This window comes from Phyllobates terribilis, unplaced genomic scaffold (genome assembly GCF_046119375.1).
Source record: "Phyllobates terribilis strain yellow unplaced genomic scaffold, ASM4611937v1 Scaffold_1__5_contigs__length_1240528914, whole genome shotgun sequence".
NCBI lineage: Eukaryota > Metazoa > Chordata > Amphibia > Anura > Dendrobatidae > Phyllobates > Phyllobates terribilis.
Genome location: NW_027362761.1, coordinates 1121132731 through 1121421088, shown reverse-complemented (window position 1 = coordinate 1121421088; position 288358 = coordinate 1121132731). Strand labels below are relative to the sequence as shown.

The 288358-nt window shown below is 43.8% G+C and overlaps 1 long non-coding RNA gene across 1 annotated transcript; it reads left to right on the top strand.

The window, feature by feature from the left end:
• The first annotated feature begins 82299 nt into the window (after positions 1–82299).
• On the top strand, positions 82300–265953 carry LOC141172678 (uncharacterized). Its single transcript, XR_012252514.1, has 3 exons — positions 82300–82380; positions 98147–98190; positions 265713–265953. It is a non-coding gene; the product is annotated as an uncharacterized lncRNA (long non-coding RNA).
• Positions 265954–288358: the final 22405 nt, after the last annotated feature.

Genomic DNA, 288358 nt, shown 5'->3' with positions numbered 1-288358 from the left:
TTGTCCTGTAGCCCATCCCAGTCTTGTGCAGGTCTACAATTTTGTCCCTGATGTCCTTACACAGCTCTTTGGTCTTGGTCATGGTGGAGAGGTTGGAGTGTGATTGATTATGTGGACAGGTGTATTTTATACAGGTAGGGAGTGCAGAGTAGGTGGGCGTTTTAAAGAAAAACTAACAGATCTGTGAGAGCCAGAATTCTTACTGGTTGTTAGATGATCAAATACTTATTTCATGCAATAAAATGCAATTTTATTATTTAAAAATCATACAATGTGATTTCCTGGTTTTTATTTTTACATTCTGTCTTTTGCAGTTGAAGTATACCTACAATAAAAAATTACAGACCTCTCCATTCTTCGTAGGTGGGAAAACTAGCAAAATCAGAAGTGTATAAAATACTTTTTTCCTCACTCTATTTCTGGATCTATCCGTATGTCAAAATTAAACCATATCTATTTAAAACATTTTGTATTAACTCATAAATGGAAGACATTAAGTAAATGTAAACTGGGAAATGTTGTCCCTTTAAAGAGTGAATAAACTTTTGTCTTTTTGTTTCATTTTTCCTCCAGGTATATGCATGTTGTTATATAATTCATTACATTATTTTGTGCCCTTCTCTCTTAAACACTAGGCTGCAATGCTGTTTCGATGCCCAGTTCATGCTCCTTTAGAAGACCTGTACCCTACAGTGAAAATTCTGTGCATGGGACTTTCTTTGTCTATGATCCTACACACCAACTCATGGAAATTTCTATACAGAGATTGTTTGAATATAATTCATGGATCTTTGCTGAGCAGCAGTTGAAAGCAGCATCTAAAGGAGCATGAACTGGGCATTGTAACAGCACCTCAGCATAGTATTTGAGAAACAAGAAAGGAAAAACAATGCAAAAATTCAAACTTTGCAATGTCTGGAGGATAATTACATTAAAAATAAAAAGTGTAATTGCTTATTAAATATAAAAAATAATATGTGAAAGATTGCCCAATTATTGTAAAAATTTTGTAACCCATCAGTTATTTCTAAGTTGCCTTTGAATAATACATGAAACCTCTATATTCCAGCCATTCCAGTAATTTTTATAATCTAATATAGTCATAGTTTCACAGTAATGCTAAAGCTACCAACTACAAATTTCTAACCTCGACATTCAAAGGCGTCTACAGCACTTTGCCTGTCAGAGTCTTTGTATAAAGCTCCATAGTCCTAAATCACTGCTTATTATACCTCCAATGTATACAACACTGCAAACTATTCTTACAGCATGTCATTGAATTGCTTTTACAATGCCCAGCTATTCTCTTGTTTTCTAAAATAATGTGACAGTGTGTTTCTGCTGTATCTCGTCATAGACGAAGGAAAGTGCACAATCAGAAGAAATCTAAAAGTAATTCCCTTAGGCTCAGGATTTTCCTCAATGCTCTAGAAAAGGGGAATTAAAGTATAAAGAAAAACATCATGACTAGCATCTGAATGCATCACAATTGTTGCAACTCCTTCTTCCTCAACCTGTAAACAGAACAATATAAATCCTCCTAATCCACCTACTGGTATTTCACAAAATCTGGTTGTATCATACCCCAGGGGATCATTTACTTGTGTAGACAATGTATGTTATTTTCCAAAGGGTGCAAAATGTATTATTGGTAAAGGTACGTAATGGCACAGGGATGGACATAGACAGTAGAGGGCCCTGGTGCAAGAACGACTGTATAAATGGGTCACTGTTATCCCATGGTTCATAATAAAAGCAACAAATTATTTCTCTCTTAGTGATCCAGTTGTAATTGTGAGCTATGAAGTTTATTCATTCTCTTAAATGCAATCTAACTGATAGGCGGAAAATGATTTTAAGATGAAAGTGGGCCCCTTTACCTACTGAGCCCCTGTGCAGCTGCACAGATTGCACGAATGTTATGTCTGCCCCTAGAATGGAACCAATGAACTACTATTATGCTAGAATTCGGCATAACAATGCATCATTGGAATGCTCTACCCCAAGAAATTAGGACTAACTACAACTTACACAGTTTTAGGCGCTCCCTAAAAACACATCTGCTCAGGCCCTAATCGAAGTCCCTTTATATATAGCCCATTCACTAGTTCTATGAACATAATTCTCCATAAAACTCCACCGCACCCAAAAGCACTACAAATATTGGCTGGTGACTGCTCATGTAGCCTTTATCTATCCCCCACCCCCTTAAGATGTTTGGACCATCATTGTAAATAAGCCCCCACCTCATTGTAGATTGTAAGCTCGTATGAGCAGGGTCGTCATTATTTTTGCTTTAATTTTTGTATTAACTTTAATTATGCTACTTATGACAGTTGTATATGAACCTCTGAATTGTAAAGCGCTGCGGAATATGTTGGCGCTATATAAATAAAGAGTATTATTATTATTATTATAAGAATAATAAACAAGTAAAACAACTAATAGTTATTAGTAGTGTTGAGCGAGCACTAAAATACTCGGGTGCTCGAAGCTCGGGCCGAGCTCGCCGTGATACTCGGGTGCTCGACCCGAGCAACGAGCCCAATGTAAGTCTATGGGAGACTCGAGCATTTTTGCGGTGGCACCCCCGGCAGTCTTTTAAAAGCCTAACAAGTGCCCAAAACGATAGTGACAGTGCTCAAATGACATGGGGACAGCATGGGGATCGCCCCAGGAAGCATTTCTGACCCCCAGGTCACTGCTGTCAACAACGTGGTCAGAGGTATTAAGCCACTTTTACAGGCTCACAATAAAACGAAAGTGAAACTTTTTTCCTGTGAAATATGTTAAGGAACATCCTTTCCAGGGAAAAGACTTGTGTATAAGTTAAAATAAATGACCAAAAACCAAAATACTCCTCCATACCTTCGGCTATGTTCACAAGTAGCATTTTTTATGCATTTTTGCACTTTTGTATTGCTTTCAACTATGACAAATGCATTCACCGGGAAATGTCATTTTAACATTTTACAACCTTATCTGGCCATGTGCTGTGTGACACATGCATAAAGTGCTGAAAAGACATGGGAACAGCATGGGGAAGACCCCTGGAAGCTTCTCTGACTCCCAGGTCACTGTCTAAAAGTGTGCCCATCATAAGTGATCCTTGCCGCATCAGAAGATGCAGACTTGCAACTATCCCCATGCAAGTTCTAGTCCCAGGGCAGTGTTCAATTGTACCTCCCCCTCTCCTTGCAATACAAGCGCAAGTATGCAGCCTGCCACCCACCCACCCCCAGGCTGCAATACCATACTGCTTGCTTGCTTGAACTTGAAATTGGGCCTTTTAGGCATGTGGAGGCGGAATCTTGCCACCACGTCATGGCTGTGTTGGCGGCCTGGAATCAATACTCAGTCCCCAGCCGCCCGGCGGCCAGGTGTCCATACTCAGTCCCCAGCCGCCCCGCGGCCGAGTGTCCACCCGGTTCCCCAGCCGCCTGGGGGCAGTCGGGTGTCCATAAACAGTCCCCAGCCGCCCCTATTTCTCCTTGGAACATCCCCCCACACACTTTTCTTAGCCCGGCCTGCTTTAGGCAGCATTGGACGAGCCCATCAGAGAACCAGACTCCTCCGGTGGGCCCTGACTTCTCCATCGGTGGAGTTGAGAGTGCCAAGGTGAGGAGCATGATGATGATGACAGAAGTTAGCATCTGCTATGTTTTCTTTTAATGCAAGTGTAAGTGTGCAGCCTGCCACCCACCCACCCCAGACTGCAATTCATACTGCTAGCTTGCACTTGAAATGGGGCCTTTTAGTTTAGAGGAGGCCGAAGCTGGCCACTACCTCATGGCTGCTTCGGCATCGAGGTATCCATACTCAGTCCCCAGCCGCCCCTATTTGTCCTGGTGTGCCTTATACATAAGATTAAGTGCGTATACCAAAACATTACCTGTGCCCTCCCCAGTGCATTTAGTGGGAAGGAGAGCCTATTCCGCTGTAGTGTGTGCATGCCAAACCCCTGTTCATGGTACATGCGAAGATGCCTCCCACCTTGCACCTGTCGTTGCAGACTTGCAACTATCCCCATTCAAGTCCTTGTCCCAGGGCAGTGTTCAATTGTACCTCTCCCATTCCTTGCAATGCAAGCGCAAGTATGCAGCCTGCCACCCACCCACCCCCAGGCTGCAATACCATACTGCTTGCTTGCTTGCACTTTAAATTGGGCCTTTTAGGCATGTGGAGGCGGAATCTGGCCACCACGCTATGGCTGTGTCGGCGGCCTGGTATCCATACTCAGTCCCCAGCCGCCTGGTGGCCGGGTATCCCCGCTTGCTCCCCAGCCTCCAGGGGGTGGCCGGGTGTCCATACTCGGTCCCCAGCCACCCCTATTTGTACCGGTAACCTTTCCCACACTTTTCTTAGCCTGGCCTGCTTTAGGGCAGCATTGGCCGAGCCCACCGGACTATCAGACTCCTCCGGTGGGCCCTGGCTTCTCCATCAGGGGAGTTGAGAGTGCCAAGGTGAGGAGCATGATGAGGATGATAGAAGTTAGCATCTGCTTTGATTTGTTGTAATGCAAGCGCATGTATGTAGTAGCGGCTAGGCCTGAGGAGGTCAGAGTTTTGGCGCATATCCTACCTCCTCCGAGGATTGCTGGATGTTTTCCTGCTACTATCCAAGTTCTATGACTCCCGTTAAAACAAAGCTTCAGGTGATAAATGATGGATGAGGTAGTGGCAAAGGAGAAAGAGCTGGAGGAACAGGGACCATTCACATCAATATCAGGCCAGTCAACCAGATATGTCTTGTAGGATATGTTTCTGTAACAAAAGGAGCAGTTCGGCTACACAGTTATAGGGCATACAGTGAGTGCAATGCCTACCAAAAATTTCGAGGCACTCCAATGCCCCTTGGAAATGACATGGAGGTCAGAGGGCGTTAACTAAACCTTTTTTTCCATTTATAGCAACTGGGTCTCCTGTGCACTGTTGGCCTAAGCAGTGAATTGAATGCTTTCCAAAAATTATGAGGTACTGCAATGCCCCTTACAAGAGCCTTGTGTGGCACCCCAGGGGTCTGGTCACCACAGTAATAGAGATTACGTCGGAGAGCAAGTGGGAGGTTTCCTGGTCAGGATTCCTTAAACATGCAACATCCTCCTGCCCCAGTCCTGGGAGGGGAGAATTCTGCCCTTATAAACAGGATCTGGGGTGGGGTTGAGTGAGTCAGAGAACAGAGAACAGTCAGAGTCTGAGTGAGAGCAAGGGAAAGTAACAGCAAGGAGCTCTGTAGGAGCTAGGAGCTAAAGACGAGGGGCTGGAAGCTGAGCAGAGCTCGCCCTGGCAGAAGACAATAGGAACCGGACACAGGAGTCCGAAGCTGTGAGGACTTATATATCCAGCAGCAGAAACCAGCCGGCAGGGGATTTCAGATCCTCTGGCAATAGAAGCCTGGAGGCTCAGTCACAAGCAAGGGACCAGCACCGCCGTCATGGAGCGGAGGCTAACAGAAGGCCCCATGTCACCAGCCATACGGGTGAGCACTACACGGTACACTCAGGGACGTGGGCTACTTCTACCCGCTTACAGCAAGGTAGCCAGGAAGACTACAGACAGACGGGGAGGCCTACAACTCCACCTGGCCAGGGGAACTCCTGCTTGCTCACAGACTGACCAGGCCTCTTATGCTAGCCAGTACTCCCGGAAGGGTCTACCTTATAATCATCAGTAAAGACCCTGAACTGCACTGCAAAGACTCTGAGTCATTCCTGCTGCGCTCGTGCACCATCACCCCCATCATCCACACTCACTGCCCTGAGGCTATACTCCTCCCTTATCCCATTCTATGCTGCGCACACAACACCAGCCTCAGTGGTCTGCCTCGCAGCGGTGGTACTCCCTGACCACAATCCACGGGTGGCGTAGTCGGACAAATAACCTCAAAACCCAAGAAAGATTGCCACTGGTTTGACCAGCCTGAGCCACGGGACCGGGTCACCGCCACGGAGACTACAGACCCCAGAGACCCGCACCGGGTATCCCACACACGTGTACACACGGCCCAGGGGGCGCGTCACATGCAGTACAGCATATTACAAACATAAGTCCCATTATTGGGGAGTGGGTGTCCCATAGTATTTGCTTATGCCTTGCAAGCAAAAGCTGCCAAAAATTAGGACGGAGCAACTTGCAATGCCCCTTACAAGAGCCATGCAGTACAGCATATTACAAACATAAGTCCCATTATTGGGGAGTAGGTCTCCCATAGTATTTGCTTATGCTTTCCCAGCAAAAGCTGCCAAAAATTAGGACGGAGCAACTTGCAATGCCCCTTACAAGAGCCATGCAGTACAGCATATTACAAACATAAGTCCCATTATTGGGGAGTGGGTGTCCCATGGTATTTGCTTATGCTTTCCCAGCAAAAGCTGCCAAAAATTAGGACGGAGGAACTTGCAATGCTGGCACCCTGGTGGTATAGTGGTGGTGGAGGCTGAGGATAAGGAGAAGAAGATTAAACAGCCGAAACGAGGAAGCGTATACCCCTGTGTGGGTGTGAAGCGGTGCATGTGAATACACATCCCGAAATAACACAGTGGATTTGACTTTATGTTACTCTGCTGTCATTTGGTGGTGATGAGAAGTCTGGCCCAATCCAGCCCTTGTTCATTTTGATAAGGGTCAGCTTGTCAGCATTGTCAGTTGACAGGCGAGTGCGCTTATCAGTTATAATTCCCCCAGCGGCACTAAAAACACGCTCCGATAACACGCTAGCGGCAGGGCAGGCCAGGACCTCCAAGGCGTACAGAGCGAGTTCATTCCAAGTGTCCAGCTTGGATACCCAATAATTAAAAGGCACAGAGGAATCACGGAGGACGCTGGTACGATCGGCAAGGTACTCCCTCACCATCTTTTGAAACTTTCCACTCCTTGTGAGAGTACCCCGCGCCTCAGGGCCTGTAAGATGGGCGGGTGTCAGAAAACTGTCCCAGAACGTTGACAGTGTTCCCCTGCCTCTGCTGGATGGGAGTTGCATCTCTCTCGCCTGTACGCCTTGGTTGGGCAACGAACTGTGACCTCTGCCGCTAGCGTGTTCAGATGGGAATTTTTTTAAGAGTTCTGCAGCAAGGGCCTTCTGGTATTGCCCCATTTTTGTAGACCTCTCCACCTCAGGAATAAGAGAGTGAAAGTTCTCCTTGTTGCGGGGGTCTACAAGTGTCACCAACCAGTAATGACTGTCACCCAACATTTTGACAACGCGAGGATCACGGTTAAGGCAGCGTAACATAAAGTCAGCCATGCGTGCCAGACTGGTAACGGGCAAGATTTCCGTGTCCTCACCAAGATGATGACTGACCATGCTCTCCTCCTCCACCTCTTCCTCCTTCCCTCTGTCCTCAGGCCACCCACGCTGAACCGACGGTATGACACTTGTACAGGTACTACCGTCTACAACGCATGATAGCAGCTCCTGTTCTTCCTCCTCCTCCTCCTCCGCCTCTCCCTCATTGTCCCCCAATGCACGTTGGGATGAGATGAGGCTGGGCTGTGTGTAATCGCCCGCTATGGCTACTTGATCCATCTCATCATACTCTGGCTGCAATGCCTCCTCTTTAATTCTCTGCAGAGAGTGTTGCAAAAGACAGACAAGTGGGATGCAGACACTACTTGGTGGCCTCCTCAAAGTTTGTCAGGATGGTACATACGTCAGACATCCAGGTCCACTCCTGAGGTCTTATGTGTGGAGTCTGACCTGAATATCGCCGGCCTTGTTGCAGCTGGTACTCCACAACTGCTCTCTTCTGCTCACAAATCCTTTGCAACATGTGGAGGGTAGAGTTCCAACATGTGGGGACATCACACACCAGTCGGTGTGCCGGAAGCTGCAAACGCTGCTGCAACACAGCAAGGGCGGCGGAAGCTGTAGCCGACTTGCGAAAATGAGCTGACAGGCGGCATACTTTCACGAGCAGATCTGGCAACTCGGGGTACGATTTAAGAAACCACGAGGTTAAGCACATGAGCCAGGCATGGTACGTGTGTGATCTCACCTCGCCTCAGAGCCGCCACCAGGTTACGGCCATTGTCACACACGACCATGCCGGGATGTAGGTTCAGGGGTCTCAGCCACAGATCTGCCTGCTCTTTCACAGCTGTCCACAACTCACAAGCAGTGTGAGGTTTATCACCTAAGCTTTTGAGTTTCAGCACAGCCTGTTGCCGCTTGGCGGAGGCAGTACTGCAATGCTTCCAGCTTGTAACTGATGTGGTGATATCTGAGATGGAGGCTGAACATGAGGAGGAAGAGGAGGATGCGCAGGAGCTGTACACTGTGGGGGCAACTCTGACTGACATAGGGCCCGCAATCCTCGGTGTGGGGAGGATGTGTTCCGTCCCAATGTCAGACTGGGTCCCGGCTTCCACTATGTTTACCCAGTGTGCCGTCAGAGAGATGTACCATCCCTGGCCACAAGCACTTGTCCAAGTGTCCGTTGTCAGGTGGACTCTCCCAGTAACTGCGTTGTTGAGGGCACGGCAGATGCTTTGGGACACGTGCTTGTGTAGTGCGGGGATGGCACACCGGGCAAAATAGTGTCGGCTGGGGACTGAGTACCGAGGGACGGCCACTGCAATAAGATTGCGGAAGGATTCCGTCTCAACCAGCCTAAAAGGCAGCATTTCCAATGTAAGCAGTCGTGAAATGTGCGAATTTAGGACTGTGGCCTGTGGGGGGTTAGCTGCGAATTTCCGCTTTCGTTCAAAGTTCTGGGATATGGACAATTGAACGCTGCGGTGGGACGTAGACGTGGACGTTGATGCTGTTTCTTGAGAAACTGCCATGACAAGTGAAGACTGAGAGGAGGGGGCATCTTTACATGCAGTATGGACAGGGGATTGCCTTGCACACACAACAGGGGGTTCTATTGCACGCACAACAGTGGACGAAGCAGTGGTGACACCCACTGACACTGGTCGTGGACCTTGGGTTTCGCCCCACAAAGTCGGGTGCTTTGCTGCCATGTGCCTGATCATGCTGGTGGTAGTTTTGTCACCCCTGCTGATGCTGGCATGGCAGGTGGAACATATGGCCTTTTTGGGGTTATCAGCAGAGTCTTTAAAAATTTCCAGACTCTGGAAGACCTACCGCTTGTACTGGCAACGTCCCTCGTGTTGGTGTTACGGGGAACGGTTGCCTGCCTTCTGTCTGCGGCCACCACACTGCTTCTTCCTGCCTGTTGGGGTACTCTGCCTTCCTCCCCCTGTGTGCTGCTGGCCTCACTCTGCATGTCCTCCTTCCACGTTGGGTCAGTTACTATATCATCCACCACCTCCTCCTCTTCCACTTGCGCACCACGATCCTCCTCCTCACTTCCTGGCAATTGTGTCTCGTCATCGTCCACCTCTTGTGACAGATTGCCAACGTCGACTTCCTGTGGCCGTGGCTGTTCAAATATTTGGGCATCGCAACATGGGATCTCCTCTTCCACCACTTCAAGAGTATCAGACGAGGGGCCCAAATATGGAAATGGACCAGTGAACAGCTCTTCAGAGTGTCCAAGTGTGGGATCACTTGCTGTCTGAAGACACTCGGCATGGTGGGAGGAAGGAGCATCAGGGTGAGGAGGAGTATGCGGTCGAGACTCACGGCTACTAAGAGTTGACCGTGTGGAAGACAGACCGGAGGTGGTGGTGCCCAGGTAACTGGAAGTATTGTCTGCTATCCAATTAATAACCTGTTCACACTGATCAGTTCTCAATAATGGTGTTGTTCTGTGCTTCCCTAGTAATTCGGTCAAGAAGTGGGAGTGAGAAGATGTGGCTGTTGGTTGTGGCACATTTTCACCTTGGCCACGGCCCCGTCCTCTGCACGAACCATCACCAGAACGTCCACTTCCACGTCCCTTGCCACGCGCCTTGCCCATTGTAAATGAAGTAAAATAGCTTACACTTGCACTATCAATGGAAAAAGGGTAATAAAGAGTAGATTAGAACCGTGGTAGAGGAAAACGACAGTTATTGTTTACTGGGGTATACTACACTTTTTTAAATAGAGATATTTGCGGCTGAACAGTGAGCGACACACTCAAACTGCTTTTTTTTCAGATACCAAAGGCCCAAAACTGGATAGTACAGCGATTTGACCCGTGGAACTGCGAAACCACACTGGGATGTCGGGCCTACACAAGACTATTTTCAACAGATATATTTTTGTGTCACAACAGTCAGGAGACAATACTGTTTTTCTTTACGGAAAATACTACCAAAACCTGAATAATAGAGATTTTTTACCGTGGAACAGCAAAACCACAGTTATAATTTACTGGTGTATACCAGGCTTTTTAAAATATATATATATTTGCGGCTGAACAGTGAGCGACACACTCAAACTGTTTTTTTTAGATACAAATGGCCCAAAAGTGGATAATACAGAGGTTTGTACCGTGGAACTGCAAAACCACACTTGTATTTCTCGAGCCTACACCAGACTATTTTCAACAGATATATTTGTGTCTGAAAAATCAGGGAGACACTATTTATTTTTTTTTTTACAGCAAAAAATGCAAAAAGCTGGATAACAGAGATTTTTTACCGTGGAACAGCAAAAGCACACTTCTGTCTCTCTGGCCTACACAAGACTGTTTTCAACAGATATATTTGTGTCTGAAAAATCAGGGAGACACTATTATTATTTTTATACAGCAAAAAATGCCAAAAACAGGATAATAGAGATGTTTTACCATGGAACATCAAAACCACAGTAATAATTTACTCGTGTATACCAGGCTTTTTAAAATATATATATATTTGCGGCTGAACAGTGAGCGACACACTCAAACTGTTTTTTTTAGATACAAATGGCCCCAAAGTGGATAATACAGAGGTTTGTACCGTGGAACTTCAAAACCACACTTGTATTTCTCGGGCCTACATGAGACTATTTTCAACAGATATATTTGTGTCTGAAAAATCAGGGAGACACTATTTTTTGTTTTTTTTTACAGCAAAAAATGCAAAAAGCAGGATAATAGAGATTTTTTACCGTGGAACAGCAAAAGCACACTTCTGTCTCTCAGGCCTACATCAGACTATTTTCAACAGATATATTTGTGTCTGAAAAATCAGGGAGACACTATTATTTTTTTAATCAGCAAAAAATGCCAAAAACAGGATAATAGAGATGTTTTACCGTGGAACTTCAAAACCACAGTAATAATTTACTTGTGTATACCAGGCTTTTTAAAATATATATATATTTGCGGCTGAACAGTGAGCGACACACTCAAGCTGTTTTGTTTAGATACAAATGGCCCAAAAGTGGATAATACAGAGGTTTGTACCGTGGAACTGCAAAACCACACTTGTATTTCTCGGGCCTACACCAGTCTATTTTCAACAGATATATAGATATATTTGTGTCTGAAAAATCAGGGAGACACAATTTTTTTTTTTTTTACAGCAAAAAATGCAAATAGCAGGATAATAGAGATTTTGTACCGTGGAACAGCAAAAGCACACTTCTGTCTCTCTGGCCTACACCAGACTATTTTCAACAGATATATTTGTGTCTGAAAAATCAGGGAGAAACTATTATTATTTTTATACAGCAAAAAATGCCAAAAACAGGATAATAGAGATGTTTTACCGTGGAACATCAAAACCACAGTAATAATTTACTAGTGTATACCAGGCTTTTTAAAATATATATATATTTGCGGCTGAACAGTGAGCGACACACTTAAACTGTTTTTTTTAGATACAAATGGCCCAAAAGTGGATAATACAGAGGTTTGTACCGTGGAACTGCAAAACCACACTTGTATTTCTCGGGCCTACACCAGACTATTTTCAACAGATATATTTGTGTCTGAAAAATCAGGGAGACACTATTTTTTTTTTTTTTACAGCAAAAAATGCAGAAAGCAGGATAATAGAGATTTTTTACCGTGGAACAGCAAAAGCACACTACTGTCTCTCTGGCCTACAACAGACTATTTTCAACAGATATATTTGTGTCTGAAAAATCAGGGAGACACTATTATTATTTTTAGACAGCAAAAAATGCCAAAAACAGGATAATAGAGATGTTTTACCGTGGAACATCAAAACCACAGTAATAATTTACTGGTGTATACCAGGCTTTTTAAAATATATATATATTTGCGGCTGAACAGTGAGCGACACACTCAAACTGTTTTTTTTAGATACAAATGGCCCAAAAGTGGATAATACAGAGGTTTGTACCGTGGAACTGCAAAACCACACTTGTATTTCTCGGGCCTACACCAGACTATTTTCAACAGATATATTTGTGTCTGAAAAATCAGGGAGACACTATTTTTTTTTTTTACAGCAAAAAATGCAAAAAGCAGGATAATAGAGATTTTTTACTGTGGAACAGCAAAAGCACACTTCTGTCTCTCTGGCCTACACCAGACTATTTTCAACAGATATATTTGTGTCTGAAAAATCAGGGAGACACTATTATTATTTTTATACAGCAAAAAATGCCAAAAACGGGATAATAGAGATGTTTTACCGTGAAACATCAAAACCACAGTAATAATTTACTGGTGTATACCAGGCTTTTTAAAATATATATATATATTTGCGGCTGAACAGTGAGCGACACACTCAAACTGTTTTTTTTAGATACAAATGGCCCCAAAGTGGATAATACAGAGGTTTGTACCGTGGAACTGCAAAACCACACTTGTATTTCTCGAGCCTACACCAGACAATTTTCAACAGATATATTTGTGTCTGAAAAATCAGGGAGACACTATTTTTTTTTTCTTTACAGCAAAAAATGCAAAAAGCAGGATAATAGAGATTTTTTACCGTGGAGCAGCAAAAGCACACTTCTGTCTCTCTGGCCTACACCAGACTATTTTCAACAGATATATTTGTGTCTGAAAAATCAGAGGCACAATTTTTTTTTTGGGGGGGGGGGGGGGGCACCAAAATGTTAATAAGATGGGTATTTGTACATTGTGAAGGAGGAAAAAAAAAAGAGGATTTAGATAAAATAAAAGGATTTTTCCTGGCCCCCGGGACCTGGAGCTAAGTCCAGCAATTTCAGCAACAGGAGCAGCACACAGGACTGTAATGCAGCGTTTGCTGGTATAACCACTGCGTCTCCTATACAGCCTGCCTGCCTGCCTGATATACCTGGGATGGATATTAGTCCTGAGAAGGACTGTTTGTTTGATCTGGCAGCCTTTACAGACCCTACACTAACTATTTTGCAGGATATATCTCTCCCTAAATCAGCAGCGCTGTCCCTACACTGTCTGATCCGGAGCGACTGTGTCCAAGATGGCGGCGCCCGGTTTTAAATACTCGAGGTGACGCTGTGCGGCCAGCCAATCACTGTAATGCCCACAAACAACATGGCTGCGGCATTTCAGTGACTGGCTGGCAATCCCTGCATGTTCATTGGCTCTGTAAAGAGCGCCAAACATGCAGGGTGGAGACCCGAGCTCCCGCCCGAGTAACCCGGAAATGCTCGGTGCTCGCCGAACATCCCGAGTAGCGTGATGCTCGGGCGAGTACCGAGCAGTGTCGAGCATGTTCGCTCAACACTAGTTATTAGGCATTAAAAGTAATTACTAAATAGGCAGATGTAAGATATAAAAAGAGCATCAACATGTGAATGGTTTGGTTTAGTGATTGAAATTGGAATGATGAAAAGAGAGTAGGACTTGCACGTTCTTAACTGGATAGCCAAGCAAGGCACAAAAATGAAAAATTGGAACTGGTGGGAATGTTTATCATGAGGGAATGACTCACTGTAACACAGAACACTTGGGACAAGTATATTATACCAGTAAGCATCGAGGCATCACACATTGAGTATTTGGTGAGGTTTTTACTTCAGTATTTGTAAGCCAAATCCAGGAGTGGAACAATCAGAGGAAAAGTAAAATAGAAACACTTCACCACTTCTGTATTTTTCACCCACTCCTGGTTTTGACTTACAAATACTGAGGTAAAAAAATTCACCAAATACTCAATGTGTGTATGTGGCCTAATTCAGCACCATGCTCAGGGATTCTTAAGGCCATGTGCACACGTTGAGTATTTGGTGAGTTTTACAGTTTCGGTCAGCTCCACCAAAATGAGAGGAGATGAGGAGGGATGCGACTTAGCAACTCCCACTCTTCTAATTCATGACAAGCTGTGACATTCCTTAATGCCACAAATCTTACTCTGAATGGAGCGGTGACATTACGCTCCATTCTTACGGAAATGCCGAAGACAAGCCGAGAGCAGTGCTTGACTATCTCCGGCAATCCCTTTAAGAATCAATGGATTGGAGGTGCGTATGATCAACCACAACTACATTCATATGGGGCTCTTCAGTGTCTCGATTCTCAGGATTGGGGGTGGGGTGAGTCCTAATGGTCTGATCCACAATATTCGGGAAGTTATCCCCTATCCTATGGATAGAGGATAACGTTCAAAATTGAGAATACCTCTATAACCTCTTTGCGACCTATGACATACAGGTACGTCATAGGTCTTCTCCCTCCCTTTGGTGCGGGCTCCAGTGCTGAGCCCGCATCTTTTCAGGCACATGACAGCTGATCTGGTCAGCTGATCAGTATATAAATTCAATCCATAATAAAGATGACTGAAGAAAGATAATTAGCTCATATCACCTGATACTCACAGGAATCCCAGGCTCACGGATTAGTGTCCAGCATACACTTGCAAGGATATATAAAGAAGGTAAAATCCGGTGCCACATGCGATAAATCCTTTTATTCCGAAAATAAAAATCACAACATGTCCCTAGGAGGGAAACAACTGGACGCGTTTCGAGGACACAGCCCCTTAATCGTTAGTATCATGCCATCCAGCATGCCATCCTTCAGAGACACTGCGGAGCGCAGGCAATGTCTCTGAAGGATGACAAACTGGATAGCAGCTTTCTGCTATCATCCAGCCTGCAATCTCAATGCTGTCCCAGCGTGGGAAAATTCTCCTGCTCAAGCCATGATGTCATTTGCCGGCACTGCATGCGCAGGAGAATTCTCCCACACTGTCAGAGACGTGCATGAGGTGAGCTGAGTTCATTGGACATGAACTCAGCTCATCTGGATGCCGTCACAGCGAGACACTGAGGAGCTTCACTGAGGAGCTTCTCAGTGTCTGCGGCATGGCAAGCTGGATGGCAGCTTTCTGCTGCGATCCAGCCTATCATGTCAATGTAGCAGAGCTGAAGCTGTCCTGGGAACCATGGAAAGGTAAGGATGAGGTTGGTTTATTATTTTACTTTTATTGCAGAAGACATTGGCTTCAGCTGGAATGGGCGATACGGTAAGTAGAGTTTAATTTAAAACATTAAAGGAATGTGTGTTTATTTCAATTAAAGGACTTTATTCTGGGTGCTGTGTTTTTTTTAAATACTTTACTAGAAATTCATGGCGGTCAGGTCTAATATTGGCGTGACCCCATGAATTTCGGGCTTAGGGCCAGCTGATAATACCAAGCTGGCCCTAACCCCTTTATTACCCAGTGAGCCACCGCACCAGGGCCCTGGATGAGTTGGGTACAGCGCCAGACGGTGGCGCTTCTATGAACGCGCCATTTTCTGGGGTGGCTGCGGACTGCAATTTGCAGCAGGGGGGGGGCAGAAAGCTTAGGTCACCCTGCACTGCGGATTCCAGCCCCCCGCTGCTTAGTTGTACCTGGCTGGACACAAAAATACGGCGAAACCCCATGTCAAATTTTTTTAATTATTTCATGAAATTCATGAAATAATTAAAAAAAGGGCTTCCCTGTATTTTTGTTTACAGCCAGGTACAAATAGGCATCTGGGGGTTGGGGGAAGCCCGTTCCTGCCTGCTGTACCTGGCTGGACACAAAAATATGGCGAAGCCCACGTCAAATTTTTGGCGAAAAATTCATTAAAATTTTTTTAAAAAACACATTTAGGGACTAAATCTTTATTAACCCCTCTACTTGAGGGGTTAATAAAGATGCAGTCCCTAAATTATTATTATTTCTTTTATTTTTTAATTAATTTTTCCCAAAAATTTTGACATGGGCTTTGCCATATTTTTGCATGCCAGCCAGGTACAGCATACAGGAACGGGCTGCCCCCAACCCCCAGCTGCCTATTTGTACCTGGCTGGACACAACAATATAGGGAAGCCCTTTTTTTTATTATTATTTCATGAATTTCAAGAAATAATTAAAAAAAAATACGTGGGGCTTCGCCATATTTTTGTGTCCAGCCAGGTACAACTAGGCAGCTGGGGGCTGGAATCCGCCGTGCAGGGAGGCCCAAGCTTCATAGAAGCGCCATCTTCTGGCGCTGTACCCAACTCCTCCAGGGCCCTGGTGCGGTGGCTCACTGGGTAATAAAGGGGTTAGGGCCACCTTGGTATTATCAGCTGGCCCTAAGCCTGAAATTCATGGGGTCATGCCAATATTAGACCTGACCGCCATGAATTTCTACTAAAGTATTTAAAAAAAACACAACACCCAGAATAAAGTCCTTTAACTGAATTAAACACACAATTCTTTAATGTTCTAAATTAAACCATACTTACCATATCGCCCATTCCAGCTGAAGCCAATGTCTTCTGCAATAAAAGTAAAATAAAAAACCAACCTCATCCTTACCTTTCCATGGTTCCCAGGATGGCTTCAGCTCTGCTACATTGACATGACAGGCTGGATCACAGCAGAAAGCTGCTATCCAGCTTGCCATGCCGCAGACACAGAGAAGCTCCTCAGTGTCTCACTGTGACGGCATCCAGATGAGCCGAGTTCATGTCCAATGAACTCAGCTCACCTCATGCACATCACTGGGAACCATGGAAAGTTAAGGATGAGGTTGGTTTATTATTTTACTTTTATTGCAGAAGACATTGGCTTCAGCTGGAATGGGCGTGACGGTAAGTAGAGTTTAATTTTAAACATTAAAGAATTGTTTCTTTATTTCAATTAATGGACTTTATTCTGGGTGTTTGTGTTTTTTTTAACTTTCACTATGGGATTAGTAATGGGGGCGTCTTATAGACGCCTCTCCATTACTAACCTGGGCTTGATGTCAGCTGGCATTATAGGCTGACATCAACCCCAGCCCTATTACCCCACTGCCACCACTACAGGGCAGTGGGAAGAGCGAGGCTAAGTGGCAGAATTGGCGCATCCTATGGATGCGCCATTTCTGGGGCGGATGACAACTGGTGTTTCTAGCCTGGGAGGGGGCCAATATTCATAGCACCCTTCCTGGGCTATTAATATCAGCCCCCAGCTGTCTGCCTAGCCTTTGCTAGCTATTAAAATAGTGGGGACCTCACGTGATTTTTTTTTGGGTCCCTCATTTTAATAGCTAATAAATAGTGTTGAGCCACCCCCGTAGTGTTCGAGTTCGGTTCGGTTCGTCGAACACCCGTGTGTTCGCCGAACTGTTCGTCGAACTGTTCGTCGAACACCTTCGAACACCGTTAAAACCAATGGCAGGCAAACAAAAACACATAGAAACACATAGAAAACACCTTCAAAGGTGTCCAAAAGCTGACAAACTGCTCAGAAGACACAACTAACACATGGAAAAGTGACAAGTACATATAGTCATGCGAAAAGAAAAGAGGTGGAGGAGTAAAAGGAGGGGGAGACACAGATATAGGCATGTCATGCCCTTCTAAAATCCAAAAAGTGAGAAGCCGAGACGGCCAGTCCGCTCCTGCCCGTGCCACCTCCGTGTCGCCGGGTTTGTGCCAGAGCCGCGGTGAACCCTGACGGCCAGCCCCCCTCTCCCAATACTGGTGCCTGTCCGCTGGTGGGTCGAGAGAGCCCCCCTGTGGTGGAGGCAGCTCTAAGCTTTTTAATTTAAATTGTCCCTCTAATTTGAATGAATACACTTTAAATCCATTTACAAGGATCTATTGGAGGGCAAGTCTCATGCCAGCAGCCACGTAATTCCAGCTCCAGTAGCGTCCACTAAAGCTGCTGCAGTTAAAAAGCTTTTATAAGGATCGAGCTCGGCTGTCCACCGCAAGGCATCCTAGTGCCAGTCCCAGCCCCTATGCCTTGGGGTGCCTCCTGATGCTCTTCACTAAGTATCCCGTGGTCCCGAAGCATTTGCTTTGAAAAAATTAAGTGTCCAAACTACAGGTGGTGTAGCTTGCTTAACAGCCGGGATAATCCGCTGACTAGCAGACACTGCTACTAGGCACAAAGTATTTCCTGGGCTAGATGCAGTTAAAAATTTGTAAGTAGATACTCTCGTTGGATGCTGAGAAAGCATTCCATAGAGTCTCCTGGCACGCCATATATGATTCTCTTAAAAAGCTTGGGGTAGGGGTCTAGGGGACCCTTTTATAGCCAAAATCACGGCCCTGTATCACAATACGTCACCTAGGCTGAAGATAAATGGAACTGTAGCACCGAGGGCTCGGTTGCTACAGACGTATTGCACCTCACCCAGAGGTGTGATATCTCACTCTCAGATAAGGATGGAGTGTGGATCAGGACCCGACACCTGCATGCATTACACCACATTGCCGTGGGGCAGGGCGACCAATATGCCCCTGAGATGGGCACGACAGTCCCTGTCCCTGGCTGGAGTGGGGGGAGGGAACACTGAGGAAGGGGAACCCTGCAGTGCAGGAGCAGGGAGGAAGCAGTTCCTGGGTGCATTGAGAAGGGAGTATAAAAGGTGGGCACCATCTTAGTTCAGTGCAGAGAAGTCTGAGCAGAAGTGGCAGGGAGCAGGGGCTCTGCATGAGCTCTGCTCCGGAGGCGGGCCTAGTAACAGAGGCCCAGGCCTGCAAGAGGGAGAAGGAAGGAAGAGGAGCGGAGAAGGCTCCAGGAACGAGGAATGAAGGGATCCCAGGGGTGCGGACGGGCGAGTCGCCACCGCACGCCCGAATCCACCTGCGTGGAGGGGTCAGGCCAAAGGGGGAGACCGGTCCCCGAACTAGTGGAGGCAGGAAACGACCCTCAGCTAGAAACCGGAGGCTCTGACATTTTATGTGGCGCAGCCCCTTGTTCCACCCGCTAGGAAGGCACCACATAGGGTCAGGGAAACTGGCGCCAAGTTTACCAAGAGGAGGCCCGAGGCAGCCGGACAGAAGTGTTGGTAAGAAAGGCCAGACAAAGGACACACAAAGGGGGTCCTGTGAAGCGCTCCAAAGTTATCTGGGAGTTGTCTGAGCCCCTCACCTGGTGAGCACAGTACGACGTGGGCAGCCGTTACCTGCAGACGTGGTCTGGATAATAAGAACTGTGAGTAAAGGCCCTGAACTGCATCACTGACTCCGTGTCGTTACTGCTGCTGCCCTGCACCATCACCCCCATCCTCCGCATACACTGCCCTGAGGCTATACTCCTCCCGTGGGGAGTTATGCTACGCTCTGCTGCACCCACAACACCAGCCTTAGCGGTCTGCCCTGTAGCGGCGGTTCACTCTGACCGCAATCCACGGGTGGCGTAGTCGGACATTTAAACATCAAAACCACATAAATAGTTCCGCCACTGGTTTGACCGCCCTGAGCCACGGAACCGGATCGCCGCCACGAAGACTACAACCACAAGCATCCACCAAAAAGGGTCCGGCTCCGGGTGTCCCAAGGCCCAGTGGGTGCGTCAGAACATTTTCATCACCTTTCACAATCACCAATGGGACAAGGCAGGGATGTTCTCTGTCCCCTCTCTTATACATCCTAGTGACGGAGCACCTGCTCTCATCAATTCGCCATAACCCCAATATTAGGTGGATTGAGGTGGGAGGCACCGAGTACAAGTGCTCTCTATTTGCTGATGATGTCCTAGTATATATCACTCAATCACATATATCCATCCCTGCTGTTATGGCTGAAATAGATCACTTTGTTACATGGTAAAATTTTAAAATCAATGCAGCGAAGTCTGAGGCCCTCGATGTCTCCCTCCCTAAATCCATATAGGATTCCATCCAGTCCAACTTTCCCTTTGCCTGGCCCTCACAGGGTATCAAATACTTAGGAATTCCTATTCATAGAGACCTCTCCCATCTATGTTATCTTAATTTTGGGCCCTTTATTGAACAATTCCATACAGACCACGGTTGGCAAGTTAGAACTGTAAGATTCACTACGTGAACCACTGGTGTTTTGTGGAAAAGCACATGTACACCGCGTTCCAAATTATTATGCAAAAAGTGTTTAGGAGTGATAAGGGAAGAATTTGTTTGTTTGTCAGTTAAACTCATTGATGGTGATGTGTGTCAGGGCTCTTTATATCACTGTAAGCAATTGCAGACACCTGTGCTAATTAGTTTGGCAGGTGTGTCCAATGAAAGGCAAGACTACTTAAGAAGGCTCTCTCACATTATTAAGCAGCCTACATTTTCTGCCAAAATGGGAAAGAAAAAGGATGTGTCGGCTGCTGAGAAGCAACAAATTGTGGAGTGTTTAGGTCAAGGCATGACTACAATCAACATTGTGCGATGATCAGGATGAAGTGTCTTGGCAATCAAGAAGTATGTAGCTGATTCACAGTACACACGTGTGCGTGCTGATAAGGGCAAATTGAGGACTCTTTCCTACAGGCAATTACGTCAGGTTGAAAGAGCAGCGGCAAAAAAGCCTTGTCATAGCAGCAGACAAGTTTTTGAAGCTGCTTGTGCCTCCAACGTCCCCCGAACAACAAGATGCAGGGTCCTTCAGAGGTTTGCAGCTGTGCATACGCCATCCTGTCGACCTCCTCTATCCACTTCACACAAGCAGAAACGGCTCCAGTGGGCCAAACATTACATGAAGACTGATTTCAAAACTGTTTTGTTCACGGATGAGTGCCGTGCAGCGCTCGATGGTCCAGATGAATGGAGTGGAGGATGGCTGGTTGATGGACACCCCACGCAAACACGGCTACAGCGCCAACAAGGAGGAGGTGGAGTAATGTTTTGGGCTGGAATCATGGGGAGAGAGATTGTCGGCCCCTTTAGGATCCCTGAAGGCGCTAAAGATGAACTCCATAATGTATGTGGATTTTCTCAAACAGCACTTCCTGCCATGGTTCAAGAAGAAGAACCGTGTATTTCACAGCAAGATCATTTTTCTGCATGATAATGCACCATCTCATGCTGCACATAAAACATCTGCATCTCTGGCTGATATGGGCATAAAAGGGGACAAACTTATGGTGTGACCCCCATGCTCCCCTGACCTCTACCCCATTCAGAACCTTTGGAGCATCATTAAAAGGAGTGTCTATGATGGCGGGAGGCAGTTCACATCTAAGCAACAGCTCTGGGAGGGTATTCTGTCCTCATGCAAAACAATTGAAGCAGAAACCATCCAAAACCTGACAAATTCAATGGACGAGAGAGTTCAGAAGCTCCTTTCGAACAAGGGGTCCTATGTGAAAATGTAACATCACCTAGAATAAAGTTTTGAGTTGAAAACTGTTTGATTTCAGTTTCTAACAACCTGCTAATGCTTATAATTTCAAAAATGACCATTTTTTTGGTCTTTATTAAAATGAAAAGGTTGATCGAAAAGTTTGGGGGATCTAAGAGTGTGGCAACCCAGTAGTCATGATTACTTCGAATTCTGACAATATGAGGGTCATGCTGCAGGTAGTGCAGCAAGAAGGCACTTATGTGTCTTGCGCATCTCGGAGCCCCAAAATTATTTTCCGGGCTAGATGCAGCTAAAAATTATTTTTAATGTTAAATCTGGTGAAGCTTATTATAGATGGCCTAATAGGATCAGTGCTGCACACTGCTACAAAGCCCAAATTATTTTCCAGTCAAGATACAGATAAACATGATTAGTAATTTGAAAGCTTAAAACGGTTGGTACGGTGATTTTAACCAATCATCAAGCTTTTACTCTCCCCAGGATGACACAGGGATAGAAAAGTCGTTTCGGATCCATGATTTGTTCATCTTTATGAACGTGAGTCTGTCTACATTATCAGTGGAGAGCCGCGTGCGCTTATCTGTCAGCACACCACCAGCAGCGCTGAACACACGTTCAGACAGAACGCTGGCTGCGGGGCATGACAAGATCTCCAAGGCGTAAGTGGCTAGCTCCGGCCATTTATCCAGATTGGAAGCCCAAAAAGAGCAAGGGTCCAGTGACACAGTCGTGGCTTCAATGTTTACTTGGAGATACTCCTGTACCATCGTCTCTAGGCGTTGACTATGTGTCAGACTTCTTGTCTCCTGTGGCCTTGCAAAGGATGGGCTAAAAAAGTGGTGAAATGATTCCGCAAAATTGATGTTACCAGCAGATACTGTGGTTCTGTTACGGTTTGAGTGCTGAACACTTGACGGTCCCACGGTTGGCAAGTTGGAACTGTGAGATTCACTACGTGCACCACTGGTATTTTGTGGAAAAGCACATGTAAGATTCTGCAACAGTCTCTGCTGATACTCCTGCATGCGTGCATCCCTTTCTATGGCAGGAATAATTTCTGCAAATTTACTTTTGTACCGGGGATCTAACAGTGTGGCAACCCAGTAGTCAGGATTATTTCTAATTCTCACAATTCGAGGGTCATGTTGCAGGTAGTGCAGCAAGAAGGCACTCATGTGTGTTGCGCATCCAGGAGCACCAAGTCCCTGTTGTGTTGGTGGCGAGGTAACAATCATGCTTCCTTCCTCTGTCCTCTCCCCCCAACCTCGCACAACAGAAATGTGATCAAGGTCTCCCTCATCTGATGAGTCTTCCATCAGTTCGTCCTCCACTTCTTCCTGGGCTCCTGCACCTTCCTCACTAGTTTGGCTGCTACCATGCGCCCTGGTTAAACCATCTCCCCCACCCTCACATGCCTGCCGCCTCGGTGCTGCCGACCGTCTGGACCTTGCAGATGTTAGCCCTTCCGCATACAACTCCTCCTCCTCTACTTCCTCCACCTCCTCTTGTGCCACCACCTGACTCCGAATTCTGTTTAACATGTGCTCCAGCATGTAAATCACCGGAATAGTCATGCTGATAATGGCATCGTCAGCACTAAACATCTTCGTCGCCATTTCAAAACTGTGCAGAAGGGTGCATAGGTCCCTGATCTGAGACCACTCCTCCAGCGTGATTTGCCCCACCTCTGAATCTCGTTGGCCCAGGCTATAAGTCAGAACGTATTGCACCAGGGCTTGTCGGTGCTGCCACAGTCGCTGCAACATGTGCAGAGTTGAATTCCACCGGGTAGGCACATCGCATTTTAGCCGGTGAAGTGGCAGGCCCAACGACTTCTGTAGAGATGTAAGTCGCTGAGCTGCGGGATGCGAACGGCGGAAGTGAGCACACAGCGACCGTGCCCTCTGCAGAAGGCCATCTAGTCTGGGATAGTGGGCTAAAAATTGCTGGACAACCAGGTTCAACACGTGAGCCATACAAGGCACGTGTGTGACATTGCCCCGGCGAAGGGCCGCACCCAGGTTTGCAGCATTGTCGCACACGGCCTTCCCTGGTTTCAGGTCCAGTGGAGACAACCATTCATGAAATTGGTTCTCCAGAGCTGACCACAACTCCTCAGCTGTGTGACTCACATTTCCCAGACATTTCAATGTAAAAACCGCCTGATGACGTTGAGCCCTACTGCCAGCATAGTAAGGAGGTGTGCAGGATCCCTTCTGCGCAGTTAGAAAGCTTGTGGCATGACCAGACAGGCTTTGGGTGCAGGTGGAAGACCGAGAGGAGGTTGAGGAGGCAGAAGCAGTGGAGGAAAAATGACATAAAGAGGATTGACGCACAACTCGTGGGGACGGCAAGACTTGGACAGCAGCCCCTTGTCCTGCTGTCACCATAGTTACCCAGTGCCCAGTCAGCGACATGTAACGCCCCTGTCCATGCCTACTCGTCCAAGTGTCTGTGGTGAAATGCACCCTGTCACACACAGAGTTTCTCAAAGAAGCGGTGATGTTGTGTGCGACATGCTGGTGGAGCGCAGGCACACCTTTCTTGGAGAAGTAGTGCCGACTGGGCATCTGGTACTGGGGCACTGCGACGGACATAAGGTCTCGAAAATCCTCTGTGTCCACCAGGCGGAAAGGCAGCATTTCTGTAGCCAAGAGCTTGCAGATGGTGAAATTCAACCTCTTAGCTTTCTCATGGCTAGGAGGAAATGGTCTTTTACTTGTCCACATCTGAGGGACCGAGGGCTGGCTATTGTGCTTAGACGGGGTTGATAAGGGTGTCCCCGGCAAACTGCCGGTCTGTGAGGAAGATGCAGGCGGACATGTTAGGTTGCCTTGATCCAAAGGTGGTGCTATCGATGTCGGACAGCGCTCAAGACCAGCTGGTGTTACCACCTCCAAAGAAAATGATGACCTGCCAATCACGCTGGCTGTTGCGGGTAAAGAGGTGGCAGGTCTGCGCCCCAAAACAGGTGTGACTGCTGTCCCCCCAGTCACAGAGGATGAAGAGGCCGCGGATGCACAAGATATGGCAGACGGTGGTTGGCCCGGCCGGCTAGACCGCATTGTAGCACACTGAGCTTCCCACTGCAACTTATGCTTCATGTCCATGTGCCGGTCCATGCATGAAGTACTCAAACTATGTATTTTTTGGCCTCTACTTAGCTTTTGCTGACAAATGTTACAGATAACACGAGTTGGGTCATCTTTATCGATCTGAAAAAATGCCCAGGCTATGCAAGGCTTAGCACCCATGCGACCTGAAGAGCCACCACGACTTGTGGTGAGAGGCAGAGTTGTGTTTGAGGATGCAGTTGTTGACGTGCTTCCAGTACTACGTCTCTGTCCAGGAAGGCGCAACCTGACCTCGTCGTCACTAGCATCTTCCTCCACCTCCTCTGCTGACCTCATCTCTTGGCTGACTGTGGGTTGACAGTAAGTGGGATCTCCGACCTCATCATCATCACCCTGTGCGTTATCACACCCGTCGTCCTCAGAGCCAACCTGTTCCTGCCCTGACAAAAAACTAAAGTTGTCGCTCCAATCAGGTATTTGAGTCTTATCATCGTCTTCCTAATTGTCTCCACCAACAGGAGTTACAGTTTGGGAATGAGGGTCTACATTATGGTCAGAACCTTCTGCGTCTGGTCCTGGATCCGACTCATAAAGATTCTGGGCATTAGTGCAGATCATTTCCTCGTCTGGATTCACAGAAGCGCTGGAGTCGACCTCTGATTCCCAGGCTATAGTATGAGTAAACAGCTCTGCAGACTCAACCATCTGTTCTACCTCATACTCAGACGGGCAGCTGGAGATTTGGGAGCTGTGAGGAAGCAAGTGCGATTTGGGTGACACCTTTGAGGACTGGAGTATTTGTGATGTTGAAGTTGATGTGGAGGAGAGCCCACTTAAAGGAGCACTTGATATCCGTTGAAGCACCTGCTGTTTTTGTGCCTCATCTGGAATTTGTAGCGATTGGCGTGGCCGTAAGAAAGGGATCTTATCACATTGTCCGCTAAAAGAAGTAGACATTTTAGTTTGGCTGGAAGATGGTCTTTCTTCTGCACCTACCCCACGGACACAACCTTTTTTCCCCTTCCCAACACGCCTATTCCCCTTTCCACCAGCAGCAGGCCTTTTTCCACTCATTTTGGTGGTTAACTAATTCACAACTCTGGAGTTGTTTGCAAAAAAAAACAATGGATGGTAACCGAGCAGAGCTGAGTGGCCAAAGTGTGGTATTAGGCCAAAACTATTGGCTGGGTTAGATGCAGAAAAAAATTATTTTTAATTTGCAACCTGATGGAGGTCAGTATAGATGGACTAATAGACCAAGTCCCACACACCGCTAGGAGCCCAAATATTTTTTCAGAGCTAGATGCAGAAAATTTTTTTATTCAATTTGCAACCTGATGGAGGTCAGTATAGATGGACTAATAGACCAAGTCCCACACACTGCTAGAAGCCCAAATATTTTTTCAGAGCTAGATGCAGAAAAAAATTATTTTTAATTTGCAACCTGATGGAGGTCAGTATAGATGGACTAATAGACCAAGTCCCACACACTGCTAGAAGCCCAAATATTTTTTCAGAGCTAGATGCAGAAAAAAATTATTTTTAATTTGCAACCTGATGGAGGTCAGTATAGATGGACTAATAGACCAAGTCCCACACACTGCTAGAAGCCCAAATATTTTTTCAGAGCTAGATGCAGAAAAAAATTATTTTTAATTTGCAACCTGATGGAGGTCAGTATAGATGGACTAATAGACCAAGTCCCACACACCGCTAGAAGCCCAAATATTTTTTCAGAGCTAGATGCAGAAAAAAATTATATTCAATTTGCAACCTGCTGGACGTCAGTATAGAAGGACCAATAGAACAAGTCCCACACACTGCTAGAAGCCCAAATATTTTTTCAGAGCTAAATGAAGAAAAAAATTATTTTTAATTTGCAACCTGATGGAGGTCAGTATAGATGGACTAATAGACAAAGTCCCACACACTGCTAGAAGCCCAAATATTTTTTCAGAGCTAGATGCAGAAAAAAATTATTTTTAATTTGCAACCTGATGGAGGTCAGTATAGATGGACTAATAGACCAAGTCCCACACACCGCTAGAAGCCCAAATATTTTTTCAGAGCTAGATGCAGAAAATTTTTTTATTCAATTTGCAACCTGATGGAGGTCAGTATAGATGGACTAATAGACCAAGTCCCACACACTGCTAGAAGCCCAAATATTTTTTCAGAGCTAGATGCAGAAAAAAATTATTTTTAATTTGCAACCTGATGGAGGTCAGTATAGATGGACTAATAGACCAAGTCCCACACACTGCTAGAAGCCCAAATATTTTTTCAGAGCTAGATGCAGAAAAAAATTATTTTTAATTTGCAACCTGATGGAGGTCAGTATAGATGGACTAATAGAACAAGTCCCACACGCTGCTAGAAGCCCAAATATTTTTTCAGAGATAAATGAAGAAAAAAATTATTTTTAATTTGCAACCTGATGGAGGTCAGTATAGATGGACTAATAGACCAAGTCCCACACACTGCTAGAAGCCCAAATATTTTTTCAGAGCTAGATGCAGAAAAAAATTATTTTTAATTTGCAACCTGATGGAGGTCAGTATAGATGGACTAATAGACCAAGTCCCACACACCGCTAGAAGCCCAAATATTTTTTCAGAGCTAGATGCAGAAAAAAATTATATTCAGTTTGCAACCTGATGGAGGTCAGTATAGATGGACTAATAGAATGATGCTATGCCCAAAAGATTTTACTTCACTAGGTGCAGTAAAAAAATTGGTATTCTATACACAGGTGGTATATCTTGCAACACAGATAGGCTACTGCACTGACTAACACACTCTGCAATAGGCCAAAAAGGATTAGCTTTGCTAGATTCAGCCAAATGCTGTGAAAAAAACTTGCACAGCACTGGCACAGACCTGCCTGGCAAAAACTGATAGGAACTGATGTAACCTAGTCCTGAAAAGGACTCCAATTACAATTAGTCTTTACTCCCACAATCTATCTATTTAAGAGCACAGACCTGCCTGATAAAAGTCGTAGGAAATGCTGTAACCTAGTCCTTAAAAGGACTGCAATCACAACTATTCCCTACTCCCAAGCTATCTGTATATTTGTGCGAAAATTGGCTTGAAATTAACAAGGTATAGCGCACACAGCAACAGCGGTGCCGTCTAACACGCAGCTGCAGCAGTGAGAAAATGGTGGCGACGGGGAAAATGGCTTGGTCTTATAGGGCAAGGACATGTGACATACACTGCCAATCACACATGCCCTTGCTTGTGTGAAAAAAAGCACTTCGCTCCGTGTGTGCGCTGCTGATAGGCTGACAGATTGCACCTCCCCACTGCAAATGCGGGAAAGAGAAAAAAAAATGGAGATCTTCATTGTTCCTGCAGAGATCCATCCCCTGCCCCTCCCCCCGCCCCGCTGTACACTCAAACTGCGTATTAACATTAATTTTCATCATTACTGAGAAAAAATCCAGTTATGATTTTGGTGCACGAACAGTTATCGAACATAACCTCGAACAGCCGAATTTTTCTCAAATTGTTCGTGTTCGCCGACCGGCTCGAACACCGCCCAAAACAGCTCGAATTTGAGATTGGCGAACAGTTCGAGTAGAACAACGCTCATCTCTACTAATAAAGGCTAGGTATTCAGCTGGGGGCTGATATTAGTAGCCTGGGAAGCTCCGTGGGTATTACCCCCTTCCCAGGCTTCAAACATCTGCCCCAGCCGTCTGCTTAACTTCCGCTAGAGAATAGAGATGAGCGATGTTCAACTCGAACTGTTCGCCAATCTCAAATTCGAGCTGTTTTGGGCGGTGTTCGAGCCGTTCGGCGAACACGAACGATTTGAGAAAAATTCGGCTGTTCGAGGTTATGTTCGATAACTGTTAGTGCACCAAAATCATAACTGGATTTTTTCTCAGTAATGATGAAAATTAATGTTAATACGCAGTCTGAGTGTACAGCGGGGTGGGGGGAGGGGCAGGGGATGGTTCTCTGCAGGAATAATGAAGATCTCAATTTTTTTTTCTTTTTCCCGCATTTGCAGTGGGGAGGTGCAGTCTGTCAGCCTATCAGCAGCGCACACACGGAGCGAACTGCTGTTTTTCACACAAGCAAGGGCATGTGTCATTGGCAGTGTAAGTCACATGTCCTTGCCCTATAAGACCAAGCCATTTTCCCCGTCGCCACCATTTTCTCACTGCTGCAGCTGCGTGTTAGACGGCACCGCTATTGCTGTGTGCGCTATACCTTGTTAATTTCAAGCCAATTTTCGCACAAATCTACAGATAGCTTGGGAGTAGGGAATAGTTGTGATTGCAGTCCTTTTAAGGACTAGGTTACAGCATTTCCTACGACTTTTATGAGGCAGGTCTGTGCTCTTAAATAGATAGATTGTGGGAGTAAAGACTAATTGTAATTGCAGTCCTTTTCAGGACTAGGTTACATCAGTTCCTATCAGTTTTTGCCAGGCAGGTCTGTGCCAGTGCTGTGCAAGTTTTTTTCACAGCATTTGGCTGAATCTAGCAAAGCTAATCCTTTTTGGCCTATTGCAGAGTGTGTTAGTCAGTGGAGTAGCCTATCTGTGTTGCAAGATATACCACCTGTGTATAGAATACCAATTTTTTTACTGCACCTGTTGAAGTTAAATCTTTTGGGCATAGCATCATTCTATTAGTCCATCTATACTGACCTCCATCAGGTTGCAAATTGAATATAATTTTTTTCTGCATCTAGCTCTGAAAAAATATTTGGGCTTCTAGCAGTGTGTGGGACTTGTTCTATTAGTCCATCTATACTGACCTCCATCAGGTTGCAAAGTGAATATAATTTTTTTCTGCATGTAGCTCTGAAAAAATATTTGGCCTTCTAGCAGTGTGTGGGACTTTCTCTATTAGTCCATCTATACTGACCTCCATCAGGTTGCAAATTAAAAATAATTTTTATCTGCATCTAGATCTGAAAAAATATTTGGCCTTCTAGCAGTGTGTGGGACTTTCTCTATTAGTCCATCTATACAGACCTCCATCAGGTTGCAAACTGAATATATTTTTTTCTGCATCTACCTCTGAAAAAATATTGGGCTTCTAGCTGTGTGTGGGACTTGTTCTATTAATCCATCTATACAGACCTCCATCAGGATGCAAACTGAATATATTTTTTTCTGCATCTACCTCTGAAAAAATATTGGGCTTCTAGCTGTGTGTGGGACTTGTTCTATTAATCCATCTATACAGACCTCCATCAGGTTGCAAACTGAATATATTTTTTTTCTGCATCTAGCTCTGAAAAAATAGTTGGCCTTTTAGCAGTGTGTGGGACTTTCTCTATTAGTCCATCTATATTGACCTCCATCAGGTTGCAAATTAAAAATAATTTTTATCTGCATCTAGATCTGAAAAAATATTTGGCCTTCTAGCAGTGTGTGGGACTTTCTCTATTAGTCCATCTATACTGACCTCCATCAGGTTGCAAATTAAAAATAATTTTTATCTGCATCTAGCTCTGAAAAAATATTTGGCCTTCTAGCAGTGTGTGGGACTTTCTCTATTAGTCCATCTATACTGACCTCCATCAGGTTGCAAATTAAAAATAATTTTTTTTCTGCAACTACCTCTGAAAAAATATTGGGCATCTAGCTGTGTGTGGGACTTGTTCTATTAATCCATCTATACAGACCTCCATCAGGTTGCAAACTGAATATATTTTTTTTCTGCATCTACCTCTGAAAAAATATTGGGCTTCTAGCTGTGTGTGGGACTTGTTCTATTAATCCATCTATACAGACCTCCATCAGGTTGCAAACTGAATATAATTTTTTTCTGCATCTAGCTCTGAAAAAATAGTTGGAGTTCTAGCAGTGTGTGGGACTTTCTCTATTAGTCCATCTATACTGACCTCCATCAGGTTGCAAATTAAAAATAATTTTTATCTGCATCTAGCTCTGAAAAAATATTTGGCCTTCTAGCAGTGTGTGGGACTTTCTCTATTAGTCCATCTATACTGACCTTCATCAGGTTGCAAATTAAAAATAATTTTTATCTCCATCTAGCTCTGAAAAAATATTTGGCCTTCTAGCAGTGTGTGTGACTTTCTCTATTAGTCCATCTATACTGACCTCCATCAGGTTGCAAATGAAAAATAATTTTTATCTCCATCTAGCTCTGAAAAAATATTTGGCCTTCTAGCAGTGTGTGGGACTTTCTCTATTAGTCCATCTATACTGACCTTCATCAGGTTGCAAATTAAAAATAATTTTTATCTGCATCTATCTCTGAAAAATTATTTGGGCTTCTAGCTGTGTGTGGGACTTGTTCTATTAGTCCATCTATACTGACCTCCATCAGGTTGCAAACTGAATATAATTTTTTTCTGCATCTAGCTCTGAAAAAATATTTGGCCTTCTAGCAGTGTGTGGGACTTTCTCTATTAGTCCATCTATACTGACCTCCGTCAGGTTGCAAATTAAAAATAATTTTTTTTCAGCATCTACCTCTGAAAAAATATTGGGCTTCTAGCTGTGTGTGGGACTTGTTCTATTAATCCATCTATACAGACCTCCATCAGGTTGCAAACTGAATATAATTTTTTTCTGCATCTACCTCTGAAAAAATATTTGGGCTTCTAGCTGTGTGTGGGACTTGTTCTATTAGTCCATCTCTACTGACCTCCATCAGGTTGCAAACTGAATATAATTTTTTTCTGCATCTAGCTCTGAAAAAATATTTGGCCTTCTAGCAGTGTGTGGGACTTGTTCTATTAGTCCACCTATACTGACCTCCATCAGGTTGCAAATTCAAAATAATTTTTTGTCTGCATCTAGCTCTGAAAAAATATTTGACCTTCTAGCAGTGTGTGGGACTTTCTCTATCAGTCCATCTATACTGACCTCCATCAGGTTGCAAACTGAATATATTTTTTTTCTGCATCTACCTCTGAAAAAATATTTGGGCTTCTAGCTGTGTGTTGGACTTGTTCTATTAGTCCATCTATACTGACCTCCATCAGGTTGCAAATCGATTATAATGTTTTTCTCCATCTAACCCAGCTAATAGTTTTGGCCTAATACCACAGTTTGGCCACTCAGCTCTGCTCGGTTCCCATCCATTGTTTTTTTGTGCAAACAACTCCAGAGTTGTGAATTAGTTAACCACCAAAATGAGTGGAAAAAGGCCTGCTGCTGGTGGAAAGGGGAATAGGCGTGTTGGGAAGGGGAAAAAAGGTTGTGTCCGTGGGGTAGGTGTTAAAGCAACAGTAACATCTGCAGAAGAAAGACCATCTTCCAGCCAAACTAAAATGTCTACTTCTTTTAGCAGACAATGTGATAAGATCCCTTTCTTACGGCCACGCCAATCGCTACAAATTCCAGATGAGGCACAAAAACAGCAGGTGCTTCAACGGATATCAAGTGCTCCTTTAAGTGGGCTCTCCTCCACATCAACTTCAACATCACAAATACTCCAGTCCTCAAAGGTGTCACCCCAATCGCACTTGCTTCCTCACAGCTCCCAAATCTACAGCTGCCCGTCTGAGTATGAGGTAGAACAGATGGTTGAGTCTGCAGAGCTGTTTACTCATACTATAGCCTGGGAATCAGAGGTCGACTCCAGCGCTTCTGTGAATCCAGACGAGGAAATGATCTGCACTGATGCCCAGAATCTTTATGAGTCGGATCCAGGACCAGACGCAGAAGGTTCTGACCATAATGTAGACCCTCATTCCCAAACTGTAACTCCTGTTGGTGGAGACAATGAGGAAGACGATGATGAGACTCAAATACCTGATTGGAGCGACAACTTTAGTTTTTTGTCAGGGCAGGAACAGGTTGGCTCTGAGGACGACGGGTGTGATAACTCACAGGGTGATGATGATGAGGTTGGAGATCCCACTTACTGTCAACCCACAGTCAGCCAAGAGATGAGGTCAGCAGAGGAGGTGGAGGAAGATGCTAGTGACGACGAGGTCAGGTTGCGCCTTCCTGGACAGAGACGTAGTACTGGAAGCACGTCAACAACTGCATCCTCAAACACAACTCTGCCTCTCACCACAAGTCGTGGTGGCTCTTCAGGTCGCATGGGTGCTAAGCCTTGCATAGCCTGGGCATTTTTTCAGATCGATAAAGATGACCCAACTCGTGTTATCTGTAACATTTGTCAGCAAAAGCTAAGTAGAGGCCAAAAAATACATAGTTTGAGTACTTCATGCATGAACCGGCACATGGACATGAAGCATAAGTTGCAGTGGGAAGCTCAGTGTGCTACAATGCGGCCTAGCCGGCCGGGCCAACCACTGACTGCCATATCTTGTGCATCCGCGGCCTCTTCATCCTCTGTGACTGGGGGGACAGCAGTCACACCTGTTTTGGGGCGCAGACCTGCCACCTCTTTACCCGCAACAGCCAGCGTGATTGGCAGGTCATCATTTTCTTTGGAGGTGGTAACACCAGCTGGTGTTGAGCGCTGTCCGACATCGATAGCACCACCTTTGGATCAAGGCAACCTAACATGTCCGCCTGCATCTTCCTCACAGACCGGCAGTTTGCCGGGGACACCCTTATCAACCCCGTCTAAGCACAATAGCCAGCCCTCGGTCCCTCAGATGTGGACAAGTAAAAGTCCATTTTCTCCTAGCCATGAGAAAGATAAGAGGTTGAATTTCACCATCTGCAAGCTCTTGGCTACAGAAATGCTGCCTTTCCGCCTGGTGGACACAGAGGATTTTCGAGACCTTATGTCCGTCGCAGTGCCCCAGTACCAGATGCCCAGTCGGCACTACTTCTCAAAGAAAGGTGTGCCTGCGCTCCACCAGCATGTCGCACACAACATCACCGCTTCTTTGAGAAACTCTGTGTGTGACAGGGTGCATTTCACCACAGACACTTGGACGAGTAGGCATGGACAGGGGTGTTACATGTCGCTGACTGGGCACTGGGTAACTATGGTGACAGCAGGACAAGGGGCTGCTGTCCAAGTCTTGCAGTCCCCACGAGTTGTGCGTCAATCCTCTTTATGTCAAAGTTCCTCCACTGCGTCTGCCTCCTCAACCTCCTCTCGGTCTTCCACCTGCACCCAAAACCTGTCGGGTCATTCCACAAGCTTTCTAACTGCGCAGAAGGGATCCTGCACACCTCCTTACTATGCTGGCAGTAGGGCTCAACGTCAACAGGCGGTTTTACTTTGAAATGTCTGGGAAATGTGAGTCACACAGCTGAGGAGTTGTGGTCAGCTCTGGAGAACCAATTTCATGAATGGTTGTCTCCACTGGACCTGAAACCAGGGAAGGCCGTGTGCGACAATGCTGCAAACCTGGGTGCGGCCCTTCGCTGGGACAATGTCACACACGTGCCTTGTATGGCTCACGTGTTGAACCTGGTTGTCCAGCAATTTTTAGCCCCCTATACCAATCTAGATGGCCTTCTGTAGAGGGCACGGTCGCTGTGTGCTCACTTCCGCCGTTCGCATCCCGCAGCTCAGCGACTTACATCTCTACAGAAGTCGTTGGGCCTGCCACTTCACCGGCTAAAATGTTATGTGCCTACCCGGTGGAATTCAACTCTGCACATGTTGCAGCGACTGTGGCAGCACCGACAAGCCCTGGTGCAATACGTTCTGACGTATAGCCTGGGCCAACGAGATCCAGAGGTGGGGCAAATCACGCTGGAGGAGTGGTCTCAGATCAGGGACCTATGCAACCTTCTGCACAGTTTTGAAATGGCGACGAAGATGTTTAGTGCTGACGATGCCATTATCAGCATGACTATTCCGGTGATTTACATGCTGGAGCACATGTTAAACAGAATTCGGAGTCAGGTGGTGGCACAAGAGGAGGTGGAGGAAGTAGAGGAGGAGGAGTTGTATGCGGAAGGGCTAACATCTGCAAGGTCCAGACGGTCGGCAGCACCAAGGCGGCAGGCATGTGAGGGTAGGGGAGATGGTTTTACCAGGGCGCATGTTAGCAGCCAAACTAGTGAGGAAGGTGCAGGAGCCCAGGAAGAAGTGGAGGACGAACTGATGGAAGACTCATCAGATGAGGGAGACCTTGATCACATTTCTGTTGTGCGAGGTTGGGGGGAGAGGACAGAGGAAGGAAGCATGATTGTTACCTCGCCACCAACACAACAGGGACTTGGTGCTCCTGGATGCGCAACACACATGAGTGCGTTCTTGCTGCACTACCTGCAACATGACCCTCGAATTGTGAGAATTAGAAATAATCCTGACTACTGGGTTGCCACACTGTTAGATCCCCGGTACAAAAGTAAATTTGCAGAAATTATTCCTGCCATAGAAAGGGATGCACGCATGCAGGAGTATCAGCAGAGACTGTTGCAGAATCTTACATGTGCTTTTCCACAAAATACCAGTGGTGCACGTAGTGAATCTCACAGTTCCAACTTGCCAACCGTGGGACCGTCAAGTGTTCAGCACTCAAACCGTAACAGAACCACAGTATCTGGTGGTAACATCAATTTTGCGGAATCATTTCACCACTTTTTTAGCCCATCCTTTGCAAGGCCACAGGAGACAAGAAGTCTGACACATAGTCAACGCCTAGAGACGATGGTACAGGAGTATCTCCAAGTAAACATTGAAGCCACGACTGTGTCACTGGACCCTTGCTCTTTTTGGGCTTCCAATCTGGATAAATGGCCGGAGCTAGCCACTTACGCCTTGGAGATCTTGTCATGCCCCGCAGCCAGCGTTCTGTCTGAACGTGTGTTCAGCGCTGCTGGTGGTGTGCTGACAGATAAGCGCACGCGGCTCTCCACTGATAATGTAGACAGACTCACGTTCATAAAGATGAACAAATCATGGATCCGAAACGACTTTTCTACCCCTGTGTCATCCTGGGGAGAGTAAAAGCTTGATGATTGTTTAAAATCACCCTACCAACCGTTTTAAGCTTTCAAATTACTAATCATGTTTATCTGTATCTTGACTGGAAAATAATTTGGGCTTTGTAGCAGTGTGCAGCACTGATCCTATTAGGCCATCTATAATAAGCTCCACCAGATTTAAAATTAAAAATAATTTTTAGCTGCATCTAGCCCGGAAAATAATTTTGGGGCTCCGAGATGCGCAAGACACATAAGTGCCTTCTTGCTGCACTACCTGCAGCATGACCCTCATATTGTCAGAATTCGAAGTAATCATGACTACTGGGTTGCCACACTCTTAGATCCCCCAAACTTTTCGATCAACCTTTTCATTTTAATAAAGACCAAAAAAATGGTCATTTTTGAAATTATAAGCATTAGCAGGTTGTTAGAAACTGAAATCAAACAGTTTTCAACTCAAAACTTTATTCTAGGTGATGTTACATTTTCACATAGGACCCCTTGTTCGAAAGGAGCTTCTGAACTCTCTCGTCCATTGAATTTGTCAGGTTTTGGATGGTTTCTGCTTCAATTGTTTTGCATGAGGACAGAATACCCTCCCAGAGCTGTTGCTTAGATGTGAACTGCCTCCCGCCATCATAGACACTCCTTTTAATGATGCTCCAAAGGTTCTGAATGGGGTAGAGGTCAGGGGAGCATGGGGGTCACACCATAAGTTTGTCCCCTTTTATGCCCATATCAGCCAGAGATGCAGATGTTTTATGTGCAGCATGAGATGGTGCATTATCTTGCAGAAAAATGATCTTGCTGTGAAATACACGGTTCTTCTTCTTGAACCATGGCAGGAAGTGCTGTTTGAGAAAATCCACATACATTATGGAGTTCATCTTTAGCGCCTTCAGGGATCCTAAAGGGGCCGACAATCTCTCTCCCCATGAATCCAGCCCAAAACATTACTCCACCTCCTCCTTGTTGGCGCTGTAACCGTGTTTGCGTGGGGTGTCCATCAACCAGCCATCCTCCACTCCATCCATCTGGACCATCGAGCGCTGCACGGCACTCATCCGTGAACAAAACAGTTTTGAAATCAGTCTTCATGTAATGTTTGGCCCACTGGAGCCGTTTCTGCTTGTGTGAAGTGGATAGAGGAGGTCGACAGGATGGCGTATGCACAGCTGCAAACCTCTGAAGGACCCTGCATCTTGTTGTTCGGGGGACGTTGGAGGCACAAGCAGCTTCAAAAACTTGTCTGCTGCTATGACAAGGCTTTTTTGCCGCTGCTCTTTCAACCTGACGTAATTGCCTGTAGGAAAGAGTCCTCAATTTGCCCTTATCAGCACGCACACGTGTGTACTGTGAATCAGCTACATACTTCTTTATTGCCAAGACACTTCATCCTGATCATCGCACAATGTTGATTGTAGTCATGCCTTGACCTAAACACTCCACAATTTGTTGCTTCTCAGCAGCCGACACATCCTTTTTCTTTCCCATTTTGGCAGAAAATGTAGGCTGCTGAATAATGTGAGAGAGCCTTCTTAAGTAGTCTTGTCTTTCATTGGACACACCTGACAAACTAATTAGCACTGGTGTCTGCAATTGCTTACAGTGATATAAAGAGCCCTGACACACATCACCATCAATGAGTTTAACTGACAAACAAACAAATTCTTCCCTTATCACTCCTAAACACTTTTTGCATAATAATTTGGAACACAGTGTACATGTGCTTTTCCACAAAACACCAGTGGTTCACGTAGTGAATCTTACAGTTCTAACTTGCCAACCGTGGTCTGTATGGAGTTGTTCAATAAAGGGCCCAAAATTAAGATAACATAGATGGGAGAGGTCTCTATGAATAGGAATTCCTAAGTATTTGATACCCTGTGAGGGCCAGGCAAAGGGAAAGTTGGACTGGATGGAATCCTACATGGATTTGGGGAGGGAGACATCGAGGGCCTCAGACTTCGCTGCATTGATTTTAAAATTTGATCATGTAACAAAGTGATCTATTTCAGCCATAACAGCATGGATGGATATATGTGATTGAGTGATATATACTAGGACATCATCAGCAAATAGAGAGCACTTGTACTCGGTGCTTCCCACCTCAATCCACCTAATATTGGGGTTATGGCGAATTGATGAGAGCAGGTGCTCCGTCACTAGGATGTATAAGAGAGGGGACAGAGAACATCCCTGCCTTGTCCCATTGGTGATTGTGAAAGGTGATGAAAATGTTCTGACGCGCCCCCTGGGCCTTGGGACACCCGGAGCCGGACCCTTTTTGGTGGATGCTGGTGGTTGTAGTCTTCGTGGCGGCGATCCGGTTCCGTGGCTCAGGCGGTCAAACCAGTGGCGGAACTATTTATGTGGTTTTGATGTTTAAATGTCCGACTACGCCACCCGTGGATTGCGGTCAGAGTGAACCGCCGCTACAGGGCAGACCGCTAAGGCTGGTGTTGTGGGTGCAGCAGAGCGTAGCATAACTCCCCACGGGAGGAGTATAGCCTCAGGGCAGTGTATGCGGAGGATGGGGGTGATGGTGCAGGGCAGCAGCAGTAACGACACGGAGTCAGTGATGCAGTTCAGGGCCTTTACTCACAGTTCTTATTATCCAGACCACGTCTGCAGGTAACGGCTGCCCACGTCGTACTGTGCTCACCAGGTGAGGGGCTCAGACAACTCCCAGATAACTTTGGAGCGCTTCACAGGACCCCCTTTGTGTGTCCTTTGTCTGGCCTTTCTTACCAACACTTCTGTCCGGCTGCCTCGGGCCTCCTCTTGGTAAACTTGGCGCCAGTTTCCCTGACCCTATGTGGTGCCTTCCTAGCGGGTGTAGCGAGGGGCTGCGCCACATAAAATGTCAGAGCCTCCGGTTTCTAGCTGAGGGTCGTTTCCTGCCTCCACTAGTTCGGGGACCGGTCTCCCCCTTTGGCCTGACCCCTCCACGCAGGTGGATTCGGGCGTGCGGTGGCGACTCGCCCGTCCGCACCCCTGGGATCCCTTCATTCCTCGTTCCTGGAGCCTTCTCCGCTCCTCTTCCTTCCTTCTCCCTCTTGCAGGCCTGGGCCTCTGTTACTAGGCCCGCCTCCGGAGCAGAGCTCATGCAGAGCCCCTGCTCCCTGCCACTTCTGCTCAGACTTCTCTGCACTGAACTAAGATGGTGCCCACCTTTTATACTCCCTTCTCAATGCACCCAGGAACTGCTTCTTCCCTGCTCCTGCACTGCAGGGTTCCCCTTCCTCAGTGTTCCCTCCCCCCACTCCAGCCAGGGACAGGGACTGTCGTGCCCATCTCAGGGGCATATTGGTCGCCCTGCCCCACGGCAATGTGGTGTAATGCATGCAGGTGTCGGGTCCTGATCCACACTCCATCCTTATCTGAGAGTGAGATATCACACCTCTGGGTGAGGTGCAATACGTCTGTAGCAACCGAGCCCTCGGTGCTACAGTTCCATTTATCTTCAGCCTAGGTGACGTATTGTGATACAGGGCCGTGATTTTGGCTATAAAAGGGTCCCCTAGACCCCTACCCCAAGCTTTTTAAGAGAATCATATATGGCGTGCCAGGAGACTCTATGGAATGCTTTCTCAGCATCCAACGAGAGTATCTACTTACAAATTTTTAACTGCATCTAGCCCAGGAAATACTTTGTGCCTAGTAGCAGTGTCTGCTAGTCAGCGGATTATCCCGGCTGTTAAGCAAGCTACACCACCTGTAGTTTGGACACTTAATTTTTTCAAATGAAATGCTTCGGGACCACGGGATACTTAGTGAAGAGCATCAGGAGGCACCCCAAGGCATAGGGGCTGGGACTGGCACTAGGATGCCTTGCGGTGGACAGCCGAGCTCGATCCTTATAAAAGCTTTTTAACTGCAGCAGCTTTAGTGGACGCTACTGGAGCTGGAATTACGCGGCTGCTGGCATGAGACTTGCCCTCCAATAGATCCTTGTAAATGGATTTAAAGTGTATTCATTCAAATTAGAGGGACAATTTAAATTAAAAAGCTTAGAGCTGCCTCCACCACAGGGGGGCTCTCTCGACCCACCAGCGGACAGGCACCAGTATTGGGAGAGGGGGGCTGGCCGTCAGGGTTCACCGCGGCTCTGGCACAAACCCGGCGACACGGAGGTGGCACGGGCAGGAGCGGACTGGCCGTCTCGGCTTCTCACTTTTTGGATTTTAGAAGGGCATGACATGCCTATATCTGTGTCTCCCCCTCCTTTTACTCCTCCACCTCTTTTCTTTTCGCATGACTATATGTACTTGTCACTTTTCCATGTGTTAGTTGTGTCTTCTGAGCAGTTTGTCAGCTTTTGGACACCTTTGAAGGTGTTTTCTATGTGTTTCTATGTGTTTTTGTTTGCCTGCCATTGGTTTTAACGGTGTTCGAAGGTGTTCGACGAACAGTTCGACGAACTGTTCGGTGAACACACGGGTGTTCGACGAACCGAACCGAACTCGAACACTACGGGGGTGGCTCAACACTAGTGCTGACAGATAAGCGCACGCGGCACTCCACTGATAATGTAGACAGACTCACGTTCATAAAGATGAACAAATCATGGATCCGAAACGACTTTTCTACCCCTGTGTCATCCTGGGGAGAGTAAAAGCTTGATGATTGGTTAAAATCACCCTACCAACCGTTTTAAGCTTTCAAATTACTAATCATGTTTATCTGTATCTTGGCTGGAAAATAATTTGGGCTTTGTAGCAGTGAGCAGCACTGATTCTATTAGGCCATCTATAATAAGCTCCACCAGATTTAAAATTACTAATCTTGTTTATCTGTATCTTGGCTGGAAAATAATTTGGGCTTTGTAGCAGTGTGCAGCACTGATCCTATTAGGCCATCTATACTAAGCTCCACCAGATTTAAAATTAATAATAATTTTTAGCTCCATCTAGCCCGGAAAATAATTTTGGGGCTCCGAGATGCGCAAGACACATAAGTGCCTTCTTGCTGCACTACCTGCAACATGACCCTCATATTGTCAGAATTCGAAGTAATCATGACTACTGGGTTGCCACACTCTTAGATCCCCCAAACTTTTCAATCAACCTTTTCATTTTAATAAAGACCAAAAAAATGGTCATTTTTGAAATTATAAGCATTAGCAGGTTATTAGAAACTGAAATCAAACAGTTTTCAACTCAAAACTTTATTCTAGGTGATGTTACATTTTCACATAGGACCCCTTGTTCGAAAGGAGCTTCTGAACTCTCTCGTCCATTGAATTTGTCAGGTTTTGGATGGTTTCTGCTTCAGTTGTTTTGCATGAGGACAGAATACCCTCCCAGAGGTGTTGCTTAGATGTGAACTGCCTCCCGCCATCATAGACACTCCTTTTGATGATGCTCCAGAGGTTCTGAATGGGGTAGAGGTCAGGGGAGCATGGCGGTCACACCATAAGTTTGTCCCCTTTTATGCCCATATCAGCCAGAGATGCAGATGTTTTATGTGCAGCATGAGATGGTGCATTATCATGCAAAAAAATGATCTTGCTGTGAAATACACGGTTCTTCTTCTTGAACCATGGCAGGAAGTGCTGTTTGAGAAAATCCACATACATTATGGAGTTCATCTTTAGCGCCTTCAGGGATCCTAAAGGGGCCGACAATCTCTCTCCCCATGATTCCAGCCCAAAACATTACTCCACCTCCTCCTTGTTGGCGCTGTAGCCGTGTTTGCGTGGGGTGTCCATCAACCAGCCATCCTCCACTCCATCCATCTGGACCATCGAGCGCTGCACGGCACTCATCTGTGAACAAAACAGGTTTGAAATCAGTCTTCATGTAATGTTTAGCCCACTGGAGCCGTTTCTGCTTGTGTGAAGTGGATAGAGGAGGTCGACAGGATGGCGTATGCACAGCTGCAAACCTCTGAAGGACCCTGCATCTTGTTGTTCGGGGGACGTTGGAGGCACCAGCAGCTTCAAAAACTTGTCTGCTGCTATGACAAGGCTTTTTTGCCGCTGCTCTTTTAACCTGACGTAATTGCCTGTAGGAAAGAGTCCTCAATTTGCCCTTATCAGCACGCACACGTGTGTACTGTGAATCAGCTGCATACTTCTTGATTGCCAAGACACTTCATCCTGATCATCGCACAATGTTGATTGTAGTCATGCCTTGACCTAAACACTCCACAATTTGTTGCTTCTCAGCAGCCGACACATCCTTTTTCTTTCCCATTTTGGCAGAAAATGTAGGCTGCTTAATAATGTGAGACAGCCTTCTTAAGTAGTCTTGCCTTTCATTGGACACACCTGCCAAACTAATTAGCACAGGTGTCTGCAATTGCTTACAGTGATATAAAGAGCCCTGACACACATCACCATCAATGAGTTTAACTGACAAACAAACAAATTCTTCCCTTATCACTCCTAAACACTTTTTGCATAATAATTTGGAACACAGTGTACATGTGCTTTTCCACAAAACACCAGTGGTTCACGTAGTGAATCTTACAGTTCTAACTTGCCAGCCGTGTTCTGTATGGAGTTGGTCAATAAAGGGCCCAAAATTAAGATAACATAGATGGGAGAGGTCTCTATGAATAGGAATTCCTAAGGATTTGATACCCTGTGAGGGCCAGGCAAAGGGAAAGTTGGACTGGATGGAATCCTATATGGATTTGGGGAGGGAGACCTCGAGGGCCTCAGACTTCGCTGCATTGATTTTAAAATTTGACCATGTAACAAAGTGATCTATTTCAGCCATAACAGCATGGATGGATATATGTGATTGAGTGATATATACTAGGACATCATCAGCAAATAGAGAGCACTTGTACTCGGTGCCTCCCACCTCAATCCACCTAATATTGGGGTTATGGCGAATTGATGAGAGCAGGTGCTCCGTCACTAGGATGTATAAGAGAGGGGACAGAGGACATCCCTGCCTTGTCCCATTGGTGATTGTGAAAGGTGATGAAAATGTTCTGATGCACCCCCTGGGCCTTGGGACACCCGGAGCCGGACCCTTTTTGGTGGATGCTGGTGGTTGTAGTCTTCGTGGCGGCGACCCGGTTCCGTGGCTCAGGGTGGTCAAACCAGTGGCGGAACTATTTATGTGGTTTTGATGTTTAAATGTCCGACTATGCCACCCGTGGATTGCGGTCAGAGTGAACCGCCGCTGCAGGGCAGACCGCTGAGGCTGGTGTTGTGGGTGCAGCAGAGCGTAGCATAACTCCCCACGGGAGGAGTATAGCCTCAGGGCAGTATATGCGGAGGATGGGGGTGATGGTGCAGGGCAGCAGCAGTAACGACACGGAGTCAGTGATGCAGTCCAGGGCCTTTACTCACAGTTCTTATTATCCAGACCACGTCTGCAGGTAACGGCTGCCCACGTCGTACTGTGCTCACCAGGTGAGGGGCTCAGACAACTCCCAGATAACTTTGGAGCGCTTCACAGGACCCCCTTTGTGTGTCCTTTGTCTGGCCTTTCTTACCAACCCTTCTGTCCGGCTGCCTCGGGCCTCCTCTTGGTAAACTTGGCGCCAGATTCCCTGACCCTATGTGGTGCCTTCCTAGCGGGTGTAGCGAGGGGCTGCGCCACATAAAATGTCAGAGCCTCCGGTTTCTAGCTGAGCGTCGTTTCCTGCCTCCACTAGTTTCTGGGACCAGTCTCCCCCTTTGGCCTGACCCCTCCACGCAGGTGGATTCGGGCGTGCGGTGGCGACTCGCCCGTCCGCACCCCTGGGATCCCTTCATTCCTCGTTCCTGGAGCCTTCTCCGCTCCTCTTCCTTCCTTCTCCCTCTTCCATGCCTGGGCCTCTGTTACTAGGCCCACCTCCGGAGCAGAGCTCATGCAGAGCCCCTGCTCCCTGCCACTTCTGCTCAGACTTCTCTGCACTGAACTAAGATGGTGCCCACCTTTTATACTCCCTTCTCAATGCACCCAGGAACTGCTTCCTCCCTGCTCCTGCACTACAGGTTTCCCCTTCCTCAGTGTTCCCTCCCACCACTCCAGCCAGGGACAGGGACTGTCGTGCCCATCTCAGAGGCATATTGGTCGCCCTGCCCCACGGCAATGTGGTGTAATGCATGCAGGTGTCGGGTCCTGATCCACACTCCATCCTTACCGGAGAGTGAGATATCACACCTCTGGGTGAGGTGCAATACCTCTGTAGCAACCGAGCCCTCAGGGTGCTACAGTTCCATTTATCTTCAGCCTAGGTGACGTATTGTGATACAGGGCCGTGATTTTGGCTATAAAAGGGTCCCCTAGACCCCTACCCCAAGCTTTTTAAGAGAATCATATATGGCGTGCCAGGAGACTCTATGGAATGCTTTCTCAGCATCCAACGAGAGTATCTAATTACAAATTTTTAACTGCATCTAGCCCAGGAAATACTTTGTGCCTAGTAGCAGTGTCTGCTAGTCAGCGGATTATCCCGGCTGTTAAGCAAGCTACACCACCTGTAGTTTGGACACTTAATTTTTTCAAATGAAATGCTTCGGGACCACGGGATACTCAGTGAAGAGCATCAGGAGGCACCCCAAGGCATAGGGGCAGGGACTGGCAGTAGGATGCCTTGCGGTGGACAGCCGAGCTCGATCCTTATAAAAGCTTTTTAACTGCAGCAGCTTTAGTGGACGCTACTGGAGCTGGAATTACGTGGCTGCTGGCATGAGACTTGCCCTCCAATAGATCCCTGTAAATGGATTTAAAGTGTATTCATTCAAATTAGAGAGACAATTTAAATTAAAAAGCTTAGAGCTGCCTCCACCACAGTGGGGCTCGCTCGACCCACCAGCGGACAGGCACCAGTATTGGGAGAGGGGGGCTGGCCGTCAGGGTTCACCGCGGCTCTGGCACAAACCCGGCGACACGGAGGTGGCACGGGCAGGAGCGGACTGAACGTGTCGGCTTCTCACTTTTTGGATTTTAGAAGGGAATGACATGCCTATATTTGTGTCTCCCCCTCCTTTTACTCCTCCACCTCTTTTCTTTTCGCATGACTATATGTACTTGTCACTTTTCCATGTGTTAGTTGTGTCTTCTGAGCAGTTTGTCAGCTTTTGGACACCTTTGAAGGTGTTTTCTATGTGTTTCTATGTGTTTTTGTTTGCCTGCCATTGGTTTTAACGGTGTTCGAAGGTGTTCGACGAACAGTTCGACGAACAGTTCGGCGAACACACGGGTGTTCGACGAACCGAACCGAACTCGAACACTACGGGGGTGGCTCAACACTACTAGAGACTAAAATTACGGGGAACCCCACAACAATTTTTTTTTTAATAAATCTTTTATTTTATGTCACGGGTGTGTTGCCACGAAGATCGTCACGAGTACACAGCCTGACTTCTCGCAGCTGACTTGTTGGTGCTTTGTGTTTTCTCGGCAGTGTAGGAGTTAATTCTCTCTCTCTCTGGGCTAGCTGAGGTCCAGCCTCGCCCAGCTGCAATCAATGCTTCTTTAGTGAGACTCCTTTATATTCCTGCAGGTCTGTTTGGGAGGTGTCGGTGAAAGCTTTTCATTCAGACTTACAGAGCGGATCGTGGTGTTTGGAGTTGCTGAGATAAGTGTATTTGGAAGTGTGTTTTCCCTTTCCTCGCTTTATCATTTATCTCCTTTCCCGTTGGTGTTCCCTCTGTTGTAGTTGTTTAGAAGTTGTATGCAAGGTGGTTTTGGTTTTTCCCTTGTACTGTCTCGTTCGTCTAAATACTGTGTGTGGGCATATTATTTCTGGTTCCCTATTGTTGTGATCGGGGTCCTTCTCAGGACTAGATTACTTAGGTGCAGGGATCCTCAGAAGGTAGGGGTTACGCTGGCGGCCTGGACCTCTGTACCTTTAACAGTACCTCCAGGATGAGGGATTAGTCAGGGCCCCAGCTTAGGGTCAGCTTAGGCCCCCTACCTCCAGTATTCTGTGACAGTGTGACATTTTCACCGACCATCTTAGTTTTTCTCCAGCTACCATGGATCCAGTAGCCGGTCTAGCTCGGCAGTTGCAGAGTTTGTCCATGGGGCTGGCGGACGTTAGGTCCAAGGTTTTGCATCCTCTGGAGCAAGCCGGACCAGAACCTAAAGTAGCTCTCCCTGACAGGTTCACTGGGGGGCGGGACAAGTTTTTTGTTTTCCGGGAGGCATGCAAATTGTACTTTCGGCTGCGGCCTCGGTCATCGGGCAGTGAAGAACAAAGGGTGGGAATTGTCATCTCGCTCCTACAAGGGGACCCACAATCTTGGGCGTTCTCTCTTCCCCCAAGCTCCCCGGTTCTCCAGTCAGTGGATAGGTTTTTCGCTGCTCTGGGACTCGTATATGATGACCCAGATCGGATCTCCCTTGCTGAGTCTAAGTTACGTAGGATTCAGCAGGGAGATCGTCCGGCGGAGGAATTCTGTTCGGAGTTCCGTAGGTGGGCCACGGACACCCAGTGGAATGACCCGGCTCTTAGGAGCCAGTTTTGTCATGGTTTATCCGACAAATTACAGGATGTGTTGGCACAGTATGACTCTCCCGCGTCACTGGAAGCCGCTATGGCCCTTGCTATTCGCGTTGACAGACGGCTTCGGGAGAGGTGCGGGATAACTCTACCCCCTGTAATGTCTCCACCTCCTACAAGGTCCCCTCATATGGTGGTTCCCCTGGTCAGTCCGGAGGAGCCTATGCAATTAGGAGGGACATCATTTCGGGGAAGGGGACCGGTGGTGCGCCATAAGACAGGAAGGTGTTTTCTCTGCGGGAAAAAGGGACATTTTATTGGGGGGTGTCCATCCCGTCCCTTGCAGAGTAAAGAGTCGTCGAAAAAACTGTTGATCCCAGGTTGTGTGGTGGACGGCAATCTGGGAGTAGGTATTTCGTCCCTAGGTTCGTCTCAGTTTCTCGTACCGGCGGAGGTGGTGGTGGGTACGAGAACTGAGAGGATATCTGTTCTTCTGGATAGTGGGGCCGGGGCTAATCTGGTTGATGCTCGGTTTGCCCGGGTTCAAGGTATGCGATTGAGTGAGTTGGCTAAACCCATCCCCATATTCTCGATTGATGCCAGACCTCTCGGTCAGGGAAGTTTTTTGCAAGCTGTGCATGGCGTAAAACTTCAAGTGGGGGCAATACATAAAGAACTGTTGTCTTGCTACGTGTTGGAGGGTCTTCCCACTCCTATAGTGTTGGGCCTTCCTTGGTTAGCTAAGCATAACCCGGTTATTAATTGGCAAACCAGAGAGATAAGCCAATGGAGTAAATTCTGTAATAAAAACTGCATGAACACGGTCATCGGTGCGGTTACTCCTTGGGTCTTACCTCCATTTCTGGCGGACTTTGAGGATGTATTCTCGGAGAATGGGTGTCAGGAACTACCTCCTCATCGCGTGTATGACTGTTCTGTAAAACTGCTCCCTGAGGCCAAGTTACCTAAAGCTAGGTTGTATAACCTTTCTGGTCCTGAGAGGCAGGCCATGAAGGATTATATTTCTGAAAGTCTGGCTAAGGGGCATATTAGACCTTCATCTTCTCCGGTGGCCGCGGGGTTCTTCTTTGTTAAGAAGAAAGATGGAGGCCTACGCCCTTGCCTGGATTTCCGTGAACTTAATCGGATTACGGTCCGAGATCCGTATCCGCTCCCACTTATTCCCGATCTCTTTAATCAGATCGTGGGCGCCAAATGGTTCTCTAAGTTGGATCTCAGGGGGGCGTACAATCTGATTAGGATGAAGGAGGGGGATGAGTGGAAGACGGCTTTTAACACTCCGGAGGGGCATTATGAGAACCTTGTCATGCCATTCGGTCTGACTAATGCCCCGGCGGTGTTTCAACACTTTGTTAATGATATTTTTCGCCACCTGGTGGGACAGTTTGTTGTCATATATCTGGATGATATCTTAATTTACTCGCCGGATCTGGTGTCTCATCAGGAGCACGTTAGACAGGTGTTACAGATCTTGCGGGATAATAAACTGTATGCCAAGTGGGAAAAGTGTGTGTTCGCCGTACAGGAACTCCAGTTTTTAGGCTTCCTGGTTTCAGCGTCCGGTTTTCGTATGGACCCTGGGAAAGTGCGGGCAGTTCTTGAGTGGGATCGGCCGGAGAATCTTAAGGCACTACAACGTTTCCTGGGGTTTGCTAACTATTACCGGAAGTTCATTCGTAATTTCTCGTCCATGGTTAAGCCTCTCACAGACATGACTAAAAAGGGGACGGATTTTTCTAGGTGGTCTGACAAGGCTTGTCAAGCATTCTCCTCCTTGAAAAAATGTGTTGCCTCGGCACCCATACTCATTCAACCTGATGCGTCTCAGCCATTCTTTGTAGAGGTAGACGCTTCCGAGGTAGGGGTGGGAGCAGTATTGTCACAGGGTTCGTCCCCTGGTAAGTGGCATCCGTGCGCCTTTTTCTCTAAAAAATTGTCGTCCGCTGAGAGGAATTACGATGTCGGCAATAGGGAACTTTTGGCCATTAAGTTAGCTTTTGAGGAGTGGCGCCATTTTTTGGAGGGGGCAGTTCATCCGGTCACCGTCATCACCGATCACAAGAACCTGCTATATCTGGAGTCCGCTAAACGTCTGAATCCCAGACAAGCTAGGTGGTCATTGTTTTTTACCAGGTTTAATTTCGTCGTTACATATCGTCCTGGGTCTAAAAATGTAAAGGCGGATGCCTTATCTCGTAGTTTCCCTGGGGCCGGGAATACGGACGACCCGATTCCTATTCTTCAGGAGGGGGTGGTGGTTTCGGCAGTATGCTCTGAGCTGGAGGAGGAGATATTGGAGGCTCAGGGAGACGCCCCTGTTGGACCTCCGGGGAGACTGTTCGTTCCAGATCAGTTGCGACAAAAGGTGATCGAGGCACACCATAACTCAGTTTTTGCAGGACACCCGGGGAGTAAAGCAACTGTGGATCTCCTCTCGCGTCGGTTTTGGTGGCCTAACTTACATAAAGAGGTGGTAACTTTTGTCGCGTCCTGTGGGGTTTGTGCGCGCTCTAAGACCTCACATACCCGTCCGTCTGGGGCCCTCTTACCTTTGAAGATCCCGGAGCGTCCTTGGACTCATCTGTCTATGGACTTTATTACTGACCTCCCTCCGTCTTCGGGTAAAACGGTCATACTCGTTGTAGTGGACAGGTTCAGCAAGATGGCACATTTTATCGCTCTTCCGGCTCTCCCTAATGCTAAAACTCTTGCGCAGGTGTTCATTGGGGAGATTGTGAGGCTTCACGGGGTACCCTCCGAGGTGGTGTCTGATCGGGGGTCTCAGTTTGTGTCCAAGTTCTGGAAGGCGTTTTGTGCACGGCGGGGGATGCATTTGTCATTCTCGTCGGCTTTTCATCCTCAGACCAATGGTCAGACGGAACGTATGAACCAGAGCTTGGAGACATATCTTCGGTGTTTTGTGTCAGAGAACCAGGAGGACTGGGCTTCTTTCCTACCTCTGGCAGAGTTTGCTCTCAATAATAGGCGGAGCGAGTCCACTGGTAAGTCCCCGTTTTTTGGGGCATATGGTTTTCACCCCCAGTTTTGTACTTTCAGTAGGGGGGGCTCTTCGGGGGTTCCGGAGGAGGAACGATTTTCCTCATCTCTCGCTTCAGTATGGAGAGGGGTGCTGAAGAATCTGAATACTATGGGGAACCGATACAAACGTATGGCTGATAGGAGGAGAGTGTCTGGTCCGGACCTAAGTGTGAACGATCAGGTATGGTTGTCTACCAGGAATATTAAACTTAAGGTTCCCTCCTGGAAACTGGGTCCCAGGTTCATCGGGCCGTACAGAATCAGTTCTGTTATTAATCCGGTGGCATTCCGTCTTGACCTCCCCCCTACGTTTAAAATTCACAACGTGTTTCACAGATCATTGCTTAAGAGGTATGTGGCGCCGGTGGTACCGTCACCTTTACCTCCCCCTCCTGTGGTTGTCAATGGTAACTTGGAGTTCCAGGTATCGAGGGTCATTGATTCACGCTTTAATCGCCGGTCCCTTCAGTACTTGGTTCATTGGAAGGGGTATGGTCCTGAGGAGAGGATGTGGGTTCCTGCGTCGGATATTAACGCAGACCGATTAGTTCGGGCCTTCCACACGACTCACCCGGATAAACCTGGCCCTGAGGGTCCAGAGGCCCCTCGTAGAAGGGGGGGTACTGTCACGGGTGTGTTGCCACGAAGATCGTCACGAGTACACAGCCTGACTTCTCGCAGCTGACTTGTTGGTGCTTTGTGTTTTCTCGGCAGTGTAGGAGTTAATTCTCTCTCTCTCTGGGCTAGCTGAGGTCCAGCCTCGCCCAGCTGCAATCAATGCTTCTTTAGTGAGACTCCTTTATATTCCTGCAGGTCTGTTTGGGAGGTGTCGGTGAAAGCTTTTCATTCAGACTTACAGAGCGGATCGTGGTGTTTGGAGTTGCTGAGATAAGTGTATTTGGAAGTGTGTTTTCCCTTTCCTCGCTTTATCATTTATCTCCTTTCCCGTTGGTGTTCCCTCTGTTGTAGTTGTTTAGAAGTTGTATGCAAGGTGGTTTTGGTTTTTCCCTTGTACTGTCTCGTTCGTCTAAATACTGTGTGTGGGCATATTATTTCTGGTTCCCTATTGTTGTGATCGGGGTCCTTCTCAGGACTAGATTACTTAGGTGCAGGGATCCTCAGAAGGTAGGGGTTACGCTGGCGGCCTGGACCTCTGTACCTTTAACAGTACCTCCAGGATGAGGGATTAGTCAGGGCCCCAGCTTAGGGTCAGCTTAGGCCCCCTACCTCCAGTATTCTGTGACAGTGTGACATTTTACCACTAAATGACAAGTGCAGTAACCAACACTGTCACTGTACTTACTATATATGTGACTGACATGTTTCTATCTATCTAATCTATGTGTGATGCTCTATTCTTTCTGTTCTAAATTGTCGGTACCAGTGTATGCCGCTGCTGAATTGCCGGCTTTTCATGTTTCACTGTGAGCACTGTTCCCATCGATTTGGGCAACCACTGTAATGCCACAACCACCATGGCTGTGGCATTACAGTGAGTGGCAGACAATCCATCCATGATTGGTGCTCTAAATAGCACCAGACATGCAGGACGGGGACCCAAGCTCCCGCCCGAGCATCTCGAAAGTACTCGGCGAGCTCCGAGCATCTCGAGTACTGAGATGCTCGGGCGAGTACCGAGCAGTGGCGAGCATGCTCACTCATCACTAATTAACAGTATTACTGTGAAAAAATCCAGTTACGCTTTTAGTGCACGAACAGTTATCGAACATAACCTAGAACAGCCGAATTTTTTGCAAATCGTTCGAGTTCGTCGAACACCGCTCATCTCTAGTAGTAAGTAACCGGAACGCCCCCTCAATGTCTGTTTTGGCCATTAGGGTGCCCCTTCCCAACTTCTTGACCCGCCTGATTGCCTTGTCAAAGGAGGTACAGTATATACTTCTGTACTTGGTTCCGCGTCGATGTTGTCGTTTAGTGACCTGCCCCTTGGATATGACAAATGGTGGATTAGTCCGAATGTATTGGGTTCTGTTTTTGGCACGACTCCCAACGGGGATACCACTACGTCTTGAAAGGAAAGTGTTCTGAATGGAACCGCCATTCTACCTAAAGATATTTCTTTTTTTAATTTTCTTGTTACGACGTCTGGGTGTTGGTAGGCTGATTTTAGATTTTTACTCCAGCCTTTCTTGATTTTAGAAGGGCATGACATGCCTATATCTGTGTCTCCTCCTCCTTTTACTCCTCCACCTCTTTTCTTTTCGCATGACTATATGTACTTTTCACTTTTCCATGTGTTAGTTGTGTCTTCTGAGCAGTTTGTCAGCTTTTGGACACCTTTGAAGGTGTTTTCTATGTATTTTCTATGTGTTTCTGTGTGTTTTTGTTTGCCTGCCATTAGTTTTAACGATGTTCGACGAACCGAACCAAACCCGAACACTACGGGGGTGGCTCAACACTAATCATATGTAGACCTCAACTATGAGAGACAAAATGAGGAAACCAATCCTGAAAATCACATTGTCTGATTTGGAAAGAAATTTTTTGCAAATTTTGGTGGAAAATAATTATTTCTTTTTGGACGAGAGCGATTTTGAATTTTTTTTCTACAGATTTCCTACCTTTTATGATATATACTATTTATATATTATTTAATTGGTGCCATATTAACATACAGTATATTGGAAACTTCAGAGCCATATGTCTATGTCCCTAGATAAAAAATGTCAGAAATTGACCTCTTAATTATTAGGGAATTTCCCACATTAAAATAATTTTTACAATATTATTAAATATTCACATTTACTCACTTTACCAATTATTCATTTTTTGGTTCTAAGTGAAGGGGGGTTATATAATTGAGTCTCACACTTCTTTAGTCTGAATGATACAGCTTGTCCCTGGAAGCTCAGTAGGCTGTAAAATTCTGACGACAGATGAAATATGTTTTATATCACAAATTACAGTCCGAGTACATTTGTTTGGAGAATTCTTTAGTAACAAACATTTGCTTTTAAGAATCCAATTTATTACATCAGCAGGGTGTTTCACATCAGAATGTGGTAACCAATTCTGAGCAGTTTCGTTAATATAGAAAATTAATCAGACAGTTATCCAAGGACATGATACAGTTCTTAATGCATTCTGTTCTTTTCTGTACAATAGGTTTTTTTATGAGTGGATTGTTCATATGATCTGTCATCTGCACTGGGTCAGGACACTTTAGACTGTGATCCAAGGGGACGTACTGTACATAATGTAGACCTCTGGTCTCAGAGATCCTTCAGTGATACCCACAGTGTTATTTACCACTGTGGTTATTATTGCAAAAAAGGTGCGGGAGGAGCATGTCAGAGGGTGAAACCCTGAGCAATATCCACAGCATAAATTGGCATGCTGTGAATCTTAAATCTCTTGTCAATTGAGGATATATTTTGCAGCATGTTCATGAGATTTCTTAAAATTTCATCTACTTTGCTTGCACTGTAAAACGGATTTTCACCAAGCGAAGATGCAACATAAACTATGCTTTTTTTCCCACGTTATAGCCAGTGAAAACAGAATTTATTTTATGTGAATAAGTGATTGTTACAGTAGGGTGGATTATTCAAGTGGGATTGACTTCTCCAAAAATTCCAAGCTGATTTTTGTAATTCGCTCCATGCAAATTCAGCAAAATAGCGACCGTCTGCCCTCAATTTTGCTGAACCTAAACCATTGCTCATTCTCCCTCGTATGGTTCTCCTCTTCTTGCTGCCGAGCACTGAAATCCTAGGCATCTTTACGCTAGTCTGGGACTTCTGTCTGCAACTGGGCCAGGGTTGTCCCTCCACATGTGCAGCGACGTCCCGGGCCTAGTCGTTGCCAATGTCCTGGCTTAGAGTACACATTTTAAGGTTCCAGTGCATATGTAATTCAGGTGTCAAAATGCAACGCATAGAGTCACAAAATGGGGGCAGTCAAATAGCTATAAATAAATAATAATAAATATATATATATATATATATATATATATATATATATATATACAGTACAGACCAAAAGTTTGGACACACCTTCTCATTTAAAGATTTTTCAGTATTTTCATGACTATGAAAATTGTACATTCACAGTGATGGCATCAAAACTATGAATTAACACATGGTGAATTATATACTTAACAAAAAAGTGTGAAACAACTGAAAATATGTCTTATATTCTAGGTTCTTCAAAGTAGCCACCTTTTGCTTTGATGACTGCTTTGCACACTCTTGGCATTCTCTTGATGAGCTTCAAGAGATAGTCACCGGAAATGGTCTTCCAACAATCTTGAAGGAGTTCCCAGAGATGCTTAGCACTTGTTGGCCCTTTTGCCTGCACTCTGTGGTCCAGCTTCCATAGTTATGTTCACCGGCAGCCACCCATCTTGCCTTACGGGTCTCTCACCCCGGTCTCTCTCGCTGGTTCCTTCAGCGCGCCCAGCCTGCGTCATGTCTCTCTCTGTGTCTGGCTCCGAAATCACCTCAGGCACTGCGCGCTCAACCGTTAAATTTTGAAATCCCCTGCTGGAGGTCACCTGACCAGGTCCAGAGTGCAAACTTGAAATGCTCACCAGATGGCGCTCTTTCTCCTTATTACCTATATCTCGCATTGATTCTCTAAAAGACTTTTCTCCTTCTATTACATTTATCATAACATCATTACTTGCGACGTGACCTCAGGTTGTGCACTTTATGTCTGGGCTTCCGGCTGTGACTAGGTCCCGGAAATTTCTGCGAATGTGCATTGACAGGATGCGGCAACGTTGAGCATGTGCAGGGATGTTCCAGGCCTATTCATGTCAGGAAAACCCTGCCTGGGAAGAACAAGGCCAGGGTTTCCTCGTGCAGTGGCATTAAGTAGAGGTGATGAGGACCATATGGGAGACAGTGAGAAGCGGAGGTGAGCGGTGAGGTGTGAGTTGTTTTTTTCTCTACATCTTACATTTATTATGCCCTGGTGTCTCTACAGACACTAGAGCATAATAAGGGGCATTCAATTTAGAGAATACATTTGAATTTCCCTGTAAAAACGATTTGGCGAGTATGTATCTTGTCAGATCCGCTCATCTTTAGTGAATGTCAAAATTAATCTGCATGAGACCAAATAATTCTAATGGATGTTTTCCCGTAGATTCTCATAGATTGTAAACTTGCAAGCAGGGTCCTCACTCCTGGTATCTGTTGATTTATGTGATTATTGTTATTCTGTAATGTCTTTTATTGTCTGTACAAGTCCACTCTAAAATGTAAAGTGCTGCGGAATATGTTGGCGCTATAGAAATAAAAGCTATTATTATTATTATTCCTACACTGTTTTTGACAACTTTACTATTGATTTGCAATAGTAGTCATCACTGTGTAGTATACAGATAAATACAAATATGGATGCACGATTCAGCCCTGTATAGTTGAACTTGTTATTTCTATTAAAGACTAATTCAGTGCAGATGAAGTCTGGTTGTAAATGGTAGACTAATGATGGTCAGGGTAGGCAACAAACAGGTAGAAGAGGCTAGTAACTTGTGTATCATCAATAAGCACCTTGACAGATAGAAGGAGGTAGAATAGTACAGCATGACAATGCAAAAACTGTTGAGAAATTCAACTCTATGGCCACTGAGACAAGGAGTAAAGTAATTTAATTGACAATTTAGACATAGAGAAATCATTTTGGAGCAGGGGGAACATCATACAGGAACCACACAGTAATGTGACATAACCTGAATCACATATTTTTTTGTGATTGAACGTAAACTGTAAATTATTTTTTGGAGGTGAAGAAAATTTTTAAAGAAGCACTCACATCAAAGTTTTTATCCTCTTAATATATTGCAGTCATCATATTATATAGCACTGTGTACATAGAATTGCTCATTCTACCCTTCTACACAGTGTAATGCAGCGACTTGCTGCATTACGGTAATGGTCCAGGATGTGTTTTGGCTGACCATGTACCTACCCCTCAGGTGAATAGTCACATGACTGTGACATAGCACAGGTCCTGTGCACACAGAATGTCTGATTACATGGCTGTGACATCAGCACAGGTCCTGTGTGTGTGTGTACTACAGGATATATAAACCCTGGGAGTCTTGAGACAGTGTGTGTAAGGTGTGAGGCCTGTTCCCGTGTGGGACACCGCTAGTGTGAGGCCTAGTGAGTAGAGATGAGCGTTGTTCTACTCGAACTGTTCGCCAATCTCAAATTCGAGCTGTTTTGGGCGGTGTTCGAGCCGGACGGCGAACACGAACAATTTGAGAAAAATTCGGCTGTTCGAGGTTATGTTCGATAACTGTTCGTGCACCAAAATCATAACTGGATTTTTTCTCAGTAATGATGAAAATTAATGTTAATACGCAGTTTGAGTGTACAGCGGGGCGGGGGGAGGGGCAGGGGATGGATCTCTGCAGGAACAATGAAGATCTCCATTTTTTTTTCTCTTTCCCGCATTTGCAGTGGGGAGGTGCAATCTGTCAGCCTATCAGCAGCGCACACACGGAGCGAAGTGATTTTTTTCACACAAGCAAGGGCATGTGTGATTGGCAGTGTATGTCACATGTCCTTGCCCTATAAGACCAAGCCATTTTCCCCGTCGCCACCATTTTCTCACTGCTGCAGCTGCGTGTTAGATGGCACCGCTGTTGCTGTGTGCGCTATACCTTGTTAATTTCAAGCCAATTTTCGCACAAATATACAGATAGCTTGGGAGTAGGGAATAGTTGTGATTGCAGTCCTTTTAAGGACTAGGTTACAGCATTTCCTACGACTTTTATCAAGCAGGTCTGTGCTCTTAAATAGATAGATTGTGGGAGTAAAGACTAATTGTAATTGGAGTCCTTTTCAGGACTAGGTTACATCAGTTCCTATCAGTTTTTGCCAGGCAGGTCTGTGCCAGTGCTGTGCAAGTTTTTTTCACAGCATTTGGCTGAATCTAGCAAAGCTAATCCTTTTTGGCCTATTGCAGAGTGTGTTAGTCAGTGGAGTAGCCTATCTGTGTTGCAAGATATACCACCTGTGTATAGAATACCAATTTTTTTACTGCACCTAGTGAAGTAAAATCTTTTGGGCATAGCATCATTCTATTAGTCCATCTATACTGACCTCCATCAGGTTGCAAACTGAATATAATTTTTTTCTGCATCTAGCTCTGAAAAAATATTTGGGCTTCTAGCAGTGTGTGGGACTTGGTCTATTAGTCCATCTATACTGACCTCCATCAGGTTGCAAATTAAAAATAATTTTTTTCTTCATTTAGCTCTGAAAAAATATTTGGGCTTCTAGCAGTGTGTGGGACTTGTTCTATTAGTCCTTCTATACTGACCTCCAGCAGGTTGCAAATTGAATATAATTTTTTTCTGCATCTAGCTCTGAAAAAATATTTGGGCTTCTGGCGGTGTGTGGGACTTGGTCTATTAGTCCATCTATACTGACCTCCATCAGGTTGCAAATTAAAAATAATTTTTTTCTGCATCTAGCTCTGAAAAAATATTTGGGCTTCTAGCAGTGTGTGGGACTTGGTCTATTAGTCCATCTATACTGACCTCAATCAGGTTGCAAATTAAAAATAATTTTTTTCTTCATTTATCTCTGAAAAAATATTTGGGCTTCTAGCAGCGTGTGGGACTTGTTCTATTAGTCCATCTATACTGACCTCCATCAGGTTGCAAATTAAAAATAATTTTTTTCTGCATCTAGCTCTGAAAAAATATTTGGGCTTCTAGCAGTGTGTGGGTCTTGGTCTATTAGTCCATCTATACTGACCTCCATCAGGTTGCAAATTAAAAATAATTTTTTTCTGCATGTAGCTCTGAAAAAATATTTGGGCTTCTAGCAGTGTGTGGGACTTGGTCTATTAGTCCATCTATACTGACCTCCATCAGGTTGCAAATTAAAAATAATTTTTTTCTGCATCTAGCTCTGAAAAAATATTTGGGCTTCTAGCAGTGTGTGGGACTTGGTCTATTAGTCCATCTATACTGACCTCCATCAGGTTGCAAATTGAATAAAAAAAATTTCTGCATCTAGCTCTGAAAAAATATTTGGGCTTCTAGCGGTGTGTGGGACTTGGTCTATTAGTCCATCTATACTGACCTCCATCAGGTTGCAAATTAAAAATAATTTTTTTCTGCATCTAGCTCTGAAAAAATATTTGGGCTTCTAGCAGTGTGTGGGACTTGGTCTATTAGTCCATCTATACTGACCTCCATCAGGTTGCAAATTAAAAATAATTTTTTTCTTCATTTAGCTCTGAAAAAATATTTGGGCTTCTAGCAGTGTGTGGGACTTGTTCTATTAGTCCTTCTATACTGACCTCCAGCAGGTTGCAAATTGAATATAATTTTTTTCTGCATCTAGCTCTGAAAAAATATTTGGGCTTCTAGCGGTGTGTGGGACTTGGTCTATTAGTCCATCTATACTGACCTCCATCAGGTTGCAAATTAAAAATAATTTTTTTCTGCATCTAGCTCTGAAAAAATATTTGGGCTTCTAGCAGTGTGTGGGACTTGGTCTATTAGTCCATCTATACTGACCTCCATCAGGTTGCAAATTAAAAATAATTTTTTTCTGCCTCTAGCTCTGAAAAAATATTTGGGCTTCTAGCAGTGTGTGGGACTTGGTCTATTAGTCCATCTATACTGACCTCCATCAGGTTGCAAATTAAAAATAATTTTTTTCTTCATTTAGCTCTGAAAATATATTTGGGCTTCTAGCAGTGTGTGGGACTTGTTCTATTAGTCCTTCTATACTGACCTCCAGCAGGTTGCAAATTGAATATAATTTTTTTCTGCATCTAGCTCTGAAAAAATATTTGGGCTTCTAGCGGTGTGTGGGACTTGGTCTATTAGTCCATCTATACTGACCTCCATCAGGTTGCAAATTAAAAATAATTTTTTTCTGCATCTAGCTCTGAAAAAATATTTGGGCTTCTAGCAGTGTGTGGGACTTGGTCTATTAGTCCATCTATACTGACCTCCATCAGGTTGCAAATTAAAAATAATTTTTTTCTGCCTCTAGCTCTGAAAAAATATTTGGGCTTCTAGCAGTGTGTGGGACTTGGTCTATTAGTCCATCTATACTGACCTCCATCAGGTTGCAAATTAAAAATAATTTTTTTCTGCATCTAGCTCTGAAAAAATATTTGGGCTTCTAGCAGTGTGTGGGACTTGGTCTATTAGTCCATCTATACTGACCTCCATCAGGTTGCAAATTGAATAAAAAAATTTTCTGCATCTAGCTCTGAAAAAATATTTGGGCTTCTAGCGGTGTGTGGGACTTGGTCTATTAGTCCATCTATACTGACCTCCATCAGGTTGCAAATTAAAAATAATTTTTTTCTGCATCTAGCTCTGAAAAAATATTTGGGCTTCTAGCAGTGTGTGGGACTTGGTCTATTAGTCCATCTATACTGACCTCCATCAGGTTGCAAATTAAAAATAATTTTTTTCTTCATTTAGCTCTGAAAAAATATTTGGGCTTCTAGCAGTGTGTGGGACTTGTTCTATTAGTCCTTCTATACTGACCTCCAGCAGGTTGCAAATTGAATATAATTTTTTTCTGCATCTAGCTCTGAAAAAATATTTGGGCTTCTAGCGGTGTGTGGGACTTGGTCTATTAGTCCATTTATACTGACCTCCATCAGGTTGCAAATTAAAAATAATTTTTTTCTGCATCTAGCTCTGAAAAAATATTTGGGCTTCTGGCAGTGTGTGGGACTTGGTCTATTAGTCCATCTATACTGACCTCCATCAGGTTGCAAATTAAATATAATTTTTTTCTGCATCTAGCTCTGAAAAAATATTTGGGCTTCTAGCAGTGTGTGGGACTTGGTCTATTAGTCCATCTATACTGACCTCCATCAGGTTGCAAATTGAATAAAAAAAATTTTTGCATCTAGCTCTGAAAAAATATTTGGGCTTCTAGCGGTGTGTGGGACTTGGTCTATTAGTCCATCTATACTGACCTCCATCAGGTTGCAAATTAAAAATAATTTTTTTCTGCATCTAACCCAGCCAATAGTTTTGGCCTAATACCACAGTTTGGCCACTCAGCTCTGCTCGGTTACCATCCATTGTTTTTTTGTGCAAACAACTCCAGAGTTGTGAATTAGTTAACCACCAAAATGAGTGGAAAAAGGCCTGCTGCTGGTGGAAAGGGGAATAGGCGTGTTGGGAAGGGGAAAAAAGGTTGTGTCCGTGGGGTAGGTGCAGAAGAAAGACCATCTTCCAGCCAAACTAAAATGTCTACTTCTTTTAGCGGACAATGTGATAAGATCCCTTTCTTACGGCCACGCCAATCGCTACAAATTCCAGATGAGGCACAAAAACAGCAGGTGCTTCAACGGATATCAAGTGCTCCTTTAAGTGGGCTCTCCTCCACATCAACTTCAACATCACAAATATTCCAGTCCTCAAAGGTGTCACCCAAATCGCACTTGCTTCCTCACAACTCCCAAATCTCCAGCTGCCCGTCTGAGTATGAGGTAGAACAGATGGTTGAGTCTGCAGAGCTGTTTACTCATACTATAGCCTGGGAATCAGAGGTCGACTCCAGCGCTTCTGTGAATCCAGACGAGGAAATGATCTGCACTGATGCCCAGAATCTTTATGAGTCGGATCCAGGATCAGACGCAGAAGGTTCTGACCATAATGTAGACCCTCATTCCCAAACTGTAACTCCTGTTGGTGGAGACAATTAGGAAGACGATGATAAGACTCAAATACCTGATTCGAGCGACAACTTTAGTTTTTTGTCAGGGCAGGAACAGGTTGGCTCTGAGGACGACGGGTGTGATAACGCACAGGGTGATGATGATGAGGTCGGAGATCCCACTTACTGTCAACCCACAGTCAGCCAAGAGATGAGGTCAGCAGAGGAGGTGGAGGAAGATGCTAGTGACGACGAGGTCAGGTTGCGCCTTCCTGGACAGAGACGTAGTACTGGAAGCACGTCAACAACTGCATCCTCAAACACAACTCTGCCTCTCACCACAAGTCGTGGTGGCTCTTCAGGTCGCATGGGTGCTAAGCCTTGCATAGCCTGGGCATTTTTTCAGATCGATAAAGATGACCCAACTCGTGTTATCTGTAACATTTGTCAGCAAAAGCTAAGTAGAGGCCAAAAAATACATAGTTTGAGTAGTTCATGCATGAACCGGCACATGGACATGAAGCATAAGTTGCAGTGGGAAGCTCAGTGTGCTACAATGCGGCCTAGCCGGCCGGGCCAACCACCGTCTGCCATATCTTGTGCATCCGCGGCCTCTTCATCCTCTGTGACTGGGGGGACAGCAGTCACACCTGTTTTGGGGCGCAGACCTGCCACCTCTTTACCCGCAACAGCCAGCGTGATTGGCAGGTCATCATTTTCTTTGGAGGTGGTAACACCAGCTGGTCTTGAGCGCTGTCCGACATCGATAGCACCACCTTTGGATCAAGGCAACCTAACATGTCCGCCTGCATCTTCCTCACAGACCGGCAGTTTGCCGGGGACACCCTTATCAACCCCGTCTAAGCACAATAGCCAGCCCTCGGTCCCTCAGATGTGGACAAGTAAAAGACCATTTCCTCCTAGCCATGAGAAAGCTAAGAGGTTGAATTTCACCATCTGCAAGCTCTTGGCTACAGAAATGCTGCCTTTCCGCCTGGTGGACACAGAGGATTTTCGAGACCTTATGTCCGTCGCAGTGCCCCAGTACCAGATGCCCAGTCGGCACTACTTCTCAAAGAAAGGTGTGCCTGCGCTCCACCAGCATGTCGCACACAACATCACCGCTTCTTTGAGAAACTCTGTGTGTGACAGGGTGCATTTCACCACAGACACTTGGACGAGTAGGCATGGACAGGGGCGTTACATGTCGCTGACTGGGCACTGGGTAACTATGGTGACAGCAGGACAAGGGGCTGCTGTCAAAGTCTTGCCGTCCCCACGAGTTGTGCGTCAATCCTCTTTATGTCAAAGTTCCTCCACTGCTTCTGCCTCCTCAACCTCCTCTCGGTCTTCCACCTGCACCCAAAGCCTGTCTGGTCATGCCACAAGCTTTCTAACTGCGCAGAAGGGATCCTGCACACCTCCTTACTATGCTGGCAGTAGGGCTCAACGTCATCAGGCGGTTTTTACATTGAAATGTCTGGGACATGTGAGTCACACAGCTGAGGAGTTGTGGTCAGCTCTGGAGAACCAATTTCATGAATGGTTGTCTCCACTGGACCTGAAACCAGGGAAGGCCGTGTGCGACAATGCTGCAAACCTGGGTGCGGCCCTTCGCCGGGGCAATGTCACACACGTGCCTTGTATGGCTCACGTGTTGAACCTGGTTGTCCAGCAATTTTTAGCCCACTATCCCAGACTAGATGGCCTTCTGCAGAGGGCACGGTCGCTGTGTGCTCACTTCCGCCGTTCGCATCCCGCAGCTCAGCGACTTACACCTCTACAGAAGTCGTTGGGCCTGCCACTTCACCGGCTAAAATGCGATGTGCCTACCCGGTGGAATTCAACTCTGCACATGTTGCAGCGACTGTGGCAGCACCGACAAGCCCTGGTGCAATACGTTCTGACGTATAGCCTGGGCCAACGAGATTCAGAGGTGGGGCAAATCACGCTGGAGGAGTGGTCTCAGATCAGGGACCTATGCACCCTTCTGCACAGTTTTGAAATGGCGACGAAGATGTTTAGTGCTGACGATGCCATTATCAGCATGACTATTCCGGTGATTTACATGCTGGAGCACATGTTAAACAGAATTCGGAGTCAGGTGGTGGCACAAGAGGAGGTGGAGGAAGTAGAGGAGGAGGAGTTGTATGCGGAAGGGCTAACATCTGCAAGGTCCAGACGGTCGGCAGCACCAAGGCGGCAGGCATGTGAGGGTGGGGGAGATGATTTTACCAGGGCGCATGGTAGCAGCCAAACTAGTGAGGAAGGTGCAGGAGCCCAGGAAGAAGTGGAGGACGAACTGATGGAAGACTCATCAGATGAGGGAGACCTTGATCACATTTCTGTTGTGCGAGGTTGGGGGGAGAGGACAGAGGAAGGAAGCATGATTGTTACCTCGCCACCAACACAACAGGGACTTGGTGCTCCTGGATGCGCAACACACATGAGTGCCTTCTTGCTGCACTACCTGCAACATGACCCTCGAATTGTGAGAATTAGAAATAATCCTGACTACTGGGTTGCCACACTGTTAGATCCCCGGTACAAAAGTAAATTTGCAGAAATTATTCCTGCCATAGAAAGGGATGCACGCATGCAGGAGTATCAGCAGAGACTGTTGCAGAATCTTACATGTGCTTTTCCACAAAATACCAGTGGTGCACGTAGTGAATCTCACAGTTCCAACTTGCCAACCGTGGGACCGTCAAGTGTTCAGCACTCAAACCGTAACAGAACCACAGTATCTGCTGGTAACATCAATTTTGCGGAATCATTTCACCACTTTTTTAGCCCATCCTTTGCAAGGCCACAGGAGACAAGAAGTCTGACACATAGTCAACGCCTAGAGACGATGGTACAGGAGTATCTCCAAGTAAACATTGAAGCCACGACTGTGTCACTGGACCCTTGCTCTTTTTGGGCTTCCAATCTGGATAAATGGCCGGAGCTAGCCACTTACGCCTTGGAGATCTTGTCATGCCCCGCAGCCAGCGTTCTGTCTGAACGTGTGTTCAGCGCTGCTGGTGGTGTGCTGACAGATAAGCGCACGCGGCTCTCCACTGATAATGTAGACAGACTCACGTTCATAAAGATGAACAAATCATGGATCCGAAACGACTTTTCTACCCCTGTGTCATCCTGGGGAGAGTAAAAGCTTGATGATTGGTTAAAATCACCCTACCAACCGTTTTAAGCTTTCAAATTACTAATCATGTTTATCTGTATCTTGACTGGAAAATAATTTGGGCTTTGTAGCAGTGTGCAGCACTGATCCTATTAGGCCACCTATAATAAGCTTCACCAGATTTAAAATTAAAAATAATTTTTAGCTGCATCTAGCCCGGAAAATAATTTTGGGGCTCCGAGATGCGCAAGACACATAAGTGCCTTCTTGCTGCACTGCCTGCAGCATGACCCTCATATTGTCAGAATTCGAAGTAATCATGACTACTGGGTTGCCACACTCTTAGATCCCCCAAACTTTTCGATCAACCTTTTCATTTTAATAAAGACCAAAAAAATGGTCATTTTTGAAATTATAAGCATTAGCAGGTTGTTAGAAACTGAAATCAAACAGTTTTCAACTCAAAACTTTATTCTAGGTGATGTTACATTTTCACATAGGACCCCTTGTTCGAAAGGAGCTTCTGAACTCTCTCGTCCATTGAATTTGTCAGGTTTTGGATGGTTTCTGCTTCAATTGTTTTGCATGAGGACAGAATACCCTCCCAGAGCTGTTGCTTAGATGTGAACTGCCTCCCGCCATCATAGACACTCCTTTTAATGATGCTCCAAAGGTTCTGAATGGGGTAGAGGTCAGGGGAGCATGGGGGTCACACCATAAGTTTGTCCCCTTTTATGCCCATATCAGCCAGAGATGCAGATGTTTTATGTGCAGCATGAGATGGTGCATTATCATGCAGAAAAATGATCTTGCTGTGAAATACACGGTTCTTCTTCTTGAACCATGGCAGGAAGTGCTGTTTGAGAAAATCCACATACATTATGGAGTTCATCTTTAGCGCCTTCAGGGATCCTAAAGGGGCCGACAATCTCTCTCCCCTTGATTCCAGCCCAAAACATTACTCCACCTCCTCCTTGTTGGCGCTGTAGCCGTGTTTGCGTGGGGTGTCCATCAACCAGCCATCCTCCACTCCATTCATCTGGACCATCGAGCGCTGCATGGCACTCATCCGTGAACAAAACAGTTTTGAAATCAGTCTTCATGTAATGTTTGGCCCACTGGAGCCGTTTCTGCTTGTGTGAAGTGGATAGAGGAGGTCGACAGGATGGCGTATGCACAGCTGCAAACCTCTGAAGGACCCTGCATCTTGTTGTTCGGGGGACGTTGGAGGCACAAGCAGCTTCAAAAACTTGTCTGCTGCTATGACAAGGCTTTTTTGCCGCTGCTCTTTCAACCTGACGTAATTGCCTGTAGGAAAGAGTCCTCAATTTGCCCTTATCAGCACGCACACGTGTGTACTGTGAATCAGCTACATACTTCTTGATTGCCAAGACACTTCATCCTGATCATCGCACAATGTTGATTGTAGTCATGCCTTGACCTAAACACTCCACAATTTGTTGCTTCTCAGCAGCCGACACATCCTTTTTCTTTCCCATTTTGGCAGAAAATGTAGGCTGCTTAATAATGTGAGAGAGCCTTCTTAAGTAGTCTTGCCTTTCATTGGACACACCTGCCAAACTAATTAGCACAGGTGTCTGCAATTGCTTACAGTGATATAAAGAGCCCTGACACACATCACCATCAATGAGTTTAACTGACAAACAAACAAATTCTTCCCTTATCACTCCTAAACACTTTTTGCATAATAATTTGGAACGCGGTGTACATGTGCTTTTCCACAAAACACCAGTGGTTCACGTAGTGAATCTTACAGTTCTAACTTGCCAACCGTGGTCTGTATGGAATTGTTCAATAAAGGGCCCAAAATTAAGATAACATAGATGGGAGAGGTCTCTATGAATAGGAATTCCTAAGTATTTGATACCCTGTGAGGGCCAGGCAAAGGGAAAGTTGGACTGGATGGAATCCTATATGGATTTAGGGAGGGAGACATCGAGGGCCTCAGACTTCGCTGCATTGATTTTAAAATTTTACCATGTAACAAAGTGATCTATTTCAGCCATAACAGCAGGGATGGATATATGTGATTGAGTGATATATACTAGGACATCATCAGCAAATAGAGAGCACTTGTACTCGGTGCCTCCCACCTCAATCCACCTAATATTGGGGTTATGGCGAATTGATGAGAGCAGGTGCTCCGTCACTAGGATGTATAAGAGAGGGGACAGAGGACATCCCTGCCTTGTCCCATTGGTGATTGTGAAAGGTGATGAAAATGTTCTGACGCACCCCCTGGGCCTTGGGACACCCGGAGCCGGACCCTTTTTGGTGGATGCTGGTGGTTGTAGTCTTCGTGGCGGCGATCCGGTTCCGTGGCTCAGGGCGGTCAAACCAGTGGCGGAACTATTTATGTGGTTTTGATGTTTAAATGTCCGACTACGCCACCCGTGGATTGCGGTCAGAGTGAACCGCCGCTACAGGGCAGACCGCTAAGGCTGGTGTTGTGGGTGCAGCAGAGCGTAGCATAACTCCCCACGGGAGGAGTATAGCCTCAGGGCAGTGTATGCGGAGGATGGGGGTGATGGTGCAGGGCAGCAGCAGTAACGACACGGAGTCAGTGATGCAGTTCAGGGACTTTACTCACAGTTCTTATTATCCAGACCACGTCTGCAGGTAACGGCTGCCCACGTCGTACTGTGCTCACCAGGTGAGGGGCTCAGACAACTCCCAGATAACTTTGGAGCGCTTCACAGGACCCCCTTTGTGTGTCCTTTGTCTGGCCTTTCTTACCAACACTTCTGTCCGGCTGCCTCGGGCCTCCTCTTGGTAAACTTGGCGCCAGTTTCCCTGACCCTATGTGGTGCCTTCCTAGCGGGTGGAGCAAGGGGCTGCGCCACATAAAATGTCAGAGCCTCCGGTTTCTAGCTGAGGGTCGTTTCCTGCCTCCACTAGTTCGGGGACCGGTCTCCCCCTTTGGCCTGACCCCTCCACGCAGGTGGATTCGGGCGTGCGGTGGCGACTCGCCCGTCCGCACCCCTGGGATCCCTTCATTCCTCGTTCCTGGAGCCTTCTCCGCTCCTCTTCCTTCCTTCTCCCTCTTGCAGGCCTGGGCCTCTGTTACTAGGCCCGCCTCCGGAGCAGAGCTCATGCAGAGCCCCTGCTCCCTGCCACTTCTGCTCAGACTTCTCTGCACTGAACTAAGATGGTGCCCACCTTTTATACTCCCTTCTCAATGCACCCAGGAACTGCTTCCTCCCTGCTCCTGCACTACAGGGTTCCATTTCCTCAGTGTTCCCTCCCCCCACTCCAGCCAGGGACAGGGACTGTCGTGCCCATCTCAGGGGCATATTGGTCGCCCTGCCCCACGGCAATGTGGTGTAATGCATGCAGGTGTCGGGTCCTGATCCACACTCCATCCTTACCTGAGAGTGAGATATCACACCTCTGGGTGAGGTGCAATACGTCTGTAGCAACCGAGCCCTCAGGGTGCTACAGTTCCATTTATCTTCAGCCTAGGTGACGTATTGCGATACAGGGCCGTGATTTTGGCTATAAAAGGGTCCCCTAGACCCCTACCCCAAGCTCTTTAAGAGAATCATATATGGCGTGCCAGGAGACTCTATGGAATGCTTTCTCAGCATCCAACGAGAGTATCTAATTACAAATTTTTAACTGCATCTAGCCCAGGAAATACTTTGTGCCTAGTAGCAGTGTCTGCTAGTCAGCGGATTATCCCGGCTGTTAAGCAAGCTACACCACCTGTAGTTTAGACACTTAATTTTTTCAAAGGAAATGCTTCGGGACCATGGGATACTTAGTGAAGAGCATCAGGAGGCACCCCAAGGCATAGGGGCTGGGACTGGCAGTAGGATGCCTTGCGGTGGACAGCCGAGCTCGATCCTTATAAAAGCTTTTTAACTGCAGCAGCTTTAGTGGACGCTACTGGAGCTGGAATTACCGTGGCTGCTGGCATGAGACTTGCCCTCCAATAGATCCTTGTAAATGGATTTAAAGTGTATTCATTCAAATTAGAGAGACAATTTAAATTAAAAAGCTTAGAGCTGCCTCCACCACAGGGGGGCTCGCTCGACCCACCAGCGGACAGGCACCAGTATTGGGAGAGGGGGGCTGGCCGTCAGGGTTCACCGCGGCTCTGGCACAAACCCGGCGACACGGAGGTGGCACGGGCAGGAGTGGACTGGCCGTGTCGGCTTCTCACTTTTTGGATTTTAGAAGGGCATGACATGCCTATATCTGTGTCTCCCCCTCCTTTTACTCCTCCACCTCTTTTATTTTCGCATGACTATATGTACTTGTCACTTTTCCATGTGTTAGTTATGTCTTCTGAGCAGTTTGTCAGCTTTTGGACACCTTTGAACGTGTTTTCTATGTGTTTCTATGTGTTTTTGTTTGCCTGCCATTGGTTTTAACGGTGTTCGAAGGTGTTCGATGAACAGTTCGACGAACAGTTCGGCGAACACACGGGTGTTCGACGAACCGAACCGAACTCGAACACTACGGGGGTGGCTCAACACTACTAGTGAGGCCTATTGAAGCCTGGTGGAGCCTGAAAAGCGGAGGCTGGATCCTAAGGTGTAAGCGATCCCAGTAGCCTTGGAGGGCCAGAGGCTTGAAAGGCAAGAGTCCTGGAAAGTAAAGGCTGGATGTGAGGTGAGACCACATACCAGTAGCCTTTGAAGGATCGAGGGCTGGAGACCCCCACCTGGGAAGCCGTAAAGCCACAGTGGTGGCAGAATAAACCTGAAGCAGCTAAAACCCGGCAAAGGTAAAAACACTGATTCATGTGGACATTTCTATAAGTGACTTTGCTGGGGGCTGCAACTGGAGCCAAGTGGGCCTGTCGGCCACTTGAAGGGCTTCTGGACATTATATGTAATATGTCGGCGAGCCACTGAGTTGGACTCGGTTATAGCAGTTATGATTAGTGTTGAGCCACCCCCGTAGTGGGTGGCTCAACACTACCTGTTCACACCTATTTTTTGTAGTGAATGTGCCGTCATTTTCTTTGTTACTAGTAGTGTTGAGCCACCCCCGTAGTGTTCGAGTTCGGTTCGGTTCGTCGAACTGTTCGTCGAACACCTTCGAACACCGTTAAAACCAATGGCAGGCAAACAAAAACACATAGAAACACATAGAAAACACCTTCAAAGGTGTCCAAAACCTGACAAACTGCTCAGAAGACACAACTAACAAATAGAGAAGTGACAAGTACATATAGTCATGCGAAAAGAAAAGAGGTGGGGGAGAAAAAGGATGGGGAGACACAGATATAGGCATGTCATTCCCTTCTAAAAACAAAAAAGTGCAAAGCCGACACGGCTAGTCCGTTCCTTCCCGTGCGACCTACGTGTCACCGGGTTTGTGCCAGAGCCGTGGTGGACCCTGACGGCCAGCCCCCCTTTCCCAATACTGGTGCCTGTCCGCTGGTGGGTCGAGCCCCCCCCGCGGTGGAGGCAGGTCTAATCTTTTTAATTTAAATTGTCTCTCTAATTTGAATGAGTACACTTTAAATCCTTTTACAAGGATCTATTGGAGGGCAAGTCTCATGCCAGCAGCCGCGGTAATTCCAGCTCCAGTAACGTCCACTAAAGCTGCTGCAGTTAAAAAGCTTTTATAAGGATCGAGCTTGGTGGTCCACGGCAAGGCGTCCTACCACCAGTCCCTACCCCTGTGCCTTGGGGTACCTCCCCGATGCTCTTCACTGAGTGTCTCGGGGGCCCGAACTGTTTCCTTTGAAAAAATTAAGTGCACAAACTACAGGTGGTGTAGCTTGATTAACAGCTGGGATAATCCGCTGACTAGCATACACTGCTACTAGGCACAAAGTATTTCCTGGGCTAGATGCAGTTAAAAAATTGTAATTTGATACTATCGTTGGATGCTGAGAAAGCATTCCATAGAGTCTCCTGGCACGCCATATATTATTCTCTTAAACAGCTTGGGGTAGGGGTCTAGGGGACCCTTTTATAGCCAAAATCACAGCCCTGTATCGCAATACGTCACCTAGGCTGAAGATAAATGGAACATTTTCATCACCTTTCATAATCACCAATGGGACAAGGCAGGGATGTCCTCTGTCCCCTCTCTTATACATCCTAGTGACGGAGCACCTGCTCTCATCAATTCGCCATAACCCCAATATTAGGTGGATTGAGGTGGGAGGCACCGAGTACAAGTCCTCTGCATTTGCTGATGATGTCCTAGTATATATCACTCAATCACATATATCCATCCCTGCTGTTATGGCTGAAATAGATCACTTTGTTACATGGTCAAATTTTAAAATCAATGCAGCGAAGTCTGAGGCCCTCGATGTCTCCCTCACCAAATCCATACAGGATTCCATCCAGTCCAACTTTCCCTTTGCCTGGCCCTCACACGGTATCAAATACTTAGGAATTCATATTCATAGAGACCTCTCCAGTCTATGTTATCTTAATTTTGGGCCCTTTATTGAACAACTCCATACAGACCACGGTTGGCAAGTTAGAACTGTAAAATTCTCTACGTGAACCACTGGTGTTTTGTGGAAAAGCACATGTACACTGTGTTCCAAATTATTATGCAAAAAGTGTTTAGGAGTGATAAGGTAAGATTTTTTTTTGTTTGTCAGTTAAACTCATTGATGGTGATGTGTGTAAGGGCTCTTTATATCACTGTAAGCAATTGCAGACACCTGTGCTAATTAGTTTGGCAGGTGTGTCCAATGAAAGGCAAGACTACTTAAGAAGTTAAGAAGGTTGTCCCACATTATTAAGCAGCCTACATTTTCTGCCAAAATGGGAAAGAAAAAGGATGTGTCGGCTGCTGAGAAGCAACAAATTGTGGAGTGTTTAGGTCAAGGCATGACTACAATCAACATTGCCAAGACACTTTATCCTGATCATCGCACAATCAAGAAGTATGCAGCTGATTCACAGTACACACGTGTGCGTGCTGATAAGGGAAAATTGAGGACTCTTTCCTCCAGGCAATTACGTCAGGTTAAATGAGCTGCGGCAAAAAAGCCTTGTCATAGCAGCAGACAAGTTTTTGAAGCTGCTGGTGCCTCCAACGTCCCCCGAACAACAGGATGCAGGGTCCTTCAGAGGTTTTCAGCTGTGCGTAAGCCATCCTGTCAACCTCCTCTATCCACTGTACACAAGCAGAAACGGCTCCAGTGGGCCAAACAATACATGAAGACTGATTTCAAAACTGTTTTGTTCACCGATGAGTGCCGTGCAACTCTCGATGGTCCAGATGGATGGAGTGGAGGATGGCTGGTTGATAGACACCCAATGCAAACACGGCTACCAACAAGGTGGAGGTGGAGTAATGTTTTGGGCTGGAATCATGGGGAGAGAGATTGTCGGCCCCTTTAGGATCCCTGAAGGGGTAAAGATGAACTCCATAATGTATGTGGAGTTTCTCAAACAGCACTTCCTGCCATGGTTCAAGAAGAAGAACCGTGTATTCCGCAGCAAGATCATTTTCATGCATGATAATGCACCGTCTCATGCTGCACATAACACATCTGCATCTCTGGCTGATATGGGCATAAAAGGGGACAAACTTATGGTGTGACCCCCATGCTCCTCTGACCTCAACCCCATTGAGAACCTCTGGAGCATCATCAAAAGGAGTGTCTATGATGGCGGGAGGCAGTTCACATCTAAGCAACAGCTCTGGGAGGGTATTCTGTCCTCATGCAAAACAATTGAAGCAGAAACCATCCAAAACCTGACAAATTAAATGGACGAGAGAATTCAGAAGCTCCTTTCAAACAAGGGGTCCTATGTGCAAATGTAGCATCACCTAGAATAAAGAAAGTTTTGAGTTGAAAACTGTTTGATTTCAGTTTCTAATAACCTGATAATGCTTATAATTTAAAAAATGACCATTTTTTTGTTCTTTATTAAGATGAAAAGGTTGATCGAAGAGTGTGGGGGATCTAAGAGTGTGGCAACCCAGTAGTCAGGATTATTTCGAATTCTGACAATCTGAGGGTCATGTTGCAGGTAGTGCAGCAAAAAGGCACTCATGAGTCTTGCGCATCTCGGAACCCCAAAATTATTTTCCGGGCTAGATGCAGCTAAAAATTATTATTAATTTGAAAGCTGGTGGAGCTTAGTATAGATGGCCTAATAGAATCAGTACTGCAAACTGCTACAAGGCCCAAATTATTTTCCAGCCAAGATACAGATAAACATGATTAGTAATTTTAAATCTGGTGGAGTTTAGTATAGATGGCCTAATAGAATCAGTACTGCAAACTGCTACAAGGCCCAAATTATTTTCCAGCCAAGATACAGATAAACATGATTAGTAATTTTAAATCTGGTGGAGTTTAGTATAGATGGCCTAATAGAATCAGTACTGCAAACTGCTACAAGGCCCAAATTATTTTCCAGCCAAGATACAGATAAACATGATTAGTAATTTTAAATCTGGTGGAGTTTAGTATAGATGGCCTAATAGAATCAGTACTGCACACTGTTACAAGGCCCAAATTATTTTCCAGCCAAGATACAGATAAAAATGATTAGTAATTTTAAATCTGGTGGAGTTTAGTATAGATGGCCTAATAGAATCAGTACTGCAAACTGCTACAAGGCCCAAATTATTTTCCAGCCAAGATACAGATAAACATGATTAATTATTTTAAATCTGGTGGAGTTTAGTATGGATGGCCTAATAGAATCAGTACTGCACACTGCTACAAGGCCCAATTTATTTTCCAGCCAAGATACAGATAAACATGATTAGTAATTTGAAAGCTTAAAACGGTTGGCGAGGTGATTTTAACAAATCATCAAGCTTTTACTCTCCCCAGGATGACACAGGGGTAGAAAAGTCATTTCGGATCCATGATTTGTTCATCTTTATGAACGTGAGTCTTTCTACATTATCAGTGGATAGCCGCGTGCGTTTATCTGTCAGCACACCACCAGCAGCGCTGAACACACGTTCAGACAGAACGCAGGCTGCGGGGCATGACAAGATCTCCAAGGCGTAAGTGGCGAGCTCCGGCCATTTATCCAGATTTGAAGCCCAAAAAGAGCAAGGGTCCAGTGACACAGTCATGGCTTCAATGTTTACTTGGAGATACTCCTGTACCATCGTCTCTAGGCGTTGACTATGTGTCAGACTTCTTGTCTCCTGTGGCCTTGCAAAGGATGGGCTAAAAAAGTGGTGAAATGATTCCGCAAAATTGATGTTACCAGCAGATACTGTGTTTCTGTTATGTTTCGCGTGCTGAACACTCGACGGTCCCACGGTTGGCAAGTTTGAACTGTGAGATTCACTACGTGCACCACTAGTGTTTTGTGTAAAAGCACATGTAAGATTCTGCCACAGTCTCTGCTGATACTCCTGCATGCGTGCATCTCTTTCTATGGCAGGAATAATTTCTGCAAATTTACTTTTGTACCGGAGATCTAACAGTGTGGCAACCCAGTAGTCAGGATTATTTCTAATTCTCCCAATTCGAGGGTCATGTTGCAGGTAGTGCAGCAAGAAGGCACTCATGTGTCTTGCGCATCCAGGAGCACCAAGTCCCTGTTGTGTTGGTGGCGAGGTAACAATCATGCTTCCTTCCTCTGCCCTCTCCCCTCAACCTCGCACAACAGAAATGTGATCAAGGTCTCCCTCATCTGATGAGTCTTCCATCAGTTCGTCCTCCACTTCTTCCTGGGCTCCTGCACCTTCCTCACTAGTTTGGCTGCTACCATGCGCCCTGGTAAAGCCATCTCACCCACCCTCACATGCCTGCCGCCTTGGTGCTGCCGACCGTCTGGACCTTGCAGATGTTAGCCCTTCCGCATACAACTCCTCCTCCTCTACTTCCTCCACCTCCTCTTGTGCCACCACCTGACTCCGAATTCTGTTTAACATGTGCTCCATCATGTAAATCACCGGAATAGTCATGCTGATAATGGCATGGTCAGCACTAAACATCTTCGTCGCCATTTCAAAACTGTGCAGAAGGGTGCATAGGTCCCTGATCTGAGACCACTCCTCCAGCGTGATTTGCCCCACCTCTGGATCTCGATGGCCCAGGCTATACGTCAGAACGTATTGCACCAGGGATTGTCGGTGCTGCCACAGTCGCTGCAACATGTGCAGAGTTGAATTCCATCGGGTAGGCACATCACATTTTAGCCGGTGAAGTGGCAGGCCCTACGACTTCTGTAGAGATGTAAGTCGCTGAGATGCGGGATGCGAACGGCGGAAGTGAGCACACAGCGAACGTGCCCTCTGCAGAAGGCCATCTAGTCCGGGATAGTGGGCTAAAAATTGCTGGACAACCAGGTTCAACACGTGAGCCATACAAGGAACGTGTGTGACATTGCCCCGGTGAAGGGCCGCACCCAGGTTTGCAGCATTGTCGCACACGGCCTTCCCTGGTTTCAGGTCCAGTGGAGACAACCATTCATGAAACTGGGTCTCCAGAGCTGACCACAACTCCTCAGCTGTGTGACTCACATTTCCCAGACATTTCAAAGTAAACACCGCCTGATGCCGTTGAGCCCTGCTGCCAGCATAGTAAGGAGGTGTGCAGGATTCATTCTGCGCAGTTAGAAAGCTTGTGGCATGACCAGACAGGCTTTGGGTGCAGGTGGAGGACCGAGAGGAGGTTGAGGAGGCAGAAGCATTGGAGGAACTTCGAGATAAAGAGGATTGACGCACAACTCGTGGGGACGGCAAGACTTGGACAGCAGGCCCTTGTCCTGCTGTCACCATAGTTACCCAGTGCCCAGTCAGCGACATGTAGCGCCCCTGTCCATGCCTACTCGTCCAAGTGTCTGTGGTGAAATGCACCCTGTCACACACAGAGTTCGTCAAAGAAGCGGTGATGTTGTGTGCGACATGCCTATTCCCCTTTCCACCAGCAGCAGGCCTTTTTCCACTCATTTTGGTGGTTAACTAATTGACAACTCTGGAGTTGTTTGTACAAAAAGCAGTGCATGGGAACCGAGCAGAGCTGAGTGGCCAAACTGTGGTATTAGCCCAAAAGTATTGGTTAGGTTAGATGCATTAAAACAATTTTATTACATACACAGGTGGTGGAGGTTAGTATAGATGGACTAATAGCACAAGTCCCACACACTGCTACAAGCCCAAATATTTTTTCAGAGCTAGATGCAGATAAAAATTATTTTGAATTTGCAACCTGGTGGAGGTTAGTATAGATGGACTAATAGAACAAGTCCCACACACTGCTACAAGCCCAAATATTTTTTCAGAGCTAGATGCAGATAAAAATTATTTTGAATTTGAAACCTGGTGGAGGTTAGCACAGATGGACTAATAGAATGATGCTATGCCCAAAAGGTTTTACTTGGCTAGGTGCAGTAAAGAAATTTGTATTCTATACACAGGTGGTGTAGCTTGCAAGACAGATAGGCTACTCCACTGACTAACACACACTGCAAGAGGCCAAAAATGATTTGCTTAGCTAGATTTAGCCAAATGCTGTGCACTGGCACAGACCTGGCACAGCACTGGCACAGACCTGCATGGCAATAAGTGATAGGAACTGATGTAACCTAGCCCTCAAAAGGACTGCAATTACAATTAGTCTTTACTCCCAACCTATCTATTTAAGAGCACAGACCTGCCTGATAAAAGTGATAAGAACTGATGTAACCTAGCCCTCAAATGGACTGAAGTTACAATTAGTCTTTTCTCCCAACCTATCTATTTAAGAGCACAGACCTGCCTGATAAAAGTGATAGGAACTGATGTAACCTAGCCCTCAAAAGGACTGCAGTTACAATTAGTCTTTACTCCCAACCTATCTATTTAAGAGCACAGACCTGCCTGATAAAAGTCATAGGAAATGATGTAACCTAGTCCTCAAAAGGACTGCAATCACAACTATTCCCTACTCCCAAGCTATCTGTAGATTTGTGCGAAAATTGGCTTGAAATTAACACTCAAAGTATAGCGCACACAGCAACAGCGGTGCCGTCTAACACGCAGCTGCAGCAGTGAGAAAATGGTGGCTACGTGGAAAATGGCTGGGTCTTATAGGGCAAGGACATGTGACATACACTGCCAATGACACATGCCCTTGCTTGTGTGAAAAAAAGCAGTTCGCTCCGTGTGTGCGCTGCTGATAGGCTGACGGATTGCACCTCCCCACTGTAAATGCAGGAAAGATAAAAAAATGGAGATCTTCATTATTTATGCAGAGATCCATCCCCTGCCCCTCCCCCCGCCCCGCTGTACACTCAAACTGCGTATTAACATTAATTTTCAGCATTACTGAGAAAAAATCCAGTTATGATTTTGGTGCATGAACAGTTATCGAACATAACCTCGAACAGCTAAATTGTTTTCAAATTGTTCGTGTTCGCCGAGCGGCTCGAACACCGCCCAAAACAGCTCGAATTTGAGATTGGCGAACAGTTCGAGTCAAACACCACTCATCTCTAGTTATGATGTATAATAAACTGCTGGAGTGTGAAAACTGGAAAAACGTGGCTGGTGTGCTTTAACTGACCCCGTGCAGCGAGTATCCCCCAGTATGATGACTAGCACTGCCTTACAACTGTTAATTCTTCTTTTTTTCATTGTCTATAACATCTCGTGATTATAAATAGACTAGCAGAATTCTTCTAAACTGGGAAGAAATGGGAAGTCTCTTTTCCCTGCATGAGTCATCATTAGAGCTACAATGCTACATCACTGTAAAGTCCCTAGCATCCCAGCTTCAGTTCCCACTTCAAATCCTGATCCAGATGCTCTCGTCCCCCCCCCCCCTGCCAGGGACTTTGCAGTGATATATAATTGAAGTATTAATGATTAGTGATGGGCGAGCACTAAAATGCTTGGGTGCTCGATGCTCGGGTAGAGCAAATTGGAATGCTCGGGTGCTCGAATCGAGCAATGAGCCCAATGTAAGTCTATGGGAAAATCAAGCATTTTTCAGGCAGATCCCCCTGGCGGTCTGCAGAGGGCCTAAAAATTGCCCAAATCGATGGGAACAGTGCTCAAATGACATGGGAACAGCATGGGGAAGACCCCTGGAAGCATTTCTGACTTCCAGGTCACTGCTGTCAACAACGTTGTTAGAGGTATTACACCACTTTTACGGACTCACATTAAAACAAAAACGAAACCAAAATGGATTTTCTGGGAAATATGTTAAGGAACATCCTTTCCAGGGTAATGACTTGTATATAAGGCCAAATAAATATACAAGATCAAAAATGATCCTTCACACCTTGGGCTATGTTCACACGTAGCGTTTTAGTTGCGTTTTTGCACTTTTGCATTGGTTTCAACCAAGACAAATGCATTCTCTGGTAAATGTCATTTTAACATTTTACAACCTTATCTGGCCCTGTGGTATGTGGCAACTCATCAGACACATCCTGTTTCAATTATGATGGAGGGACTCTGAAATTCACAAAGCCTATTTTTATAGGGCCATCAGACGGCCCTTACTATTCTTAAAGGGCCAGCAGTTGGCCCTCGCTATTGTTAGAGAGCCATCAGCCGGCTATGCTTTGTTGTTCCCATTATTATTGAGTGGGTCTCCTATACTGTTATTGCGTATACAGTGACTGCAAAAATTTGGAGGCACTCCAATTCCCCTTGAAAGAGATGTAGAGGTTGGAGAACCTCCTAAAAACAATGTTCCCATTATTAGGAAGTGGGTCTCCCATAGTGTTGCCTATGCAGTGAATGCAAAAGCTGCCAAAAATTTGGAGGCACTCCAATGCCCCTTGGAAGAGACGTAGAGGTCTGAGTGCCTCCTAAAAACATTGTTCCCACTATTAGGAAGTGGGTCTCCCATAGTGTTTGCCAATGCAGTGAATGCAAAAGCTGCCAAAAATTTGGAGGAACTCCAATACCCCTTGCAAGACACGTAGAAGAGGTGATATGGTAGATATGGTGGTGAATGACATAGTGATGAAGGATGAGGAGAAAAAGGAGGACAAGAGAAAATAGACAAAATCAGGAAGCGTATATCCATGTGTAGGTGTGAAAAGGTGCATTGGAATAGACCTCTCAAAAAAAGAAACTGGATTTGAGTTTATGTTATGCTGCTATCATTCGGTGGTGTTGAGAAGTCTGGCACAATCCAGCCCTTGTTCATTTTTATAAGAGTCAGCCTGTCAGCATTTTCAGTTGACAGGCGGATGCGCTATAAGTTATAATTCCACCAGCGGCACTAAAAACCCGCTCTGACAAAACGCTAGCAGCAGGGCAGCCCAGGAGTCAGACCTCCAAGGCGTAGAGAGCCAGTTCATGCCACGTGTCCAGCTTGGATACCCAATGCTTATTAGGCACAGAGGAATCACGGAGGACATTGGTACGGTCGGTAAAGTACTCCCTCACCATTTTCCCAAACTTTGCATTCCTTGTGAGAGTACCCTGCGCCTCAGGGCCTGCAAATGGAAGGGTCCGAGAAAACTCTCCCAGAACTTTGACAGTATTCCCCTGCCTCTGCTGGATTGGAGTTGTGTCTCTATCGCTTGTACTCCTTGTTTGTCCAACGAACTGTGACCTCTGCCGCCAGATGGGAATTTTTTTAATAATTCAGCAACAAGGTCCTTCTGGTACTGCACCATTTTATTAGACCTGTCCGCCTCAGGAATAAGAAATATAAAGTTCTCCTTGTAGCGTGGGTCTAGAAGTGTCACCAATCAGTAATGACTGTCACCCAAAATTTGGAGAACACGAGAGTCACGGGAAAGGCAGCGTAACATAAACTCATCCATACGTGCCAGACTGCTAACAGGCAAGACCTCCATGTCCTCACCAAGAGAATGACTAACCATGCTCTCCTTCTCCTCCTCCCTGTCCTCAGGCCATCCACGCTGAACAGACGGTATGACAGTTGTGCAGGTAGTACAGTCTATAGCGCATGAAATTAGCTCATACTCCTCCTCCTCTTCCTCATTGTTACCGAATCCATGTAGGGATGAGATGAGGCTGGGCTGTGTGTAATCACCCTGTATAGTTCCTTGCTCCATCTCATCATGCTCCGCCTGCAATGCATCTTCTTTGATTGTGAGCAAAGAGCATTTCAGAAGACAGAGAAGTGAGATGGTGATGCTAATTATGGCGTCATCGCCACTCACCATGTTGGTGAAGTCCTCAAAGTTTTGGAGGATGGAACAGATGTCTGACATCCATGTCCACTCCTGAGGTCTTATGTGTGTAGTCTTAACTGAATACCGACGGCCTTGTTGATGCTGGTAGTCAATTACTGCCCTCTTCTGCTCACAAATCCTTCCCAACAGCTGCAATGTAGAGTTCCAATGCGTGGGGACATCACACACCAGTTGGTGAGCCGGAAGCTGAAAATGCTGCTGAAACACCGCAAGGGCGGCGGAAGCTGTAGCTGACTTTCTAAAATGGGCACACAGGCGGCGTACTTTGACAAGCAGATCCGGCAGCTCCAGGGAGATTTTGAGAAACCACTGAACCACGAGGTTAAGCAGATGGGCCAGGCATGGTACGTGTGTGAGCTCGCCTCACCTCAGAGCCGCCACCAGATTCCGGCAATTGTCACACATGACCATGCTGGCTGTAGGTTCAACGGTGTCAGCCACAGATCTGCCTGCTCTTTTGGGTCTGTCCACAACTCTTCAGCGTTGTGTGGTTTGTCACCTAAGCATATTGGCTGTTGCCGCTTGGCTGAGGCAGTGCTGCAGTGCTTCCAGCTTGCAACTTATGTGGTCATTTCGGCGATGGAGGCTGAAGAGGAGGAGGAGGTGTAGGAGCTGTAGAATGTGAGGGCAACCCTGATTGACCCAGGGCCTGCAATCCTCGGCGTCGGGAGGACATATTCCTTACCAAGGTTCGACTGGGTCCCGGTTTTCACTATGTTACCCCAGTGTGCCGTCAGTGAGATGTAGCGTCTCTGCCCACAAACATGTGTCCGTGGTTAGGTGGACTTTCCCAGTAACTTCTTGGTTGAGGGCATGTCTAATGTTGTGGGACACATGCTCGTGTAATGCGGGGATGGCACACCAGGAGAAATAGTGGTGCCTGGCGACCAAGTACCAAGGGACGGCCGCCGCCACCAGGTTGCAGTTTTGCTACACCTGCTGATGCTGGCCTGGCAGGTGGTGCAAATGGCCTTCTTGGGGTTATTGGCAGAGTCTTTAAAAAACCAACCAGACTCGGGAAGACCTAACAGTTGTACTGGCAACTTCCGTCGTGTTGATGTTACGGGGAATGGTTGCCCGTCTTCTGCCTGCGGTCACCACACTGCTTCTTCCAGCCTGTTGTGGTGCTGCCCCTCCCTTCCCCTGTGTGCTGCTGTCCTTGCTCAATATGTCCCCCTGCCTGGTTAGGTCAGTTGCTATATCATCCACCACCTCGTCTTCCACTTCCGCACCCTGGTCCTCCTCCTGACTTTCTGGCAATTGTGCCTCATCATCGTCCACCTCTAGTGACAGTTTCCCAACGTCACCTTCGTGTGACTGTGGCTGCCCAAATATTTGGGCATCGCTACATACAATCTCTTCTTGCCCCGCTTCAAGTCGACCGTGCGAGAGGCCCGAATCTATAAATGGAAAAGTGAACAGCTCTTCGGAGTGTCCAAGTGTGGGATCAGTTGTCTCCGGGCACTCGGCATGGTGGGAGGAAGGAGGATCTGGGTGAGGAATATGCAGTCCAGACTCACGGCTACTGAGACTTGACTGTGTGGAAGACAGGGTGTTGGTGGTGGTGGTGGCTAAGTGACTTTAAGCATTATCTGCTATCTAACCAATAACCTTTTCACACTCCTCTGTGTTCAATAGTGGTGTTCTGTGGTCCCCTATTAATTGGGACATGAAGGTTGAGCGAGAAGATGTGGGTGTTTGTTGTGGCACAATTCCAATTTCCCGTCCCTTGCCACACACCTTGCCCATTTTAAATGGAGGACAATATTTTCCACGTTCACAACAAATGCCTGGATTTGAACCGCAGTGATATGTGATCCGCGTGACTTTGTGTCAATAACTTCACTGACACACTCCAACAAAATTTCAATGAAGGCCAGAAATGGCAGAATTTTCAGCGCACTTATATGTGATCCATGTGCCGGACAAACCACAGTTTTAAATAGCTGGCCTGTAGGTAACTATTTTGAACAGCAACCTCGTGTCAATAACTTCACTGACAAACTGCAACAAAATTGAAATGGAGGCCAGAAATGGTAGAATTTTCTGTGCACTTATATGTAATCCGTGTGATGGACTAACCACAGTTTTAAATAGACAGATTTTTAGCGCTGTAATATGAAAAGGATCTTGCTGTATTCTGCAGTGCCAACAAGCAAATGGAGCAGAAAAACTGTGTTCTCTGGCTTGCTTTTTAAGCAAATAATCAGGATTAAGATCCAAAAAAAAATTATTCCTGGCCCCTGATACCTGGGGCTATTTCTAGAAATATCTGTAAAAGCACCAGCAGACAGAACTGGAATGGACCCTCTTGCTATATGCACTGCAATCTGCCACATACACGGCCTGCCTGCCTAGCACTGATATCTATGCAGCTGGATTAGTCCTCAGAAGGACTGTTAGTTGAGATGGATATGTAGAGAATCTTGTGGAATACCTACACTAACTAAGAAACAAGCAAATCTCTCCCTAGCTCAGCAGCACCTCTCCCTACATTGTCTGATTCCGGAGTGACTGTGAAGAGCACGACGGCGCCAGGTCTGATATAGACCTGATGACGCTGTGCGGCCAGCCAATCACTGTAATGCCACAACCAACATGGCTACGGCATTACAGTGCGTGTCAGGAAATCCCTGCATGTTCATTGGTTCCGTAAAGAGTGCCAAACATGCAGGGAGGGGACCCGAGTTCCCGCCGAGCAACCCCCGGAAATACTCGGCGAGCCCCGAGCATCTCGAGCTGTGAGATGCTCGGGCAAGCACCGAGCAGTAGCGAACATGCTCGCTCATCACTAGAGGTCAGTATAATGACTTCCACATATTGCTCCACATCTTTCCTGCCCGCTTTGCATTTACTTTACATGTATTCTTCATATGGATTACTTTTCCTGATTTCCTGCAGTGCATCTGTACTGATTTCCATTCTGCATGTGATGCCTGCGGTATGTTTCTTTGTATATGGCTGATTTGTAAACCCAAACTATTGTGCTGAGGAAACCTGCTGTTATGTTGTGACAGCTTGATTTAGTGTTGACCTGTTTCACCCAGTACATAATTATCTTCACCATTTTTGCAGTTTTCATGTAACTGCAGTAATCTGGACTGAATACAATAATTAACTATTGGATGTTTTCTTCATCTACATTAGTACATACAAAGGTAAAATAAAAGGTATAAATTACTGATAGAAAGTCTTTTTTTTTGCACTGGTAAGTTCTAAATCAGTGTTCTTCTGCGTCATATATCCCCATATGACATTTATTTTACAACATGGACTTTATTTATTTTACAACAGGAATACAATATGTATATACACATCTGTCTTTGTTGAGCATCTTCCTCCAGCCTATAAAGCTCACACATAACATAGGCCTCCCGAGGAAGCCGCATGTGTGCTGCAAAGTGCTGAACTACTGTAATTTTATCTGGTACCGTATTTTATTACTTTATCCATACCTTGTTTGCATATTTTACATATATTGTTTAAATTTACGTTTCACTACCACCAGCTCTATATGTCTCCCACTATACCGAAAATGGTGAGTGACAATCACAGAAGAACCATACTCATTAAATACTATCAGTCAAACTTACTAATACTGGGTTCAAATACGATATTCTTAAACCAGTTAGGCACATTGCGTTTTTGTCGCATTTTTTCTGCGCAGTTTTGTCAAAAAACGTAAAAGGTTTCCTGGTGCCAGCAAAATTAATGAGATTCCTGGAGTGTCATGCACACGTACCTTATTTTTGACTTGCAGATTTGGAGCAGATTTAAATCTGCAGCATGTGAATTCTTTCAGCATTTTTTTCTGCAGATCTCATCCATACTAATGGGAGTGGAAAAAAATCTGCAAAAAAATGCATGTTAAAATGCATACAAAAACTCAGCAAAAAATGTGTTTATTTTGCGCTGCTTTTTTCCTGACAACAGATGCAGAACTAGTGGAAACATTTCTGAATCAAATAATGTGTGCACATACCCATAAAAGTAATAATAATAAAAAAAATAGTAAAATTTGCACCTTGTAAAGGCTATGTGCCAGAAATGTAAACCTACTCCTGTAATAAGCCAGAGTAAATTTACAATATAATTCATGCCAATTTCTGCTGTCAATTATAATAAATCCATTGTGCCAATGGTGGCCCTTTTACCTCCCGTCTTACCTTGTCCATTTTTACTCACCGCTTTCCTATAGTGGCAACAAAAGTAACCTGGGAAGCGAGATGAATAAACTTTCCAGCTCAAGGAAAGGGCAGCCACAACCTTATATGCACTTGTGTACATTAGACTGACAAAACCTGAAGAACTGAACTGGAATGTAAATTGGTGTGCATGCAGCATGTAAGAGCATATTCACACATGGCCATTAAACAGAAAAAAAACAAAGACAGAAACACAATACACAAATACCCTGCAAAATAATGTGAAAATACATGACATGCATGTCACTTGACAAACGGTAAGGTTTTAAATATTGGGGTTAGGACTGTCCCATAAGGGTCACCGTGACAAGGTGGGATGGCTTTCGCATTATTTTGATCAAAATTATGTTAACTAAGTACCCTTTATTATTTTCATGCACTACTGCGGTTTATTTATTTATTGCACAGTATTTGTGCATTGTGTTTCTGTCTTCATTTTTTTTCTGTTTAATGGTGATGTGTGAACATGCTCTTACATGCTGCATGCACACCAATTTACATTCCAGTTCAATTCTTCAGTTTTTTTCAGTCTAATGTGCACAAGTGCATATGAGGGTGTGGCTGCCCTTTCCCTCAGCTGGAATGTTTATTCATCTTGCTTCCCAGGTCTCTGTGTTCACTAGTTGGGTTCAGTCTCTCAGCCCTTATCCACATGCATGTCACTTGACAAACGGTAAGGTTTTAAATATTGGAGTTAGGACTGTCCCATAAGGGTCACCGTAACTAGGTGGGATGGCTTTTGCATTATTTTGATTAAAATTATGTTAAATAAGTACCCTTTATTATTTTCATGCACTACTGCAGTTTATTTATTTATTGCAGGGTATTTGTGCATTGTGTTTCTGTCTTTGTTTGTTTGTTCCATTTTTGCCCTAATTAGTGGTTAGTTATAATTGAAGGTTAGTGAGTATGTTAAAAACCAGGAGTCACACAAGTTAACAAAAAAACATTGCATATTTTATTCTCCTTGCCTTTCTTCAGATGAGAAACTTTTTTTCCCTTTATGTTTGAAAGGCTCCTGCCAACTACACTACGTGAAACAGAAAGAAAGGAATGGAGTTCTTTACTGGTACAGCTGTAATACAATTTAATGTGATCCCACAAAAATGAGTAATTTTTGGGGCTGTGAATATATTTTACAAAGGATTGAGTATTTTATTTATATTTTTTTATTATTTTTTGTAGGAATAATATATATAGGATGACTTTAAAACATTAGTTCTACCAGTGTTATAAAACTCGTTTAGTCAGAGGACCAAGGATTATTTCTTAAGTGTAAAGGACACGATTCAATGATCAATATAAAAAATGGTTCTTTACAGTTAAAGTAGTCAAATTTTGGAACTTCCATACTCAAAAAGTAGTAATGGCAGAGGCAACAACATTAATCAAACAATAGTCGACATTTATCTCAGCAGTAACGACATAGAGTGTTGTCATTATTACGGACAGATGGCTGTAGAACTCAGATGAGGATCGAATCGCAATGCTTGGACTGACCAGCGGCTCTCTCACAACACATGCGTGTCAGCATGTATTGCTATGCAGCTGTCGTGCTTGGTTCAGGAGAGCCAATGGCCAGTCCGTGCATTGCGATTTGATCCTCGTCTGATTTATACGGTCATGTGATTCTTCTCTTAAGCTTAGCAATGATGTTCAATTGATTAAAGGGAATATTTTTCCCTCATTCCAAATTGTTGGCCTGGGAAATTTGCTTTTCTTTTATCTAAATCAAACAACCAAATATCAGAAAAGCTAAGCTTAAAGCCTATGTACACCTTTTCACAGATTTTTTTATTTTACATTTATTTCTTAAATGAAAAATTAAGCAATTTTCTACATCATTTTAACAATGTTTTACCGTTTTGCTTCTGAATAATGTGTATAACTCCATTTTCAAGCTCAGTGCTTAGCTAAAATGTTACATGCAGTGTCCATTTTTGGATTCTGACGAGTGACTTTTACAACTGTAATAATAAAAAAACAAAAACAAAAAAAAAAGTAGCTATTCGCTGTTGGGACTTGAACCCAAAATTCTGTGTCCCAAAGCCAGTGCACTAACCACTGAGCTATAAACTCAGTTGTAAAAACCTAGGAGTTCTATTTTGTTATATGATTTTCAGTGCAAACTTGTCTAAAACCCATTGGGACTTATGCACAGACTGCAAGCAAGCCAAATTCAAATGATGTTTGATTTTGATGTGTAAGTCTGGTGTGTGACTTTCTTCAAACATCAGAATCAGAATCACAATGACTTTTAGTCACCTTGAGTATTTTCATGGTTGTTCTCATAAGACAAGAAAAGCTATCAGTTAGTATCACTTGACTGGATAGTGCAATGGTAAGGCATTAGTCTCTAAAACTACAGTGTTAGAGTTCAAATCCTGATAGGAAAAAAGGTTGGCTATTTTTATGGCTATTAAGCACACAAACTACAGGGTTGTTTTACTTTTAATTTCTGACACTGATTGTCATCCTCATGTGTTAAGAGTTTCAGACACGCTGTCTATTTGCATGGCAAATTACATAGCAAAAGTAAATTGGGAGTTTGCAGCCAGTACTTGGGTGGATGGAAATAAAAATTTACAGTAAAGACATTTTATCATTAGACCCCTATAAAAAATTATGCAAATATAAAGTCACTTGGAAATAGATATGTAGTAAATTATTGCCTCCCAATTTACTTTGGCTATGTAATTTACCATGCAAATAGACAGCGTGTCTGAAACTCTTAACACATCAGGATGACAATCAGAGTGTCAGATATTAAAAGTAAAACACCCCTGTAGGTTGTTTGCTAAATAGTCATAATTAAAAAAATATATATTCCTATCAGGATTTGAACTCTTAACACTGAAGTTTCAGAGGCTGATACCTTAACATTAAGCTATCCAATCAAGTGATTCTAGCTGATAGCTTTTCTTGTCTTGACTAGTGTTGAGCCACCCCCGTAGTGTTCGAGTTCGGTTCGGTTCGTCGAACACCCGTGTGTTCGCCGAACTGTTCGTCGAACTGTTCGTCGAACACCTTCGAACACCGTTAAAACCAATGGCAGGCAAACAAAAACACATAGAAACACATAGAAAACACCTTCAAAGGTGTCCAAAAGCTGACAAACTGCTCAGAAGACATAACGAACACATGGAAAAGTGACAAGTACATATAGTCATGCGAAAATAAAAGAGGTGGAGGAGTAAAAGGAGGGGGAGACACAGATATAGGCATGTCATGCCCTTCTAAAATCCAAAAAGTGAGAAGCCGACACGGCCAGTCTGCTCCTGCCCGTGCCACCTCCGTGTCGCCGGGTTTGTGCCAGAGCCGCGGTGAACCCTGACGGCCAGCCCCCCTCTCCCAATACTGGTGCCTGTCCGCTGGTGGGTCGAGCGAGCCCCCCTGTGGTGGAGGCAGCTCTAAGCTTTTTAATTTAAATTGTCTCTCTAATTTGAATGAATACACTTTAAATCCATTTACAAGGATCTATTGGAGGGCAAGTCTCATGCCAGCAGCCGCGGTAATTCCAGCTCCAGTAGCGTCCACTAAAGCTGCTGCAGTTAAAAAGCTTTTATAAGGATCGAGCTCGGCTGTCCACCGCAAGGCATCCTACTGCCAGTCCCAGCCCCTATGCCTTGGGGTGCCTCCTGATGCTCTTCACTAAGTATCCCATGGACCGAAGCATTTCCTTTGAAAAAACTAAGTGTCTAAACTACAGGTGGTGCAGCTTGCTTAACAGCCAGGATAATCCGCTCACTAGCAGACACTGCTACTAGGCACAAAGTATTTCCTGGGCTAGATGCAGTTAAAAATTTGTAATTAGATACTCTCGTTGGATGCTGAGAAAGCATTCCATAGAGTCTCCTGGCACGCCATATATGATTCTCTTAAAAAGCTTGGGGTAGGGGTCTAGGGGACCCTTTTATAGCCAAAATCACGGCCCTGTATCGCAATACGTCACCTAGGCTGAAGATAAATGGAACTGTAGCACCCTGAGGGCTCGGTTGCTACCGACGTATTGCACCTCACCCAGAGGTGTGATATCTCACTCTCAGGTAAGGATGGAGTGTGGATCAGGACCCGACACCTGCATGCATTACACCACATTGCCGTGGGGCAGGGCGACCAATATGCCCCTGAGATGGGCACGACAGTCCCTGTCCCTGACTGGAGTGGGGGGAGGGAACACTGAGGAAGGGGAACCCTGTAGTGCAGGAGCAGGGAGGAAGCAGTTCCTGGGTGCATTGAGAAGGGAGTATAAAAGGTGGGCACCATCTTAGTTCAGTGCAGAGAAGTCTGAGCAGAAGTGGCAGGGAGCAGGGGCTCTGCATGAGCTCTGCTCCGGAGGCGGGCCTAGTAACAGAGGCCCAGGCCTGGAAGAGGGAGAAGGAAGGAAGAGGAGCGGAGAAGGCTCCAGGAACGAGGAATGAAGGGATCCCAGGGGTGCGGACGGGCGAGTCGCCACCGCACGCCCGAATCCACCTGCGTGGAGGGGTCAGGCCAAAGGGGGAGACCGGTCCCCGAACTAGTGGAGGCAGGAAACGACCCTCAGCTAGAAACCGGAGGCTCTGACATTTTATGTGGCGCAGCCCCTCGCTACACCTGCTAGGAAGGCACCACATAGGGTCAGGGAAACTGGCGCCAAGTTTACCAAGAGGAGGCCCGAGGCAGCCGGACAGAAGTGTTGGTAAGAAAGGCCAGACAAAGGACACACAAAGGGGGTCCGGTGAAGTGCTCCAAAGTTATCTGGGAGTTGTCTGAGCCCCTCACCTGGTGAGCACAGTACGACGTGGGCAGCCGTTACCTGCAGACGTGGTCTGGATAATAAGAACTGTGAGAAAAGGCCCTGAACTGCATCACTGACTCCGTGTCGTTACTGCTGCTGCCCTGCACCATCACCCCCATCCTCCGCATACACTGCCCTGAGGCTATACTCCTCCCGTGGGGAGTTATGCTACGCTCTGCTGCACCCACAACACCAGCCTCAGTGGTCTGCCCTGTAGCGGCGGTTCACTCTGACCGCAATCCACGGGTGGCGTAGTCGGACATTTAAACATGAAAACCACATAAATAGTTCCGCCACTGGTTTGACCGCCCTGAGCCACGGAACTGGGTCGCCGCCACGAAGACTACAACCACCAGCATCTACCAAAAAGGGTCCGGCTCAGGATGTCCCAAGGCCCAGGGGGTGCGTCAGAACATTTTCATCACCTTTCACAATCACCAATGGGACAAGGCAGTGATGTCCTCTGTCCCCTCTCTTATACATCCTAGTGACGGAGCACCTGCTCTCATCAATTCGCCATAACCCCAATATTAGGTGGATTGAGGTGGGAGGCACCGAGTACAAGTGCTCTCTATTTGCTGATGATGTCCTAGTATATATCACTCAATCACATATATCCATCCATGCTGTTATGGCTGAAATAGATCACTTTGTTACATGGTAAAATTTTAAAATCAATGCAGCGAAGTCTGAGGCCCTCGATGTCTCCCTCCCCAAATCCATATAGGATTCCATCCAGTCCAACTTTCCCTTTGCCTGGCCCTCACAGGGTATCAAATACTTAGGAATTCCTATTCATAGAGACCTCTCCCATCTATGTTATCTTAATTTTGGGCCCTTTATTGAACAACTCCATACAGACCACGGTTGGCAAGTTAGAACTGTAAGATTCACTACGTGAACCACTGGTGTTTTGTGGAAAAGCACATGTACACTGCGTTCCAAATTATTATACAAAAAGTGTTTAGGAGTGATAAGGGAAGAATTTGTTTGTTTGTCAGTTAAACTCATTGATGGTGATGTGTGTCAGGGCTCTTTATATCACTGTAAGCAATTGCAGACACCTGTGCTAATTAGTTTGGCAGGTGTGTCCAATGAAAGGCAAGACTACTTAAGAAGGCTCTCTCACATTATTAAGCAGCCTACATTTTCTGCCAAAATGGGAAAGAAAAAGGATGTGTCGGCTGCTGAGAAGCAACAAATTGTGGAGTGTTTAGGTCAAGGCATGACTACAATCAACATTGTGCGATGATCAGGATGAAGTGTCTTGGCAATCAAGAAGTATGTAGCTGATTCACAGTACACACGTGTGCGTGCTGATAAGGGCAAATTGAGGACTCTTTCCTACAGGCAATTACGTCAGGTTGAAACAGCAGCGGCAAAAAAGCCTTGTCATAGCAGCAGACAAGTTTTTGAAGCTGCTTGTGCCTCCAACGTCCCCCGAACAACAAGATGCAGGGTCCTTCAGAGGTTTGCAGCTGTGCATGCGCCATCCTGTCGACCTCCTCTATCCACTTCACACAAGCAGAAACGGCTCCAGTGGGCCAAACATTACATGAAGACTGATTTCAAAACTGTTTTGTTCACGGATGAGTGCCGTGCAGCGCTCGATGGTCCAGATGGATGGAGTGGAGGATGGCTGGTTGATGGACACCCCACGCAAACACGGCTACAGCGCCAACAAGGAGGAGGTGGAGTAATGTTTTGGGCTGGAATCATGGGGAGAGAGATTGTCGGCCCCTTTAGGATCCCTGAAGGCGCTAAAGATGAACTCCATAATGTATGTGGATTTTCTCAAACAGCACTTCCTGCCATGGTTCAAGAAGAAGAACCGTGTATTTCACAGCAAGATCATTTTTCTGCATGATAATGCACCATCTCATGCTGCACATAAAACATCTGCATCTCTGGCTGATATGGGCATAAAAGGGGACAAACTTATGGTGTGACCCCCATGCTCCCCTGACCTCTACCCCATTCAGAACCTTTGGAGCATCATTAAAAGGAGTGTCTATGATGGCGGGAGGCAGTTCACATCTAAGCAACAGCTCTGGGAGGGTATTCTGTCCTCATGCAAAACAATTGAAGCAGAAACCATCCAAAACCTGACAAATTCAATGGACGAGAGAGTTCAGAAGCTCCTTTCGAACAAGGGGTCCTATGTGAAAATGTAACATCACCTAGAATAAAGTTTTGAGTTGAAAACTGTTTGATTTCAGTTTCTAACAACCTGCTAATGCTTATAATTTCAAAAATGACCATTTTTTTGGTCTTTATTAAAATGAAAAGGTTGATCGAAAAGTTTGGGGGATCTAAGAGTGTGGCAACCCAGTCGTCATGATTACTTCGAATTCTGACAATATGAGGGTCATGCTGCAGGTAGTGCAGCAAGAAGGCACTTATGTGCCTTGCGCATCTCGGAGCCCCAAAATTATTTTCCGGGCTAGATGCAGCTAAAAATTATTTTTAATTTTAAATCTGGTGAAGCTTTAGTATAGATGGCCTAATAGGATCAGTGCTGCACACTGCTACAAAGCCCAAATTATTTTCCAGTCAAGATACAGATAAACATGATTAGTAATTTGAAAGCTTAAAACGGTTGGTAAGGTGATTTTAACCAATCATCAAGCTTTTACTCTCCCCAGGATGACACAGGGGTAGAAAAGTCGTTTCGGATCCATGATTTGTTCATCTTTATGAACGTGAGTCTGTCTACATTATCAGTGGAGAGCCGCGTGCGCTTATCTGTCAGCACACCACCAGCAGCGCTGAACACACATTCAGACAGAACGCTGGCTGCGGGGCATGACAAGATCTCCACGGCGTAAGTGGCTAGCTCCGGCCATTTATCCAGATTGGAAGCCCAAAAAGAGCAAGGGTCCAGTGACACAGTCGTGGCTTCAATGTTTACTTGGAGATACTCCTGTACCATCGTCTCTAGGCGTTGACTATGTGTCAGACTTCTTGTCTCCTGTGGCCTTGCAAAGGATGGGCTAAAAAAGTGGTGAAATGATTCCGCAAAATTGATGTTACCAGCAGATACTGTGGTTCTGTTACGGTTTGAGTGCTGAACACTTGACGGTCCCACGGTTGGCAAGTTGGAACTGTGAGATTCACTACGTGCACCACTGGTATTTTGTGGAAAAGCACATGTAAGATTCTGCAACAGTCTCTGCTGATACTCCTGCATGCGTGCATCCCTTTCTATGGCAGGAATAATTTCTGCAAATTTACTTTTGTACCGGGGATCTAACAGTGTGGCAACCCAGTAGTCAGGATTATTTCTAATTCTCACAATTCGAGGGTCATGTTGCAGGTAGTGCAGCAAGAAGGCACTCATGTGTGTTGCGCATCCAGGAGCACCAAGTCCCTGTTGTGTTGGTGGCGAGGTAACAATCATGCTTCCTTCCTCTGTCCTCTCCCCCCAACCTCGCACAACAGAAATGTGATCAAGGTCTCCCTCATCTGATGAGTCTTCCATCAGTTCGTCCTCCACTTCTTCCTGGGCTCCTGCACCTTCCTCACTAGTTTGGCTGCTACCATGCGCCCTGGTAAAACCATCTCCCCCACCCTCACATGCCTGCCGCCTTGGTGCTGCCGACCGTCTGGACCTTGCAGATGTTAGCCCTTCCGCATACAACTCCTCCTCCTCTACTTCCTCCACCTCCTCTTGTGCCACCACCTGACTCCGAATTCTGTTTAACATGTGCTCCAGCATGTAAATCACCGGAATAGTCATGCTGATAATGGCATCGTCAGCACTAAACATCTTCGTCGCCATTTCAAAACTGTGCAGAAGGGTGCATAGGTCCCTGATCTGAGACCACTCCTCCAGCGTGATTTGCCCCACCTCTGAATCTCGTTGGCCCAGGCTATACGTCAGAACGTATTGCACCAGGGCTTGTCGGTGCTGCCACAGTCGCTGCAACATGTGCAGAGTTGAATTCCACCGGGTAGGCACATCGCATTTTAGCCGGTGAAGTGGCAGGCCCAACGACTTCTGTAGAGATGTAAGTCGCTGATCTGCGGGATGCGAACGGCGGAAGTGAGCACACAGCGACCGTGCCCTCTGCAGAAGGCCATCTAGTCTGGGATAGTGGGCTAAAAATTGCTGGACAACCAGGTTCAACACGTGAGCCATACAAGGCACGTGTGTGACATTGCCCCGGCGAAGGGCCGCACCCAGGTTTGCAGCATTGTCGCACACGGCCTTCCCTGGTTTCAGGTCCAGTGGAGACAACCATTCATGAAATTGGTTCTCCAGAGCTGACCACAACTCCTCAGCTGTGTGACTCACATTTCCCAGACATTTCAATGTAAAAACCGCCTGATGACGTTGAGCCCTACTGCCAGCATAGTAAGGAGGTGTGCAGGATCCCTTCTGCGCAGTTAGAAAGCTTGTGGCATGACCAGACAGGCTTTGGGTGCAGGTGGAAGACCGAGAGGAGGTTGAGGAGGCAGAAGCAGTGGAGGAACTTTGACATAAAGAGGATTGACGCACAACTCGTGGGGACGGCAAGACTTGGACAGCAGCCCCTTGTCCTGCTGTCACCATAGTTACCCAGTGCCCAGTCAGCGACATGTAACGCCCCTGTCCATGCCTACTCGTCCAAGTGTCTGTGGTGAAATGCACCCTGTCACACACAGAGTTTCTCAAAGAAGCGGTAATGTTGTGTGCGACATGCTGGTGGAGCGCAGGCACACCTTTCTTTGAGAAGTAGTGCCGACTGGGCATCTGGTACTGGGGCACTGCGACGGACATAAGGTCTCGAAAATCCTCTGTGTCCACCAGGCGGAAAGGCAGCATTTCTGTAGCCAAGAGCTTGCAGATGGTGAAATTCAACCTCTTAGCTTTCTCATGGCTAGGAGGAAATGGTCTTTTACTTGTCCACATCTGAGGGACCGAGGGCTGGCTATTGTGCTTAGACGGGGTTGATAAGGGTGTCCCCGGCAAACTGCCGGTCTGTGAGGAAGATGCAGGCGGACATGTTAGGTTGCCTTGATCCAAAGTTGGTGCTATCGATGTCGGACAGCGCTCAACACCAGCTGGTGTTACCACCTCCAAAGAAAATGATGACCTGCCAATCACGCTGGCTGTTGCGGGTAAAGAGGTGGCAGGTCTGCACCCCAAAACAGGTGTGACTGCTGTCCCCCCAGTCACAGAGGATGAAGAGGCCGCGGATGCACAAGATATGGCAGACGGTGATTGGCCCGGCCGGCTAGGCCGCATTGTAGCACACTGAGCTTCCCACTGAAACTTATGCTTCATGTCCATGTGCCGGTTTATGCATGAAGTACTCAAACTATGTATTTTTTGGCCTCTACTTAGCTTTTGCTGACAAATGTTACAGATAACACGAGTTGGGTCATCTTTATCGATCTGAAAAAATGCCCAGGCTATGCAAGGCTTAGCACCCATGCGACCTGAAGAGCCACCACGACTTGTGGTGAGAGGCAGAGTTGTGTTTGAGGATGCAGTTGTTGACGTGCTTCCAGTACTACGTCTCTGTCCAGGAAGGCGCAACCTGACCTCGTCGTCACTAGCATCTTCCTCCACCTCCTCTGCTGACCTCATCTCTTGGCTGACTGTGGGTTGACAGTAAGTGGGATCTCCGGCCTCATCATCATCACCCTGTGCGTTATCACACCCGTCGTCCTCAGAGCCAACCTGTTCCTGCCCTGACAAAAAACTAAAGTTGTCGCTCCAATCAGGTATTTGAGTCTTATCATCGTCTTCCTCATTGTCTCCACCAACAGGAGTTACAGTTTGGGAATGAGGGTCTACATTATGGTCAGAACCTTCTGCGTCTGGTCCTGGATCCGACTCATAAAGATTCTGGGCATCAGTGCAGATCATTTCCTCGTCTGGATTCACAGAAGCGCTGGAGTCGACCTCTGATTCCCAGGCTATAGTATGAGTAAACAGCTCTGCAGACTCAACCATCTGTTCTACCTCATACTCAGACGGGCAGCTGGAGATTTGGGAGCTGTGAGGAAGCAAGTGCGATTTGGGTGACACCTTTGAGGACTGGAGTATTTGTGATGTTGAAGTTGATGTGGAGGAGAGCCCACTTAAAGGAGCACTTGATATCCGTTGAAGCACCTGCTGTTTTTGTGCCTCATCTGGAATTTGTAGCGATTGGCGTGGCCGTAAGAAAGGGATCTTATCACATTGTCCGCTAAAAGAAGTAGACATTTTAGTTTGGCTGGAAGATGGTCTTTCTTCTGCAGATGTTACTGTTGCTTTAACACCTACCCCACGGACACAACCTTTTTTCCACTTCCCAACACGCCTATTCCCCTTTCCACCAGCAGCAGGCCTTTTTCCACTCATTTTGGTGGTTAACTAATTCACAACTCTGGAGTTGTTTGCACAAAAAAACAATGGATGGTAACCGAGCAGAGCTGAGTGGCCAAACTGTGGTATTAGGCCAAAACTATTGGCTGGGTTAGATGCAGAAAAAAATTATTTTGAATTTGCAACCTGATGGAGGTCAGTATAGATGGACTAATACAAATAGTCCCACACACTGCTAGAAGCCCAAATATTTTTTCAGAGGTACTGTAGATGCAGATAAAAATTATTTTTAATTTGCAACCTGATGGAGGTCAGTATAGATGGACTAATAGACCAAGTCCCACACACTGCTAGAAGCCCAAATATTTTTTCAGAGCTAGATGCAGAAAAAAATTATTTTTAATTTGCAAACTGATGGAGGTCAGTATAGATGGACTAATAGACCAAGTCCCACACACCGCTAGAAGCCCAACTATTTTTTCAGAGCTAGATGCAGAAAAAAATTATATTCAATTTGCAACCTGCTGGAGGTCAGTAGAGAAGGACTAATAGAACAAGTCCCACACACTGCTAGAAGCCCAAATATTTTTTCAGAGCTAAATGAAGAAAAAAATTATTTTTAATTTGCAACCTGATGGAGGTCAGTATAGATGGACTAATAGACCAAGTCCCACACACTGCTAGAAGCCCAAATATTTTTTCAGAGCTAGATGCAGAAAAAAATTATTTTTAATTTGCAACCTGATGGAGGTCAGTATAGATGGACTAATAGACCAAGTCCCACACACCGCTAGAAGCCCAAATATTTTTTCAGAGCTAGATGCAGAAAAAAATTATTTTTAATTTGCAACCTGATGGAGGTCAGTATAGATGGACTAATAGACCAAGTCCCACACACTGCTAGAAGCCCAAATATTTTTTCAGAGCTAGATGCAGAAAAAAATTATTTTTAATTTGCAACCTGATGGAGGTCAGTATAGATGGACTAATAGACCAAGTCCCACACACCGCTAGAAGCCCAAATATTTTTTCAGAGCTAGATGCAGAAAAAAATTATTTTTAATTTGCAACCTGATGGAGGTCAGTATAGATGGACTAATAGACCAAGTCCCACACACTGCTAGAAGCCCAAATATTTTTTCAGAGCTAGATGCAGAAAAAAAATATTTTTAATTTGCAACCTGATGGAGGTCAGTATCGATGGACTAATAGACCAAGTCCCACACACCGCTAGAAGCCCAACTATTTTTTCAGAGCTAGATGCAGAAAAAAATTATATTCAATTTGCAACCTGCTGGAGGTCAGTATAGAAGGACTAATAGAACAAGTCCCACACACTGCTAGAAGCCCAAATATTTTTTCAGAGCTAAATGAAGAAAAAAATTATTTTTAATTTGCAACCTGATGAAGGTCAGTATAGATGGACTAATAGACCAAGTCCCACACACTGCTAGAAGCCCAAATATTTTTTCAGAGCTAGATGCAGAAAAAAATTATTTTTAATTTGCAACCTGATGGAGGTCAGTATAGATGGACTAATAGACCAAGTCCCACACACCGCCAGAAGCCCAAATATTTTTTCAGAGCTAGATGCAGAAAAAAATTATATTCAATTTGCAACCTGCTGGAGGTCAGTATAGAAGGACTAATAGAACAAGTCCCACACACTGCTAGAAGCCCAAATATTTTTTCAGAGCTAAATGAAGAAAAAAATTATTTTTAATTTGCAACCTGATGGAGGTCAGTATAGATGGACTAATAGACCAAGTCCCACACACTGCTAGAAGCCCAAATATTTTTTCAGAGCTAGATGCAGAAAAAAATTATATTCAGTTTGCAACCTGATGGAGGTCAGTATAGATGGACTAATAGAATGATGCTATGCCCAAAAGATTTTACTTCACTAGGTGCAGTAAAAAAATTGGTATTCTATACACAGGTGTTATATCTTGCAACACAGATAGGCTACTCCACTGACTAACACACTCTGCAATAGGCCAAAAAGGATTAGCTTTGCTAGATTCAGCCAAATGCTGTGAAAAAAACTTGCACAGCACTGGCACAGACCTGCCTGGCAAAAACTGATAGGAACTCTTGTAACCTAGTCCTGAAAAGGACTCCAATTACAATTAGTCTTTACTCCCACAACCTATCTATTTAAGAGCACAGACCTCCCTGATAAAAGTCGTAGGAAATGCTGTAACCTAGTCCTTAAGAGGACTGCAATCACAACTATTCCCTACTCCCAAGCTATCTGTATATTTGTGCGAAAATTGGCTTGAAATTAACAAGGTATAGCGCACACAGCAACAGCGGTGCCGTCTAACACGCAGCTGCAGCAGTGAGAAATTGGTGGCGACGGGGAAAATGGCTTGGTCTTATAGGGCAAGGACATGTGACATACACTGCCAATGACACATGCCCTTGCTTGTGTGAAAAAAAGCACTTCGCTCCGTGTGTGCGCTGCTGATAGGCTGACAGATTGCACCTCCCCACTGCAAATGCGGGAAAGAGAAAAAAAAATGGAGATCTTCATTGTTCCTGCAGAGATCCATCCCCTACCCCTCCCCCACCCCGCTGTACACTCAAACTGCGTATTAACATTAATTTTCATCATTACTGAGAAAAAATCCAGTTATGATTTTGGTGCACGAACAGTTATCGAACATAACCTCGAACAGCCGAATTTTTCTCAAATTGTTCGTGTTCGCCGAACGGCTCGAACACCGCCCAAAACAGCTCGAATTTGAGATTGGCGAACAGTTCGAGTAGAACAACGCTCATCTCTAGTCTTGACTAAAAGTCATTGTGATTCTGATTCTGATGTTTGAAGAAAGTCACACATCAAAATCATGAACAAATAAAGTAGCACACTGTAACACTGAGTATATAGATATGAAATATGAAATATGAATAGCATAACTGCTGTAGAAAATAGAAATAAATGAAAAAAAATAAAAAAAAAATGTTTGAAAAATTTTTTTTAGCGCATGTAAATATGAAGTATGGAAAATGAATAGAATTACTGCTGTAAATAAATGAGAAATCTTAGCGCATAAATTGGCCAATTCATGTGTACCTGAAAGCCGCGTTAAGGCGTTTCTCGATGTCAGGACCTACCAATGTGAATACCTCTCTAAGAGACCTCCATCTGCTTATGTGTGGGAAAGACAGATCCTGATGCATTTAAAACCACCTGCGGCACGGGCATGGGGGTGGAGTGCTCAGTCAACGCTAAATCTAGTAACAAAGAAAATGACGGCACATCCACTACAAAAAATAGGTGTGAACAGGTGCTTACTAGGAGCAGCTACCTCCATATATAATGAACAAATGAACACATCAAAATCAAGCATCATTTGAATTTGGCTTCCGTGCAGTCTGTGCATAAGTCCCAATGAGTTTTAGACAAGTTTGCACTGAAAATCATATAGCCAAATATAACTACTAGGTTTTTATAACTCAGTTTACAGCTCAGTGGTTAGTGCACTGGCTTTGGGACACAGAATTTTGGGTTCAAGTCCCATCAGCGAACAGTTACTTTTTTATTATTATTATTACAGTTGTCAAAGTCGCTTGTCAGAACCGCTTGTCAGAATCACTTATCAAAGTCAGTTCTCAGACAGGGTATTTAGCCTCAAACTGACATCATTCTAATGTTTGATTTTGATATCTGATCATGTCCTAAAATGAACACTGTAGTTACAAATCCATCATAGCTCCTGCTTCTGGTTCTCATAGCTCTTTGCCCCCACGTTCTCTCATTGTTAGAGATATCAACAAAGAGGAGGTTGTACATAGATCTCCAGTGTGGTGAAGAGCGAACAGTGTACATTCTCAATGAGACAGAGAAGCTGACTATGGATGTAAGGGAAAGCACATGTAGAGGAAGTGAGTTCAGGATAGAAGCTGTGCTGACGTGAAAGCAAATGAAGACACCAGCACCCTGAATACACACAGAAATCAAGTTCTACCTGTATTACAGGGAGAGACACTCCCACAAGAGAAAAATCTGAAACTTAACTGTAAACTGCATATCAGGGTGACTGAAAATTAATGATGGAATAAAAATTGCACACTGAAACCTAATTCAATTTCATCAACTAAAGATGGCCACTACCATATGTAAAATGATTTCCTTATTTCAAAGATGTTCATAAACCTTACTAGAAAAGGTTTTTTTTTTCAACTTATGTTATATCAAAATGGATGGTCTACGCTATTTCCATCTGGGTCAAAATAGGATTGTATAAAAGTTTTACCTTGTTATCATTTTCCAAGTGCATATAAATATTATACCTTAGAAGGTTAAATAAGAGAAAACATACAGCTAACTTCAAGTGGTATATTCTTACATTTTTTTCTATGGAAAATATTCTTGGGCATGTTGTAAAGGAGGTGCATTACTTTTATCCATGTAGATGTTGGTGATGTGTTTGAAACGCTCATTTTTAGAATATATAATGCAAACAACTACAGTATCTGCTAATGACACAGTGTCGTTAGCCTTTGAAGTCTCGCTATTTGCAGCTTCAAGGTATATTGAAGTAGAAAATAAAGCAATTTATGATTCTTGGTAAATGGAGAAATGAAGAGCTGTAAACTAGCAAACTCTCTGAGTTTTCTGTAAAATAAAAAATGAAATAATTGAAGAAGTGAGTTTAAGTAAAACTTTAAACTCAGCACCACTCTGGGTGGCTGTCTTTCATCCGTTGTACCTGCGGAGTAAGGCTGATTACAGATAAACTCAGACTAGGAGATAAATGGAAAAAGGACATCAAACAAGCGATGTCCATACAGTGACAGAAACTATCCATTTGAAGGGACTGTTAATTTCCCTAAGGCAGCACACAATTCATTGCACAGTAATTTATACTTAGAATCCCCCAAAATTGTAAATACATCTTCAATGTATTCTGTTTTCTAAAAATAATTCTCCCCTTTTGTAAATGTCAAATGGAACTCTCATTTAAACTGTTACCTTGAGTAAAATATCAATAGATGGGAATTTTAATTGATTTAATTCAACCGCAATCTACGCGAGCACAAAGGTTATAGACAGGGAGAAATGTTCTATTGTAATGATATAAAATGTGTAGTCAGGCAGTCAATGGAATAAAACGCGCCAGTTGGAAGCATTACTGTGTAAGAAAAAAAATACACGTACATTAAAAGTGTGTACATCGCCCTCTTCTCCAGTGAACTCGAAAAGGAAAAAAAAAAAAGCAGGAACCACGCTGGTCTTAGTATTTATGAGAAAATGTTTCCACATTCTAACAAATGAAATTCACAAATCTACATTTGCAGCTTCTTATAAATTAATTCTGCCTTTTCTTTTCCTTCTAATTTCTTCATCTCACACAGGGGGCTAGCCTATTTCTCCAGTTCAGCATGAAAGGTCTTAAACGGTAATGAAATGTGTTATTTTTGTATGAAATGAGCCCGGATTAGAAATAGTACAGTGTGTGAATTTACAAATTCTATAACAAATGTAATCTTGTTTCCTAGCTAAAAGCTCTTGAATCATGTCCTATTTTTCTATTTTATTTATCAAAGGCAGGATCAGCCTTTTGCATCTTCTGAGGAGTTGGAAATATGATTTGTACCCGGAGAGCTTCTAACTTCACATTAGATGTGTTTTCATATTTTAATGCAAGAAAAAAAAAGAGTAGAATTGGTTATGTATTTATGAGCAGAGAACATTGTCAGGTGAGGGTTCAATCCTACCAGACCAAGCAAATGAGCTGGTAGAATCCAGACACGCATTTGCATATTCGTGTATCTTTCCCATGAGTCCTTCAAAAGAGCAGTAAATCATAGTGACTAGCTCTGATTTTCAGAGACAGCACTGACAGGGATTGTCCCTGATGGGAGCATAAGGGGTCTTTGTAAACAGAAATAACAACAGTGTTTTATAGATGGTATCCTTAAAAGTGAACATACAAGAAATCACTCTAAGCTTCCAAGGCACTGAGACCATTTCATCTGGAACATTGGCTAAATTGCCTGAATACTGCCCCTATCTGGAGTAGTTAGTCAATAAAATGATTCTACATGGTCCATCCATCATCTGTAGTCCAGACACCTTCCATCTAATGGTCTCCTGGCCACCTTCTGTGCATTTCAACTTTGCAATTGCGCAAATTCAAGATGACACTTCCTGTACAGCTATCCTTCTAAACTCAGTGGTCTCTCTAGAAGCAAAGTCATTTCCCTAGGATATCACTTCTTGCATTTAAAGTGACTTGACTGTACTATTAAATGACTTATCTGCTGGTTCACTAGCCAATTTGACATTTTATTAATCCAATGTGATCAATATGTCTAACTGCCCAACATATGATCTGTAATTCTTCAATTTTAATACTCTGGGAGAACATAAGCATTTTTCAACCATTCCAAATAATTGCAGACAAGTGTATCTTTAGTCAAACTTTTTAACATATATTTGGAGTGAACTAAACCAACATGAAATGCAATACTATAAAGCCTCCAGTTGCCAAGAAAAACATGTGTAACACTCTAAAGTCACCTAGAACTGGATTGAATGCCTTTCAAGTTTTTTAATGCAAGCATCAACCTAGGTAATGTCCAAGTGACCTCAGGATATATGGCTATGGGTAAATGGATCATAACCAGTGGTACCAATCGCATGTTTAATAACATATTGCACTAGTAGATTTTTTAAAATGTAAAAAATTATCCTTTTTGACAGGTAGATTACTGCTGTGTCGGTATTTGTACACAAGCAGTGTACATAGAAGAATTCATGGGTATTTGCCAAATAGTGGTTGATTTTTTTTCCTGTTTAAGGAGTAGCAACAGGTTTGCTGATTGCTAAATGAGGCGCTAAATAATTTTAAAGAGCTATCCAAAAATTATGCTGTTTGGATAAAAAAGAAGCAATAGCCCTTTTTTTAACAAGCTGTCAAATAATTATCCCTATTTCACTAAGCAACATGTTTGCTGTCTTAAAGAGGTGAAGCAATGGCTTTTTCTATCCAATCTGTCCAAAAAGTATCTCAGCTTTGGGAACAGCAACATGTTTGCTGAGTGTGAAATGAAGAAACAATGGCATTTTAAAAAGCCATCCAAAAATTATCCTGTATATTGGAGCAGCAATAGATTTTGCTGTTTTGAAAGTGAATAAACAATGACTTGTTCTTCTTCTTAATAAGTCTTGCAAATATTATCCTTTTTGGGGAGCAGTTCCAAGTTCATTTATCAGTACAGGATAGTATCGTAAAAGGAATACAGTTTATCTGTAGAACACAGTGGGTAAGCAGGAGGTGTTTGTGGTTGTTTATCAGCACTAGCAGTGAGTGTGGCAGTGGTGGTAGCTGAACAGTATAAAATATAAAAAGACATGCAAAGGATAAGTCTGGTCTGAATGTGACCAAAAGTATGCAAATCACATACTTGTGGTCACGCACCCGCTCCCTCCCGGAGTCAGCACTGGAGAATCTTCACAGTTCGCAGTGCACGTGATGTGAGGACTCACAAGTCTGCAGTTACATAGAGTGACTGCAAACACTAAGCTTAAGGCTAGACAACACCTTATAGGTTTATTCAGCATTATATGTTGGACTGGTTTGTATAATGCTATATGGTTAAGTTACAGTATGTGCCATATTTTTACATCTTTTTGTAATGTGAGTTTTAAAATGAAATTTGTACTATTATTTTGATCATATTTTATGTAGCTGCTGATTAGCTTTCAAACTGGATGTATGCAGTAGAGGCTAAATATGACTGTATGATAGCACACAAAGTTCCCTGTGGCGCTATATTGTACTATGGAAATACAAGGACTATGGGCCAGCAGACTCCAACACTGGTCTTGATGATGGGGCATCTTGGTGATGTGGCACCTTCCTGCCCCAGCTCCACCCATTTCAGCATAGTTGGAAGAAACTGGTGTGAAAACACTAAAAGGAAACCGGTGTGAAAATGCTAATAGCCACAAAAATTTGGCGCAACTCAGAGTTGTGTCTAAATTTTGCAACTTTTCACAAATTTTAAGCCAGAATTCTGGAGAGAAAATGTTATACTCATTATGTAGGCAGTGCAGGTAATGGAGAATACATTGGGACTTAAAACTCTTGGTGGCCCAGGTTCTGCCTAGCCACTGGGACTATAGTGACTGGAATCTGTAGTACTGTCCAGTCTGGTGTGTGTGCTCTCCAACTGGAGTAATCAACACCCTACCTTGAGTGGGAAAGCACCACATCCTACTCTCAGCTTACTGCTGAGAGTTGATATAGTTAATTCTAGCTCAGGTTTGCTTTTGGCACTAAACTCTTATTTATTCTGTTTGTTTCTTGTTCTGACCTTAGCCCGGTTACTGAAGATTCTTCTGTCTAATGATATTGTGACTTTTCTGCTCTCCTGGTTCTACTCGGCCACTTGATGTTCCTGCCATTCCTCATCTGCAGAGAAATCTATTGGTTGGCAATCATTATTTTTGCACTATCCTCTACAAAGGCTAAAATTTGAAATTTCCAAAATTGTAGGTTGCGTATATCACAAAGGCTAGTATCTAGAGAGGAGAGAATCTTTTGAAATTCTAATTTTGACAGGAAATTTGTTTCACAGCTAATTGACTTTCTGCAAATTGAAAGTACTCCAGAGCTGTCAATTGCCATGAAAAGATGTATATGACACTGGGGTTTCCAATTACTGTATCCAAATAAGCTATTTTATTTAAGCTCTGTAATACAAATACAAATATAATGCAAGCAATATCAAGATGGCCTCAATATATATGGCTACGGGTAAACAGATGATAAGACTTTTTATGTTTTTTTTTAACTAGAAAATCTTTCCAAAAATTATCCATTTTTTGGGGGCAGATTCCTGCTTTGCTGGTATTTATACACTTTAAGTATATATTTTTAACAGGTGGTGGTCCAAAAATTATCCTTTTTGGAGGAATAGCAACAGGATTGGTGTTTGGAAAGTTAAGAGGCAATGGCTTGGCTTGTTTGAACCATTGAAAAATTAGCCCTTTCTTCAGAGTATGAGCAGAAACATAAAAATGTAACACCAACAACAGGCTGAAAGCATCAGTACTGTTGTGATATGTACATGTGTGCACAAAATCAGTAGTACTGTTTGTGGCATTCACATTTTGTGAGGCTATCACAGAATTTTTGGGGGCTTACTTCTGTACAGATTGTTAACTTATTTCTGCATAGCAGCAAAAAAAAAGTGGGATTAAATTGCAATACAAGCCACACTGATCAAGCAAGAACCAGTTGCTAGCTATGTGTTCCTCCCCAGTCCTATTCCATATTATATAAGACACAATGACTTTCTTTTCTCTCTTCCTATTAGTTAAATCTTTACTATTTTTCTGTCACACACTAACTGTACAATTTTTCAATGCATTATAGATTTCACTCCCTATCTCTATGGCTAAGCCATGAGCTATGAAAACTTTGATGTCTTCTCACTATCCTGATTCACCATAAAATGGATGCAGTATATCCTGCATTTGCTTTTATAAAGGCTGTGATGGACCCTCCTGATTAACTATGCAATACCATGTGATGTGATAATCCCAAAGCATTATGGGGAACCCGCCTGGTAAAAATCCATGGTCATATATGATCCTTGTCTGACTGATGCAATCTTCTGCAAAGTGAAAAATGGCAGAGGCCATTTTAGGTGATTTACTCTAACCAAATCACATATTACTTAAATTCACCAGCTTCAGTGAATTCCTAGAAATTCAATATAAATTTGATTTGCATTGAATTGTTTAGCTAAACTCTACTATTCTTTAATTGGTCACTAGTTAATTTAAAAATACAATATTTATTCAAAATAAATCCCTACAAAAATAGAAAAATACTATTTCTGTGCAAACAACATTTAGTGTTTTATGATTGCTGTACTTAAATGTATGTACAAATAGTAGCTATGCTCTAAATCCAGTTATGGTCTTGTCTGGTAAAAATTCAGTATCTATATAATAATTTAGTATAATGCGTAACTCTGTCAAGCAACCCTAAATTCTGCTAGAAACAAAGCTTGCACATTCTCATACTGCTTCGAGGGGCTATCCGTAAGTTACTTACATGTAATATTTTTTCTAGTAGAATAACAAAGAGTAGCTAGGGCACAATTTACTGCACTCAAAGAGGCCAGTTTCACCACTGCAATCCATCAATCAATCATTAAATATATAATCCACATGTACATTCGTGGCCAAGCATGCAGTTGCAGATATGTGGATACCAGTAGTAGCTAATAGGATATTTGAATGTGGACACATTGAATATTTCTCACAGATACAAAACAAGGTTAAGGTTGAATCTATGATAAAAAATTGTCAGCAATAGAATTTGCTTGTTTAACAGTATATAAATATAAAATATATATATAAAAAACTAAAAAAAGTAATAATAATATTTTCCTATAATTAATATACAGTCATAGCCGAAAGTGTTGGCACCCTTGAAATTATTCCAGATAATTAATTATTTCTCCCAGAAAATTATTGCAATTACACAAGTTTATAAAATGTTTATCTCCTTTGTGTGTATTGGAACAATACAAAAAAAAAACTGAGAAGAAAAGAAAAATTGGAAATCGTTTCACACAAAATCCCCAAAATGGGCTGGACACAATTGTTGGCATCCTTCCAAAATTGTGGATAGAAAACTTTGTTTCAAGCATGTGATGCTCGTTGAAACTCAACAGTGCCAAGTACCAGGTGTGGGAAATATGAAAATCACACCTGAAACCAGATAAAAAGGTAGAAGTTGACTCAATCTTTGTATTGTGTGTCTTTGTGCCACACTAAGCATGGAGAACAGAAAGAGGAGAATATAACTGTCTTAGGACTTGAGAACCAAAATTGTTGAAAAATATCAACAATCTCAAGGTTACAAGTCCATCTCCAGAGATCTTGATGTTCTTTTGTCCATGGTGTGCAAAATTATCAAGAAGTTTACAACCCATGGCACTGTAGCTAATACCCTAGACGTGGACAGCAGAGAAACATTAATGAAAGGTTGCAATGCAGGATAGTCCGGATGGTGAATAAGCAGCCCCAATCAAGTTCCAAAGAAATTCAAACTGTCCTGCAGGCTCAGGGTGCATCATTGTCAGCGGATACGATCTGTCGATATATCAATGAAATGAAATGCTATGAGAGAAGACCCCGGAGAACCCCACTGCTGACACAGTGACATAAAAAAAGCTAGACTGCAGATTGCCAAAATGTGAGCCAATACCTTTCTGAGAAAGCATCTTGTGCACAGATGAGACTAAGATAGAGCTTTTTGGTAAAGCACATGATTCTAATGTTTGCTAAAAAAGAAATGAGACCTATAAAGAAAAGAACACAGTACCTATAGTCAAATATGGTGGAGGTTCAAAGATTTTACGGTGTTTTGTTGCCTCTGGCACTGGGTGCCTTGACTGTGTGCAAAGCATCATGAAATCTGAAGATTACCAAAATATTTTGGGTCGCAATGTAGTGCCCAGTGTCAGAAAGCTGGTTTTGCTTCCTAGGTCATGGATCTTTCAGCAGGACAATGACCCCAAACAAACTTCAAGAAGCACCCTGAAATGGATGAAAACAAAGCGCTGGAGAGTTTTGAAGTGACCAGCAATGAGTCCGAATCTAAATCCCATTGGACACCTGTGGAGAGATTTTAAAATTGTTGCTGGGAGTAGGCACCCATCAAATATGAGAGGCCTGGAGCAGTTTACAAAAGAAGATTGGTCCAAAATTCCAGTTGAGAGGTGTTTGAAGCTTGTTGATGGTTATAGGAAGCGAATGATTGCAGTTATTTATTCCAAAGGATTGCAACCAAATATTAAGTTGAGGGTGTCATCAATTTTGTCTTGCCCATTTTGGGGGTTTTGTGTGAAATTATTTCTAATTTGTCTTTTTTTCTCAGTTTTTTTTCTAGGTTTTTTTTTTATGTTGTTCCAATACTCACAAAAGAAATAAACATATGTATAACAAAACATGTGTAATTCCAATCATTTTCGGAGGGAAATAATTAATTTTATGGAACATTTCCAAGGGTGCCAACACTTTCGACTATGACTGTAATATTCAAAGAGGACCTATTACCAAAAATTACCCCATCTTTTTTTCATTTTAATATATTGTTAGTAAAAAAAAAAAAATCTAAATATAAGCCATTAAAAATCACTGAGGAAAGGGCTTTTATTAATATGGGAAAATATGTTAATCCGACTATTAGTAAAAAAGTCGCCGTCATTTCCTGACATACTTAGCGGCGTTATGTCACTCCACAACACTGAAGTGATGTATCTGTTTTGAGCACCGAGGTCTCACTGCTTAGACAGATACCTTCTTCAGTGATGTAGAATGAGTGTGTGCTGCTCCTGGGGCCATATTGCTGCTTTATTAGAAGATTTTTCGCTGCCTGTCTGCAGCTTCTCTACCTATTATTGTCACACTCGTCTGTGCAATAATCAGAGTAAAAACACTGATCAGAGCAAAGACCAATGTAATAGTGATAAACAGAGAAGCTGCTCAAAAAGTGTAGCATTGTCTCTGGAGACGCACGTATGGGAACACTTTTTGGTCTCCTCATTAGGCATTGAGGTCTTACATGTTGCAAATTGCAAAAATTCTGTCTAATGGTGAAAAATATTTTTTGTAAATTCACTAATTTGTACAAGAGGCCACTTGAATGTAAACAGTTAAATGATATCTTTTCTATATGACTAATTTGATTAATCAAGTTTTTACTTTGAAATAAGATACATCTAGGTAACACATTGGAATTTTATGTTTTGATTATACCTGACTTTCTTAATATGTAATTTAAATTGACATAACAGCCAGTTATAAATCCTTTAACATGTAGATACCTGACAGGTACATCTTAGAAGCAGATTCATAAATTAGGAAGACATTTCAGAAGTGCCAACTGTCTGCTATATGTCAACATTTTAGTCAAAAGGCAAATATTTGTCTAAGTAATTACAAGGCTTTGTCAGTAACAAGAACATAGATCTTTGACTTTTGAAAGTTCACAGAGAATTGGGAATATATATTAAGACATCTTTGCTCTTACTCAGTTATGTCAGGACTAAAATTTAAAGCCAAATGTGTTGATACAAGTACTTATTTTAAGGGGGTGAATAGTGATGATACTATATTACTGAATATTTAGACTTTACTTTATTTTTTTTTTTTTTCCTTTTGCTCTTGTAGGGGGAAAATTCCTCAAATGGTCTGGTAATGTAATTTTGCGTTTCTCAAGTTGACATTGGAATTAGGTTTCTCTAGATTCTCTAATTTCTTTAGTTCCCTGCAAGGTGTTACAGTCCTAAGTACAGAGAATGTATGGTGAATCTGGACTAAACTCAAGAATAGACAGAACCCAAGAACGAGAGATGAGAATAAATTTGAGTAAAATTTAATTATACTTTAATTTTCAAAAATCGTCATTCGCCAAAATGCATCCTTTTTTTTGTAATTTGCTGGCCTCCATTTTTCTGAACAATAAATGGCCATCAAAATGTTTAAGGATAAAAAAATTCTTACACTCACCTGACCGCTCACCTCTCTGGTCCCTCTACGTCACTTCTCTGGTCCTTGCCGTATCTTCAGCTCATCGCCTGCTTGCACTGAAAGCCCCGGGAGAATTCTGTGCAAGCGCATGGAAAATTACGGCTTCATGATGTTACAGCATTTTTATTATTATTATATATTTATATAGCACCATTGATTCCATTGTGCTGTACATAGGAAGGGGTTACATACAAAATACAGATATCACTTACAGTAAACACAACTAACAGTGATAGACTGGTACAGAGGGAAGAGGACCCTGCCCTTGAGGGCTTACATTCTACAGGAAGGGAGAAGGAGACAGTCGGTTGGGGGTGTTGCAGTAGCTCTGGTGATGTTGAGGTGGCAGTAAGCAAGGTCATGGCAGGCTGTAAGCTTGTTTGAAGAGATGGGTTTTCAGGTTCCGTCTGAAGGATCCAAATGTGGAGGCTAATCGGACGTGTTGAGGCACAGAATTCCATATGATGGGGGATACTTGGGTGAAATCTTGGAGGCGATTGGGTGAGGAACGAATAAGTGTGGAGGAGAGAAGGAGGTCATGGGAGGACCGGAAGTTATGTAAGGGAATATATTGAGAGATTAGTTCAGAGATGTACAGAGGAGAAAGGTTATGGATGGCTTTGTAGGTCAGTGTTAGCAGTTTGAACTGAGTACACTGGGCAATTGGGAGCCAGGGAAGGAATTTTCAAAGGGGGGTAGCAGAGGAGTAGCGAGGCAAGAGATGGACTAGTCGTGCAACAGAGTTGAGAAGCAGGAGAGGGGGGCGGAAAGGTCAAGGATAAGGTGAGTATAAGGATTTCATCTTTAATATCTTACATTTATCAAAGCATATTAAGGGACATCCAAATAAAGAAGTTATTCTTCGGAAATCAAATTTCATGGAATAATTAGCGCAAACAGGTGTATTCAAATTTTGCCTCATCCACCCATCTAAACGAAGAATTTTATGGTGATTGTCTTTGATCAGATTTGAATTAAGACTTAAAGGTGTCCATACACATTAGACCAAATTGGCTGAAATTGATAATCTCAGCATGACCAACTGAATTATATGCAAAGAGGCCAGGCAGGCTTCCGCATAATGCCCTGCAGTCATAAAACATCACATGGTCTAATTCCGCCAATCAGTGGGACTATGACAGCCAGAATAAAAGATTTGGACCAGACAAGATTTTACAGTCTAGGGATAGGATGTCAAAGCGCACAGCTCATTCCATAAATTGGATTGTGTTTACTACTGCACTAGTGTTGGAGCATATTAAAATGCATGTGATAGTCAATCTATGAATTATCATTCTGATGAGAATTTCATGCTAATAGCATCTTTAGAGATATATTTACTTAGAAAATTGGTGACGTGTCCAATAGTTATTTCACCCACTGAATCAAAAAATGTAAAATAGCTGTCTTACCTCACAAAGTGTGCATGTTGTTAAAAATGTCATTTTTTTTTGCTCAATTCTTTGTTGTAGTAGTCCAATATTAGACCCCGACACTCCATCCGAATTCAGCGGCCTGTTGCAAGTGCTCACTTTTGGAATGCAAAACTAAGAAACTTTTCTTGTCTTTCTTTTTAGGGGAAAGTACCAGGGATGCAATTTTTTTTCGTTCCCAGCGCAAACGTACAGTGGAGAAAATGAGTATTTGATACACTGCCGATTTTGAAAATTTTCCTTCCTAGAAAGAATGGAGAGGTCTATAATTTTTATCGTAGGTACACTTCAACTGTGAGAGACAGAATCTAAAAAAAATCCAGAAAATCACATTATATAACTTTTACATAATTAATTAGCATTTTATTACATGAAATAAGTATTTGATGCAATAGACAAACAGAACTTAATATTTGGTGCAGAAACCTTTATTTGCAATTACAAAGGTCAGACATTTCCTGTAGTTCTTGATCAAGTTTGCACACACTGCAGCAGGGATTTTGGCCCACTCATTCATACATATCTTCTCCAGATCTTTCAGGTTTCGGGCTGTCACTGGGCAACATTGAATTTCAGCTCCCTCCAAAGATTTTCTATTGGGTTCAGGTCTGGAGTCTGGCTAGGCCACTCCAGGACCTTGAAATGCTTCTTATGGAGCCACTCCTTAGTTGTCCTGGCTGTGTATTTTGAGTCATTGTCATGCTGGAAGACCCAGCCATGACCCATCTTCAATGCTCTTACTGGGGGAAGGAGGTTGTTGGCCAAAATCTAATGATACATGACCCCATCCATCCTCCCTTCAATACAGTGACCTACTCCCATGCCTCCTATGGATCATCCAGATGGTCATTGGTGAACTTCAAATGGGCCTGGACATGTCCTGATGTGAGGGGGACCTTGCGTGCCCTGAAGGATTTTAATCCATCACGGCATAGTGTGTTACTAAAGGTTATGTTTGAGTCAGTGGTCCCAGCTCTCTTCGGGTCATTGACCAGATCCTTCCATATGGTTCTGGGCTGATTCCTGATATTTTTCAAAATCATCCTTATCCCACGAGGCGAGACAGTTGTTGCCTTCTCAACAAGATGCTTGCCTATTATCCTGTAGCCAATACCAGCCTAGTGCAGGTCTACAATTTTGTCCCTGGTGTCCTTAGACAGCTCTTTGGTATTGGCCAAGGTGGAGAGGCTGGAGTGTGATTGATTGTGTGGACAGGTGTCTTTTATACAGGTAACAAATTCAACAGGTGCAATTACTACAGGTAATGCGTGCAGAGCAGGAGGGCTTATTAAAAAAAAAAGTATGATAGGTCTATGATAGCCAGAATTCTTGCTGGTTGGTAGGTGATCAAATACTTATTTCATGCAAAAAATGCAATTTAATTATTTAAAAATCATACAATGTGATTTTCTGTTTTTTTATTTTTAGATTCTAACATAGTAACATAGTAACATAGTTTGTAAAGCCGAATAAAGACTTGCATCCATCAAGTTCGACCTGTTAGTTCTGTAATTGCTAAAGTTGATCCAGAGGAGGGCAAAAACCCCAAATGATTTAGCCAATCTTCACCTGAGGAAAAATTCCCTCCCGACTCTGAAACCAGCAGTCAGAATAAATCCCTGTATCAACCTACTATTTTATTTTATTTTTAAGTATACGCTGAGATCTGCCTGGTATCTAGAAATGCATCCAGTCCCCGCTTGAACTGGTGTAGTGAATCTGACATTACCGTCTCCTCACTCAGTGAATTCCATATTCTCACTGCTCTTACCGTAAAGAACCCCTTCCTATGCTGGTGCTGAAACCTTTTCTCTTCCAGTCTTAGTGAGTGCCCTCTTGTTACTGTAATATCCCTCCTTTTGAACAAATCCCGGGCAAGATCTCTATACTGTCCCCTAACATATTTGTACACTGTCTCTCACAGTTGAATTGTAACTATGATAAAAAATACAGACTTCTTCTTTTTAAGTGTGAAAACTTGCAAAATCGGCAGTATATCAAATGCTTATTTTCCCCATTGTATGTGTACCTACTTAGCAACGTATCATTTTAACATTACATTCCATTCCATTTTTGTTTAAGGTGGGGGATGCCTTTTGAACTCCAAATAATACGATTTTTTTACGAGCGCTCTGGAATTCAATATATCACAGCCTTGTATGGTGTACTTAGGATTTCTGGTGAATTGATACAGAGCCTAAGGGTAAGTGGTGTCACAGACAAAGGAAAGTTTCCTAACAAATATGTAGCCAATGGGAACTTTAGGGGTGTGAATAGAATTGTGAACCTTCCCCACCCAGCAGTGCTATTTGATCACCATGACACATGAGTTATAAGACAAGATGGATTCCATGGACAAAATGGAGTCTATTCTCTCACATTGTGGATAAATTACAAAAAAACACACACAAAAACACTGGTTACCATCGATTTTCACATAGCCACATAGGTTGAGGTCACTTACAGATTAGTAAGGCTGTGTTTGCAGAGCTCAATAGGGGTTCAATATGGTGCTAGAAGACATCCGAGTGTTTTTCACCTATATTCATGGCAATTATTGGCATTGTGATATTGTGAGTCACAGCTAATTTATTCACTGTAAATTAAACTTCTTTGTAAATTTTGGTGAATTTCGGTTTGATCATCTCTAGTGATAAGATGTCAACTCTATTTGGTAAGGTTGGTAAGGAATCCTAACTGTCAGCAGACTAAACAAGCTTTGTGGGATATCAATACTTTCAAAATACTACTTTGTTCTTTCATATTTCTCAATTACTGAAAAATATTGCCTATTCTCAGAGAATGAGGCAATCCTGTATCAACAACGGTTGTGATAATAGCATTTTCCATCCCTCCTATTATTATAAACTGTCTGATATGTATGCTCGCAGTGTATATAACTGACAACATATTTCCTGAAACTATTATTACTGAGCATGAAAAATAATAAGGACTTAGCTACTGAGAGAACAATTGACTTAATTGATGCAATGAAAACATTATAGTCGATTCATAAAAAAGACAAAGCAACGCAGTTGGGAATTCACTATATTTACATATGGGATTTACTGGAAACCGGAAATATTATGGTTCATTTATTGTAAGAATATTGACATGAGGCATTTGAGTTTGTGTATGGATTGGATTTCTTCCCATCTAAAATAGTTTAATGTTCATTGCATCTGCTTAGACTTGCATTATACTGTATGGTAAGAGCTGAGATCCAGTAGGATCATGTTTGACAGAATGGTCACATTGCTGATAAATCAATCAAATGTTCCTGTTCCTTGTTGTGTATGATGTTAGTAACAGGAAAAGGCGATTTGAAATCAACAAAGAGAGTGATGAATTTAATCCTATGTCACTTCCCTGTAACCCATCCGACTTTTTTTTGCCATGTGTCTGGTACATTATACTCAGACTCCGCAGCTGCTGCACTGCCCTGCTGTCATTAAATGCACTGTCTAGACCTCTCTATATATCGAACTACAAAGTTTCTGCAACTGTATTATGTCTTAAGACATTTCATGGAAAAGGGCTATAAATCCAATGTTAACTACATGTAGGACATGTACCTATCAGAAATTTAACACCTATCCACTTCCCCAATCAAGCAAAATGTTTAAAACGTTTCATTGTAAATTATTTAGCTGCCTTCCTTTGATCCTTCTTGAGATCTCATCTTATACCGGTATCCAGCTTGAAGACAAAAATCATGACCCTTATACAACATTTACAGACTATATTGTAACTGTAATAATTAAATCCAATTTCACTAAAAGCATTGGAACATCGCTCTTTGTGAACAAAGTCCTACCACACTTTGTGACAGATCAGAATCCATAGAAATCCCCACTTCCTCAAGTTCCCCTTGAAATGTCGAGGTGTATCTATGCCAGGTTCAGTCTATGTGGCGGCTAGTGTGCTTTTATGCTATGGACTTTGAAACAGAACTTTGGGTCAATTGGCACATTGCAGGTGAATATAAAGATTTATTACCAATTTATTACCAATGTAATGTTCTACTATATATATTAGGTTACTATGAAGTAAAAAAAGATAACATATTTATCTACCGCATATTGTGGATTTTGTTCTACATATTGTAAGTTTATCATGAATTTCCATGTGTCTTCTTATGCTCTCTAAAATTGAACTTGCTTTTACAACTGCTACTTGGTATCGAGTGTTACTACAAATTATGTTTTTCATTTGTTATCCCTTAGTTTTATTATTTTTTATCACATTTTATTTAATATGTGATCATAAAAATTCACACATCTTCGTGCCATAATTTATTATATTGGGATTTAAGAGGATTCTTACATATATGCAGTAAAACAGGATATCTGGATGAAGTAAATACTTACAGTATATGGATATCAACAGGATATCAAGAACATTTGTTTTACTTAATGACATACATTTTTGGCTAAAAATAATTTCTCAGTTCATTATTAGTGTTGAGCCACCCCCGTAGTGTTCGAGTTCGGTTCGGTTCGTCGAACACCCTTGTGTTCGCCGACCTGTTCGTCGAACTGTTCGTCGAACACCTTCGAACACCATTAAAACCAATGGCAGGCAAACAAAAACACATAGAAACACATAGAAAACACCTTCAAAGGTGTCCAAAAGCTGACAAACTGCTCAGAAGACATAACTAACACATGGAAAAGTGACAAGTACATATAGTCATGCGAAAAGAAAAGAGGTGGAGGAGTAAAAGGAGGGGGAGACACAGATATAGGCATGTCATGCCCTTCTAAAATCCAAAAAGTGAGAAGCCGACACGGCCAGTCCGTTCCATCCCATGCCACCTCCGATTGTGCCAGAGCCGCGGTGGACCCTGACGGCCAGCCCCCCTCTCCCAATACTGGTGCCTGTCCGCTGGTGGGTCGAGCGAGCCCCCCTGTGGTGGAGGCAGCTCAAAGATTTTTAATTTAAATTGTCTCTCTAATTTGAATGAATACACTTTAAATCCTTTTACAAGGATCTATTGAAGGGCAAGTCTCATGCCAGCAGCCGCGTAATTCCAGCTCCAGTAGCGTCCACTAAAGCTGCTGCAGTTAAAAAGCTTTTATAAGGATCGAGCTCGGCTGTCCACCGCAAGGCGTCCTACCGCCAGTCCCAGCCCCTATGCCTTGGGGTGCCTCCTGATGCTCTTCACTGAGTATCCCGTGGTCCCGAAGCATTTCCTTTGAAAAAATTAAGTGTCCAAACTACAGGTGGTGTAGCTTGCTTAACAGCTGGGATAATCCGCTGACTAGCAGACACTGCTACTAGGCACAAAGTATTTCCTGGGCTAGATGCAGTTAAAAATTTGTAATTAGATACTCTCGTTGGATGCTGAGAAAGCATTCCATAGAGTCTCCTGGCACGCCATATATTATTCTCTTAAAAAGCTTGGGGTAGGGGTCTAGGGGACCCTTTTATAGCCAAAATCACGGCCCTGTATCGCAATGCATCACCTAGGCTGAAGATAAATGGAACTGTAGCACCCCGAGGGCTCGGTTGCTGCAGAGGTATTGCACCTCACCCAGAGGTGTGATATCTCACTCTCAGGTAAGGATGGAGTGTGGATCAGGACCCCGACTCCTGCATGCATTACACTACATTGCCGTGGGGCAGGGCGACCAATATGCACTTGAGATGGGCACGACAGTCCCTGTCCCTGGCTGGAGTGGGGGGAGGGAACACTGAGGAAGGGGAACCCTGTAGTGCAGGAGCAGGGAGGAAGCAGTTCCTGGGTGCATTGAGAAGGGAGTATAAAAGGTGGGCACCATTTTAGTTCAGTGCAGAGAAGTCTGAGCAGAAGTGACAGGGAGCAGGGGCTCTGCATGAGCTCTGCTCCAGAGGCGGGCCTAGTAACAGAGGCCCAGGCCTGGAAGAGGGAGAAGGAAGGAAGAGGAGCGGAGAAGGCTCCAGGAATGCGGAACGAAGGGATCCCAGGGGTGTAGACGGGCGAGTCGCCACCGCACGCCCGAATCCACTTGCGTGGAGGGGTCAGGCCAAAGGGGGAGACCAGTCCCCGAAACTAGTGGAGGCGGGAAACGTCCCTCAGCTAGAAACAGGAGGCTGTGACATTTTATGTGGCGCAGCCCCTCGCTAAACCCGCTAGGAGGGCAGCACATAGGGTCAGGGAAACTGGCGCCAAGTTTACCAAGAGGAGGCCCGAGGCAGCCGGACAGAAGGGTTGGTAAGAAAGGCCAGACAAAGGACACACAAAGGGGGTCCTGTGAAGCGCTCCAAAGTTATCTGGGAGTTGTCTGAGCCCCTCACCTGGTGAGCACAGTACGACGTGGGCAGCCATTACCTGCAGAAGTGGTCTGGATAATAAGAACTGTGAGTAAAGGCCCTGGACTGCATCACTGACTCCATGTCATTACTGCTGCTGTCTCAACCATCACCCCCATCCTCCGCATACACTGCCCTGAGGCTATACTCCTCCTGTGGGGAGTTATGCTACGCTCTGCTGCATCCACAACACCAGCCTCAGCTGTCTGCCCTGCAGCGGCGGTTCACTCTGACCGCAATCCACGGGTGGCGTAGTCGGACATTTAAACATCAAAACCACATAAATAGTTCCGCCACTGGTTTTACTGCCCTGAGCCACGGAACCGGGTCGCCGCCACGGAGACTACAACCACCAGCATCCACCAAAAAGGGTCTGGCTCCGGATGTCCCAAGGCCCAGGGGGCGCGTCAGAACATTTTCATCACCTTTCATAATCACCAATGGGACAAGGCAGGGATGTCCTCTGTCCCCTCTCTTATACATCCTAGTATTGGAGCACCTGCTCTCATCAATTTGCCATAACCCCAATATTAGGTGGATTGAGGTGGGAGGCACCGAGTACAAGTGCTCTCTATTTGCTGATGATGTCCTAGTATATATCACTCAATCACATATATCCATCCCTGCTGTTATGGCTGAAATAGATCACTTTGTTACATGGTCAAATTTTAAAATCAATACAGCGAAGTCTGAGGCCCTCGATGTCTCCCTCCCCAAATCCATACAGGATTCCATCCAGTCCAAATTTCCCTTTGCCTGGCCCTCACAGGGTATCTAATTCTTAGGAATTCCTATTCATAGAGACCTCTCCCGTCTATGTTATCTTAATTTTGGGCCCTTTATTGAACAACTCCATACAGACCACGGTTGGCAAGTTAGAACTGTAAGATTCACTACGTGAACCACTGGTGTTTTGTGGAAAAGCACATGTACACTGTGTTCCAAATTATTATGCAAAAAGTGTTTAGGAGTGATAAGGGAAGAATTTGTTTGTTTGTCAGTTAAACTCATTGATGGTGATGTGTGTCAGGGCTCTTTATATCACTGTAAGCAATTGCAGACACCTGTGCTAATTAGTTTGGCAGGTGTGTCCAATGAACGGCAAGACTACTTAAGAAGGCTGTCCCACATTATTAAGCAGCCTAGATTTTCTGCCAAAATGGGAAAGAAAAAGGATGTGTCGGCTGCTGAGAAGCAACAAATTGTGGAGTGTTTAGGTCAAGGCATGACTACAATCAACATTGTGCGATGATCAGGATGAAGTGTCTTGGCAATCAAGAAGTATGTAGCTGATTCACAGTACACACGTGTGCGTGCTGATAAGGGAAAATTGAGGACTCTTTCCTACAGGCAATTACGTCAGTGGCAAAAAAAGCCTTGTCATAGCAGCAGACAAGTTTTTGAAGCTGCTGGTGCCTCCAACGTCCCCCGAACAACAAGATGCAGAGTCCTTCAGAGGTTTGCAGCTGTGCGTACGCCATCCTGTCGACCTCCTCTATCCACTGCACACAAGCAGAAACGGCTCCAGTGGGCCAAACATTACATGAAGACTGATTTCAAAACTGTTTTGTTCACGGATGAGTGCCGTGCAACGCTCGATGGTCCAGATGGATGGAGTGGAGGATGGCTGGTTGATGGACACCCCACGTAAACAAGGCTACAGCGCCAACAAGGAGGAGGTGGAGTAATGTTTTGGGCTGGAATCATGGGGAGAGAGATTGTCAGCCCCTTTAGGATCCCTGAAGGGGTAAAGATGAACTCCATAATGTATGTGGAGTTTCTCAAGCAGCACTTCCTGCCATGGTTCAAGAAGAAGAACCGTGTATTCCGCAGGAAGATCATTTTCATGTATGATAATGCACCGTCTCATGCTGCACATAACACATCTGCATCTCTGGCTGATATGGGCATAAAAGGGGACAAACTTATGGTGTGACCCCCATGCTCGCCTGACCTCTACCCCATTCAGAATCTCTGGAGCATCATCAAAAGGAGTGTCTATGATGGCGGGAGGCAGTTCACATCTAAGCAACAGCTCTGGGAGGGTATTCTGTCCTCATGCAAAACAATTGAAGCAGAAACCATCCAAAACCTGACAAATTCAATGGACGAGAGAGTTCAGAAGCTCCTTTCGAACAAGGGGTCCTATGTGCAAATGTAACATCACCTAGAATAAAGTTTTGAGTTGAAATCTGTTTGATTTCAGTTTCTAATAACCTGCTAATGCTTATAATTTCAAAAATGACCATTTTTTTGGTCTTTATTAAAATGAAAAGGTTGATCGAAGAGTGTGGGGGATCTAAGAGTGTGGCAACCCAGTAGTCAGGATTACTTCGAATTCTGACAATCTGAGGGTCATGTTGCAGGTAGTGCAGCAAGAAGGCACTTATGTGTCTTGCGCATCTCGGAGCCCCAAAATTATTTTCCGGGCTAGATGCAGCTAAAAATTATTATTAATTTTAAATCTGGTGGAGCTTAGTATAGATGGCCTAATAGAATCAGTACTGCACACTGCTACAAAGCCCAAATAATTTTCCAGCCAAGATACAGATAAACATGATTAGTAATTTGAAAGCTTAAAACGGTTGGTGAGGTGATTTTAACAAATCATCAAGCTTTTACTCTCCCCAGGATGACACAGGGGTAGAAAAGTCGTTTCGGATCCATGATTTGTTCATCTTTATGAACGTGAGTCTGTCTACATTATCAGTGGAGAGCCGCGTGCGCTTATCTGTCAGCACACTACCAACAGCGCTGAACACACGTTCAGACAGAACACTGGCTGCGGGGCATGACAAGGTCTCCAAGGCGTAAGTGGCGAGCTCCGGCCATTTATCCAGATTGGAAGCCCAAAAAGAGCAAGGGTCCAGTGATACAGTCATGGCTTCAATGTTTACTTGGAGATACTCCTGTACCATCGTCTCTAGGCGTTGACTATGTGTCAGACTTCTTGTCTCCTGTGGCCTTGCAAAGGATGAGCTAAAAAAGTGGTGAAATGATTCCGCAAAATTGATGTTACCAGCAGATACTGTGTTTCTGTTACGGTTTGAGTGCTGAACACTCGATGGTCCCACGGTTGGCAAGTTGAAACTGTGAGATTCACTACGTGCACCACTGGTGTTTAGTGGAAAAGCACATGTAAGATTCTGCAACAGTCTCTGCTGATACTCCTGCATGCGTGCATCCCTTTCTATGGCAGGAATTAATTCTGCAAATTTACTTTTGTACCGGGGATCTAACTGTGTAGCAACCCAGTAGTCAGGATTATTTCTAATTCTCCCAATTCGAGGGTCATGTTGCAGGTAGTGCAGCAAGAAGACACTCATGTGTCTTGCGCATCCAGGAGCACCAAGTCCCTGTTGTGTTGGTGGCGAGGTAACAATCATGCTTCCTTCCTCTGTCCTCATCCCCCAACCTCGCACAACAGAATTGTGATCAAGGTCTCCCTCATCTGATGAGTCTTCCATCAGTTCGTCCTCCACTTCTTCCTGGGCTCCTGCACCTTCCTCACTAGTTTGGCTGCTACCATGCGCCCTGGTAAAACCATCTCCCCCACCCTCACATTCCTGCCGCCTTGCTGCTGCCGACCGTCTGGACCTTGCAGATGTTAGCCCTTCCGCATACAACTCCTCCTCCTCTACTTCCTTCACCTCCTCTTGTGCCACCACCTGACTCCGAATTCTGTTTAACATGTGCTCCAGCATGTAAATCACCGGAATAGTCATGCTGATAATGGCATCGTCACCAATAAACATCTTCGTCGCCATTTCAAAACTGTGCAGAAGGGTGCATAGGTCCCTGATCTGAGACCACTCCTCCAGCGTGATTTGCCCCACCTCTGGATCCCGTTGGCCCAGGCTATACGTCAGAACGTATTGCACCAGGGCTTGTCGGTGCTGCCACAGTCGCTGCAACATGTGCAGAGTTGAATTCCACCGGGTAGGCACATCGCATTTTAGCCGGTGAAGTGGCAGGCCCAACGACTTCTGTAGAGATGTAAGTCGCTGAGCTGCGGGATGTGAACGGCGGAAGTGAGCACACAGCGATCGTGCCCTCTGCAGAAGGCCATCTAGTCCGGGATAGTGGGCTAAAAATTGCTGGACAACCAGGTTGAACATATGAGCCATACAAGGCACGTGTGTGACATTGCCCCGGCGAAGGGCCGCACCCAGGTTTGCAGCATTGTCGCACACGGCCTTCCCTGGTTTCAGGTCCAGTGGAGACAACCATTCATGAAATTGGTTCTCCAGAGCTGACCACAACTCCTCAGCTGTGTGACTCACATTTCCCAGACATTTCAAAGTAAAAACCGCCTGATGACGTTGAGCCCTACTGCCAGCATAGTAAGGAGGTGTGCAGGATCCCTTCTGCGCAGTTAGAACGCTTGTGGCATGACCAGACAGGCTTTGGGTGTAGGTGGAGGACCGAGAGGAGGTTGAGGAGGCAGAAGCAGTGGAGGAACTTTGACATAAAGAGGATTGACGCACAACTCGTGGGGACGGCAAGACTTGGACAGCAGCCCCTTGTCCTGCTGTCACCATAGTTACCCAGTGCCCAGTCTGCGACATGTAACGCCCCTGTCCATGCCTACTCGTCCAAGTGTCTGTGGTGAAATGCACCCTGTCACACACAGAGTTTCTCAAAGAAGCGGTGATATTGTGTGCGACATGCTGGTGGAGCGCAGGCACACCTTTCTTTGAGAAGTAGTGCCGACTGGCACTAGCATCCTCCTCCACCTCCTCTGCTGACCTCATCTCTTGGCGGACTGTGGGTTGACAGTAAGTGGGATCTCCAACCTCATCATCATCACCCTGTGTGTTATCACACCCGTCGTCCTCAGAGCCAACCTGTTCCTGCCCTGACAAAAAACTAAAGTTGTCGCTCCAATCAGGTATTTGAGTCTCATCATCGTCTTCCTCATTGTCTCCACCAACAGGAGTTACAGTTTGGGAATGAGGGTCTACATTATGGTCAGAATCTTCTGTGTCTGGTCCTGGATCCGACTCATAAAGATTCTGGGCATCAGTGCAGATCATTTCCTCGTCTGGATTCACAGAAACGCTGGAGCCGACCTCTGATTCCCAGGCTATAGTGTGAGTAAACAGCTCTGCAGACTCAACCATCTGTTCTACCTCATACTCAGACGGGCAGCTGGAGATTTGGGAGCTGTGAGGAAGCAAGTGCGATTGGGGTGACACCTTTGAGGACTGGAGTATTTGTGATGTTGAAGTTGATGCGGGGGAGAGCCCACTTAAAGGAGCACTTGATATCCGTTGAAGCACCTGCTGTTTTTGTGCCGCATCTGGAATTTGTAGCGATTGGCGTGGCCTTAAGAAAGGGATCTTATCACATTGTCCGCTAGAAGAAGTAGACATTTTAGTTTTGCTGGAAGATGGTCTTTCTTCTGCAGATGTTACTGTTGCTTTAACACCTACTCCACGGACACAACCTTTTTTCCCCTTCCCAACACGCACTATTCCCCTTTCCACCAGCAGCAGGCCTTTTCCCACTCATTTTGGTGGTTAACTAATTCACAACTCTGGAGTTGTTTGCACAAAAAAACAATGGATGGGAACCGAGCAGAGCTGAGTGGCCAACCTGTGGTATTAGGCCAAAACTATTGTCTGGGTTAGATGCAGAAAAAAATTATATTCAGTTTTCAACCTGATGGAGGTCAGTATAGATGGACTAATAGAACAAGTCCCACACCCTGCTAGAAGGCCAAATATTTTTTCAGAGCTAGATGCAGAAAAAAATTATATTCAATTTGCAACCTGATGGAGGTCAGTATAGATGGACTAATAGAACAAGTCCCACACACTGCTAGAAGGCCAAATATTTTTCCAGAGCTAGATGCAGAAAAAAATTATATTCAATTTGCAACCTGATGGAGGTCAGTATAGATGGACTAATAGAACAAGTCCCACACACTGCTAGAAGGCCAAATATTTTTTCAGAGCTAGATGCAGAAAAATATTATATTCAATTTGCAACCTGATGGAGGTCAGTATAGATGGACTAATAGAACAAGTCCCACACACTGCTAGAAGGCCAAATATTTTTTCAGAGCTTGATGCAGAAAAATATTATATTCAATTTGCAACCTGATGGAGGTCAGTATAGATGGACTAATAGAACAAGTCCCATACACTGCTAGAAGGCCAAATATTTTTTCAGAGCTAGATGCAGAAAAATATTATATTCAATTTGCAACCTGATGGAGGTCAGTATAGATGGACTAATAGAACAAGTCCCACACACTGCTAGAAGGCCAAATATTTTTTCAGAGCTAGATGCAGAAAAAAATTATATTCAATTTGCAACCTGATGGAGGTCAGTATAGATGGACTAATAGAACAAGTCCCACACACTGCTAGAAGGCCAAATATTTTTTCAGAGCTAGATGCAGAAAAATATTATATTCAATTTGCAACCTGATGGAGGTCAGTATAGATGGACTAATAGAACAAGTCCCACACACTGCTAGAAGGCCAAATATTTTTTCAGAGCTTGATGCAGAAAAATATTATATTCAATTTGCAACCTGATGGAGGTCAATATAGATGGACTAATAGAACAAGTCCCACACACTGCTAGAAGGCCAAATATTTTTTCAGAGCTAGATGCAGAAAAATATTATATTCAATTTGCAACCTGATGGAGGTCAGTAAAGATGGACTAATAGAACAAGTCCCACACACTGCTAGAAGGCCAAATATTTTTTCAGAGCTAGATGCAGAAAAAAATTATATTCAATTTGCAACCTGATGGAGGTCAGTATAGATGGACTAATAGAACAAGTCCCACAAAGAGCTAGAAGCCCAAATATTTTTTCAGAGGTAGATGCAGAAAAAAATTATATTCAGTTTGCAACCTGATGGAGGTCAGTATAGATGGACTAATAGAACAAGTCCCACACACAGCTAGAAGCCCAAATATTTTTTCAGAGCTAGATGCAGAAAAAAATTATATTCAATTTGCAAAGTGATAGAGGTCAGTATAGATGGACTAATAGAACAAGTCCCACACACGGCTAGAAGCCCAAATATTTTTTCAGAGCTAGATGCAGAAAAATATTATATTCAATTTGCAACCTGATGGAGGTCAGTATAGATGGACTAATAGAACAAGTCCCACACACTGCTAGAAGGCCAAATATTTTTTCAGAGCTAGATGCAGAAAAAAATTATATTCAATTTGCAACCTGATGGAGGTCAGTATAGATGGACTAATAGAACAAGTCCCACACACAGATAGAAGCCCAAATATTTTTTCAGAGGTAGATGCAGAAAAAAATTATATTCAATTTTCAACCTAATGGAGGTCAGTATAGATGGACTAATAGAACAAGTCCCACACACTGCTAGAAGCTCAAATATTTTTTCAGAGCTAGATGCAGAAAATATTATATTCAATTTGCAACCTGATGGAGGTCAGTATAGATGGACTAATAGAACAAGTCCTACACACTGCTAGAAGGCCAAATATTTTTTCAGAGCTAGATGCAGAAAAATATTATATTCAATTTGCAACCTGATGGAGGTCAGTATAGATGGACTAATAGAACATGTCCCACACACTACTAGAAGGCCAAATATTTTTTCAGAGCTAGATGCAGAAAAATATTATATTCAATTTGCAACCTGATGGAGGTCAGTATAGATGGACAAATAAAACAAGTCCCACACCCTGCTAGAAGCCCAAATATTTTTTCAGAGCTAGATGCAGAAAAATATTATATTCAATTTGCAACCTGATGGAGGTCAGTATAGATGGACTAATAGAACAAGTCCCACACACATCTAGAAGCCCAAATACTTTTTCAGAGGTAGATGCAGAAAAAAATTATATTCAATTTGCAACCTGATGGAGGTCAGTATACATGGACTAATAGAGCAAGTCCCAAACACTGCTGGAAGGCCAAATATTTTTTCAGAGCTAGATGCAGAAAAATATTATATTCAATTTGCAACCTGATTGAGGTCAGTATAGTTGAACTAATAGAACAAGTCCCACACACTGCTAGAAGGCCAAATATTTTTTCAGAGCTAGATGCAGAAAAATATTATATTCAATTTGCAACCTGATGGAGGTCAGTATAGATGGACTTATAGAACAATCCCCACACACTGCTAGAAGGCCAAATATTTTTTCAGAGCTAGATGCAGAAAAATATTATATTCAATTTGCAACCTGATGGAGGTCAGTATAGATGGACTAATAGAACAAGTCCCACACACAGCTAGAAGCCCAAATATTTTTTCAGAGCTAGATGCAGAAAAAAATTATATTCAATTTGCAAAGTGATAGAGGTCAGTATAGATGGACTAATAGAACAAGTCCCACACACGGCTAGAAGCCCAAATATTTTTTCAGAGCTAGATGCAGAAAAATATTATATTCAATTTGCAACCTGATGGAGGTCAGTATAGATGGACTAATAGAACAAGTCCCACACACAGCTAGAAGCCCAAATAATTTTTCAGAGCTAGATGCAGAAAAATATTATATTCAATTTGCAACCTGATGGAGGTCAGTATAGATGGACTAATAGAACAAGTCCCACACACTGCTAGAAGTCCAAATATTTTTTCAGAGCTAGATGCAGAAAAATATTATATTCAATTTGCAACCTGATGGAGGTCAGTAAAGATGGACTAATAGAACAAGTCCCACACACTGCTAGAAGGCCAAATATTTTTTCAGAGCTAGATGCAGAAAAATATTATATTCAATTTGCAACCTGATGGAGGTCAGTATAGATGGACTAATAGAACAAGTCCCACACACAGCTAGAAGCTCAAATATTTTTTCAGAGGTAGATGCAGAAAAAAATTATATTCAATTTGCAACCTGATGGAGGTCAGTATAGATGGACTAATAGAACAAGTCCCACACACTGCTAGAAGGCCAAATATTTTTTCAGAGCTAGATGCAGAAAAATATTATATTCAATTTGCAACCTGATGGAGGTCAGTATAGATGGACTAATAGAACAAGTCCCACACACTGCTAGAAGGCCAAATATTTTTTCAGAGCTAGAAACAGAAAAATATTATATTCAATTTGCAACCTGATGGAGGTCAGTATAGATGGACTAATAGAACAAGTCCCACACACTGCTAGAAGGCCAAATATTTTTTCAGAGCTAGATGCAAAAAAATATTATATTCAATTTGCAACCTGATGGAGGTCAGTGTAGATGGACTAATAGAACAAGTCCCACACACAGCTAGAAGCCCAAATATTTTTTCAGAGGTAGATGCAGAAAAAAAATATATTCAATTTGCAACCTGATGGAGGTCAGTATAGATGGACTAATAGAGCAAGTCCCACACACTGCAAGAAGGCCAAATATTTTTTTAGAGCTAGATGCAGAAAAATATTATATTAAATTTGCAACCTGATGGAGGTCAGTATAGATGGACTAATTGAACAAGTCCCACACACTGCTAGAAGCCCTAATATTTTTTCAGAGCTAGATGCAGAAAAATATTATATTCAATTTGCAACCTGATGGAGGTCAGTATAGATGGACTAATAGAACAAGTCCCACACAATGCTAGAAGGCCAAATATTTTTTCAGAGCTAGATGCAGAAAAATATTATTTTCAATTTGCAACCTGATGGAGTTCAGTATAGATGGACTAATAGAACAAGTCCCACACACTGCTAGAAGGCCAAATATTTTTTCAGAGCTAGATGCAGAAAAATATTATATTCAATTTGCAACCTGATGGAGGTCAGTATAGATGGACTAATAGAACAAGTCCCACACACTGCTAGAAGGCCAAATATTTTTTCAGAGCTAGATGCAGAAAAATATTATATTCAATTTGCAACCTGATGGAGGTCAGTATAGATGGACTAATAGAACCAGTCCCACACACAGCTATAAGCCCAAATATTTTTTCAGAGGTAGATGCAGAAAAAAATTATATTCAATTTGCAACCTGATGGAGGTCAGTAAACATGGACTAATAGAGCAAGTCCCAAACACTGCTAGAAGGCCAAATATTTTTTCAGAGCTAGATGCAGAAAAATATTATATTCAATTTGCAACCTGATTGAGGTCAGTATAGTTGGACTAATAGAACAAGTCCCACACACTGCTAGAAGGCCAAATATTTTTTCAGAGCTAGATGCAGAAAAATATTATATTCAATTTGCAACCTGATGGAGGTCAGTAAAGATGGACTAATAGAACAAGTCCCACACACTGCTAGAAGGCCAAATATTTTTTCAGAGCTAGATGCAGAAAAATATTATATTCAATTTGCAACCTGATGGAGGTCAGTATAGATGGACTAATAGAACAAGTCCCACACACAGCTAGAAGCCCAAATATTTTTTCAGAGGTAGATGCAGAAAAATATTATATTCAATTTGAAACCTCATGGAGGTCAGTATAGATGGACTAATAGAACAAGTCCCACACACTGCTAGAAGGCCAAATATTTTTTCAGAGCTAGATGCAGAAAAATATTATATTCAATTTGCAACCTGATGGAGTTCAGTATAGATGGACTAATAGAACAAGTCCCACACACTGCTAGAAGGCCAAATATTTTTTCAGAGCTAGAAGCAGAAAAATATTATATTCAATTTGCAACCTGATGGAGGTCAGTATAGATGGACTAATAGAACAAGTCCCACACACTGCTAGAAGGCCAAATATTTTTTCAGAGCTAGATGCAAAAAAATATTATATTCAATTTGCAACCTGATGGAGGTCAGTGTAGATGGACTAATAGAACAAGTCCCACACACTGCTAGAAGGCCAAATATTTTTTCAGAGCTAGATGCAGAAAAATTTTATATTCAATTTGCAACCTGATGGAGGTCAGTATAGATGGACTAATAGAACATGTCCCACACATTACTAGAAGGCCAAATATTTTTTCAGAGCTAGATGCAGAAAAATATTATATTCAATTTGCAACCTGATGGAGGTCAGTATAGATGGACTAATAGAAAAAGTCCCACACACAGCTAGAAGCCCAAATATTTTTTCAGAGGTAGATGCAGAAAAATATTATATTCAATTTGAAACCTGATGGAGGTCAGTATAGATGAACTAATAGAACAAGTCCCACACACTGCTAGAAGGCCAAATATTTTTTCAGAACTAGATGCAGAAAAATATTTTTTCAATTTGCAACCTGATGGAGGTCAGTATAGATGGACTAATAGAACAAGTCCCACACACTGCTAGAAGGCCAAATATTTTTTCAGAGCTAGATGCAGAAAAATTTTATATTCAATTTGCAACCTGATGGAGGTCAGTATAGATGGACTAATAGAACATGTCCCACACATTACTAGAAGGCCAAATATTTTTTCAGAGCTAGATGCAGAAAAATATTATATTCAATTTGCAACCTGATGGAGGTCAGTATAGATGGACTAATAGAAAAAGTCCCACACACAGCTAGAAGCCCAAATATTTTTTCAGAGGTAGATGCAGAAAAATATTATATTCAATTTGAAACCTGATGGAGGTCAGTATAGATGGACTAATAGAACAAGTCCCACACACTGCTAGAAGGCCAAATATTTTTTCAGAACTAGATGCAGAAAAATATTTTTTCAATTTGCAACCTGATGGAGGTCAGTATAGATGGACTAATAGAACAAGTCCCACACACTGCTAGAAGGCCAAATATTTTTTCAGAGCTAGATGCAGAAAAATATTATATTCAATTTGCAACCTGATGGAGGTCAGTATAGATGGACTAATAGAACAAGTCCCACACAGAGCTAGAAGCCCAAATATTTTTTCAGAGGTAGATGCAGAAAAAAATTATATTCAACTTGCAACCTGATGGAGGTCAGTATAGATGGACTAATAGAACCAGTCCCACACACAGCTATAAGCCCAAATATTTTTTCAGAGGTAGATGCAGAAAAAAATTATATTCAATTTGCAACCTGATGGAGGTCAGTAAACATGGACTAATAGAGCAAGTCCCAAACACTGCTAGAAGGCCAAATATTTTTTCAGAGCTAGATGCAGAAAAATATTATATTCAATTTGCAACCTGATTGAGGTCAGTATAGTTGGACTAATAGAACAAGTCCCACACACTGCTAGAAGGCCAAATATTTTTTCAGAGCTAGATGCAGAAAAATATTATATTCAATTTGCAACCTGATGGAGGTCAGTAAAGATGGACTAATAGAACAAGTCCCACACACTGCTAGAAGGCCAAATATTTTTTCAGAGCTAGATGCAGAAAAATATTATATTCAATTTGCAACCTGATGGAGGTCAGTATAGATGGACTAATAGAACAAGTCCCACACACAGCTAGAAGCCCAAATATTTTTTCAGAGGTAGATGCAGAAAAATATTATATTCAATTTGCAACCTCATGGAGGTCAGTATAGATGGACTAATAGAACAAGTCCCACACACTGCTAGAAGGCCAAATATTTTTTCAGAGCTAGATGCAGAAAAATATTATATTCAATTTGCAACCTGATGGAGTTCAGTATAGATGGACTAATAGAACAAGTCCCACACACTGCTAGAAGGCCAAATATTTTTTCAGAGCTAGAAGCAGAAAAATATTATATTCAATTTGCAACCTGATGGAGGTCAGTATAGATGGACTAATAGAACAAGTCCCACACACTGCTAGAAGGCCAAATATTTTTTCAGAGCTAGATGCAAAAAAATATTATATTCAATTTGCAACCTGATGGAGGTCAGTGTAGATGGACTAATAGAACAAGTCCCACACACTGCTAGAAGGCCAAATATTTTTTCAGAGCTAGATGCAGAAAAATTTTATATTCAATTTGCAACCTGATGGAGGTCAGTATAGATGGACTAATAGAACATGTCCCACACATTACTAGAAGGCCAAATATTTTTTCAGAGCTAGATGCAGAAAAATATTATATTCAATTTGCAACCTGATGGAGGTCAGTATAGATGGACTAATAGAAAAAGTCCCACACACAGCTAGAAGCCCAAATATTTTTTCAGAGGTAGATGCAGAAAAATATTATATTCAATTTGAAACCTGATGGAGGTCAGTATAGATGAACTAATAGAACAAGTCCCACACACTGCTAGAAGGCCAAATATTTTTTCAGAACTAGATGCAGAAAAATATTTTTTCAATTTGCAACCTGATGGAGGTCAGTATAGATGGACTAATAGAACAAGTCCCACACACTGCTAGAAGGCCAAATATTTTTTCAGAGCTAGATGCAGAAAAATTTTATATTCAATTTGCAACCTGATGGAGGTCAGTATAGATGGACTAATAGAACATGTCCCACACATTACTAGAAGGCCAAATATTTTTTCAGAGCTAGATGCAGAAAAATATTATATTCAATTTGCAACCTGATGGAGGTCAGTATAGATGGACTAATAGAAAAAGTCCCACACACAGCTAGAAGCCCAAATATTTTTTCAGAGGTAGATGCAGAAAAATATTATATTCAATTTGAAACCTGATGGAGGTCAGTATAGATGGACTAATAGAACAAGTCCCACACACTGCTAGAAGGCCAAATATTTTTTCAGAACTAGATGCAGAAAAATATTTTTTCAATTTGCAACCTGATGGAGGTCAGTATAGATGGACTAATAGAACAAGTCCCACACACTGCTAGAAGGCCAAATATTTTTTCAGAGCTAGATGCAGAAAAATATTATTTTCAATTTGCAACCTGATGGAGGTCAGTATAGATGGACTAATAGAACAAGTCCCACACAGAGCTAGAAGCCCAAATATTTTTTCAGAGGTAGATGCAGAAAAAAATTATATTCAACTTGCAACCTGATGGAGGTCAGTATAGATGGACTAATAGAACAAGTCCCACACACTGCTAGAAGGCCAAATATTTTTTCAGAGCTAGATGCAGAAAAATATTATATTCAATTTGCAACCTGATGGAGGTCAGTATAGATGGACTAATAGAACAAGTCCCACACACAGCTAGAAGCCCAAATATTTTTTCAGAGGTAGATGCAGAAAAAAATTATATTCAATTTGCAACCTGATGGAGGTCAGGATAGATGGACTAATAGAACAAGTCCCACACACTGCTACAAGGCCAAATATTTTTTCAGAGATAGATGCAGAAAAATATTATATTCAATTTGCAACCTGATGGAGGTCAGTATAGATGGACTAATAGAACAAGTCCCACACACTGCTAGAAGGCCAAATATTTTTTCAGAGCTAGATGCAGAAAAATATTATATTCAATTTGCAACCTGATGGAGGTCAGTATAGATGGACTAATAGAACGAGTCCCACACACTGCTAGAAGGCCAAATATTTTTTCAGAGCTAGATGCAGAAAAATATTATATTCAATTTGCAACCTGATGGAGGTCAGTATAGATGGACTAATAGAACAAGTCCCACACACAGCTAGAAGCCCAAATAATTTTTCAGAGGTAGATGCAGAAAAAAATTATATTCAATTTGCAACCTGATGGAGGTCAGGATAGATGGACTAATAGAACAAGTCCCACACACTGCTACAAGGCCAAATATTTTTTCAGAGCTAGATGCAGAAAAATATTATATTCAATTTGCAACCTGATGGAGGTCAGTATAGATGGACTAATAGAACAAGTCCCACACAGAGCTAGAAGCGCAAATATTTTTTCAGAGGTAGATGCAGAAAAAAATTATATTCAACTTGCAACCTGATGGAGGTCAGTATAGATGGACTAATAGAACAAGTCCCACATACTGCTAGAAGGACAAATATTTTTTCAGAGCTAGATGCAGAAAAATATTATATTCAATTTGCAACCTGATGGAGGTCAGTATAGATGGACTAATAGAACAAGTCCCACACACAGCTAGAAGCCCAAATATTTTTTCAGAGGTAGATGCAGAAAAAAATTATATTCAATTTGCAACCTGATGGAGGTCAGGATAGATGGACTAATAGAACAAGTCCCACACACTGCTACAAGGCCAAATATTTTTTCAGAGCTAGATGCAGAAAAATATTATATTCAATTTGCAACCTGATGGAGGTCAGTATAGATGGACTAATAGAACAAGTCCCACACACTGCTAGAAGGCCAAATATTTTTTCAGAGCTAGATGCAGAAAAATATTATATTCAATTTGCAACCTGATGGAGGTCAGTATAGATGGACTAATAGAAAGAGTCCCACACACTGCTAGAAGGCCAAATATTTTTCCAGAGCTAGATGCAGAAAAATATTATATTCAATTTGCAACCTGATGGAGGTCAGTATAGATGGACTAATAGAACAAGTCCCACACACAGCTAGAAGCCCAAATATTTTTTCAGAGGTAGATGCAGAAAAAAATTATATTCAATTTGCAACCTGATGGAGGTCAGGATAGATGGACTAATAGAACAAGTCCCACACACTGCTAGAAGGCCAAATATTTTTTCAGAGCTAGATGCAGAAAAATATTATATTCAATTTGCAACCTGATGGAGGTCAGTATAGATGGACTAATAGAACAAGTCCCACACACTGCTAGAAGGCCAAATATTTTTTCAGAGCTAGATGCAGAAAAATATTATATTCAATTTGCAACCTGATGGAGGTCAGTAAAGATGGACTAATAGAACAAGTCCCACACACTGCTAGAAGGCCAAATAATTTTTCAGAGCTAGATGCAAAAAAATATTATATTCAATTTGCAACCTGATGGAGGTCAGTATAGATGGACTAATAGAACAAGTCCCACACACGGCTAGAAGCCCAAATATTTTTTCAGAGGTAGATGCAGAAAAAAATTATATTCAATTTGCAACCTGATGGAGGTCAGTATAGATGGACTAATAGAACAAGTCCCACACACTGCTAGAAGGCCAAATATTTTTTCAGAGCTAGATGCAGAAAAAAATTATATTCAATTTGCAACCTGATGGAGGTCAGTATAGATGGACTAATAGAACAAGTCCCACACACTGCTAGAAGGCCAAATATTTTTTCAGAGCTAGATGCAGAAAAATATTATATTCAATTTGAAACCTGATGGCGGTCAGTATAGATGGAATAATAGAACAAATCCCACACACTGCTAGAAGGCCAAATATTTTTTCAGAACTAGATGCAGAAAAATATTATATTCAATTTGCAACCTGATGGAGGTCAGTATAGATGGACTAATTGAACAAGTCCCACACACTGCTAGAAGGCCAAATATTTTTTCAGAGCTAGATGCAGAAAAATATTATATTCAATTTGCAACCTGATGGAGTTCAGTATAGATGGACTAATAGAACAAGTCCCACACACTGCTAGAAGGCGAAATATTTTTTCAGAGCTAGATGCAGAAAAATATTATATTCAATTTTCAACCTGATGGAGGTCAGTATAGATGGACTAATAGAACAAGTCCCACACACTGCTAGTAGGCCAAATATTTTTTCAGAGCTAGATGCAGAAAAATATTATATTCAATTTGCAACCTGATGGAGGTCAGTATAGATGGACTAATAGAACAAGTCCCATACACTGCTAGAAGGCCAAATATTTTTTCAGAGGTAGATGCAGAAAAAAATTATATTCAATTTGCAACCTGATGGAGGTCAGTATATATGGACTAATAGAACAAGTCCCACACACTGCTAGAAGGCCAAATATTTTTTCAGAGCTAGATGCAGAAAAAAATTATATTCAATTTGCAACCTGATGGAGGTCAGTATAGATGGACTAATAGAACAAGTCCCACACACTGCTAGAAGGCCAAATATTTTTCCAGAGCTAGAAGCAGAAAAATATTATATTCAATTTGCAACCTGATGGAGGTCAGTATAGATGGACTAATTGAACAAGTCCCACACACTGCTAGAAGCCCTAATATTTTTTCAGAGCTAGATGCAGAAAAATATTATATTCAATTTGCAACCTGATGGAGTTCATTATAGATGGACTAATAGAACAAGTCCCACTCACTGCTAGAAGGCAAAATATTTTTTCAGAGCTAGATGCAGAAAAATATTATATTCAATTTGCAACCTGATGGAGGTCAGTATAGATGGAATAATAGAACAAGTCCCACACACAGCTAGAAGCCCAAATATTTTTTCAGAGGTAGATGCAGAAAAATATTATATTCAATTTGAAACCTGATGGCGGTCAGTATAGATGGAATAATAGAACAAATCCCACACACTGCTAGAAGGCCAAATATTTTTTCAGAACTAGATGCAGAAAAATATTATATTCAATTTGCAACCTGATGGAGGTCAGTATAGATGGACTAATTGAACAAGTCCCACACACTGCTAGAAGGCCAAATATTTTTTCAGAGCTAGATGCAGAAAAATATTATATTCAATTTGCAACCTGATGGAGTTCAGTATAGATGGACTAATAGAACAAGTCCCACACACTGCTAGAAGGCCAAATATTTTTTCAGAGCTAGATGCAGAAAAATATTATATTCAATTTGCAACCTGATGGAGGTCAGTATAGATGGACTAATAGAACAAGTCCCACACACTGCTAGAAGGCCAAATATTTTTTCAGAGCTAGATGCAGAAAAATATTATATTCAATTTGCAACCTGATGGAGGTCAGTATAGATGGACTAATAGAACAAGTCCCACACACTGCTAGAAGCCAAATATTTTCTCAGAGCTAGATGCAGAAAAATATTATATTCAATTTGCAACCTGATGGAGGTCAGTATAGATGGACTAATAAAACAAGTCCCACACACTGCTAGAAGGCCAAATATTTTTTCAGAGCTAGATGCAGAAAAAAATTATATTCAATTTGCAACCTGATGGAGGTCAGTATAGATGGACTAATAGAACAAGTCCCACACACTGCTAGAAGACCAAATATTTTTTCAGAGCTAGATGCAGAAAAAAATTATATTCAATTTGCAACCTGATGGAGGTCAGTATAGATGGACTAATAGAACAAGTCCCACACACTGCTAGAAGGCCAAATATTTTTCCAGAGCTAGAAGCAGAAAAATATTATATTCAATTTGCAACCTGATGGAGGTCAGTATAGATGGACTAATTGAACAAGTCCCACACACTGCTAGAAGCCCTAATATTTTTTCAGAGCTAGATGCAGAAAAATATTATATTCAATTTGTAACCTGATGGAGTTCAGTATAGATGGACTAATAGAACAAGTCCCACTCACTGCTAGAAGGCCAAATATTTTTTCAGAGCTAGATGCAGAAAAATATTATATTCAATTTGCAACCTGATGGAGGTCAGTATAGATGGACTAATAGAACAAGTCCCACACACTGCTAGAAGGCCAAATATTTTTTCAGAGCTAGATGCAGAAAAATATTATATTCAATTTGCAACCTGATGGAGGTCAGTATAGATGGACTAATAGAACAAGTCCCACACACAGCTAGAAGCCCAAATATTTTTTCAGAGGTAGATGCAGAAAAAAATTATATTCAACTTGCAACCTGATGGAGGTCAGTATAGATGGACTAATAGAACAAGTCCCACACACTGCTAGAATGCCAAATATTTTTTCAGAGCTAGATGCAGAAAAATATTATATTCAATTTGCAACCTGATGGAGGTCAGTATAGATGGACTAATAGAACAAGTCCCACACACAGCTAGAAGCCCAAATATTTTTTCAGAGGTAGATGCAGAAAAAAATTATATTCAATTTGCAACCTGATGGAGGTCAGTAAAGATGGACTAATAGAACAAGTCCCACACACTGCTACAAGGCCAAATATTTTTTCAGAGCTAGATGCAGAAAAATATTATATTCAATTTGCAACCTGATGGAGGTCAGTATAGATGGACTAATAGAACAAGTTCCACACACTGCTAGAAGGCCAAATATTTTTTCAGAGCTAGATGCAGAAAAAAATTATATTCAATTTGCAACCTGATGGAGGTCAGTAAAGATGGACTAATAGAACAAGTCCCACACACTGCTAGAAGGCCAAATATTTTTTCAGAGCTAGATGCAGAAAAATATTATATTCAATTTGCAACCTGATGGAGGTCAGTATAGATGGACTAATAGAACAAGTCCCACACACAGCTAGAAGCCCAAATATTTTTTCAGAGGTAGATGCAGAAAAAAATTATATTCAATTTGCAACCTGATGGAGGTCAGTATAGATGGACTAATAGAACAAGTCCCACACACTGCTAGAAGGCCAAATATTTTTTCAGAGCTAGATGCAGAAAAATATTATATTCAATTTGCAACCTGATGGAGGTCAGTAAAGATGGACTAATAGAACAAGTCCCACACACTGCTAGAAGGCCAAATATTTTTTCAGAGCTAGATGCAGAAAAATATTATATTCAATTTGCAGCCTGATGGAGGTCAGTATAGATGGACTAATAGAACAAGTCCCACACACAGCTAGAAGCCCAAATATTTTTTCATAGGTAGATGCAGAAAAAAATTATATTCAATTTGCAACCTGATGGAGGTCAGTATAGATGGACTAATAGAACAAGTCCCACACACTGCTAGAAGGCCAAATATTTTTTTAGAGCTAGATGCAGAAAAAAATTATATTCAATTTGCAACCTGATGGAGGTCAGTATAGATGGACTAATTGAACAAGTCCCACACACTGCTAGAAGCCCTAATATTTTTTCAGAGCTAGATGCAGAAAAATATTATATTCAATTTGCAACCTGATGGAGGTCAGTATAGATGGACTAATAGAACAAGTCCCACACACTGCTAGAAGGCCAAATATTTTTTCAGAGCTAGATGCAGAAAAATATTATATTCAATTTGCAACCTGATGGAGTTCAGTATAGATGGACTAATAGAACAAGTCCCACACACAGCTAGAAACCCAAATATTTTTTCAGAGGTAGATGCAGAAAAAATTATATTCAATTTGCAACCTGATGGAGGTCAGTATACATGGACTAATAGAGCAAGTCCCAAACACTGCTAGAAGGCCAAATATTTTTTCAGAGCTAGATGCAGAAAAATATTATATTCAATTTGCAACCTGATGGAGGTCAGTAAAGATGGGCTAATAGAACAAGTCCCACACACTGCTAGAAGGCCAAATATTTTTTCAGAGCTAGATGCAGAAAAATATTATATTCAATTTGCAGCCTGATGGAGGTCAGTATAGATGGACTAATAGAACAAGTCCCACACACAGCTAGAAGCCCAAATATTTTTTCATAGGTAGATGCAGAAAAAAATTATATTCAATTTGCAACCTGATGGAGGTCAGTATAGATGGACTAATAGAACAAGTCCCACACACAGCTAGAAGCCCAAATATTTTTTCAGAGCTAGATGCAGAAAAAAATTATATTCAATTTGCAACCTGATGGAGGTCAGTATAGATGGACTAATTGAACAAGTCCCACACATTGCTAGAAGCCCTAATATTTTTTCAGAGCTAGATGCAGAAAAATATTATATTCAATTTGCAACCTGATGGAGGTCAGTATAGATGGACTAATAGAACAAGTCCCACACACTGCTAGAAGGCCAAATATTTTTTCAGAGCTAGATGCAGAAAAATATTATATTCAATTTGCAACCTGATGGAGTTCAGTATAGATGGACTAATAGAACAAGTCCCACACACTGCTAGAAGGCCAAATATTTTTTCAGAGCTAGATGCATAAAAATATTATATTCAATTTGCAACCTGATGGAGGTCAGTATAGATGGACTAATAGAACAAGTCCCACACACAGCTAGAAACCCAAATATTTTTTCAGAGGTAGATGCAGAAAAAATTATATTCAATTTGCAACCTGATGGAGGTCAGTATACATGGACTAATAGAGCAAGTCCCAAACACTGCTAGAAGGCCAAATATTTTTTCAGAGCTAGATGCAGAAAAATATTATATTCAATTTGCAACCTGATGGAGGTCAGTAAAGATGGACTAATAGAACAAGTCCCACACACTGCTAGAAGGCCAAATATTTTTTCAGAGCTAGATGCAGAAAAATATTATATTCAATTTGCAACCTGATGGAGGTCAGTATAGATGGACTAATAGAACAAGTCCCACACACTGCTAGAAGGCCAAATATTTTTTCAGAGCTAGATGCAGAAAAAAATTATATTCAATTTGCAACCTGATGGAGGTCAGTATATATGGACTAATAGAACAAGTCCCACACACTGCTAGAAGGCCAAATATTTTTTCAGAGCTAGATGCAGAAAAATATTATATTCAATTTGCAACCTGATGGAGGTCAGTAAAGATGGACTAATAGAACAAGTCCCACACACTGCTAGAAGGCCAAATATTTTTTCAGAGCTAGATGCAGAAAAATATTATATTCAATTTGCAGCCTGATGGAGGTCAGTATAGATGGACTAATAGAACAAGTCCCACACACAGCTAGAAGCCCAAATATTTTTTCATAGGTAGATGCAGAAAAAAATTATATTCAATTTGCAACCTGATGGAGGTCAGTATAGATGGACTAATAGAACAAATCCCACACACTGCTAGAAGGCCAAATATTTTTTCAGAGCTAGATGCAGAAAAAAATTATATTCAATTTGCAACCTGATGGAGGTCAGTATAGATGGACTAATTGAACAAGTCCCACACACTGCTAGAAGCCCTAATATTTTTTCAGAGCTAGATGCAGAAAAATATTATATTCAATTTGCAACCTGATGGAGGTCAGTATAGATGGACTAATAGAACAAGTCCCACACACTGCTAGAAGGCCAAATATTTTTTCAGAGCTAGATGCAGAAAAATATTATATTCAATTTGCAACTTGATGGAGTTCAGTATAGATGGACTAATAGAACAAGTCCCACACACTGCTAGAAGGCCAAATATTTTTTCAGAGCTAGATGCAGAAAAATATTATATTCAATTTGCAACCTGATGGAGGTCAGTATAGATGGACTAATAGAACAAGTCCCACACACAGCTAGAAACCCAAATATTTTTTCAGAGGTAGATGCAGAAAAAATTATATTCAATTTGCAACCTGATGGAGGTCAGTATACATGGACTAATAGAGCAAGTCCCAAACACTGCTAGAAGGCCAAATATTTTTTCAGAGCTAGATGCTGAAAAATATTATATTCAATTTGCAACCTGATGGAGGTCAGTAAAGATGGACTAATAGAACAAGTCCCACACACTGCTAGAAGGCCAAATATTTTTTCAGAGCTAGATGCAGAAAAATATTATATTCAATTTGCAACCTGATGGAGGTCAGTATAGATGCACTAATAGAACAAGTCCCACACACAGCTAGAAGCCCAAATATTTTTTCAGAGGTAGATGCAGAAAAAAATTATATTCAATTTGCAACCTGATGGAGGTCAGTATAGATGGACTAATAGAACAAGTCCCACACACTGCTAGAAGGCCAAATATTTTTTCAGAGCTAGATGCAGAAAAAAATTATATTCAATTTGCAACCTGATGGAGGTCAGTATATATGGACTAATAGAACAAGTCCCACACACTGCTAGAAGGCCAAATATTTTTTCAGAGCTAGAAGCAGAAAAATATTATATTCAATTTGCAACCTGATGGAGGTCAGTATATATGGACTAATTGAACAAGTCCCACACACTGCTAGAAGCCCTAATATTTTTTCAGAGCTAGATGCAGAAAAATATTATATTCAATTTGCAACCTGATGGAGGTCAGTATAGATGGTCTAATAGAACAAGTCCCACACACTGCTAGAAGGCCAAATATTTTTTCAGAGCTAGATGCAGAAAAATATTATATTCAATTTGCAACCTGATGGAGTTCAGTATAGATGGACTAATAGAACAAGTCCCACACACTGCTAGAAGGCCAAATATTTTTTCAGAGCTAGATGCCGAAAAATATTATATTCAATTTGCAACCTGATGGAGGTCAGTATAGATGGACTAATAGAACAAGTCCCACACACTGCTAGAAGGCCAAATATTTTTTCAGAGCTAGATGCAGAAAAATATTATATTCAATTTGCAACCTGATGGAGGTCAGTATAGATGGACTAATAGAACAAGTCCCACACACAGCTAGAAACCCAAATATTTTTTCAGAGGTAGATGCAGAAAAAATTATATTCAATTTGCAACCTGATGGAAGTCAGTATACATGGACTAATAGAGCAAGTCCCAAACACTGCTAGAAGGCCAAATATTTTTTCAGAGCTAGATGCAGAAAAATATTATATTCAATTTGCAACCTGATGGAGGTCAGTAAAGATGGACTAATAGAACAAGTCCCACACACTGCTAGAAGGCCAAATATTTTTTCAGAGCTAGATGCAGAAAAATATTATATTCAATTTGCAACCTGATGGAGGTCAGTATAGATGGACTAATAGAACAAGTCCCACACACAGCTAGAAGCCCAAATATTTTTTCAGAGGTAGATGCAGAAAAAAATTATATTCAATTTGCAACCTGATGGAGGTCAGTATAGATGGACTAATAGAACAAGTCCCACACACTGCTAGAAGGCCAAATATTTTTTCAGAGCTAGATGCAGAAAAAAATTATATTCAATTTGCAACCTGATGGAGGTCAGTATATATGGACTAATAGAACAAGTCCCACACACTGCTAGAAGGCCAAATATTTTTTCAGAGCTAGAAGCAGAAAAATATTATATTCAATTTGCAACCTGATGGAGGTCAGTATAGATGGACTAATAGAACAAGTCCCACACACTGCTAGAAGCCCTAATATTTTTTCAGAGCTAGATGCAGAAAAATATTATATTCAATTTGCAACCTGATGGAGGTCAGTATAGATGGTCTAATAGAACAAGTCCCACACACTGCTAGAAGGCCAAATATTTTTTCAGAGCTAGATGCAGAAAAATATTATATTCAATTTGCAACCTGATGGAGTTCAGTATAGATGGACTAATAGAACAAGTCCCACACACTGCTAGAAGGCCAAATATTTTTTCAGAGCTAGATGCCGAAAAATATTATATTCAATTTGCAACCTGATGGAGGTCAGTATAGATGGACTAATAGAACAAGTCCCACACACTGCTAGAAGGCCAAATATTTTTTCAGAGCTAGATGCAGAAAAATATTATATTCAATTTGCAACCTGATGGAGGTCAGTATAGATGGACTAATAGAACAAGTCCCACACACAGCTAGAAACCCAAATATTTTTTCAGAGGTAGATGCAGAAAAAAATTATATTCAATTTGAAACCTGATGGAGGTCAGTATACATGTACTAATAGAGCAAGTCCCAAACACTGCTAGAAGGCCAAATATTTTTTCAGAGCTAGATGCAGAAAAATATTATATTCAATTTGCAACCTGATGGAGGTCAGTATTGTTGGACTAATAGAACAAGTCCCACACACTGCTAGAAGGCCAAATATTTTTTCAGAGCTAGATGCAGAAAAATATTATATTCAATTTGTAACCTGATGGAGGTCAGTATAGATGGACAAATAGAACAAGCCCCACACACTGCTAGAAGGCCAAATACTTTTTCAGAGCTAGATGCAGAAAAATATTATATTCAATTTGCAACCTGATGGAGGTCAGTATAGATGGACTAATAGAACAAGTCCCACACACAGCTAGAAGCCCAAATATTTTTTCAGAGGTAGATGCAGAAAAAAATTATATTCAATTTGCAACCTGATGGAGGTGAGGATAGATGGACTAATAGAACATGTCCCACACACTGCTACAAGGCCAAATATTTTTTCAGAGCTAGATGCAGAAAAATATTATATTCAATTTGCAACCTGATGGAGGTCAGTATAGATGGTCTAATTGAACAAGTCCCACACACTGCTAGAAGCCCTAATATTTTTTCAGAGCTAGATGCAGAAAAATATTATATTCAATTTGCAACCTGATGGAGGTCAGTATAGATGGTCTAATAGAACAAGTCCCACACACTGCTAGAAGGCCAAATATTTTTTCAGAGCTAGATGCAGAAAAATATTATATTCAATTTGCAACCTGATGGAGTTCAGTATAGATGGACTAATAGAACATGTCCCACACACTGCTAGAAGGCCAAATATTTTTTCAGAGCTAGATGCCGAAAAATATTATATTCAATTTGCAACCTGATGGAGGTCAGTATAGATGGACTAATAGAACAAGTCCCACACACTGCTAGAAGGCCAAATATTTTTTCAGAGCTAGATGCAGAAAAATATTATATTCAATTTGCAACCTGATGGAGGTCAGTATAGATGGACTAATAGAACAAGTCACACACACAGCTAGAAACCCAAATATTTTTTCAGAGGTAGATGCAGAAAAAATTATATTCAATTTGCAACCTGATGGAGGTCAGTATACATGGACTAATAGAGCAAGTCCCAAACACTGCTAGAAGGCCAAATATTTTTTCAGAGCTAGATGCAGAAAAATATTATATTCAATTTGCAACCTGATGGAGGTCAGTAAAGATGGACTAATAGAACAAGTCCCACACACTGCTAGAAGGCCAAATATTTTTTCAGAGCTAGATGCAGAAAAATATTATATTCAATTTGCAACCTGATGGAGGTCAGTATAGATGGACTAATAGAACAAGTCCCACACACAGCTAGAAGCCCAAATATTTTTTCAGAGGTAGATGCAGAAAAAAATTATATTCAATTTGCAACCTGATGGAGGTCAGTATAGATGGACTAATATAACAAGTCCCACACACTGCTAGAAGGCCAAATATTTTTTCAGAGCTAGATGCAGAAAAAAATTATATTCAATTTGCAACCTGATGGAGGTCAGTATATATGGACTAATAGAACAAGTCCCACACACTGCTAGAAGGCCAAATATTTTTTCAGAGCTAGAAGCAGAAAAATATTATATTCAATTTGCAACCTGATGGAGGTCAGTATAGATGGACTAATAGAACAAGTCCCACACACTGCTAGAAGCCCTAATATTTTTTCAGAGGAAGATGCAGAAAAATATTATATTCAATTTGAAACCTGATGGAGGTCAGTATAGATGGACTAATAGAACAAGTCCCACACACTGATAGAAGGCCAAGTATTTTTTCAGAGCTAGATGCAGAAAAATATTATATTCAATTTGCAACCTGATGGAGGTCAGTATAGATGGACTAATAGAACAAGTCCCACACACAGCTAGAAACCCAAATATTTTTTCAGAGGTAGATGCAGAAAAAATTATATTCAATCTGCAACCTGATGGAGGTCAGTATACATGGACTAATAGAGCAAGTCCCAAACACTGCTAGAAGGCCAAATATTTTTTCAGAGCTAGATGCACAAAAATATTATATTCAATTTGCAACCTGATGGAGGTCAGTATAGATGGACTAATAGAACAAGTCCCACACACAGCTAGAAGCCCAAATATTTTTTCAGAGGTAGATGCAGAAAAAAATTATATTCAATTTGCAACCTGATGGAGGTCAGTATAGATGGACTAATAGAACAAGTCCCACACACTGCTAGAAGGCCAAATATTTTTTCAGAGCTAGATGCAGAAAAAAATTATATTCAATTTGCAACCTGATGGAGGTCAGTATATATGGACTAATAGAACAAGTCCCACACACTGCTAGAAGGCCAAATATTTTTTCAGAGCTAGAAGCAGAAAAATATTATATTCAATTTGCAACCTGATGGAGGTCAGTATAGATGTACTAATTGAACTAGTCCCACACACTGCTAGAAGCCCTAATATTTTTTCAGAGCTAGATGCAGAAAAATATTATATTCAATTTGCAACCTGATGGAGGTCAGTATAGATGGACTAATAGAACAAGTCCCACACACTGCTAGAAGGCCAAATATTTTTTCAGAGCTAGATGCAGAAAAATATTATATTCAATTTGCAACCTGATGGAGGTCAGTATAGATGGACTAATAGAACAAGTCCCACACACTGCTAGAAGGCCAAATATTTTTTCAGAGCTAGATGCCGAAAAATATTATATTCAATTTGCAACCTGATGGAGGTCAGTATAGATGGACTAATAGAACAAGTCCCACACACTGCTAGAAGGCCAAATATTTTTTCAGAGCTAGATGCAGAAAAATATTATATTCAATTTGCAACCTGATGGAGGTCAGTATAGATAGACTAATAGAACAAGTCCCACACACAGCTAGAAACCCAAATATTTTTTCAGAGGTAGATGCAGAAAAAAATTATATTCAATTTGCAACCTGATGGAGGTCAGTATAGATGGACTAATAGAACAAGCCCCACACACTGCTAGAAGGCCAAATATTTTTTCAGAGCTAGATGCAGAAAAATATTATATTCAATTTGCAACCTGATGGAGGTCAGTATAGATGGACTAATAGAACAAGTCCCACACACTGCTAGAAGGCCAAATATTTTTTCAGAGCTAGATGCAGAAAAATATTATATTCAATTTGCAACCTGATGGAGGTCAGTATAGATGGACTAATAGAACAAGTCCCACACACTGCTAGAAGGCCAAATATTTTTTCAGAGCTAGATGCCGAAAAATATTATATTCAATTTGCAACCTGATGGAGGTCAGTATAGATGGACTAATAGAACAAGTCCCACACACTGCTAGAAGGCCAAATATTTTTTCAGAGCTAGATGCAGAAAAATATTATATTCAATTTGCAACCTGATGGAGGTCAGTATAGATAGACTAATAGAACAAGTCCCACACACAGCTAGAAACCCAAATATTTTTTCAGAGGTAGATGCAGAAAAAAATTATATTCAATTTGCAACCTGATGGAGGTCAGTATAGATGGACTAATAGAACAAGCCCCACACACTGCTAGAAGGCCAAATATTTTTTCAGAGCTAGATGCAGAAAAATATTATATTCAATTTGCAACCTGATGGAGGTCAGTATAGATGGACTAATAGAACAAGTCCCACACACAGCTAGAAGCCCAAATATTTTTTCAGAGGTAGATGCAGAAAAAAATTATATTCAATTTGCAACCTGATGGAGGTGAGGATAGATGGACTAATAGAACAAGTCCCACACACTGCTACAAGGCCAAATATTTTTTCAGAGCTAGATGCAGAAAAATATTATATTCAATTTGCAACCTGATGGAGGTCAGTATAGATGGACTAATAGAACAAGTCCCACACACTGCTAGAAGGCCAAATATTTTTTCAGAGCTAGATGCAGAAAAATATTATATTCAATTTGCAACCTGATGGAGGTCAGTAAAGATGGACTAATAGAACAAGTCCCACATACTGCTAGAAGGCCAAATATTTTTTCAGAGCTAGATGCAGAAAAAAATTATATTCAATTTGCAACCTGATGGAGGTCAGTATATATGGACTAATAGAACAAGTCCCACACACTGCTAGAAGGCCAAATATTTTTTCAGAGCTAGATGCAGAAAAAAATTATATTCAATTTGCAACCTGATGGAGGTCAGTATAGATGGACTAATAGAACAAGTCCCACACACTGCTAGAAGGCCAAATATTTTTTCAGAGCTAGATGCAGAAAAATATTATATTCAATTTGCAACCTGATGGAGGTCAGTATAGATAGACTAATAGAACAAGTCCCACACACAGCTAGAAACCCAAATATTTTTTCAGAGGTAGATGCAGAAAAAAATTATATTCAATTTGCAACCTGATGGAGGTCAGTATAGATGGACTAATAGAACAAGTCCCACACACTGCTAGAAGGCCAAATATTTTTTCAGAGCTAGATGCCGAAAAATATTATATTCAATTTGCAACCTGATGGAGGTCAGTATAGATGGACTAATAGAACAAGTCCCACACACTGCTAGAAGGCCAAATATTTTTTCAGAGCTAGATGCAGAAAAATATTATATTCAATTTGCAACCTGATGGAGGTCAGTATAGATAGACTAATAGAACAAGTCCCACACACAGCTAGAAACCCAAATATTTTTTCAGAGGTAGATGCAGAAAAAAATTATATTCAATTTGCAACCTGATGGAGGTCAGTATAGATGGACTAATAGAACAAGCCCCACACACTGCTAGAAGCCCAAATATTTTTTCAGAGGTAGATGCAGAAAAAAATTATATTCAATTTGCAACCTGATGGAGGTGAGGATAGATGGACTAATAGAACAAGTCCCACACACTGCTACAAGGCCAAATATTTTTTCAGAGCTAGATGCAGAAAAATATTATATTCAATTTGCAACCTGATGGAGGTCAGTATAGATGGACTAATAGAACAAGTCCCACACACTGCTAGAAGGCCAAATATTTTTTCAGAGCTAGATGCAGAAAAATATTATATTCAATTTGCAACCTGATGGAGGTCAGTAAAGATGGACTAATAGAACAAGTCCCACATACTGCTAGAAGGCCAAATATTTTTTCAGAGCTAGATGCAGAAAAAAATTATATTCAATTTGCAACCTGATGGAGGTCAGTATATATGGACTAATAGAACAAGTCCCACACACTGCTAGAAGGCCAAATATTTTTTCAGAGCTAGATGCAGAAAAAAATTATATTCAATTTGCAACCTGATGGAGGTCAGTATAGATGGACTAATAGAACAAGTCCCACACACTGCTAGAAGGCCAAATATTTTTTCAGAGCTAGATGCAGAAAAATATTATATTCAATTTGCAACCTGATGGAGGTCAGTATAGATAGACTAATAGAACAAGTCCCACACACAGCTAGAAACCCAAATATTTTTTCAGAGGTAGATGCAGAAAAAAATTATATTCAATTTGCAACCTGATGGAGGTCAGTATAGATGGACTAATAGAACAAGTCCCACACACTGCTAGAAGGCCAAATATTTTTTCAGAGCTAGATGCCGAAAAATATTATATTCAATTTGCAACCTGATGGAGGTCAGTATAGATGGACTAATAGAACAAGTCCCACACACTGCTAGAAGGCCAAATATTTTTTCAGAGCTAGATGCAGAAAAATATTATATTCAATTTGCAACCTGATGGAGGTCAGTATAGATAGACTAATAGAACAAGTCCCACACACAGCTAGAAACCCAAATATTTTTTCAGAGGTAGATGCAGAAAAAAATTATATTCAATTTGCAACCTGATGGAGGTCAGTATAGATGGACTAATAGAACAAGCCCCACACACTGCTAGAAGGCCAAATATTTTTTCAGAGCTAGATGCAGAAAAATATTATATTCTATTTGCAACCTGATGGAGGTCAGTATAGATGGACTAATAGAACAAGTCCCACACACAGCTAGAAGCCCAAATATTTTTTCAGAGGTAGATGCAGAAAAAAATTATATTCAATTTGCAACCTGATGGAGGTGAGGATAGATGGACTAATAGAACAAGTCCCACACACTGCTACAAGGCCAAATATTTTTTCAGAGCTAGATGCAGAAAAATATTATATTCAATTTGCAACCTGATGGAGGTCAGTATAGATGGACTAATAGAACAAGTCCCACACACTGCTAGAAGGCCAAATATTTTTTCAGAGCTAGATGCAGAAAAATATTATATTCAATTTGCAACCTGATGGAGGTCAGTAAAGATGGACTAATAGAACAAGTCCCACATACTGCTAGAAGGCCAAATATTTTTTCAGAGCTAGATGCAGAAAAAAATTATATTCAATTTGCAACCTGATGGAGGTCAGTATATATGGACTAATAGAACAAGTCCCACACACTGCTAGAAGGCCAAATATTTTTTCAGAGCTAGAAGTAGAAAAATATTATATTCAATTTGCAACCTGATGGAGGTCAGTATATATGGACTAATTGAACAAGTCCCACACACTGCTAGAAGCCCTAATATTTTTTCAGAGCTAGATGCAGAAAAATATTATATTCAATTTGCAACCTGATGGAGGTCAGTATAGATGGTCTAATAGAACAAGTCCCACACACTGCTAGAAGGCCAAATATTTTTTCAGAGCTAGATGCAGAAAAATATTATATTCAATTTGCAACCTGATGGAGTTCAGTATAGATGGACTAATAGAACAAGTCCCACACACTGCTAGAAGGCCAAATATTTTTTCAGAGCTAGATGCCGAAAAATATTATATTCAATTTGCAACCTGATGGAGGTCAGTATAGATGGACTAATAGAACAAGTCCCACACACTGCTAGAAGGCCAAATATTTTTTCAGAGCTAGATGCAGAAAAATATTATATTCAATTTGCAACCTGATGGAGGTCAGTATAGATGGACTAATAGAACAAGTCCCACACACAGCTAGAAACCCAAATATTTTTTCAGAGGTAGATGCAGAAAAAATTATATTCAATTTGCAACCTGATGGAAGTCAGTATACATGGACTAATAGAGCAAGTCCCAAACACTGCTAGAAGGCCAAATATTTTTTCAGAGCTAGATGCAGAAAAATATTATATTCAATTTGCAACCTGATGGAGGTCAGTAAAGATGGACTAATAGAACAAGTCCCACACACTGCTAGAAGGCCAAATATTTTTTCAGAGCTAGATGCAGAAAAATATTATATTCAATTTGCAACCTGATGGAGGTCAGTATAGATGGACTAATAGAACAAGTCCCACACACAGCTAGAAGCCCAAATATTTTTTCAGAGGTAGATGCAGAAAAAAATTATATTCAATTTGCAACCTGATGGAGGTCAGTATAGATGGACTAATAGAACAAGTCCCACACACTGCTAGAAGGCCAAATATTTTTTCAGAGCTAGATGCAGAAAAAAATTATATTCAATTTGCAACCTGATGGAGGTCAGTATATATGGACTAATAGAACAAGTCCCACACACTGCTAGAAGGCCAAATATTTTTTCAGAGCTAGAAGCAGAAAAATATTATATTCAATTTGCAACCTGATGGAGGTCAGTATAGATGGACTAATAGAACAAGTCCCACACACTGCTAGAAGCCCTAATATTTTTTCAGAGCTAGATGCAGAAAAATATTATATTCAATTTGCAACCTGATGGAGGTCAGTATAGATGGTCTAATAGAACAAGTCCCACACACTGCTAGAAGGCCAAATATTTTTTCAGAGCTAGATGCAGAAAAATATTATATTCAATTTGCAACCTGATGGAGTTCAGTATAGATGGACTAATAGAACAAGTCCCACACACTGCTAGAAGGCCAAATATTTTTTCAGAGCTAGATGCCGAAAAATATTATATTCAATTTGCAACCTGATGGAGGTCAGTATAGATGGACTAATAGAACAAGTCCCACACACTGCTAGAAGGCCAAATATTTTTTCAGAGCTAGATGCTGAAAAATATTATATTCAATTTGCAACCTGATGGAGGTCAGTATAGATGGACTAATAGAACAAGTCCCACACACAGCTAGAAACCCAAATATTTTTTCAGAGGTAGATGCAGAAAAAAATTATATTCAATTTGAAACCTGATGGAGGTCAGTATACATGGTCTAATAGAACAAGTCCCACACACTGCTAGAAGGCCAAATATTTTTTCAGAGCTAGATGCAGAAAAATATTATATTCAATTTGCAACCTGATGGAGGTGAGGATAGATGGACTAATAGAACATGTCCCACACACTGCTACAAGGCCAAATATTTTTTCAGAGCTAGATGCAGAAAAATATTATATTCAATTTGCAACCTGATGGAGGTCAGTATAGATGGACTAATAGAACAAGTCCCACACACTGCTAGAAGGCCTAATATTTTTTCAGAGCTAGATGCAGAAAAATATATTCAATTTGCAACCTGATGGAGGTCAGTAAAGATGGCCTAATAGAACAAGTCCCACACACTGCTAGAAGGCCAAATATTTTTTCAGAGCTAGATGCAGAAAAATATTATATTCAATTTGCAGCCTGATGGAGGTCAGTATAGATGGACTAATAGAACAAGTCCCACACACAGCTAGAAGCCCAAATTTTTTTTCATAGGTAGATGCAGAAAAAAATTATATTCAAATTGCAACCTGATGGAGGTCAGTATAGATGGACTAATAGAACAAGTCCCACACACTGCTAGAAGGCCAAATATTTTTTCAGAGCTAGATGCAGAAAAAAATTATATTCAATTTGCAACCTGATGGAGGTCAGTATAGATGGTCTAATTGAACAAGTCCCACACACTGCTAGAAGCCCTAATATTTTTTCAGAGCTAGATGCAGAAAAATATTATATTCAATTTGCAACCTGATGGAGGTCAGCATAGATGGTCTAATAGAACAAGTCCCACACACTGCTAGAAGGCCAAATATTTTTTCAGAGCTAGATGCAGAAAAATATTATATTCAATTTGCAACCTGATGGAGTTCAGTATAGATGGACTAATAGAACATGTCCCACACACTGCTAGAAGGCCAAATATTTTTTCAGAGCTAGATGCCGAAAAATATTATATTCAATTTGCAACCTGATGGAGGTCAGTATAGATGGACTAATAGAACAAGTCCCACACACTGCTAGAAGGCCAAATATTTTTTCAGAGCTAGATGCAGAAAAATATTATATTCAATTTGCAACCTGATGGAGGTCAGTATAGATGGACTAATAGAACAAGTCACACACACAGCTAGAAACCCAAATATTTTTTCAGAGGTAGATGCAGAAAAAATTATATTCAATTTGCAACCTGATGGAGGTCAGTATACATGGACTAATAGAGCAAGTCCCAAACACTGCTAGAAGGCCAAATATTTTTTCAGAGCTAGATGCAGAAAAATATTATATTCAATTTGCAACCTGATGGAGGTCAGTAAAGATGGACTAATAGAACAAGTCCCACACACTGCTAGAAGGCCAAATATTTTTTCAGAGCTAGATGCAGAAAAATATTATATTCAATTTGCAACCTGATGGAGGTCAGTATAGATGGACTAATAGAACAAGTCCCACACACAGCTAGAAGCCCAAATATTTTTTCAGAGGTAGATGCAGAAAAAAATTATATTCAATTTGCAACCTGATGGAGGTCAGTATAGATGGACTAATATAACAAGTCCCACACACTGCTAGAAGGCCAAATATTTTTTCAGAGCTAGATGCAGAAAAAAATTATATTCAATTTGCAACCTGATGGAGGTCAGTATATATGGACTAATAGAACAAGTCCCACACACTGCTAGAAGGCCAAATATTTTTTCAGAGCTAGAAGCAGAAAAATATTATATTCAATTTGCAACCTGATGGAGGTCAGTATAGATGGACTAATAGAACAAGTCCCACACACTGCTAGAAGCCCTAATATTTTTTCAGAGGAAGATGCAGAAAAATATTATATTCAATTTGAAACCTGATGGAGGTCAGTATAGATGGACTAATAGAACAAGTCCCACACACTGATAGAAGGCCAAGTATTTTTTCAGAGCTAGATGCAGAAAAATATTATATTCAATTTGCAACCTGATGGAGGTCAGTATAGATGGACTAATAGAACAAGTCCCACACACAGCTAGAAACCCAAATATTTTTTCAGAGGTAGATGCAGAAAAAATTATATTCAATCTGCAACCTGATGGAGGTCAGTATACATGGACTAATAGAGCAAGTCCCAAACACTGCTAGAAGGCCAAATATTTTTTCAGAGCTAGATGCACAAAAATATTATATTCAATTTGCAACCTGATGGAGGTCAGTATAGATGGACTAATAGAACAAGTCCCACACACAGCTAGAAGCCCAAATATTTTTTCAGAGGTAGATGCAGAAAAAAATTATATTCAATTTGCAACCTGATGGAGGTCAGTATAGATGGACTAATAGAACAAGTCCCACACACTGCTAGAAGGCCAAATATTTTTTCAGAGCTAGATGCAGAAAAAAATTATATTCAATTTGCAACCTGATGGAGGTCAGTATATATGGACTAATAGAACAAGTCCCACACACTGCTAGAAGGCCAAATATTTTTTCAGAGCTAGAAGCAGAAAAATATTATATTCAATTTGCAACCTGATGGAGGTCAGTATAGATGTACTAATTGAACTAGTCCCACACACTGCTAGAAGCCCTAATATTTTTTCAGAGCTAGATGCAGAAAAATATTATATTCAATTTGCAACCTGATGGAGGTCAGTATAGATGGACTAATAGAACAAGTCCCACACACTGCTAGAAGGCCAAATATTTTTTCAGAGCTAGATGCAGAAAAATATTATATTCAATTTGCAACCTGATGGAGGTCAGTATAGATGGACTAATAGAACAAGTCCCACACACTGCTAGAAGGCCAAATATTTTTTCAGAGCTAGATGCCGAAAAATATTATATTCAATTTGCAACCTGATGGAGGTCAGTATAGATGGACTAATAGAACAAGTCCCACACACTGCTAGAAGGCCAAATATTTTTTCAGAGCTAGATGCAGAAAAATATTATATTCAATTTGCAACCTGATGGAGGTCAGTATAGATAGACTAATAGAACAAGTCCCACACACAGCTAGAAACCCAAATATTTTTTCAGAGGTAGATGCAGAAAAAAATTATATTCAATTTGCAACCTGATGGAGGTCAGTATAGATGGACTAATAGAACAAGCCCCACACACTGCTAGAAGGCCAAATATTTTTTCAGAGCTAGATGCAGAAAAATATTATATTCAATTTGCAACCTGATGGAGGTCAGTATAGATGGACTAATAGAACAAGTCCCACACACTGCTAGAAGGCCAAATATTTTTTCAGAGCTAGATGCAGAAAAATATTATATTCAATTTGCAACCTGATGGAGGTCAGTATAGATGGACTAATAGAACAAGTCCCACACACTGCTAGAAGGCCAAATATTTTTTCAGAGCTAGATGCCGAAAAATATTATATTCAATTTGCAACCTGATGGAGGTCAGTATAGATGGACTAATAGAACAAGTCCCACACACTGCTAGAAGGCCAAATATTTTTTCAGAGCTAGATGCAGAAAAATATTATATTCAATTTGCAACCTGATGGAGGTCAGTATAGATAGACTAATAGAACAAGTCCCACACACAGCTAGAAACCCAAATATTTTTTCAGAGGTAGATGCATAAAAAAATTATATTCAATTTGCAACCTGATGGAGGTCAGTATAGATGGACTAATAGAACAAGCCCCACACACTGCTAGAAGGCCAAATATTTTTTCAGAGCTAGATGCAGAAAAATATTATATTCAATTTGCAACCTGATGGAGGTCAGTATAGATGGACTAATAGAACAAGTCCCACACACAGCTAGAAGCCCAAATATTTTTTCAGAGGTAGATGCAGAAAAAAATTATATTCAATTTGCAACCTGATGGAGGTGAGGATAGATGGACTAATAGAACAAGTCCCACACACTGCTACAAGGCCAAATATTTTTTCAGAGCTAGATGCAGAAAAATATTATATTCAATTTGCAACCTGATGGAGGTCAGTATAGATGGACTAATAGAACAAGTCCCACACACTGCTAGAAGGCCAAATATTTTTTCAGAGCTAGATGCAGAAAAATATTATATTCAATTTGCAACCTGATGGAGGTCAGTAAAGATGGACTAATAGAACAAGTCCCACATACTGCTAGAAGGCCAAATATTTTTTCAGAGCTAGATGCAGAAAAAAATTATATTCAATTTGCAACCTGATGGAGGTCAGTATATATGGACTAATAGAACAAGTCCCACACACTGCTAGAAGGCCAAATATTTTTTCAGAGCTAGATGCAGAAAAAAATTATATTCAATTTGCAACCTGATGGAGGTCAGTATAGATGGACTAATAGAACAAGTCCCACACACTGCTAGAAGGCCAAATATTTTTTCAGAGCTAGATGCAGAAAAATATTATATTCAATTTGCAACCTGATGGAGGTCAGTATAGATAGACTAATAGAACAAGTCCCACACACAGCTAGAAACCCAAATATTTTTTCAGAGGTAGATGCAGAAAAAAATTATATTCAATTTGCAACCTGATGGAGGTCAGTATAGATGGACTAATAGAACAAGTCCCACACACTGCTAGAAGGCCAAATATTTTTTCAGAGCTAGATGCCGAAAAATATTATATTCAATTTGCAACCTGATGGAGGTCAGTATAGATGGACTAATAGAACAAGTCCCACACACTGCTAGAAGGCCAAATATTTTTTCAGAGCTAGATGCAGAAAAATATTATATTCAATTTGCAACCTGATGGAGGTCAGTATAGATAGACTAATAGAACAAGTCCCACACACAGCTAGAAACCCAAATATTTTTTCAGAGGTAGATGCAGAAAAAAATTATATTCAATTTGCAACCTGATGGAGGTCAGTATAGATGGACTAATAGAACAAGCCCCACACACTGCTAGAAGGCCAAATATTTTTTCAGAGCTAGATGCAGAAAAATATTATATTCAATTTGCAACCTGATGGAGGTCAGTATAGATGGACTAATAGAACAAGTCCCACACACAGCTAGAAGCCCAAATATTTTTTCAGAGGTAGATGCAGAAAAAAATTATATTCAATTTGCAACCTGATGGAGGTGAGGATAGATGGACTAATAGAACAAGTCCCACACACTGCTACAAGGCCAAATATTTTTTCAGAGCTAGATGCAGAAAAATATTATATTCAATTTGCAACCTGATGGAGGTCAGTATAGATGGACTAATAGAACAAGTCCCACACACTGCTAGAAGGCCAAATATTTTTTCAGAGCTAGATGCAGAAAAATATTATATTCAATTTGCAACCTGATGGAGGTCAGTAAAGATGGACTAATAGAACAAGTCCCACATACTGCTAGAAGGCCAAATATTTTTTCAGAGCTAGATGCAGAAAAAAATTATATTCAATTTGCAACCTGATGGAGGTCAGTATATATGGACTAATAGAACAAGTCCCACACACTGCTAGAAGGCCAAATATTTTTTCAGAGCTAGAAGCAGAAAAATATTATATTCAATTTGCAACCTGATGGAGGTCAGTATATATGGACTAATTGAACAAGTCCCACACACTGCTAGAAGCCCTAATATTTTTTCAGAGCTAGATGCAGAAAAATATTATATTCAATTTGCAACCTGATGGAGGTCAGTATAGATGGTCTAATAGAACAAGTCCCACACACTGCTAGAAGGCCAAATATTTTTTCAGAGCTAGATGCAGAAAAATATTATATTCAATTTGCAACCTGATGGAGTTCAGTATAGATGGACTAATAGAACAAGTCCCACACACTGCTAGAAGGCCAAATATTTTTTCAGAGCTAGATGCCGAAAAATATTATATTCAATTTGCAACCTGATGGAGGTCAGTATAGATGGACTAATAGAACAAGTCCCACACACTGCTAGAAGGCCAAATATTTTTTCAGAGCTAGATGCAGAAAAATATTATATTCAATTTGCAACCTGATGGAGGTCAGTATAGATGGACTAATAGAACAAGTCCCACACACAGCTAGAAACCCAAATATTTTTTCAGAGGTAGATGCAGAAAAAATTATATTCAATTTGCAACCTGATGGAAGTCAGTATACATGGACTAATAGAGCAAGTCCCAAACACTGCTAGAAGGCCAAATATTTTTTCAGAGCTAGATGCAGAAAAATATTATATTCAATTTGCAACCTGATGGAGGTCAGTAAAGATGGACTAATAGAACAAGTCCCACACACTGCTAGAAGGCCAAATATTTTTTCAGAGCTAGATGCAGAAAAATATTATATTCAATTTGCAACCTGATGGAGGTCAGTATAGATGGACTAATAGAACAAGTCCCACACACAGCTAGAAGCCCAAATATTTTTTCAGAGGTAGATGCAGAAAAAAATTATATTCAATTTGCAACCTGATGGAGGTCAGTATAGATGGACTAATAGAACAAGTCCCACACACTGCTAGAAGGCCAAATATTTTTTCAGAGCTAGATGCAGAAAAAAATTATATTCAATTTGCAACCTGATGGAGGTCAGTATATATGGACTAATAGAACAAGTCCCACACACTGCTAGAAGGCCAAATATTTTTTCAGAGCTAGAAGCAGAAAAATATTATATTCAATTTGCAACCTGATGGAGGTCAGTATAGATGGACTAATAGAACAAGTCCCACACACTGCTAGAAGCCCTAATATTTTTTCAGAGCTAGATGCAGAAAAATATTATATTCAATTTGCAACCTGATGGAGGTCAGTATAGATGGTCTAATAGAACAAGTCCCACACACTGCTAGAAGGCCAAATATTTTTTCAGAGCTAGATGCAGAAAAATATTATATTCAATTTGCAACCTGATGGAGTTCAGTATAGATGGACTAATAGAACAAGTCCCACACACTGCTAGAAGGCCAAATATTTTTTCAGAGCTAGATGCCGAAAAATATTATATTCAATTTGCAACCTGATGGAGGTCAGTATAGATGGACTAATAGAACAAGTCCCACACACTGCTAGAAGGCCAAATATTTTTTCAGAGCTAGATGCTGAAAAATATTATATTCAATTTGCAACCTGATGGAGGTCAGTATAGATGGACTAATAGAACAAGTCCCACACACAGCTAGAAACCCAAATATTTTTTCAGAGGTAGATGCAGAAAAAAATTATATTCAATTTGAAACCTGATGGAGGTCAGTATACATGTACTAATAGAGCAAGTCCCAAACACTGCTAGAAGGCCAAATATTTTTTCAGAGCTAGATGCAGAAAAATATTATATTCAATTTGCAACCTGATGGAGGTCAGTATTGTTGGACTAATAGAACAAGTCCCACACACTGCTAGAAGGCCAAATATTTTTTCAGAGCTAGATGCAGAAAAATATTATATTCAATTTGTAACCTGATGGAGGTCAGTATAGATGGACAAATAGAACAAGCCCCACACACTGCTAGAAGGCCAAATACTTTTTCAGAGCTAGATGCAGAAAAATATTATATTCAATTTGCAACCTGATGGAGGTCAGTATAGATGGACTAATAGAACAAGTCCCACACACAGCTAGAAGCCCAAATATTTTTTCAGAGGTAGATGCAGAAAAAAATTATATTCAATTTGCAACCTGATGGAGGTGAGGATAGATGGACTAATAGAACATGTCCCACACACTGCTACAAGGCCAAATATTTTTTCAGAGCTAGATGCAGAAAAATATTATATTCAATTTGCAACCTGATGGAGGTCAGTATAGATGGACTAATAGAACAAGTCCCACACACTGCTAGAAGGCCTAATATTTTTTCAGAGCTAGATGCAGAAAAATATTATATTCAATTTGCAACCTGATGGAGGTCAGTAAAGATGGCCTAATAGAACAAGTCCCACACACTGCTAGAAGGCCAAATATTTTTTCAGAGCTAGATGCAGAAAAATATTATATTCAATTTGCAGCCTGATGGAGGTCAGTATAGATGGACTAATAGAACAAGTCCCACACACAGCTAGAAGCCCAAATTTTTTTTCATAGGTAGATGCAGAAAAAAATTATATTCAAATTGCAACCTGATGGAGGTCAGTATAGATGGACTAATAGAACAAGTCCCACACACTGCTAGAAGGCCAAATATTTTTTCAGAGCTAGATGCAGAAAAAAATTATATTCAATTTGCAACCTGATGGAGGTCAGTATAGATGGTCTAATTGAACAAGTCCCACACACTGCTAGAAGCCCTAATATTTTTTCAGAGCTAGATGCAGAAAAATATTATATTCAATTTGCAACCTGATGGAGGTCAGTATAGATGGTCTAATAGAACAAGTCCCACACACTGCTAGAAGGCCAAATATTTTTTCAGAGCTAGATGCAGAAAAATATTATATTCAATTTGCAACCTGATGGAGTTCAGTATAGATGGACTAATAGAACATGTCCCACACACTGCTAGAAGGCCAAATATTTTTTCAGAGCTAGATGCCGAAAAATATTATATTCAATTTGCAACCTGATGGAGGTCAGTATAGATGGACTAATAGAACAAGTCCCACACACTGCTAGAAGGCCAAATATTTTTTCAGAGCTAGATGCAGAAAAATATTATATTCAATTTGCAACCTGATGGAGGTCAGTATAGATGGACTAATAGAACAAGTCACACACACAGCTAGAAACCCAAATATTTTTTCAGAGGTAGATGCAGAAAAAATTATATTCAATTTGCAACCTGATGGAGGTCAGTATACATGGACTAATAGAGCAAGTCCCAAACACTGCTAGAAGGCCAAATATTTTTTCAGAGCTAGATGCAGAAAAATATTATATTCAATTTGCAACCTGATGGAGGTCAGTAAAGATGGACTAATAGAACAAGTCCCACACACTGCTAGAAGGCCAAATATTTTTTCAGAGCTAGATGCAGAAAAATATTATATTCAATTTGCAACCTGATGGAGGTCAGTATAGATGGACTAATAGAACAAGTCCCACACACAGCTAGAAGCCCAAATATTTTTTCAGAGGTAGATGCAGAAAAAAATTATATTCAATTTGCAACCTGATGGAGGTCAGTATAGATGGACTAATATAACAAGTCCCACACACTGCTAGAAGGCCAAATATTTTTTCAGAGCTAGATGCAGAAAAAAATTATATTCAATTTGCAACCTGATGGAGGTCAGTATATATGGACTAATAGAACAAGTCCCACACACTGCTAGAAGGCCAAATATTTTTTCAGAGCTAGAAGCAGAAAAATATTATATTCAATTTGCAACCTGATGGAGGTCAGTATAGATGGACTAATAGAACAAGTCCCACACACTGCTAGAAGCCCTAATATTTTTTCAGAGGAAGATGCAGAAAAATATTATATTCAATTTGAAACCTGATGGAGGTCAGTATAGATGGACTAATAGAACAAGTCCCACACACTGCTAGAAGGCCAAGTATTTTTTCAGAGCTAGATGCAGAAAAATATTATATTCAATTTGCAACCTGATGGAGGTCAGTATAGATGGACTAATAGAACAAGTCCCACACACAGCTAGAAACCCAAATATTTTTTCAGAGGTAGATGCAGAAAAAATTATATTCAATCTGCAACCTGATGGAGGTCAGTATACATGGACTAATAGAGCAAGTCCCAAACACTGCTAGAAGGCCAAATATTTTTTCAGAGCTAGATGCACAAAAATATTATATTCAATTTGCAACCTGATGGAGGTCAGTATAGATGGACTAATAGAACAAGTCCCACACACTGCTAGAAGGCCAAATATTTTTTCAGAGCTAGATGCAGAAAAAAATTATATTCAATTTGCAACCTGATGGAGGTCAGTATAGATGGTCTAATTGAACAAGTCCCACACACTGCTAGAAGCCCTAATATTTTTTCAGAGCTAGATGCAGAAAAATATTATATTCAATTTGCAACCTGATGGAGGTCAGTATAGATGGTCTAATAGAACAAGTCCCACACACTGCTAGAAGGCCAAATATTTTTTCAGAGCTAGATGCAGAAAAATATTATATTCAATTTGCAACCTGATGGAGTTCAGTATAGATGGACTAATAGAACATGTCCCACACACTGCTAGAAGGCCAAATATTTTTTCAGAGCTAGATGCCGAAAAATATTATATTCAATTTGCAACCTGATGGAGGTCAGTATAGATGGACTAATAGAACAAGTCCCACACACTGCTAGAAGGCCAAATATTTTTTCAGAGCTAGATGCAGAAAAATATTATATTCAATTTGCAACCTGATGGAGGTCAGTATAGATGGACTAATAGAACAAGTCACACACACAGCTAGAAACCCAAATATTTTTTCAGAGGTAGATGCAGAAAAAATTATATTCAATTTGCAACCTGATGGAGGTCAGTATACATGGACTAATAGAGCAAGTCCCAAACACTGCTAGAAGGCCAAATATTTTTTCAGAGCTAGATGCAGAAAAATATTATATTCAATTTGCAACCTGATGGAGGTCAGTAAAGATGGACTAATAGAACAAGTCCCACACACTGCTAGAAGGCCAAATATTTTTTCAGAGCTAGATGCAGAAAAATATTATATTCAATTTGCAACCTGATGGAGGTCAGTATAGATGGACTAATAGAACAAGTCCCACACACAGCTAGAAGCCCAAATATTTTTTCAGAGGTAGATGCAGAAAAAAATTATATTCAATTTGCAACCTGATGGAGGTCAGTATAGATGGACTAATATAACAAGTCCCACACACTGCTAGAAGGCCAAATATTTTTTCAGAGCTAGATGCAGAAAAAAATTATATTCAATTTGCAACCTGATGGAGGTCAGTATATATGGACTAATAGAACAAGTCCCACACACTGCTAGAAGGCCAAATATTTTTTCAGAGCTAGAAGCAGAAAAATATTATATTCAATTTGCAACCTGATGGAGGTCAGTATAGATGGACTAATAGAACAAGTCCCACACACTGCTAGAAGCCCTAATATTTTTTCAGAGGAAGATGCAGAAAAATATTATATTCAATTTGAAACCTGATGGAGGTCAGTATAGATGGACTAATAGAACAAGTCCCACACACTGCTAGAAGGCCAAGTATTTTTTCAGAGCTAGATGCAGAAAAATATTATATTCAATTTGCAACCTGATGGAGGTCAGTATAGATGGACTAATAGAACAAGTCCCACACACAGCTAGAAACCCAAATATTTTTTCAGAGGTAGATGCAGAAAAAATTATATTCAATCTGCAACCTGATGGAGGTCAGTATACATGGACTAATAGAGCAAGTCCCAAACACTGCTAGAAGGCCAAATATTTTTTCAGAGCTAGATGCACAAAAATATTATATTCAATTTGCAACCTGATGGAGGTCAGTATAGATGGACTAATAGAACAAGTCCCACACACAGCTAGAAGCCCAAATATTTTTTCAGAGGTAGATGCAGAAAAAAATTATATTCAATTTGCAACCTGATGGAGGTCAGTATAGATGGACTAATAGAACAAGTCCCACACACTGCTAGAAGGCCAAATATTTTTTCAGAGCTAGATGCAGAAAAAAATTATATTCAATTTGCAACCTGATGGAGGTCAGTATATATGGACTAATAGAACAAGTCCCACACACTGCTAGAAGGCCAAATATTTTTTCAGAGCTAGAAGCAGAAAAATATTATATTCAATTTGCAACCTGATGGAGGTCAGTATAGATGTACTAATTGAACTAGTCCCACACACTGCTAGAAGCCCTAATATTTTTTCAGAGCTAGATGCAGAAAAATATTATATTCAATTTGCAACCTGATGGAGGTCAGTATAGATGGACTAATAGAACAAGTCCCACACACTGCTAGAAGGCCAAATATTTTTTCAGAGCTAGATGCAGAAAAATATTATATTCAATTTGCAACCTGATGGAGGTCAGTATAGATGGACTAATAGAACAAGTCCCACACACTGCTAGAAGCCCAAATATTTTTTCAGAGCTAGATGCCGAAAAATATTATATTCAATTTGCAACCTGATGGAGGTCAGTATAGATGGACTAATAGAACAAGTCCCACACACTGCTAGAAGGCCAAATATTTTTTCAGAGCTAGATGCAGAAAAATATTATATTCAATTTGCAACCTGATGGAGGTCAGTATAGATAGACTAATAGAACAAGTCCCACACACAGCTAGAAACCCAAATATTTTTTCAGAGGTAGATGCAGAAAAAAATTATATTCAATTTGCAACCTGATGGAGGTCAGTATAGATGGACTAATAGAACAAGCCCCACACACTGCTAGAAGGCCAAATATTTTTTCAGAGCTAGATGCAGAAAAATATTATATTCAATTTGCAACCTGATGGAGGTCAGTATAGATGGACTAATAGAACAAGTCCCACACACAGCTAGAAGCCCAAATATTTTTTCAGAGGTAGATGCAGAAAAAAATTATATTCAATTTGCAACCTGATGGAGGTGAGGATAGATGGACTAATAGAACAAGTCCCACACACTGCTACAAGGCCAAATATTTTTTCAGAGCTAGATGCAGAAAAATATTATATTCAATTTGCAACCTGATGGAGGTCAGTATAGATGGACTAATAGAACAAGTCCCACACACTGCTAGAAGGCCAAATATTTTTTCAGAGCTAGATGCAGAAAAATATTATATTCAATTTGCAACCTGATGGAGGTCAGTAAAGATGGACTAATAGAACAAGTCCCACATACTGCTAGAAGGCCAAATATTTTTTCAGAGCTAGATGCAGAAAAATATTATATTCAATTTGCAACCTGATGGAGGTCAGTATAGATGGACTAATAGAACAAGTGCCACACACTGCTAGAAGGCCAAATATTTTTTTCAGAGCTAGATGCCGAAAAATATTATATTCAATTTGCAACCTGATGGAGGTCAGTATAGATGGACTAATAGAACAAGTCCCACACACTGCTAGAAGGCCAATTATTTTTTCAGAGCTAGATGCAGAAAAATATTATATTCAATTTGCAACCTGATGGAGGTCAGTATAGATAGACTAATAGAACAAGTCCCACACACAGCTAGAAACCCAAATATTTTTTCAGAGGTAGATGCAGAAAAAAATTATATTCAATTTGCAACCTGATGGAGGTCAGTATAGATGGACTAATAGAACAAGCCCCACACACTGCTAGAAGGCCAAATATTTTTTCAGAGCTAGATGCAGAAAAATATTATATTCAATTTGCAACCTGATGGAGGTCAGTATAGATGGACTAATAGAACAAGTCCCACACACAGCTAGAAGCCCAAATATTTTTTCAGAGGTAGATGCAGAAAAAAATTATATTCAATTTGCAACCTGATGGAGGTGAGGATAGATGGACTAATAGAACAAGTCCCACACACTGCTACAAGGCCAAATATTTTTTCAGAGCTAGATGCAGAAAAATATTATACTCAATTTGCAACCTGATGGAGGTCAGTATAGATGGACTAATAGAACAAGTCCCACACACTGCTAGAAGGCCAAATATTTTTTCAGAGCTAGATGCAGAAAAATATTTTATTCAATTTTCAACCTGATAGAGGTCAGTAAAGATGGACTAATAGAACAAGTCCCACATACTGCTAGAAGGCCAAATATTTTTTCAGAGCTAGATGCAGAAAAATATTATATTCAATTTGCAACCTGATGGAGGTCAGTATAGATGGACTAATAGAACATGTCCCACACACAGCTAGAAGCCCAAATATTTTTTCAGAGGTAGATGCAGAAAAAAATTATATTCAATTTGCAACCTGATGGAGGTCAGTATAGATGGACTAATAGAACAAGTCCCACACACAGCTAGAAGGCCAAATATTTTTTCAGAGCTAGATGCAGAAAAATATTATATTCAATTTGCAACCTGATGGAGGTCAGTATAGATGGACTAATAGAACAAGTCCCACACACTGCTAGAAGGCCAAATATTTTTTCAGAGCTAGATGCAGAAAAATATTATATTCAATTTGCAACCTGATGGAGGTCAGTATAGATGGACTAATAGAACAAATCCCACACACTGCTAGAAGGCCAAATATTTTTTCAGAGCTAGATGCAAAAAAATATTATATTCAATTTTCAACCTGATGGAGGTCAGTGTAGATGGACTAATAGAACAAGTCCCACACACAGCTAGAAGCCCAAATATTTTTTCAGAGGTAGATGCAGAAAAAAATTATATTCAATTTGCAACCTGATGGAGGTCAGTATAGATGGACTAATAGAGCAAGTCCCACACACTGCTAGAAGGCCAAATATTTTTTTAGAGCTAGATGCTGAAAAATATTATATTAAATTTGCAACCTGATGGAGGTCAGTATAGATGGACTAATAGAACAAGTCCCACACACTGCTAGAAGGCCAAATATTTTTTCAGAGCTAGATGCAGAAAAATTTTATATTCAATTTGCAACCTGATGGAGGTCAGTATAGATGGACTAATAGAACATGTCCCACACACTACTAGAAGGCCAAATATTTTTTCAGAGCTAGATGCAGAAAAATATTATATTCAATTTGCAACCTGATGGAGGTCAGTATAGATCGACTAATTGAACAAGTCCCACACACTGCTAGAAGCCCTAATATTTTTTCAGAGCTAGATGCAGAAAAATATTATATTCAATTTGCAACCTGATGGAGGTCATTATAGATGGACTAATAGAACAAGTCCCACACACTGCTAGAAGGCCAAATATTTTTTCAGAGCTAGATGCAGAAAAATATTATAGTCAATTTGCAACCTGATGGAGGTCAGTATAGATGGACTAATAGAACAAGTCCCACACACAGCTAGAAACCCAAATATTTTTTCAGAGGTAGATGCAGAAAAAAATTATATTCAATTTGCAACCTGATGAAGGTCAGTATACATGGACAAATAGAGCAAGTCCCAAACACTGCTAGAAGGCCAAATATTTTTTCAGAGCTAGATGCACAAAAATATTATATTCAATTTGCAACCTGATGGAGGTCAGTATAGTTGGACTAATAGATCAAGTCCCACGCACTGCTAGAAGGCCAAATATTTTTTCAGAGCTAGATGCAGAAAAATATTATATTCAATTTGCAACCTGATGGAGGTCAGTATAGATGGACTAATAGAACAAGCCCCACACACTGCTAGAAGGCCAAATATTTTTTTCAGAGTTAGATGCAGAAAAATATTATATTCAATTTGCAACCTGATGGAGGTCAGTATAGATGGACTAATAGAACAAGTCCCACACACAGCTAGAAGCCCAAATATTTTTTCAGAGGTAGATGCAGAAAAAAATTATATTCAATTTGCAACCTGATGGAGGTCAGGATAGATGGACTAATAGAACAAGTCCCACACACTGCTACAAGGCCAAATTTTTTTTCAGAGCTAGATGCAGAAAAATATTATATTCAATTTGCAACCTGATGGAGGTCAGTATAGATGGACTAATAGAACAAGTCCCACACACTGCTAGAAGGCCAAATATTTTTTCAGAGCTAGATGCAGAAAAATATTATATTCAATTTGCAACCTGATGGAGGTCAGTAAAGATGGACTAATAGAACAAGTCCCACACACTGCTAGAAGGCCAAATATTTTCTCAGAGCTAGATGCAGAAAAATATTATATTCAATTTGCAACCTGATGGAGGTCAGTATAGATGGACTAATAGAACAAGTCCCACACACAGCTAGAAGCCCAAATATTTTTTCAGAGTTAGATGCAGAAAAAAATTATATTCAATTTGCAACCTGATGGAGGTCAGTATAGATGGACTAATAGAACAAGTCCCACACACTGCTAGAAGGCCAAATATTTTTTCAGAGCTAGAAGTAGAAAAATATTATATTCAATTTGCAACCTGATGGAGGTCAGTATAGATGGACTAAAAGAACAAGTCCCACACACTGCTAGAAGCCCAAATATTTTCTCAGAGCTAGATGCAGAAAAATATTATATTCAATTTGCAACCTGATGGAGGTCAGTATAGATGGACTAATAGAACAAGTCCCACACACTGCTAGAAGGCCAAATATTTTTTCAGAGCTAGATGCAGAAAAATATTATATTCAATTTCCAACCTGATGGAGGTCAGTAAAGCTGGACTAATAGAACAAGTCCCACACACTGCTAGAAGGCAAAATATTTTTTCAGAGCTAGATGCAGAAAAATATTATATTCAATTTGCAACCTGATGGAGGTCAGTATAGATCGACTAATAGAACAAGTCCCACACACAGCTAGAAGCCCAAATATTTTTTCAGAGGTAGATGCAGAAAAAAATTATATTCAATTTGCAACCTGATGGAGGTCAGTATAGATGAACTAATAGAACAAGTCCCACACACTGCTAGAAGGCCAAATATTTTTTCAGAGCTAGATGCAGAAAAAAATTATATTCAATTTGCAACCTGATGGAGGTCAGTATAGATGGACTAATAGAACAAGTCCCACACACTGCTACAAGGCCAAATATTTTTTCAGAGCTAGAAGCAGAAAAATATTATATTCAATTTGCAACCTGATGGAGGTCAGTATAGATGGACTAATTGAATAAGTCCCACACACTGCTAGAAGCCCTAATATTTTTTCAGAGCTAGATGCAGAAAAATATTATATTCAATTTGCAACCTGATGGAGGTCAGGATAGATGGACTAATAGAACAAGTCCCACACACTGCTACAAGGCCAAATATTTTTTCAGAGCTAGATGCAGAAAAATATTATATTCAATTTGCAACCTGATGGAGGTCAGTATAGATGGACTAATAGAACAAGTCCCACACACTGCTAGAAGGCCAAATATTTTTTCAGAGCTAGATGCAGAAAAATATTATATTCAATTTGCAACCTGATGGAGGTCAGTAAAGATGGACTAATAGAACAAGTCCCACACACTGCTAGAAGGCCAAATATTTTTTCAGAGCTAGATGCAGAAAAATATTATATTCAATTTGCAACCTGATGGAGGTCAGTATAGATGGACTAATAGAACAAGTCCCACACACAGCTAGAAGCCCAAATATTTTTTCAGAGGTAGATGCAGAAAAAAATTATATTCAATTTGCAACCTGATGGAGGTCAGTATAGATGGACTAATAGAACAAGTCCCACACACTGCTAGAAGGCCAAATATTTTTCCAGAGCTAGATGCAGAAAAATATTATATTCAATTTGCAACCTGATGGAGGTCAGTATAGATGGACTAATAGAACAAGTCCCACACACTGCTAGAAGGCCAAATATTTTTTCAGAGCTAGATGCAGAAAAATATTATATTCAATTTGCAACCTGATGGAGGTCAGTATAAATGGACTAATAGAACAAGTCCCACACACTGCTAGAAGGCCAAATATTTTTTCAGAGCTAGATGCAAAAAAATATTATATTCAATTTGCAACCTGATGGAGGTCAGTGTAGATGGACTAATAGAACAAGTCCCACACACAGCTAGAAGCCCAAATATTTTTTCAGAGCTAGATGCAGAAAAAAATTATATTCCATTTGCAACCTGATGGAGGTCAGTATAGATGGACTAATAGAGCAAGTCCCACACACTGCTAGAAGGCCAAATATTTTTTTAGAGCTAGATGCAGAAAAATATTATATTCAATTTGCAACCTGATGGAGGTCAGTATAGATGGACTAATAGAACAAGTCCCACACACAGCTAGAAGCCAAATATTTTTTCAGAGGTAGATGCAGAAAAAAATTACATTCAATTTGCAACCTGATGGAGGTCAGTATAGATGGACTAATAGAGCAAGTCCCACACACTGCTAGAAGGCCAAATATTTTTTCAGAGCTAGATGCAGAAAAATATTATATTCAATTTGCAACCTGATGGAGGTCAGTATAGATGGACTAATAGAACAAGTCCCACACACAGCTAGAAGCCCAAATATTTTTTCAGAGGTAGATGCAGAAAAAAATTATATTCAATTTGCAACCTGATGGAGGTCAGTATAGATGGACTAATAGAACAAGTCCCACACACTGCTAGAAGGCCAAATATTTTTCCAGAGCTAGATGCAGAAAAATATTATATTCAATTTGCAACCTGATGGAGGTCAGTATAGATGGACTAATAGAACAAGTCCCACACACTGCTAGAAGGCCAAATATTTTTTCAGAGCTAGATGCAGAAAAATATTATATTCAATTTGCAACCTGATGGAGGTCAGTATAAATGGACTAATAGAACAAGTCCCACACACTGCTAGAAGGCCAAATATTTTTTCAGAGCTAGATGCAAAAAAATATTATATTCAATTTGCAACCTGATGGAGGTCAGTGTAGATGGACTAATAGAACAAGTCCCACACACAGCTAGAAGCCCAAATATTTTTTCAGAGGTAGATGCAGAAAAAAATTATATTCAATTTGCAACCTGATGGAGGTCAGTATAGATGGACTAATAGAGCAAGTCCCACACACTGCTAGAAGGCCAAATATTTTTTTAGAGCTAGATGCAGAAAAATATTATATTCAATTTGCAACCTGATGGAGGTCAGTATAGATGGACTAATAGAACAAGTCCCACACACAGCTAGAAGCCAAATATTTTTTCAGAGGTAGATGCAGAAAAAAATTACATTCAATTTGCAACCTGATGGAGGTCAGTATAGATGGACTAATAGAGCAAGTCCCACACACTGCTAGAAGGCCAAATATTTTTTCAGAGCTAGATGCAGAAAAATATTATATTCAACTTGCAACCTGATCGAGGTCAGTATAGATGGACTAATAGAACAAGTCCCACACACAGCTAGAAGGCCAAATATTTTTTCAGAGATAGATGCAGAAAAAAATTATATTCAGTTTGCAACCTGATGGAGGTCAGTATAGATGGACTAATAGAACAAGTCCCACACACAGCTAGAAGCCCAAATATTTTTTTAGAGCTAGATGCAGAAAAAATTATATTCAATTTGCAACCTGATGGAGGTCAGTATAGATGGACTAATAGAACAAGTTCCACACACTGCTAGAAGGCCAAATATTTTTTCAGAGCTAGAAGCAGAAAAATATTATATTCAATTTGCAACCTGATGGAGGTCAGTATAGATGGACTAATAGAACAAGTCCCACACTCTGCTAGAAGGCCAAATATTTTTTCAGAGCTAGATGCAGAAAAATATTATATTCTATTTGCAACCTGATGGAGGTCAGTATAGATGGACTAATAGAACAAGTCCCACACACTGCTAGAAGCCCAAATATTTTTTCAGAGGTAGATGCAGAAAAAAATTATATTCAATTTGAAACCTGATGGAGGTCAGTATAGATGGACTAATAGAACAAGTCCCACACACTGCTACAAGGCCAAATATTTTTTCAGAGCTAGATGCAGAAAAAAATTATATTCAATTTGCAACCTTATGGAGGTCAGTATAGATGGACTTATAGAATGATGCTATGCCCAAAAGGTTTTACTTTACTAGGTGTAGTAAAAAAATTGGTATTCTATACACAGGTGGTGTAGCTTGCAACATAGATAGGCTACTCTACTGACTAACACACTCTGCAATATGCCAAAAAGGATTAGCTTTGCTAGATTTAGCCAAATGCTGTGAAAAAAACTTGCACAGCACTGGCACAGACCTGCCTGGCAAAAACTGATAGGAACTGATCTAACTTAGTCCTGAAAAGGACTGCAATTACAATTAGTCTTTACTCCCAACCTATCTATTTAAGAGCACAGACCTGCCCGATAAAAGTCGTAGGAAATGCTGTAACCTAGTCCTTAAAAGGACTGCAATCACAACTATTCCCTACTCCCAAGCTATCTGTAGATTTGTGCGAAAATTGGCTTGAAATTAACAAGGTATAGCGCACACAGCAACAGTGGTGTCATCTAACACGCAGCTGCAGCATTGAGAAAATGGTGGTGACGGGGAAAATGGCTGGTTCTAATAGGGCAAGGACATGTGACATACCCTGCCAATGACACATGCCCTTGCTTGTGTGAAAAAAAGCACTTCGCTCCGTGTGTGCGCTGCTGATAGGCTGACAGATTGCACCTCCCCACTGTAAATGCGGGAAAGAGAAAAAAAAAATGGAGATCTTCATTATTCCTGCAGAGATCCATCCCCTGCCCCTCCCCCCACCCCGCTGTACACTCAAACTGCGTATTAACATTAATTTTCATCATTACTGAGAAAAAATCCAGTTATGATTTTGGTGCATGAACAGTTATCGAACATAACCTCGAACAGACGAATTTTTTTCAAATCGTTCGTGTTCGCCGAAGGCTCGAACACCGCCCAAAACAGCTCGAATTTGAGATTGGCGAACAGTTCGAGTCGAACACCGCTCATCTCTAGTCATTATCATTAGAAATGTTGCTCTGTTTGCTTGTTATAGTCTCTGTGTTGCACTGGCTATTGCAGGCTAGAGAATGTGTCATCTGAGAATCTGTCCATGAACTTGTTCTGAGGGGAGAGGTTGTAACTCTTATCTTTCATCATCTGAGGTATCTAATTTGAGAGGAGCTAGGAGGAAGAAAGTTAAGACTTATAAACTCTATCAGAATGAGCACACTGACACATTTTTAGTTCTGAAGCAAGCAGTACACAGAGGCAAAAAGGTGAAAATTTTTATTTGTCCAGAAATACACCGCGTGCAGAATTATTAGGCAAAAGCGTATTTTGATCACTTTGATACTTTTTCTACATGTTATCCTACTCCAAGCTGCATAGGCTTGAGAGCCAACTACCAATTAAGTAAATCTGGTGATGTGCATCTCTATAATGAGGAGGGGTGTTGACTAATGACATCAACACCCTATATAAGGTGTGCTTAATTATTAGGCAACATCCTTTCCTTTGGCAAAATGGGTCAGAAGAGAGATTTGACGGGCTCTGAAAAGTCCAAAATTGTGAGATGTGTTGCAGAGGCATGCAGCAGTCTTGAAATTTCCAAATTTTGAAGCGTGATCACCGAACAATCAAGCGTTTCATGGCAAATAGCCAACAGGTTCGCAAGAAGCGTGTTGGCCAAAAAAGGCGTGAAATAACTGAATTGAGGAAAATCAAGCGTGAAGCTGCCAAGATGCCATTCGCCACCAGTTTTGCCATATTTCAGAGCAGCAACGTTACTGGAGTATCAAAAAGCACAAGGTCATGGCCAAGGTAAGGAAGGCTGAAAAACGACCACCTTTGAACAAGAAACATAAGATATTTCTTGGCCCATTCTTGACGTTTTATCTTAAGACTGATTTTTCAAAGGTTTTATGGATGGATGAAATGAGAGTGACTCTTGATGGGCCAGATGGATGGGCCAGAGGCTGGATCAGTAAAGGGCAGAGAGCTCCACTCCGACTCAGACACCAGCAAGGTGGAGGTGGGGTACTGGTATGGGCTGGTATCATCAAAGATAAATTTGTGGGACCTTTTCGGGTTGAGGATGGAGTGAAGCTCAACTCCCAGACCTACTGCCAGTTTCTGGAAGGCAACTTCTTCAAGCAGTGGTACAGGAAGAAGTTGGTATCGTTCAAGAAAAACATGATTTTCATGCAGGACAATGTTCCATCACATGCATCCAACTACTCCACGGCGTGGCTGGCCGTAAAGGTCTAAAAGAAGAAAAAATAATGACATGGCCAGTTGTTCACCTGATCTGAACCCCATAGAGAACCTGTGGTCCATCATAAAATGTGAGATCTACAGGGAGGGAAAATAGTACACCTCTCGGAACAGTGTCTGGGAGGCTGTGGTGGCTGCTGCATGCAATGTTGATTGAAAACAGATCAAGCAACTGACAGAATCTATGGATGGAAGGCTGTTGAGTGTCATCATAAAGAAAGGTGACTATATTGATCACTAATTTTTTTTGTTTTTGTTTTTGCATGTCAGAAATGTTTATTTCTAAATTTTGTGCACTGATATTGGTTTACCTGGTGAAAATAAACAAGTGAGATGGGATTAGATTTGGTTTTTATTAAGTTGCCTAATAATTCTGCACAGTAATAGTTATCTGCACAAACAGATATCCTCGTAAGATAGCCAAATCGGAAAAAAGCCCACTCCAACTTCCAAAAATATTAAGTTTGGATATTTATGAGTCTTTTGGGTTGATTGAGAACATAGTTGTTGATCAATAATAAAAATAATCCTCTAAAATACAACTTGCCTAATAATTCTGCACACAGTGTGCATGCATTTAAGTAAAAAATGTCTCTAATGGTGTCAATGTAATTTATATATGTGATAGTAAATTGAAATAATCATTAAGATATGTTGGTATTGACCTATTATGATAAATAATCCCTTTGGAAACGCCACACCTGATAAAATTATGTGCTTCCTAAAATTTTGCTGATGATAAGCCCACCTTTATCTTTTCCTTTAAAGAGAACATGTCACTTTCTCAAGAAAATGAGCTAACTTGTAAACATCTCTGAGCTCTCCGGATTTTTCAGCTCTTTTCAGTTTTGCGCTGCGTTGTTCCATTGCAGAGATATTCACATTTGATTATTCTGGAGCGCAGTATGTGAAATCTCTGCTTTGCAGTCTAATTACTAATCGCAGACTTGCAATGTATCAGACTGATAGACCACTAGATCTGCTGCTGAGCAGTGATTTGCAGAATCTGGGAGGGAGGGGTGAAAGTGCACGCCCTTAGAGAAGACTGTGAAGCAATGCCCAGTTGGACTGCAAAGCAGAGATTTCACATACTGCGATCCAGAAGAAACAAAAGTGAATATCTCTGTAATGGAGTGATGCATCGCAAAATGGAAAAGAGCGGCAAAATCAGGTGAGCTCAGGGATTTTTACAAGGCATATGACTCAATTTTTTTCAGATTGTGTCAGGTTCTCTATAGCTCATTGTAGCACCTCCATCTTAAAGGGGCCGCACACGCCGTCCTAAAGAGTGCCCGGCCAATGGCCGGAGGACCACCCCTATTTAAAGCACCTCCACCAAAATGGAGGTGCCTGTGCAAGGTTGTTGTCTGTGTGCTAACACTCTCATCAGCCCTCAAGTTTCAGTGCCCGCCAGTCTGTCTGTCAGCCATGCCCGCCTGCCTGTCTATCAGCCGTGCCCGTCAGCCTGTCTATCAGCCGTGCTTGCCAGTTTGTCTACCTGTTGTGCCCGTCGGCTTGACTACCCAGATCACCTGTCAAGTTACCTGCTGTGTCCGCCTGCTTGTATACCCAGATCACCTGTCTGTTTACCAGCCATACCCGCCTGCTTCCCTACCCAGATCACCCATCAAACCTACCTGCCACTGTACCTGTCAGCCTTAGCCATCTGACCTGTGGGAGTCGCCTGCTCTCACACAAGGTCAGTCCCAGAGTGGCACCTGGTTCACCTGCCCGGTCCCTCCTTGGTTCACGGAGTCGACTAAGCCGCCGTGTGGCCAGGGTTGGTCTGAGTAGGTAATTAGTTACTCCCCTCTGGTCCCTCCTTGCATCCCTGCACAGAGGTTCCACCATCCAGACCCATCACAGTTTGCACAGGCCATGGAACCCTGTGGCTCCCAGGCTCCTTCGCTCTCAGACCTGTACCAAGAGGTCTCTCGCCAGAGAGCATAACAGGATACTATCCTGTCCTACCTGCAGACAGTCAACTCCCGCCTGGACGGGCTGTCCACCCAGGCTGTGCACGCCTCTAACCGAGCGGCACCCTCTTCGGCGGCACCTCAGCCCAGTGGCACTGTGGCATCCGGGTTTAGACCCGGCTATCTGCTCCTCCACGCTATGGTGTTGACCCCGTCTTATGTCGAGGCTTCTTAAATCAGTGCATGCTGCACTTTGAACTCCTGGCACACCAATTCACCTCCGACCGGGGCCAAGGTGGCATTCATCATGTCTCACCTCACTGGAGAGGCTTTGGCGTGGCTTAACCCTCTGTGGGAGAGAGGGGATCCTCTGGTGTACGATCTACAGGCTTTCCTCGCGGCTTTCCAGAAGGTGTTTGATGAACCTGGATGAAAATATTCTACTGCCTCCTCACTTCTCCGACTTCGCCAAGGGAGTCTCTCTGTGGGCCAGTATGCCATGCACTTCCGAACCCTCGCATCTGTACTTGCCTGGATCAATGAGGCCCTGGTGTCTACCTTTTAGGAGGGCCTTTCCGGACGGATCAAGGATGAGCTAGCCAGTAGTGACATACCTTCCTCCCTGGACGACCTGGTGTCATTAGCTACCCGGATTGACATACGTTTTCTGGAACGTGCTAGGGAGACGACCCATAAGAGGAAACCTCTGCGCCTTGCTCCCATCTTCCAAAATCCAGTCTCGCAACCTGCACTCCCCCGGGTGTCTCCTCCAGAGCCTATGCAAATTGACCAAGTAAAGATGGTCAAGTCTCTTCAGGAGACCCGTCATGCTGAGTGGAGTTGCTACTATTGTGGCAATATAGAGCATCAGATCAGCTCTTGCCCGGTGAGACCGGGGGAAATTCCAGAGTCAGGAATGCCATAACACCTGTCTGGTTCCGGTTCGTCCTGCTCGACTACCGTCTACTCCGGCTAAACCTACCTGGCCTGCCAGCACCCTACTGGTCCTTCGTGGACGTCTTCGATAATACCAGGGGAGGAGTCCTGAGGAGATAATTTGCATATTCCCACTGCATTTTGGGGTAAGTGAAGAGTCTCCGCGAGCTCAAAGAACACTGGATTTTGGCTGTTGGAGCTGAAAAGAGGACATCGGTAAACCAGGGGAGGAGTCCTGAGGAGATAATTTGCATATTCCCACTGCATTTTGGGGTAAGTGAAGAGTCTCCGCGAGCTCAAAGAACACTGGATTTTGGCTGTTGGAGCTGGAAAGAGGACATCAGTAAACCGCGCGCCTGCCGGCGCACGCATATTAAAGCTTTTTTCACTGTTTTCAGAACATTAACAGTAAGAACATGGAAGAGTCCAGGAGCCATTTGGTGAGCTGCATATCCTGCTACATGTTCACAGACTTGCCAGTGGAAAAGCCAAACTTCACATGCCAGAAATGCAAGCTTGTGTCCCTCTTGGAGGAAAAGTTGCGAAATCTAGAAGAGAGGTTAACTACCTTGAAAATCATTAAGGCAGGTGAAGAGTTCTTAGACAGAGCAGAATTATCTCTTCATGATTCAGAAAGAGAAGAAATTCGAACTGCACCTGACGAAACAGAGGAATGGAAGCATGTGACCCACAGAAGCAGGAGGATCGAGAGGCAGTCAGCACCCATACTGCTCAGGAACCAGTACCAGGCTCTCTCGCAGGAGAACCATGAAGAAATACAGCAAGATAAGACTTTGCCAGCAATGAATAACCTTGTAAGCCCTCAGAATCCTCTGGATGGAGAAAGAAGAATGTTGTGAAGAAAAAACGGAGAGTGGTGGTCATGGGGGATTCCCTGTTAAGAGGAACAGAGGTCGCTATCTGCAGACCAGACATAACCTCAAGAGAAATGTGCTGTCTTCCTGGAGCAAAAATTAAAGATGTGTCTGACAGGATATCAAGACTCTTCAGACCTACAGATCACTACCCATTCCTGCTAATACATGTGGGGACAAATGACACCGCAAGAAAGGACCTGGAAACCATCTGCAGTGACTTTGAAGACTTAGGCAAGAAAGTGAAAGAATTGGGAGCGCAGGTGGTCTTCTCATCCATCCTCCCAGTGGATGGCCATGGAACAATGAGGTGGTGTCACGGGTGTGTTGCCACGAAGATCGTCACGAGTACACAGCCTGACTTCTCGCAGCTGACTTGTTGGTGCTTTGTGTTTTTTCGGCAGTGAAGGAGTTAATTCTCTCTCTCTCTGGGCTAGCTGAGGTCCAGCCTCGCCCAGCTGCAATCAATGCTTCTTTAGTGAGACTCCTTCATATTCCTGCAGGTCTGTTTGGGAGGTGTCGGTGAAAGCTTTTCATTCAGACTTACAGAGCGGATCGTGGTGTTTGGAGTTGCTGAGATAAGTGTATTTGGAAGTGTTTTTTCCCTTTCCTCGCTTTATCATTTATCTCCTTTCCCGTTGGTGTTCCCTCTGTTGTAGTTGTGTAGAAGTTGTATGCAAGGTGGTTTTGGTTTTTCCCTTGTACTGTCTCGTTCGTCTAAATACTGTGTGTGGGCATATTATTTCTGGTTCCCAATTGTTGTGATCGGGGTCCTTCTCAGGACTAGATTACTGAGGTGCAGGGATCCTCAGGAGGTAGGGGTTACGCTGGCGGCCTGGACCTCTGTACCTTTAACAGTACCTCCAGGTTGATGGATTAGTCAGGGCCCCAGCTTAGGGTCAGCTTAGGCCCCCTACCTCCAGTATTCTGTGACAGTGTGACATTTTCACCGACCAACTTAGTTTTTCTCCAGCTACCATGGATCCAGTAGCCGGTCTAGCTCGGCAGTTGCAGAGTTTGTCCATGGGGCTGGCGGACGTTAGGTCCAAGGTTTTGCATCCTCTGGAGCAAGCCGGACCAGAACCTAAAGTAGCTCTCCCTGACAGGTTCACTGGGGGGCGGGACAAGTTTTTTGTTTTCCGGGAGGCATGCAAATTGTACTTTCGGCTGCGGCCTCGGTTATCGGGCAGCGAAGAACAAAGGGTGGGAATTGTCATCTCGCTCCTACAAGGGGACCCACAATCTTGGGCGTTCTCTCTTCCCCCAAGCTCCCCGGTTCTCCAGTCAGTGGATAGGTTTTTCGCTGCTCTGGGACTCGTATATGATGACCAAGATCGGATCTCCCTTGCTGAGTCTAAGTTACGTAGGATTCAGCAGGGAGATCGTCCGGCGGAGGAATTCTGTTCGGAGTTCCGTAGGTGGGCCACGGACACCCAGTGGAATGACCCGGCTCTTAGGAGCCAGTTTTGTCATGGTTTATCCGACAAATTACAGGATGTGTTGGCACAGTATGACTCTCCCGCGTCACTGGAAGCCGCTATGGCCCTTGCCATTCGCGTTGACAGACGGCTTCGGGAGAGGTGCGGGATAACTCTACCCCCTGTAATGTCTCCACCTCCTACAAGGTCCCCTCATATGGTGGTTCCCCTGGTCAGTCCGGAGGAGCCTATGCAATTAGGAGGGACATCATTTCGGGGAAGGGGACCGGTGGAGCGCCATAAGACAGGAAGGTGTTTCCTCTGCGGGAAAAAGGGACATTTTATTGGGGGGTGTCCATCCCGTCCCTTGCAGAGTAAAGAGTCGTCGAAAAAACTGTTGATCCCAGGTTGTGTGGTGGACGGCAATCTGGGAGTAGGTATTTCGTCCCTAGGTTCGTCTCAGTTTCTCGTACCGGCGGAGGTGGTGGTGGGTGCGAGAACTGAGAGGATATTTGTTCTTCTGGATAGTGGGGCCGGGGCTAATCTGGTTGATGCTCGGTTTGCCCGGGTTCAAGGTATGCGATTGAGTGAGTTGGCTAAACCCATCCCCATATTCTCGATCGATGCCAGGCCTCTCGGTCAGGGAAGTTTTTTGCAAGCTGTGCATGGCGTAAAACTTCAAGTGGGGGCAATACATAAAGAACTGTTGTCTTGCTACGTGTTGGAGGGTCTTCCCACTCCTATAGTGTTGGGCCTTCCTTGGATAGCTAAGCATAACCCGGTTATTAATTGGCAAACCAGAGAGATAAGCCAATGGAGTAAATTCTGTAATAAAAACTGCATGAACACGGTCATCGGTGCGGTTACTCCTTGGGTCTTACCTCCATTTCTGGCGGACTTTGAGGATGTATTCTCGGAGAATGGGTGTCAGGAACTACCTCCTCATCGCGAGTATGACTGTTCTGTAAAACTGCTCCCTGAGGCCAAGTTACCTAAAGCTAGGTTGTATAACCTTTCTGGTCCTGAGAGGCAGGCCATGAAGGATTATATTTCTGAAAGTCTGGCTAAGGGGCATATTAGACCTTCATCTTCACCGGTGGCCGCGGGGTTCTTCTTTGTTAAGAAGAAAGATGGAGGCCTACGCCCTTGCCTGGATTTCCGTGAACTTAATCGGATTACGGTCCGAGATCCGTATCCGCTCCCACTTATTCCCGATCTCTTTAATCAGATCGTGGGCGCCAAATGGTTCTCTAAGTTGGATCTCAGGGGGGCGTACAATCTGATTAGGATGAAGGAGGGGGATGAGTGGAAGACTGCTTTTAACACTCCGGAGGGGCATTATGAGAACCTTGTCATGCCATTCGGTCTGACTAATGCCCCGGCGGTGTTTCAACACTTTGTTAATGATATTTTTCGCCACCTGGTGGGACAGTTTGTTGTCATATATCTGGATGATATCTTAATTTACTCGCCGGATCTGGTGTCTCATCAGGAGCACGTTAGACAGGTGTTACAGATCTTGCGGGATAATAAACTGTATGCCAAGTGGGAAAAGTGTGTGTTCGCCGTACAGGAACTCCAGTTTTTAGGCTTCCTGGTTTCAGCGTCCGGTTTTCGTATGGACCCTGGGAAAGTGCGGGCAGTTCTTGAGTGGGATCGGCCGGAGAATCTTAAGGCACTACAACGTTTCCTGGGGTTTGCTAACTATTACCGGAAGTTCATTCGTAATTTCTCGTCCATGGTTAAGCCTCTCACAGACATGACTAAAAAGGGGACGGATTTTTCTAGGTGGTCTGACAAGGCTTGTCAAGCATTCTCCTCCTTGAAAAAATGTTTTGCCTCGGCACCCATACTCATTCAACCTGATGCGTCTCAGCCATTCTTTGTAGAGGTAGACGCTTCCGAGGTAGGGGTGGGAGCAGTATTGTCACAGGGTTCGTCCCCTGGTAAGTGGCATCCGTGCGCCTTTTTCTCTAAAAAATTGTCGTCCGCTGAGAGGAATTACGATGTCGGCAATAGGGAACTCTTGGCCATTAAGTTAGCTTTTGAGGAGTGGCGCCATTTTTTGGAGGGGGCAGTTCATCCGGTCACCGTCATCACCGATCACAAGAACCTGCTATATCTGGAGTCCGCTAAACGTCTGAATCCCAGACAAGCTAGGTGGTCATTGTTTTTTACCAGGTTTAATTTCGTCGTTACATATCGTCCTGGGTCTAAAAATGTAAAGGCGGATGCCTTATCTCGTAGTTTCCCTGGGGCCGGGAATACGGACGACCCGATTCCTATTCTTCAGGAGGGGGTGGTGGTTTCGGCAGTATGCTCTGAGCTGGAGGAGGAGATATTGGAGGCTCAGGGGGACGCCCCTGTTGGACCTCCGGGGAGACTGTTCGTTCCAGATCAGTTGCGACAAAAGGTGATCGAGGCACACCATAACTCAGTTTTTGCAGGACACCCGGGGAGTAAAGCAACTGTGGATCTCCTCTCGCGTCGGTTTTGGTGGCCTAACTTACATAAAGAGGTGGTAACTTTTGTCGCGTCCTGTGGGGTTTGTGCGCGCTCTAAGACCTCACATACCCGTCCGTCTGGGGCCCTTTTACCTTTGAAGATCCCGGAGCGTCCTTGGACTCATCTGTCTATGGACTTTATTACGGACCTCCCTCCGTCTTCGGGTAAAACGGTCATACTCGTTGTAGTGGACAGGTTCAGCAAGATGGCACATTTTATCGCTCTTCCGGCTCTCCCTAATGCTAAAACTCTTGCCCAGGTGTTCATTGGGGAGATTGTGAGGCTTCACGGGGTACCCTCCGAGGTGGTGTCTGATCGGGGGTCTCAGTTTGTGTCCAAGTTCTGGAAGGCGTTTTGTGCACGGCGGGGGATGCATTTGTCATTCTCGTCGGCTTTTCATCCTCAGACCAATGGTCAGACGGAACGTATGAACCAGAGCTTGGAGACATATCTTCGGTGTTTTGTGTCAGAGAACCAGGAGGACTGGGCTTCTTTCCTACCTCTGGCAGAGTTTGCTCTCAATAATAGGCGGAGCGAGTCCACTGGTAAGTCCCCGTTTTTTGGGGCATATGGTTTTCACCCCCAGTTTTGTACTTTCAGTAGGGGGGGCTCTTCGGGGGTTCCGGAGGAGGAACGATTTTCCTCATCTCTCGCTTCAGTATGGAGAGGGGTGCTGAAGAATCTGAATACTATGGGGAACCGATACAAACGTATGGCTGATAGGAGGAGAGTGTCTGGTCCGGACCTAAGTGTGAACGATCAGGTATGGTTGTCTACCAGGAATATTAAACTTAAGGTTCCCTCCTGGAAACTGGGTCCCAGGTTCATCGGGCCATACAGAATCAGTTCTATTATTAATCCGGTGGCATTCCGTCTTGACCTCCCCCCTACGTTTAAAATTCACAACGTGTTTCACAGATCATTGCTTAAGAGGTATGTGGCGCCGGTGGTACCGTCACCTTTACCTCCCCCTCCTGTGGTTGTCAATGGTAACTTGGAGTTCCAGGTATCGAGGGTCATTGATTCACGCTTTAATCGCCGGTCCCTTCAGTACTTGGTTCATTGGAAGGGGTATGGTCCTGAGGAGAGGATGTGGGTTCCTGCGTCGGATATTAACGCAGACCGATTAGTTCGGGCCTTCCACACGACTCACCCGAATAAACCTGGCCCTGAGGGTCCGGAGGCCCCTCGTAGAAGGGGGGGTACTGTCACGGGTGTGTTGCCACGAAGATCGTCACGAGTACACAGCCTGACTTCTCGCAGCTGACTTGTTGGTGCTTTGTGTTTTTTCGGCAGTGAAGGAGTTAATTCTCTCTCTCTCTGGGCTAGCTGAGGTCCAGCCTCGCCCAGCTGCAATCAATGCTTCTTTAGTGAGACTCCTTCATATTCCTGCAGGTCTGTTTGGGAGGTGTCGGTGAAAGCTTTTCATTCAGACTTACAGAGCGGATCGTGGTGTTTGGAGTTGCTGAGATAAGTGTATTTGGAAGTGTTTTTTCCCTTTCCTCGCTTTATCATTTATCTCCTTTCCCGTTGGTGTTCCCTCTGTTGTAGTTGTGTAGAAGTTGTATGCAAGGTGGTTTTGGTTTTTCCCTTGTACTGTCTCGTTCGTCTAAATACTGTGTGTGGGCATATTATTTCTGGTTCCCAATTGTTGTGATCGGGGTCCTTCTCAGGACTAGATTACTGAGGTGCAGGGATCCTCAGGAGGTAGGGGTTACGCTGGCGGCCTGGACCTCTGTACCTTTAACAGTACCTCCAGGTTGAGGGATTAGTCAGGGCCCCAGCTTAGGGTCAGCTTAGGCCCCCTACCTCCAGTATTCTGTGACAGTGTGACAGGTGGAATAAGATTCTACAGGTGAACAACTGGCTACGTTGATGGTGCCGTCAACAAGGATTTGGATTTCTGGATCACGGAATGAATTACCTATACGATGGACTACTTGCTAGAGATGGGGTGCACCTTACGAACACTGGAAAACATGTATTTGGAAGTTGCCTTGCTACACTCATCAGGAGAGCTTTAAACTAGAACAATGTGGGAAGGGAAGCAAAAGGCCAGAAAAAGCCATACAGCTGACAAATACTATTGAGATCTCTGCTACTGGAAGTGGAAAGGAAGAACAAAGACAAAACAATTTAAATAATAAAAATATGGGAGGAAGAGAAACCAATCATAAACTAAAATGTTTTTATACAAATGCACAAAGCATGGGCAACAAACAAGGAGAATTGGAACTACTAATGCAGGAAAAGAAATATGATGTCATTGGAATCACTGAAACTTGGTGGGACGATACACATGATTGGAATAAAAGGCTAAAAGGATACAACTTATTTGCAAGAAACAGAATTGATAAACGAGGAGGAGGTGTCGCATTGTATGTTAGAAAAGCGTATATCTGCACAGAGATTGAAGCTTCAGAGACTGGGAGTTCTGTGGAAACTGTTTGGGTAAGAATACAAGGAGAGAACAACGGAAAGGACACCATTGTAGGCATTTACTACAGGCCACCTGGGCAAGCTGAAGATATGGATGAACTCTTTATGTATCAAATGACCAAGTTCTCCAAAAAATATGACGTAGTGGTCATGGGAGATTTCAACTATCCAAACATTTGTTGGGAATCTCTCTCAAGTAAAACTAACAGGTCAAGCAAATTCTTATCCTCTATTGCTGACAACTTTATCTTCCAAAAGGTAGGGGAGAAAACAAGGGGATCAGCTACTTTGGATCTAATCCTTATAAACAGGGAGGAAATGGTTGAGGAGGTAAAGGTGGTTGGGACCCTAGGAGGCAGCGATCATGCTATTATAGAATTTTGGATAACTAGAGGAGGAAGACATGTGAAGACTCAAACTTCAAGGTTAGATTTTAGAAAGGCAGATTTTAAGAGACTCAGAAAGAGAATAGGAGGGATCCAATGGCTGGATGTCCTTAAGGACAAAAATGTCCAGGAAGGATGGGAAATTTTTAAAAATGAGATTCTCAAAGCACAATCGTTAACAATCCCGAAAAGTAGGAAGAATGGGAAGCATTTAAGGAAACCAGGATGGATGAACACAGAACTTAAACACATGCTAAAAAGAAAGAAAGAAATGTTTATTAAATGGAAAGAGGGAGGCATATCTAAAGAAGATTATAATGCAGTCTGCAGATCCTGCAGGGCACGTATCAGGTTAGCTAAAGCTGACAATGAATTAAGGCTTGCAAGAGATGTCAAAAGCAATAAAAAAGGATTTTGGGGGTATGTCAAAAGTAAAAGAAAAGTCAAAGATGCTATAGAATTTTTACAGGATGAAAATGGAGAAATGGTAAGAGAGGATGTTGAGAAGGCCGAACTTTTTAATTCCTATTTTGCATCTGTTTTCTCTCAGAAAGAAAATGTAACATCAACTGATCTTCACTGTCCTTTTAAAGGAATAGAGGAATCAAAGTTATCTGTAAACAGAAACATTGTGAGGGAATATTTAGCTAACATAAATGAGTTCAAGTCTCCAGGTCCAGATGAATTACACCCCAGAGTACTGAAGGAGATCGTAGAAGAAATTTTAGAACCACTCTCCATAATCTTTGAAAATTCTTGGAGAACAGGAGAAGTCCCAGAAGACTGGAGAAGAGCAAATGTTGTTCCTATCTTCAAAAAGGGGAAGAAGTTGGACCCAGGGAACTATAGGCCGGTGAGTCTGACTTCTATACCAGGAAAGATCTTTGAACAAATTATTAAACAACATGTATGTAAGTACCTGGATAAGAATGAAGTGATTAACCAGAGTCAGCATGGGTTTGTAACTAACAAGTCATGTCAGACTAACTTAATTTCCTTCTATGACAGAATCACTGACTGGGTGGATCAGGGAAATGCTGTAGATATAGTATATCTTGACTTCAGCAAAGCATTTGACAAAGTATCTCACACCATCCTTATTGAAAAAATGACCAAGTATGCAATGGACCAGGCAACTGTTAGGTGGATTCATAACTGGCTTAGTGATCGGACTCAAAGGGTGGTTGTAAATGGCTTCACATCCAGCTGGGTGAATGTCTCAAGTGGGGTACCACAGGGCTCTGTCCTGGGACCTGTATTGTTCAACATCTTCATCAATGATTTAGATGAAGGAATTGAGGGTAAACTGATTAAATTTGCTGATGACACAAAGCTAGGAGGGATAGCTAATACTAGAGAAGAGAGAGAGAGGATTCAAAAAGACCTAAATAAACTGGAGCAGTGGGCAGCAACCAACAGAATGTTTTTTAACAGGGAAAAATGCAAAGTACTACATCTGGGCAATAAAAATGAAAAAAGCATATACAGAATGGGAGGAATAGAGCTAAGCAACAGTACATGTGAAAAAGACTTAGGTATACTAATAGATCATAGACTGAACATGAGTCAACAGTGTGATGCAGCAGCAAAAAAGGCAAATACAATTCTGGGATGTATTAACAGAAGCATACAGTCTAGATCACGTGAAGTCATTATCGGTCTTTACTCCTCTTTGGTCAGACCTCATCTGGAATACTGTGTACAGTTTTGGGCACCATATTTTAAAAAAGACATCGACAAACTGGAGCAAGTTCAGAGAAGAGCGACCAGAATGGTGACTGGTCTGCAAACCATGTCCTATGAGGAACGGTTGCAGGATTTGGGAATGTTTAGCTTGCAAAAAAGAAGACTGAGAGGAGACTTAATAGCTGTCTACAAATATGTCAAGGGCTGTCACATTGTAGAAGGATCATCTTTATTCTCATTTTCACAAGGAAAGACTAGAAGCAATGGGATGAAACTAAATGGGAGGAGACACAGATTAGATATTAGAAAAAACGTTTTGACAGTTAGGGTGATTAATGAGTGGAACAGGCTGCCACGAGAGGTGGTGAGTTCCCCTTCAATGGACGTCTTCAAACAGAGGCTGGACAGACATCTGTCTGAGATGATTTAGTGAATCCTGCTTTGAGCAGGGGGCTGGACCAGATGACCCAGGAGGTCCCTTCCAACTCTACCATTCTATGATTCTATGAATAAGGAGGCAGAGACACTACCATCTCATAGGCCGAATGATTGCCCCATCGACCTAATAGCTGGTGCTTCACCTCCTCGTGGGCGAATCTACCCCTTGTCGCTGGCCGAGACCTGTGCCATGTCTTAATACATTGAAGAAAATCTTGCTAGGGGATTTATCCAGAAATCCACCTCTCCGGCTGGAGCAGGATTCTTCTTTGTCAAAAAGAATGACGGCTCTCTTCACCCTTGTATCGACTATAGGTACCTAAACCAGATTACCATCAAGAATAAGCACCCTCTACCTCTCATCTTGGAGCTGTTTGATCGCCTAAAAGGATTTTCACTAAGCTTGACCTGCGTGGAGCATAAAATCTGGTCCGGATTCGCTAAGGAGACGAGTGGAAGACGGCATTCAACACTCGGGATGGTCACTACGAGTACCGCGTGATGCCCTTCGTGTTAGAACTCTCCTGTTAGGTTTTTTTTTTAGTTTGCTGGTCACATGACCATTTTTGCCTATTTAATCTGGCTCCACCCTCCTGGCCTTGCTGGACTTCATTGTATTTACTACTCTTGAGCTAGCTTGGTGCTCTGTTGCCGTTCTCTGTTAGTTTTGCTAGGTCTTCTGACCTCTATGCTTTTGGTTGTGTGTTTGTCTTTGACTGCTACTATTTCTGCTAGGAGGTGTCCAAACTTATCCCAGTCCCTAGTTCTTGTAGGGATCCCTCCCTCACATCTATAGGTCTTCGTACAGACTAGCCGAGGACTTTAGCGGGTCTGATCGCAGGATCAGGTTCCCCGTTACATCGTAGGGATCTAGTTTAGTTCTATTGTAGGGACAGATCTCCTGTCTTTCCTTAGTCCCTGTAGCAGATCATAACAGTAAGTCCAGCCAGAAAAATTTCTCTAAGGAAAGACCTCCAATTTCCATCATGGTCTCAGTTCAAGATTTGGCTCAATGCTTGCAGGGACTCTCTCTGGAGGTGGCCAAGCTCCAACAACACGTGAGTAGCTGTTCTGGAGCACATTTTGTGGAACCAAAGGTACGTCTGCCTGATTTATTTTTTGGCGAACAACAAGATTTTTTTTCTTTTAAAAATGCTTGTTTATTGTATTTTCGTTTGAGACCCGGATCCTCTGGTGATGAATCACAGCGCATAGGGTTCATAATGTCACTTTTGCGCAAAGATCCTCAGGGATGGGCCTTCTCTCTCCAACCTAGTGATCCTTACTTTAGATCAGTGGATAGTTTTTTTTCTGCTTTGGGTTTGTTGTACGATGATCCTGATCGTGTCTCATCTGCTGAGTCTGAATTGAGACGTTTGAGGCAGGTATCAGGTAATGTGGAAATATATTGTTCTCACTTCCGTCGGTGGTCTGCCCAGGTGGGGTGGAATGATTCAGCTTTGAAAAGCTTGTTTCTTGCAGGGCTAGGTGAAAGGGTTAAGGATTTACTGATTGCTTATCCCACACCTGGAAACTTGCAGGAGGCAATGCAATTAGCTATACGGGTGGACAGGAGACTGCGTGCAAGGGTTAATGAGAGCAAATCCTCTGCTATGTCAGCTCCAAGTCTTGAGAGGGTCTGTGCTGACAATGGAGAGCCGATGGAGATTGGAGCGATGGCACCCTGCTCTCAGGAAAAAGACCACATGCTTTCTGAAGGCTTGTGCTTCTATTGTGGAAATTCTGGTCATTTTATTAAGAACTGTGTGCTTCGTATGAAGAAAGAAAAAAAATGGTCAGTCATGCACATATTGCCTGTTTAAATTCTAAGGGAGTATTCCTATCTGCTACTACCGCTGCTCAGGATGAATTAATTGAATTTCGGGTATTTGTGGATTGTGGTTCTACTCTGAATGTGATTGATGGGGGATTCTTGGAAAAACTTAGATTAGAACCTAAAACTTTGTCATCCCCTATTGCTGTGGTTTCTGTTGATGGCTCTCCCTTGAAGAGTGTTACTCATAAGGTCTGTGAATTTCCCCTCACTATTAATGGTATTCATCAAGAGAATTTGGATTTGGTGGTATTGGATAATTTGCCTTCTCCAGTAATATTGGGGTTACTCTGGTTAAAATTGCACAATCCTGTACTGGATTGGTCTACCAATGAAATTAATTCCTGGAGCCCTAAGTGTTATGACAAGTGTTGTAACGGACGTATTGCTGCGGTGGAAAAAGGGGAATTACCTGTACCTATTCAGGATTTTTGGAGAGTTTTTTCTGAGGAGGAGTCACAAATTTTGCCTCCCCATAGAGACTATGATTGTACCATTGAATTTGTCCCTGGAGCGACTCTTCCTAAAAGTCGTTTATTTAATCTTACTATTCCTGAGAGAAAGGCTTTGGAGGAATACATACAGACAAGCTTGGCCGCCGGTCACATTAGGCCTTCCAAGTCTCCTGTGGCTGTTGGATTTTTTTTTGTAAAAAAAAAAGATGGCGGTTTACGTCCTTGTCTGGACTTTCGTGAGATTAATAAAATTACTGTACGCAATCCTTACCCACTGCCATTGATTCCTGATTTGTTTAACCAGTTAGTGGGGGCCAAGTGGTTCTCTAAAATTGATCTCCGGGGGGCATACAATTTGTTGCGCATGAAGGAGGGTGATGAATGGAAGACTGCTTTTAACACTCCTGTGGGTCATTTTGAGAATCTGGTGATGCCTTTTGGTCTTACCAATGCTCCAGCATTTTTTCAGAATCTTATTAATGACATCCTTAGACCTTTAATCGGCAAAAATGTGGTTGTGTATTTGGATGACATTCTGATTTATTCGCCTGATCTGGAGTCTCATTGGCGGAGCGTACGTGAGGTATTACAGTTATTAATGGACAATTCGCTTTTTGCTAAGCTGGAGAAATGTGAGTTCGCTGTACAGAGAATTAGTTTTTTGGGCTACATTATCTCCAGTGAAGGTTTTGAGATGGACCCGGTTAAAGTTCAAGCTGTACAGGAATGGCCTAGGCCTATTGGTTTGAAATCGATACAGAGGTTTTTGGGTTTCGCCAATTATTACAGAAAATTCATAAAAAATTTTTCTATTATTGTCAAACCGCTGACCGATCTCACCAGGAAAGGTGCTAATGCGGTTCAGTGGACTTCTGAGGCCACTGAAGCTTTTGTGTTTCTAAAGGAGAGGTTCACCTCTGCTCCCATCCTTATGCAGCCTGATGTGATTAAGCCGTTTTTGGTTGAGGTTGATGCTTCTTCGGTGGGGGTCGGTGCGGTGTTGTCTCAGGAAAACAAGGATGGAGTACATCCCTGTGCCTTTTTTTCAAAAAAATTTTCTGAGACTGAACTTAATTACGATACTGGTAATCGGGAATTGCTGGCGATTAAACTCGCATTTGAACACTGGCGTCACCTCTTGGAAGGTGCTGAATTTCCCATTCAGGTTTTCACTGATCATAAAAATCTTATCTATCGTGATGCTGCCAAGTGCTTGAATGCCCGTCAGGCTAGGTGGGCACTTTTTTTCTCGCGGTTTAATTTTTCCGTTACTTACATCCCGGGTACCAAGAATGTTAAAGCGGATGCTTTGTCTTGCAGCTTTTCTCCAATGGTCGGTGTTGAGGAGGAAGAGGAGAGCATTTTACAAGAAGGTGTTGTGATTGCTGCTTTGGACTCCTTTTTGGAGGATGAGATTCTTAAAGCTCAGGAGAATGCCCCATCTAACACTCCCCATGGGAGGTTGTTTGTGCCTAGGACCTTTAGGAGAGATTTGTTTGTTGAGTGTCATGAGTCTCGGTTGGCAGGTCATCCAGGATTTTCTGAGACCAAGAGACTTGTGGGTCGCAGTTTTTGGTGGCCTGGATGGCAGAAGGAAGTCATTAAGTGGGTGCGCCAATGTACTGTGTGTGCTAGATCCAAGTCTTTGCATGCTCCTGCTGCGGGGTTGCTTTGCCCTCTGGAGGTTCCTAGTGCACCTTGGACACATCTGGCAATGGACTTTATTACTGACCTTCCCCCCTCTGAAGGTTTCACGGTCATCTGGTTGGTCGTGGACCTATTTAGCAAGATGTGTCACTTGGTTCCCTTCATCAAACTGCCTTGCGCTAAGACACTCGCTAAGGCCTTTGTCAAGGAAATTGTCAGACTACATGGTGTTCCTACTGACATTGTTTCTGATAGGGGACCTCAGTTCGTGGCTCGTTTTTGGCGTGCCTTTTGTGACAGGTTGGGAGTTCATTTGTCGTTTTCATCTGGATATCATCCTGAGTCTAATGGCCAGACAGAAAGGAAGAACCAGGATGTTGAGCAGTTCTTGCGTTGTTTTGTGGCAGACAATCAAGAGGGGTGGTCTGAGTTTCTGCCACTTGCTGAATTTGCTCTTAACAACCATACATCCTCTTCTGCTGGGTGTTCGCCTTTTTTTGGTTGTTCTGGGAGACATCCGTCTTTTGGGTCATTCTCCAAATTGGTTTCGGCTGTGCCTGAGGAGGAGAGTTTTTCCGGTGATTTGGAGAGAGTTTGGACGGATGTGCGTGGTAATCTTCAGGAGGCTAACAAAAAATCTAAGAGGTACTTTGATAGGAAACGGCAAGAGGTTTTGTTTGCTGTTGGTGACATGGTTTGGTTGTCCTCTAAGAATCTGCGATTGAGGATTCCTTCTAAAAAATTGGGTCCCAAGTTCGTAGGGCCCTTTAAGGTGCTTCAGATAGTTAACCAATCTGCTGTTAGGTTGGAGGTTCCTACGTCCTGGAAGATTAACCCGGTGTTTCATGTTTCTCTGTTGAAAAAAGCTGATGTGTCGGATGGTGACGCCTCTGCCACTGTTCCTCCGGTGGTGGAGGACGGGGAATATGAAATTTCCCGCATCCTAAATTCTAGACGGTATAGAGGGAGTTTGCAGTATCTCATCGCTTGGAAGGGTTTCGGACCTGAGGATAACTCATGGGTGAGGGCGGAAGATGTTTCTGCTTCCAGACTTGTCAGAGCTTTTCACAGGAGGTTTCCTGGTAAGCCTGGGCCTAAGGGATCCGGAGGATCCTCTTAGAAGAGGGAGTACTGTTAGAACTCTCCTGTTAGGTTTTTTTTAGTTTGCTGGTCACATGACCATTTTTGCCTATTTAATCAATCTCCGCCCTCCTGGCCTTGCTGGACTTCATTGTATTTACTACTCTTGAGCTAGCTTGGTGCTCTGTTGCCGTTCTCTGTTAGTTTTGCTAGGTCTTCTGACCTCTATGCTTTTTGTTGTGTGTTTGTCTTTGACTGCTACTATTTCTGCTAGGAGGTGTCCAAACTTATCCCAGTCCCTAGTTCTTGTAGGGATCCCTACCTCACATCTATAGGTCTTCGTACAGACTAGCCGAGGACTTTAGCGGGTCTGATCGCAGGATCAGGTTCCCCGTTACATCGTAGGGATCTAGTTTAGTTCTATTGTAGGGACAGATCTCCTGTCTTTCCTTAGTCCCTGTAGCAGATCATAACACTTCGGTCTCTGTAATGCTCCAGCCATCTTTCAGGAGTTAGTAAATGATATCTTTCGAGATCTCCTGTATTCCTGCATGGTGGTGTACCTGGACGATATCTTGGTGTTCTCCCCTGATCTGCCCTCTCACCGGAGGGATGTTCGTCAGGTCCTGCTGAGGTTCCGGAAGAATCGCATGTATGCTAATTTCGAGAAATGCCTCTTTGAGCAGACCTCTCTCCCGTTTCTGGGATATATCATCTCTGAGACCACATTGCGGATTGATCCCGAGAAGGTGTCTGCTGTCTTGAAGTGGCACCGACGAGAGGGGTTGAAGGCTTTTCAGCAGTTTCTGGGATTCGCTAACTATTACCGCCTCTTCATTCCTCATTTCTCCTCCTGGACAGCTCCCATCTCTGCTCTTACCCATAAGGGAGCAAATCCCAAGGAGTGGTCTTCCGAGGCAGAGAATGCCTTTATCTCTCTTAAATAAGCCTTCTCCTCCACTCCTGTGCTACACCATCCAGACTGCAATAAACAGTTCTTCCTGGAGGTTGATGCCTCTTCCTCCGGAGCCGGAGCGGTGCTTACCCAGAAATCTTTGTCCAGACGAATGGTGACCTGTGGCTTCTTTTCCAAACTCTTCTCTCCATCCGAGCGCAATTACTCCATAGGAGATCGAGAACTGTTGGCCATCAAATTAGCGCTGGAGGAGTGGAGCTACTTTCTTGAGTGGGCTCTGCACCCGGTGGTCATCTACATTGACCATAAGAACCTCGCTTATTTGCAGACCGCCCAAAGACTAAACCCGCGTCAGGCCAGATGGTCTTTGATCTTTGCTCGATTCTGCTTCAATCTCCATTACCGCCCGGCAGGCAAGAACATTAAAGCCGACGCTCTATCCCGCTATTTTCTGTCTTCTGACCTGGAGGAGGAGCCTCTACATATCATTGATCCCTCCAGAATTATGACTGTTGCTCCATTTGACCTGTCTCATCTACCTCCTGGTAAGACCTTTGTAGCGGCTCAGGATCGGAAGAAGGTCTTACTCTGGGGCCATTCGTCCAAACTGGCTGGTCATGCCGGCCAGAAGAAGACACTTCTGCTCATTGCTCGGCACTATTGGTGGCCCACCCTGCGCAAGGATGTTGCGGATTTTGTCGCGGCTTGTTCCTCTTGTGCCTGTAACAAGATACCTAGGCACCTTCCAGCCGGTAGCCTTCTTCCTCTTCCCGTGCCTTCCGCTCCGTGGCAACATATTGCAATGGATTTCATCACGGATCTTCCTGTATTGGCCAGTTGTACTGTCATTTGGGTGGTCGCCGACTGCTTCTCCAAGATGGCTCACTTCATCCCTCTGCCTGGTCTTCAGTCTGCACCTGTGCTGGCTAAGGACTTCATCCGTCACATCTTCCGTCTCCACGGCTTACCCCTCCACATTGTCTCGGACCGAGGAGTTCAGTTCACTTCTAACTTTAGGAGAGCCACGTGCAAGCTGCTGGATGTCTCTTTGGATTTTTCTTCGGCCTATCATCCTCAGTCCAATGGTCAAGTGGAACGTATCAATCAGATTCTTACCAGTTTTCTTCGGCACTTTGTCAACGTTCACCATAGCGATTGGGTTGAGCTCCTGCCCTGGGCCGAGTTTTCCTATAACAACCATGTGAGTGATTCTTCTGCTATGTCTCCGTTTTTTGTGATCTAGGGTTGACACCCCCAGATTCCGTTTCTCGTCTCCTCTTCAGTGGAAAACCCTGCCACGGAGTCTCTCATCTGTGAATTTTCTGCGATTTGGGAAGACACTAGATCTGCTCTCCTTCAGTCCTCCGAGCGGATGAAGAAGCATGCTGATAAGAGACGTCTGGATCCGCCTCAATTCCGTCTGGGAGACAAGGTCTGGCCTTCCTCCAAATATGTCCGCCTCAAGATACCATCTTACAAGTTGGGCCCGCGGTTCATTGAGATTCTGAACCAAGTAAATCCAGTGGCTTACAAGCTGAAACTCCCAGCCTCCTTACGAATCCCCAACTCCTATCACGTGTCTCTCCTCAAACCTGTAATCCTTAATTCTTACTCTGACGATCCAGGTACCACTCCAGCTCTAGTCTCTGCTAAGGACGTCTTTGAGGTAGAAAACATTTTGGCCATCAAGAGGGTAAGAGGAAAGACTTTCTTTCTTGTGGATTGGAAGGGGTTTGGTCCTGAGGAGAGATCTTGGGAGCCCAGGGAGAACATTCATGCCCCTCGTCTTCTAGAAAAATTTCTTGCGGGCCTAAAGAAGAGGGGGCGTAAAGGGGGGGGTACTGTAGCTGTGCCCGTCAGCCTGTCTATCAGCTGTGCCCGCCAGTCAGTCTGTCTACCTGCTGTGTCTGCCTGCTTGTATACCCGGATCACCTGTCTGGCTACCAGCCATACCCGCCTGCTTGCCTACCCAGATCACCCGTCAAAGCTACCTGCCACTGTACCAGTCAGTCTCAGCCATCTGACCCATGGGAGTCGCCTGCTCTCACACAAGGTCAGTCCCAGAGAGGCACCTGGTTCCCCTGCCTGGTCCCTCCTTGGTTCACGGAGTCGACTAAGCCGCCATGTGGCTGGGGTCAGTTCGAGTAGGCGCTTAGTTCCACCACCCGGACCCGTAACACTCATTATGGATACTGGGAGGAAACAGACACATAAAGCGTAAAAACTTACTGAAATCAAGTTTTTTTTTATACATGCAATATTGTGACACACATCTAAGGATACGCTGAATCAAGAGAAGATGTAAGAAACAATCCTTCTATATGCTTTCTTTTATACACACTTGATTTTAATGCTGTGGATTGTTCTCTTGGCTTTGGGGTCCATTGCGGATGCCCCAAATAATCTTTTTTTTTTCCTCGGAAGAGAGTTTGTTGAGAACTTACTTTGTCTAATCATGGTGATAAACTTTGAAACCACATCTGACAGATCCAGGAATTCATGAAAATTGGCATAGTTAAGAAGCTACCTACCTACTTCAACAATTTTCATAGCACTTGCTAAATAATGCATGTAATGTGTGTATAGCTGTAAAAAGGAGAATATTTGTTGTGATTGGTCATATGCGACCGAACCGAGGCAAAGAGTCGGCTCCCAGCTGGGAACAATGAGAGTTGGCACCTCAATGGGAGCGATTAACTTCTCTGAATGATTCTCACTGGGCATAAAATGAGTTTGTCTGTTGAAACCAGCCCACTGAAACCAATCCACATCCATGCATCAAATTAATTGACTGTCTGCAAGTGCACGGGGACCTGCCGCTGTTTTTTGCTGGACTCACCAGGGTAAGGTAAATATACAATATATTTTTTTTTTATTTTAATATTGTAAGATGGTCATTATGTTTGGGGGCTACTAAAGGGCCTGCATAAATAGGGGCTACTAAGGGTACTCTCATAAATAGTGGAGGATACCATTATTAAGACCTTAGGTTTGAAATGCGTTGGTTTCTGCTGAACAAGCGCTGTCTTTTTTTATGTTCATGTGTACGTTCCTGAAATAAAAGATACACATCTTCAAGTCCATTCCCAGAGTGCTGGACATCCTCTTTTTTGCTCATTACCCACAGGTTCAAGTCATCATGCACCTGGACCAGGAACAGATTACAGGAATGGTGAGCTGTACTTTTACTTTAATTTTGTAAATGGGACATGGTGGCAGTATTTAGATCTGATACAGTATGGCCACAAAAGAGCAATATTTGAGCAGAATAATCCCCTTCAAGCCACGGGCATTGCCACATAGAAATAGATCTTTGTGAGATTACCACTGAGGTCAAATTATATTCTGGAGTGTTCTAAAGCTACAGTAACTGGGGGGCCACAAATGATTAAATTCTGCAATAGTGGTGTATGGAGATCTTAATTTTACCAAACATGTTGGGTACATTATTTTGTGTCACTTATTAATATATTACTGTCTTTGCTCCAATGTCTTCTTTGATGAAGTGACTATCACTTGTTTGTGCAGCCTTCTTTGCAGACTGTACATGACTACTGTTCTCAAAATTTGCTCATGAAGCATGAGACCAGGTTTGTCCATCAGCATCTTCCAATTGATAATATTATACACTATTTTTTAATTGGAGGAGTCTTATGGAGAGGTCATCATAGCCCTCTATCATCTGACATTTGGAGAACAGGAGCCCTTTATGTTTATGAGAAAGGCTTCACTAATAAGTGGATGGAGCTTCACAATAATAATTACATTAATTAAATTAGTAAGTGCCACAAAATTACGTTCACCAACATACTTGTTCAAATAAAGTGGATGACCCCTTTAACCTCTTTCCGAACTTGGACGTACACAGTATGTCATGAAAGGGTATGACTTCTCAACCTTGGATGTGCTGGATATGTCATGGCAATTTTGCGCACACAGGAGCTGTGCGCACGTTTGCTGTAGTGGTGCCTGCACTGCTTTCAGCAGTTTAACCATTTAAATGCTGCAATGTATATCGATTGCAGCATTTAGAAGGGAGGAAAAGGGAGGGAGCTCCCTCTCCTCTCTGATCGGCGCCCCTGTGGAGTCATTGCGGGGGCCCTATTGTTGCCATGGTGACCCAAGGTTGTCATGATGACATCTGGGTCACCAGGCTATGGCAAGCCCTTTAGACCATGCACAGAGCATGGTCTAAGGCAGTGTTTCTCAACTCCAGTCCTCAGGACCCCACAACAGATCATGTTTTCAGGATTTCCTTAGTATTGCACAGGTGAGAGAACTTCCATCACCTGTGCAATACTAAGGAAATCCTGAAAACATGGCCTGTTGGGGGATCCTGAGGACTGGAGTTGAGAAACACTGGTCTAAGGGGCTTGTGTAAGTGCAGCATTGACAGTTATAAACCATTGCAATGTTTGTGCATTGAAATGTTATATAACAGCGAAGAGGCACCTGAAAGTGAAAGTCCCATAGAGGGACTAAGTAAAAAAGTAAAACAAATTTGTGAAAATAGTTTTTAAAAAATCACAAAAAAATAATAATAAAAAATATATATATTGTACCCATACATTTTTATTTTTATGTTATAAAAGAAAAAAAGTACACTTTGGGTATTGCCACATCCGGAACGATCCGTTCCATAAAACTGTCACACAAGTTAACCCCTTCAGTAAACACCATAAAAAATAACTAAAAAACTATGCTTTTTCATCATATCATAAACAAAAGGTGACATAAAACACGATCAAAAACACAAATGTAGATAAAAATAGGATTGCTGAAAACGTCATCTAGTCCCCCAAAAAATAAGCCACCATACAGCAGATATACAGAATACAGCAATGGAAAATCAATCAATCAGCAATCAGAATACAGCAATGGAAAAATAATTATTTTTTCTATAAAACAGTATTTATTGTGTAAAAGCGCCAAAACATAAAAAAAGTATAAATTTGGTATTGCTGCAATCGTACAGAGCTGAAGAATAAAGCTGCCTCATCAATTTTACAACACGCGGAAAGGCACAAAAGAAAAAAACAATTCCTGAATTGCTGGCTTTTGTTCATTCTGCTTCCAAAAAATCGGAATAGAAAGCAATCAAAAATTGTCATGTGCCGGAAAATGGTACAAATAAAAACGTTAACTCATCCTGCAAAAAACAAGCCATCACATGACTCTATCGGCAGAAATATAGAAAAATTATAGCTCTCAAAATATGGCGCTGAAAAACTTGTTTTTGCAATAAAAATAGTCTTTTAGTGTGTGAAAGCAGTCAAACATAAAAAAATGTATAAATCTGCTATTGCTCTAATCCTACCGACCCAAAGAATAAATCGTTGAATCACTTATACCACACAAGGAACGGCATAAAAAATAAATTAAACCATTTATTCACTTGCTGTTGATTTTTTTCATTCTGCATCCCAAAGATCGCAGTAAGGCTCAGCGCACATTTATCCAGCGCTCTGTGCTTAACGCTTACACCGGGGTTTCCATGTAAATCTCTGAAATACGTGATTCAGACAGAATCCCCAGTGGTAGATTCCATATAATGAGGCAGATGGAGATACTGTGGACGCCGTCTGGCCTATGATCCGGCGGTGTCTGTCTTTTTAGGCGTGCATAAAAGCGCGGTCGGCCACACATTTGTGCAGTTCCGAAAAGAAGGACACTGCTAAACAGGGGCCAGACGGAGTCCAGAATAAACGCTGTGAAAACGATTGTTAATAGGTCTGCCAGCTGTACCAATGGTAATCCTGATGTGCTGTGCACATGATGCAGAAATTTCCGCTCAGGATTACCATTGCGGAAAAAAATGCAGCATGGCCATTGTTCGGGCGTTTCCGCGCCCATTGACTTGCATTGAACCGCAGCAAACCCAAAGGTATGCGAATTTGCTGCATTCAATTAATGCCAATGAGCACAAATTCACGCCGGAAATGCGGTGCGGGTGGTACCCGGGTCAGGAGAGGAAGACTACTGCTCCTCTCATCTGACCTCCCTCCCACTGATAACAGCGAAAGCGGTGCTGCTGAGGGGAGCAGTAGTTCTCAGCAGAGCCGGCATGCTTGCTGTTAAGAAAAGAAAAAAAAAGGTAAAATTTTTTTAAAAAAACCCTTATACTCACCTGTCCAGTGCCCCCCCAGCGTCCTCCTGGTCCCCGGCAGTGATCCCATGCTCCTGGCGCCAAGCGGTACACTGTGGGAGCGCACTCACTCCGAGAAGTGTACTGAGCTGTCAGGACCTGCGGTGACGTCAACTGATGCTCATGTGACCTCCCTGTGGGAACATTCTCAGAATGCTCCCACGGTGGTTAGATCACTGGGGCTCATCAGCTGATCTTCAGCTGATGAACTCCAGTGACCTCCTGCAGCATGTATACTGATAGGAGTAATTTTACACTCCTGTCAGTATACAATGCTGTCTTCTCCAGCAGTGACATCAGTGATTGCTGATGTCACTGCTGTAGAAGTGACCCGGATCGTTGCGGGACAATCGTTGGCGGTACGTGGACTACGTCATGATGGCGGACAGGTGAGCGATATAGTTGTTTGTTACTTTACTTTTTTTCAGAAGATTGAAGGCTTCGGGGACTGAGAGGGTAATAAAAATTTATTTAGAACCGTGTGTTTTTTATTTCATTAAATACTTTATTCTGACTGTGTCTTTTATTGAAAAAGCAACGACCACTTTACTACGCGGTTAGTAATGGGGGCGTCTTATAGATGCCCTCCATTACTAACCTGGGCTTCACGTCAGCCGCCAATTCAAGGCTGACGTGAACCACAACTCCAATACCCCACTCGGCACCGCTACAGGGCAGTGGTAAGAGCGAGGCTAAGCGCCATCTTATGGATGCGCCATTTCTTGGACTGCTGAGAGGTGATATTAATAGCCGCGGAAGGGGCCAGTATCCATGGCCCCTTTCCTGGCTATTAATATCAGCTGGCAGCTGTCTGTTTAGCCTTGCTGATTAGATTTTATAGGGGGACCCTACATCAATTTTTTTTGGGGGTCCCCCTTTAATCTAGCCAGTAAAGGCTAAACAAACACCTGTGGGCTGATATTAATAGCCCGGAAATATTTTTGGCTAATGGCCCCTTTCCCAGTTACTAATATCAGCCCCCAATAGTCGGCTTTCCCTCTGCTGGTTATAAAAATGACGCGGGAGCCCACAGCATTTTTTTTTTATTTCAGGCTCTGTGCCCACGATCCGGAAGTACCAGCGCTTTGGACGCATATTTTTGCTGCGTCCAAAATGTTGCATTCTATTGAACACAGGTAAATCCACATGTGTTCACTGAGCCATTTGAATTTACCACATTCTATACATTCTAGTGGTCAAATTTCTGTTGCGGAGACTAGCAACTCCGCAAGAGAATTTGACATGCTGCGGTCCTGAAGGACGCGCTGCATCTCAGTGCCCACGGGTGATCTTCAGCCTCTGATGCACGCATAGTAGACATGGGATTTCTAGAGATCCCATCCACTATGCTGTAACATTTGGATTCTGCGAGTTTGGCGCTGTATAAACATGCAGCGTCAAACCTGTAGTGGCTCCTGACCGTGGCCACGTACCCAAACTCACACGCAGCATTTCAATTTTTGTAGCAGACACGCTAGTCTCTGCTGCAGATTTTGACCGATTGAAGTATCGTTATATGTGGTGGATTCACCGACAACAAAACTGCAGCATTAGAATACTGCGTTTTGTATGCAGCAAAAATATGCTGCGTCCAAAGCGCTGCTTGTTGCTGTTCGTGGGGACCTAGTGGCTAACGAAACAGCTGTGAGCTGTTATTATAGCCAGGGACCATGTTTGCAAATGGCACCTTCCCAGTCTAAGAATAGCAGCTCAGAGCTGACGCATAAATTACGTGAGTAGAAATGCTAATGAAGATTGGGTGAATGGGATCAGTTGACACCTATCTCTTTTGTTTGGTGATGACAAGGTGTCAATCAGACCTTTTCATGACCAAACCTGATTAAAGCAAAGTAAAGAGTTAAATAAACACAAAGAGACACAGAGCAAACACTTTATTAGAAATACAGAAGACACATTCTTTAATCATTTAAATTATCCAATATTCTCACCCAGTTCTGATGGTAATCCAAGATTTAAAGCAATGTCCCACCAAATAACTTTATTTAGCTCCAAAAGGCATTCTTTGATGTACAAAAACGCTTGAAAAGACAGCATCAAAAACCAAGTCAAAAACGCGGCAAAGCCGCATGGTTTTTCCGCACCATTTTTCCTGCCAAGGAAATGCAGAAACACTCAGGAAATTTCTGCTTCAAATCCCGATCGTATACACATAGCCTAACTCTGCTGCCTCATTATAGTGAATAGATCACTCAGGGGTTTAATCTAAATCATGTCATTCAGAGATTTACATAGAAACCCCAAAGTGCTCAGCGTAGAGAGCAGGATAAATGTGATCCAAAATGATATGCAAAATGTTCCCAAAAAAATTTCAAATCAAGCCACAAAAAAGCAAGTTTCCACTCAGGACCATCAGCTATTAACTGAAATATAGGGAGCTTCCATGTTTCTGGTAGTGCAAAGGCTCTGGAAAAGCAAAATGGCTTCTTGCCACCAAAAATAAATTCAGCAAATTCTGCACTCCCAAGTCCAAATACCCCTCTCCCCTCTGAGCCCCACAGTGTGCCTAAACCACATTTAGGGCCACATGGTTGGCATATCTGTAGCGATGAGAGCTTGCCTAATTTACGGGTGCATGTCTCCAAAAGTATAAACTGAGCATAATGTACTGCGCACTACCACGTACTGGGCACCATAATGGCAGATTTTCAATTACTCATCAACATGCACTGCTGCTTGTTTCTGGAAAATACCCATGGAGTCAAATCATCAATACACCTGTAGATATATTCCCAAAGTGGTATAATTTCCAAAATAGGGTCACTTGAGAGGTCTAGCACTTAGGAGCTCTGGATATGAAGGCCGCAAACTATTCTAGGAAAATCTGTGCTTCAGGAGGTAAATAGTACTCTGTCCCTCCCACGTCTCACCATGTGGCTAAGTAGTACTGTACAGATACATATGGGGTATTTCTACATTCAGGAGACATTGTGGGACAAATTTTGGTGCCATTTTTAATTATTTCTCAAGGTGAAAATGTAAAATATGGGGCTAAAACAAAAATGTGTTTTTCTTCACTACCCAATGGTATAAAATTCTGTGACACACCTGTGGTGTCAATATGATCACTGCACCCCTAGATAAATTCAGTGAGCGATGTAGTAAGCAAAATCGGGTCACTGATGGTTTTTTAGCCATTCTGATACCTCAGGGGCTCTCCCAGTGGGTCATGGCAAACTCACACCATAACAGTAAAATCTGCACTATAACACGGCACTCCTTCCCTTCTGAGCTTTTCACTGTGCCTGAAAAGTATTTCTCAATTACATATTACGTATTGGAGAAATTGCACAGCAAACTGAGGTCCATTTTTTCCTAGTAGCCCTTCGAGAAATTAAAAACTTGAGGCTAAAACATCATTTTAGTGGTAAAAATGTATTTATTCTTTCTTCATCACCTAATGGTATAAAATTTTGTGAGGCACATGTGGTGTCAACATGCTCACTGCACCATTAGATGAATTCATTGGGGGATATAATTAGAAAAAAACAGTCACTTACCTGCTGCTCTGTTACCTCAGGGGCTCTGCCAATGTGACATGACACTCGCAGACCATTACAGCAAAATCTGAACTCCAATATCATGCTTTTTCCCTTCTGAGATTTGCACTGTGCCTCAAAAGTAGTTTTCAACCACATATGGATAATGGTGTAATTAGGAGAAATTTCACAACAAATTTTGGGGTCCACTTTATCCTGCTATTCCTTTGAAAATGAAAAAATTGTGGTTAGAGCAATATTTTGGGGACAAAAATATTTTTTTTTTTACATTTTCACAGTTCAAAGTTGTAAAAATCTGTAAAGCACCTTTAAATTTAAGGTACTCACTAGTGTTGAGCGAGCATGCTCGACACTGCTCGGTACTCGCCCGAGCATCTCGCTACTCGTGATGTTCGGCGAGCACCGAGCATTTCCGGGTTACTCGTGCGGGAGCTCGGGTCTCCGCCCTGCATGTTTGGCGCTCTTTACATAGTCAATGAACATGCAGGGATTGCCAGCCAGTTACTGTAATGCCGCAGCCATGTTGTTTGTGGGCATTACAGTGATTGGCTGGCCGCACAGTGTCACCTCGAGTATTTAAAACCGGGCACCGCCATCTTGGACACAGTTGCTCCGGATCAGACAGTGAAGGGACAGCGCTGCTGATTTAGGGAGAGATGTATCCTGCAAAATAGTTAGTGTAGGGTCTGTAAAGGCTGACAGATCAAAGAAACAGTTCTTCTCAGGACTAATATCCATCCCAGATATCAGGCAGGCAGGCAGGCTGTATAGGAGACGCAGTGGTTATACCAGCAAAAGCTGCATTACAGTCCTGTGTGCTCCTGTTGCTGAAATTGCTGGACTTAGCTCCAGGTCTCGTGGGCCAGGAAAAATCCTTTTTTTTTTCATCTAAATGCTCCTTTTTTTTTTCCTCCTTCACACTGTACAAATACCCGTCTTATAAACCTTTTGTTGTCCCCCCCCTTAAAAAAAAAGTGTGTCTCTGATTTTTCAGACACAAATATATCTGTTGAAAATAGTCTGGTATACACCAGTAAATTATAACTGTGGTTTTGCTGTTCCACGGTAAAAAATCTCTATTATCCTGCTTTTGGCATTTTTTGCCCTAAAAAAAAAATAATAATGTCTCCAGATTGTTCAGACACAAATATATCTGTTGAAAATAGTCTGGTATACACCAGTAAATTATAACTGTGGTTTTGCTGTTCCACGGTAAAAAATCTCTATTATCCTGCTTTTGGCATTTTTTGCCGTGAAAAAAAAATAATAGTGTCTCCTGATTGTTCAGACACAAATATATCTGTTGAAAATACTCTGGTATACACCAGTAAATTATAACTGTGGTTTTGCTGTTCCACGGTAAAAAATCTCTATTATCCTGCTTTTGGCATTTTTTGCCGTAAAAAAAAAACTAATAGTGTCTCCCTGATTTTTCAGACACAAATATATCTGTTGAAAATAGTCTGGTGTAGGCCCGAGAAATACAAGTGTGGTTTTGCAGTTCCACGGGTCAAATCTCTGTATTAACCTGCTTTTTTGCATTTTTTGCTGTAAAGAAAAACAGTAGTGTCTCCTGATTGTTCAGACACAAATATATCTGTTGAAAATAGTCTGGTGTAAGCCCAAGAAATACAAGTGTGGTTTTGCAGTTCCACGGGTCAAATCTCTGTATTATCCACTTTTGGGCCATTTTTACCTAAAAAAAAACAGTTTGAGTGTGTCGCTCACTGTTCAGCCGCAAATATGTCTATTTAAAATTTTCTGGTATACCCCAGTAAACAATAACTGTGGTTTTGCCATTCCATGGTAAAAAATCTCTATTATTCAGCTTTTGGTATTTTTTCCATAAAGAAAAACAGTAATAGTTTCTCCCTGATTGTTCAGATTGTTTAAAAGAGTCGGGTGTAGGCCAGAGAAATAGAACTGTGGTTTTCCTCTTCCACGGTTCTAATCTACTTTTTATTACCGTTTTTCCATTGATAGTGTGAGTGTAAGCTATTTTACTTCCTTTACAATGGGCAAGGCGCGTGGCAAGGGACGTGGAACTGGACGTTCTGGTGATGGTGTGTGCAGAGGAAGGGGCCGTGGCCAAGGTGAAAATGTGCCACAACCAACAGCCACATCTTCTCGCTCCCACTTCTTGACCAAATTACTAGAGAAGCACAGAATAACACCAGTATTGCGAACTGATCAGTGTGAACAGATTATTCATTGGGTAGCAGATAATACTTCCAGTTACCTGGGCACCAACACCTCCGGTCTGTCTTCCACATGGTCAACTCTTAGTAGCCGTGAGTCTCGACCGCATACTCCTCCTCACCCTGATGCTCCTTCCTCCCACCATGCCGTGTGTCGTCAGACAGCAACTGATCCCACACTTGGACACTCTGAAGAGCTGTTCACTGGTCCATTTCCGTATTTGTGCCCCTCGCCTGCTCAGCTTGAAGTGGTGGAAGAGGAGATCCCATGTAGCGATGCCCAAATATTTGAACAGCCACGGCCACAGGAAGTTGACGCTGGCAATTTGTCACAAGAGGTGGACGATGACAAGACACAATTGCCAGGAAGTGAGGAGGAGGATTGTGGTGCGCAAGTGGAAGAGGAGGAGGTGGTGGATGATCTAGTAACTGACCCAACGTGACAGGAGGACATGCAGATTGAGGCCAGCAGCACACAGGGTGAGGGAGGCAGAGTACCCCAACAGGCAGGAAGAATCAGTATGGTGGCCGCACACAGAAAGCGGGCAACAGTTCCCCGTAACACCAACACGAGGGACGATGCCAGTACAAGTGGTAGATCTTCCAGAGTCTGGAATTTTGTTAATGACTCTGCTGATAACCCAAAAAGGCCATTTGAACCACCTGCCTTTCCAGCATCAGCAGGGGTGACAAAACTACCAGCCTGACCACCACCAGCATGATCAGGCACATGGCAGCAAAGCCCCCGACTTTGTGGGGCGAGCCCCAGGGTCCACGACCAGTGTCAGCGCGTGTCACCACTGCTTCTTCCGCTGTTGTGCGTGCAATAGAACCCACTGTTGTGTGTGCAAGGCAATCCCCTGTCCATACTGCATGCAAAGATGCCTCCTCCTCTCAGTCTAAACTTCTTATGGCAGTTTCTCAAGAAACAGCATCAACGTCAACGTCCATGTCCCACTGCAGCGTTCAGTTGTCCATATCCCAGTCCTTTGGACGAAAGCGGAAATTTGCAGCCAACGCCCCACAGGCCACAGTCCTAAATTCGCACATTTCATGACTGCTTGCGTTGGAAATGCTGCCTTTTAGGCTGGTGGAGACGGAATCCTTCCGCAACCTTATGGCGGTCGTCGTCCCTCGGTACTCGGTCCCCAGCCGACACTATTTTGCCCGGTGTGCCTTCCCCGCACTACACAAGCTCGTGTCCCAAAACATCTGCCGTGCCCTCAACAATGCAGTTACTGGGAGAGTCTACCTGACAACGGACACGTGGACAAGTGCTTTTTGCCAGGGACTGTACATCTCCCTGACGGCACACTGGGTAAACATAGTGGAAGCCGGGACCCAGTCGGACCTTGGAACAGAACACATCCTCCCCACACCGAAGATTGCGGGCCCTATGTCAGTCAGAGTTGCCCCCACAGCGTACAGCTCCTGTGCATCATCCTCCTCCTCCTCCTTATGTTCAGCCTCCATCTCAGATATCACCACATCAGTTACAAGCTGGAAGCACTGCAGTACTGCCTCCGCCAAGCGGCAACAGGCTGTGCTGAAACTCATAAGCTTAGGTGAGAAACCCCACACTGCTTTTGAGTTGTGGACAGCTGTGAAAGAGCAGGCAGATCTGTGGCTGAGACCGCTGAACCTACATCCAGGCATGGTCGTGTGTAACAATGGCCGTAACATGGTGGCGGCTCTGAGGCGAGGCGAGATCACACACGTACCATGCCTGGCTCATGTGCTTAACCTCGTGGTTCAGCGGTTTCTTAAATTGTACCCCGAGTTACCAGATCTGCTCGTCAAAGTACGCCACCTGTCAGCTCATTTTCGCAAGTCGGCTACAGCTTCCACCGCCCTTGCTGTGTTGCAGCAGCATTTACAGCTTCCGTCACACCGACTGGTGTGTGATATCCCCACACGTTGGAACTCTACCCTCAAATGTTGCAAAAGATTTGTGAGCAGAAGAGAGCAGTTGTGGAGTACCAGCTGCAACAAGGCTGTCGATATTCAGGTCAGACTCCACACATAAGACCTCAGGAGTGGACCTGGATGTCTGACATATGTACCATCTTGACAAACTTTGAGGAGTCCACCAAGATGGTGAGTGGCGATGATGCCATCATTATCGTCAGCATTCCACTTGTCTGTCTTTTGCAACGCTCTCTGCAGAGAATTAAAGAGGAGGCATTGCAGCCAGAGTATGATGAGATGGATGAAGAAGCCGTAGCAGTCGATTACTCACAGCCAAGCCTCATCTCATCCCAACGTGCATTGGGGGAAGATGAGGGAGAGGAGGAGGAGGATGAGGAAGAACAGGAGCTTGTATCATGCGCTGTAGACGGTAGTACCTGTACAACTGTCATACCGTTGGTTCAGTGTGGGTGGCCTGAGGACAGGGGGGGGAGGAGGAGGAGGAGGATGACGAGGAGGTGGAGAGCATGGTCAGTCGTCATTTTGGTGAGGACACGGAAGTCTTGCCCATTACCAGTCTGGCACGCATGGCTGCCTTTGTTACGCTACCTTAACCGTGACCCTTGAGTTGTCAAAATGTTGGGTGACAGTCATTACTGGTTGGTGACACTTTTAGACCCCCGCTACAAGGAGAACTTTCACTGTTTTCACTGTTTCAACTGTTAAAAAAATTTCCATCTGAACACGCTAGCATCAGAGGTCACAGTTCGTTGACCAACCAAGGTGTACAAGCGAGAGAGAGGCAACTCCAATCCAGCAGAGGCAGGGCAACACTGTCAACTTTCTGGGACAGTTTTTTGAGACCAGCCCAGCTTACAGGCCCAGATGCGCGGGATACTCTCACAAGGAGTGGAAAGTTTCAAAAGATGGTGAGGGAGTACCTTGCCGACCTTACCAGCGTCCTCTGTGATTCCTCTGTGCCTTTTAATTATTGGGTATCCAAGCTGGACACTTGGAATGAACTCGGACTGTATGCCTTGGAGGTCCTGGCCTGCCCTGCCGCTAGCGTGTTATCGGAGCGTGTTTTTAGTGCCGCTGGGGGAATTATAACTGATAAGTGCACTCGCCTGTCAACTGACAATGCTGACAAGCTGACCCTTATCAAAATGAGCAAGGGCTGGATTGGGCCAGACTTCTCATCATCACCAAATAACAGCAGAGTAACATAAAGTCAAATCCACTGTGTTATTTCGGGAAGTGTATTCCCATGTACCGCTTCACACCCACACATGGGTATACGCTTCCTCACTTCGGCTGTTTTATGTTCTTCTCCTTATCCTCAGCCTCCACCACCACTATACCACCAGAGTGACCGTGGTCCGTGTTGCCATTATTGAAAGTTCCTCCGTCCTTATTTTTGTCAGCTTTTGCTTGGAAGGCATAAGCAAAGACTGTGGGAGACCCACTCCCCAATTATGGGAATAATATATTTAAGATGCTGTACTGTATGTCTCTTGGAAGGGGCATTAAAAGCGTCTTGTTAAGCTACTGCGACCTCCACCACTTTTCCAAGGGGCATTCAAACCGTCTTGTTAAGCTATTGCGACCTCCACCAGTTTTCCAAGAGGCATTAAAAGCGTCTTGTTAAACCACTCTGAACTCCACAGCTTTTCCAAGGGGCATTGAAATGTTATTTTTAATTAACTCTAGCCTACACTACTCTTCTAACGGGCATTGCATTTCCTCCTAATTTTTGGCAGCTTTTGCTTGGAAGGCATAAGCAAATACTATGGGAGACCCACTCCCCAATAATGGGAATAATGTTTGCAATATGCTATACTGCATGGCTCTTGTAAGGGGCATTGCAAGTTCCTCCATCCTAATTTTTGGACAGCTTTTGTTTGGAAGGCATAAGCAAAGACTATGGGAGACACACTCCCCAATAATGGGAATAATGTTTGTAATATGCTGTACTGCATGGCTCTTGTAAGGGGCATTGCAAGTTCCTCCGTCCTAATTTTTGGCAGCTTTTGATTGAAAGGCATAAGCAAAGACTATGGGAGACAAACTCCCCAATAATGGGAATAATGTTTGTAATATGCTGCACTGCATGGCTCTTGTAAGGGGCATTGCATGTTCCTCCGTCCTAATTTTTGGTAGCTTTTGCTTGGAAGGCATAAGCAAAGACCATGGGAGACACACTCCCCAATAATGGGAATAATGTTTTTAATATGCTGCACTGCATGGCTCTTGTAAGGGGCATTGCAAGTTCCTCCGTCCTGATTTTTGGCAGCTTTTGCTTGGAAGGCAAAAGCAAAGACTATGGGAGACACACTCCCCAATAATGGGAATAATGTTTGTAATATGCTGTACTGCATGGCTCTTGTAAGGGGCATTGCAAGTTCCTCCGTCCTAATTTTTGGCAGCTTTTGCTTGGAAGGCATAAGCAAAGACTATGGGAGACACACTCCCCAATAATGGGAATAATGTTTGTAATATGCTGTACTGCATGGCTCTTGTAAGGGGCATTGCAAGTTCCTCCATCCTAATTTTTGGCAGCTTTTGCTTGGAAGGCATAAGCAAAGACTATGGGAGACACACTCCCCAATAATGGGAATAATATTTGTAATATGCTGTATTGTATGGCTCTTGGAAGGGGCATTAAAAGCGTCTTGTTAAGTTACTGCGACCTTCACCACTTTTCCGAGGGGCATTAAAACCGTCTTGTTAAGCTACTGTGACCTCCACGTCTCTTCCAAGATGCATTCAAACTGTCTTGTTAAGCTACTGGGACCTCCACGTCTTTTCCGAGGGGCATTAAAACCATCTTGTTAAGCTACTGTGACCTCCATGTCTCTTCAAAGGGGCATTAAAAGCATCTACTTAAGCCACTCTGAACTCCACAGCTCTTCCAACGGGCATTGAAATGTTGTTTTTAATTACCTCTAACCTCAACGACTCTTCCAACGGGCATTGCATTTCCTCCTAATTTTAGTCAGCTTTTGCTTTTCAATGCAAAGGCGAAAACTAAGGGAGAGCCTCTCCCCAATAATGGGTAGAAGGTTTTTAGTACGCTGTAATCCACATCTGTTTCAAAGGTCATTGCGGGTCCTCATAATTTTTGGAAAGCCTTCCATTCACTGCTTAGGCAAACAATGTACAGGAGACCCAGTTGCTATAAATGGAAAAAACGGTTTAGTTAAGGCCCTCTGACCTCCATGTCATTTCCAAGGGGCATTGGAGTCCCTCAAAATTTTTGGTAGGCAATGGCACTGCACTCACTGTATGCCCTATAACTGTGTAGCAGAACCGCTCCTTTTGTTACAGAAACATATCCTACAAGACATATGTGGTTGACTGGCCTGATATTGATGTGAATGATCCCTGTTCCTCCTGCTCTTTCTTCTTTGCCACTACCTCATCCATCATTCATCACCTGAAGCTTTGTTTTAACGGGAGTCATAGAACTGGGATACTAGTAGGAAAACATCCAGCAATCCTCGGAGGAGGCAGGATATGCGCCAAAATGCTGACCACCTCAGGCCTAGCCGCTACTACACACATGCGCTTGCATTCCAAGAAAACAAAGCAGATGCTAACTTGTATCATCATCATCATGGTCCTCACTTTGGCACTCTCAACTCCCCTGATGGAGAAGCCAGGGCCAACCGGAGGAGTCTGGTTCTCTGGTGGGCTCGTCCAATGCTGCCCTAAAGCAGGCCGGGCTAAGAAAAGTGTGTGGGGGGAAGTTCCAAGGAGAAATAGGGGTGGCTGGAGACCGTTTATGGACACCCAGCTGCCCCCAGGCGGCTGGGGACCGTGTGTGGACACCCGGCCGCGGGGCGGCTGGGGACCGAGTATGGACACCCGGCCGCTCCCTGGCGGCTGGGGACCGAGTGTGGACACCCGGCCGCCGGGCGGCTGGGGACTGAGTATGGATTCCAGGCCGCCAACGCAGCCATGACGTGGTGGCCAGATTCTGCCTGCACATGCCTAAAAGGCCCAATTTCAAGTGCAAGCAAGCAGTATGGTATTGCAGCCTGGGGGTGGGTGGGTGGCAGGCTGCACACTTATGCTTGCATTCCAAGAAAACAAAGCAGATGCTAACTTGTATCATCATCATCATGGTCCTCACCTTGGCACTCTCAACTCCCCTGATGGAGAAGCCAGGGCCCACCGGAGGAGTCTGGTTCTCTGAAGAGCTCGTCCAATGCTGCCCTAAAGCAGACCGGGCTAAGAAAAGTGTGTAGGGGGAAGTTCCAAGGAGAAATAGGAGCGCCTGGGGACCCTTTATGGACACCCGGCTGCCCCCAGGTGGCTGGGGACCGTGTGTGGACACCCGGCGGCGGGGCGGCTGGGGAACGAGTATGGACACCCGGCCATCCCCTGGACCCTGGGGACCGAGTGTGGACACCCGGCCACCGGGCGGCTGGGGACTGAGCATGGATACCAGGCCGCCAACGCAGCCATGACGTGGTGGCCAGATTCCACCTCCACATGCCTAAAAGGCCCAATTTCAAGTGCAAGCAAGCAGTATGGTATTGCAGCCTGGGGCTGGGTGGTTGGCTGCATATTTGCGCTTGCATTGCAAGGAATGGGGGAGGTACAATTGAACACTGCCCTGGGACAAGAACTTGCACAGGGATAGTTGCAAGTCTGCATCTTCTGATGCGGCAAGGATGACTTCTGATGGGCACACTTTTAGGCAGTGACCTGGGTGTCAGAGATGCTTCCAGGGGTCTTCCCCATGCTGTTCCCATGTCTTTTCAGCACTGTATGCATGTGTCACACAGCACATGGCCAGATAAGGTTGTAAAATGTTAAAATGACATTTCCCGGTGAATGCATTTGTCACGGTTGAAAGCAATACAAAAGTGCAAAAACGCATAAAAAATGCTACTTCTGAACATAGTTCAAGGTGTGGAGAAGTATTTTTTTTTGGGGTTATTTATTTTACCTTATACACAAGTCTTTATCCTGGAAAGGAACTTCCTTAATATATTTCACAGTAAAGCAGTTTCAGTTTCGTTTTTGAACATTTTATTGTGAGCCCTTAAAAGTGGCTTAATACCTCTGACCACGTTGTTGACTACAGTGACCTGGGGGTCAGAAATGCTTCCTGGGGCGATCCCCATGCTGTCCCCATGTCATTTGAGCACTGTCACTATCGTTTTGGGCACTTGATAGGCTTTTAAAAGACTGCCGGGGGTGCCGCTGCAAAAATGTTCGGGTCTCCCATAGACTAACATTGGGCTCGTTGCTCAGGTCGAGCACCCGAGTATCACGGCAAGCTCGGCCCGAGCTTCGAGCACCCGAGCATTTTAGTGCTCACTCAACACTAGTACTCACCAACCACACATTTAGATAAATTCCTTTAAGGGTCTAGTTTCCAAACTGGGGTCTTTTGTAAGGGGTTTCCACTGTTTAGTCATATCAGCGACTTTCCATGGCGTTCGCTTTTGATTCCGGCCATTATGTGTAAAAAGTCAAACAATGCTGCTTCCCTTCTGAGCCTTGCCATGCACCCAAACAGTAGCGGTATGGGGTATCTGCATAGTGAGGAGAAAATAGACCCCAAAATTTGTTGTACAACTTCTCCTGTTACCCTAGTGAAATTAAAAAATTGAGGCTAAAAAAACATTTTTTTGTGGGAAAAATTTGATTTTTTTTATTTTCACACCTTAAAGTTATAAATAATAATAATCTTTTTTATATAGTGCCTAAATATTCTGCTGCGCTTTACAATTCAGAGGTTCATATATAACAGTCATAAGTAGCATAGCTAAAGATAATACAATAATTAAAGCAAAAATAATGACGACCCTGCTCGTAAGAGCTTACAATCTGCAATCAGGTGGCGGTGACACAAAGTACTGGGGCTTATTTACAATGATGGTCCAGCCATCTTGAGGGGATGAGGGATAGATAAAGGCTGCATGACCTTGCCACCAGCCAGTATCTGTAGTGCTTTTGGGTGCAGTGGAGTTTGGTGGAGACTTACGTTTGGAGAAATAATGAAGGGGCTATAAAAATATAAAAAGGACTTTGATTAGGGAGCATAATAGGTCACCCTAAACAGGTGTGTTTTTAGGGAGCACCTAAAACTGTAAGTTGTGGTTTGTCCTAATTTATTGGGGTAGAGCATTCCAAAGAAGAGGTGCGGCTCGGGAGAAGTCTTGGAGCTGGGAGAGGGAGGTACGGATTAGTGCAGATGTTAGTCGAAAGTCGCTTGTGGAGAGCTTTGTGGGTGAGAACAAGCAATTTAAATTGGATCCTGTAATTCATGGGCAGCCAGTGCAATGACTAGCATAGAGCAGAAGTATCTGAATAACGATTAGACAGACAGATGACCCTGGCTGCAGCATTAAGGATGGACTGGAGAGGGGAAAGTCGAGTTAGGGGGGAGGCCAATTAATAGAGAGTTACAGTAGTCAAGAGGAGAGTGGATCAGGGCACCAGTGAGGGTTTTTGTTGTTTCCAAGGTGAGAAAGGGGTGGATTCTAGAGATGTTCTTCTGGTGCAAGCGACAAGTGAGGGCAAAAGATTGTATATTGGAGGTGAAGGAAAGATTGATGTCAAACACAACGCCCAGACAGTTCGCTTGCTGGCTCGGCGTTATTGTGGTGTGACACACGGAGAGGGAGATGTCAGATTTAGGGAGGTGAGTAGATGGCGGGAGCAGAAGAAGTTCAGTTTGGGAAAGGTTGAGTTTCACATAGAGAGCGGACATGATGTTGGAAACTGTGGCCAGACAGTCACTGGTGTTCTGTAGTACAGTGGGAGTAAAGTCAGGGGATGAGGTGTATAGTTGTGTGTCATCAGCATAAAGATGGTACTGAAAGCCAAATTTGCTGATGGTCTGTCCAATTGGGGCTGTGTTGAGAGATAAGAGAAGAGGGCCAAGGAGTGAACCCTGAGGAACCCCAATAGTGAGAGGAAGGGAGGAAGAAGTGGAGCCAGCGAACGATACACTGAAAGAGTGGTCAGATAGGTAGGAAGAGAACCAGGAGAGAGCAGTGTCCTTTATGTCGATTGAGTGGAGCATAGAGAGTAGGAGGTGGTGGTCAATGGTGTCGAAAGCTGCAGAGGTCAAAAAGAATGAGCAGAGTGTAGTCACCATTACGTTTTGCTGTCAGAAGGTCTTTGGTTACTTTGATGAGTGCTGTTTCTGTAGAATGTAGGTGCGGAAGCTGGACTGTGATGGGTCGAGAAGAGAGTGAATGGAGAGGTAACTGATAAGGTGGGAGTAGACCTGGCGCTCCAAGAGTTTAGAGATGAAGAGGAGATTGGAGTCTGTAGTTGTTTGTGCAGGAAGTGTCAAGAGAGGGCTTTTTTAATAATGGTGTAATGATGGAGTGCTTGAAGAAGGAGGGGAAGAAACCAGAGGAGAGGGAGAGGTTGAAGATTTTAGTTAGGTGAGTAGTGATGACTTATGAGAGTGTAACCGAGGTACTTTAGATGCAGTGACACAGAAACACAAAGCAACCAGTACAGGGTTAATAAACAAGGGAGATTTACTGTAACAGGGTCAATCTCCACGCAGGGAGTAACAGGGGAAATATGGGGACAACGAGGGAAGTAGCAGGTAATATGCTATAACTGACAATCCACAGTTGGGCTAGATGTAGCAGAGTCGACACGGCTGTAATCGGCAGTTTTTACACTTAGCTGACTCTTGCTCCTCACAAGGCAGTTGCCGGCTGGTGCTTGTGTTGCTTTCTTCTGGCTTCCCCGCCTAAACAATATTCCGTCTTCTGGCGGCAGCGAGCGGTCTCTGGTTTGACTCGCTGAGCCCCTAGTCCATAACAGTGCACCTCACTTACTCGGCTCCAGGGATCCTGCGTCTCTTCTCCCTCTAGTCGGGCTTGACTCCCACTGTCCACTGCCGCTTTTTCCGTGCAAAAACTCCTTTTCCACCCTCTTCCTAGACACGAACTCAGCTCCCCGGTCACCTGACTCCTCAGCTCTCTCTCTGGACACACCCCCAGCTTCCCGGTCACTTGACTCCTGTCTCTCAGTCTGTCTTCTCCCTGCAACAAGAGCCACGGCCCCGGCAGTTCCGGATCCCTTGTTCTGAAAGTACTTACACCCCTGTCTCCCCCGTTACAAGAGAGACTGGAGTAGGTGTGAGGGAATGGGGTGTGTGGTGCATGTAGTGGGATGAGAAGAAGAGAGGAGCCTGGAGACATCTTCTTCTGTGACTGGGTCAAATGTGGAGAGTGATCCAGAGGAGATGTGTGGAGAGATGGGAGTCACGGCACTTGATGGCTGGGAGCTGATTTCCTGATGGATGCTGTCTATTTTCTCTGTGAAGTAGGATGCCAAGTCCCCAGAACAAATGTCCGTGATGGGGGCCTGCACTTTAGGACTGAGGAGAGAGTGAAAAGTGTTGAAGAGTTTTTTGAGATTGTTGGATAGTGAGGAGATCAGGGTGGTGAAGTAGGACTGTTTGGCGAGGTGAAGGGCAGAGTTATAGGTTTTTAACATAAATTTATACAGTACAGACCAAAAGTTTGGACACACCTTCTCATTTAAAGATTTTTCTGTATCTTCATGACTATGAAAATTGTACATTCACACTGAAGGCATCAAAACTATGAATTAACACATGTGGAATTATATACTTAACAAAAAAGTGTGAAACAACTGAAAATATGTCTTATATTCTAGGTTCTTCAAAGTAGCCACCTTTTGCTTTGATGGCTGCTTTGCACACTCTTGGCATTCTCTTGATGAGCTTCAAGAGGTAGTCACTGGAAATGTTTTTCAATTCACAGGTGTGCCCTGTCAGGTTTAATAAGTGGGATTTCTTGCCTTATAAATGGGGTTGGGACCATCAGTTGTGTTGTGCAGAAGTCAGGTGGATACACAGCTGATAGTCCTACTGAATAGACTGTTAGAATTTGTATTATGGCAAGAAAAAAGCAGCTAAGTAGAGAAAAACGAGTGGCCATCATTACTTTAAGAAATGAAGGTCAGTCAGTCCGAAAAATTGGGCAAACTTTGAAAGTGTCCCCAAGTGCAGTTGCAAAAACCATCAAGCGCTACAAAGAAACTGGCTCACATGAGGACCGCCCCAGGAAAGGAAGACCAAGGGTCACCTCTGCTTCTGAGGATAAGTTTATCCGAGTCACCAGCCTCAGAAATCGCAGGTTAACAGCAGCTCAGATTAGAGACCAGGTCAATGCCACAGAGTTCTAGCAGCAGACACATCTCTACAACAACTGTTAAGAGGAGACTTTGTGCAGCAGACCTTCATGGTAAAATAGCTGCTAGGAAACCACTGCTAAGGACAGGCAACAAGCAGAAGAGACTTGTTTGGGCTAAAGAACACAAGGAATGGACATTAGACCAGTGGAAATCTGTGCTTTGGTCTGATGAGCCCAAATTTGAGATCTTTGGTTCCAACCACCTTGGCTTTGCACTACGCAGAAAAGGTGAACGGATGGACTCTACATGCCTGGCTCCCACCGTGAAGCATGGAGGAGGAGGTGTGATGGTGTAGGGGTGCTTTGCTGGTGACACTGTTGGGAATTTATTCAAAATTGAAGGCATACTGAACCAGCATGGCTACCACAGCATCTTGCAGCGGCATGCTATTCCATCCGGTTGCGTTTAGTTGGACCATCATTTAATTTTCAACAGGACAATGACCCCAAACACACCTCCAGGCTGTGTAAGGGCTATTTGATCAAGAAGGAGAGTGATGGGGTGCTACGTCAGATGACCTGGCCTCCACAGTCACTAGACCTGAACCCAATCGAGATGGTTTGGGGTGAGCTGGACCGCAGAGTGAAGGCAAAAGGGCCAACAAGTGCTAAGCATCTCTAGGAACTCCTTCAAGATTGTTGGAAGACCATTTCCGGTGACTACCTCTTGAAGCTCATCAAGAGAATGCCAAGAGTGTGCAAAGCAGTCATCAAAGCAAAAGGTGGCTACTTTGAAGAACCTAGAATATAAGACATATTTTCAGTTGTTTTACACTTTTTTGTTAAGTACATAACTCCACATGTGTTAATTCATAGTTTTGATGCCTTCAGTGTGAATGTACAATTTTCATAGTCATGAAAATACAGAAAAATCTTTAAATGAGAAGGTGTGTCCAAACTTTTGGTCTGTACTGTATGTGGATAAAGTTTTCTAGTGTGCAAGTTTTCCTGCATAGGCGTTCGGTACATCTAGAGCATCGCTGGAGAAGTCAGGTTTGCGGTGTGAGCCAGGGCTGTTTTACTCTGTGTTTCGGGGAATGGGAAAAATGCAAGCTGCATGAGAAATAGCGGCAGGGGAGACAGTGTCAGAATCCTGGATCCAGGTTTCAGTGAGGCCAGCAGATTGAGAAAGTTGGCCAGAAAGTAATTGAAAGAAAGCTTGTTGCATACAGACCGTGGATTTCACAGTGCACAATTGAAGGAGGTAGATGAAGGAGTACAACTGATGTTAAAAAGGTTGTCAGGGTTTCGATGTGAGATGGGGGAGGGGTTGAAGTAGCGGAGGGTGGACCGGGGTTAGGAGAGATATCCCCTGAAGTGAGTAGTAGCAGTAAAAAGAGAAAGAGCAGATCGTTTTTGGATTTGTGACATGGTTTCTTGTGCAATATCTTTGGATAAGATAGAGTGAGATTTTTCAGAAAATTAAAAAGAGCTTGGGAGCTGTACATGGGAGAGGGCAGGAGAGAGGGGCAGATGTGGATGAGTGGTGATGGAGGGGGGATGGGGCGGTGAATTTGGATGAAAAAAGCAAAGAGGAATATGGACGCAGGAATAAAGTGCATAGTTAGAAGAGAGTACAAGGTGTGGGTTACCTGATTCCTGTCCTGAACGACTGCCACTGAAATGACTGTCAGACACTTGTCAAATAGGACACTTTGCTGAAGAGGACACGTGCATGCACCCCACACTGCATGCACCCCTTATGATGCATCTAGATATATAGGAAGGATTATAGCATCAGGTGAGAGGGATTGTGGGAGCTGCTTGTGGATAAATTAGCAGCTGCTCAGCTCACCAGGTGGTGGAGAGCTGATCAAAGACTCTATGCCTGACACAGTATAACACCTTCCATTAGATAGAGTTTACAATGATGGAAGGACAGACATACACACGTGGTCAAAATTGTTGGTACCAATCGTTTAATGAAAGAAAAACCCACAATGGTTACAGAAATAACTTGAATCTGACAAGAGTAATAATAAATTAAAAATCTATGAAAATGAACAATTAAAGTCAGACATTGCTTTTCAACCCTGCTTCCACAGAATTTTTTTAAAAATGAATCTCATGAAATAGGCCTGGACAGAAATGATGGTACCCCTGAAAATCATGTGACAAAATGGACATGTTAAATCAAGTTGTGTCCACAAATTAGGATCATAGGTGTCTACAATTTTGTAATCAGTCAGTGGGCCTGTGTATAGGGCTACAGATACTCACTGTGCTGTTTGGTGACATGGTGTGTACCACGTTCAACATGGACAAGAGGAAGCAAAGGTAAGAGTTGTCTCAGGAGATTAGAAAGAAAATTATAGACAAGCATGTTAAAGGTAAAGGTTAAAAAACCATCTCCAAGCAACTTGATGTTATTATGACTACATTTGCACATATTATTCAGAAATTTAAGACCCATGGGACTGTAGCCAACTCCCTGGACCTGGCCGCAGGAGGAAAATTGATGACAAATCAAAGAGACGGATAATACGAATGGTAACACCAGAGCCCATGATAACTTCTAAAGAGATTAAAGGTGAACTTCAAGATCAAGGAACATCAGTGTCAGATTGCACCATCCGTCGTTGTTTGATCCAAAGTGGACTTCATTAGAGACAACCAAGGAGAACACCATTGTTGAAAAAAAATCATAAAAAAGCCAGACTGGAATTTGCCAAACTACATGTTGACAAGCAGCCACAAAGCTTCTGGGAGAATGTCCTATGGACAGATGAGACAAAAATGGAAGTTTTTGGCAAGGCACATCAGCTCTGTGTTCACAGATGGAAAAATGAAGCATATCAAGAAAAGAGCACTGTCCCTACTGTGAAACATGGCGGAGGCTCTGTTATGTTCTGGGGCTGCTTTGCTGCATCTGGCACAGGGTGTCTTGAATCTGTGCAGGGTACAATGAAATCTCAAGACTATCAAGGGATTCTAGAGAGAATGTGCTGCCCAGTGTCAGAAAGCTTGGTCTCAGTCGCAGGTCATGGTTCTTGCAACAGGATTATGACCCAAAACACACAGCTAGAAACACCCAATAATGTCTAAGAGGAATACATTGGACTATTCTGAAGTGGCCTTCTATGAGCTCTGACCTAAATCCTATTGATTATCCTTGGAAAGAGCTGAAACATGCCATCTGGAAAAGGCAGCCTTCAAACACGAGACAACTGGAGCAGTTTGCTCATGAGGAGTGGGCCAAAATACCTCTCGAGAGGTGCAGAAGTCTCATTGACAGTTACAGGAATCTTTTGATTGCAGTGATTGCAACAAAAGGTTGTTCAACAAAATATTAAGTTAAGAGTACCATCATTTCTGTCCAGTCCTGTTTCATGAGTTTAATTTTTTTTTAAATTCTGTGGAAGCAGGGTTGAAAAGCAATGTCTGATTTTCATTTGTTAATTTTCAAAGATTTTTAATTTATTATTACTTTTGTCAGATTCAAGTTATTTCTGTGACCATTGTGGGTTTTTCTTTCATTAATCGAGGGGTACCAAGAACTTTGACCACTTGTGTATATCAGTAAATATTGAATACAATGCAACAGATAACATAGCACAAATAGAGCAAGCATAGACATTATACCAAAAATTGTTTCAAGATGACAATTCAGCAGATGACAAACACAGCAGAGATGTTATACCAAAAATTGTTTCCACTGATTAGGCACATCAGGGGCACTCCAAATGCGACATGGTGTCCGCTAATGATTCCAGACAATTTTGCATTCAAAAAGTCAAATGGCTCCCCTTCTTTTCCAAACCCTGCCGTGCACCCAAACAGTATTTTTCTTCCACATATGGGGTATCGGCATACTCAGGAGAAATTGCACAACAAATTTTAGGGTCCATTTTCTTCTGTTACCCTTGTAAAAATAAAAAATTTGGGACTAAAATTAAAGTTTTATGAAAAAAAGTAAAATGTTAATTTTTTCCTTCCACATTTCATTAATTGCTGTGAAGCATCGGAAGGATTAATAAACTTCTTTAATGTAATTTTGACCACTTTGTGGGGTGCAGTTTTTCGAATGGGGTATTTTCTATTATAAAAGCCCCCCAAAGTCACTTTAAATGTGATGTGGCCCCTAAAACATTGGTTTTGTAAATTTTGTTGGAAAAATGAGAAATTGCTGATCAACTTTTAACACTTCTTACTTTCTAACAAAAAAATATGATTCAAAAATGATGCAGATGTAAATTAGACATGTGATAAATGTTATTTATTAACTAATTTGTGTGATATAACTTTTTTTTAAGGGCATAAAAATTAAATTGTGAAAATTGCAAAATTTATGACTTTTTTGCCAAATAAATGCAAGTCACATCAAACACATTTTACCACTACCATGAAATACAACATGTCTTGAGAAAACAATCTCAGAATCACTAGGATCCATTGAAGCATTCCAGAGTTATTACCTCATACATTGAAACTGATCAGAATTGTAAAATTTGGCTGGTCATGAAGGTGAAAACTGGCTTGGGGGTAAAGGTGTTAAAGAGATCCTGTCATGTAAAAAAACACTATTAACTTGCAGTTATGGGCTTAATCTGCAGGTTAATAGCATTCTGAAGCTGCCCAGCACACACACTGAGAGCCCCGCTGCCGGGAGGAAATGAACTTAATTCCTCCTGTCAACCTCGGCCTTTCAGTCATAGGGGTGGGCTGGTGCGGCTTTAGACACTATTCAGCACACAGTGAGCGGCGGTTGTAACCACTCCTGACACTGACTTATAGCCGGCTCTAATGTCTCACTCACGCTACCGTATTTTCCATCCGAGTGCGATCCCACAAAATGTCAGATTGCACTCGGAACAATGTTATTATATGGGGCTGCACATATATGATATTTTTCCTTGGATTGAGCAGGTGCAAGGAAAAATCGCAGCATGTCCAAGTTTAACCCAATATTCAGATCGCACTCGTCCATGCAAATTAATGAGTGCGTGTAAATCATTGGACTGCACTCGGATGACATGTGTTTCCAGTCCGATTTCCACTCACTGAAACAATGAAGAAGATGGAGAAATTGTGTTCTCCATCTTCTCCTCACAGTGTGCTTCGATTCTCTCATTCAAGTGAATCGGATTGCATTATGCAGACACTCTGATCAAATTTTGATCAGAGTGTCATTTGCATAATTGGCCTGATTCTTTCGGATGAGAGAATCTTTGGCCATCTGCACATGCCCTAATGCTTAGCCCTTTGTCAGTCAGTACTAGTGAATGGCTGCATCCACCGCTCACTATACATGGAGCGGTGAGTGAAGCCGGCCCATCCCTATGACTGAAAGTCTGTGTCTGCCCCGAGGAATAAAGTTAATTTACTCCCGGCACTGGGGCTCTCAGTGTGGGTGTTAGGCAGCTTCAGAACACTATTATTCTGCAGATTAACCTCATGTATATAAGTTAATAGCAGTTTTTTACATGACACATTCCCTTTAAGCGAGTCTCCCATGTAAAATTTATAAGATTTATTTTTCCATATTGTGCTTTGATTCAGTTGGATTTGCCCATTTTCCAATATGTCAGTCTTGAGGTATTATTCATATGATTATTAATGATGCATAAATATTGAATTTTCTACATATGTAACAAATAATATTAGCTCAATTTGTTTAATATTTTAGACAATTGCAAACATTTCTCTTAATAATTGCTTAATTCAGAATACTAATATTGATGAGAAATCCTGAAATTTGCTGTAAGTTTTTGGTCCCATCTACTGTATGTGGACATACACTTGTATACATTTAGTCTTGTTCTAATTAATGACCAGTAAATATTTAATAGGCATAAACTTTAATAAAACCTGAGTGCCCTGATTTATTGAAAGTACTGCCTACATAATGATTTATTTCATGAGCTCACAACCAAAGGAAAAAAATGCGAAAATTTCATTTTATTTAATTTTTTGAAACGCCATAGCCAGATTAACTGCTTTATGATAATGATTTCTCCATAAACTGGAATAATATGATACGAAATGTCAACTAATGTGGGAGTTAAATGGATGTACAGAGTATGAAAATGACTGATGACTGATTAAAAAGAAAGTCAAAATGTCACATATACCACTTATGCATTATTTATGTTCAGAAAAAAACAAAATGGTTAAAAAAAATTGCAGGTAATTTATTCAAAGTGCATTGTATACATTGATGTACGCTCCCATAGTCGGTATATTTTGTCATTTGCCAAGTGCAGTAAATATTTCATATTACAGAAAATTACCGTCCTGTATTTTTTCATTATTCAGAGAGCTACGGTTTATACATGTATGCCATAGTCATTAGTCTTTTTCTATGATGACTGTCTGGATTATTTTCACAAGGAAACTACAGAAAATCAATGCATGCATAGTACAAATGTATATTTTACACTATGAATACAAAATCTATTGGGTTATAAGGATTACATATTGCTCGAAATTGCAATGCTGCCACATCTTTGTATATTGCCAAAGAAATGAAAATATTAGACTCTTAAATAATTTAGATTTGCACATAGTTGCTTGATAATTTATTTTAAAAATAACATTTCAGAGTTTTGTGATTTTTTTTAACCAATTTAATTCTAATATAACATACAAATAGTCAATAAGGACTATCTCTTATAGGGGCATACATAGAGGTAGGGGTGCACCATAGTGAGAATTAAAATTAAGCCCCAACGCACCTCTATCCCTCTGGGATACTAAGGCTAAGTGCACACAGTGCATTTTTCCTGCATTTTTGCTGCATTTTTTCCACACGGAAATGGGCCAAAAACGCAAGGGAATCCTTGTGGCAGCTGATGCAATGACAATCCTGAAGTGCTGTGCCATGATCAGGAATTTTCTTGTCAGGATTGTCATTGCATTTAAATCTGCAGCATGTCAATTCTTTGAGCGTTTTTGCTCTGTTTTCATCCATTGACTTCAATTGAGTCAGTCTAATCTGCAAAAACGCAGGTATAAAAATATTTGTGGACTTGACTGACTCAATTGAAGTCAATGGGTCAAAAATGCAGCAAAACACATAAAGAATGGACCGCAGATGACAGGCGTCGGCTGTTGAGAGACTACTCCTCCCATCAGCCTATGGCTGCTGCCGCTGATAATAGCGAGAACAGGCGCCGTTGATGGGAGCAGTCATCAGCTAGCGTCTGTGCTCGTAGTGAAGTAAAAAAAAAAGTTAAAGAATTGAATGTTAAAATAAAAAACACCTTATACTTACCTATCCGCTATAATCCTGAGTGTCCCACAGTGATCCAAGCACCTGGCAGCACTCTATAAACTGACAGGAGTGAGATCACTCCCGGCAATGAGTGATGATGATGATGAGCTCCGGTGACTTCACTTACTGCACCAATGCTGCATGAGAAAATTCTCATGCAGCGGTGCAGTGATTGAGGTCACTGGAGCTCATCAGCTGATTGTCAGCTGATGAACTCATGTGACCTCTGTGCCGGCAGCTCTGCGCTATACACCAAAACGCACCAAAAACACATCAAAATCACTGCAAAATGCGCGTCTTTTCCACAGCATTTTTTTCTGCCAAGAGATGCAGAAACCTTGCAGAAATTTCTGCAACAAAATACTCAACGTGCACACATAGCCTTAAGGTTCCCATACACTTTAGACTAAAGTCAGACAAACCTGAGAATATCAATGGTGTCAGAAGACAATCTAATGTGTATGGGGGCCTCTCCACTTTCCACCAACAAATGATGTCAGGAGTAGAGATGAGCGTTGTTCTACTCGAACTGTTTGCCAATCTCAAATTCGAGCTGTTTTGGGCGGTGTTCGAGCCGTTCGGCGAACACGAACAATTTGAGAAAAATTCGGCTGTTCGAGGTTATGTTCGATAACTGTTCGTGCACCAAAATCATAACTGGATTTTTTCTCAGTAATGATGAAAATTAATGTTAATACGCAGTTTGAGTGTACAGCGGGGTGGGGGGAGGGGCAGGGGATGGATCTCTGCAGGAACAATGAAGATCTCCATTTTTTTTTCTCTTTCCCGCATTTACAGTGGGGAGGTGCAATCTGTCAGCCTATCAGCAGCGCACACAGGGAGCGAAGTGCTTTTTTTCACACAAGCAAGGGAATGTGTCATTGGCAGTGTATGTCACATGTCCTTGCCCTATAAGACCAAGCCATTTTCCCCGTCGCCACCATTTTCTCACTGCTGCAGCTGCGTGTTAGACGGCACCGCTGTTGCTGTGTGCGCTATACCTTGTTAATTTCAAGCCAATTTTCGCACAAATATACAGATAGCTTGGGAGTAGGGAATAGTTGTGATTGCAGTCCTTTTAAGGACTAGGTTACAGCATTTCCTACGACTTTTATCAGGCAGGTCTGTGCTCTTAAATAGATAGGTTGTGGGAGTAAAGACTAATTGTAATTGGAGTCCTTTTCAGGACTAGGTTACATCAGTTCCTATCAGTTTTTGCCAGGCAGGTCTGTGCCAGTGCTGTGCAAGTTTTTTTCACAGCATTTGGCTGAATCTAGCAAAGCTAATCCTTTTTGGCCTATTGCAGAGTGTGTTAGTCAGTGGAGTAGCCTATCTGTGTTGCAAGATCTACCACCTGTGTATAGAATACCAATTTTTTTACTGCACCTAGTGAAGTAAAATCTTTTGGGCATAGCATCATTCTATTAGTCCATCTATACTGACCTCCATCAGGTTGCAAACTGAATCTAATTTTTTTCTGCATCTAGCTCTGAAAAAATATTTGGCCTTCTAGCAGTGTGTCGGACTTTCTCTATTAGTCCATCTATACTGACCTCCATCAGGTTGCAAATTAAAAATAATTTTTATCTGCATCTACAGTACCTCTGAAAAAATATTTGGGCTTCTAGCTGTGTGTGGGACTTGTTGTATTAGTCCATCTATACTGACCTCCATCAGGTTGCAAACTGAATATATTTTTTTCTGCATCTACCTCTGAAAAAATATTGGGCTTCTAGCTGTGTGTGGGACTTGTTGTATTAGTCCATCTATACTGACCTCCATCAGGTTGCAAACTGAATATATTTTTTTCTGCATCTACCTCTGAAAAAATATTGGGCTTCTAGCTGTGTGTGAGACTTGTTGTATTAGTCCATCTATACTGACCTCCATCAGGTTGCAAACTGAATATATTTTTTTCTGCATCTACCTCTGAAAAAATATTGGGCTTCTAGCTGTGTGTGGGACTTGTTGTATTAGTCCATCTATACTGACCTCCATCAGGTTGCAAACTGAATATAATTTTTTTCTGCATCTAGCTCTGAAAAAATATTTGGCCTTCTAGTAGTGTGTCGGACTTTCTCTACTAGTCCATCTATACTGACCTCCATCAGGTTGCAAATTAAAAATAATTTTTATCTGCATCTACAGTACCTCTGAAAAAATATTTGGCCTTCTAGCAGTGTGTCGGACTTTCTCTATTAGTCCATCTATACTGACCTCCATCAGGTTGCAAATTCAAAATAATTTTTATCTGCATCTACAGTACCTCTGAAAAAATATTTCGGCTTCTAGCTGTGTGTGGGACTTGTTGTATTAGTCGATCTATACTGACCTCCATCAGGTTGCAAACTGAATATATTTTTTTCTGCATCTACCTCTGAAAAAATATTGGGCTTCTAGCTGTGTGTGGGTCTTGTTCTATTAATCCATCTATACAGACCTCCATCAGGTTGCAAACTGAATATAATTTTTTTCTGCATCTAGCTCTGAAAAAATATTTGGCCTTCTAGCAGTGTGTCGGACTTTCTCTATTAGTCCATCTATACTGACCTCCATCAGGTTGCAAATTGAAAATAATTTTTATCTGCATCTACAGTACCTCTGAAAAAATATTTGGGCTTCTAGCTGTGTGTGGGACTTGTTGTATTAGTCCATCTATACTGACCTCCATCAGGTTGCAAACTGAATATATTTTTTTCTGCATCTACCTCTGAAAAAATATTGGGCTTCTAGCTGTGTGTGGGACTTGTTGTATTAGTCCATCTATACTGACCTCCATCAGGTTGCAAACTGAATATATTTTTTTCTGCATCTACCTCTGAAAAAATATTGGGCTTCTAGCTGTGTGTGGGACTTGTTGTATTAGTCCATCTATACTGACCTCCATCAGGTTGCAAACTGAATATATTTTTTTCTGCATCTACCTCTGAAAAAATATTGGGCTTCTAGCTGTGTGTGGGACTTGTTGTATTAGTCCATCTATACTGACCTCCATCAGGTTGCAAACTGAATATATTTTTTTCTGCATCTACCTCTGAAAAAATATTGGGCTTCTAGCTGTGTGTGGGTCTTGTTCTATTAATCCATCTATACAGACCTCCATCAGGTTGCAAACTGAATCTAATTTATTTCTGCATCTAGCTCTGAAAAAATATTTGGCCTTCTAGCAGTGTGTCGGACTTTCTCTATTAGTCCATCTATACTGACCTCCATCAGGTTGCAAATTAAAAATAATTTTTATCTGCATCTACAGTACCTCTGAAAAAATATTTGGGCTTCTAGCTGTGTGTGTGACTTGTTGTATTAGTCCATCTATACTGACCTCCATCAGGTTGCAAACTGAAAATATTTTTTTCTGCATCTACCTCTGAAAAAATATTGGGCTTCTAGCTGTGTGTGGGACTTGTTGTATTAGTCCATCTATACTGACCTCCATCAGGTTGCAAATTGAATATAATTTTTTTCTGCATCTAACCCAGCCAATAGTTTTGGCCTAATACCACAGTTTGGCCACTCAGCTCTGCTCGGTTACCATCCATTGTTTTTTTGTGCAAACAACTCCAGAGTTGTGAATTAGTTAACCACCAAAATGAGTGGAAAAAGGCCTGCTGCTGGTGGAAAGGGGAATAGGCGTGTTGGAAAGGGGAAAAAAGGTTGTGTCCGTGGGGTAGGTGTTAAAGCAACAGTAACATCTGCAGAAGAAAGACCATCTTCCAGCCAAACTAAAATGTCTACTTCTTTTAGCGGACAATGTGATAAGATCCCTTTCTTACGTCCACGCCAATCGCTACAAATTCCAGATGAGGCACAAAAACAGCAGGTGCTTCAACGGATATCAAGTGCTCCTTTAAGTGGGCTCTCCACCACATCAACTTCAACATCACAAATACTCCAGTCCTCAAAGGTGTCACCCAAATCGCACTTGCTTCCTCACAGCTCCCAAATCTCCAGCTGCCCGTCTGAGTATGAGGTAGAACAGATGGTTGAGTCTGCAGAGCTGTTTACTCATACTATAGCCTGGGAATCAGAGGTCGACTCCAGCGCTTCTGTGAATCCAGACGAGGAAATGATCTGCACTGATGCCCAGAATCTTTATGAGTCGGATCCAGGACCAGACGCAGAAGGTTCTGACCATAATGTAGACCCTCATTCCCAAACTGTAACTCCTGTTGGTGGAGACAATGAGGAAGACGATGATAAGACTCAAATACCTGATTGGAGCGACAACTTTAGTTTTTTGTCAGGGCAGGAACAGGTTGGCTCTGAGGACGACGGGTGTGATAACACACAGGGTGATGATGATGAGGTTGGAGATCCCACTTACTGTCAACCCACAGTCAGCCAAGAGATGAGGTCAGCAGAGGAGGTGGAGGAAGATGCTAGTGACGACGAGGTCAGGTTGCGCCTTCCTGGACAGAGACGTAGTACTGGAAGCACGTCAACAACTGCATCCTCAAACACAACTCTGCCTCTCACCACAAGTCGTGGTGGCTCTTCAGGTCGCATGGGTGCTAAGCCTTGCATAGCCTGGGCATTTTTTCAGATCGATAAAGATGACCCAACTCGTGTTATCTGTAACATTTGTCAGCAAAAGCTAAGTAGAGGCCAAAAAATACATAGTTTGAGTACTTCATGCATGAACCGGCACATGGACATGAAGCATAAGTTGCAGTGGGAAGCTCAGTGTGCTACAATGCGGCCTAGCCGGCCGGGCCAACCACCGTCTGCCATATCTTGTGCATCCGCGGCCTCTTCATCCTCTGTGACTGGGGGGACAGCAGTCACACCTGTTTTGGGGCGCAGACCTGCCACCTCTTTACCCGCAACAGCCAGCGTGATTGGCAGGTCATCATTTTCTTTGGAGGTGGTAACACCAGCTGGTGTTGAGCGCTGTCCGACATCGATAGCACCACCTTTGGATCAAGGCAACCTAACATGTCCGCCTGCATCTTCCTCACAGAACGGCAGTTTGCCGGGGACACCCTTATCAACCCCGTCTAAGCACAATAGCCAGCCCTCGGTCCCTCAGATGTGGACAAGTAAAAGACCATTTCCTCCTAGCCATGAGAAAGCTAAGAGGTTGAATTTCACCATCTGCAAGCTCTTGGCTACAGAAATGCTGCCTTTCCGCCTGGTGGACACAGAGGATTTTCGAGACCTTATGTCCGTCGCAGTGCCCCAGTACCAGATGCCAAGTCGGCACTACTTCTCAAAGAAAGGTGTGCCTGCGCTCCACCAGCATGTCGCACACAACATCACCGCTTCTTTGAGAAACTCTGTGTGTGACAGGGTGCATTTCACCACAGACACTTGGACGAGTAGGCATGGACAGGGGCGTTACATGTCGCTGACTGGGCACTGCGTAACTATGGTGACAGCAGGACAAGGGGCTGCTGTCCAAGTCTTGCCGTCCCCACGAGTTGTGCGTCAATCCTCTTTATGTCAAAGTTCCTCCACTGCTTCTGCCTCCTCAACCTCCTCTCGGTCTTCCACCTGCACCCAAAGCCTGTCTGGTCATGCCACAAGCTTTCTAACTGCGCAGAAGGGATCCTGCACACCTCCTTACTATGCTGGCAGTAGGGCTCAACGTCATCAGGCGGTTTTTACTTTGAAATGTCTGGGAAATGTGAGTCACACAGCTGAGGAGTTGTGGTCAGCTCTGGAGAACCAATTTCATGAATGGTTGTCTCCACTGGACCTGAAACCAGGGAAGGCCGTGTGCGACAATGCTGCAAACCTGGGTGTGGCCCTTCGCCGGGGCAATGTCACACACGTGCCTTGTATGGCTCACGTGTTGAACCTGGTTGTCCAGCAATTTTTAGCCCACTATCCCAGACTAGATGGCCTTCTGCAGAGGGCACGGTCGCTGTGTGCTCACTTCCGCCGTTCGCATCCCGCAGCTCAGCGACTTACATCTCTACAGAAGTCGTTGGGCCTGCCACTTCACCGGCTAAAATGCGATGTGCCTACCCGGTGGAATTCAACTCTGCACATGTTGCAGCGACTGTGGCAGCACCGACAAGCCCTGGTGCAATACGTTCTGACGTATAGCCTGGGCCAACGAGATTCAGAGGTGGGGCAAATCACGCTGGAGGAGTGGTCTCAGATCAGGGACCTATGCACCCTTCTGCACAGTTTTGAAATGGCGACGAAGATGTTTAGTGCTGACGATGCCATTATCAGCAAGACTATTCCGGTGATTTACATGCTGGAGCACATGTTAAACAGAATTCGGAGTCAGGTGGTGGCACAAGAGGAGGTGGAGGAAGTAGAGGCGGAGGAGTTGTATGCGGAAGGGCTAACATCTGCAAGGTCCAGACGGTCGGCAGCACCAAGGCGGCAGGCATGTGAGGGTGGGGGAGATGGTTTTACCAGGGCGCATGGTAGCAGCCAAACTAGTGAGGAAGGTGCAGGAGCCCAGGAAGAAGTGGAGGACGAACTGATGGAAGACTCATCAGATGAGGGAGACCTTGATCACATTTCTGTTGTGCGAGGTTGGGGGGAGAGGACAGAGGAAGGAAGCATGATTGTTACCTCGCCACCAACACAACAGGGACTTGGTGCTCCTGGATGCGCAACACACATGAGTGCCTTCTTGCTGCACTACCTGCAACTTGACCCTCGAATTGTGAGAATTAGAAATAATCCTGACTACTGGGTTGCCACACTGTTAGATCCCCGGTACAAAAGTAAATTTGCAGAAATTATTCCTGCCATAGAAAGGGATGCACGCATGCAGGAGTATCAGCAGAGACTGTTGCAGAATCTTACATGTGCTTTTCCACAAAATACCAGTGGTGCACGTAGTGAATCTCACAGTTCCAACTTGCCAACCGTGGGACCGTCAAGTGTTCAGCACTCAAACCGTAACAGAACCACAGTATCTGCTGGTAACATCAATTTTGCGGAATCATTTCACCACTTTTTTAGCCCATCCTTTGCAAGGCCACAGGAGACAAGAAGTCTGACACATAGTCAACGCCTAGAGACGATGGTACAGGAGTATCTCCAAGTAAACATTGAAGCCACGACTGTGTCACTGGACCCTTGCTCTTTTTGGGCTTCCAATCTGGATAAATGGCCGGAGCTAGCCACTTACGCCTTGGAGATCTTGTCATGCCCCGCAGCCAGCGTTCTGTCTGAACGTGTGTTCAGCGCTGCTGGTGGTGTGCTGACAGATAAGCGCACGCGGCTCTCCACTGATAATGTAGACAGACTCACGTTCATAAAGATGAACAAATCATGGATCCGAAACGACTTTTCTACCCCTGTGTCATCCTGGGGAGAGTAAAAGCTTGATGATTGGTTAAAATCACCCTACCAACCGTTTTAAGCTTTCAAATTACTAATCATGTTTATCTGTATCTTGACTGGAAAATAATTTGGGCTTTGTAGCAGTGTGCAGCACTGATCCTATTAGGCCATCTATAATAAGCTCCACCAGATTTAAAATTAAAAATAATTTTTAGCTGCATCTAGCCCGGAAAATAATTTTGGGGCTCCGAGATGCGCAAGACACATAAGTGCCTTCTTGCTGCACTACCTGCAGCATGACCCTCATATTGTCAGAATTCGAAGTAATCATGACTACTGGGTTGCCACACTCTTAGATCCCCCAAACTTTTCGATCAACCTTTTCAATTTAATAAAGACCAAAAAAATGGTCATTTTTGAAATTATAAGCATTAGCAGGTTGTTAGAAACTGAAATCAAACAGTTTTCAACTCAAAACTTTATTGTAGGTGATGTTACATTTTCACATAGGACCCCTTGTTCGAAAGGAGCTTCTGAACTCTCTCGTCCATTGAATTTGTCAGGTTTTGGATGGTTTCTGCTTCAATTGTTTTGCATGAGGACAGAATACCCTCCCAGAGCTGTTGCTTAGATGTGAACTGCCTCCCGCCATCATAGACACTCCTTTTAATGATGCTCCAAAGGTTCTGAATGGGGTAGAGGTCAGGGGAGCATGGGGGTCACACCATAAGTTTGTCCCCTTTTATGCCCATATCAGCCAGAGATGCAGATGTTTTATGTGCAGCATGAGATGGTGCATTATCATGCAGAAAAATGATCTTGCTGTGAAATACACGGTTCTTCTTCTTGAACCATGGCAGGAAGTGCTGTTTGAGAAAATCCACATACATTATGGAGTTCATCTTTAGCGCCTTCAGGGATCCTAAAGGGGCCGACAATCTCTCTCCCCATGATTCCAGCCCAAAACATTACTCCACCTCCTCCTTGTTGGCGCTGTAGCCGTGTTTGCGTGGGGTGTCCATCAACCAGCCATCCTCCACTCCATCCATCTGGACCATCGAGCGCTGCACGGCACTCATCCGTGAACAAAACAGTTTTGAAATCAGTCTTCATGTAATGTTTGGCCCACTGGAGCCGTTTCTGCTTGTGTGAAGTGGATAGAGGAGGTCGACAGGATGGCGTATGCACAGCTGCAAACCTCTGAAGGACCCTGCATCTTGTTGTTCGGGGGAGGTTGGAGGCACCAGCAGCTTCAAAAACTTGTCTGCTGCTATGACAAGGCTTTCTTGCCGCTGCTCTTTTAACCTGACGTAATTGCCTGTAGGAAAGAGTCCTCAATTTGCCCTTATCAGCACGCACACGTGTGTACTGTGAATCAGCTACATACTTCTTGATTGCCAAGACACTTCATCCTGATCATCGCACAATGTTGATTGTAGTCATGCCTTGACCTAAACACTCCACAATTCGTTGCTTCTCAGCAGCCGACACATCCTTTTTCTTTCCCATTTTGGCAGAAAATGTAGGCTGCTTAATAATGTGAGAGAGCCTTCTTAAGTAGTCTTGCCTTTCATTGGACACACCTGCCAAACTAATTAGCACAGGTGTCTGCAATTGCTTACAGTGATATAAAGAGCCCTGACACACATCACCATCAATGAGTTTAACTGACAAACAAACAAATTCTTCCCTTATCACTCCTAAACACTTTTTGCATAATAATTTGGAACGCAGTGTACATGTGCTTTTCCACAAAACACCAGTGGTTCACGTAGTGAATCTTACAGTTCTAACTTGCCAACCGTGGTCTGTATGGAATTGTTCAATAAAGGGCCCAAAATTAAGATAACATAGATGGGAGAGGTCTCTATGAATAGGAATTCCTAAGTATTTGATACCCTGTGAGGGCCAGGCAAAGGGAAAGTTGGACTGGATGGAATCCTATATGGATTTGGGGAGGGAGACATCGAGGGCCTCAGACTTCGCTGCATTGATTTTAAAATTTTACCATGTAACAAAGTGATCTATTTCAGCCATAACAGCAGGGATGGATATATGTGATTGAGTGATATATACTAGGACATCATCAGCAAATAGAGAGCACTTGTACTCGGTGCCTCCCACCTCAATCCACCTAATATTGGGGTTATGGCGAATTGATGAGAGCAGGTGCTCCGTCACTAGGATGTATAAGAGAGGGGACAGAGGACATCCCTGCCTTGTCCCATTGGTGATTGTGAAAGGTGATGAAAATGTTCTGACGCACACCCTGGGCCTTGGGACACCCGGAGCCGGACCCTTTTTGGTGGAAGCTGGTGGTTGTAGTCTTCGTGGCTGCGACCCGGTTCCGTGGCTCAGGGCGGTCAAACCAGTGGCGGAACTATTTATGTGGTTTTGATGTTTAAATGTCCGACTACGCCACCCGTGGATTGCGGTCAGAGTGAACCGCCGCTACAGGGCAGACCGCAGAGGCTGGTGTTGTGGGTGCAGCAGAGCGTAGCATAACTCCCCACGGGAGGAGTATAGCCTCAGGGCAGTGTATGCGGAGGATAGGAGTGATGGTGCAGGGCAGCAGCAGTAACGACACGGAGTCAGTGATGCAGTCCAGGGCCTTTACTCACAGTTCTTATTATCCAGACCACGTCTGCAGGTAACGGCTGCCCACGTCGTATTGTGCTCACCAGGTGAGGGGCTCAGACAACTCCCAGATAACTTTGGAGCGCTTCACAGGACCCCCTTTGTGTGTCCTTTGTCTGGCCTTTCTTACCAACACTTCTGTCCGGCTGCCTCGGGCCTCCTCTTGGTAAACTTGGCGCCAGTTTCCCTGACCCTATGTGGTGCCTTCCTAGCGGGTGTAGCAAGGGGCTGCGCCACATAAAATGTCAGAGCCTCCGGTTTCTAGCTGAGGATCGTTTCCTGCCTCCACTAGTTCGGGGACCGGTCTCCCCCTTTGGCCTGACCCCTCCACGCAGGTGGATTCGGGCGTGCGGTGGCGACTCGCCCGTCTGCACCCCTGGGATCCCTTCATTCCTCGTTCCTGGAGCCTTCTCCGCTCCTCTTCCTTCCTTCTCCCTCTTCCAGGCCGGGGCCTCTGTTACTAGGCCCGCCTCCGGAGCAGAGCTCATGCAGAGCCCCTGCTCCCTGCCACTTCTGCTCAGACTTCTCTGCACTGAACTAAGATGGTGCCCACCTTTTATACTCCCTTCTCAATGCACCAAGGAACTGCTTCCTCCCTGCTCCTGCACTACAGGGTTCCCCTTCCTCAGTGTTCCCTCCCCCCACTCCAGCCAGGGACAGGGACTGTCGTGCCCATCTCAGGGGCATATTGGTCGCCCTGCCCCACGGCAATGTGGTGTAATGCATGCAGGTGTCGGGTCCTGATCCACACTCCATCCTTACCTGAGAGTGAGATATCACACCTCTGGGTGAGGTGCAATACGTCTGTAGCAACCGAGCCCTCAGGGTGCTACAGTTCCATTTATCTTCAGCCTAGGTGACGTATTGCGATACAGGGCCGTGATTTTGGCTATAAAAGGGTCCCCTAGACTCCTACCCCAAGCTTTTTAAGAGAATCATATATGGCGTGCCAGGAGACTCTATGGAATGCTTTCTCAGCATCCAACGAGAGTATCTAATTACAAATTTTTAACTGCATCTAGCCCAGGAAATACTTTGTGCCTAGTAGCAGTGTCTGCTAGTCAGCGGATTATCCCGGCTGTTAAGCAAGCTACACCACCTGTAGTTTAGACACTTAATTTTTTCAAAGGAAATGCTTCGGGACCATGGGATACTTAGTGAAGAGCATCAGGAGGCACCCCAAGGCATAGGGGCTGGGACTGGCAGTAGGATGCCTTGCGGTGGACAGCCGAGCTCGATCCTTATAAAAGCTTTTTAACTGCAGCAGCTTTAGTGGACGCTACTGGAGCTGGAATTACCACGGCTGCTGGCATGAGACTTGCCCTCCAATAGATCCTTGTAAATGGATTTAAAGTGTATTCATTCAAATTAGAGAGACAATTTAAATTAAAAAGCTTAGAGCTGCCTCCACCACAGGGGGGCTCGCTCGACCCACCAGCGGACAGGCACCAGTATTGGGAGAGGGGGGCTGGCCGTCAGGGTTCACCGCGGCTCTGGCACAAACCCGGCGACACGGAGGTGGCACGGGCAGGAGCGGACTGGCCGTGTCGGCTTCTCACTTTTTGGATTTTAGAAGGGCATGACATGCCTATATCTGTGTCTCCCCCTCCTTTTACTCCTCCACCTCTTTTATTTTCGCATGACTATATGTACTTGTCACTTTTCCATGTGTTAGTTATGTCTTCTGAGCAGTTTGTCAGCTTTTGGACACCTTTGAAGGTGTTTTCTATGTGTTTCTATGTGTTTTTGTTTGCCTGCCATTGGTTTTAACGGTGTTCGAAGGTGTTCGACGAACAGTTCGACGAACAGTTCGGCGAACACACGGGTGTTCGACGAACCGAACCGAACTCGAACACTACGGGGGTGGCTCAACACTAGTCAGGAGAGAGAAGGATTTGGTCTGTCGGATTTGCAATGGTTTATCCTTTTGATCTCTAGGAGATAAGCTACTGTCAGATAATTTTGGCTCTCTCAGGGACATATAGTGCCTTGAAAAAGTATTTAAACCCTGTGAACTTTTCCAAATTTTTTCACATTACACCCACAAACACAAATATTTTTATTGGGATTTTATGTGATATGACATCATAAAGTAGCAAGTATTTGTGAAGTATAAAGGAAATGATACATGGTTTTCTAAATTCTTTAAAAATATAAATCTGAATATTGCGATGTGCATTTGTATTGAGCCCCCCTGAATCAATATTTTGTAGGATAACCTTTCACTGCAATTACTACGGCAAGTCTTTTGGCACATCTAAAGGTGACATATTTGCCTATTCTTCTTTGCAAACTAGCTCTTGTTCAGTGAGATTTGATGGAGAGCAAATTGATGAACAGCAATTTTCAAGTCTTGCCACAATTCATAATGAGATTTAGGTCTGGACTGTGACTGGGCCATTCACACACATGAATATGCTTTGAGCTAAACCACCCATTGTAGCTCTGACAGACTGTTTAGGGTACCATGCCTGGCCCATGTGCTTAAACTCATGGTTCAGGGGTTTCTCAAAAGCTAACCGGAGCTGCCGGATCTGCTTGTCAAAGTACGCCGCCTGTGTGACCATTTTAGAAAGTCAGCTACAGCTTCCGCCGCCCTTGCCGTGCTTCAGCAGCGTTTGCAGCTTCCGAATCACCGACTGGTGTGTGATGTCCCCACGCATTGGAACTCTACACTGCAGATGTTGGGAAGGATTTGTGAGCAGAAGAGGGCAGTTGTTGACTACCAGCATCAACAAGGCTGTCGGTATTCAGCTCAGACTACACACATAAGACCTCAGGAGTGGACATGGATGTCAGACATATGTACCATCCTCCAAAACTTTGAGGACTCCACCAAGATGGTGAGCAGCGATGACGCCATAATTAGCGTTACCATCCCGCTTCTCTGTCTTCTGAAACGCTCTCTGCTCACAATCAAAGAGGATACATTGCAGGCGGAGCACGATGAGATGGAGCAAGGAACCATACAGGGTGATTACACACAGCCCAGCCTCATCTCATCCTAATGTGGATAGGGTGACAATGAGGAAGAGGAGGACGAGGAAAAACAGGAGCTAGTTTCTTGAGCTAAAGATGGTACTACCTTCACAACTGTCATACCGTCTGTTCAGTGTGGATGGCCTGAGGACAGGGAGGAGGAGGAGGAAGAGAGCATGGTCAGTCATCCTCTTGGTGAGGACACGGAAGTCTTGCCTGTTAGTAGTCTGGCACGCATGGCTGAGTTTATGCTACGCTGCCTTTCCCGTGACCCTGGCTTTTTCAAAATTTTGGGTGACAGTCATTACTGGTTGGTGTCACTTCTAGACCCACGCTACAAGGAGAACTTTATATCTCTTATTCCTGACAGGTGGACAAGTCTACAAAAATGGGGCAGTAACAGAAGGTCCTTGTTGGGAACTATTAAAAAAATTCCTATCTGAAAACGCTGGCAGCAGAGGTCACAGTTCGTTGGACAACCAAGGAGTACAGCTGAGAGAGACACAACTTCAATCCAGAAGAGACAGGGAAACACTGTCAAAGTTCTGGGACAGTGTTCACAGCCCCTTCCATCTAACAGACCCTGAGGCGTGGGGTACTCTCACAAGTAGTGCAAAGTCTGGGAAGATGCTGAGGGAGTACCTTACCAACCGTACCAACGTCCTCCATGATTCCTCAGTGCCTTATAATTATTGGGTAACCAAGCTGGACACGTGGAATGAACTGACTCTCTACGCCTTGGAGGTCCTGGGCTGTCCTGCCGCTTGCGTTTTATCAGAGCGGGTTTTTAGTGCCGCTGGTGGAATTATAACTGATAAGCGCATCCACCTGTCAACTGAAAATGCTGACAGGCTGACTCTTATAAAAAAGAACAAGGGCTGGATTGGGACAGATTTCTCAACACCACCGAATGATAGCAGCGTAACAAACTCAAATCCAGTGTCTTTTTTGGGAGGTGTATTTCCATGCACCTTTTCACACCCACACATGGGTATGCACTTCCTGATTTTGGCTATTTGCTCTTGTCCTCATCCTTCTACTCATCCTCATCCTCCACCACCATATCACCAGGGTGACCGTGGTCCGTGATGCAACACCCACATAATTTTTTAAAGGGTATTTATGATGCCCGTAAAAAAATTTTTTATACAGTATGTTCATGTATACTTAGTGCATGGGCATTACAAGTATAGGAGACCCGCTCCTTTCTAAAGGGAACATTTTTTTATGAGGCCCTCCTTCACATCTTTTCCAAGGTGCATTTGAGTGCCTCCAATTTTTGGCAGCCCTTGCATTCGCTGCATAGGCCAGCACCATGGGAGACCCACTTTCTAATAATGGGAACATTTTTTCATGAGGCCCTCTACGTCTCTTCCAAAGGGCATTGGAGTGCCTCCCAATTTTTGGCAGCCCTTGCATTTGCTGCATAGGCCAACACTATGGGAGACCCACTTCCTAATAATGGGAACATTTCTTTTCAGTCAGCCCTCCTCTACGTCTCTTCCAAGGGGCATTGGTGTGCCTTCAAATTTTTGGCAACCCTTGCATTCACTGCATAGACAAACACAATGGGAGACCCACTTCCTAATAATGGGAACATTTTTTTTCTGGAGGCCCTGCTCTATGTCTCTTCAAAGGGGCATTGGAGTAGGTCCAAATTTTTGGCAGCCCTTGCATTTACTGTATAGGCAAACAGTATGGGAGACCCACTTCCTAATAATGGGAACATTGTTTTCAGGAGGCCCTCCTCTAAGTCTCTTTAAAGGAGTATTGGGGTGCGTCCAAATTTTCAAAGGGGCATTGGAGTGCGTCCTAATTTTGGGCAGCCCTGCCACTCACTGCATACGCAATAATAGTATAGGAGACCCACTCGTTAATAATGGGAACAGCAAAGCATAGCCGGCTGATGGCTCTCTAACAATAGCGAGGGCCGACTGCTGGCACTTTAAGAATAGTAAAGGCCACCTGATGGCCCTATAAAAATAGGCTTTGTGACTTTCAGAGTCCCTCCTTTATAAATGAAACATGATGTGTCTGATCATGTCTCACACACCACATGGCCAGATAAGGTTGTAAAATGTTAAAATGACATTTCCCGGTGAATGCATTTGTCACAGTTGAAAGCAATGCAAAAGTGCAAAAACGCATCAAAAACGCTATGTGTGAACATAGCCCAAGATGTGGAGGAGTATTTTTGGTTTTGCTTATTTATTTTGCCCTATATACAAGTCATTACCCTGGAAAGGATGTTTCTAACATATTTCCCAGGAAAATCCATTTTGCTTTAATTTTTGTATGTTTTATTGTGAGTTCATAAAAGTGGTGTAATACCTCTGACAACGTTGTTGACAGCAGTGACCAGGGGGTCAGAAATGCTTCCAGGGGTCTTCCCCATCCTGTTCCCATGTCATTGGAGCATTGTTCTCATCGATTTGGGCAATTTTTAGGCCTCTGCATTCTGCCGGGGGGAGCCACCTGAAAAATGCTCAAGTTTCCCATATACTTACATTGGCCTCGTTGCTCGAGTCGAGCACCCGAGCATTCCAATTTGCTCGACCCGAGCATCGAGCACCCGAGCATTTTAGTACTCGCACATCTCTATATAACACCCTTTAAGTTCCCTGCCCCATCAGAATAGTGATAAACGCTCCTGAGTTCCCTACAAAAAAGTAATAGTGGGCCAGAAAAAAAAAAGAATTATATATACACTTACCTAGCTCCAGATCCTGGCGAATCCACACCAACACAATTAGTTTCCCAGTGTCCCAGTGCAGGCGGAGCAATGTGGCGACGTAATTGCACCACTTGTGTTGTGACTCTGAAAATACTTTAAAGGAATTAATATATTTTGTATTGAAATTAGCTTGAGAATTCAAGTTCTAACAGGAGTTTATATAAGGAACTGATAACCATAGAGACTGTGCCTATTACAAACAATTATTGACAGCCAATCGTTGTATTGTATATTGCTTAGGGTGCTTTCACATTGCATTCTGGCACCTGTTTCGTGGCCCCGTCGGGGCTCAGGTCTGAACACCCCGCAAAACAGGCTTCGGACGAATACGCCGATGGGGCCATAGACTATAATGGTACTGGCAGAGCAAACGTGTGCTCTGCTGTGCATCATTTTCGGGCGTATATGTCTACTGGAGGTGGTCACACAGATGCAGTCTACTATGTCTGAGTTTCTGCAGGATAGTGCCATGAAACATGTTGTAAAGTAGACATGGTTTGTAAAAAATTGTATAAAAGTGGGCATTCCTGGCATGCTTTTGCAGTTGTTCCCAATTGATCAGGGGTGGGAATTAAAGTTTCCCAAAAATCAAGATGCAAATATTAGGGCAGATAGAAATGGCCGTAGATTCTCTTCCCAGACAATTAGGCCGATAATGCTAATCACAGTCTGATCATACTTTGATCAGAGTTTGATCAGAGTGTGATCAGAATGTGATCCGATTCTCTGATGTTTTGTCAGATCGCACTTGAAACAAAAAAAAAACGGTCATGTGCACCTGCCCTTAGGCAGTGTATGGTATGAAGAGTTGAGCAGTGAAAACATGTCAGGAGAGTGTTAAATGTTATTACATATTTTTATTGTTGAAATTTAGTTTTATAGTTTAAGTCTATTTTTGTATTTATTGCCATGTATTTATACAGAAATCTGAACAGCTGTAGGGGTTAATACTGAAATAACTTGCATTTTTATTAAAAAGTAATAAGAAAGTTAAATTATTCATATTGCAGTTTATTTCTAAGAACATATTGCTGGTGTTTTATTGTCTATTGTATTAAGATGCTACTCCTCTGGTCCTTCTTAGTTGCATGTGAAAGTTTGTATTTTATTTTTAGGATACAGAGCACAAGTTTTATGTAGAGATTTCAAGTACTAGTCAGCAGCACCCAGCACTAAGCACCAATTGACCGCTCTGTGTTATTAATTTGCTTACTCCGGTGTTCCACAGACCACCTGTCTCAAAGTGCTGACTTGATGGTTTAGAAGAATTGCTTCATACAAAGATTGCAATTTCCATGTAATCAATTTAAAAAGAACGTTTAAAGTAAAAAGCTTTATAAGCATTATGATTTACTTAAAATAAAAAGTGTTCCTTCCAAGTATTTCTTAAATTACACCACAGCCATTTTTACAGGAAGATACTCAGACAACTTACAGTTAGAATCTTTTCTATACAGTGTCACATAGTGTCACTATATGGCCACATAACTTGGAATCTTATAACGAGAGATGGGCGAATCTTTTGAAATTCGAATTTGCCAGCTGCATCAAATTTTCCTTAAAAATTTTATAGTCAGTAAACCAATTTGCAATAAATTGTAATTATTGCAAAGCCTACAATTGCTCTGAAAACACACGATCTTATAAAAAAATCGGCCACATTTCATCCAGAAAAAAACGGGCGATTTTCAGCTCAATTGTCATCCATTTCAGCTCCACCAAATGAAGTATCTTGTGTTAAAGAATTGCAATGTATCTGTATAATTCAGATACTATATGGCTGATGTGTATGGGATCCGATTTTTTTTGGGCACCCATATTTTTAATTAGGCTAGTCTCATCCAACATGTGAAGAAGCTAATACGCACTGTGATTTTTTTTTATACGCTCAGATTCTGTCTGTGAAAAAAACCCTCATCTGAACAGCTTAATTGAATAACTTTGTTCAGTTTTTTCGTGGACAGCAATTGGAATGAAAATACTCACCTATGCAAGTCTATGGGTGCAGAGAAAAGCGATCCCATACGGCTTTCCATATATCTTCTGTTTTTTTATACAGTACATATATTGCAGTTCTTAACTGAAGAAACGATATTTGGTTTTCTAATTGTTAATAACTGGTGGTATAAAAAACTGATGCCATACGGATTGCATACTGATTATATACAGACCACCACACATATGAAAATAATCTGTTTTTTTTCTCTATGAAAATAATTTGATTTTGCTGCGCTCGTGTGAACCTGGCCTTACACGGATGAGGCAAAGTTCACATAAACTTTTTAAAAAATCGTCTGATTTTCATCCAAAAAAAAAAAAACAGACAATTTTTTTAACTGTAAAAAAAAACTTTGATGTACACAAATCTCACTACCAATCTGTATTACTCGGAGATAAATTCTCAATAGAGAAAAATATGAAACTCAGGCTCCAAAATGCATTTCAGGAGGTCTGAAAATGAATATGTATGCAATCTGTATTTTCATATGCATGACATTATTATATATTAGCAGTAAATATAATTTACAAGACCAAATACAGTTTCCTTTGTTAAAGAATTATATTACAGTGGCATGTAAAAGTTTGGGCACCCCCTGGCCAAAATTACTGTTATTGTGAATAGTTAAGCAAGTTGAAGATGAAATGATCTCTAAAAGGGCTAAAGTTAAAGATGACACATTTCCTTTGTATTTTAGGCAAACAAAATATATATATTTTTATCTTTTACATTTTAAAAATTACAAAAAGGATAATTGGCCTTAGGTAAGGATTAACTCAGCATTAAAGAACATTTCTATACATGCCATTAAATTATTACAGGTTTTTCCAATTGTAAAATTAGGGTTTCCAAGTAAAAACTAATTGTCTGATATAGAAAACCAATTTTTCAATGTCCTATTAGGGATTTCTGAATTAGTAGAAAGGTTCTTCTTCTTATTCAGAACAAACATTAGTTTGCCAAAACAGAAAGTGGCTGCAAGGAGCTTCTCTGTAGGACCTGACAAAGGCATGTCTATGTATTACATGGTAAGCACATTGATTTCAATGGAATCTATACAATACTTTATTATGACTAAAAGGGCGCTAGAGAAAAAGAGAATACTTGTTTCGAGGTTCATTCATAGATTAAAAATAACTTGTGAAGTTGATCATTATGTCTGATCAGTTGGAAACATATTGTAGAGTTTAATAAGCTAAGTGGAATAATATATACAGTATAGACCAAAAGTTTGGACACACCTTCTCATTTATAGATTTTTCTGTATTTTCATGACTATGAAAATTGTACATTCACACTGAAGGCATCAAAACTATGAATTAACACATGTGGAATTATATACTTAACACAAAAGTGTGAAACAACTGAAAATATGTCTTATATTCTAGGTTCTTCAAAGTAGCCACCTTTTGCTTTGATGACTGCTTTGCACACTCTTGGCATTCTCTTGATGAGCTTCAAGAGGTAGTCACCGGAAATTGTTTTCACTTCACAGGTGTGCCCTGTCAGGTTTAATAAGTGGGATTTCTTGTTTTATAAATGGGGTTGGGACCATCAGTTGTGTTGTGTAGAAGTCTGGTGGATACACAGCTGATAGTCCTACTGAATAGACTGTTAGAATTTGTATTATGGCAAGAAAAAAGCAGTTAAGTAAAGAAAAGCCAGTGGCCATCATTACTTTAAGAAATGAAGGTCCGTCAGTGCGAAAAATTGGGAAAACTTTGAAAGCGTCCCCAAGTGCAGTTGCAAAAACCATCAAGCGCTACAAAGAAACTGTCTCACATGAGGACCGCCCCAGGAAAGGAAGACCAAGAGTCACCTCTGCTTCTGAGGATAAGTTTATCCGAGTCACCAGCCTCAGAAATTGCAGGTTAACAGCAGCTCAGATTAGAGACCAGGTCAGTGCCACACAGAGTTCTAGCAGCAGACACATCTCTTCAACAACTGTTAAGAGGAGACTTTGTGCAGCAGGCCTTCATGGTAAAATAGCTGCTAGGAAACCACTGATAAGGACAGGCAACAAGCAGAAGAGAGGTGTTTGGGCTAAAGAACACAAGGAATGGACATTAGACCAGTGGAAATCTGCGCTTCGGTTTGATGAGTCCAAATTTGAGATCTTTGATTCCAACCACCGTGTCTTTGTGCGACGCAGAAAAGGTGAACGGATGGACTCTACATGCCTTGTTCCCACCGTGAAGCATGGAGGAGGAGGTGTGATGGTGTGGGGGTGCTTTGCTGGTGACACTGTTGGGGATTTATTCAAAATTGAAGGCATACTGAATCAGCATGGCTACCACAGCATCTTGCAGCGGCATGCTATTCCATCCGGTTTGCGTTTAGTTGGATCATCATTTATTTTTCAACAGGACAATGACCCCAAACACACCTCCAGGCTGTGTAAGGGCTATTTGATCAAGAAGGAGAGTGATGGGGTGCTACGCCAGATGACCTGGCCTCCACAGTCACCAGACCTGAACCCAATCGAGATGGTTTGGGTTGAGCTGGACCTCAGAGTGAAGGCAAAAGGGCCAAAAAGTGCTAAGCATCTCTGGGAACTCCTTCAAGATTGTTGGAAGACCATTTCCGGTGACTACCTCTTGAAGCTCATCAAGAGAATGTCAAGAGTGTGCAAAGCAGTCATCAAAGAAAAAGGTGGCTACTTTGAAGAACCTAGAATATAAGACATATTTTCAGCTGTTTAACACTTTTTTGCTAAGTATATAATTCCACATGTGTTAATTCATAGTTTTGATGCCTTCAGTGTGAATGTACAATTTTCATAGTCATGAAAATACAGAAAAATCTTTAAATGAGAAGGTGTGTCCAAACTTTTGGCCTGTACTGTGGGTTCGTGAGAACATTTTCAGTACGTAATTATATCCACTTAAAAGCTGTGAACATTTTTGCACAATATTTTTTAGGTACATTTGCTTCCTATATCAAGCATCTTTCTAAATAGTCTTCATTGAAAAATGTCTCTCCCTCCATTCTTTCAATGTTACAGGTGGCAGCATGGAACGGGTTGAACACAGATTTGTACAATGTGAGGATGGTAGAAAGTATCTGATGGAAATAAGTGCAGTATTCGAGCTGTACTGATTCATGAAAGCAAGTGAAGACAGCGGCAACTTTGATACACACAAATCTCACTACCAACCTGTATTACTTGGAGTGAAATTCCCAATAGAGAAAAATATGAAACTCAGGCTCCAAACTACATTTCAGGGGGTCTGAAAATGAATGAAGAAATAAAGTTTGCAGACTGAAACCTATTGCAATTTTATTAATTTAAGATAACCATTAATATTTAAAAATATTATTTTCCCAATTCCCAAAGGTGCCTAGACCCTTTATATTGTAATTTTAAATTCAACTTGCAGCAACATGTCTGTGTCCCCTTCTATTTCTCAAGCTTCTCTGGTCACCTCCCTTCCCTTCTCCATAGATTTTTATTAGCTGAAGTTGTAATCTGATCCCTCAGTAAGCTTGCAATTCTCTTCACTCTAGGAGCCTGGAGAAGGAGAAATAAGGATTTTTTTGCAGTAAGATACACGTCTCAGTATGTCTTCAAAAATTTTTCTATGTTCAGTTGTACTGTGAATTAAAACTTTGAAACCCTGTTCTTTCTTATGCTTAGAAGCCCAGTGGGCAGTACTATGTAGTGATTGCCTGCCTTTCTTGTATGACTGTGTATACGCCCATGCAGGACTTCTAAGCATAGAAAGATTTTAAGAAAAAATTAATAGTTACAATAAACTTTTTCCTTAAACTTACATATCAATATACTCAGCTCCTCCTGCTCTATATCTGCAGTTCAAAGAATTTTTATGTTCAATGTGACAGGTTTTCTTTATGCCTAATCACTGGTTGTCCCAGCGGCAGGACACATTGTCATGAGCTTATCATTGACGGAACCATTTAACAAAAAGGTTATTCAAAGCTGACAATTCCTCAACTTTACAAAAGCAAAAATTTTTTTACAATCTTTCAACTTTAAAGTGGAATTTTCAAGTAAGCATTGACTATATTTTGTTAATAGTGTCATAAATGGTATGATTGTTGCATTCTTACTTTATTACTAAATGAAAAGAAAAAAAAAAGAACAACCTTTAGAAATAAATTAAAATTCCAACCAAAAAGCTAATTACAAGGGTATTTATTTTGTTTGAGATAAGACACATCTATTATCATAAAGATAATTAACTCAGTCTGACAGATCCAATAACGGGATAAGTTTGTCATTGGCTAAACCAAAAGCCCAAGGCAAGCAATTTTTATAATTACTAGTTATAACAACTGTGCTTGAAGAAAATAGCATGTGATATTAACATTAAAGTGGATTTGCATTTAGACCCACGGTTTTTCTAGAGATGATCTATTTACTTGCTATAACAACAAACAAAGTCACATAACTAAACCATGTTTAAATTACATCCCGGGCGCTTGTATGTGGACTTCTGTCAGTATTATTAATGTCCTCGCAAGGTGTAATATACATTCATGCATGGATCAGCCTTCAGATTAGCCTTCGTAGAAATTGAATTTCAAGTTGTCATATATGTTTTCTGCCGACAAAGAGCTAATGCTCATCGAAATGTATATCAGTCAAATGTTACACAACATTATGTTGCTATTTACATTTTTGATCTACATTTTTGAAATCATTATATGTCATCCAAAAACCAGCCTCAATATAACGAGCCATAGACATAATGATTTTCTAAATGACACAACAGATAGCGAGCATCTGTAATGACATAGTCATGAAATCCAGCCAATCGCAATCATATATATAAGGTCATCATGAAAAATTTTCTAGAAATTTTTATTTTGAGGCAATGAAAAATGTCAGCAGACAGCATGAGATAAAAATTTAACAAGAGCTAGCACATTGTCTACATTCTCAATAGATTGGCACCGTCACAAATAATAACACAATTTACTGAAATTTTGAATATATTTGAAATATTAAAGGGGTTATCTGGGACTTTTTTTTATTTTTCCTTTGGTATTAAAGGGGTTGTCCGGTCCAAAATTGATAAGTCTGCAGTCACTCTGTGTGACTGCAGACTTATGAATCCCCCCAGCGCACGCACTGTGAGCTGCTGGGATTCATCTGTTTCTGACCTGGGACCGAAGGGTATGTATGCGTTATGCTAATGGCTAGAGCGAGGCTGCACTCTCCAGTTGGCCACACCAACTGGACAGCTGGGTCACTAGATGGGGTGTGGCCTTGATCAATACATGTGTGTGGGAGCGAGGTCACACCCGCTAGACTGGAGACTGGTGAATCCTCGCATCGCATAGTGCGTGCGCTGGGGGGATTCATAAGTCTGCAGTCACACAGAGTGACTGCAGACTTATCATTTTGGACCAGACAACCCCTTTAAGAACTTATCATCTGGTGTTTGCCATAAGTAAGAAAATATTGATTTGTTTTTGGAAATTCATTTCCAGTAAATATTTAAAAAAATGTATAACCACATTTGATTTTTAAAAATCTTTTACATTGACAGACCATTTTTCATTGATTTACAAAAAAAACTACCAAAGCTTATACTAAGAGTAGCAAAATAAATTAAACTAATCTTATTAATCCCATCCTAACCAGACAATTTTTTGATTTTGCAGTTTCATTATTCTCATACCCTTCTTCTAGGAGCCATAATTTTTTTTATTTTTCTGTCAACATAACCATAAGAGGACTAGTTTTTTTGTAGGATGAGTTGTTTCTTGGAACCTCCATTATATATTTGGCCAATAAATGAACTGAACAATGGGGAAAAAAATTCAAGTCAAACTAAATGTTGAAAACAACCTCAATTTCTACCTTTATTTGCATTTTGAGTATTGTGTTGTAAAAATGGCCTGACAACATGAGTAGAGATGAGCGTTGTTCGACTCGAACTGTTCGCCCATCTCAAATTCGAGCTGTTTTGGGCGGTGTTCGAGCCGTTCGGCGAACACGAACGATTTGAGAAAAATTCGGCTATTCAAGGTTATGTTCGATAACTGTTCGTGCACCAAAATCATAACTGGATTTTTTCTCAGTAATGATGAAAATTAATGTTAATACGCAGTTTGAGTGTACAGCGGGGTGGGGGGAGGGGCAGGGGATGGATCTCTGCAGGAATAATGAAGATCTCCATTTTTTTTTCTCTTTCCCGCATTTACAGTGGGGAGGTGCAATCTGTCAGCCTATCAGCAGCGCACACACGGAGCGAAGTGCTTTTTTTCACACAAGCAAGGGCATGTGTCATTGGCAGTGTATGTCACATGTCCTTGCCCTATAAGACCAAGCCATTTTCCACGTCGCCACCATTTTCTCACTGCTGCAGCTGCGTGTTAGACGGCACCGCTGTTGCTGTGTGCGCTATACCTTGTTAATTTCAAGCCAATTTTCGCACAAATCTACAGATAGCTTGGGAGTAGGGAATAGTTGTGATTGCAGTCCTTTAAGGACTAGGTTACAGCATTTCCTACGACTTTTATCAGGCAGGTCTGTGCTCTTAAATAGATAGGTTGTGGGAGTAAAGACTAATTGTAATTGCAGTCCTTTTCAGGACTAGGTTACATCATTTCCTATCAGTTTTTGCCAGGCAGGTCTGTGCCAGTGCTGTGCAAGTTTTTTTTACAGCATTTGGCTGAATCTAGCAAAGTTAATACTTTTTGGCCTATTGCAGAGTGTGTTAATCAGTGGAGTAGCCTATCTGTGTTGCAAGATATACCACCTGTGTATAGAATACCAATTTTTTTACTGCACCTAGTGAAGTAAAATCTTTTGGGCATAGCATCATTCTATTAGTCCATCTATACTGACCTCCATCAGGTTGCAAATTGAATATAATTTTTTTCTGCATCTAGCTCTGAAAAAATATTTGGGCTTCTAGCAGTGTGTGGGACTTGCTCTATTAGTCCATCTATACTGACCTCCATCAGGTTGCAAACTGAATATAATTTTTTTCTGCATCTAGCTCTGAAAAAATATTTGGCCTTCTAGCAGTGTGTGGGACTTGTTCTATTAGTCCATCTATACTGACCTCCATCACGCTGCAAATTCAAAATAATTTTTTGTCTGCATCTAGCTCTGAAAAAATATTTGGCCTTCTAGCAGTGTGTGGGACTTTCTCTATTAGTCCATCTATACTGACCTCCATCAGGCTGCAAATTAAAAATAATTTTTATCTGCATCTACCTCTGAAAAAATATTTGGGCTTCTAGCTGTGTGTGGGACTTGTTCTATTAGTCCATCTATACTGACCTCCATCAGGTTGCAAACTGAATATAATTTTTTTCTGCATCTAGCTCTGAAAAAATATTTGGCTTTCTAGCAGTGTGTGGGACTTTCTCTATTAGTCCATCTATACTGACCTCCATCAGGTTGCAAATTAAAAATAATTTATATCTGCATCTAGCTCTGAAAAAATATTTGGCCTTCTAGCAGTGTGTGGGACTTTCTCTATTAGTCCATCTATACTGACCTCCAACAGGTTGCAAACTGAATATACTTTTTTTCTGCATCTACCTATGAAAAAAATTGGGCTTCTAGCTGTGTGTGGGACTTGTTCTATTAATCCATCTATACAGACCTCCATCAGGTTGCAAACTGAATATAATTTTTTTCTGCATCTACCTCTGAAAAAATATTTGGGCTTCTAGCTGTGTGTGGGACTTGTTCTATTAGTCCATCTATACTGACCTCCATCAGGTTGCAAACTGAATATAATTTTTTTCTGCATTTTCAAACTAAAATGTCTACTTCTTTTAGCGGACAATGTGATAAGATCCCTTTCTTACGGCCACGCCAATCGCTACAAATTCCAGATGAGGCACAAAAACAGCAGGTGCTTCAACGGATATCAAGTGCTCCTTTAAGTGGGCTCTCCTCCACATCAACTTCAACATCACAAATACTCCAGTCCTCAAAGGTGTCACCCCAATCGCACTTGCTTCCTCACAGCTCCCAAATCTCCAGCTGCCCGTCTGAGTATGAGGTAGAACAGATGGTTGAGTCTGCAGAGCTGTTTACTCATACTATAGCCTGGGAATCAGAGGTCGACTCCAGCGCTTCTGTGAATCCAGACGAGGAAATGATCTGCACTGATGCCCAGAATCTTTATGAGTCGGATCCAGGACCAGACGCAGAAGGTTCTGACCATAATGTAGACCCTCATTCCCAAACTGTAACTCCTGTTGGTGGAGACAATGAGGAAGACGATGATGAGACTCAAATACCTGATTGGAGCGACAACTTTAGTTTTTTGTCAGGGCAGGAACAGGTTGGCTCTGAGGACGACGGGTGTGATAACGCACAGGGTGATGATGATGATTTTGGAGATCCCACTTACTGTCAACCCACAGTCAGCCAAGAGATGAGGTCAGCAGAGGAGGTGGTGGAAGATACTAGTGACGACGAGGACAGGTTGCACCTTCCTGGACAGAGACGTAGTACTGGAAGCACGTCAACAACTGCATCCTCAAGCACAACTCTGACTCTCACCACAAGTCGTGGTGGCTCTTCAGGTCGCATGGGTGCTAAGCCTTGCATAGCCTGGGCATTTTTTCAGATCGATAAAGATGACCCAACTCGTGTTATCTGTAACATTTGTCAGCAAAAGCTAAGTAGAGGCCAAAAAATACATAGTTTGAGTACTTCATGCATGAACCGGCACATGGACATGAAGCATAAGTTGCAGTGGGAAGCTCAGTGTGCTACAATGCGGCCTAGCCGGCCGGGCCAACCACCGTCTGCCATATCTTGTGCATCCGCGGCCTCTTCATCCTCTGTGACTGGGGGGACAGCAGTCACACCTGTTTTGGGGCGCAGACCTGCCACCTCTTTACCCGCAACAGCCAGCGTGATTGGCAGGTCATCATTTTCTTTGGAAGTGGTAACACCAGCTGGTGTTGAGCGCTGTCCGACATCGATAGCACCACCTTTGGATCAAGGCAACCTAACATGTCCGCCTGCATCTTCCTCACAGACCGGCAGTTTGCCGGGGACACCCTTATCAACCCCGTCTAAGCACAATAGCCAGCCCTCGGTCCCTCAGATGTGGACAAGTAAAAGACCATTTCCTCCTAGCCTTGAGAAAGCTAAGAGGTTGAATTTCACCATCTGCAAGCTCTTGGCTACAGAAATGCTGCCTTTCCGCCTGGTGGACACAGAGGATTTTCGAGACCTTATGTCCGTCGCAGTGCCCCAGTACCAGATGCCCAGTCAGCACTACTTCTCAAAGAAAGGTGTGCCTGCGCTCCACCAGCATGTCGCACACAACATCACCGCTTCTTTGAGAATTTCTGTGTGTGACAGGGTGCATTTCACCACAGACACTTGGACGAGTAGGCATGGACAGGGGCGTTACATGTTGCTGACTGGGCACTGGGTAACTATGGTGACAGAAGGACAAGGCGCTGCTGTCCAAGTCTTGCCGTTCCCACGAGTTGTGCGTCAATCCTCTTTATGTCAAAGTTCCTCCACTGCTTCTGCCTCCTCAACCTCCTCTCGGTCTTCCACCTGCACTCAAAGCCTGTCTGGTCATGCCACAAGCTTTCTAACTGCGCAGAAGGGATCCTGCACACCTCCTTACTATGCTGGCAGTAGGGCTCAACGTCATCAGGCGGTTTTTACTTTGAAATGTCTGGGAAATGTGAGTCACACAGCTGAGGAGTTGTGGTCAGCTCTGGAGAACCAATTTCATGAATGGTTGTCTCCACTGGACCTGAAACCAGGGAAGGCCGTGTGCGACAATGCTGCAAACCTGGGTGCGGCCCTTCACCGGGGCAATCTCACACACGTGCCTTGTATGGCTCACGTGTTGAACCTGGTTGTCCAGCAATTTTTAGCCCACTATCCCAGACTAGATGGCCTACTGCAGAGCTCACGGTCGCTGTGTGCTCACTTCCGCCGTTCGCATCCCGCAGCTCAGCGACTTACATCTCTACAGAAGTCGTTGGGCCTGCCACTTCACCGGCTAAAATGCGATGTGCCTACCTGGTGGAATTCAACTCTGCACATGTTGCAGCGACTGTGGCAGCACCGACAAGCCCTGGTGCAATACGTTCTGACGTATAGCCTGGGCCAACGAGATCCAGAGGTGGGGCAAATCACGCTGGAGGAGTGGTCTCTGCACAGTTTTGAAATGGCGACGAAGATGTTTATTGCTGACGATGCCATTATCAGCATGACTATTCCGGTGATTTACATGCTGGAGCACATGTTAAACAGAATTCGGAGTCAGGTGGTGGCACAAGAGGAGGTGGAGGAAGTAGAGGAGGAGGAGTTGTATGCGGAAGGGCTAACATCTGCAAGGTCGAGACGGTCGGCAGCACCAAGGCGGCAGGCATGTGAGGGTGGGGGAGATGGTTTTACCAGGGCGCATGGTAGCAGCCAAACTAGTCAGGAAGGTGCAGGAGCCCAGGAAGAAGTGGAGGACGAACTGATGGAAGACTCACCAGATGAGGGAGACCTTGATCACATTTCTGTTGTGCGAGGTTGGGGGGAGAGGACAGAGGAAGGAAGCCTGATTGTTACCTCGCCACCAACACAACAGGGACTTGGTGCTCCTGGATGCGCAACACACATGAGTGCCTTCTTGCTGCACTACCTGCAACATGTCCCTGGAATTGTGAGAATTAGAAATAATCCTGACTACTGGGTTGCCACACTGTTAGATCCCCGGTACAAAAGTAAATTTGCAGAAATTATTCCTGCCATAGAAAGGGATGCACGCATGCAGGAGTATCAGCAGAGACTGTTGCAGAATCTTACATGTGCTTTTCCACAAAACACCAGTGGTGCACGTAGTGAATCTCACAGTTCCAACTTGCCAACCGTGGGACCGTCAAGTGTTCATCACTCAAACCGTAACAGAACCACAGTATCTGCTGGTAACATCAATTTTGCGGAATCATTTCACCACTTTTTTAGCCCATCCTTTGCAAGGCCACAGGAGACAAGAAGTCTGACACACAGTGAACGCCTAGAGACGATGGTACAGGAGTATCTCCAAGTAAACATTGAAGCCATGACTGTGTCACTGGACCCTTGCTCTTTTTGGGCTTCCAATCTGGATAAATGGCCGGAGCTAGCCACTTACGCCTTGGAGATCTTGTCATGCCCCGCAGCCAGCGTTCTGCCTGAAAGTGTGTTCAGCGCTGCTGGTGGTGTGCTGACAGATAAGCGCACGCGGCTCTCCACTGATAATGTAGACAGACTCACGTTCATAAAGATGAACAAATCATGGATCCGAAACGACTTTTCTACCCCTGTGTCATCCTGGGGAGAGTAAAAGCTTGATGATTGGTTAAAATCACCCTACCAACCGTTTTAAGCTTTCAAATTACTAATCATGTTTATCTGTATCTTGGCTGGAAAATAATTTGGGCTTTGTAGCAGTGTGCAGCACTGATTCTATTAGGCCATCTATAATAAGCTCCACCAGATTTAAAATTACTAATCATGTTTATCTGTATCTTGACTGGAAAATAATTTGGGCTTTGTAGCAGTGTGCAGCACTGATCCTATTAGGCCATCTATACTAAGCTCCACCAGATTTAAAATTATTAATAATTTTTAGCTGCATCTAGCCCGGAAAATAATTTTGGGGCTCCGAGATGCGCAAGACACATAAGTGCCTTCTTGCTGCACTACCTGCAACATGACCCTCATATTGTCAGAATTCGAAGAAATCATGACTACTGGGTTGCCACACTCTTAGATCCCCCAAACTTTTCGATCAACCTTTTCATTTTAATAAAGACCAAAAAAATGGTCATTTTTGAAATTATAAGCATTAGCAGGTTATTAGAAACTGAAATCAAACAGTTTTCAACTCAAAACTTCATTCTAGCTGATGTTACATTTTCACATAGGACCCCTTGTTCGAAAGGAGCTTCTGAACTCTCTCGTCCATTGAATTTGTCAGGTTTTGGATGGTTTCTGCTTCAATTGTTTTGCATGAGGACAGAATACCCTCCAGAGCTGTTGCTTAGATGTGAACTGCCTCCCACCATCATAGACACTCCTTTTGATGATGCTCCAGAGGTTCTGAATGGGGTAGAGGTCAGGGGAGCATGGGGGTCACACCATAAGTTTGTCCCCTTTTATGCCCATATCAGCCAGAGATGCAGATGTTTTATGTGCAGCATGAGATGGTGCATTATCATGCAAAAAAATGATCTTGCTGTGAAATACACGGTTCTTCTTCTTGAACCATGGCAGGAAGTGCTGTTTGAGAAAATCCACATACATTATGGAGTTCATCTTTAGCGCCTTCAGGGATCCTAAAGGGACCGACAATCTCTCTCCCCATGATTCCAGCCCAAAACATTACTCCACCTCCTCCTTGTTGGCGCTGTAGCCGTGTTTGCGTGGGGTGTCCATCAACCAGCCATCCTCCACTCCATCCATCTGGACCATCGAGCGCTGCACGGCACTCATCCGTGAACAAAACAGTTTTGAAATCAGTCTTCATGTAATGTTTGGCCCACTGGAGCCGTTTCTGCTTGTGTGAAGTGGATAGAGGAGGTCGACAGGATGGCGTATGCACAGCTGCAAACCTCTGAAGGACCCTGCATCTTGTTGTTCCGGGGACGTTGGAGGCACCAGCAGCTTCAAAAACTTGTCTGCTGCTATGACAAGGCATTTTGGCCGCTGCTCTTTTAACCTGACGTAATTGCCTGTAGGAAAGAGCCCTCAATTTGCCCTTATCAGCACGCACACGTGTGTACTGTGAATCAGCTACATACTTCTTGATTGCCAAGACACTTCATCCTGATCATCGCACAATGTTGATTGTAGTCATGCCTTGACCTAAACACTCCACAATTTGTTGCTTCTCAGCAGCCGACACATCCTTTTTCTTTCCCATTTTGGCAGAAAATGTAGGCTGCTTAATAATGTGAGACAGCCTTCTTAAGTAGTCTTGCCTTTCATTGGACACACCTGCCAAACTAATTAGCACAGGTGTCTGCAATTGCTTACAGTGATATAAAGAGCCCTGACACACATCACCATCAATGAGTTTAACTGACAAACAAACAAATTCTTCCCTTATCACTCCTAAAACACTTTTTGCATAATAATTTGGAACACAGTGTACATGTGCTTTTCCACAAAACACCAGCGGTTCACGTAGTGAATCTTACAGTTCTAACTTGCCAACCGTGGTCTGTATGGAGTTGTTCAATAAAGGGCCCAAAATTAAGATAACATAGATGGGAGAGGTCTCTATGAATAGGAATTCCTAAGTATTTGATAACCTGTGAGGGCCAGGCAAAGGGAAAGTTGGACTGGATGGAATCCTATATGGATTTGGGGAGGGAGACATCGAGGGCCTCAGACTTTGCTGCATTGATTTTAAAATTTGACCATGTAACAAAGTGATCTATTTCAGCCATAACAGCATGGATGGATATATGTGATTGAGTGATATATACTAGGACATCATCAGCAAATAGAGAGCACTTGTACTCGGTGCCTCCCACCTCAATCCACCTAATATTGGGGTTATGGCGAATTGATGAGAGCAGGTGCTCCGTCACTAGGATGTATAAGAGAGGGGACAGAGGACATCCCTGCCTTGTCCCATTGGTGATTGTGAAAGGTGATGAAAATGTTCTGATGCACCCCCTGGGCCTTGGGACACCCGGAGCAGTACCCTTTTTGGTGGATGCTGGTGGTTGTAGTCTTCGTGGCGGCGACCCGGTTCCGTGGCTCAGGGTGGTCAAACCAGTGGCGGAACAATTTATGTGGTTTTGATGTTTAAATGTCCGAATACGCCACCCGTGGATTGCGGTCAGAGTGAACCGCCGCTGCAGGGCAGACCGCTGAGGCTGGTGTTGTGGGTGCAGCAGAGCGTAGCATAACTCCCCACGGGAGGAGTATAGCCTCAAGGCAGTGTATGCGGAGGATGGGGGTGATGGTGCAGGACAGCAGCAGTAACGACACGGAGTCAGTGATGCAGTCCAGGGCCTTTAATCACAGTTCTTATTATCCAGACCACGTCTGCAGGTTACGGCTGCCCACGTCGTATTGTGCTCACCAGGTGAGGGGCTCAGACAACTCCCAGATAACTTTGGAGCGCTTCACAGGACCCCCTTTGTGTGTCCTTTGTCTGGCCTTTCTTACCAACCCTTCTGTCCGGCTGCCTCGGGCCTCCTCTTGGTAAACTTGGCGCCAGTTTCACTGACCATATGTGGTGCCTTCCTAGCGGGTGTAGCGAGGGGCTGCGCCACATAAAATGTCACAGCCTCCGGTTTCTAGCTGAGGGTCGTTTCCTGCCTCCACTAGTTTCGGGGACCGGTCTCCCCCTTTGGCCTGACCCCTCCACGCAGGTGGATTCGTGCATGCGGTGGCGACTCGCCCGTCCGCACCCCTGGGATCCCTTCATTCCTCATTCCTGGAGCCTTCTCCGCTCCTCTTCCTTCCTTCTCCCTCTTCCAGGCCTGGGCCTCTGTTACTAGGCCCGTCTCCGGAGCAGAGCCCATGCAGAGCCCTTGCTCTCTGCCACTTCTGCTCAGACTTCTCTGCACTGAACTAAGATGGTTCCCACCTTTTATACTCCCTTCTCAATGCACCCAGGAACTGCTTCCTCCCTGCTCCTGCACTACAGGGTTCCCCTTCCTCAGTGTTCCCTCCCCCCACTCCAGCCAGGGACAGGGACTGTCGTGCCCATCTCAGAGGCATATTGGTCGCCCTGCCCCACGGCAATGTGGTGTAATGCATGCAGGTGTCGGGTCCTGATCCACACTCCATCCTTACCTGAGAGTGAGATATCACACCTCTGGGTGAGGTGCAATACCTCTGTAGCAACCGAGCCCTCAGGGTGCTACAGTTCCATTTATCTTCAGCCTAGGTGACGTATTGTGATACAGGGCCGTGATTTTGGCTATAAAAGGGTCCCCTAAACCCCTACCCCAAGCTTTTTAAGAGAATCATATATGGCGTGCCAGGAGACTCTATGTAATGCTTTCTCAGCATCCAACGAGAGTATCTAATTACAAATTTTTAACTGCATCTAGCCCAGGAAATACTTTGTGCCTAGTAGCAGTGTCTGCTAGTCAGCGGATTATCCCGGCTGTTAAGCAAGCTACACCACCTGTAGTTTGGACACTTAATTTTTTCAAAGGAAATGCTTCGGGACCACGGGATACTCAGTGAAGAGCATCAGGAGGCACCCCAAGGCATAGGGGCTGGGACTGGCAGTAGGATGCCTTGCGGTGGACAGCCGAGCTCAATCCTTATAAAAGCTTTTTAACTGCAGCAGCTTTAGTGAACGCTACTGGAGCTGGAATTACGCGGCTGCTGGCATGAGACTTGCCCTCCAATAGATCCTTGTAAATGGATTTAAAGTGTATTCATTCAAATTAGAGAGACAATTTAAATTAAAAAGCTTAGAGCTGCCTCCACCACAGGGGGGCTCGCTCGACCCACCAGCGGACAGGCACCAGTATTTTGAGAGGGGGGCTGGCCGTCAGGTTTCACCGCGGCTCTGGCACAAACCCGGCGACACGGAGGTGGCACGGGCAGGAGCGGACTGAACGTGTCGGCTTCTCACTTTTTGGATTTTAGAAGGGCATGACATGCCTATATCTGTGTCTCCCCCTCCTTTTACTCCTCCACCTCTTTTCTTTTCGCATGACTATATGTACTTGTCACTTTTCCATGTGTTAGTTGTGTCTTCTGAGCAGTTTGTCAGCTTTTGGACACTTTTGAATGTGTTTTCTATGTGTTTCTATGTGTTTTTGTTTGCCTGCCATTGGTTTTAACGGTGTTCGAAGGTTTTCGACGAACAGTTCGACGAACAGTTCAGCAAACTCATGGGTGTTCGACGAACCGAACCGAACTCGAGCACTACGGGGGTGGCTCAACACTAAACATGAGTCTTCAGGTCAGTATGAATATGACATAAACAAACATATACACATATACAGTATACCGCATAGAAATTGTGTGTGTGTATGTGTGTATATATATATACCTGTATATATATATATATATATATATATATATATATATATATATACATACATATACAGTATAGACCAAAAGTTTGGACACACCTCATTTAAAGATTTTTCTGTATTTTCATGACTATGAAAATTGTACATTCACACTGAAGGCATCAAAACTATTAATTAACACATGTGGAATTATATACTTAACAAAAACGTGTGAAACAACTGAAAATATGTCTTATATTCTAGGTTCTTCAAAGTAGTCACCTTTTGCTTTGATGACTGCTTTGCACACTCTTGGCATTCTCTTGATGAGCTTCAAGTGGTAGTCACTGGAAATGGTCTTCCAACAATCTTGAAGGAGTTCCTAGAGATGCTTAGCACTTGTTGGCACTTTTGCCTTCACTCTGCAGTCCAGCTCACCCCAAACCATCTTGATTGGGTTCAGGTCTGGTGACTGTGGAGGCCAGGTCATCTGGCGTAGCACCCCATCACTCTCCTTCTTGGTCAAATAGCCCTTACTCAGCCTGGAGGTGTGTTTGGGGTCATTGTCCTGTTGAAAAATAAATGATGGTCCAACTAAATGCAAACCGGATGGAATAGCATGCCGCTGCAAGATGCTGTGGTAGCCATGCTGGTTCAGTATGCCTTCAATTTTGAATAAATCCCCAAAAGTGTCACCAGCAAAGCACCCCCACACCATCACACCTCCTCCTCCATGCTTCATGGTGGGAACCAGGCATGTAGAGTCCATCCGTTCACCTTTTCTGCGTCGCACAAAGAGATGGTGGTTGGAACCAAAGATCTCAAATTTGGACTCGTCAGACCATAGCACAGATTTCCACTGGTCTAATGTCAATTCGTTGTGTTCTTTAACCCAAAGAAGTCTCTTCTGCTTGTTGCCTGTCCTTAGCAGTGGTTTCCTAGCAGCTATTTTACCATGAAGGCCTGCTGCACAAAGTCTCCTCTTAACAGTTGTTGTAGAGATGTGTCTGCTGCTAGAACTCTGTGTGGCATTGACCTGGTCTCTAATCTGAGCTGCTGTTAACCTGCGATTTCTGAGGCTGGTGAATCGGATAAACTTATCCTCAGAAGCAGAGGTGACTCTTGGTCTTCCTTTCCTGGGGCGGTCCTCATGTGAGCCAGTTCCTTTGTAACGCTTGATGGTTTTTGCAACTCCACTTGGGGACACTTTCAAAGTTTTCCCAATTTTTCAGACTGACTGACCTTCATTTCTTAAAGTAATGATGGCCACTCGTTTTTCTTTACTTACAGTAACTGCTTTTTTCTTGCTATAATACAAATTCTAACAGTCTATTCAGTAGGACTATCAGCTATGTATCCACCAGACTTTTGCACAACACACCTGATGGTCCCAACCCCATTTATAAGGCAAGAAATCCCACTTATTAAACCTGACAGCACACACCTGTGAAGTGAAAACCATTTCCGGTGACTACCTCTTGAAGCTCATCAAGAGAATGCCAAGAGTGTGCAAAGCAGTCATCATAGCAAAATGTGGCTACTTTGAAGAACCTAGAATATAAGACATATTTTCAGTTGTTTCACACTTTTTTATTAAGTATATAATTCCACATGTGTTAATTCATAGTTTTGATGCCTTCAGTGTGAATGTACAATTTTCATAGTCATGAAAATACAGAAAAATCTTTAAATGAGAAGGTGTGTCCAAACTTTTGGTCTGTACTGTATATATTGTATATATGCAGTCATGGCCAAAAGTGTTGGCACTAGTGTTTAGCGTGCATTCTCTACACTGCTCGGTACTCGCCTGAGCATCTCACTAATCGAATGTTCGGCGAGCACTGAGCATTTCCGGGTTACTCGGGCGGGAGCTCGGGTCTCTGCCCTGCAAGTTTGGCGCTCTTTACAGAGCTAATGAACATGCAGGGATTGCCAGCCAGTCACTGTAATGCCACAGCCATGTTGTTTGTGGGCATTACAGTGATTCTCAGTATTATCCAGCTTTTGGCCTTTTTTCCGTAAAAAAAAAACAGTAATAGTGTCTCGCTGACTGTTCAGACACAAACATATCTGCTTAAAAGATTCTGATGTGGGCCAGAAAACTAGAACTGTGGTTTTGCAGTTCCGCGGTTCTAATCTCCTTTATATTACCCTTTTTCCATTGATAGTGCGAGTGTAAGCTATTTTACTTCATTTACAATGGGCAAGGCGCGTGGCAAGGGACATGGAACTGGACGTTCTGGTGATGGTGCGTGTAGAGGAAGGGGCCGTGGCCAAGGTGAAAATGTGCCACAACCAACAGCCACATCTTCTCGCTCCCACTTCTTGACCGAATTACTAGGGAAGCACACTACAACACCAGTATTGCAAACTGATCAGTGTGAACAGGTTACTAATTGGATAGCAGATAATACTTCCAGTTACCTGGGCACCACCACCTCCAGTCTGTCTTCTACACGGTCAAGTTTTAGTAGCCGTGAGTCCTGAACGCATACTCCCCCTCACCCTGATGCTCCTTCCTCCCACCATGCCGAGTGTCGTCAGACAGCAACTGATCCCACAGTTGGATTCTCTGAAGAGCTCTTCACTGGTCCATTTCCAGATTTGTGCCAATCGCCTGCTCCGCTTGAAGTGGTGGAAGAGGAGATCCCATGTAGCGATGCCCAAATATTTGAACAGCCACGGCCACAGGAAGTCGACGCTGGCAATTTGTCACAAGAGGTGGACGATGACCAGACACAATTGCCACGAAGTGAGGATGAGGATCGTGGTGCACAAGTGGAAGAGGAGGAGGTGGTGGATGATTTAGTAACTGACCCAACATGGCAGGAGGACACGCAGAGCGAGGCCAGCAGCACACAGGGGGAGTGAGGCAGAGTACCCCAACAGGCAGGAAGAAGCAGTGTGGTGGCCGCACACAGAAGGCGGGCAACAGTTCCCCGTAACACCAACACGAGGCAAGTTGCCAGTATAACCGGTAGGTCTTCCAGAGTCTGGAATTTTTTTAAAGACTCTGCTGATAACCCCAAAAAGGTCATTTGTACCACCTGCCATGCCAGCATCAGCAGGGGTGACAAAACTACCCGCCTGACCACCACCAGCGTAATCAGGCACATGTCAGCAAAGCACCTGACTTTGTGGGGCGAACCCCAGGGTCCATGACCAGTGTCAGCGGGTGTCACCACTACTTCTTCCGCTGTTGTGCGTGTAAGAGAACCCCCTGTTGTGCGTGCAAGGCAATCCCCTGTGCATACTGCATGCAAATATGCCCCCTCCTCTCAGTCTTCACTTGTTATGGCAGTTTCTCAAGAAACAGCATCAATGTCCACGTTCCACCGCAGGTATCCCAGACCTTTGAACGAAAGAGCAAATTTGCAGCCAATGCCCCAGAGGCCACAGTCCTAAATTCGCACATTTCATGACTGCTTGCATTGGAAATGCTGCCTTTTAGGCTTGTGGAGACGGAATAATTCCGCAACCTTATGGCAGTGGCCGTCCCTCGGTACTCGGTCCCCAGCCAACACTATTTTGCCCGGTATGCCATCCCCGCACTACACAAGCACGTGTCCCAAAACATCTGCCGTGCCCTCAACAACGCAGTTAATGGGAGAGTCCACATGACAATGGACACGTGGACAAGTGCTTGTGGCACGGGACTGTACATCTCCCTGACAGCACACTGGGTAAACATACTGGAAGCCGGGACCCAGTCGGACCTTGGGATGGAACACATCCTCCCCACACCGAGGATTGTGGGCCCTATGTCAGTCAGAGTTGCCCCCACAGTGTACGGCTCCTGCGCATCATCCTCCTCCTCCTCTTGTTCTGCCTCCATCTCAGATATCACCACATCAGTTACAAGCTGGAAGCACTGCAGTACTGCCTCAGCCAAGTGGCAACAGGCTGTGCTGAAACTCATAAGCTTAGGTGATAAACCTCACACTGCTTGTGAGTTGTTGACAGCTGTGAAAGAGCAGGCAAATCTGTGGCTGAGACCGCTGAACCTACATCCCGGCATGGTCGTGTGTGACAATGGCCGTAACCTGGTGGCGGCTCTGAGGTGAGGCGAGATCACACACATACCATGTCTGGCTCATGTGCTTAACCTCGTGGTTCAGCGGTTTCTTAAATCGTACCCCGTGTTGCCAGATCTGCTCGTCAAAGTACGCCGCCTGTCAGCTCGATTTCAGAAGTAGGCTACAGCTTCCGCCGCCCTTGCTGTGTTGCAGCAGCGTTTGCAGCTTCCGGCACACAGACTGGTGTGTGATGTCCCCACACGTTGGAAATCTACCCTCCACATGTTGCAAAGGATTTGTGAGCAGAAGAGAGCAGTTGTGGAGTACCAGCTGCAACAAAGGCGTCGATATTCAGGTCAGACTCCACACATAAGACCTCAGGAGTGGACTTGGATGTCTGACATATGTACCATCCTGACAAACATTGAGGAGTCCACGAAGATGGTGAGTGGCGTTGGCGCCATCATTAGCGTCAGCATCCCACTTGTCAGTCTTTTGCAACGCTCTCTGCAGAGAATTAAAGAGGAGGCATTGCAGCCAGAGTATTATGAGATGGATCAAGAAGCCGTAACGGGCAATTACACACAGCCCAGCCTCCTCTCATCCCAATGTGCATTGGGGACAATGAGGAAGAGGAGGAGGAGGAAGAACAGGAGCTGGTATCATGCGCTGTAGACGGTAGTACCTGTACAACTGTCATACTGTCGGTTCAGCGTGGGTGGCCTGAGGACAGGGGGGAGGAGGAAGAGGAGGAGAGCATGGTCAGTCGTCATCTTGGTGAGGACACGGAAGTCTTGCCCGTTAACAGTCTGGCACGCATGGCTGACTTTATGTTACGCTGCCTTAATCATGACCCTCACGTTGTCAAAATGTTGGGTGACAGTCATTACTGGTTAGTTACATTTTTAGACCCCCCGCTACAAGGAGAACTTTCACTCTCTTATTCCTGAGGTGGAGAGGTCTACAAAAATGGGACAGTACCAGAAGGCCCTTGCTGCAGAACTGTTAAAAAAATTCCCATCTGAACACTCTAGCGGCAGAGGTCACAGTTCGTTGCCGAACCAAGGCGTACAGGCGAGAGACATGCAACTCCAATCCAGCAGAGGCAGGGGAACACTGTCAACGTTCTGGGACAGTTTTCTGAGACCCGCCCAGCTTACAGACCCTGAGGCACGGGGTACTCTCACAAGGAGTGGAAAGTTTCAAAAGATGGTGAGGGAGTACCTTGCCGACCATACCAGCGTCCTCCGTGATTCCTCTGTGCCTTTTAATTATTGGGTATCCAAGCTGGACACTTGGAATGAACTCGCTCTGTATGCCTTGGAGGTCCTGGCCTGCCCTGCCGCTAGCATATTATCGGAGCGTGTTTTTAGTGCCGCTTGGGGAATTATAACTGATAAGTGCACTCGCCTGTCAACTGACAATGCTGACAAGCTGACCCTTATCAAAATGAACAAGGGCTGGATTGGGCCAGACTTCTCATCACCACCAAATGACAGCAGAGTAACAAAGTCAAATACACTGTGTTATTTCGGGAGGTCTATCCCCATGCACCGCTTCACACCTACACATTGGTATACGCTTCCTAATTTCGGCTGTATTTTGCTCTTCTCCTTATCCTCAGCCTCCACCACCACTATACCACCAGGGTGACCGTGGTCCGTGTTGCCAGCATTGCAAGTTCCTCCGTCCTAATTTTTGCTAGCTTTTGCTTGGAAGGCATAGGCAAAGACTATGGGAGACCTACTCCCCAATAATGGGAATAATGTTTTTAATATGCTGTACTGCATGCTCTTGTTTGCCAGCATTGCAAGTTCCTCCGTCCTAATTTTTGGCAGCTTTGCTTGGAAGGTATAGGCAAAGACTATGGGAGACCTACTCCCCAATAATGGTAATAATGTTTTTAATATGCTGTACGGCATGAATCTTGTAAGGGGCATGAAAACCATCTTGTTAAACCACTCTGAACTCCACAGCTCTTCCAAGGTTGCATTAAAACCATCTTGTTAAGCTACTGTGACCTCCACCACTCTTCTAAGGGGCATTAAAACTGTCTTGTTAAGCTACTGTGACATCCACGTCTCTTCCAAGTGGCATTAAAACTGTCTTGTTAAGCTACTGTCACCTCCACGTCTCTTCCAAGGGGCATTAAAGCCGTCTTGTTAAGCTACTGTGACCTCCACCACTCTTACAAGGGGAATTGATATTGTCTTTTTATTCCACTGCGACCTCCACCACTCTTCCAAGGGGCATTAAAACTGTCTTGTTAAGCTACTGTGACTTCCACGTCTCTTCCAAGGGGCATTAAAACCGTCTTGTTAAACCACTCTGAACTCCACAGCTCTTCCAAGGGGCATTGAAATGTTGTTTTTAATTACCTCTAACCTCCACGACTGTTCCAACGGGCATTGCATTTCCTCCTAATTTTAGTCAGCTTTTGCTTTTCAATGCATAGGCGAACACTAAGGGAGACTCACTGCCCAATAATGGGTAGAAGGTTTTTAGTATGCTGTAATCCACGTCTGTTTCAAGGGGCATTGCAGTTCCTGTTAATTTTTGGAAAGCCTTCCATTCACTGCTTAGGCAAACAGTGTACAGGAGACCTAGTTGCTATAAATGGAAAAAATGGTTTAGTTAAGGCCCTCTGACCTCCATGTCATTTCCAAGGGGCATTGGAGTGCCTCGAAATTTTTGGTAGGCATTGCACTCACTGTATGCCCTATAACTGTGAAGCCGAACCACTCCTTTTGGTACAGAAACACATTCTACAAGACATGTGTGGTTGACTGGCCTGATATTGATGTGAATGGTCCCTGTTCCTCCTGCTCTTTCTCCTTTGCCACCACCTCATCCATCATTCATCACCTGAAGCTTTGTTTTAACGGGAGTCATAGAACTGGGATAGTAGCAGGAAAACATCCAGCAATCCTCGGAGGAGGTAGGATATGCGCCAAAACGCTGACCACCTCAGGACTAGCCGCTACTACATACATGCGCTTGCATTCCAAGGAACAGAAAGCTAAGCAGATGGATGGCATAATTTACTCTTTGTGTGGGAGGCCGACCATTGCTGCTGTCTACCTTCTGAACTTTGTGTTGAAGCCTGATTGACCCAGGACCCGCAATCCTCTATGTCTGGAGGATGTGTTGCATCCCAGTGTCCAACTGTGTACCGGCTTCCACAATATTAGCCCAGTGTGAAGGCGTCAGTCAGATGGACCATCCCTGGCCACATTCACTTGTCCACGTGTTTGTGGTTAGGCTTTCCTTCAAATATGGGAGACTGGGGACCATTTATGGACACACGACTGCCCCCAGGCGGCTGGGGACCGTGTGTAGGCACCCGGCCGCAGCCGGCTAGGGACCGAGTTTGGACACCCGGCCGCCCCCTGGCGGCTGGGGACCCAGCGTGGACACCAGGCCGCTGGGCGGCTGGGGACTGAGTATGGATACCAGGCTGCTGATGCAGCCATGACGTGGTGGCCAGATTCCGCCTCCACATGCCTAAAAGGTCCAATTTGAAGTGCAAGCAAGCAAGCAGTATGCTATTGCAGCCTGGGGGTGGGTGGGTGGCAGACTGCATACTTGCGCTTACATTGCAAGGAATGGGGGAGGTACAATTGAACACTGCCCTGGGACAAGGACTTGCACGGGGATAGTTGCAAGTCTGCATCTTCTGATGCGGCAAGGATCACTTCTGATGGGCGCACTTTTAGGCAGTGACCTGGGTGTCAGAGATGCTTCCAGAGGTCTTCCCCATGCTGTTCCCATGTCTTTTCAGCACTGTATGCATGTGTCACACATCACATGGCCAGATAAGGTTGCAATATGTTAAAAATGACATTTCCCGGTGAATGCATTTGTCATGGTTGAAAGCAATACAGAAGTGCAAAAACGCATAAAAAATGCTACTTGTGAACATAGCCCAAGGTGTGGAGGAGTATTTTTGTTTTTGGTTATTTATTTTACCTTATACACAAGTGCTTACCCTGGAAAGGAAGTTCCTTAACATATTTCACAGGAAAACCGTTTCAGTTTTGTTTTTGAACGTTTTATTGTGAGCCCGTAAAAGTGGCTTAATACCTCTGACCACGTTGTTGACAGCAGTGACCTTGGGGTCAGAAATGCTTCCTGGGGCGATCCCCATGCTGTCCCCATGTCATTTGAACACTGTCACTATCGTTTTGGGCACTTTTTAGGCTTTCTACAGACTGCCCATAGAGCCCATAGACTAACATTGGGCTCGTTGCTCAGGTCGAGCACCCGAGTATCATGGTGAGCTCGGCCCGAGCTTCGAGCACCCGAGCATTTTAGTGCTCGCTCAACACTAGTTGGCACCATTGAAATTGTTTCAGAAAATGAAGTATTTAACCCAGAAAATTGTTGCAATAACACATGTTTTATTATACACATGTTTATTTCCTTTGTGTGTATTGGAACAACACAAACACAGAGAGAAAAAGACAAATTGGACATAATTTCACGCAAAACTTCAAAAATTGGCAAGACAAAATTGTTGGCACCCTCAACTTAATATTTGGTTGTGTAGTAGAAGAAAAAAAGGAGAATTCTTGCAGGATGTTGCAAAGATGAGGACAGATTGCCATCTGCTGGTCAGACACAATCAAACGGAACCAAGATGTTTTAAGAAAGTTGAATGGGCAACAGATTTAGACGCTGGACCTGGTCAGATGACTTCCAGGAAGGATTTCCTGAATATAAAAGTCCAGCGCGCCAAGCCTGAGGCAGGATTGGCGCCAAGCTGCAGACAGGAACAGACGCACTCCCGACGTGCTGCGAAGCCCAGCGTGGCAGGCCTGAGCCAGAGGCCTGCGATACATAACACCGGTGGATAAACTCCGGATTCCCCACAAAGGTGCCTCGAGTGTTGTGCCTGCGGAGGAGAGTCGATACCTGTTTGCGGTGCTTAGTGAGTTTGCAGTACCTGATGTCGCCCACCAACAGACGAGGTCTGAGAGGCTTGAGAGACTGCCTCCAATGGCCAAGCAGAGAGGAGCTGAGAGAAGGCTGCGCCAGGAGAGTCATGCCAGTGGAAGCAGAAGAGGTGCACAAGTGAACAGGGCTGTCACTTCCAAGCTAAACTTGATTTGATTAACTTTGTCTGGAAAAGACTTGAGGAGTAGCGGGAATAACCGGTTATCTCCGCTAGGGCCATATAAAGAGTTAAAGAACTAATGTGGTGAGTCCCGCGATTGGGTGCATCACACTAACTTGAGAGACTTTGTATCATTACTTCAAATTACCGTGTGTTATCCCTGTTACTATTCCCTTGTTTAGAACACCTGTTACATATATATATAAACTGTTTATATCCATCCCTGACTGTCCTTGCCTTGTGTCTCTGTGCTTTGCATTCCAGCACCTGCTTTACATTTGGTGTAGTCAGGATGCAACATTCAGACGCAGAGATGGCGGATCAGTCTGTGACTGGGTCCGGCAGGGAACATATACCCTTGGGGACTATGCAAAGCCTCCTTCCCAAGTTCATGGAGGATGGCATGTCACTGTGGGACTGGATAGAAAGCCTGAGAAGTATGCTACGCATGTATCACCTCAATCACCTAGCCCAGGTGGAGCTGGCCCTCCTAACCCTTGGTGGAGAGGCCCGGCAAACTGTGATGTACCGCCCACCTGGGGACCGTGACTCCACGGAAGAAGTGATAAAAATTCTGAAGGACATGCACAGTGACACCACGGATTTGGGGCACTTGCGCCTGCGGTTATTTCAGCAGGTCCAAGGGGAAAATGAGACCATAAACCAATATGTTAATGCATTACAGGAAGTGACAGCCCATATCGTTAAGAAGGCTCGAGATGAGAACCGTGGTCTGGGACCATTGAATGAAGTGTTGCATGACCAAACATAAGTGGTAACCACATATAGAAAGTTAAAGAACTAACGTGGTGACTCCCGTGATTGGGTGCATCACACTACCTTGAGAGACTTTGCATAATTTCTTCAAATTACCGTGTGTTATCCCTGTTACGATTCCCTTGTTACATATACAGGGTGGTCCAAAAGTAGGTGGACAGAAAGTGTAATAAGGTTATGAAGGGGGAGATTTATCAAACATGGTGTAAGGTGAAGCTGGCTCAGTTCCTTAGCAACCAATCAGATTCCACTTTTCATTCCTCACAAAGTTTATAGTCAAAAACCAAAAAGTGTCAGTGGATTTGAAAAATTACATAAGAGATGCATTTCAAGAAATTAATACCCAAAGAATTTGTCGAAGCGTAAGAGGCCGACTTCAAAGCTGTGCAAAATGTAATGGAAAACAGTTTGAGCACCTGCGTTGATAAAATTTAAGGGCTTTTGTGTTATTGTTCAGAATAAAATGTAATTGTCAATGTTATGCTTGTGTTAGTAAATATAATTTTATATATAAATCAAAATAAATGTTATTTTCTGGCCACCTACTTTTGGACCACCCTGTGTATATATATATATATATATATATATATATATAACTGTTTATATCCATCTCTGACTGTCCTCGCCTTGTGTCTCGGTGCGTTGCATTCCGGCACCTGCTTTACAGTTGCACACTCTTTGGAATAAATAACTATCTATAAGACATTTTGTAATTTTGGCATACCCATGAAAATATTTTTTCTACATTTTTTCTATTTTAGATTGTTCTCCTTTTGCTGTTGATTTGGTATATTGTTTTTATTATATGAATTTTGAAGCAATGCATTTATTATGGGGCAAAAAAATTTCTCAATCCAGTATAGATCAGTTTCTGATTGTGATTGATTCTGATTCATCTATCATATTCATTACATATTTCTGTATCAATATCTTTTCAACCATGTTTCATGGTTGGACTGGTCCGCTAGATTATTATATGGTCCCTGGTTCTGCCACAACAAACGGACACTTTTAGAACAGAGAATCAAAGAAGTAACAGAAAGCAACTCCAATTGGAGCTAAGTTTGGAGTCAGTCATTTGCTGCTTAGATATACTTCTTGTGGGCTGATTCATGAATAACATATTAGACTTATCAATGATACGCCCTGTGTGTGCAATGATAACAAGGTCACACTGTAATTAAATGCACATGTTCTATGCAGATAGCACGTGGGATTGATGTACTTCAGTCTGACACTAATTATTTTGTGTACTTTCAATAAAATATTATACTAAAGAAGCCTATAAGGTCAATATTATTTTGCAGCTGCCAATTACCTACATAAAAATGTTGCCAATAATATGTGCTAATTAGTGATGAGGGAAATGATTCAATGTAAATCTAATTAATGCCAATTTTTAGGCAATTTTCTGGAAATGGCATATTTGAAAAATTTGTAATTCAATTCACATGATTCATCAAAAAAGTGCTGACTTTCAGTGTACGTACACAAAGCAAAAGATGGCTCACAAGACCTCAGATGCGGCAGCGCAGGCTTCCCCATAATGCCTTGGAGCTATCACATCACATAGCATAGCACAGCGAATCAAAAGCTTGCATAAAAGTCAAGGCAGGGAATGCAGCAGTTGTAGCAAATCTGGATAGTGAGATGACATCACAGCTCACAGCTTAGCAATGGAGATGAGTGAAAGTTTTTTTAACAATAACTGAATATTACAGATAATGTATGTGACAGTGGTGAAAAACAGCTACCATCAGTTAATCCATAGCCATATATTTTGAGGGGACTTTGGACATTACTAGGGTTGCAGTCACACATCTGTGTGACACATCCTAGAGTTATAAGTGTTTTTATTGGAGAGCACACTGAGACATAGGCCCCAATTCATTAAAGGTTTTACACCAGAAAACTGGAATACAAAGCTTTGAAAGTTGCACATGTTTGGGTAATTCAAAATTTTTTCCAACTTTTAATGTTTTCATGCCTTATTTGCCCAGCTCTCACAAAGTGGTCACAGCTAGAGTGGGTCAGGGTGCGGCAAACCCTCTCTTGTCTAATTCATGATGAATAGTGGCATAATTTACAGCACAAATCTTACTCCAGTCTGATTTGTGGCTAGGTGCACATGGAAGCATACGCTACTTCATGCCTTGCCTGATTTATTAAGAGGAATATGCCTCATGAGAGTTGCTACTATTCTATATGAAGAGGAGAAAGGAGCTAAAGGCAGAGCTACTCTCTCCTCCTTGCTAGAGAAAAAGCTCTTCTCTCATCCACCCCCTTATCCTCTCCATAGAATCTTATCAGTAGCAACTCTCATCTCCTATCTCAGTAATATAAAAATCTGTCGTCACTAAATGCAAATGTTACTTGTGACTTGAGAATTTTGAGAATGAATGGTCAGTCCAGGATGAGAAACAAGCAGATTTCTCTGATAAGATAAATTACAAAGTTTCTTATTTCCATGTGTACTATTGATTTATAAAATAAAAATGATAACGATAGTTACTTTTTAAATAGAAATTCATGAACCATTTTGTCTTTTACTTCTATTCAGTTATTTTCTTCCATCAAGATGAGGCAGGTGTTTCTGTGGAATTGCCAAAATAACAAGGTTTTATATGTTCTTGAGGAACTTACAAGCTTGCATATACAATGTTCATCATAAACATATTGCCGTGTCTGTAATATACTGTAGAAACTGCTATATACTCTTGGCTCTTCTAGTGAGAAGGGACATTTACATAAACACAGAAGTACAATACTCATCTTTCAAGTAACATCTTCCTTATATCTGGTACTAGCTATATCCTGAAGGTTCAGAGCTCGAAACCGCAGAAAGCCATTGACACAAATTATTCAGGTGCTAAAGCAAAAAATAATAAGACTGATACTATACACAGTTGCTACTAGAAAAGTATTTTTGCCACAGTGAACCTTCTGCCTGTTATAATAAAGAACCACAGGATACTTAGCAAACACAGATCATGCATTTTACAGCATTTTACTTCAGCTGAAATGATGCATCAAAGTCAATTACTCAGATACAACATGCCAGCTTGATCTGGCAAATGATATCTCAGTAATGATGTGTCTTTCACGCAGTGTTTTTGCCACTCTTTTTCCAAAACTACTACTGTGCTGAAAATTATTGCAAGGTTTTTAAATTTCCTTTGATGTAGCTGTAAATACTTTTGCAGATATGTGTTGTGGTCTCACTTTTAAGCAATGTTTATAGATAAAAAAAAAACGCACAGAAATGGCTTCCCAAACTTTTATACCATAGTTTATGTTCTACAATTGAAAAAATATATTTTTTGACTAATAATTTAGTTTGTTTTGCAATATTCTTATGCAAAACTGTTCATCAATGGAGCTGCATGAGGGCTAGTCTTTTTGAAGGATGAGCTGTAGTTTTTACTGTTACTATTAAGGTGTAGTACCATATACTGTATGCACATACTTACATCTAATATATATAATTGTCTTATCCCGTGTGTCTGTCTGTCTGTCCTGGAAATCCCATGATTTCGCGGCCAATCAGCGACGTGGCATTTCAGAAAAAGATGGCGGCCGTTAGCGGCTCATCTGCCGCACGGAGGTCAGCGGTGATGCAGCAGCATAAGTCCCCCGACCGGAGGCGCCGCTGACCTCCATGCGACTACCGTCGGGAGATCAGCACCCGGCGCAATACTTACCTCTCCACGTGCCTCCACAGCAGCTCCCATGTCTTCCGCGTCCTCTGACTGTGACGTCTCAGGTCAGAGGGCGCGGTGACGTCTTTACACCGCGCTCTCTCCTGAGCGGTCACAGTGCAGAGCGGGAAGATGCCGGCGCGCGTGAGGAGTCCAGAGCAGCGGCAGCACCAGCAAGTGAGAAGTGAGGTGATTATTGGATTTTTTTTTTTTTTATTGTATGGGGGCATAGGGCATTAAATGTTGGGGTGGAGGTGTGTGACATCGCGGAGGGGGCATTATAAATGAGGGGGGGCGTGACATCCTGCATGGGGCACTATGGGGGGGGGATGTGTCTTCCTGCATGGGGCATTTAAGGAAGGGGGCGATGTGACATCCTGCATGGGGCATTATGTGGTGGGGGGTGGGGGGAAGTGACATCCTGCATGGGGCATTATAAGGAAGGGGGGGATGTGACATCCTGCATGGGGCATTATAAGGGAGGGGGGGATGTGACATCCTGCATGGGGCATTATATGATGGGGGGGAGTGAAAGGGGGGGATGTGACATCCTTCATGGGGCATTATATGGTGCGGGGGATGTGACATCCTGCATGGGGCATTATATGGGGGGGTGACATCCTGCATGGGGCATTATAAAGGAGGGGGGATGTGACATCCTACATGGAGCATTATAATGGACGGGGGAATGTGACATCCTGCATGGGGCATTATATGGTGGGGGGGAGTGAAAGGGGGGTATGTGACATCCTTCATGGTGCATTGTAAGGGAGGGGGGGATGTGACATCCTTCATGGGGCATTATAAGGGAGGGGGGGTGTGACATTCTGCATGGGGCATTATATGAAGGGGGGAGTGACATCCTGCATGGGGCATTATATGTGGGGGGGAGTGACATCCTGCATGGGGCATTATAAGGCAGGTGGATGCTCCCTGGTCCTCACTAACACGGTTCGCTGATTGGTTGCAGCCGCCGGCCGTGACCAATCAGCGATATCGGTGCCAAATTTAAACACCGCTCTGCTGATTGCTCGCGGCCGGCAGCCGCGACAAATCTGCGATTGTGGTGCCAAATTTAAACACGGTCTCCGGACAATTGGCGGCAGATTTAAAATAAGTACGCCACTGTCGGGAGACATATTCTAGAATACCCGATGCGTTAGAATCGGGCCATCATCTAGTACATAAATATATATATATATATATATATATATATATATATACATGTATAAACTGAAATTCCCATATCTAAGATTATTTTTATATATGTATAAAGTAATCCATATCTATATCTTAATGCCAAACAGCGCATACGCTACATGCGCTCATACAACCTTATGGATCCCTTAAAGAAGCACTCCCATCAAAGTTTTTATCCTCTTAATATTTTGCAGTCATCATATTACATAGCACTGGGTACTTAAAATTGCTTATTTTGCCCTTTTAACCAGTTAATTCTTCTCTTTTCCATTACGTCTAAGTCTATGATTTAAAATAGACTAGCTGAATCCTTTTAAGCTCTATGTACAAATAGGAAGTCTCTTTTCCTTGTATGAGTCATCATTAGAACTACACTTCTATATCACTGCAAAGTCTCTGGCAGCCCAGCTCCACCCCCTCTTCAACTGGTGACCCAACTGCTCCACTCCTCCCTCCCCTGCCAGGGACTTTGCAGTGATTGTAGTTCTAATGATGACTCATACAGGGAAAAGAGACTTATTATTTCTATAAGATTAAGTATGGAGTTGGAGGAAACAAAACACCATAAATCAAATAGAGATATATAAGATTACAGAAGGGGCAATATTTACAAATGCCAAAAGGATAGTGCAAATACTTTCTGGAAGAATAGAGACTTTTGTAGGAATAATGAAAATAAAAGTAGAGAATATAGTAAATCAGTGACTGATTTTACAGTTTTTTTTTAGATTTGGCATAATCCAACAGCAACAGAAAAGTAGAGGGGGATAGACAGCACCGTTGCTAACAAAAGAGAGAAGAGAGAAAAGGAAAGGACATCTACAGAAATCTATGATGACAAGAAGGAAGGATCAGCGCTCATTTTACACATCTATTCTAACATTCTAACTGAGGCTCAAATTATGATCCTTAGAAAATGTTTATCGTTTAGTAGTCATAATAATTGGTTTCAATTGGAGACTGAGCTTCAAAATGTTATAGATCTGTTAAATTAAAGTATTGGTTTTTAAATAATACTAATACATCTAAACAATATAATAGTGATCTAAATTTACAACGTGTATCTCTGTCTAAGGGCGGGTGCAGACGGCCATAGATTCTCTTGACTCGCCCCCTGGGCCGTAGGGCACTCGGATCCGGGCAATAGGGGAACGATGGGGGTAGTAGTGGCGACCCGGTCCGTGGCTCAGGGTGGTCAGACCAGTGGTAGTCCCTTTATAAGTTTTAAGTGAAGTCCGACTACGCCTCCCGTGGATTGTGGTTATTAGGAACTGCCGCTGCAAGGCAGACCGCTGGGGCTGATGATGTATGCAGCTGGGATAGTGTGACTCCCCACGGGAAGAGTGTGGCCCCAGGGCAGTATAATGGAAGATGGGGGTGATGGTGTAGGGCGTCCCATTACCGTTAGTGCTGGAGGAGCAAGGCGCACGCAGACAACAGGTTGCAGTCCAGGGTCTTTACTAGAACAGGTGAACTGACCCACAAACAGTCCCGGCTAGGAGGGGACCTGGATGTCTGAGAGCAATTGGGAAATTGGCCCTGGTCAGGGTGCGGGTATAGGCCTACCGTGCTCTCTGCGCTCCTTCTGGCTATCTCCTCCTGGTAGGGTAACAGCCCACGGTCCGAGCTCACCGTGTATTCTCGCCTGTATGGCCTGCAACGTGGGTCCCTTTCTACTCCTGGCCTGGTACGGCTTTGCTGGTCCCTTCTGTTGTGGCAGAGCCTCCGGGCTTCTCAGGCCAAGGAACATACAGTCCCCTGCGGACTGGTTATCTGCTGCAGGACGTGGAATCCTCACAGCCTCAGACACCAAAGTCTGGTAAAATGGAGTTCTTTGTCTGCCAAGACAGGCTCACTTCACCTCTTGTCTCTGGCTTGTGGCTCTCCTACTGCCACACTTCCTCTTAGGGTGCAATACAACTGTCCCTCACTGCTCTGGGACACTTCTCAATCCTGAGACAGGTCGTCCAGTTCTCCCTAAACCTGCCCCCAGTTCCTGCTTTTATAGGGGCAGCCTGCTCCCCCCTACTGGCCTGAGACAGGAGGTATTGCATGCTACTGTTCCCCTGACCAGAGAACCTCCCCCTTGCTCTCAGACACAGCTTTATTATATTTGTGGCATCCAGGCCAGGGTGACACATTCCCCCCTAGTAGAATTTAGTACTCCGGGACTAAACAGTAAAAAAAGATAATATACATGACTATAGAACATTAGTAGACAAACGACGCACAGATTGAGTTCTTAAGGTCACAGTGTGGTCTGTGACCGGGTGTCCATATCACCAACACAACGGGGAGCCTTAACCAGGTGGGGGTATGTCCTACCCGAAGTCCTTTACAGTCTTAGTTCATTCCTTGGTTAGGCTCCGAACGCAGTCCATACAAAGTCCCGGTTATTAAAAGTCCATAACCTTTGAGTCCGTACGGTAACTGCAAGAAACTGAAATACACTATTAATAATCATGCAGGTAACTTGGCAAACATTTCAACATTTGGCAACAGGGTTATTTACAATTTTAGTGCACCCTATATTCTCCAGCGAGCGGGTATCTGCCCCTTTGTGCTCCTGGTTGACCTCCTTAACCCACTGTCTGGTGGTGGACCGACCTGGCTTTCCCCACTAGCGTTAGGGGTACAGCTACCAGCTGGGTGTACAGGTAGGGCAGGCAGCTGTCTGCGGGTCCTTTCGCTTACCGCAGGCATGGCAGGCTCACTGTCAGCAGAGGGTTGACTCTCCTGGGCTGCTGGTACAGGCTCTTCTGCCTCTGGAACTGCTTGCTCCTCTTTGTCTTCCGGCTCCGGTGTAGGTTGTTGCTCAGTCGGTTGCAAGAAATGCAGGACAGGTACCACTATTGCATCGTTTATTCATGTCCAGGACTGAGGGAACTCTCCGAGAACAGTGCTGATCATTTCTTCCTTGTCCTCTGCGGGTTCAAGGTCACTTTGTTCCTCTTCTGCACTACGGAGTTGCTCGGGGCACCTTTTTAGGTGGTCTCTGGAGACGGTACTAGTGGTTTCTCCTCCGACCTTGGTGATCACGCACACCTTCGGGTTGTCGTGGTCAGACTGCAGTACGGTGTAGGGTTCCCTTTCCCACTGGTCGTCCAACTTATGTAGCCTTCTCTTTCGCTTCAGGACCTGCTCACCAGGTTCTAGGGGACCAGCAGGGGCGGGTTGGTTGAAGAGTCTTTCTTGCCTCTCTCTCACCTGGGCCAGGCTCTTCTCCAAACTCTCCTGTACTTTCTTGTACTGCAGTTGCCTTTCCGTATCCCAATCCGCATCCGGGGAGGTGTCCTCGGGTGTTAGGACTCCCATCTCCTGGTCTACGGGCAGCTTACCTGGTCTAGCTCGCATCAGGTAAGCCGGGGTGCAGTTTGTAGCATTCACCGGGATATGGTTGTACCAGTCTATTAGGTCAGGCAGTTTTTCTGGCCACAGGTTGCGTTCCTCCAGGGGCAACGTCTTCAGGAGATCAATGACTATATTGTTCATTTTCTCACACATCCCGTTGGTTTGTGGGTGGTAAGGCGTTGTCCGAATCTTCTTACAGCCATAGAGGTTGCAGAATTCTTGGAAGATTTCAGCTTCGAACGCTGGACCCTGGTGGACTGCAGAAGTATTGCTGGAAGGCTCTGGCCGCCGTTTGGGCTGTCAAGTCTTTTACCGGGACCACCACTAGAAAACAGGAATAGTGGTCCAAGATGGTCAGGGCATAGATGTATCCTGACCGGCTTGGAGCCAATTTGACGTGGTCCAGAGCTACCAGCTCAAGAGGCTGCGTGGTGACGATGGGCCTCAAGGGTGTCTTCTGGCTGGTGCGGTCCTTCCTCCTTAGGTGACAAGAGCCACAGTCTCTGCACCACTTTTCTACAGCCCCTCTCATGCCGACCCAAAAGAACCGTCCTCTTAGCAGGAACTCCAGTTTCTTCCAAACGAAGTGCCCCGCTCTGTCATGTTAAGCCCCCAGGACCATAGCTGCATCCCGCCTTGGGACCACGATTTGCCAGGTCAGCTCATGTGTCCGGTGGTTGACAAGCCTTCTGCACAGCTTGCCTTCGTAGAGGAACAGCTTGCTCTTCTCTTTCCATAGCTGCTTGGCTTCCTCTGGAGCATCCGGATCGATGCGGGCATCTTCCTGGGTCAGCAGATCTTTCACCAGGCAGATTGCAAGGTCACTATCTTGGGTCTCGGCCCAGCTGTGGTGAGGTAGGGGGTTGATCATAACGGTGGTTAAATCTTCCTCTTCACGCGGTGGGAGTATTGAGCGGCTCCGTACCGGTGAAACGCGGGGAGTTCTACCTCCTCCAACTCTTCTGGGTCTTCGTCACCTTCAGGTAAGTGAGGCATTCTCGATAGGGCGTCAGCGTTGGCATTGGTTTTGCCTGCCCGGTGCTTGATCACGAAGTCATAATTGGAGAGATGGGCCATCCACCGCTGTTCCAGGGCACCAAGTCTTGCACTGTCTAGGTGTGTTCACGGGTTGTTCACGGGTTGTTGTCCGTGTACACAGTGAACTTTGCGGAGGCCAGGTAATGCTTGAAGCGTTCCGTTTTGGCCCATACCACTGCAAGAATTCTAGCTTGAAGGAGCTGTAATTCTCCGGGTTCCTCTCGGTGGGCCTCAGCTTCCGGCTGGCGTACGCGATCACCCTTTCTCTGCCCTGTTGGTTTTGTGACAGTACAGCTCCCAGTCCCACATTACTGGCGTCTGTGTGGAGAATAAAAGGCTGGCCATAATCAGGGTAGGCCAGGATCTCATCCCCTGTGAGGGCCATCTTCAACTGGCGGAAGGACTCCTCTTCCGGTTTATCCAACTTGAAGGGTGGCTTTTGGCTTCTGGACTTAGACTGTCCTATCAGGAGGTCCTGCATAGGAGCTGCCATCTTAGTGAACCCAGGGATGAACCTTCGGTAGTAGCCTACCAACCCGAGGAACTGCCTTACTTCTTTGATGTACGAGGGGCTGGGCCAGCTCTTGATGGCCGTGACCTTGTCAGGGTCGAGGGCTACTCCTTCTGCACTTACCACGTGCCCTAGGTACTGGACCTTTGGTTTCAGCAGGTGACACTTCAATGGTTTCACCTTCAGGCCATAGCCTGCCAGGGCTTCGAACACCTCGGCCAGGAGCTTTAGATGATCCTCGTAAGTCTTTGAATAGACGATCACATCGTCCAGGTAAAGGAGGACCGTCTCAAAGTTTCGGTGCCCTAGACAGCATTCCATCAGCCTCTGGAAGGTCCCTGGTGCGTTGCAGAGCCCGAAGGGCATACAGTTGAACTCACTCAGTCCCATCGGGGTGGTGAAGGCGGTCTTCTCCTTGTCAGCCTCTGCCACAGGAATCTGCCAGTACCCGCTAGTAAGGTCCAAAGTAGAAAAGAAGTTAGCTGATTTTAGTGCGGCTAAAGACTCCTCTATTCTAGGCAGCGGATATGCGTCTTTGTGAGTGATAAGGTTGATTTGTCTATAGTCTACGCACATTCTCATGGTGCCATCTTTCCTTTTCACCAGAACCAAGGGGGTTGCCCAGGGGATACAGCTATCTCTAATGACCCCAGCTTCTTTCATTTCCCTCAGCATACCCTTGGCGTTCTGATCATGTGCAGGGGGTACAGGTCTGTGTCTCTCTTTTATTGGTGGGTGGCTCCCTGTGGGGATGTGGTGTTCTATCCCTTTTACTCTGCCGAAGTCTTACTAAAAATTCTCTCGAACTCCTGTACCACCCGGTAGACTCCTTGTTTTTGGTGCAGGGGAGTGGAGTCAGCACCCACGTGGAGTTTCTGGCACCAGTCCTCCTTTTGTTTCTGGGAGCCATTACCCTCCGCCTGAGGAGATGGAGGCAAAGGCTCCACGGCCCTGATAGCTTTGTGTTCGACAACAAACAGTTTGGCAAGTGTAGCGTACCTGGGTAAGTGTACCTCTCTCTCCCCAATGTTGAGGATGCGAAGGGGCAACCTCCCATGACGGACATCAACCACCCCCCGGGCTGTCAAAATGGTGGGCCTGCCATCCGAGTACACGTGTTCTACCATGGCTTGGTAGTTTCTACCTCTCAACCCGATTGCAGTCCAACACCAGATCATCATTTCACTTTTGGGTGGCATGGAAATGGGGAATGGGTCACTCAGTCTTACGCTACCGATCTCACCACCAGACAGTTCTACCTGCTGCCGTCTCATCAGGGCTTTTATCTCCTTGTTGAGGACTCTCTGTTGGCTGGAACTAGCATTCACCGCCACCTGTTGTAGAATTACAATTACCTCTGAAAGACAATTCTCAATCACGTTAGTACCCACAGTTATTTTAGGGTGACTCTCACGACGGTCAATGTCCACAATAATTACTCCCTGTGTCGGTAGTTCAACTTTACCAATTTTAATGGTCATCTCCTTGAACCCCATCTGCGGCACGGGTAAGCCATTACTGGCGATGATGCTCAAGTTACTGTCTGGATACCGTGTGATATCAGCATCAGTCCAATACTGCTTAAAAAGTACATAAGGGATAGTGGTTACTTGCGACCCAGTATCCAGCAAGGCGCTCATGGGGATACCGTCCAGCACCACGGGTAAAACCGGGCGCCCCCCAACGAACTTATTACGACAATTGTAAGGGCCTGGTGACCTTTTGCCTGGGGGTTGGCCCTCTGCCCCAGGTTGGACCCGTTTAAATTACAGTACCTGGAAATGTGTCCGGGCTGGTTGCATCGACGGCAAATATTAAAATAACATTACAGTAACATTAAAACATTACAGTAACATTAAAATAAACAAATCACCAGGACCTGATGGCATACACCCACGGGTACTAAGGGAACTAAGTAATGTGATAGACAGACCGTTATATCTTATATTTAAGGACTCTGTTGAGACTGGGTCTGTACCACTTGATTGGCGACAGGCGAATGTAGTGCCAATATTCAAAAAGGGAGCAAAAAGTAACACCGGAAACTATCGGCCGGTGAGTCTGACGTCCGTTGTGGGCAAAATTTTTGAAGGCTTTATTAATGAGGCAATCATGGAGCATCTTGATGCTAATAATCTATTAACCCCGAACCAACATGGATTCATGAGGAATCGCTCCTGCCAAACAAACCTGATTGACTTCTACGAGGAGGTTAGCTCTCGAGTAGATCAGGGGGAACCAGTGGATGTCGTGTATCTCGACTTCTCAAAAGCGTTCGATAGCGTGCCACATAATAGGTTGGTATACAAAATGAGAATGATGGGGCTGGGGGAAAATGTCTGCAAGTGGGTAGCTAACTGGCTAAAGGATAGAAGGCAGAGGGTGGTTATAAATGGAATATACTCAGATTGGGTAAGCGTCACTAGTGGGGTACCACAGGGGTCTGTACTAGGCCCAATGTTATTTAATATCTTTATTAACGACATAGTCAACGGGATAAATAGTAAAATATCAATATTTGCAGATGACACAAAGTTATGTAAAACAATTAATACAAAAGAGGATAGTGAAGACCTACAGAGGGATTTGGATAAGCTGGGTAGGTGGAGCATTAAATGGCAAATGAGGTTTAACGAGGAGAAATGTAAGGTCATACATATGGGAAGGAAAAATGGAAGTCACCAGTACTCACTGAATGGGAAACCATTGGGGAATTCAGAGATGGAGAAGGACTTGGGCATCTTGATTGATAGCAAACTAAATTGGAGTGCCCAAAGTCAGGCGGCTGCTGTAAGGGCAAACAGGGTAATGGGATGTATCAGAAGAGGTATAGCTGCAAAGGATGAGAACATTGTTCTTCCACTGTACAAAGCACTGGTCAGACCACACTTGGAATACTGTGCTCAGTTATGGGCCCCAATATATAGAAAGGATATAAATGAGCTTGAAAATGTACAAAGGAGGGCAACAAAATTAATAAGGGGAATGGAGGGACTGCAATACCCAGAGAGGTTGGCAAAACTAGGACTATTCAGCCTGGAAAAGAGAAGGTTGAGGGGGGACATAATAAATGTGTACAAATATGTTAGGGGACAGTATAGAGACCTTGCCCGGGATTTGTTCAAAAGGAGGGATATTACGGTAACAAGAGGGCATTCACTAAGACTGGAAGAGAAAAGGTTTCAGCACCAGCATAGGAAGGGGTTCTTTACGGTAAGAGCAGTGAGAATATGGAATTCACTGAGTGAGGAGACGGTAATGTCGGATTCACTAAACCAGTACAAGCGGGGACTGGATGCTTTTCTAGATACCAGGCAGATTTCTGCATATACTTAAAAATAGAATAAAATAGTAGGTTGATACAGGGATTTATTCTGACTGCTGGTTTCAGAGTCGGGAGGGAATTTTTCATCAGGTGAAGATTGGCTAAATCATTTGGGGTTTTTGCCCTCCTCTGGATCAACTTTAGCAATTACAGAACTAACAGGTCGAACTTGAATGACGCAAGTCTTTATTCGGCTTTACTAACAATGTAACTATGTAACTATGTAAATGGGCTGTCCATCCTCTGCGTAGCTGTCTGTGGGCCTCCCTCGGAACGACGGGATCCTCCTCTGTCGACGCCACGGGACATCCTCCGGACTTGAAGCCAGCTCGATGGGTCTCGACGGGTCCACTTGTAACGCCTGGACAGTCCTGGTCAACGCCGCGACGCTCTTGGTCAGCTCCTGGACTTGGTGATGCAGATCTTTCGACGGGGCTTGGTTAAGGGCCTGTGCATCGGCCCCCACAGAGTCCATAGAGGAGGGCGCCGCCTCCTGGTGGTAGGTGAGAGCAGGGCGCCGGGGGTTTATAGCGCCACTTGTTGCGGGTTCACGGAGCACTCTTATGGCCCTGTCCTTAAATTGGGCAAAGGTCAGATCAGGGTTCTGAAAGAACATGAGTAGTGTTGAGCCACCCCCGTAGTGTTCGAGTTCGGTTCGGTTCGTCGAACACCCGTGTGTTCGCCGAACTGTTCGTCGAACTGTTCGTCGAACACCTTCGAACACCGTTAAAACCAATGTCAGGCAAACAAAAACACATAGAAACACATAGAAAACACCTTCAAAGGTGTCCAAAAGCTGACAAACTGCTCAGAAGACACAACTAACACATGGAAAAGTGACAAGTACATATAGTCATGCGAAAATAAAAGAGGTGGAGGAGTAAAAGGAGGGGGAGACACAGATATAGGCATGTCATGCCCTTCTAAAATCCAAAAAGTGAGAAGCCGACACGTTCAGTCCGCTCCTGCCCGTGCCACCTCCGTGTCGCCGGGTTTGTGCCAGAGCCGCGGTGAACCCTGACGGCCAGCCCCCCTCTCCCAATACTGGTGCCTGTCCGCTGGTGGGTCGAGCGAGCCCCCCTGTGGTGGAGGCAGCTCTAAGCTTTTTAATTTAAATTGTCTCTCTAATTTGAATGAATACACTTTAAATCCATTTACAAGGATCTATTGGAGGGCAAGTCTCATGCCAGCAGCCGCGTAATTCCAGCTCCAGTAGCGTCCACTAAAGCTGCTGCAGTTAAAAAGCTTTTATAAGGATAGAGCTCGGCTGTCCACCGCAAGGCATCCTACTGCCAGTCCCAGCCCCTATGCCTTGGGGTGCCTCCTGATTCTCTTCACTGAGTATCCCGTGGTCCCGAAGCATTTCCTTTGAAAAAATTAAGTGTCCAAACTACAGGTGGTGTAGCTTGCTTAACAGCCGGGATAATCCGCTGACTAGCAGACACTGCTACTAGGCACAAAGTATTTCCTGGTCTAGATGCAGTTAAAAATTTGTAATTAGATACTCTCGTTGGATGCTGAGAAAGCATTCCATAGAGTCTCCTGGCACGCCATATATGATTCTCTTAAAAAGCATGGGGTAGGGGTCTAGTGGACCCTTTTATAGCCAAAATCACGGCCCTGTATCACAATACGTCACCTAGGCTGAAGATAAATGGAACTGTAGCACCCTGAGGGCTCGGTTGCTACAGAGGTATTGCACCTCACCCAGAGGTGTGATATCTCACTCTCAGGTAAGGATGGAGTGTGGATCAGGACCCGACACCTGCATGCATTACACCACATTGCCGTGGGGCAGGGCGACCAATATGCCTCTGAGATGGGCACGACAGTCCCTGTCCCTGGCTGGAGTGGGGGGAGGGAACACTGAGGAAGGGGAACCCTGTAGTGCAGGAGCAGGGAGGAAGCAGTTCCTGGGTGCATTGAGAAGGGAGTATAAAAGGTGGGCACCATCTTAGTTCAGTGCAGAGAAGTCTGAGCAGAAGTGGCAGGGAGCAGGGGCTCTGCATGAGCTCTGCTCTGGAGGCGGGCCTAGTAACAGAAGCCCAGGCCTGGAAGAGGGAGAAGGAAGGAAGAGGAGCGGAGAAGGCTCCAGGAACGAGGAATGAAGGGATCCCAGGGGTGCGGACGGGCGAGTCGCCACCGCACGCACCGAATCCACCTGCGTGGAGGGGTCAGGCCAAAGGGGGAGACCGGTCCCCGAAACTAGTGGAGGCAGGAAACGACCCTTAGCTAGAAACCGGAGGCTGTGACATTTTATGTGGCGCAGCCCCTCGCTACACCCGCTAGGAAGGCACCACATAGGGTCAGGGAAACTGGCGCCAAGTTTACCATGAGGAGGCCCGAGGCAGCCGGACAGAAGGGTTTGTAAGAAAGGCCAGACAAAGGACACACAAAGGGGGTCCTGTGAAGCGCTCCAAAGTTATCTGGGAGTTGTCTGAGCCCCTCACCTGGTGAGCACAGTACGACGTGGGCAGCCGTTACCTGCAGACGTGGTCTGGATAATAAGAACTGTGAGTAAAGGCCCCGGACTGCATCACTGACTCCGTGTCGTTACTGCTGCTGCCCTGCACCATCACCCCCATCCTCCGCATACACTGCCCTGAGTCTATACTCCTCCCGTGGGGAGTTATGCTACGCTCTGCTGCACCCACAACACCAGCCTCAGCGGTCTGTCCTGCAGCGGCGGTTCACTCTGACCGCAATCCACGGGTGGCGTAGTCGGACATTTAAACATCAAAACCACATAAATAGTTCCGCCACTGGTTTGACCACCCTGAGCCACGGAACCGGGTCGCTGCCAAGAAGACTACAACCACCAGCATCCACCAAAAAGGGTCCGGCTCCGGGTATCCCAAGGCCCAGGGGGTGCATCAGAACATTTTCATCACCTTTCACAATCACCAATGGGACAAGGCAGGGATGTCCTCTGTCCCCTCTCTTATACATCCTAGTGACGGAGCACCTGCTCTCATCAATTCGCCATAACCCCAATATTAGGTGGATTGAGGTGGGAGGCACCGAGTACAAGTGCTCTCTATTTGCTGATGATGTCCTAGTATATATCACTCAATCACATATATCCATCCATGCTGTTATGGCTGAAATAGATCACTTTGTTACATGGTCAAATTTTAAAATCAATGCAGCGAAGTCTGAGGCCCTCGATGTCTCCCTCCCCAAATCCATATAGGATTCCATCCAGTCCAACTTTCCCTTTGCCTGGCCCTCACAGGGTATCAAATACTTAGGAATTCCTATTCATAGAGACCTCTCTCATCTATGTTATCTTAATTTTGGGCCCTTTATTGAACAAGTCCATACAGACCACGGTTGGCAAGTTAGAACTGTAAGATTCACTACGTGAACCACTGGTGTTTTGTGGAAAAGCACATGTACACTGTGTTCCAAATTATTATGCAAAAAGTGTTTAGGAGTGATAAGGGAAGAATTTGTTTGTTTGTCAGTTAAACTCATTGATGGTGATGTGTGTCAGGGCTCTTTATATCACTGTAAGCAATTGCAGACACCTGTGCTAATTAGTTTGGCAGGTGTGTCCAATGAAAGGCAAGACTACTTAAGAAGGCTGTCTCACATAATTAAGCAGCCTACATTTTCTGCCAAAATGGGAAAGAAAAAGGATGTGTCGGCAGCTGAGAAGCAACAAATTGTGGAGTGAAGGCATGACTACAATCAACATTGTGTGATGATCAGGATGAAGTGTCTTGGCAATCAAGAAGTATGTAGCTGATTCACAGTACACACGTGTGCGTGCTGATAAGGGCAAATTGAGGACTCTTTCCTACAGGCAATTACGTCAGGTTGAAAGAGCAGCGGCAAAAAAGCCTTGTCATAGCAGCAGACAAGTTTTTGAAGCTGCTGGTGCCTCCAACGTCCCCGGAACAACAAGATGCAGGGTCCTTCAGAGGTTTGCAGCTGTGCATATGCCATCCTGTCGACCTCCTCTATCCACTTCACACAAGCAGAAACGGCTCCAGTGGGCCAAACATTACATGAAGACTGTTTTAAAAACTGTTTTGTTCACGGATGAGTGCCGTGCAGCGCTCAATCGTCCAGATGGATGGAGTGGAGGATGGCTGGTTGATGGACACCCCACGCAAACACGGCTACAGCGCCAACAAGGAGGAGGTGGAGTAATGTTTTGGGCTGGAATCATGGGGAGAGAGATTGTCGGCCCCTTTAGGATCCCTGAAGGCGCTAAAGATGTACTCCATAATGTATGTGGATTTTCTCAAACAGCACTTCCTGCCATGGTTCAAGAAGAAGAACCGTGTATTTCACAGCAAGATCATTTTTTTGCATGATAATGCACCATCTCATGCTGCACATAAAACATCTGCATCTCTGGCTGATATGGGCATAAAAGGGGACAAACTTATGGTGTGACCCCCATGCTCCCCTGACCTCTACCCCATTCAGAACCTCTGGAGCATCATCAAAAGGAGTGTCTATGATGGCGGGAGGCAGTTCACATCTAAGCAACAGCCCTGGGAGGGTATTCTGTCCTCAAGCAAAACAATTGAAGCAGAAACCATCCAAAACCTGACAAATTCAATGGACGAGAGAGTTCAGAAGCTCCTTTCGAACAAGGGGTCCTATGTGAAAATGTAACATCACCTAGAATAAAGTTTTGAGTTGAAAACTGCTTGATTTCAGTTTCTAATAACCTGCTAATGCTTATAATTTCAAAAATGACCATTTTTTTGGTCTTTATTAAAATGAAAAGGTTGATCGAAAAGTTTGGGGGATCTAAGAGTGTGGCAACCCAGTAGTCATGATTACTTCGAATTCTGACAATATGAGGGTCATGTTGCAGGTAGTGCAGCAAGAAGGCACTTATCTGTCTTGCGCATCTCGGAGCCCCAAAATTATTTTCCGGGATAGATGCAGCTAAAAATTATTATTAATTTTAAATCTGGTGGAGCTTAGTATAGATGGCCTAATAGGATCAGTGCTGCACACTGCTACAAAGCCCAAATTATTTTCCAGTCAAGATACAGATAAACATGATTAGTAATTTTAAATCTGGTGGAGCTTATTATAGATGGCCTAATAGAATCAGTGCTGCACACTGCTACAAAGCCCAAATTATTTTCCAGCCAAGATACAGATAAACATGATTAGTAATTTGAAAGCTTAAAACGGTTGGTAGGGTGATTTTAACCAATCATCAAGCTTTTACTCTCCCCAGGATGACACAGGGGTAGAAAAGTCGTTTCGGATCCATGATTTGTTCATCTTTATGAACGTGAGTCTGTCTACATTATCAGTGGAGAGCCGCGTGCGCTTATCTGTCAGCACACCACCAGCAGCGCTGAACACACGTTCAGACAGAACGCTGGCTGCGGGGCATGACAAGATCTCCAAGGCGTAAGTGGCTAGCTCCGGCCATTTATCCAGATTGGAAGCCCAAAAAGAGCAAGGGTCCAGTGACACAGTCATGGCTTCAATGTTTACTTGGAGATACTCCTGTACTATCGTCTCTAGGAGTTGACTATGTGTCAGACTTTTTGTCTCCTGTGGCCTTGCAAAGGATGGGCTAAAAAAGTGGTGAAATGATTCCGCAAAATTGATGTTACCAGCAGATACTGTGGTTCTGTTACGGTTTGAGTGCTGAACACTTGACGGTCCCACGGTTGGCAAGTTGGAACTGTGAGATTCACTACGTGCACCACTGGTGTTTTGTGGAAAAGCACATGTAAGATTCTGCAACAGTTTCTGCTGATACTCCTGCATGCGTGCATCCCTTTCTATGGCAGGAATAATTTCTGCAAATTTACTTTTGTACCGGGGATCTAACAGTGTGGCAACCCAGTAGTCAGGATTATTTCTAATTCTCAAAATTCGAGGGTCATGTTGCAGGTAGTGCAGCAAGAAGGCACTCATGTGTGTTGCGCATCCAGGAGCACCAAGTCCCTGTTGTGTTGGTGGCGAGGTAACAATCATGCTTCCTTCCTCTGTCCTCTCCCCCCAACCTCGCACAACAGAAATGTGATCAAGGTCTCCCTCATCTGATGAGTCTTCCATCAGTTCGTCCTCCACTTCTTCCTGGGCTCCTGCACCTTCCTCACTAGTTTGGCTGCTACCATGCGCCCTGGTAAAACCATCTCCCCCACCCTCACATGCCTGCCGCCTTGGTGCTGCCGACCGTCTGGACCTTGCAGATGTTAGCCCTTCCGCATACAACTCCTCCTCCTCTACTTCCTCCACCTCCTCTTGTGCCACCACCTGACTCCGAATTCTGTTTAACATGTGCTCCAGCAAGTAAATCACCGGAATAGTCTTGCTGATAATGGCATCGTCAGCACTAAACATCTTCGTTGCCATTTCAAAACTGTGCAGAAGGGTGCATAGGTCCCTGATCTGAGACCACTCCTCCAGCGTGATTTGCCCCACCTCTGGATCTCGTTGGCCCAGGCTATACGTCAGAACGTATTGCACCAGGGCTTGTCGGTGCTGCCACAGTCGCTGCAACATGTGCAGAGTTGAATTCCACCGGGTAGGCACATCGCATTTTAGCCGGTGAAGTGGTAGGCCCAACGACTTCTGTAGAGATGTAAGTCGCTGAGCTGCGGGATGCGAACGGCGGAAGAGAGCACACAGCGACCGTGCCCTCTGCAGAAGGCCATCTAGTCTGGGATAGTGGCCTAAAAATTGCTGGACAACCAGGTTCAACACGTGAGCCATACAAGGCACGTGTGTGACATTGCCCCGGCGAAGGGCCGCACCCAGGTTTGCAGCATTGTCGCACACGGCCTTCCCTGGTTTCAGGTCCAGTGGAGACAACCATTCAATAAATTGGTTCTCCAGAGCTGACCACAACTCCTCAGCTGTGTGACTCACATTTCCCAGACATTTCAAAGTAAAAACCGCCTGATGACGTTGAGCCCTACTGCCAGCATAGTAAGGAGGTGTGCAGGATCCCTTCTGCGCAGTTAGAAAGCTTGTGGCATGACCAGACAGGCTTTGGATGCAGGTGGAAGACCGAGAGGAGGTTGAGGAAGCAGAAGCAGTGGAGGAACTTTGACATAAAGAGGATTGACGCACAACTTGTGGGGACGGCAAGACTTGGACAGCAGCCCCTTGTCCTGCTGTCACCATAGTTACCCAGTGCCCAGTCAGCGACATGTAACGCCCCTGTCCATGCCTACTCGTCCTAGTGTCTGTGGTGAAATGCACCCTGTCACACACAGAGTTTCTCAAAGAAGCGGTGATGTTGTGTGCGACATGCTGGTGGAGCGCAGGCACACCTTTCTTTGAGAAGTAGTGCCGACTGGGCATCTGGTACTGGGGCACTGCGACGGACATAAGGTCTCGAAAATCCTCTGTGTCCACCAGGCGGAAAGGCAGCATTTCTGTAGCCAAGAGCTTGCAGATGGTGAAATTCAACCTCATAGCTTTCTCATGGCTAGGAGGAAATGGTCTTTTACTTGTCCACATCTGAGGGACCGAGGGCTGGCTATTGTGCTTAGACGGGGTTGATAAGGGTGTCCCCGGCAAACTGCCGGTCTGTGAGGAAGATGCAGGCGGACATGTTAGGTTGCCTTGATCAAAAGGTGGTGCTATCCATGTCGGACAGCGCTCAACACCAGCTGGTGTTACCACCTCCAAAGAAAATGATAACCTGCCAATCACGCTGGCTGTTGCGGGTAAAGAGGTGGCAGGTCTGCGCCCCAAAACAGGTGTGACTGCTGTCCCCCCCGTCACAGAGGATGAAGAGGCCGCGGATGCACAAGATATGGCAGACGGTGGTTGGCCCGGCCGGCTAGGCCGCATTGTAGCACACTGAGCTTCCCACTGCAACTTATGCTTCATGTCCATGTGCCGGTTCATGCATGAAGTACTCAAACTATGTATTTTTTGGCCTCTACTTAGCTTTTGCTGACAAATGTTACAGATAACATGAGTTGGGTCATCTTTATCGATCTGAAAAAATGCCCAGGCTATGCAAGGCTTAGCACCCATGCGACCTGAAGAGCCACCACGACTTGTGGTGAGAGGCAGAGTTGTGTTTGAGGATGCAGTTGTTGACGTGCTTCCAGTACTACGTCTCTGTCCAGGAAGGCGTAACCTGACCTCATCGTCACTAGCATCTTCCTCCACCTCCTCTGCTGACCTCATCTTTGGCTGACTGTGGGTTGACAGTAAGTGGGATCTCCAACCTCATCATCATCACCCTGTGCGTTATCACACCCGTCGTCCTCAGAGCCAACCTGTTCCTGCCCTGACAAAAAACTAAAGTTGTCGCTCCAATCAGGTATTTGAGTCTCATCATCGTCTTCCTCATTGTCTCCACCAACAGGAGTTACAGTTTGGGAATGAGGGTCTACATTATGGTCAGAACCTTCTGCGTCTGGTCCTGGATCCGACTCATAAAGATTCTGGGCATCAGTGCAGATCATTTCCTCGTCTGGATTCACAGAAGCGCTGGAGTCGACCTCTGATTCCCAGGCTATAGTATGAGTAAATGTAACATACCTGGCGGCGTCCTTGCATAGTGGTCCATCTCCCACTGTGCAAGAGCGCGCACTTGATCTCCAGTCCAGGGTGTCTCTCTGGCTTCCCTCCATGCTGTCTGTTTGCTTCTGTGTCTGCTGCTTAAGGGCGGCGCCCGATCACTTCCTGCTTTTTGTACCTGCTGCAGGCACACCCCTTGTGCGTCCTCAGCCTATTGCTGTCTATCACCTGGTATTTAAACCAGCTGCCCCAATTAACTGATGCCTGAGCATCTTGCCCTGTCAGTTGGCTTTTGTCTCTGACATGCCAGGTCCTGTCTATGTTACCTGTCTTGCAGTATCTGTTTCCATGTCTGTACTGTGTCCTATCTGTGTACCTTAACCTGCAGTCTGTACTCATTCCTTACCTGTTCGTTCCGCCTTCCTGGAGGCTGTATTTCCAGGCCAGTCTGAACACGCTCCTTGCCTGTTCGTCCCGCCTCTTTGAGGGCCGTATTCCCAGACCCGCTCCTGTATCCCGCTGCAGTGTCGGTCTCTTCCGTACACTCAGTTCCAGTCTGAACTCTCTCCTATTTTTTACCTGTTTTTTCTCTATGTCCGTTCCTTTCCTTTTTCTGCAGAGTCTGTACTCGTACCTAACTCCTGCTCGTTGTTACTGTACTTCCGTTTGTGAGTTTGTGGTCCACTCGCTACTTCTCTGCAAGTACCCTGTGGGTATCTGGTTCTGCCTTTCCCTTCTAGTCTGTTCTGTGTGATAAGAGCCTTGTCCACCGCGTCTGCAGTTTTCGCTTTGCCCAGCTCTGTCCACCGCGTCTGCGGTTTTCGCTTTGCTCAGCTCTGTCCACCGCGTCTGCGGTTTTCGCTTTGCCCAGCTCTGTCCGCCGCGTCTGCGGTTTTCGCTTTGCTCAGCTCTGTCCGCCGCGTCTGCGGTTTTCGCTTTGCTCTGCTCTGTCTGCCCCATCTGCGGTTTTCGCTTTGCTCTGCTCTGTCCACCGCGTCTGCGATTTTCGCTTTGCTCAGCTCTGTCCACCGCGTTTGCGGTTTTCGCTTTGCTCAGCTCAGTCCACCGCGTCTGCGGTTTTCGCTTTGCTCAGCTCTGTCCACCGCGTCTGCGGTTTTCGCTTTGCTCAGCTCTGTCCACCGCGTCTGCGGTTTTCGCTTTGCTCAGCTCTGTCCACCCCGTCTGCGGTTTTCGCTTTGCTCAGCTCTGTCCACCGCGTCTGCGGTTTTCGCTTTGATCAGCTCTGTCCACCGCGTCTGCGGTTTTCGCTTTGCTCAGCTCTGTCCACCGCGTCTGCGGTTTTCGCTTTGCTCAGCTCTGTCCACCGCGTCTGCGGTTTTCGCTTTGCCCAGCTCTGTCCACCGCGTCTGCGGTTTTCGCTTTACCCAGCTCTGTCCGCCGCGTCTGCGGTTTTCACTTTGCTCAGCTCTGTCCGCCGCGTCTGCAGCTTTCGCTTTGCTCAGCTCTGTCCGCCGCGTCTGCGGCTTTCGCTTTGCTCAGCTCTGTTCGCCGCATCTGCGGTTTTCGCTTTGCTCAGCTCTGTCCGCCGTGTCTGCGGTTTTCGCTTTGCTCAGCTCTGTCCGCCGCGTCTGCGGTTTTCGCTTTGCTCTGCTCTGTCCACCGCGTCTGCGGTTTTCGCTTTGCTCAGCTCTGTCCACCGCGTCTGCGGTTTTCGCTTTGCGCAGCTCTGTCCACCGCGTCTGCGGTTTTCGCTTTACCCAGCTCTGTCCGCCGCGTCTGCGGTTTTCACTTTGCTCAGCTCTGTCCGCCGCGTCTGCAGCTTTCGCTTTGCTCAGCTCTGTCCGCCGCGTCTGCGGCTTTCGCTTTGCTCAGCTCTGTTCGCCGCATCTGCGGTTTTCGCTTTGCTCAGCTCTGTCCGCCGGGTCTGCGGTTTTCGCTTTGCTCAGCTCTGTCCGCCGCGTCTGCGGTTTTCGCTTTGCTCTGCTCTGTCCGCCGCATCTGCGGTTTTCGCTTTGCTCTGCTCTGTCCACCTCATCTGCGGTTTTCGCCTTGCTCTGCTCTGTCCACCGCGTCTGCAGCTTTCGCTTTGCTCAGCTCTGTCCGCCGCGTCTGCGGCTTTCGCTTTGCTCAGCTCTGTTCGCCGCATCTGCGGTTTTCGCTTTGCTCAGCTCTGTCCGCCGTGTCTGCGGTTTTCGCTTTGCTCAGCTCTGTCCGCCGCGTCTGCGGTTTTCGCTTTGCTCTGCTCTGTCCGCCGCATCTGCGGTTTTCGCTTTGCTCTGCTCTGTCCACCGCATCTGCGGTTTTCGCCTTGCTCTGCTCTGTCCACCGCGTCTGCGGTTTTCGCATTGCTCAGCTCTGTACACCGCGTCTGCGGTTTCGAATTTGTCTCCCAGTCTGTACTGGACCCTACCCAGCCTGCGCTCTAGTCTGCCTGTCCCTGTATTCCCCGGTGTGGGTCAACAGCCGTTTCCGGAGTCTGACCTGGAGTAGACCCTGGTTCCTCTGCTCGGTTCCTCCCTGGTGCACTGGCGTCGTATGCCGTCGTGCGACCTTGGTCGGATCGGGCAGATACTTAGTTACGCCCCTCCAGGCACTCTCCGGTTCATGGCACAGTGGAATCACTACATAAACAAGCACACGCCAGCCAGTCCGGGCGTGTGCATTACAGCATGCTCAGGCCATGGTTCCCGTTGAGCCCCACGGCCTTCGCTCTCTGAGAAGTTTTCCAGCGAATTCATGCATTGAAATAAATAAATAAAATTTTTTTTCCCTTTAGCTGAGTTGCAGGCGAATTACGCACCCACCCAGATGGATCTATCTGCTCTCGTTCCTGCGGATCCGCTACGTTATTATGGGGATCCAAGGCAAAGTCGTGCATTTGTGGAGCAATGCATGCTACACTTCAAGTTCTACCCTCTATGTTTTCCCACCGATCGGGTTAAGGTGGCATTCTTTATGTCTTACCTGGCGGGTGATGCCTTGGAATGGATCAACCCCCTATATGAAACACAGGATCCGATCCTCCTGGCCCTAATGGCCTTCCTGGTGGCCTTTCTAATGGTCTTCGATGATCCTAACCCGGAGGCTCCTGCTGAAGCTTCACTTCCCAATATCCCGGAGCAGCCCCAATGGGTAATGTGTGGGTAGCGCAATAGTCCTCCAGCCCAATGAGACTACTGACCACCCAGAATCCTCACAGGGTGACTACGCTTTCCGGAATACTTTTCCCAACCTCAAGAGGCAGTCCAGACGTGCTAGACGTAGAGGCAAGCCATCACGCCAGGGTCTGTCCTCCCTGAGACCTCCTGACCCTAACCTTGAAGTCCCTACTGAAGCTTCATCTCCCTGTATCCTGGAGAAGCCCCAACGGGTAATGTGCGTGGGTAGTGCACCAGTTCTCCTGCCCGAAGAGACTTCTGCCCATCCAGACACCACACAGGAGAACTTCCTGCACCCGGCATCAGATGCTTCACCCACTTTAACCGGTGTGCATGTCCAAGGATGCTCCAAAGCTGTGGTTACCTCAGAGTCTGTGCACCTCTACTACCTGGCGGAGGACCCCCAGTTGCCTCCTGAATCCTCCGGGATACCACTCGATGACAAATGGAGAGAGACTTCTCTACACCCGGTAACGATACTTTGTCCGCTTCGTCCTGTGAGCCTGACAATGGGTACCCCATAGTGGTAGTTACCCCCGAGTCTCTACACCCCTCCGACCAGGCGGAGGACCTCCATTTGTCTCCTGAACCCTTCGGGGTGCTACCTGGTAGCAAAAGGACAGAGACTCTCCTATACTCTGTACCTGATACCTCGCTCGCTTCGTCCAGTGAGTCCAACCTAGTGTACTCCAAAGCAGAGGTTATTCCCGAGTCTCTACACCCCTCCGACCAGGCGGAGGACCTCCAGTTGTCTCCAGAACCCTTCGGGGTGCTACCTGGTAGCGAAAGGACAGAGACTCTCCCATACTCTGTACCTGATACCTCGTCTGCTTCATCCAGCGAGTCCGACCTAGTGTACTTTGAAGCAGAGGTTACCCCCGAGTCTCTACACCCCTCCGACCAGGCGGAGGACCTCCAGTTGTCTCTTGAACCCTTCGGGGTGCTACCTGATGACCAATGGACAGGTACTCTTCTATATTCGGTACCTGATACCTCGCCCGCTTCATCCAGCGAGTCCGACCTAGTGTACTCCGAAGCAGAGGTTACCCCCGAGTCTCTGCACTATTCCGACCTGGCGGAGGACCCCCAGTTGTTTTCTGAATCCTCCTGGGTACCACCAGATAACAAGGTAACAGGGACTTTTCTACACCTTGTACCTGATACCTCGCCCATTTCATCCTGTGAGTTTGACAAGATGTACCCCGAAGCAGAGGTTACCCCCGAGTCTCTGCATTCCTCCAACACGGCGGAGGACTTCCAGTTGTCTCCTGAACCCTCTGGGATGCTACCTGATAATAAGTGGAGAGAGACTTCCTTGTGTGCTGTTCCTGGTACTCCACCCGTTTCGTCTGTTGCTGAGGATGGCTGGATAGGAGGTAGCATTCTAGCTACTCAGATGAGACCAGTTTCTCCAGTGGACAGTGGAAGTGATCTCCTTGAAGTAAAGGATTGGCCCTCGAATTCCCTGCGGAACATTCTGGCAGGCCTGAAGAAGAGGGGGAGTAAGGGGGGGGTACTGTAACATACCTGGCGGCGTCCTTGCATAGTGGTCCATCTCCCACTGTTCAAGAGCGCGCACTTGATCTCCAGTCCAGGGTGTCTCTCTGGCTTCCCTCCATGCTGTCTGTTTGCTTCTGTGTCTGCTGCTTAAGGGCGGCGCCCGATCACTTCCTGCTTTTTGTACCTGCTGCAGGCACACCCCTTGTGCGTCCTCAGCCTATTGCTGTCTATCACCTGGTATTTAAACCAGCTGCCCCAATTAACTGATGCCTGAGCATCTTGCCCTATCAGTTGGCTTTTGTCTCTGACATGCCAGGTCCTGTCTATGTTACCTGTCTTGCAGTATCTGTTTCCATGTCTGTACTGTGTCCTATCTGTGTACCTTAACCTGCAGTCTGTACTCGTTCCTTGCCTGTTCGTTCCACCTTCCTGGAGGCTGTATTTCCAGGCCAGTCTGAACACGCTCCTTGCCTGTTCGTCCCGCCTCTTTGGGGGCCGTATTCCCAGACCCGCTCCTGTATCCCGCTGCAGTGTCGGTCTCTTCCGTACACTCAGTTCCAGTCTGAACTCTCTCCTATTTTTTACCTGTTTTTTCTCTATGTCCGTTCCTTTCCTTTTTCTGCAGAGTCTGTACTCGTACCTAACTCCTGCTCGTTGTCACTGTACTTCCGTTTGTGAGTTTGTGGTCCACTCGCTACTTCTCTGCAAGTTCCCTGTGGGTATCTGGTTCTGCCTTTCCCTTCTAGTCTGTTCTGTGTGAACAGAGCCTTGTCCACCGCGTCTGCGGTTTTCGCTTTGCCCAGCTCTGTCCACCGCGTCTGCGGTTTTCGCTTTGCTCAGCTCTGTCCACCGCGTCTGCGGTTTTCGCTTTGCCCAGCTCTGTCCGACGCGTCTGCGGTTTTTGCTTTGCTCAGCTCTGTCCGCCGCGTCTGCGGTTTTCGCTTTGCTCTGCTCTGTCCGCCGCATCTGCGGCTTTCGCTTTGCTCTGCTCTGTCCACCGCGTCTGCGGTTTTCGCTTTGCTCAGCTCTGTCCACCGCGTCTGCGGTTTTCGCTTTGCTCAGCTCTGTCCACCGCGTCTGCGGTTTTCGCTTTGCTCAGCTCTGTCCACCGCGTCTGCGGTTTTCGCTTTGCTCAGCTCTGTCCACCGCGTCTGCGGTTTTCGCTTTGCTCAGCTCTGTCCACCGCCTCTGCGGTTTTCGCTTTGCTCAGCTCTGTCCACCGCGTCTGCGGTTTTCGCTTTGCTCAGCTCTGTCCACCGCGTCTGCGGTTTTCGCTTTGCTCAGCTCTGTCCACCGCGTCTGCGGTTTTCGCTTTGCTCAGCTCTGTCCACCGCGTCTGCGGTTTTCGCTTTGCCCCGCTCTGTCCACCGCGTCTGCGGTTTTCGCTTTACCCAGCTCTGTCCGCCGCGTCTGCGGTTTTCGCTTTGCTCTGCTCTGTCCGCCGCATCTGCGGTTTTCGTTTTGCTCTGCTCTGTCCACCGCGTCTGCGGTTTTCGCTTTGATCTGCTCTGTCCACCGCGTCTGCGGTTTTCGCTTTGCTCAGCTCTGTACACCGCGTCTGCGGTTTCGCTTTGCTCGGCCCTGTCCACCGCGTCTGCGGTTTCGAATTTGTCTCCCAGTCTGTACTGGACCCTACCGAGCCTGCGCTCTAGTCTACCTGTCCCTGTATTCCCCGGTGTGGGTCAACAGCCGTGTCCGGAGTCTGACCTGGAGTAGACCCTGGTTCCTCTGCTCGGTTCCTCCCTGGTGCACTGGCGTCATATGCCGTCGTGCGACCTTGGTCGGATCGGTCAGATACTTAGTTACGCCCCTCCAGGCACTCTCCGGTTCATGGCACAGTGGAATCACTACATAAACAAGCACACGCCAGCCAGTCCGGGCGTGTGCATTACAGTAAACAGCTCTGCAGACTCAACAATCTGTTCTATCTCATACTCAGACGGGCAGCTGGAGATTTGGGAGCTGTGAGGAAGCAAGTGCGATTGGGGTGACACCTTTGAGGACTGGAGTATTTGTGATGTTGAAGTTGATGTGGAGGAGAGCCCACTTAAA